At 45.5% G+C, this 258,871-nt stretch overlaps 2 protein-coding genes across 4 annotated transcripts; both read left to right on the forward strand.

The window, feature by feature from the left end:
• The first annotated feature begins 21,143 nt into the window (after window positions 1-21,143).
• On the forward strand, window positions 21,144-108,868 carry LOC147109304 (centrosomal protein of 170 kDa protein B-like). 3 transcript variants are annotated; one of them, XM_086003118.1, is made up of 20 exons: window positions 21,145-21,410; window positions 22,970-23,113; window positions 30,744-30,833; window positions 31,169-31,247; window positions 35,262-35,320; window positions 35,407-35,557; window positions 50,536-50,652; window positions 66,409-66,894; window positions 69,111-69,979; window positions 72,783-72,983; window positions 75,513-75,630; window positions 75,724-77,628; window positions 83,113-83,329; window positions 92,410-92,542; window positions 93,497-93,535; window positions 93,652-93,792; window positions 100,260-100,348; window positions 102,651-102,744; window positions 104,580-104,631; window positions 104,884-108,868. In XM_086003118.1, the coding sequence occupies exons 2-20, from the start codon at window positions 23,009-23,011 to the stop codon at window positions 105,171-105,173; spliced, it is 5,235 nt and encodes a 1,744-aa protein (XP_085859244.1). In that variant the 5' UTR covers window positions 21,145-21,410; window positions 22,970-23,008; the 3' UTR covers window positions 105,174-108,868. The 3 variants fall into 3 exon arrangements, with proteins under 3 accessions (XP_085859245.1, XP_085859244.1, XP_085859246.1); XM_086003119.1 differs by lacking the exon at window positions 93,497-93,535 and having other exon boundaries at window positions 21,144-21,410; XM_086003120.1 differs by lacking the exon at window positions 93,652-93,792.
• A 7,502-nt stretch (window positions 108,869-116,370) lies between these two features.
• On the forward strand, window positions 116,371-213,643 carry LOC147109305 (5'-3' exonuclease PLD3-like). Its single transcript, XM_086003121.1, has 11 exons — window positions 116,371-116,760; window positions 151,039-151,119; window positions 169,257-169,408; window positions 172,367-172,550; window positions 180,988-181,111; window positions 183,351-183,478; window positions 185,616-185,816; window positions 190,121-190,260; window positions 190,366-190,528; window positions 190,936-191,032; window positions 208,318-213,643. The coding sequence occupies exons 2-11, from the start codon at window positions 151,039-151,041 to the stop codon at window positions 208,530-208,532; spliced, it is 1,485 nt and encodes a 494-aa protein (XP_085859247.1). The 5' UTR covers window positions 116,371-116,760; the 3' UTR covers window positions 208,533-213,643.
• Window positions 213,644-258,871: the final 45,228 nt, after the last annotated feature.

Below are 258,871 nucleotides of genomic sequence, written 5' to 3' on the forward strand. Positions count from 1 at the left end.
TGGAGGAAATGGCCGAAATGTTTTTTTTTTAAAAGATAAAACCCCGATGGGAAAAAGAAATGATGGCTGACACTCACCTCAGTTCAGAATGATTAGGCCCGCCCACACAAGCACCGATTGGTCAACCATCAGGTCACTGAAGTGTAGAATTGGTCAATCGTCACGTCACTCAACTCTAGGATGGCCCGCCCGCACACACAATGAACCCGCCCCCGTGACGCAGCGATTGGTCGACCGTTGGGTCGCTCGACTGTACGATTGGTCAACCTTAACGTCACTCGATGCTCATGAGCGGATAATGAGCGGCATTTTGAACGTTTTTTGTATACCGTCGGCACAATTTTTGTCCAACCAAAAAGTAAATATGCCTACGAGAGTCCCCTAACAATAAGCTTTCTTTCGATATCACATACGTGTAGGTACGCTCTATAACTTTTGATTGTATAGCCGGACAGACAGACAGAGAGACAGACAGAGACATACCGGTTTATATATATAGATTTAAATGCTTACATTTTGTTATAGCTGTGAATCAGACAGAGAGAAAGAGACAAACAGACACAGAGATATATATGTAGGAACCAATTGCATAATACCAAATTCAATGTCCGCAGAGAAACCTTAGAAAGTCACAAACCAGTATTGCCAAGCATGGGATCTTCTTCACCCAATGCTGTCACGTCTATGCTGTCTCTTCTGCTCACAGAGACCTGGAATCATTGAGCCAAATCTCACATCCAGCCTCAGTAATGCCAAACCTCAGGTTCATCCTCAAATGTTCTGTTAAACTTCAGGTTCCGTTCCACAGTGAAACGAGAACACATGATTCCTTATGCTGCAAAACTCCCGCAGCCTCACTGCAGTACTGTAAAACTCCAGGGCAACACCCCAATTCCTTAGGACCATCTCTCAGTATTACTAAGGCTCACCAGTGCTACCATAACATTGCTGCTGAACCCAACTCCCCCTACCTAGTACTCCTAAATACTAGGGGGGAAAAATTCGGTATCGCCCCATATGGGGCGCCATAACTGGCGGTGCGCAAAGTTTAGCGCCTGGCGCTAATTATCGCCTCCGACAGCAAACGTGGCTTTTATCGCCCCTGGAGGTGATTGGAGCGCTAAATCAGGCGCTACACAACTCTCTTAAGGCGCTAAGGCCAAGGAGCGAGGCGCTACCTCAGAGAGCGGGCACAGCGCAGGTGCTGTCAGTTAGCGATTGAACACAGACACACTGGCGCCGGTCAGTTCTTAAAGGGGAGGGTCGATCTTGCTCTGCAGCCACACCCTGCTCATTGGAGCCTTGAATCTCGGCCTGGACAGACCAGTGGCTAAATCTAGCAGCCAGACACTATGGAAAGGGCCAGGGAGCGAGCACAGCACTTCTGCGAGCGGGCTTTGGAGGCTCTGGTTCGCGGGGTGGAGCGCAGAAGATCCATTCTGTACCCAAAGAGTGGCAGGAGGCCTTTGCCACGCGAGTACAGAAGAGTGTGGAGGGAGGTGGCTCAAAGTGTTTCCTCAAGGAGCCTGGTGCCTAGGACCCATGTGCAATGTAGGAAAAAGTTCAACGACCTCACTCGGGTTGTCAGGGTGAGTGCCTTTTTTTCAAAACTTCTTCATCCCTCCATCTCAACCTCACTTTATGGCCAGAGGGTCTTGAAGCCCCAATGCCCAAAATGAATTTTTTGCATCTGTGTTCACTATGGAGAAAGACGATGTAGACATAGAAATCGGGCAAGGGGACTGTGACATACTTGAACATATTAGCATCGAGAGGGAGGAGGTACTAGCGGTTTTAGCAGGCCAAAAAGTGGATAAATCCCCAGGCCCGGACGAGATGTATCCCAGGCTGTTGTGTGAGGCAAAGGAGGAGATTGCAGGGGCTCTGACACAAATTTTCAGAACCTCTCTGGCCACAGGGGATGTACCAGAGGACTGGAGAACAGCTAACGTAGTACCATTATTCAAGAAGGGTAGCAGGGATAATTACAGGGAATTACAGGCCAGTGAGCCTAACATCAGAGGTAGGGAAATTATTGGAAAAAATTCTGAGGGACAAAATTAGTCTCCACTTGGAGAGGCAAGGATTAATCGGGGATAGTCAGCATGGCTTTGTCAAGGGTAAATCATGTCTGACCAATCTGATTGAATTTTTCGAGGGGGTGACTAGGTGTGTGGATGAAGGAAATGCTGTGGATGTGGTTTACATGGATTTCAGTAAAGCTTTTGACAAAGTCCCGCATAGGAGACTGGTCAAGAAGGTAAGAGCCCATGGGATCCAGGGTGCCTTGGCGCGTTGGATCCTAAACTGGCTGAGTGGCAGGAGGCAGAGGGTGATGGTCGAAGGTTGCTTTTGTGACTGGAAGCCTGTGTCCAGTGGGGTACCTCAGGGATCGGTGCTGGGTCCCTTGCTGTTTGTGATCTACATAAATGATTTGGATGAGAATGTAAAAGGTATGATCAGTAAGTTTGCAGATGACACGAAAATTGGTGGGGTGGTAAATTGCGAGGAGGAAAGCCTCAGGCTACAGGACGATATAAACGGGTTGGTCAGATGGGCGGAAAAGTGGCAAATGGAATTTAACCCTGAAAAGTGCGAGGTGATGCATTTTGGATGGGCCAATAAGGCAAGGGAATACACAATGAGTGGTAGGACCCTAGGAAGTACAGAGGGTCAGAGGGACCTTGGTGTACATGTACATAGATCCCTGAAGGCAGCGGAACAGGTAGATAAGGTGGTTAAAAAGGCATATGGGATACTTGCCTTCATTAGCCGAGGCATAGAATATAAGAGCAGGGAGGTTATGATGGAGCTGTACAAAACGCTGGTGAGGCCACAGCTGGAGTACTGTGTGCAGTTCTGGTCGCCTCACTATAGGAAAGATGTGATTGCTTTGGAGAGGATGCAGAGAAGATTCACCAGGATGTTACCTGGGATGGAGCGCCTCAGCTATGAAGAAAGACTAAACAGGCTGGGGTTGTTTTCCTTGGAGCAAAGAAGGCTGAGGGAGGACCTGATTGAGGTGTATAAAATGATGAGGGGCATAGATAGGGTAGATAAAGAGGAACTTTTCCCCTTAGTAGGGGGGTCAATAACAAGGGGGCATAGATTCAAGGTAAGGGGCAGAAGGTTTGGAGGGGATTTGAGGAGGAACTTTTTCACCCAGAGGGTGGTTGGAATCTGGAACTCACTGCCTGAAAGGGTGGTAGAGGCAGGAACCCTCATAACATTCAAGAAGCATTTGGATGAGCACTTGAAATGCCATTGCATACAAGGCTATGGACCAAATGCTGGAAAATGGGATTAGACTGGACAGGGATTGATGGTCGGTGCAGACACGATGGGCCGAAGGGCCTCTTTCTGTGCTGTATAACTCTATGACTCTATGACCTATGGCCCTTTCATCAAACACACACGCACATTCCACACTTTGCATACAGTAAGGACTATTCAACTATGGGAGGCACATCAGGCAAGACCATGGCTGTATATTTACTCAGACGCCGTCCTTTTTCTTGCAGGCCAAGCTGTCTCATAATAGGAGACAGGAGCAACGGACCGGTGGAGGGCGGCCTCAGCTTCAACCCCTCAGCGATCTTGAGGAGCACGTCCACAGGATTGTGGCAAACCGGGTAATTGGTCCCGTTGCCACTGGAGACGCCGACCCCGTTCTGGGCAGCAATGGTAAGGTCATCACCATTTTGTCCTCTCTCCTTCCACTTGTTCCTCACAACAGCAGCCTTTGACACTTTCAATCCAAATCACTAAATCGCTGCACTCATGCCTCCCTTGCTGCCACCCTGTCCTCACGTTAAAGCCACTCTTGTATCTCCCTGCTTTCAGATGGTGATTCACCAGGTGAGGAAATGGGCCCTCAAGCTGCCAGTGAGAGTGAAGCTGAAGGCTGCGAGGAGGATGAGGAAGCCAGACCATCAGCGCCACCCTCTACCGAGGCAGCCCATGCCCATATTGGGGACACGCCTTCCCTGGAGGGGAGCAGGGGGGAATGGTCTGATGAGGGTGAAGCTCCAGGACCCAGCAGGCTGCAGCAACGCGATGGGAGTAGGGAAGCTCGGGGGTCTTCTCCCCGGATGGAGAGTATGGCCTCGAGTCCTGCTGCACTGGACGCAGACGAGGAGCGGGTCCTCGCTGAAATGAGCGCCCAGGCGGAGCAAAGGCACACTGAGCTCATGGCTGCAGTGGCAAGGTTGCCCGAATCCATTGAATCACTGGCAAGGAGTGTGGAGCACTTCGCTGTAGCACAGGCGGCTGCCACGCAAATGCTAAGTGCTGCAATGCAGTCAGTGGCTGGTCTCATACAGACGCAGATTGAGGCCACGCGAGCACTGACTGCTGCCACCCTCACTGGATCGGGCACATTTCCCCGGGGCTCTTACCGTGCCGCAGCAGGCCAGCAATCTGTGCTACATCAGATTGCTCCGGATGCTGAAGTGCTGCCCCGTGGGAGTGCCAGTGTGTCGGTCGAGCAGGGAGTTGCTGTCCTCTCTCAAGATGGCAGCATTCCTGCTGCCACCACTGGCACTTCTCCACTGCAGTTGCCACCACCTGTAGGACAGACTGCTGCCGCCCATGCAGAGTTGGTGCAGTCAGCAGCCGGGCCCTCCAGGCCCAGAGCTGGTCCAGGCCATCCCTCAAGGGCATCTGCAGTCTCAGTTTCTGACACTCAGCAGCCTTCCCCCAGCCTTGCTCCAGCCACTGGGGTCCCATTACGGAGGAGCTGCAGGGTGGGAAGGGGGGAATTTCGCAAGGGAAGCAGATCACCCTCGAAGGGCAAAAAGTAGGAGGTGTGGCAAAATGTTTTTCATTGTTTTATTGAAGGCCGAGGTTCGTGGTCAAATTTTTGTTACTGTTTTGGACATTGTCTCCAGGTTGTGAGAGCCAGTTATGTGAATGACTGCTTTTTTTTGTGTTTCTTTCTATTACTTTGTCATGCGGAAATGATAATGTTTTTTGTCTGTTTTTCATACAGACCCCAGCATCTGCAATATTTGACCCCTTGTGACCCCACCTCATTGTTCTTTGATGTAATGTTTCCCTGACTGACCTGTTTGGACACCATTCACACCTTTGACTGCTGTGATTATCTCTCTGCCGAGGTGTGATAAATGGCAGTTGGAAAGGTTACCTGTAAACATCTGACATGATTCTCTGACTATATAAGCTGTGTCTTTATGCATTTCTCCACTTCACCTGAAGAAGGAGCAGCGCTCCGAAAGCTTGTGATTTCAAATAAAGCTGTTGGACTATAACCTGGTGTCGTGTGACTTCTTACATTTGTCCACCCCAGTCCAACTCCGGCATCTCCACACCATGCGGAAATGAGACACACAGAGTTTGTGAAATAAAGAAGTGTCTGTATTAAAAATGTACATGTTTGGTCTTTGCACTCATTGTTGCCTTGACCGGCTTGGGAGTTGCGGGATGGTTTCATTCAGGTTGTTTGAATGGCAGAAGCCATTCCCTCAGAGGGGGCCTAGAAGCGACTTGCTATGAGCCTTTGATGGACAGCCCTTCCACTTTGTGCCTCCCTTCTGCCTTGGTGCTGCTGATGATCATCCTCCTCATCTTCCTCCTCCTCCGCTGGTGCTCTAATGCCTGGTGGCATTGGCTGGGTCCTGAGGATTGCAAGGTTATGCAGCACACAACAACAATGTGGGAGACTCGCTCAGGTGAGTACTGCAGGGCTCCTCCAGAATGGTCCAGACAGCAGAACCGTTGCTTGAGCACGGCGATTGTGTGCTCAACGATGTTCCTGGTAGCTTGATGGCTCTCATTGTATCGTAGCTCAGCAGGGGTGCTGGGCGAACGGAGCGGTGTCATCAGCCAGGTGCACAGAGGATATCCCTTGTCCCCGAGAAGCCAACCTCCTGGGTGATGCAGTGCCTGGAAAATGTCTGCCACAGAAGTCTGGCGCAGGATGAAGGCATCGTGGCTGCTGCCTGGAAAGTGGGCATTGACAGCGAATATCAGCTGTCTGTGGTCACAGACCAACTGGACGTTTAAGGAATAGAAGCCCTTTCGGTTGCGGAAATCCTCGGCATTCTCTTGCGGTGCCCACAAAGCTTCATGCGTGCAGTCATTGGCGCCCTGCACCATGGGGAAGCCCGCTATCATCGCAAAGCCCGTTGCGCGTTCTTGCTGCTTGTCCGGGGTCATAGGGAAAGAGATGTACTCTCATCTCCTTTTAAAGAGGGCATTTGTTACCTGACGGATGCAGCAATGCACCGCGAGCTTGGAGATATTGGCGATGTCCCCAGTAGCTGATTGAAAGGAGCCGGTGGCATAAAAGTTGAGAACTACTGTTATCTTCACTGCCACTGACAGAGACGTCCTGCTCCTCAGCTGAAGCAGGTGGCAGAGCTCAGTGACCACCTCCTTGCTGAAGCGCAGCCTTCGCAAACACTGCTCCTCAGACATATTAATGTAGGAGAACTGTTGGTGAAAAACCCTGGGAGGGTAAGGTCTCCTGTACCAAGGCCTGTTGGCCCTCCTCCATCTGGCCATGATTGCCACTCTCTCTCTGCGTCTCTGTGCCCTCCGAATGTGATGGAGAAGGACGACGTTTCCATCCATTGCAGCCCCCATAGTACCTGGGCAATCAAAGTTATGATGGTCAAAAAGCAAAGTACCTGCAAAGTTATGGTCAGAAGCCAAAACTACCTCAGACAACGTTGACTCAATGCAGAAGTTTCTCATTCTCTCTTTGTCTCTCTCCAAATCTCTCTCTCTTTCTCTCTCCGAATGAGTGGTGCAAAAATGGCTACCACACAAAAGCCAGGAAGAGGCCCCCTTTAAATAGCACCCCCCCAGCCCCACAGCGACTGGGATGCGTTCCAGTCAACCTGTCGTTGGTAACGCCAGGCAGAAAGGAGGGGGGCGCCACTTAATTTCCAGTCCGGGGCGCCCCAAGGGCATTGCACTCTCGAATGACGTCAAGATCTGTGTGCGCAGGAGATCGGGCGGTATTGTTTAGTGCCGCCGCAAAATGTCCGGTCAATTTCACGAGAGGCACAGATATCGCCGCGCCCGGGCGCTAGTTGGTTTGCGCCCCACTTAGCTCCCTCTTAGCGCCTTAACGGGAGGCGCTACCAACTGAATTTTTCCCCCTAGCTATCTAATCCCAACTAGTAATCTTGCATACCATTTTGTTGTGTATACTCACCTTTAAAAATGGTAAGATATTAACATTTAAATAAGTAGGTAAATTAATAAAAATAAAAGTCACAGGATAATAGAGGGTTGTGGAATTTAATTCCCAAAGCACCAGTAAAATCCCAGAATACTAATTAATACAAATGGGATTTAACCTATTCAGTTACTGTAAATCCATGGCCTTGATGTTATCCCTGCATTATATAAACACTCCTATTGTTATGGAACAGTGAATCCACAGACTTGCCATGAGCAAGGCCACTTGGAGATCCACTAGTAAAGTAATAACACTCCTCATGTGTTAGAAGCAGCTTTATTACTGTAACACAACTCAATTGAACTAAAATGGCACAGTGCCAGCTGATGTTTCATTGTATCCTGGAGGTATGTGATGCAGATTCCTCTTTAGAACAGGTATTAAAAATAAAACCAGTTTTAGAGGGAACAAAGAGGGGAGATTTGCAATATTTTGTGCAGCAACAATATCTCGTCAGAACTCATTGTTCAAGGGTTACAAATGAGATTAACATTCAACAATATACACTACTGCTTACAATGTAAAAGTCAAACCTCTCGTCAGAGATACCTCCTTCATGTCTCCTTACATTATAGACAAAGATTAGTAACCTCTACTGGAATAGGGCATCTTTCAACTGCCCAAGCACATGAGGACGTCCCAAAGCGCTTTACAGCCAGTGATATAATTTGGATGTATTGTCACTGTTGTAATATAAGGAAAGAACAAGATGGCCAAAGAAATGACACTTTGCAATTTTCAAAAGCTGAACTATGACACTAACCCATGGAGACAGAGAAGGAGGGAATTCAGACAATAAGCATGTGCTATAAATGTGGGGCCCTAATTTTCTGTGGCAGGACATCTAACGGCATCTGTCGTTAGTTATACTTGCCCTTGCACGTTTTGGTTTTTGAGATTTTTCCATGTCAAGTTGCTGAAAGTGCAAGCTGATTATGCCGCAGTGAAGGAAGCAGGGCATCTGGGACCTGCATGAACAGGGCAAGCAACTGTATATCTCCTTAACGAAATTAACAGCGCCATGACTGAGAAGGAAGTGTAAGTTAGAATGGGTGAATTGAATGTCAAATTGGGTACAGAAAGGGAAATAAAGCGTGGGAAAGAAAGATTGGATTAAGAGAGACAGAAAGGAAAAGTTTTTAAAAATTACATTTTAAATTTTACACTTTTAAAATCTCTAACAACAATCAAAACCTAAAGGAATCAGACTCCACACTTGTAATAGTTAATTTTCAGTGCCAGAAAGGTTGACTGGCAGTAATTAATACTTATCACATTGTTAAAAGGGTACTTATGACTGAAATGGACAAGACTTAACTTTCTGTGGTGAGTTTTGCTTGTATCTGCCATGCAAGTACAGCAACTTCACGCCTTCAATGCATTTCAATGGTGAGGCGCAGACAGCAAGATGCCATTTTCGCGATGCTACCGGCAGAGCGGCCCATCTACAAGATGCACTGCAGCAACTCGCCAAGGTTTCTTCAGCAGCACCTTCTAAATTGCAACCTCTTCCACCTAGAAGGACAAGGGTAGCAGGCGCATGGGAACATCACCACCTCCAAGTTCCCCTCCAAGTCACACACCATCCTGACTTGGAAATATATCACCGCTCCTTCATTGTCACTGGGTCAAAATCCTGGAACTCCCTCCGTAACAGCACTGTGGGAGTACCTTCACCACACAGCCTGTAGTGGTTCAAGGCGGCTCACCACTGACCAGAAACATAACTGGACCAGCCACATAAATACTGTGGTAACAAGAGCAGGTCAGAGGCTAGGTATTCTGTGGCGAGTGTCTCACCTCCTGACTCCCCAAAGCCTTTCCACCATCTACAAGGCACAAGTAAGGAATGTGATGGAATACTCTCCACCTGCCTGGATGAATGCAGCTCCAACAACACTCAAGAAGCTCAACACCATCCAGGACAAAGCAATCCATTTTATTGGCACCCATCCACCACCTTAAACATTCACTCCCTCCACCACTGGCGTACCGTGGCTGCAGTGTGTACCATCTACAAGATGCACTGCAGCAACTCGCCAAGGCTTCTTCGGCAGCACCTCCCAAACCCGCGACCTCTTCCACCTAGAAGGACAAGGGCAGCAGGTGCATGGGAACACCACCACCTCCAAGTTCCCTTCCAAGTCACACACCATCCTGACTTAGAAGTATATCGCCGATCCTTCATCGTCGCTGGGACAAAATCCTGGAACTGTGGGAGCGCCTTCACCACATGGACTGCAGCGGTTCAAGAAAGCAGCTCACCACCACCTTCTCAAGGGCAACTAGGGATGGGCAATAAATGCTGGACTTGCCAGTGATGCCCAGGTCCCATAAGCGAATAAAAAAAAAGGTGCCCGAGGATTGGAAAATGGCAAATGTGACACCATTGTTCAAGAAAGGGTGTAAGAACAATCCTAGTAACTACAGGCCAGTCAGTTTAACATCAGTGGTGGGTAAAGTTTTAGAAACAATAATCAAGAAAAAAATTAACAGCCACTTGGAGAGGTTTAAGCTAATTAAGGAGAGCCAACACGGATTTGTAAAAGACAGATCATGTTTGACTAATCAAATTGAATTTTTTGATGAAGTAACAGGGAGGATTGATGAAGGGAATGCAATGGATGTTGTCTACATGGATTTTAGGAAGGCGTTTGACAAAGTACCACATAGAAGGCTGGTTAACAAAATTGAGGCTCATGGAATAGGTGGGTCACTGGCAGCTTGGATAAGGAATTGGCTTAAGGATAGAATACAGCGAGTTGTGGTAAATGGCTGTTTTTCAGACTGGAGGATGGTAGACAGTGGAGTTCCCCAAGGGTCAGTGCTGGGGCCACTGCTTTTTTTGATATATATAAATGACCTGGATATTGGAATACAGAGTAGAATTTCTAAATTTGCCGATGACACCAAACCTGGGGGTGTGGCAAACAGTGAGGATGTTACCAATCAACTGCAACAGGACATAGAAAGGCTAGCAGAATGGGCAGACAAGTGGCAGATGGAATTTAATACAGAGAAGTGTGAGATGATGCATTTTGGCAGAAGGAACAGGGAGAGGTAATATACACTTAATGGCACAGCTCTAAAGAGTGTGCAGGGACAGAGGGACCTGGGAGTTAATGAGCATAGGTCCCTGAAGGTGGCAGGACATATTGAGAGAGTGGTTAGCAAAGCATATGGGATCTTCATAAATAGAGGTATTGAGTACAAAAGTAGGGAAGTTATGCTGAACCTTTCTAAAGTGCTGGTTAGGCCACAACTGGAGTATTGCATCCAGTTCTGGTCACCACACTTTAGGAAGGATGTGAAGGCCCTTGAGAGGGTGCAGAAGAGATTTACCAGAATGGTTCCGGGGATGGGGGATCTTCGCTACAAGGACAGGTTGGAGAAGCTGGATTTGTTTTCATTAGAGCAAAGGCAGTTGAGGGTTGATTTGATAGAGGTGTACAAGATTATGACAGGTTTGGATAGGCTAGACGGGGAGATGGCACAAGGACTGGCGGACACAGATTTAAGGTTTTGGCCAAGAGATACAGGGTGGAAGTGAGGACAAACTTTTTTAGGCAGCGAGTGGCGTGGACCTGGAACTCGCTGCCGACGGAAGTGGTGGAAGCAGAGACACTCAAAGTTTTCAAGGGGAGACTGGATAGACACTTGAGGGAAATAAACTTGCAGGGCTATGGGGATAGAGCGAGGGAATGGGACTGACTGGATTGCTCTACAGAGATCTGACATGGACCCGATGGGCCGAATGGCCTCCTTCTGTGCTGTTATGACTCTATGGGCTGGATTTTGCCAGCCCTGAGGAGGCAGGTATGAAGGCGGGACTGCCGGTAAAGTTGCAGAAAGTTGGGGTGGCTGGCAAACCCGTCCCTATCCCGCCTCCGTGCCCTTTTTCCAGGAGGTGGGAAGCCGTCCTGACCCGGGTCCCATCTCCTCGAGGCGGGAAAGAGATTAAATCCTTTTAACTGCCTGTTAACAGGTAGTTAGCAGGCAGAAAAAAGGATTAGTCCCATTTTACCTTACCAACTGCAGGCTTCCCGACCTCGGCGAACCCCGCCGGGTTGGAGGAGTCGAGTAGGGGGTCTGCGGGGATCGGAGGGGCCTGAAAGTAAGATGTAGAGGTGAGTGATGGGTGCAAGTGTGGAGTGGTATGTAAGGTGAGTGTAAATTGTTAACAAATGTTCACTTACCTTTGTTTCTGCCTACAGCCTTCATCTGCTCTGGCTCGGGAGTCCTGACATCTTCCTTGTAGATTTCACAGACTGGCTGTTGGATCTTCTGAACCAGTCATCTGAAATCTACAAAGTAGTAAGGTTTGATGAGTCCTGAACACAAGGGCTCATCAAACTACACAGAATGTCAGTGTTTGACAGCTTGACAGAGCTGTCAAATGCTGACATTTCTTCTTTCAAGAAATCTTGACAGATGGCACGTCAGACGTTGATGTGCTCTGTCAGTGACTTCCCCCTAATTGGCCTGCTGAGCCCGCAGAGCAGGCTTAACAAGGTCAATCAGGGGAAAATCCCACTGGTTGGCCAGAAGGTGATGGAGGCGGGACTTAGACCCGGCAAGCAGCAGTCCCGCCTCCAACTCATCTCCATTAACAAAATCCAGCCCTATGACGCTGTATCTTAACTCCATCCACCCACCTTGGCTCCATATTTCTTAATACCCTTGGCTAGCAAAAATTTATGATCTCAGATTTAAAATTATTAATTGAGCTAGCATCTACTGCTTTTTGTGGGAGAGAGTGCCACACTTCTACCACCCTTTGCGTGAAGAAGTGTTTCCTAACTTCTCTCCAAATGGCCTGGCTCTGATTTTAAGGTTATGTCCCCTTGTCCTAGGCTCCCCCACCAGCGGAAAAAAATTCTCTCTATCTACCCTATCAATTCCTTTCAAAATTTTAAAAAGCTCAATTAAATCACAGTTTGACCTTCTATATTCCAGGGACTACAAGCCTAGTTTTTTTTTATCTCTCTTTATAATTTAGCCCTTGGAGCCCTGGTAACATTCTGGTGAATTTGTGCTGCACTCCTTCTTGGCCAATATATCCTTTCTATGGTGCAGTGGCCAGAACTGCTCACAGTATTCCAGATGTGATCTAACCAGTGCTTTGTATAGCTGTAGCAAAACTTCCTCCCCTTTATATTCTAGCCCTCTAAATATAAAGGCTAACATTCCATTAGCCTTTGTGATTATTATTTGTAGCTGACCACTACATTTTAGTGATCTGTGTACATGGACCCCTAAATCTCTTTGGACCTCCACTGTAGCTAGCTTTTCACCATTTAAAAAATACTTGGATCGATCTTTGTGGTCCAAAATGAATGATCTCACACTTACCTGCATTGAAATGCATCTGCCACAGTTTTGCCCACTCACTTAATCTATCAATGTCTCTTTGTAATTTTATGCTCTTGTCTACACTACTTACTATGCCACCAATCTTTGTGTCATTGGCAAACTTGGAGATATGGCTCTCTATTTTGTTATCTAAGTCATCTATCTATATATATATAAACGGATCGTTCTTTCTGTCTGTCTGTCCTTCTGTCTGTCCTTGGGTGTGCGTCTGTCCGGCTATGCGCTCGAAAGTTACAGAGCGTACCTACGCGTGCGTTACGTCGAAAGAAAGCTCACCGTTCCAAAACGATGGTAAGCATATTTACGTTTCGGCCGGACAAAAATTGCGCCCGCGGTATCCGAAAAACCTTCAAAATTCCGCTCATTAGCATCTCATTATCCGCTCATTAGCGACAGAGTGACCTCGAGGTCGACCAATCGTACGCCAGGTTCCTAGCGCATGCAGCCGGGCCCTCCTACGGTCGAGTGACGGGACGATTGACCAATCCTACGCTTTGGTGACCTGACGGTCGACCAATCGGTGCATGTGTGGGCGGGCCTTATCGTTCTGAACCGAGGGGAGTCGCCGCCATCTTGATTCCAAACTTTTCCTTTCTTTTTCCCGCTTTCTGCATCTTTAAAAAAAATGTTGCTTTTAAAACACATATTGTTTTTTAAAAAAGTGAATTACTTTCTAAATCTTTTATCTAACCTCATTAATTTTCCTACCTTTCCCCATTTTTCCAGGTAGGCCTCGAAGCCTCAGCCTCTCCTCCGCACCCACGCCCGAGCTAGGCACCTCCCGGCCCCAGGCAACAAGCGGCCCCCGATCGCCGCCATCTTTGTGAAGGCTGGAGGGGCGGGCCTCAGCCGAGTGCCGCTACCCGCCGCCATCTTAGTAAAGGCTGGTGCGGCGGTGGCGGCACGGAGCACCGCGGAGCAGGAGCGCGGCGGCGTCTAACTCTCCCCCCGCCCCCCCCCCCCGCAGTCTGTCTCTCTCTCTCTTCCCCGCGCCTCCTGAATGCGCGGGGGAAGAGGCCCGGGGCACCGTGGCCGCTTTCGGAGACTTCAACTCCATGACAGGTGAGTAGGGTCTTTGTTAATGCAATCGGCCGCTCAGGCCCAGAGATCGGGAGGCGGAGAGGGGAGGAGGGTTACCAAGGCAACCGAGGCTCGGGCGGGGGGCGGGGTCTCTCTGCTCTTGAAGCCGGCTCGGGCGGAGGGCGGGGCTCCAGAGATCGGGCCTCCGGAGATCGCGGGGGGTGGGGGGGCGAGCCTTGGGAGAACGCGGGGGGCGAGCCTCGGGAGATCGTGGGGGGGGGGGCCGAGCCTCGGGGGGGGGGGGGCGAGCCTCGGGAGATCGCGGGGGCGGGAGGGGGGGGCGAGCCTCAGGGGGGGGCGAGCCTCCCTAACCCCCTCCTCTCCCCCCCGCTCCCTCTCCCCTCCCCTCCCCCCACTCCCTCTCCCCTCCCCCCCCGCTCCCTCTCCCCTCCCCCCTCCCTCTCCCCTCCCCCGCCTCCTTTCCCCCTCCCCCCCTTCCCACTCCTCCCCCTCCCCCTCCCTACCCCCTCCTCCCCCCCTCTCCCCCCTCTCCCTCCCCTTCCCCCCCTCCCCTTCCCTTCCCCCCTCGACTTCCCCCCCTCTTCCCCCCAGTCGCTCTCTCTCTTCCCCCAGTCGCTCTCTCTCTTCCCCCCAGTCGCTCTCTCTCTTCCCCCCGTCGCTCTCTCTCTTCCCCCCAGTCGCTCTCTCTCTCTTCCCCCCAGTCGCTCTCTCTTCCCCCCAGTCGCTCTCTCTCTTCCCCCCCAGTCGCTCTCTCTTCCCCCCAGTCGCTCTCTCTCTTCCCCCAGTCGCTCTCTCTCTTCCCCCAGTCGCTCTCTCTCTTCCCCCCAGTCGCTCTCTCTCTTCCCCCCAGTCGCTCTCTCTCTTCCCCCCAGTCGCTCTCTCTCTTCCCCCCAGTCACTCTCTCTCTTTCCCCCCAGTCGCTCTCTCTCTTTTCCCCCCAGTCGCTCGCTCTCTTTTCCCCCCAGTCGCTCTCTCTCTTTTCCCCCCGTCGCTCTCTCTCTTCCCCCCCAGTCGCTCGCTCTCTTCCCCCCCAGTTGCTCTCTCTCTTCCCCCCAGTCGCACTCTCTCTTCCCCCCAGTCGCTCTCTCTCTTCCCCCCCAGTCGCTCTCTCTCTTTCCCCCCCCCCACCAGTCGCTCTCTCTCTTCCCCCCCCCCACCAGTCGCTCTCTCTCTCTCTCTTCCAACAACAACATGCCCTCGAAAAAGCCTCGGCACCGCTGGGCACTCCAGCTAGTTGATAAATATAGTGAATAGTTGAGGCCCCAGCACAGATCCTAGTGGGACACCACTAGTCACTTCCTTCCAATTGGCATACCCATTATCCCTACTCGCTGTCTTCTACTGCCTAACCAACCTCTTAACCAGGTCAATAATTTGCCTTCAATTCCATGATCTTTAATATTAACTAACAGTATCTTATGTCAGGATTGCTACCAGTGCCACGTGCTAGTCAGAGTAGAAATAGAAGGATATTTCAGATGAATACGTGGCTAGAGGAATGGTGCAAGGTGGAGGGATTCAAATTCCTGTGACATTGGAACTGGTTCTGGGGGAGGTGGGACCAGTACAAACTGGACGGTTTGCACCTGGGCAGGACTGGGACCGATGTCCTAGGGGGAGTGTTTGCTAGTGCTGTTGGGGAGGGTTTAAACTAAAATGGCAGGGGTTTGGGAACCTGTGCAGGGAGACAGAGGAATGGGAAACAAGGATAGAAGCAAAAGACAGGAGGGAGAAAAGCAAAGGTGGCAGTCAGAGAAAGCAAGGGTTTAAATCAAACATGGCCACAGTAAATAATAGTTCTAAAAGGTCTAAGAGTGTTAAAAAAACAAGCCTGTAGGCTTTGTGTCTTAATGCGAGGAGCATTCGTAATAAGGTGGATGAATTAGCTGCGCAAATAGATGTAAATGGATATGATATGATTGGGATTACGGAAACATGGCTCCAGGGTGACCAAGGCTGGGAACTCAACATCCAGAGGTATTCAATATTCAGGAAAGACAGACAAAAAGGAAAAGGAGCAGCATTGCTGGTTAAAGAGGAGATTAACACAATAGTAAGGAAGGATATTAGCTCTGATGATGTGGAATCTGTATGGGTAAAGCTGAGAAATACCAAGGAGCAGAAAACATTAGTGGGAGTTGTATACAGACCCCCAAACAGTAATGCCGAGGTTGGGGATGGCATTAAACGGAAAATTAGAGACGCGTGCAATAAGGGCACAGCAGTTATCATGGGTGACTTTAATCTACATATAGATTGGGCTAACCAAATTAGTAACAATACTGTGGAGGAGGAATTCCTGGAGTGTATACAGGATGGTTTCCTGGACCAATATGTTGAGGAACCAACTAGAGATCAGGCCATCTTAGACTGGGTATTATGTAATGAGAAAGGATTAATTAGCAATCTTGTTCTGCGAGGCCCATTGGGGCGGAGCGATCATAATATGATCGAATTCTTCATTAAAATGGAGAGTGAAGTAGTTGACTCAGAGACTAGGGTCCTGAATTTAAATAAAGGAAACTACGATGGTATGAGGCGCAAGTTGGGTAGGATGGATTGGGGAATGTTACTCAAAGGGTTGACGGTGGATAGGCAATGGCAAACATTTAAAGATCGCATGAACTACAAAATTTGTTCATCTCAGTTTGGCATAAAAATAAAACAAAAAAGGTGACTCAACCATGGCTAACAAGGGAAATTAGGAATAGCATAAGATCCAAGGAGAGGACATATAAATTGGCCAGAAAAAACAGCAAACCTGAGAATTGGGAGCAGTTTAGGATTCAGCAAAGGAGGACAAAGGAATTAATTAAGAGGGGGAAAATAGAGTATGAGAGTAAGCTGGCATGGAACATAAAAACTGACTGTAAAAGCTTCTATAGATATGGGAAGAGAAAAAGATTGGTGAAGTCAAGTGTAGGTCCCTTGCATTCAGAATCAGGGGAATTTATAATGGGGAACAAAGAAACGGCAGACCAATTAAATACATACTTTGGTTCTGTCTTCACAAAGAGGACACAAATAACTTCCCAGAGATGTCGGGGAACATAGGGTCTAATGAGAGGGAGGAACTGAATGAAATCAGTATTTGTAGGGAAATGGTGTTAAGGAAATTGATGGGATTGAAGGCCGATAAATCCCCAGGGCCTGATAATCTACATCCTAGGGTACTTAAAGAAGTGCCCCTAGAAATAGTAGATGCATTGCTGGTCATCTTCCAAAATTCTATAGATTCTGGAGCAGTTGCCATGAATTGGAGGGTAGCTAATGTTACCCCACTATTCAAAAAAGATGGTCAAGAGAAAACGGGGAATTATAGACTGGTAAGCCTGACATCGGTAGTGGGGAAAATGCTGGAGTCCATTATAAAAGATGTAATAGCAGAGCACTTGGAAAACAGTGACAGGATCAGACAAAGTCAACATGGATTTACAAAAGGTAAATCGTGCTTGACTAATCTACTGGAATTTTTTGAGGATGTAACTGGTAGAATAGATAAGGGAGAACCAGTGGATGTGGTGTATTTGGACTTTCAGAAGGCTTTCGATAAGGTCCCGCATAAGAGATTAGCGTGTAAAGTTAAAGCACATGGGATTGGGGGCAAGGTACTGACTTGGATAGAGAACTGGCTGGCAGACAGGAAGCAAAGAGTTGGAATAAACGGCTCTTTTACCGAGTGGCAGACAATGACTAGTGGGGTACCGCAGGGATCGGTGCTAGGACCCCAGCTATTCACAATATATATTAATGATCTAGATGAGGGAACTAGATGTAATATCTCCAAATTTGCAGATGACACAAGGCTGGGTGGGCATGTGTGCTGTGAGGAGGATGCTGAGAAACTCCAGTATGATTTGGACAGGTTGGGTGATTGGGCAGATGTATGGCAGATGCAGTATAATGTGGATAAATGCGAGGTTATCCACTTTGGTGGCAAAAACAGGAAGGCAGATTATTATCTGAACGGCAATAGATTGGGAGGAAGGGGAAGTGCAACGAGACCTGGGTGTCCTTGTGCACCAGTCGCTGAAGGTAAGCATGCAGGTGCAGCAGGCGGTTAAGAAGGCAAATGGTATATTGGCCTTCATAGCAAGAGGATTCGAGTACAGGAACAAGGATGTCTTGCTGCAGTTGTACAGGGCCTTGGTGAGACCACACCTTGAGTATTGTGTGCAGTTTTGGTCGCCTTATCTGAGGAAGGATGTTCTTGCCATGGAGGGAGTGCAGCGAAGATTCACCAGACTGACACCTGGGATGGCAGGAATGATGTATGAGGAGAGATTGGGTCGATTGGGCTTCTACTCGCTGGAGTTTAGAAGAATGAGAGGGGATCTCATTGAATCTTATAAAATTCTAACAGGACTAGACAGACTAGATGCAGGAAGGATGTTCCCGATGGTGGGGGAGTCCAGAACCAGGGGTCACAGTCTAAGGATAAGGGGTAAGCCATTTAGGACAGAGATGAGGAGAAATTTCTTCACTCAGAGAGTGGTGAACCTATGGAATTCTCTACCACCGAAGGCAGTTGAGGCCAATTCATTAAATATATTCAAGAAGGAGTTAGATATATTTCTTAAGGCTAAAGGGATCAAGGGATATGGGGAGAAGGCAGGGACAGGGTACTGAGTTTGGATGATCAGCCATGATCTCATTGAATGGCGGAGCAGGCTCAAGGGGACAAATGGTCTACTCCTGCTCCTATCTTCTATGTTTCTATGTGAAACCTTATTGAATGCCTTCTGGAAGTCCATATAAACTACATCCAAACATTCCCCTGTCTAGTACTTTAGTTACATCCTCAAAAAATTCAAATTAGGTTTGTTAGACATGACCTTCCTGTTGCAAATCCAGGTTGGCTCTCTCTAATCAGCACAAATTTCTCTAAGTGCTCAGTCACTCTGGGATAGAGTTTCCACTTTTGGCACAATCGGGAAATTGGGTGCAAATCGTGCTGATTAAGTTACAGTTCAAGTTTCTGCTAAATACATTTGCATAATCACAAACATAAAATCTTGTGTGAACCAGCGCATTTGGTCAGTGTAATAGAATGTAATCGCTTATTTTTTTCTTTGCATTAAAAAATATTCATTGATGTATTTAAGAGTGGTAATCTGGTGCAGTTTTATTAATGTTTATAGGTTTATCACAAAAATATAAGCATTTTTAATAAGAGTCTAATCATCCACCTGTGAGTAATCTGATTTTTAAAAATCACTGGAAATGATTTAAGAAAAAGTATACTGAACCATTTATTAGTTTCATTGGTTTACACTAGTCAGTTTCTTAGTAAATTAAATATTTTTTAACATGTAAAAACTTAAAAAATGTGCCTAGTGCCTGTGCGCCGAAGAAAATGAATTCAATTTGAAGTACCTCCTCGGTGCAATTGGCCTAAAGTCGCCATTCCCCATTATTTTGATCTGGGGGCATGGCCAGTTTTGTGAGCGGGGCCGGCTTCGGGCAAAATTATTTTTAAACCAACGTTAAAGATCGCAGAAACTCGATTTACGTTTGATGTAACTTACGCTCGAGTTTCCGCAGTTCTTTTGAGCTGGTTCGGCTGATTTCACCCAGATTGCGCTCATAAAACTAGCGCAAACTCTAATCCTCTGTCCTTAATTATAGACTCCAATAACTTCCCCACAAAAGGGCTATAATTTCCCAGTTTCTCTCACCTTTCTTAAATAATAGTTATATTTGGATGAAGGATTCGCCACACAGAAAGTTTGAAAACGATTGCTGGAATACTGCCGAGTTTTTCCAGCATTTTCTGTTGTTATGCTGGAATACATTGTTTAATCCACAACAGATTAAAACATATCAAAGGTCCACAAAAATATATATATGTTTTTTTAAAGTAAACCTGTAGGCTCCAAAAGTGAATAATTTTGTTTCCAGCAGGGAGTCTTGTTCAACGGGTACCTCTACTGAAGTCTTGAATGAGAATACTGTTCACACCTCACTCTCTCCCAATGACGACTGCCGCTCCCTCTTTAGTAGAATAACTGGGTGGAACTTCATGACATCACCACAAGGAAACCGGTTACACAAAATAAGTAATTCATAGGCTGCCACTGACGAGCAGTTTTAAAACAAAGAAAATGAATAATACCGAGGTTTGTGACACTTAATATTACATGGCGGTATATATTGCTATACTGTTCCTCACTTTAGTGAATAAATTAGAATTTATTGCGCTTAACTTAACGCTGCTTTACTTTGCTTAACTTATATTTGCTTTAAGACAGACATCTGCCTACATCAGCCTCTCAATCAGCACTTCCTGTCTGTTTCTGGACATGGCACTGATTGCAGTGTGGTACACATGTGTTTGAAGCCAAAGTCTATGCCAAAAGTTTAATTTTTGTAGTGTTCTGAAGTTGTGGCCTCAAAGTAGTAATACATGTTTTCATTTTGGAAACCTTAATTTCAGGGTAGAATTTATTTTAAGACAACGAATGTTCTCTGTAGAACAAGGTACGTCAGTTCAATATATTGCATGTGGTACTTCTCGCCTGTGTTCTTATGAGAAAATTGTGCAATTATAATTGTTATTGTACAGGTCTGAGTAATAATTTCACATGGACGATAACAATGAAAAGGCATACGTTGTGATCTAAAATTATTAGTTATTAAGGATAGTTATTTAAATGATTCCATATTTTATTATTAGAACTTGATGTTTTGATATACTTTGTGATATAAGACGCGTATCCTCTGATATAATGCACATCCAATGAAGTATTAGCAGTAATCTGATCACATTTATGTGTACTGTATCAGAAAACACATTGTTACCAATCTGTGACATGAATAGAGGATACTCTGGCGATTAAAGTCACAAATCTAAAAGACTTCCAGTTTATTCAAGTTGAATTTGCTCAATAGTTGTATTGGACATGAGTCACAACATAATGAAATAACTTGGAGCACTAATGCAGAAATACAAGTAGAACTGGTAGTTTTTATTCTCATGTTGCGAACACATTCAATGGATGATAAAATATGTAAAAATACAACACTAGAGTATACTTACTATTTTATCTTTTCAGATGCTGATGGGTATTTTCAGTTTTGATTTCAGATTTCCACCGTTAGCAATTTTTGGTTTTTAGTTTTAATATCACCGTGCTGACATTATTCACCGTTTTGGAAAAATAAACTGTTCTGGATTGGCGTAACATTCTTACCACAGTAACGTCCGCTGCCAAACAAAATGTGTCTTTGGACAGACATTTATTTCATTGCCAATGTAACCTTTGGGCACGGAGCAGAACAAAAATATCCTTCGGAGCAGTCATTAAGTTGCATTTGAGCGTAGTGTTAACCATTAAATGACTAGAGTATGTGCACATTAACATACTGGTTGGAGGGTAAAGCCTAACAAATTAAACATCAGCATACACTTTATTTACTCATCAGACTAAGGCATAATAAGTATTGCAGTAAATGTTGGGGGGCAGTCACCCCAGTGGTGTGGATCAGACTCCTGCGGCACACCAGGTGAATGCAGGCATTTGGTTCAAGCTCTCGGCAGGGTAGGAGGCAGTTTGCACTATGGCACTGCCCAGGGTTGTCACCTCCTTCCTCCAGCCAGTGAGTGAATGCGGGCCGGCTGCTGGCATCAGGTGGCTGTGCGGGAGGCTGACGTCAGCGAGTTGCGCTGCCGCTGCGGGGAGCGGACGGTGAGAGCCGACAACGGCCGGGGGGGAGGAGGGAATGATGTGGCGGCGGCGGCGGCTCTCGGTACCGGCAATGCGCGGCAGTTAATCTCCGAGTGAAGGTGAGAATCGGTTCCGCGCTGCCGCCTCCGGCCCGGCCCGGCCCAGCCCCTCCCGGCCCGGCCTCCACTCCCCATCACGGTTGGCGGTGTCGGTTCCCAGGGCCGCGCCGCTTGCAGTCACCGGGCGGGAAGCAGCTGGTTGCCGCAGGTTCGGCCTAGCGCAGTTGTGGGCCGCCGCCGCCCACCGGTGCCAGGTTAAAGGCGGAGGCTGAGACGGTGCAGGACGGCCCCGGATTAACCATCACCTGGCAACCGGGCTCGGCCACCCAGCCTGTAGCAGAGCTCGGCCTGTCTGAACCACCGCCTTCTGTCGAGTGATGTTTAATCAGATGTTTTTAATTATTATTATAGTTATTGTCTCAGGCCATTTATTGTTCTGTTCGTGCATCTGATTATTTTAATATTTCATGAAGGATAGTCGTGAAGAAAAGGCGACAACCCCAAATTGCACGTTGTGTTGCGGTTTGTCAGGAGGGTTTGGATTTTTCTTTTGTATTTTTGAAACGGGCACATCTCAGATTTTTAAAAGATGTAATTCATTGAATGAATTTATTTTAGCAGCAATTCTGCGAGAATTACATTTGCTGGAGGATCTTTCATATTAAATTCGTAAATTTTACAGGGTTATTTCCTTTTTTAATATTGTTTTAAACAATAATTAGTAATATATACGGGATATTCATCCAGTGAGAGGTTTTCCAATTTTTGTTTGCAGCTTAATTTTCAATCCCACTCTAAATCTAAATCAGCCTGAAAAGGAAAAGTTTGTTTTAGAAATATAAAAATGAAATACAGGCATCACATTTTCTGTGGAGCTTTGAATAATTTAGTGGTGAGCTGTAATTTTCCATTTGCTATTGCTGCTTTTATTTTAGTTGCATGTGGCAAATAACTGAAAAGAAAAAATCTGGGTGGGAACTGGAGAGAGTGACCTACTTTAGTGCCATGAATACAGTACTTCCATGTGCTATGTATAGTCAGTGGAATAGTTAAAGCACAAGTGTCCCAACACTCGGTGTTCACCACCACATCTGCTACTTGCAAAAGGTACTGAAAATTGCACCCCACCAAACTCCCATCGAAAATATATACAATGGGTGGATATGTGAGGGGGATTACAAGACAGTAATCTCATCTCAAAGTCCTACAGTCTAAGTCATCTGAACCCTTGGAAGAGAATGTTGTGCATGTAATTATTCCCAGATATCAAATATTCGACATCTGGTTACAATTATATAAATGTTTCAATTGGTAATATAATTTTGAAAAACAACAACAAGTTTAGTCAGTTTATAAAAACTGTTTTATAACTTTAATTATTGAATACTAATATTTTGACCATGTTTAGCACTGCTTTATTGTGAACAGTGTAAATAATAGAAAATCTTGAATGAAGCACTGACTGTAATTAGTTCCTGTTGCTCATTACTTCTGCATTTCACAGGGACAATAGTTTCCTCTTTCTCCCTTTGCCTCAATTGTTATTTTAAAACATGAACTTTAAGAAAAAAATATGGCAAATTACTAATGTAATCTGTTCTATTCTACTTTTTGTTTAGAATGTTAAATTGTGGAAATTAGGTGCTAAGACACCAAGAATGAGTGTGACATCTTGGTTCCTGGTGAGCAGCTGTGGCTCTCGCCACCGACTCCCAAAAGAGATGATTTTTGTTGGGCGAGAAGACTGCGAACTAATGCTTCAGGTAAATAATTTTAATCATCAGGTGGCTTATTACAAACGAGCAATCTGCAGACAGCACAAATAAACACATTTTTCTCATTTAGAAATAACTAATATTTTATTAGTGAAGCTGTTTTCTGCTATTATCCCATTTTAGTATTTTCCTGTGCCACTCACTTGCAGGAGCACAGGCTGGATGTGTCTCTTTGCAGTATTGATGAAGTCTTTAGCAATGCTGCAAAGAGGTGCATCCATGTACTTGGCCTGACTGCCCTCTTTTTTGCTTCCCCCTCTTTTATCACTTTGGGGAAAGACTTGGCCTTCTCTTAGTGCTTAGCCATACTGTTGCACATAAGTAAAGATTACAGTTTACATTACAGTTCTGTTTTATAAAATAATTTTGTAGCGCAATGCTGGTTCTTTTAAACTTTATAATGTCAGGTGAGACTATATCCTTGTGAATGAGCCCTAGCAAAACTGAAGTCAATGGGAATCAAGGGGGAAACTCTCCATTGGTTGGAATCATACCTAGCACAAAGGAAGTTGGCTGTGGTTGTTGGAGGTCATTCATCTCAATCACATGACATCACTGCAGGAGTTCCTCAGGGCAGTGTCCTAGGCCCAACCATCTTCAGCTGTTTCATCAATGACCTTCCCTCTGTCATAAGGTCAGAAGTGGGGATGTTCGCTGGTGATTGCACACTGTTCAGCACCATTCGAGACTCATCAGATACTGATGCAGTCCGTGTCCATATGCAGCAAGACCTGGACAACATTCAGACTTGGGCTGACAAGTGGCAAGTAACATTCGCACCACACAAGTGCCAGGCAATGACCATCTCCAACAAGCGAGAATCTAACCATCTCCCCATGACATTCAATGGCATTACCATCGCTGAATCCCCCACTATCAACATCCTGGGGGTTACCATTGATCAGAAACTGAACTGGACCAGCCATATAAATACTGTGGCTACAAGAGCAGGCCAGAGGCTGGGAATTCTGCGGCGAGTGTCTCACCACCTGACTCCCCAAAGCCTTTCCACCATCTACGAGGCACAAGTCAGGAGTGTGATGGAATACTCTCCACTTGCCTGGATGAGTGCAGCTCCAACAACACTCAAGAAGCTCGACACCATTCAGGATAAAGCAGCCCGCTTGATTGGCACTCCATCCACCACCTTCAACATCCACTCCCTCCACCACCGGCGTACCGTGGCTGCAGTGTGTACCATCTACAAGGTGCACTGCAGCAACTCGCCAAAGCTCCTTCAACAGCACCTTCCAAACCCGCGACCTCTACCACTTAGAAGGACAAGGGCAGCAGACGCATGGGAACATCACCACCTACAAGTTCCCCTCCAAGCCACACACCATCCTGACTTGGACCTGTATCGCCGTTCCTTCACTGTCGCTGGGCCAAAATCCTGGAACTCCCTTCCTAACAGCATTGTGGGTGTACCTACACCATATGGACTGCAGCGGTTCAAGAAGGCGGCTCACCACCATCTTCTCAAGGGCAATTAGGGATGGGCACTAAATGCAGGCCTAGCCAGCCAGCGACGCCCACATCCCATCAATGAATTTAAAAAAATGAATATGCAAATAATTTTCACACTGTAGTCATCAGTACAACCAGAATGCTAAAAAGGAATGACCATTACTAAGATGGTTTGTAATCAAAAGAAAAGAAAATATTGTACCTTTTAACTCTTCATGCTTGTTTTTACTGACACAAATGTCAAATAACAACAAGGGACCATGCTAAGTTATCTTTGCATATCCAGGCTGAGGCCTGTGCTTTACCAAAAGTAAAATTGTTGTCTGAGCTTGCTGTGCTGGATTAATGGAGCATGACTACCTGCACGCTCTCCCATACATCATGGTGAATTAGATCAAAAGCAGCATAATATGTATGCTGAGTGTGTCTCTCTCCACGGTGATCAAATTGCAGGATATGAGTGGGATATTTCTGCTCGCTTTTGTATCAACTGTTGGCATCAAGAAATCCCATGTCGGGTAAACATGGGATTACAAGGAGGGTAAAACTTCCTGAACCTCCAGTGTGGAGTATAATGTGCTCTACACGATCAAAATCCATTTTGCTCTATTAAAACAATGAATCTCCTGCTAATAGCAAGTCAGAGTAAGTGCTGTTTTGTAAGAACTGGACGACATGTAAAATAGAATGTAGGTATGTGTCCCTTTAAGGCTATATGGTGTAATTGCTCTGAATTCTTGTAACACGTTGGAGGTATTGTGTAACCAATATGTTCTTGGAGAGAGGCAGCTGAATCAACATTTTAAGATTGTTTTGCATCTGTAAGAAAAAGCACCAAGTGGAAAGGGTAGAACGTGCCAATTGTAAGAATCATTTTTGAGCATTTTGTTTTCGGATTGTTTTAACTTTCACCTCTGTGGTCTACTGTAGCTCTTGAGAAACACCTGACGTATCTGTTCCACTTCAGGTGTATCACATGCATGCTTTTTGCCTTTTTTTAAAAAAGTATATAAAAAGAGCAAGTAAGCCAGTTGTTTCCAAAGTACAGAGAAACTTCCCACCAACAGAGAATACCTTCTAATTGACTTTAGGAGTCACCTTTTTAAAAAAAAAACTAAAATTGACCCAAGGATCTGCCTTTAAACAATTAGGTTCTAATTGATCTTCAAGGTATAGCCGCTACCTCTCGTCACCTTAGATGGGCATACAAAGTTACACACAATTGCACTGCAACAAAATAATGCATTGTATGTTATATGGTATAATGCTCAGAGCCATATTGAACAGCACCACGAGATGTTTACAGGTTTTTTGTGATGGTGCACACACTCATTGTGAAGCAAACAAGTGGGAGCTAACGTTTGTATACTTTTGTTGGACCTTTTACCAAGCAATGGAAAAGAGTAAAAGAATGTGCAACTTTCACTAGTAGTGTGCAACAAGGGCTGAAATGAAATCTGTTAAGAATGTAGATTGCTCTACTTAGTTACTTGTCAGCCTCAGACGAGCATCCTCCTCAGCACCATTTTATTTCCCACACCAACCATCCTTGTGATCTGAGTGAGACTGTTGTTTTGTGCTGTTGAGCCACTCCTGTTAGGAACCGAATTGAGACTGTCCAAACTTGTTTTATGGCAGACTTTTGCAGGCATTAAAGAGAGGCATTAAATTTTAATCCCATTAGTTTGGGCTGAATTTAATTTGCATCCCAGAAGTAAAAGTACATTGTTTGTGTCACCCTGATGTGCATATGAGTTCTTAAGCTGACTGACTACTACATTTAAACGGCAAATACATCCAAAATACTAAGTGATAATATAAACATTCAAGTGTAAGGTCCTAGGCTGCACCTCACGCTTTAATTTGCTGTAGGTCCCTTATTCCTGTACAAAGCATAAACTAGAATGTTTATTCTATGTGTATTGAAAGCTTAAAAGTACAATTACTTTGGTACGCTCGCAGATTAATTTTGTTGGAACACCTGGTAGCTTATTGTAGGTTGGATGAGTTTTTTGGTCATGAAGGAAGTGAAGTAAAATAATGTCTACAATTAAATGATCAAGGTTACAGAAGCAACCTGAGGTAACGATTGTATAATTTGGTATCAATACTTTAATGTTCAATAGAGTTGAATCCTAGTTACAATATATTGGAAATGAGAAAGTTGTCCAGCAAGTCTGGCCCACCTAGGCCAAGTTTAAATTCAATTCAGTTTAATTAAACATTTTGCTGTAGCATTCAGCAGTTATTTCAGTCTTACAATTATGCTTTTATGTACATGTAAGATTTGTTTTCTAGTGAGAAGCTTGCTGAGCAATGCCATCAAAGCTTGATATCTGGGTGGTGTAGCAGACGTCTGTTCTATTGGGAGGTCACATAGAGAACAACCCAAATTCCTAACCCCTTTACATTGAAAAATAGTAGCAAGCGATGCAATTATGGCTGTATCTTTAGGAGTAGTTAATCTACCACTGCCAAGTAGTCTGAAATTCTCAGTGAAGCAGAAATGACCTATAACTTCCGAGCCAGGTCTGCCATCCAGATTGCAGAGTTCTGCGAAGTCCCGGGGAAGCCATCTCGTAGCGCTTGGGTTTGACATTGCAAGGAGTACAATTCCAGTGTGGCATTGAGCCAAGTTTGAAAAATTTTCCGGGGGCTGGTTGGACCTCCAATCTGGGGTACTTTATAAACTTAAGCACAGCTTATTTAATTGTTCTGAGAAAGCAGGAATTCCCAACTGCACTCTCAGAAAGTAGGGGTTTCTAGCTCGACGCATTTAAAGTTTAACGGGTGAAAGCAGAGCTCTGTAGGGATAGAGATTTCTCCTGGTTGCAATGTCTGAATTGCAGCCAGACAGGATAAATATGGTGCTCCTGCTGCAAATTGAGATTTTAGCTATCGATGGATATACCACAACCTATTGTAGCTATCAATTGATATAACTACGCCTAAGTTTCACCCCATTCTAGTGAGAAAACTTCACCCAATCTTGTATTTATTTTTGTACTGATAGTAATACTGTATGTGGACATTTTCTTCTAGACAATGTTCTGGTTTATAATTTTTGTAGTTGTGTTTTTACATTCGAATATTATCTACGGGAAATGCTTTCGCATTTTATTTTCTCTTTTTTCTCTTCTTTCTCCTCACTTAATTTCTGATCACTTTTTGATAGCCTTGCCCTTGTATGCAATCATCTAGGTGATGACATCACCAAAAAAAAATGATGGTCTCGCTGTACACGAACCTTTTTAAAAAAAAAAAAAAAAGTTACATTATTAACAATTAATTTTTGGTCTTTGTCTCTTGAGTTGAATATTTTTAGCTTAAACAGTAAGTGCTGGCCATATCCTGGGACCTCCATGGGAGGAGATGCAAGGGAAATGAATGAATCTGACACGGTGCAGGGTGTTTCAGTTGTATATATTCAAGATTTTCCCACCATCTGGGCAGCAACTTCTCTAAACCAGTTCTGCAGGTTTCAAAAGCACTCCTTGTTTAAACAAAAATATTTAAAATATCAACAGAGTGAAAATGCATGAAGATTGAATCTTAATTTTTAACTGGACTCTAAGGTCACTGTATACTTGAAGAAATATTTAATGGTGGAAAGTAATGCAGGTAAAGTGCTAACAAAATAAAATATTTGTGGCATTCCATCACCAATAGGGCTAGGGGACAGCTTGAGCTTGAAATTAGATCATGAGTTTGGGATAACTTTATAAAACTGTGTTTTGAAGAAGGGTATGAACCCAAAATATCAACTATATGTTCTTTCCACAGAAACTATTTGAACTGTGTTTTCGGCTTATTCTGATTCTGTTTACGCCCATTCTGGGGTCTCGGAAAATAGATCTTTCTCTTTCTCCATCTCTCATTTTCTCACTCTTTGCATGCTTTTTCATTCTCCTGGGTCTGTCTTTCTTTCTTTCCCCCCCGATCTCTCTTCCCCTCCACACACACTCTCTCTCCTACCCCTCAATATTCTCTCTCTCTCTATCTCTCCTCCTCTCCTCTCCTCTCCTCTCCTCTCCTCTCCGCTCGCTCCCTCCCTTCCTTCCCCCACACACTCTTCTCCCCACTCTTTCATTCTCGCCCACTCACTCTTTTCCCCTCCCACCCCCCACCCCAACTCGGGCCCTCTGTCCTCGCTCTCAGCCCCCTTCTTCTCCTCTCTCTCCCCCCCTCCTCCCCCCCCCCCCCCCAGGCTCTTGCCCCCTTTCCACCACCCCCCAGTTCTTGCCCCCACACCCTGCTCTCACTGTGACTCCCCTTGCTCTCGCCCTCATTTCCCTCAATCTCTCTGCACTCTCTTTTTCGCTTCCACTCTCCCTTCCCCCTCAGGAGAGGAGTGGAACTGAGTGAGGTCTTTGAAGGAGAGTAGAAGGTGCCAGCGGAGTAGAAACATAGAAGATAGGAGCAGGAATAGGCCATTCGGCCCCTCGAGCCTGCTCTGCCATTCAATGCGATCATGGCTGATCATCCAAATTCAGTATCCGGTCCCTGCTTTTTCCCCATACCCCTTGATCCCTTTAGCCTTAAGAAATATATTCAACTCCTTCTTGAATATATTTAATGAATTGGCCTCCACTGCCTTCTGTGGTAGAGAATTCCACAGGTTCACCACTCTTTGGGTGAAGAAATTCCTCCTAATTTCTGTCCTAAATGGCCTACCCCTTATCCTTTGACTGTGACCCCTGGTTCTGGACTCCCTGACCATCGGGAACAGCCTTCCTGCATTTAGTCTGTCCAGTACTGTCAGAATTTTATAAGTTTCAATGAGATCCCCTCTCATTCTTCTAAACTCCAGCGAGTACAAGCCCAATCGACCCAATCTCTCCTCATATGTCATTCCTGCCATCCCCGGTATCAGCCTGGTGAATCTTCGCTGAACTCCTTCCATGGCAAGAACATCCTTCCTCAGATAAGGCGACCAAAACTGCACACAATACTCAAGATGTGATCTCACCAAGGCCCTGTACAACTGCAGCAAGACATCCTTGTTCCTGTACTCAAAGGGGGAAAGAGAGAGAGAGAAACAGAAAGAAGGAAAAGGAAGACTTGCATTTGTACAGAACCATTCACAACCTCAGGATGTCCCAAAGTGCTTTACAGCCAATTAAGTACTTTTGAAGTGTAGTCACTGTTATAATGTAGGAAACGCAGCAGCCAATTTTCTCACCGCAAGTTTCCACAATCAGCAATGTGATCGTGTCCAGTTAATCTGTTTCAGGTGTTGGATAAACATTGGCCAGGACACTGAGGAGAACTCCCCTGCTCTTCTTTGAAATAGTGGCACGGGATCTTTTCCGTCCACCTGTGAGGGCAGATGGGGCCTCCGTTTAATGTCTCATCTGAAAGTCGACACCTCCGACAGTGCAGCACTCTCTCAGTACTGCACTGGAGTGTCAGTGATAAGGATAGGTTTTGCAGCCTGTTGGACTTTCAAAGCTTCCTTAGACAACCTTTGACTTCACAAATGTTAAGTAGCATTACCTTAATGTTGGATGACTGTTTATCATATTGAAATATTATCAATTCATAACAACCTACACTGGAAATAACTTTGTATCCTTGGATGCTGGCTGTAAAGCATTATAAATTTGAACTGAATTTGATTTGCAATTATAAGGAGAAATGATGTGACTGCTGGAGATAAAATATATACAAAAAATGCTAGCAAAGGGCAGCCAGTCATTCAGCTTGAAAGAGAAAGTAATGGTTGACATATCAGATTTTGATGAAAGGTGCCACTCAAAATGTTAACTTATCTTTTTCTCTAAGATGCTGATTGGCCTCTGTACACTTTGTTTTTATTTTTAACATGTTGACCTTCAGCATTGTGTAAACAGTACATCTAATCGTCAAGTGCTGACAGATTCAATGAATATGCTAATCTGTGATTCCAGTTACACTTTAATATTGCAGTTTAGAGTTAATGTAATTTATGGTTCTAGGATAGTACATGATGGTAACTGTACAACAAAGGTCAGTCATGGGAATTGTTTGCACATACTATACTACATTTTTGATTGTGGATACTTATACATGCAGCGAGAGTAGCTATGTTAGGCTGGAACCAATTAGCACCTTATTAAAGGTAGTTGTCTCCTTCTGACCTGCTTAGAATTCATTATATGTGTTCTCCTAGTCTCGCAGCGTAGACAAGCAGCACGCAGTCATCAACTATGACACAGCTACAGATGAGCACCGGGTAAAGGACCTTGGAAGTCTGAATGGGGTATGTAGAGAAACAATGAAGCTACTGTTTCACGCTATACACATTTTCATGTTACAGTAATACATTTCATTGGGTCAGAAAAAAATTGTTTGATTTGGCTAGATTTGTTTTTGTACCATTATAAGCATATGCTATTAATTCAGAAACTACCATGATACGATTCTAGTAGTTACAATTTGTAATTCAGCTTTTTAAAAAATGGACGTTAATTAGCAAGTTTTTTTAAAATCATTGTTTATTTTGTTTAATTAGGTTGGAAGTGGCTTAACGTTTCTTTTGAGTTTGAAAACTTCTAATGCACTTATAATATTATACCTACATTCCTCTTTCTGCAGACGTTTGTGAATGATGTAAGGATTCCTGACCAGATGTACATAACACTAAAAGTGAATGACACTATTCGTTTTGGATATGATATCCTTTCATTTTAATCTCATTAATCTATTTGAAGCCTTTACTGTATTTATAATTATTGTGCATCTGTTTAATAATGTTTATAAATCGATCCCTTGCCAAATAATGGAAGTGGGACTTGCAGGAACAATGTCATGTGCTTTTTAATGGGAGAAAAGATTCACTACTTTACATTAGATATCATTCTTTAATTTTTATTTTAATATTGGAGTATATTGATTTCTACAGTGTTTTAGGATCTGTGTAGGATATTCTTGTATTCAATTCCAAATCTGAATATGTTTTACTTGTATTTTTTCTAGCAGGCTTATCATTTTCTTTTTCAGCCCCGACTGACTTTAAATACAGTTTGAGTATGAACTTCTATGAAACTGTCAATTTAGTGCTTGCCTGCAATAAAAAAGGCAAATAAGGTGCATAATCAGAGGGATGGCATGCAAAATCAATAGATTATATAGGTACAAAAGCAAAACACCTGTGGGATGCTGGAAATCTGAAACAAAAACAGAAAATGCTGGAAACACTCAGCAGGCCAGGCAGCATCTGTGGAGAGAGAAACAAGAGTTAACGTTTCAGGTCGATAACCCTTCGTCAGAACTGGAAAAAGCTGGAGATGGAACAGGATTTTAAGCAAGTGTAGGGGCAGGGAGAGGCGGGAGGGGAGGAAAGAACAAAAGGGAAGGTCTGTGATAGGGTGGAAGGTAGGAGAGATTAAGAGAGCAAAGGGATGATGGTGCAAGACAAAAGGAGATGGTAATGGGACAAGTTAAACAAAAGATGGCTCTAGATGAAGTGTGAATGGCAATGGCAGAATGAAAGACTGCTGCCATGTGAAAGAGAGGGAAAAAAACGATAGGGGCAGAAGTTCTGGTCTGAAATTGTTGCACTCGATGTTGAGTCCAGAAGGCTGTAAAGTGCCCAATCAAAAGATGAGGTGCTGCTCCTCAAGCTTACGTGGAGCTTCATTAAAACAGTGTAAGAGGTCGAGGACAGTGAGGTCTGAGTGGGAGTGGAGCGGAGAATTAAAGTGACAGGCGACCAGAAGCTCAGGGTCACCGTTATGGACTGAACGGAGGTGTTCCGCAAAGCGGTCACCCAATCTGCGTTTGGTCTCCCCATTGTAGAGGAGACCACATCGTGAGCAGCGAATACAGTATACTAAATTGCAAGAAGTACAAGTAAATCGCTGCTTCACCTGGAAGGAGTGTTTGGGGCCCTGGACAGTGGGAAGGGGGGGGAGGTAAAAGGGCATGTGTTGCATCTCCTGCGCTTGCACGGGAAGGTGCTGGGGAAGGGTGTTGGGGTTAATAGAGGAGTGGACCAGGGTGTCGCGGAGGGAGCGGACCCTTCGGAATGCTGAAAGGGGAGGGGAAGATGTGTTAGGTGGTGGGATCACGCTGGAGGTGGCGGGAGATGATCCATTGAATGTGGAGGCTGGTGGGGTGAAAGGTGAAGACAAGGGGAACCCTATCGTGGTTCCGGGAGGGAGGGGAAGGGGTGAGAGCAGAAGTGTGGGAAATAGAATGGACATGGTTGACATGGCCCTTGACCGCAGTAGAGGGGAATCCTTGGTTGAGGAAAAAGGAAGACGTGTTGGAAGGTGAGGGAAGGGTGGAAATTGGAAGCAAAGTGAATGAAATTTTCTAGATCAGGGCGAGAGCAGGAAATGGCACCGATACAGTCATCAATGTACTGGAAAAAGAGGTGAGGGAGGGGACCAGAGTAGGACTGGAACAAAGAATGTTCCACCTATCCCACGAAAAGGCAGGCATAGCTAGGACCCATGCAGGTTCCCATAGCAACACCTTTAATTTGGAGTAAGTGAGTGGAGTCGAAGAAGTTGTTCAATATGAGAACAAGTTCAGCCAGGAGGAGGGTGGTGGTGGAGGATGGGGACTGGTTGGGCCTCTATTCGAGGAAGAAGCGGAGCGCCCTCAGGCCATCCTGGTGGGAGATAGAGGTGTAGAGGGATTGGACGGCCATAGTGAAAAGGAGACGGTTGGGGCCAGGAAACTGTTAAAGTGGCAGAGGGCGTCGGAAGAGTCGCTGATGTAGGTGGGAAGAGACTGGACAAGGGGAGAAAAAATAGAGTTGCAATAGGAAGAGATAAGTTCCGTGGGGCAAGAACAGGCTGAAACGATGTGTCTACCAGGGCAGTCCTGTTTGTAGATCTTGGGAAGGAGATGGAAGGGGGCTGTGCAGGGTTGGGGAACTATGAGGTTGGCAGCTGTGAATGGAAGATCTCCGGAGGAGATGAGGTTAGTGACGGTCTTGGAAACAGTGGCTTCATGTTTGATAGTGGGGTCATGGTTCAGGCGGAGGTAGGAGGAGGTGTCGGAGTTGGCGTTCAGCCTGCGCTAGGTAGAAGACGGTTCGCCAAACAACAACAGCACCATCTTTGTCAGCAGGTTTAATGACAATGTTGGGGTTGAATCTGAGAGAATGGAGTGCTGCAAGTTCAGAGGGAGGTAGCTTGGTGAGTGAGGGGAGCAGAGAAATGGAGACGGCCGATGTCACGCCGGCAGTTTGCAATGAATGATTATATAGGTCTTGTGTAAGGGATTGGTCAGACTCTGGAGCACTACTTGTCTCTGTACAGAAGCAATCAACCAGATATCTAAATATCAGAGCCCTCTGTTTATGAGAAAAGGTTAGGAGATTTGTGTTTTTTTTTAAGACTTTGAGGTGACCTAATTGAAGTCTTCAAGGTTTTGAAGGGGAATGACAAAGTTGGTCCAGGAAAATTGCTTAATGCTGCAGGGTCCAGTTACTCATACTGCAGATGCTAGTGACAATTCGGGAGATTTGAGGTTTGTGGGGGGGTGGGGAAGTACTGAAAACTCTCATTCATATTGAAATGTGTGTCAGTGAGGTACAGGTTTTCGAATCTACACGAATGATTTATGTGGCTTCAGGAAGCAATAATGGAAATGTCTTTTATGTGACTGAGCTCTGGCTGTGTTGGATAGTCTTTGTTCACAGGAAAGTGAAAGAAAACCCAGTGATTTTATACATTGAATAAATACTTTTTCAACAGCAGCCTGATCTGGATCATATCGCTATAAAATAAAATATTGTGTAGTTTTTGGATTTCCATCTGAACTGATTTCCACACCTGCTTTTGTTTGTATTAATGTTAATTAATTAAAACATTAATGTTAATGCCTTAGTTTTACAGCTTGTTTCTCATTTCTGTGAAAGGAATGTGAAATTATTTTAGTGTATGAAATATTAGAACATATATTTTTACAACTCCACTCAATGATGTTTCTGTCTGCTAGATGCAGTCATTTTGAATTCGATTTCTGAGCACTGCATTTTATATAAGAAAAACATTCTGTTGGTAAATATGTTTATGGTTTTGGATCTCTGGAAACTTTTAATGGTTCAAGTAAAGAAGAATGGATGCCTCAAAAGGAAATAACAGTGCATATGTTTGATAATAGCAGATCTCCCCTGGGACTGCTTTTTTCTCTCAATCCATCTATCTCTATATTTTGTTTGACTCTAATTCACCCTATTTCTTTCTCTGTCTTTCGCTCTGTTTCTCTTTATACTTTTCTTTCATTGATCAAGGAGATAAGCCATTGGGTGCGACGTTCATGAGGTCTCAGATGTGACATTGACATCGCTTCACCATTATCAGATCGACGTTCCAGCAATTTGTGACGCAAATATAGTGCAATGTCAATGGTGAGCGTAAAAGTCCAAATAATGTCGTTCATTGCTAAATCTGCCATTGCAACAACTTCTGGACAATAATCTCTTTCCGCCCCCCACCCCGTGGGGGAAACAAGCCTTCTAAAGCCACTGTACACTTGGTTGGGAGAATAGCCATATCCATATTTGGGACATATCTTTCAATGCAGTTGGTGATTAATTCACCAGATTTGAGGGTGTGTTTGTGTAATTAATTCTTGTCTACTAGGAGCTAGATTTAGTCAGTTTAATTTTTTTAATTAAGCCCATTCTTGAAACATTTTCATTATTTTGCTTTCTTAACAAAATCTTCACATTCCAACATGTATATATTGGAAAAAAGTACACACCGAGTTCCCGAAGAGGCCCTAAAGGTAAGTAGAGCTTGGCTATCATCAATTTAAAAAAGAAAATTGGATAAAAAGCTGTCTCACCTCGTGTTTCTATTGTGCTTTGTCAGCATGAGAAATACACCAGTCAGTTTCAAATACATGTGAAAGCAGCAGAAGATAAGAAGATGGAACAGTCTGATATGGCCCTTGACCAGTCAAGTACAAAATTGGAGTCGCCCAGACAAAATCTTGAAAAGCCTGAAAAGAAAGGAGCTACAGGTATTCATTATGCTTTGATAATATATTGTAATGGCTGGTTTATGTCACCATTCCCTTGCTTGGTGTTTGTTGGTGTAGGAATATTACATCTATTATATTAAAACTGCTGAATGGGTTGCAACATTTCATCTCAAAATACATTGAAAACTATATCAGGCTTTGTCAATGGGAAATCCCATTTTAAAAGTGTCAAGATTTACCTGCAGTGCCTGTTATTATGCCTATATTTGGATTTGTGGTTGTTATTTATAATGTTAAAGGACCTGTCACATAACAGTAGCTCCAAAACCAGCACTTGAGCTGTAGTTTGACCCTCAAAGTCAGCATATGGGTCAGCATGCAGCTGCATTACCAATTCTTATTGCAGAACCACTTCTACTGGAAACTATTTTGTAACATAAACTGAGTACAAGTACAGACTAAGCACTGCAATGTTGTGTCTCTATAAAGTATATGGTAGTCCATTTATATTGCAGCTATATTTGGATGGAGAGAACATTTTATTCTAGCCACAGACAGACGGAGCTCTCAGCTCACCCATACATGCCAGCAATCCAATTTTAACATTGCTTCGTGACATTGGGGAAGACCTGTGGCCAGAATGATAGTCATGATCTTTGAGCAACTGTTCCAAAATTGTTCTGGTGTTTCATCGTAATTCCATCGTAGCTGAATCAATTTCACAGTATAAACAAAAACTGGACCATGAGGTAGCCATCAACTTTCCAGTAATGCCAACCCCACCGTCTCATAAATCAAGAGGCAAACCCTTAAAAATCAAGAGATTTGGTATATAAATCATAACTTGCCATTTTTTCAAACATAAACCAATATAGATAAGACTAAGTTTTATCCTCACTACACGAGCGTGTTCATCCTTATCACGATAGCAAAATACTGCGGATGCTGGAAATCCAAAATAACAATAGAAAATGCTGGAAAAACTCAGCAGGCCAGGCAACATCCGTGGAGAGAGAAATAGAGTCAACGTTTCAGGTTGAAACCCTTCGTCCTGAAACGTTGACTCTATTTCTCTCTCCACGGATGTTGCCTGGCCTGCTGAGTTTTTCCAGCATTTTCTATTATTTCATCCTTATCACCTTGGATAATCAGGCTAAAAGTAAAAATCAGAACATTGAAGACTGATTAAACATTATTTAAGAAGCATGAAATCAGACATTTCCCATTTTATTTGGAAATGTCAAAACATAAAAATTGTGCATACCCTTCAGCTCTCCAAGGCAACACAGAGGCCTCGGAAGTCCTAACCTACTGTATTATACAGTTGCTTGGCAGCGGAACAGCTATTCTGGGTGTTGAATGGATAAAGATTCAGTTGTCAATGCAGAAATGTTCTTTTCCCCTTTTTTAAACCTCTCAATTTCTTCCTGATTTTTTTCCCCTGAAATTGTAACTCAGCAATTAATAAGAATATGTATTTAAACTTTATGTATAGTCCTGGATGGTGCCAGGTGTGCTCGATGATGACTAAAAGCTTCACAGACTCTTCTTGGTGAAGAGGGCAAGAGAAAACGTTGTACTCCAATCTCTTACTGTTTCACAGCATGAACCCTATCTCTGTCCAGATTCGATGCAATTACAAAGCGTTTTGTCCAGTTCCATTAGGCAGTAAACCCGAGCTGACACGGTCGCTGTCACTGAACGACATGCAATGAACTGACGGTTATAACTCGGCTGGGTCCAGTTTCACGACCTGTAAAGTGGCCTGAATCTCCTGCAAAGTCCTCATCGTGCCAAACTGCTGCATGGAGAGTTACACTGACCGCTGCGCTCTGCAGCGGAAGGGCGACGGAACCTCTGTTCCACTGATGATTGACGTAGCACAGAACCAGTAGAGAAAGAGCCAGGGTCCAGAAACGTTCTCGAATTGGACGCTGTATCTAATCAGAGCAGCGTTTGGGAGAAGTGAATATTTCCTCTAAAAATCGCGCCATTTGAGCTGGCTGTGTTGCGAGAGAGTAATGCTTTAGCAAATCACACCAAAAACCCTGAGATTTCAGAGTTCCATCATGATTGATGCTTTATTTCACTCGGAAATCATGTCAATCGCGATAGATTCGCGAGAGTTGGCTGTACTAGCTTTCCTTTCTCCCCCCTTTGCTTCTGTGGTTTCTGATCTGGTGTTTTAGCAGAGGTCCAGAAATTGCTGCTCCGTGTTGGCCTTCTGTTTAGAAAAACTCACTTAATTGAAAAAGGAAAAGCTTGTTTTTATTTCTACTGCCTAAACTAAAGACATCCATTCATCATTTTTTTTGAATGGTAAATTTGGTTAAGTGCCAAATTTACACCCAGATGAATTTGTTGATTGCTTGTATAGTGAAACAAAAGGGTATGAAGTGCTTATTAAAATCTATAAGTTGGCATTAAATTTCATAATTTACATAGAATTAAAATTAATGGAAAACCTTCTTGCTTTTTTCAAAAGTAATCTTGTACCTACCCATATACCTGGGTGCTTGTCATTATTTTAACACTTCATTTGGATAACCTTTATACTAAAAGTGGTCATTGGAATTCGATCTTCTATTGAAAGGAATATCTAGTTCCCCAATATATTAATCTATTCACTGACAGCATCGCAAGGCATGCAGTAAATGCTTGAACAAATGTGTGTGAGTAAATAGTAGGAAAAGCAGGCCAGACAGCTTAATGATCCTGGAGTTTATAATGTCCTTGCTGCTGTCGTACTGTAATGCACATTCTGAGATTAGAATATAAAGGCATCTCTGTTCTGACTGCTGGTTTTAATTTTAACATGGAGGAATGTGATTTGGAGTTCTCTTTGTTGATCTAGGCATTCTGACAAAACTACTAGTTTTGCTTCCCTCCTACAAAAGATACTGCTGTTTAACACTAAGGCAGTAAAATTAACAGAAGAATATTTGACACTAATTTTAGTACTTTTTAACTCTTTGGAGGATGACCATATTCTTCCTGTTAGGTTTTAGATTATTCAAAATAATTGTGATTTCAATTTATTTAGTTGTCTTGTATCTCAGCAAGTGCAAATACGTTCTATAAATATGAAATAATTGGTACTAAATATTGGTCTAATGTCCTCTCTTCCTCCACCTCCCATAAAGTTGTTGGCCATTTCTCAAAATGTCATACAAAAGCAAAATACTGTGGATGCTGGTAATCTGAAATAAAAACAGAAAATGCTGGAAAACACTCCAGGTCGGGCAGCATCTGTGGAGAGAGAAACAGAGTTAACGTTTCAGATTGATGACCTTTCATCAGACTCAACGTCACCTTCGGAAAAGCTGTAGTAAATTTGGCACTACAGAATTAACATTTCTACAAATAGTTTGATGCAATCCAGTCCTTGTAGAACTGTTGCCCCTGAAGGGATCCTGATGAGCAAGCATTTCCTCAGATAAAGAACTCTTCTTTGTGACAGAAGATCGGGGCCAATTTATTGATGGCCATATACAGGAAACTTTCTGGTATCCGGCACGGACGGGACCGACGTGGTGCCAGTTCAGCAACAATTCCAGATAACCGAATGCTATAGGAAAAGATACGGAGCTCAGAGCTACGTATAAAGCAACAAACCCTGTTGCTTAGCAACAGCTTCAGAACAATGTCCACAAGTTGCAAGCGTCTCTGTAGCTTGGCAACAGTTGCAGCCAAACCCTTGCCTTCCTTCATTTGTTGCTGTGCAAGTAATAAAAGTTATAAAACTTACCTGAAACCGACTCCTGAATTTTGCCGGTTAACCGACATTTCCGGTTATTTAGGGGCCGGTTAATCGAAAGTTTCCTGTACTGTGGTCATTTTCAATGCAAAGTGCTAAAGTTATCTTGAAAAGTGCATTAGCATAGTTTAGTAGAAACTCCAACCGTCAAGAAGAGTGATTGTCTGAGGTAATGTTTTAATCTTGTCTCCGAGTTTAAAAAAGGGATGTTTTGCCCCAGATTAAAAAAGTTAAAGTTAAAATAGTAGAAGTAAGGAGAAGCATGAAAAAGAAAAGTCCTTGTAAATCGGAATAAAAACAGAAAATGCTGGAAATACTCAGCAGGCCAGGCAGCATCTGTGGAGAGAGAAAGAGTTTACATTTCAGGTTGATGTCCTTTCATCTGTTCTGGTGTATTGTATCCAATTCTGGCCACCACGCTCTAGGAAGGATGTCAATGCTTTGGAGAGGGCACAGAGGAGATTTACTAGAATTATACCAGGGATGAGGGACTTCAGTTATGTGGAGCAATTCGAGAAGCTGGGATTGTTCTCCTTGGAGCAGAGAAGGTTTAGGGGAAATTTAATAAAGATGTTCAGAATTACGAGGGGTTTTGTTAGCGTAAGGAGCAACTGTTTCCACTGGCAGGAAGGTCGGTAACCAGAGGATACTGGGCCGAATGGCCTCCTGTGTTGTATGATTCTATATGGTTTAGTCCTTTAGAATTCTTAGGATCCAGTTTTTGTTCTATCTAAGCTAAAATTAGATGTAAACAGCAACAGCTTCTAAGGCATTGGAGTGTCCTGTACTCCCTCAAGTGTTATGGAGAATACAAATGTGACTCCAGTTACATTCAGGTACCACTGTAATGGAAGGGGAATGGTTTTACCTGTAGTTTATGGGTCCTTTCTGTGGAGTTTGAACCTCAGATTCATTTAACAATGATACTGCCCTCAAAATGGCTTCTGCCGCTGCATGTTGGGAAACTGTCTTTGTTTCTCTGGTCTTGCCTGACACATATTAGGAAACAGCCAGTCAAATTGTTGACTAATAATAGACATAGCTTGTGAGGGAAAAGCAATGGCCCAAATGCTGAAAACACTTAACATGCATGACTGGCAATTAAACAACATCAAAATCTATTTGGACAATTTTAGATTAAACAAACAAAAACAGAAAATGCTGGAAATACCCGGCATCAGTCGAAAATGGACTACTTGACATTTCAGGTATAGCTCTTCATCAGCATTTAAAAAATTTGTTTCAGTCCATTATTGCCGTTTTTTGCTTTTTATTTACTTAGTTTAGACAGCCTCCCCCCACTCCACCCCACAGGTGGTTTACGATGGGCCTTTTGTGTTTGTGTTAATGTGGCTGGAGTTCATTGTGCAAGTGATTGCTTTGGATAAGCTTTGCAAAAGGCAAGATTGCATTTCAAAGAACATTTGAAATATAAACTTGGATATTATGTTTTAAATTAGAATTTTGAAAAAGCTGTAAGATATAGAGACGAAACATGAACCCCATAGGCAAGAACATCTACAGAAATCTGAATGCAACCAACACCATTAGGGATTAAGGTGCTACTGAATTATCAACAGGGGTCTACTGAAAAGTAAGACTATTTGAATGAACTCAACCAACTGGTTTGTCTTGTTTAACTCATGAATTAATTCAAAGCTACTGTATTATTAGATCTGACTTTGACAATTGGTTGTATTTTACTGGTACAGTACTTCAAATGGCTCTGAATTTTTTTGGTAATTCAGTCTGATATGAAAGTGTCAGACAGTGGCCAGGGAAATGGATGGAGTCGGTTGCTAGAATCATAGAATAGCACAGAAGAAGGCCATTCGGCCTGTCCTGCCTCTGCCAGCTGCATACTTCTCTCCAGTTAGAAAAACATCAGTTCACCATTACTCTCTGCCTCCTATCCCTTAACCAATTACATACCCAAGTTACCACCGTCCCTTTAATACCATGTACTTCTATTTTCTGAATAAGTCTATTATGAGGTACTTTATCAAATGCCTTTTGAAAGTCCATTTATACATCTACTGCACTACCTTCATCATCCTTCTCTGTTACTTCATCAAAGAACTTAATTTGCTGTTAACAAATCCGTGCTGACTGTCCCTGATTAACCCATGCTTCTCCAAATGAGAATTAATTTTCTCCTTGGCAGTGGTCTGCAGTAGTTTTCCCACCACTGACATTAGATTGATTGGCCTGTAGTTGCCAGGTTTATCCCTCCTTTTCTGAACAGGGGTATAACATTTGCATTCCTCCAGTCCTCTGACACCACTCCCATATCCAAGGAGGATTGAAAGATTGTGGTCCAGGCTTCTGCTATCTCCACCCTAGGTTCCCTCAGCAATCTAGGATGCATTCCACCTGGACCAGGTGACTTGTTAACTTTGAGTGTGCCAACATATTCAGCACCTCCTTTCTATCTATTTTTATCCTATCCAGTATCTCTACTCACCTCTCTTCCTCTACTGCAACATTAACTTCATCTTCTTTTGTGATGACAGATGCAAAGTCCTCATTCAGTACTTCAGTCATGCTCTCTGCCTCCACAAGAAAATTTCCCTTTTTGTCCCTAATTGGCCCTGCTATTTAACTATCCTTTTACTTTTTATATGTTTACAAAAGATTTTTGAGTCCCCTGCTCATCTTTTCTCATACTCTCTTTTTGCCCTTGTATCTGTTTTCAGTTTCCCCCTGCACTATCTGTATTCTGCCTGGTCTTCTACTGTATTCTATGCCTGATGTTTGTCATAAACCTCTTTTTTTCTGTTTTATTTTAACCTCTATTTCATTTGTCATTCAAGGAGCTCTAGCTTTGGATGCCCCATCTTTCCTCCTTATGGGAAAATGCTTGATTTGTACCCAAACTATCTCTGCCTTGAGGCCTACCATTGCTTATTTACTGGATTCCTGGCCTATCTTTGTTTCCACTTCACCTGTGCTAGATCTCAAATCAAATCAAATCAACTTTTATTGTCATTGTTAGTGCACAAGTGCAGTACAACGAAATGTAGGCTTGCGGCTCCCGAGAGTGTACAATTTGGATTAGGACACTTAAACATTTCAACATTTCAACATACATTTCAACAACCACTGAAATTGGCTCTCTTCCAGTTGGATTACTCCCACAGCTACCTGGACTACACTTCCTCCCACCCCGCCTCCTGTAAGGACTCGATTCCATTCTCCCAGTTTTTCCGCATCTGCTCCGACAATGCCACCTTCCACACCAGTGCTTCCGACATATCTTCATTTTTCCTCAACCGAGGATTCCCCTCTACCGTGGTTGACACGGCCCTCGACTGTGTCCGTTTTATCTCCTGCACTTCTGCCCTCACCCCTGCCCCTCCCTCCCGGAACAACGATAGGGTTCCCCTTGTCCTCACCTTTCACCCCACCAGCCTCCACATTCAACGGATCATCCTCCACCATTTCTGCCACCTCCAACGTGATCCCACCACCAAACGCATCTTCCCCTCCCCTCCCAGCATTCCGTAGGGACCGCTCCCTCCGAGACACCCTAGTCCACTCCTCTATCACCCCCAGCACCCCTTCCCCTTCACCCGGCACCTTCCCGTGCAAGCGCAGGAGATGCAACACCTGCCCTTATACCTCCCCCCTTCCCACTGTCCAGGGTCCCAAACACCCCTTCCAGGTGAAACAGCGATTTACTTGTACTTCTTGCAATCTAGTATACTGTATTCGCTGCTCACGATGTGGTCTCCTCTACATTGGGGAGACCAAACGCAGATTGGGTGACCGCTTTACGGAACACCTCCGTTCAGTCCGTAAGGGTGACCCCGAGCTTCCGGTCGCCTGTCATTTTAATTTACCGCCCCATTCCCACTCAGACCTCCCCGTCCGCGGGCTATTGCATTGTTCCACGGAAACCCAGCGTAAGCTTGAGGAACAGCACCTCATCTTCCGATTAGGCACTTTACAGCCTTCCGGACTCAATATCGAGTTCAACAATTTCAGATCATAACCTCAGCCCCTATTACATTTTTATATATATTTTTTATCTACACCTTTGTTTTGTGCCCTCCCCCCCCCCTTTTTTTTCCTCTCCCACATGGCAGCTGTCTCTCATTCTGCCAGCGCATTTCACACCTCATCAAGAGCCGTCTTTTGTCTCTTTACTAGTCCTATCACCATCTCGTCTCGTTTTGAATACCTCTTAATGTCTCTTTACTTCTCTTTTGTTCTTTCATCCCCATTTCCCAGCCCCCAAACTGGCCTTTTAATCTGTTTCACTTCCTCTTTTTTCAGTCCTGACGAAGGGTTTCGACCTGACTCTATTTCTCTCTCCACGGATGTTACCTGGCCTGCTGAGTTTTTCCAGTATTTTCTGTTCTGTTATTTTGGATATTTTCACTGGTGATTTTGCTTTCTGTTTCCCTAACTACTTTAAACCTAATTATATTATGATCATTATTACCCAGATGTTCTTCCACTGCAGCACACTCCACTTGCCTCATTTCATTCCCCAAAACTAGATCCAGCACTACTTCCTTTCTCATTGGGCTAGAAACATACTGATTAAGAAAATTCTCCTGTACAGCTTAGGAATTTTTCACCCTCCTTGCCCTTTCCTATGTTCTTTCTACAGTCAATTTAGGGTAATTGAAGTTCCCTACTATTACTGCTCTATTATTTTTACATTTCTCTGAAATTTGCCTTCAGATTTGCTACTCTATCTCCTCCTTACTATTTGGGGGGTCTGTACTAAACACCCAGCAATATAACAGCCCCTTTTCTGTTCCTCAACTCTAACCAAATAGATTCAATCTTTGAACCCTCTATTATATTGTCCCTCTGTAGAACTGTAATATTATCCTTGATCAATATTACTGAGAGGACATTGGTACCAGCCCTGTTCAGGAGCAACCTGTCTGGCTCGTACAGGTCCCTCCTGTCCAGTACTGGTCCCAATGTCCTAGGAATCTGAAGCCCTCCCTCCTGCACTACCTCTCCAGCCACATATTCACCTATCTTCATGTTTTTGTACAAACTAGCACGTGGCACTGGGATTAATCTAGAGATTTTACCACCTTTGAAGTCCTGTTCTTTAAACTTTTTCCTAGCTCCTGAAACTCTGCCTGTAGGAACTCGACCCTTTTCCTACCTGTATCATTGATTCCAACATTGACCACAACTTCTGGCTGTTCCCCTTCTCCTCGCAGGCTAGGGAACGAAGTTTGTGGTGGGGACTGAAGATGATGTCTTCAATCTTGAAGGCACACTACCCCAGATTACTTTGTGCACTAATCCCACTTTGGATCATAGGGAGCGAGAGTGCTTACCTATGGGAACGGATTTTTGTTTTAGATGAAGAAAAACCTCTGGTAAGAACTTGAAATGAAACAAGCAGTACAGATTCTGACGAATGGTCATCAACCTGAAACATTAACCTTCTGTTCCTCGCCGCAGATGCTGCCTGACCTGCTGAGTGTTGCCAGCATTTTCTGTTTTTATTTCAGGTTTTGAGCATCTGCAGTATTTTGCTTTTTACAGAATCTTGACCAGTTTCACTCCTGTGTGCAATTTGATGCACTAATATCAAAAAGATATTGATGCACTAGAGGGGGTTCTAACAAGAGTGCAGGAGGATGATTTAGGGACTTCAAACTCTCAGATTAAATGTTGAAGCTCATAAAATTTAACCCATTTACATTATAGAAAATATATAGGTATTGATAATTCCGATGTAAGCAGAAGTAAACATATGTAATTTTAGGAAACAAAATACTGCAGATAATGCTATAAACACTCAGCAAGTCAGGTTGCATCTGTGAAGAAAGAAAGAATGTTAATGTTTCTGGCAAAGCCTATCAGAGCTGACAAAGGGGTATGCCTGAAGTATTAATACTTCCTTTCCTCCCAGATGCTGCCCGACTTGATGAGTATTTACAACATTTTCTGTAATTGTAAAAAAAAAAGTCTTGTATGCAGATGTTGACAGGGCACCTCTTAATCATGTAGCTTTACGACACTTCAAAAAAAATTAATTGTGTAAAACTCAGATGTTTTGACATTGAGGTTGCTATAAATTGAAATGGTGTTCATTACTTTGAGAAGTGAGATTTTGAGTTTGAAAAGTTTTTTCAAATTTAAGTGAATTCTGTTTCTCGTTCTTTCAACCTGAAGAGTTTAGATTAATGGAATTATGGTAATTATCCAGTGATAGATCTGATCATTTAATGGTAACTTTTTTTTTTTTAAATGCACTTTTTAATAAACTCACCATCACAGTTCTTCACTATTCCTCTCTGTGGATACTGGTATTCTCCTATTTATGACATTAGCTTCGCTGCAAGAGTAGCAGCGTTTTATTCTTGAAGTGTCTCACCTGGAACATTAACTTTATCTTTCTTCCAGATACTGACTGACCTACCTACATTTTTTTTTTTAACATGTTCTGTTTTTCTATAACTTTTTATACCTATTCAACCACCATTATATCCTGGATCGAGAATATCCACACTAAGGTGATGCTGCTTTTATTACTTCTGATAGTTTCTTCAGTTTGGGAGTTTTTTCTTGAGCTATGACATCATTGATTTGAAAATGTTAAAGCCGCACTATATTCATGCTGAAGCACTTATCCAAACTTTTAGTTTACATATATGCAGTATGATGATTTAAATAATGTTGATGCAAAATGTTGTCTCCTGGGTGTGATAACATGATGAAATCTGAAACTTTTTATGAAGGCAGTGTCTCTATAAATGGTATCCTGTCAAGTTACAAGTCATTCTCTCTGTCAACCCCACACATTTCTTCGTAAATTTGTGCTGTTGCGTAAAACTTGCTTCTCTGATTATTTTCATCCCTGAATTTTTTGTTTTTGAATGGTTATTTTGAAAATCCTGACCGTGTGCGGTGCATCAATATGTTGGAGCAGTATTTTGTAACCATATACCCTGATTTACATTACATTTTTGAAATATATTAAACATCTAACTGAAATTTGTAATTGTGCCATTGACTTTCATTGGGTTGGCAGGCAAAGCTGCTTAAGGATGAAGTTGAGGTTTTGAGCTAACTCCCAGCAGTCAATGTTTAGTGGAGGGTGACTTGTATCATAGTGGTGCATGTCACAACATGCTGTGCCCCACTGCTAATCAGAGTATTATATGATTGTCCCCATTACAAATAACTAACATCCACTTAGGACTTTGAGGGAGGAAAAAAACAAAGGATTGTTTTTGGGTTTGATAATGGCCCAGAAATTCGGGTCTCCACGGGTGAGTATGCACGGGGTACTCGCCCGTAGGCCCAATGGAAGTGCCGGTTTCCTGCTTGCGCGGGAAACCGGCACTTCCGTTCCCCTGAAAGAAGGGGTTCAGAAGTCTAACGCGTGCGCAGGCGAGGCTGTGCGTGCGCATCGAACTTACGTTTTTTTTGCAGGTTTTCCCGGGAGGGTAAGTCTCCAGAAGTTAGACATGTAAAAAGCAGTTGCAAGGCCTGCTTTTTACAAGGTAAGTGCTGAATTAATTAAAATTAAAACATTTTTTCCACAGGTTTATTAATTTTAAATACTTTAAAGAAAGGTAAGTTTATTTTTAGCCTCGTTAGAAAATGTAATTAATTTTTTCAAAAATTTAAATTATTGTTTAAAATAGTTATTTTAAAAATGTGATGGTTTTTTAAAAATTTATTTGACGATTTCGTGATGTTTTGGGGCTTGTAGTATTTGTAGGTTTGACAGGTCTTCTTGTCAAACTTATGAATGAAGCATTCCCTGCTACCATTGGCTCTCCATGGCCCATGTGATCCCAGGGGACGCATTGACCTAACTGCGCCCCTGGGATACGCAAGCACTGCGCGCCGGCAGTTGGAGGAGGCCCAGGATCACAATTCCACGGGGGCCCACAGCTGAACGGCCGGCGCGTAAGGGAAGTGCAGGTCGGGGGCTTGCACCCGCGGGAAGTCCCCGACCCGAATTTCTGGGCCAATGTGTTACTGTTTTGTGACTTAGACAGAAATCAAAAGCTTAGTTGGGTTAGAAAGCATTTAAACTTGCAAATAGTGTTTCAGGAACAAATTAATAAGAACATAAGAAATAGGAGCAGGAGTAGGCCATACGGCCCCTCGAGCCTGCTCCACCATTCGATAAGATCATGGCTGATGGGAATCTCCGTAAGAACCCAGCTAACATGTATATACCATCAAATGTATGATGCATACACTAGTTTAATTCTTGTATCTTGCATTTCACGACATTTAATTCCTCTACGTCATTGGCTCAACTTCTACATTTTAATTGGTTAATAAATTCATATAAAACAGAGAGGACTAATGAAAGATGAGCCTTTATTTTTGTTGGTCTCAAGTATAGTAATTTTAATAGGTTTTGAAAAACATGAATGTGAAGAAATAAGATAGCAGGCAAAACTTGTTGAGCGAGTTTAGGAAATTAAATCTTTTTCCTTCTGAAACTAGTCTCGTCCTTGGCATCAATGTAAAAAGTGGGTCACACGGAATCCTGCTCTTAAAAAGGGTTTGCTGTTTGTGGGAGCTTGCTGTGCGCAAATTGGCTGCCGCGTTTCCTATATTACAACAGTGACTACATTTCAGAAAGTACTTCATTGGCTGTATAGTGCTTTGGGACGTCCGTTGGTCTGTCTTACTTTTGCATCTTTTGAATTGACCAATTCGATGACTAAACTGCTACTGTAACTTAATCCAAAGGGGTTTAGGAAGAAAATTCCAGAGTGCAAAGCCGTGATGGTGTACATAGTGAATGCGTCATTAAGCCCATGCTCAGTTCAACCAAGGATAAGAGCTGGGAAATAGAATTGGAGATAGTTGGAGAGAAGGGGGTGACATGCAGCCACAGAGGGATTTATAAATGAATGAGGATTTGTGAGCAAGAGATAATAGGATTAGGGATGAGTCAGTAGCAAGGACAGCAGAACCAATGAGGTTAAAGCATGATGCACAAAATAGTAAAGGTACATAGGAGCAGGAGTAGGCCACACTTGTTCCACCGTTCAATTAGATCTTAGCTGATGTGTACCTCAACTCCATTTACCTGCCTTTTCTCCATATCCTTTGATGCCTTTACCCAACAAAAATCTATCAATCTCAGTCTTGAAAGTTTCATTTGACCCAGCATCCACAGCCTTTTGGGGGTGACCGTTCCAGATTTCCACTACCCTTTGTGTGGAATAAATGCTTCCTGATTTCACTACTAACTGGCCTAGCTCCAATTTTAAGATTATGTCTCCTCATTCTGGATTCCCCCACTAGAGGAAATAGTGTCTCTATATCTACCCTTTCAAATCACTTTATCATTTTAAACACCTCGATTAGATCACCCCTCAACCTTCTGAACGCCAGGGAATACAAACCAAGTTTATGGAACTGATCCTCATAATTTAACTCTAAGTCCCAGTGTCCTTCTGGTGAATCTACAATGCACTCGCTCCAAGGCCAGTACATCTTCCCTGAGGTGCAGTGCCCAAAACTGAAAGCAGTGCTGCAAATGGGGCCTGACCAAGACTTTGTGCAACTGAAACATCACTTCCTTACTTTTGTATTCCAATCCCTTGCATTCCATTAGCCTTTCTGATTGTTTTTTGACCCTGTTCACCAAGTTTTTTTTCTGATTTTTTTTTTTTTGTACACAGATACCTAAATCCCATTGCACCTCCACAGCTCATAGTCTCTCTCTCACCATTAAGAAAATATTCTGATTTGACTTTCTCAGAGCCAAAGTAATGACCTCACACTTCCCCACATTGTTCCTCTCAACCCCACTTTCAGAGAATGCGGGCCGCTGCCGATCACCATTTCTCGACCGTCGCCGCTACCTCCCTTCCCCTTCTAATTGTCGCCACTACCTCCCCCTGGCCACTGCTTCCTTCTGACCAGGCTTGATGGAAATGAGGCCCGAGGCCCAATGTCAGGTCCGCCTCGGGCCTCCCCATTCAGGTGCTGAGATCGTTCCCTTGAGCGTGCCCAAATTTCTAGGCCGATTCTTTTCAGATGCTGATTGACCTGCTGTGCATTTCTGGCATTTTCTGTTACTATTTCAGAAAAGTGTTAAACTCGTTCCTCTTGTACTAGTGCCTGTTGTACCTGCTTTAAAACATATAAAAATATTAATTAACTTTTCACTTCACTGTAACTTCCTCTCTTCTCTTGGAGAATTACAAGATATTCCATGGCATTTTAACATTCATTGGCTACTGGGAGATCAACATGATCTCTACAACATTGTCTCTGATTTTATATTATGAACTAGCTATTTCTGCTGCATTTGTCTCTTAAGGCCAGTTCATAAAATGGAGATCCCTTTGGTGTATGGGCACGAGCAGATTGATTTTCTTCTCTAAGAGGAAAAATTATTAAAATATCAAATATGGCACGTAGCCAGCACATTTAAAAAGCATAGAAATTGGAATGGGTAGGTTGGGACCATGCAAGGTAGCCTGGGAATTGAGGTGGAACTGGTGCTGTGTGTCTGCATACTTTCATCATGACAGTACTTTGTGTCATGCCAGTACACGGCCAATAAAGGAGGCATCTAATCCAGATCACAAGACCCACCCCCAACCCAACTCTGGGTCTGAGATGCTGCCCATATTGTAAGTTCCCTTTTTATTATTTTCGAGTGCTGATTCCGACGTTCCTTAAAGCGAAATTAGCCCAGAGATGGTGAACAGGTGAATGTGGTCCTGTACTTGTTAGATCAAACAATTTTATAACTTTGCGATAGCAAAATACTGCAGATGTTGGAAATCCAAAATAACAACAGAAAATGCTGGAAAAACTCAGCAGGTCAGGCAACATCCGTGGAGAGAAATTTGAGTTGACGTTTCGGGTCGAACCCTTTTTTATAACTTTGTCAGATTTGTTGTTTGTGGTTTTATTTATAAATCTTTATGTCTTAAGGAAACAATAAAAAGAAGACAGGATAAGATGTTTGTCAATAGTTAGTGAATGTTGATTTAAATATAGCAATTGCTTGCTCGTTCATATGCATAAGTTCAAACATTACCAGCAAAACTTATAATATGGGTGCACAGGTGAACGTAAAGAACTGGAAAGCATCTGTTGGTCCAGTGTAGAGAAGTCATTTAACTTTTAACAAATGTAACTTGAAGTGAAAGGTCACATGGCCTGAAACACACAGCAATCAGTGTTCACTTAGTATAAGCTCTTATGGTTTCTGATATACAGTTGTTTTGTGATCACTAGTACATTTTGCTTATGTGCTTTTATTCATCTTTTTCTGCCTTAGAAAGTGCTCCGTTTAGACCCACTCCTCTGTATGGGCAACCATCGTGGTGGGGTGATGATGACATGGATAACAAACGAGAAAGAGATGAACCCAAAAGACCAGGAGATTCCAGCAACGGTATTTGGCAGCTTATAAAATTAATAAACACCGATTATTACATTTAGGTGTCAGCCTAAACTTGGTAACTTGGGCCCTACCAGCTCCACCAAATTGTGTGTGATTATTGGGAATCAGTCCAGCAAACATTTATGAGATGTTACGGTTGAGATTACTTCTCAATCTGAGTAGAAAGAGGAGAAGCAATCGGTTAATGTTCATTGCAGGAGCTATATATAAGAATATTAAAAATACAGTAGTATATTGTGGCTCTTTTTAAACATGCTTGTTTCATAATTGATGTTTAATATTAAAAGAAATTATAAGACAGGTAAGTGGCATTTGGGTTTCTGCATTTTCAACAGATCAACCAGAGCATCACTGCATCACTACCCCCTCTCTTTTCTCCCCCCCCCCCCCCACCCCCAAGAGCTACCTGGTCAGTCACGCCTTCCTCCCACTCAAATTCACAGACACTCTTCCTCCTGCCCCCACCCCAATCTCTCAGTTCAGAGACACTCTTTGCCCCAGAGCCCCCCTCCTGCAACCTCCTCACTCCAGTTCATAGAGGTACTGTGTAAGATCTCTCTCTCTTCACCCCACACCAGTTCATAGAGGTACTGTGTAAGATCTCTCTCTCTTCACCCCACACCAGTTCATAGAGGTACTGTGTAAGATCTCTCTCTCTTCACCCCACACCAGTTCAGAGAGGTACTGTGTAAGATCTCTCTCTCTTCACCCCACACCAGTTCAGAGAGGTGCTCTCCCTCCTTCATGATGTCCTGGCTGCTGTTCCTATCTGATGCTGCTGCTGCTGCTGCTGCAGGTAGAAATTCCTGATCTATTGTGAGACTAGTAGCTGTCAACAGCATATAGTTTCCTTTTTTTTAAATTTGTTTATGGGATGTGGGCGTCGCTGACAACACCAGCATTTATTGCCCATCCCTAGTTGCCCTTGAGAAGGTGGTGGTGAGCTGCCTCCTTGAACCGCTGCAGTCTGTGTGGTGAAGGTACTCCCACAGTGCTGTTAGGTAGGGAGTTCCAGGATTTTGACCCAGCAACGATGAAGGATCGGCGATATACTTCTAAGTCAGGATGGTGTGTGACTTGGAGGGGAACTTGGAGGTGGTGGTGTTCCCATGCGCCTGCTGCCCTTGTCCTTCTAGGTAGAAGAGGTCCGGGTTTGGGAGGTGCTGTCGAAGAAGCCTTGGCGAGTTGCTGCAGTGCATCTTGTAGATGGTACACACTGCAGATACGGTGCGCCGGTGGTGGAGGGAGTGAATGTTTAAGGTGGTGGATGGGATGCCAATCAAGCGGGCTGCTTTGTCCTGGATGGTGTCGAACTTCTTGAGTGTTGTTGGAGCTGCACTCATCCAGGCAAGTGGAGAGTATTCCATCACACTCCTGACTTGTAGATGGTGGGGAGTCAGGAGGTGAGACACTTAGCGCAGAATACCCAGCCTCTGACCTGCTCTTGTTGCCACAGTATTTATGTGGCTGGTCCAGTTAAGTTTCTGGTTAATGATGACCCCCAGGATGTTGATGGTGAGGGATTCGGCGATGGTAATGCCATTGAATGTCAAGAGGTAGTGATTAGACTCTTGCTTGTTGGAGATAGTCATTGCCTGGCACTTCTGTGGCGTGAATGTTACCTGCCACTGATCAGCCCAAGCCTGAACGTCGTCCAGGTCTTGTTGCATGAGGGCATGGACTGCTTCATTATCTGAGGAGTTGTGAATGGCACTGAACACTGTGCAGTCATCAGCGAACACCCCCATTTCCGACCTTATGTTGGAGGGAAGGTCATTGATGAAGCAGCTAGGACACTGCTCTGAGGAACTCCTGCAGTGATGTCCTGGGGCTGTGATGATTGAACTTCAACCACCACAACCATCTTCCTTTGTGCTAGGTATAACTCCAGTGGAGAGATTTCCCCCCGATTCCCATTGATTTCAGTTTTACTAGGGCTCCTTGATGCCACATGCGGTCAAATGCTACCTTGATCTCAAGGGCAGTCACCCTCACCTTGCCTCTGGATTTCAGCTCCTTTGTCCATGTTTGGACCAAAGCTGTAATGAGGTCGGGAGCCAAGTGGGCATCAGTGAGCAGGTAATTGGTTAGTAAGTGCCGCTTGATAGCACTGTCGATGACACCTTCCATCACTTTGCTGATGATTGAGAGTAGACTGATGGGGCGGTAATTGACCGGATTGGATTTGTCCTGCTTTTTGTGGACAGAACATACCTGGGCAGTTTTCCACATTGTCAGATAGATGCCAGTGTTGTAGCTGTACAGGAACTGCTTGACCGATATGGATCATCCACTCGGCACTTCTGGCTGAAGATGGTTGCAAACGCTTCAGCCTTGCCTTTTGCACTCACATGCTGGGCGCCACCATCATTGAGGATGGGGATGTTCATGGAGCCGCCTCCTGTTAGTTGTTTAATGGTCCACCACCATTCACAACTGGATGTGGCAGGACTGCAGAACTTTGATCTGATCTGTTGATTGTGGGATCGCTTAGACTTGTCTATAGCATTCTGCTTCTGCTTTTTACCATTCATGTAGACTTGTGTTGCAGCTCCTGGTATGCTCTTCTATACTCTTTTTATTAATTGATGGGATGTGGGCGTCGCTGGCTGGCTAGGCCTGCATTTAGTGCCCATCCCTAATTGCCCTTGAGAAGATGGTGGTGAGCCGCCTTCTTGAACCGCTGCAGTCCATATGGTGTAGGTACACCCACAATGCTGTTAGGAAGGGAGTTCCAGGATTTTGGCCCAGCGACAGTGAAGGAATGGCGATACAGGTCCAAGTCAGGATGGTGTATGGCTTGGAGGGGAACTTGTAGGCGGTGATGTTCCCATGCGTCTGCTGCCCTTGTCCTTCTAAGTGGTAGAGGTCGCGGGTTTGGAAGGTGCTGTTGAAGGAGCTTTGGCGAGTTGCTGCAGTGCACCTTGTAGATGGTACACACTGCAGCCACAGTGCGCCGGTGGTGGAGGGAGTGAATGTTGAAGGTGGTGGATGGAGTGCCAATCAAGCGGGCTGCTTTATCCTGAATGGTGTCGAGCTTCTTGAGTGTTGTTGGAGCTGCACTCATCCAGGCAAGTGGAGAGTATTCCATCACACTCCTGACTTGTGCCTTGTAGATGGTGGAAAGGCTTTGGGGAGTCAGGAGGTGAGACACTCACTGTAGAATTCCCAGCCTCTGGCCTGCTCTTGTAGCCACAGTATTTATATGGCTGGTCCAGTTCAGTTTCTGATCAATGGTAACCCCCAGGACATTGATAGTGGGGGATTCAGTGTTGGTAAACAAGGGTTGGTCGCCTGGCTTGATGGTAATGGTAGAGTGAGGGATATGCTGGGCCATGAGGTTAGAGATTGTGGTGGAATACAATTCTGCTGCTGCTGATGGCCCACAGCGCCTTTCATGGATGCCCAGTTTTGAGCTGCTAGATCTGTTCTGAATCTATCCCATTTAGCATGGTGGTAGTGCCACACAACACGATGGAGGGTGTCCTCAGTGTGAAGGCGGGACTTCGTCTGCACAATGACTGTGTGGTGGTCACTGCTACCAGTACTGTCATGGACAGATGCATCTGCGACAGGTAGATTGGTGAGGACGAGTTCAAGTAGGTTTTTCCCTCGTGTTGATTCTCTAACCACCTGTTGCAGGCCCAGACTGGCAGCTATCTTCTTCAGGACTCTGCCAGGTCGGTCAATAGTGGTGCTACCTAGCCACTCTTGGTGATGGACATTGAAGCCCCCCACCCAGAGTACATTCTGTGCCAGTGCTTCTTCCAAGTGGTGTTCAACATGGAGGAGTACTGATTCATCAGCTGAGGGAGGGCAGTAGGTGGTAATCAGCAGGAGGTTTCCTTGCCCATGCTTGACCTGAAGCCATGAGACTTCATGTGGTCCGGAGTCAATGTTGAGGACTCCCAGGTCCACTCCTTCCCGACTGTATACCACTGTGCCACCACCCCTGGTGGATCTGTCCTGCCGGTGGGACAGGACATACCCAGGGATGCTGATGGAGGAGTTTGGGACATTGACTGAAAGGTATAATTCTGTGAGTATGACTGTGTCAGGCTGTTGCTTGACTAGTCTGTGGGACAGCTCTCCCAATTTTGGCATAAGTCCCCAGATGTTGGTGAGCAGGACTTTGCAGGATCGACTGGGCTGGGTGTGCTGTTGACGTGTCCGTAGCCGGTACCGAGGTCAATCGGTCCGGTTTCATTCTTACTGTGTTTCGTAGTAGTTTGTTACAAGTGAGTGGCTTGCTAGGCCATTTCAGAGGGCAGTTAAGAGTCAACCACATTGCTGTGGATTTGAAGTCACATATAGGCCAGATCAGGTAAGGACTCTTGAAGCAAAACAGCAGTCAGATACGAGCAGCTGGCAACCACCGTCAGAAGATTATCGAGGAGCAGGATGACAGCTATTTTCCAACCACATTCCAAGTTGCATTGTGAACTCACTGATTTTGATCCCCAAGGGATGTAAGATTTGTGTATTATGCATACATCTCTGTTCCTGGGGCATCCCATAAGAATAAGTAGGATGCCCCTTTTCTCCTATAATATTTTAGCTATAAAAGTAGCCCCCCTGCCCCCATCTTGAAAATATAATTGAGTGTTGACCTTGAATAGGTTAAGTTGGAACCTTTTTAGGAGCAGATTTTTCTTAAATACTGCAGCGCCATCTGTTTGATGAGCTATCCTTCCCAAGATTCCCCTTGCGTTATGTCCTTTTGAGTTGTAATTGGTAAACTTGTGTACATTAAACACAGATCTGCCACCATCCTCTGTAGCTGTATAAATATGTGCCTAAACATGTGCCATATTCAAATCTGGTAACTATTTATTCTGGAGAACAATTGTACAGTGTATACTGAATAGATTATTTAGGAATCTTGTTTTAAATTTTGTTTGGGAGATTGCGTAATTGAATTGAAGTTGCAAACTTGCACATTTGGTGCTGGGGTGTGGGGAATTTGAATTATTTGGTCAAAATCCATTGTGAACTGATGAGGGGCAGATGAGAGAGGAGAGGATGCACTGTAGCTTTGTTCCACCCCCATGTCTGGCTGAGTTAGCAGATCTTAACCAGATTGACAGTGGTTTCTGGAATGGCTCGTTCTGCACAATTTGCAACCCTGCCCAAATTGGTGTCATTGGCAGACTGAAGAGCTTTGCTACTGTCCCTTTCTTCAAATCACTAATACACATCAAAGACACCAACGGCCTCCGAATTAACCATTGCCGTTCCCATCTTTCCATGTTGATGCTGCATCCTTAGTGCTTTACCTTTTGCATCCTCTTAGCTTCCACTTCAAAAGTTTTCCTCCTATTCTGTGCCTTTTCACCTTCTAAAAAAAATCTTGTAAATGGTACAGTGTTGAAGGCTTTGCCAAAACCTGCATATATGGGGGGCAATTTTAACCTAGACCGCCATCAGGAAACTGACTAGATAGTGTGCAATGCTGGTTTTACACACCGCCCGATTTTGCTCTCCATTGATGTAAATGGAGAATAGTATTGGGCGAGATGTGAAAGTTAGGTTAAAATTACCCCCATGAAATCTACTGAGTTCCCCTCGTCAACTAACTTTTTTATATCTTCCAAGACCTCTACTAGATTGATCAAGCAAGATCAGCCATCTGTAATGCCATGTTGACTACTTATGTTTTCCTGATGCTTCATTATTGTATTTCAGGATGCTTTCTATTATTTTACTGATTTATTGATTATGAAATCAAATGCAACATCATCTACATATAGGTATCCTATATAATTTTGGTTTAGAATTGATTCTAAATGTTTTTCAAACCTTTCCACCCAAAGAATGTATTACTGAAACATAACCGTAGTGGACAAGTGCTGTGCATGTGTACGTGTACTTAATAACCAATCGAATACTTTTGAAGTGGTGTCCCTGTCATTTTGGCGTGCACAGCAAAGTCGCACAAACAGCAAATGAATGACCAGACAATGTCTTTTTGATGATCACAGAATCACAGAAACCCCACAGTGCAGATAGAGGCCATTTCGGCCCATCGAGCCTGCACCGACACATACCCCACCCGATCCCCGTAACCCCACATATTTAATCCCCCTAACACTAAGGGTCAATTTATCATAGCCAATCAACCTAACCCGCACATCTTTGGACTGTGGGAGGAAACCGGAGCACCCGGAGAAAACCCACGCAAACACGGGGAGAATGTGCAAACTCCACACAGACAGTCGCCCGAGGCCGGATTCGAACCCGGGTCTCTGGCGCTGTGAGGCAACAGCGCTAACCACTATGCCACCGTGCTGATGAAAGATGTTGTTGAGCAGGACACCTCGAGAACATCCTACTCTTCTTTCATTAGTGCCATCGGATCTTTTACATCCACCACAACAAGAATACTCATCCGAAAGACAGCAACTCTGACAACACTGCAATTAGTACTACACTTAAGTATCAGCCTAGATTCGGTGTTCAAATTCCCACAGTGAATCTTGAACCCACAACTGCTGACTGCTACCACTGAACCAAGCTGACACATATGCAAGCTATTTGGAAGTTTAAATCCTTCCTAGTTTCCAAGGCAACTTCATGAAGCAATCCTCACACATTTACCAAATATTATTGTATAAATTTAACTGCAGCACACGAGAATGCCTGTGACAGATTACTGCTAACAACTGTTATTATGACTTCCACACAGTGCCTCCCCTCTAATTTTGTGCTGTTTTGGTATGTTCTTGTGGTCCTAGGTGGCTGCAGAATGAAGAAATATAGGTTACCTACCTGGTAGGGTTGTCTTCATTCTTCCAATGATATGCATCCTCTTAATTAAGTTAACTTAATTGTATAATTCTTTCTAATCCATCATGGCTAATTTGACCTTGTGTGCACAGAAATGTTCAAAATTGGGCAATGCCTAATAGACAGCTTGTTGCTTCCTCTTTCATGAAGATAATAAATATGGTACAATTTGCCTGAGTGACCAGTTCGCCTATTGAAATACAAAAGCAAAATACTGTGGATGCTGGAAATCTGAAATAAAAACAGAAAATGCTGGAAATACTCAGCAGGTCAGGCAGCATCTGTGGAGAGAGAAACAGAGTTAACGTTTCAGGTCGATGACCCTTCATCAGAACTCAGCCTATTGAAATGTTTACTTTTCCTTACTAGTCTATTTCTTAAACAATATAATAACATAGTCATAATTCATTGTTAAGCGAACTTTCCCTCTTCCATATACAACAAGTCTAAGGATCATGCAATGAGTTGTATTGCCCTAAGGGAGCTTATTGGTTAGGGATAAGATTAGGATTAGGTTTACTGTACTTCAAATTTGTAGAAGCTTTAATATCTGCAGACATATAATCTATAAATTTATAATGGAAAAGGTCTGTTTTTGAAACAGATGTATTGAACATGATTTCTTGAATGCCAGCCAATGAGGTTTTCAAAACAACCATTGTAATTTCTCAATTGAATTTGTATTAAAAAATTCTATGAGGACATTTATTTCTGGTTAGTTATTTTTAAAATGTATGCCAGAAATGTTCTCTTTGGAGTGGTTGTGGTTTCAAGCTATTTTAAGTGTTTTTGGGGCTACAAGTGACTTGTGGATTTTCTTCCAAGAAAAAGAGGGTATAGGCTAAAAATTAGCACTTTTAGAAAATATGGCTCTGTAACCTTGCACTTCGCAACATTTTTCTTGCAGCACATTTTACTGCTGTAATATAAAAGATAATTATTTTCTACTCCAAATTATTATAAAAACTGCTTCCTTGTGGCTTGTGCTAAGTCACTAATAAAAACATTTTGACACTTGATTTTGACATTTCATGACCCGGTTACAGTATCCATAGAGATACAACCAGATATACTTGTGCAATTCACTTTCTTATGCGTATATTTGAAATAAAATAATTCCACAACAATGGAGAAGTTCCTAAGTTGTTCTGTAAGTGCTTCAAAAAAGGCAGTGTTGCAGATTCCCAATAATACTAATACAGGTACGAGTTAAACTTGTTTTGCATATTTTGGAAAACTTATGCCAGATATTGATATCACTTATCACAGAAATGTTTGCATATATCTTTTTAAAGGTAAATTCTCTGTACATTTCTGAGTGTGTGTTTAGCAGTACTAATGTCAATGATAACATGAATTTATACAATGTTTGACAATCTTTAGATTTATCTATATACTTCATCAATATAGATAAGTGTGACGTGTTACTTTTTGGTAGAAAGAATAAGGAGGCCATATACTGCTTGGATAATAAGAGTCCAAATGGGGTAGAGGAGCAAAGGGATCTAGGGGTACGGATACACAAATCACTAAAAGTAGCGATGCAGGTTAATAAGGCCATTAAAAAGGCAAATAAAGTGCTGGGGTCATTTTTAGAGAGATAGAATTGAAAAGCGGAGAAGTTATGCTAAACTTGTATCGAACCTTGGTTAGAACACATATGGAGTACTGTGCACAGTTCTGGTCTCCATGTTAAAAAAAGATATATAGGTACTGGAGAAGGTGCAAAAAAGATTCACAGAACTGAGAGGATATACTGATCAGGAAAGGCTGTGGGTGACCTGATAGAGGTCTTTAAGATTATGCTAGAAGTAGCGAGGATGTTTCCACTTGTGGGGGAGACCAAAACTAGGGGCCATAAATATAAGATAGTCACCAATAAATCCAAAAGAGAATTCGGGAGAAATTTCTTTACCCAAAGAGTGATAAGAATGTGGAACTCGCTACCACAAGTAGTAGTTGAGGCGAATAACATAGATGCACTTAAGGGGAAGCTAAATAAGCGCACGAGGGAGAAAGAAATAGAAGGATATGCTGATCGGATTAGATGAAGAGGGGTGGGAGGAGGCTTGTGTAAAGCATAGACCAGTTGGGCTGAATGGCCTGTTTCTGTGCTGTAACTTCTATGTAATTTGTAGTAGCAGGTCAGTTATAAGTAAAAACAATAATTGCAATTCTGTACAATTTACATGGAGAAGCCATAGTGGTAATAAGAAACCATTACTGTAACAATGCAAAGTTATTTTTTCTTGGTTAGAAAAATACCCATTAAAAGTTCATTTCAATTTTCAGAGTATAACCTGCTCATCAGTATATAATAAATGTCCAAACATTGCTGATGCCTTTCATGAATATACCAATTATCTCACTTGTAATATTTACATATTATACTGATTGCTGTAGCATAACCTGACCTTTATTAGTAGTTTTACATGAAATAGTTGTAATAAAATACTAATTCAAATGGGTCCTAAAATTATACACAGGGTATGCAATTTCCCAGTAGTCAGCTGTAGATTATTTTTTAGCAAATATAAAATAAAGACCACACTGTTGTTTAATGCACTCATGTGAATCTCAGTGTTCAAGACCATGAAACATACTGGCTGTTGGTGTCAGTACTGATGGTTGTTGCTGGCACAAGCATTGCCATGAATAGAATAAAGTCCACAAAAAGTTAAATTTCTGATTTACGAGACTATAATTTGATCTCCGACTTTGATAGTTATAAACTACTTGAACTTTGCTCTCTGAACTTCAGATCAGATTGAAACTGCACGATTATAATAATTGCTTTATAATATAGTACAATCTTTATTGTCCGTGTTCCCATTAATTTTTGCGGTCAATGGGAGACCAGCTGGAGTTAGGGCTGCCAATGTTTTCTTCACTCATGCCCATTCTGCATCAGCTGGCAAGATCAGCTTATCTGGAGGTCAAAACTCTTCCTGCACCCATCATCATATTCTGCAGTGAGACCGAAGAAAGCCAGGTTAAAGTGCTCTCCAGATGACAGCCATATCCCATTAGGTACAAATATGAATGCTGAAGATGATATGTGCACCATGGTGCGATCAGCACTGTGAAGCTGACAACTTAATAGTTTTCCTTTTTAAATGTGCTCTGATGCCAGTAAGTGGAGCACATGTTAGATGTAACATCAGGTCACTGTACTAGTTGACATTGCATCCCCACTCAGCTCACAGGCATAGGAGCGTGTGTAGGAACGGAGGTTCCTAGCTGAAGAATTGAGATCGACGCAGAGAATCAAAAACAATGAAATTTAATGAACAAACGAAGTTAAACAGTAAACTGCTGGATACAATGCAAATAGGTCTGGTCTGGTTGAAAGCCTCTCTAGAACTGCTAGAAGGTTCCGAGCAGTCACATCATCACGTTCTTCCCGCGGTTGGGGGATCACGTGACGGGCGGCATGACGTCATCACGCGGAGTAAAGGAAAGAAGCCATAGTACAGTTAACAGATACATTAAAGGTGCAGCCCCCGGTTGCACTACATTGCTGTTAAAGGAATTATAAACAATTGTCCTGAATCCCCTGGTGGCTCCGCCACATACGCCCCCCCCCACCGCAGAATTGTCTTTAACAGAAAAGGTAAGACGAGAAGGGGGTCTGACGAGTCTGTCCGACCGACTGCGATACTCTGGCAACTGGAACGGAGCGCTAGAAGACGAACTGGCAGTTGGCCGTGGTTGGAATGGTGCCACAGGCGTAGAAGAAGTGGTGGCTGGCTGTGGCTGTACTGGACCGACGGTGGACGCCCACGACGAGGCGGTTGAGCAGTGACGACTGGCTCGCTCAGATCCAGATGAGCCGATTTTAACCGGTCGATGGAGATGTGGCCAGGCTTACCGCCGACGTCGACTGTGAAAGACTTGTCACCTGACGAGATGACGCGGAACAGACCAGTGTAAGGTGGTTTGAGCGGGTCTCTGTGAGCACCTTGACGAAAGAAAACTTATTCGGCACTCTTAAGCTCCACCGGGACATGGGAGCGCTGCAGGTCGTGATGAGACGTAGGCACTGGGATGAAATTCTTAGCCGCCTCTTGGTGGCTGATGAGCTGCGGACCAGGGTTCCGTGTGAGGAGGAAGAAAATCACCAGGAACTCTGAGTGGTTGGCCGTAAACCAGTTCTGCAGAAGAAGATTGCAGGTCGTCCTTAGGAGCCATGCGAAGACCCAGCAGCACCCAAGGGAGCCTGTCCACCCAACCAGTCCCACGAAGACTAGCACGCAGTGCAGCTTTAAGGGACCTGTGAAATCTCTCGCACAGACCGTTTGCCTGTGGATGATAGGCGGTGGTGCGATGAAGCTTGGTACCCAAACCCTGAGCTACGGCATTCCAAAGTTCCGAGGTAAATTGAGGTCCTCGGTCGGAGGAGATGTCGGCCGGTACCCCGAACCGAGCCACCCATGACGAGATGAAGGCTCTGGAAACGTGCGACGCTGTGGTGGCAACCAAAGGAATTGCCTCTGGCCACCGGGTGGTGCGGTCTACCACGGTGAGGAAATGCGTGAAACCACGAGAAGAAGGGAGAGGGCCAACCAGGTCCACGTGAACATGGTCAAAGCGACGCTCTGGAACTGGAAAAGTGGCCACTGGGGCCTTAACATGGTGTTGGATTTTGGACTTCTGGCAACTCACGCAGGTATTGGTCCAGTCACGGACGTCGAGATGCATACCTTTCCAGACGAACTTCTTTGCCATGAGTCGTTGTGAAGCCCTCATACCAGGGTGCGACAAACCATGGATTGCGTCGAAAACTCTCCTGCGCCATTCGACTGGTACAGTTGGTCGGGGGACTCCCATCGAGATGTCGCAAAGGAGTGTGGTCTCTGCGGCCTGAAAACTGACATCAGCCACTTGTAAGCTGGAAGGTGTGGTCCGGTATGCCTGCACTTCAGGGTGTGCCATCTGTTCTTCTGCCAAACCAACATAGTCGATTCCCAGGTGGACTGCGTGGACCGGGGCGCGGGAGAGACAATCCGCCACCAGGTTGTCCTTGCCAGACACATGTATGTCTGTTGTAAATTCTGACACGAATGTAAGATGACGTTGTTGCCGAGCTGACCATGGTTCCACTGTCTTGGCCATGGCAAACGTAAGTGGCTTGTGGTCTACGAAAGCCGTGAATGGGCGTCCTTCCAGTAAGAAGCGAAAATGGCGGATGGCCAGGAAAAGTGCCAACAACTCCCTATCAAAGGTACTGTATTTGCGTTCATTTTTTCGCAATTGGCGGCTGAAGAAAGCCAGTGGTTGCCACGTGCCGTTGACCAATTGCTCCTGCACTGCCCCGATGGCATAGTCAGATGCATCTGTGGTAAGGGCGATAGTTGCACCTGGAAGAGGATGGGCTAACATGGTCGCATCAGCCAAAGCGTCCTTAGTGTTGAGGAACGCCTGGTCCATCTGGGGTGTCCAGCCGATGGGGTCTTTACCCGATTTACCTTTTAGAGCCTCGTGCAATGGTTGCATTAACAGGGCCGCCTTGGGGACGAAACAATGATAAAAATTGACCATCCCCAGGAATTCCTGGAGAGCCCTGACAGTCTGAGGACGCGGGAACGAGGTAACTGCCTCCACCTTCGTAGCCAGCGGAATGGCGCCTTCTGAGGTGATTCTGTGTCCCAGAAAATCAATGCTTTGTAAGCCAAACTGGCACTTGGCTGGGTTGATAATAAGGCCATGCTGGCTGAGACGAGAAAAAAGGGTATGCAAGTGCGCAATGTGCTCTTTCTTGCTGGTACTGGCGATGAGGATGTCATTGAGGTAGACGAAGATGAACGGCAGATCGCGCAACACAGAATCCATGAGACGCTGGAAGGCTTGCGCTGCGTTCTTCAACCCAAGCGGCATACGAAGGAACTCAGAGCCCGAAAGGCGTGATGACAGCGGTTTTGAGGTCGTCCTGAGGATGAACAGGCACTTGATGATACCCCTGGACAAGGTCTACTTTGGAAAAGATGGAATTCCCTGCCAGGTGGGCCGAAAAATCCTGTGTGAGGAATCGGGTACCGATCTGGAGTAGTAGCTTCATTCAGGCGTCTGTAGTCGCCGCATGGTGGCCATCCGCCGCCTGGTTTAAGAACGATGTGTAATGGTGAAGACCAAGGACTATTTGATCGTCGAATAATTCCCAGGCGCTTCATGGTATGGAACTCCGCCTTTGCGGCTGCGAGTTTACCGGGTTCCAGCCTTCGAGCCCGTGCATAAACTGGGGATCCTGTCGTGGTAATGTGGTGCGCCACACCGTGCCTTGCGACTGAAGAAGAAGAAAAAGTGGGCCTGGTGAGCTCCGGAAACTCACCGAGAAGACGAGAGAACTCATCTGGAGATGGGACTGCACAAGCAACTGACCAAGACACAGTGGTGCTGTGGTGGCAGGGGACCGAATGAAAGGTGGCCGCGTTGATTAACCGGCAGTGCTGGACGTCGACGAGAAAACCATTGGCACAAAAAATCTGCACCAGGATGGCCTGTGAGACTTTCGCCGTGATGAACTCCCAAACGAAATGCTGGCCGCCAAAATCAACTGGACCCTACGCTTTCCGAACGTGCGGATGGCCGCACCATTGGCTGCCTCGAGGGAGGGACCGTGACCGCCGGATTGAAGATCGAGCTTCGACGCTGGTAGGATACTGCACTGGGAGCCAGTATCACCAGAGAAAACATCGACCTGACGGGGAGTCTGTGATATAAAGGAGTTTCCCTGCAGAACTGATGGCCATCACAACTCCGGCGTGTCCCTCAGGCCCTGTCGTCCTTCTCAGAAACCGCTGGTTTGAGGTAGGTTTTTTTTGGGGGGGAAAACTGCAGGGAGGACGGCAGCATCGGGCTTTCGCGCCAAAACGAGCGTGGTATGCACACCAGCCTGCTGGCGGAGGAGTCGGCTTCGCTCTTGTGGGGGATGGGCGCCTCGTGGCCGCACAACATTGTTGTGTGACGGTGAAAATTTTATCCGCTTCTGCAGCGAGTTCAGCACAGTCCGTGATCTTGGAATTGGCCAAGGCCGCCTGTACTGGCTCTGGCAACTGGCAGAGAAACAACTCCCGGAACAGAAAACATTCCGAGCCCAAGAGCGTGAGCATCTGGCTCATGAGCTCTGATGGCTTTGAGTCCCCGAGGCCGGGCATGGAGGTAAGTCTGCGAGCGCGCTCCGACTTGGACAGACCGAAAACCTGCAGTAACTGTGTTTTTAAAGCTTCGTACTTGCCATCGTCCGGAGGACTCCCGAGGAGGCTGACGACCCGCGAGGCCGTGGCGCTGTCGAGGGCGGAGACCACGTAATAATAATGGGTCGAATCCGCTACTACTCCCCGGATTGCAAATTGGGCTTCCGCCTGGAAAAACCACGCGGTTGGTTGTTGCTCCCAAAATTGCGGCAGTTTGAGGGTGACGGCGTTCATGTCCATGATGTAACTTCAACGAAAATTGTTCGAAGAAATCTGGGGCACCAATGTGGGAACGGAGGTTCCTAGCTGAAGAATTGAGATCGACGCAGAGAATCAAAAACAATGAAATTTAATGAACAAACGAAGTTAAACAGTAAACTGCTGGATACAATGCAAATAGGTCTGGTCTGGTTGAAAGCCTCTCTAGAACTGCTAGAAGGTTCCGAGCAGTCACATCATCACGTTCTTCCCGCTGTTGGGGGATCACGTGACGGGCGGCACGACGTCATCACGCGGAGTAAAGGAAAGAAGCTATAGTACAGTTAACAGATACATTAAAGGTGCAGCCCCCGGTTGCACTACATTGCTGTTAAAGGAATTATAAACAATTGTCCTGAATCCCCTGGTGGCTCCACCACACGTGCTTAAAAAAGGCAGCTCTCTATTGCTCTTAAGGTCAGCACCAGTGGTCTTGGCAGAAGATGCCACTGAGATCTTCTGAGTGTGTATTTTGTAGTACAATTGGCAATGCCCATATGACTTTATGCAATCTTTGACACCATCATTGGAGGTGAGTGCATACTGTCTTTAGCGCACTTTTTTTTCGGTAATTGGAGCACCACGTTTTGTTGTTGTTGGAGTATTTTTGTTTGGTTCTCCTGGGTCCAGTGGCTGAAGTGTTGTGCATCTGTGTGAGATCAGCAGTTCTAGTACCAGAATCTGTTATCTGTTGATGTCCGTTGTTGGACAATTAACATTCCATTGTAACTAAAAGGTTGCTGTTGTTCCAGGTTTCACTGACCATGTTGTGCCCTATTTTTACTTTTAGAAAATCTGCTTTGTTGTCATATCTCTCATTGGTATGATTAAACTGTACCTAGTAAAATAATGCGCAATGGATCTCAATATTTATACAGTATGCAATAGTGTTAAATGTACATTATCAATAACTTAAAACTGAAAGATAAAATATATTTGTACAAATGTCCAGTTTTTGGTAATTCTTAAGCACCTCCTATAAACCCCTCTCCTTTGACCACTCACCCTCATCTCAAACAACAAATGTAAGAAACTTATGAATTTCTTTGTCACCAGAAAAAGACTAACTGTTTAGCTGCCTCTGTTGCTTCATCTTTCCCAAAAAGCTAAACCTTACTCCAGGCCCTCCATACCCTAGTCCTGAAACACCGTATCTCTAGCTTCTCTTCCATCTCCCCACATGCCTTTTCCGAACATGTCGCGTCCATAAGGCCCAGCTTCTTTATCCTTGGCCCCATTCCCACAAAACTGCTAACCACTCAGCTTCCCTTCCTCACCCCCATTTCATAACAACTCTTGTCATCCTATTTAAATCAAGGTTGTTGCTGTTGATGCTGGCGCAGCAACGGTAGTAGTATTAGCAAGCTGTATCAATGCATCATTGGAACTGGAGGCGTAAAATCCAGAAAATAGGTACAATAGTAGTGGCGGAGAGAGAGATGGGAAGCATTTATTCAAAAACCTATGATATTCAAGAAATTCATTTGTATTTATTTATTCTTCTCCATAGATAATTCCAAGGAGATACCAAGAAGTGAGCAGGAAATTAATGGAAACATTCCAGATTATAAAGACTTTGGAGAAAAATCTCTCTATTCATTTCGAAGAGAGCCCAGCTACTTTGAAATTCCAACAAAAGAATTTCAACAGCCATCCAAGTCTCCAGACTGCGAGGTTCATGAAATACCAACAAAGGATACAGATACAATACCGTCCCCTCGAGTTCAGAGTCGTCATGCTTCTTTTACTATTGAATTTGATGACTGTACCCCAGGCAAAATGAAAATAAAGGATCATGTGACCAAATTTCCCTTGCGACAGAGAAAGGCTCAACAGGTAGAAAAAGTACCTGTACACGGGGATGTACTGTCAGCAGAAAATAAAGTAGTTGACTGGCTGGTTCAGAATGATCCAAGCCTAATGTTGAAAAGGCAGGCCGCAAGGAATATATACAGCACCAAGAGTGATCACCAGGTTCACATAAAGACTCTTAAAGGTATTTTATGCCTTTTCTTATGTTGGATCTTCATGGGAGATTAAAATTCAAAATACCTTGCTATCAAATACCAATAGGATTTTTGTTTTTAAGAAGGCTCTTAATTTTTACCAAAAATGTTATTACAATCAACACCCACTTTCAATGCAGGTGTTCTCCCAGTTGTCTACTGTAACTTCGGCGGAAAATTGGCAGAAACCCCAGAGAAATTGTGTAAATGGCTGTTTACGCTGTTTGTCCAACATTTCCGCCAAAGTTATGGAGAACCCCCATGGAAATTCAACCCCTATGTATTTTAAAAAGAGGCATTTTATCAACTTAGAGAATCTGTGTTACATCTTTGTATTTTTTAACCTAGTAGTGTTGGTTTTGTTTGACAACTCAGTTTGTCAGGTATGTTTAGCTACTATTGCTAAATTACACATTCTCACGGAAGGTGGCTCAACAAGGAAACAACACCATATTGATGAAGTTGAGCAACAGAGAAGGTGCCAAATTTGTCCCACTGCAAAAAAGAGGTAAACTGTACAACTACAGTTGAGACCAAATAAATGTTACTAACCCTCTCTTATGCCACATTAAGTAAAGGTGATTAGTGAGCAACTGGGATAGGGATTTTCTACCTGTTAATGCTGTTCAGACAATAGATAGATTGATTATTGAGCTAGAAAGACTAAATGCCCAAGAATTACAACAGAAAACCTGTCACTCTATGTGAAACACAACAAGTAGCATTATTATTTGTCAGTTTGGCTTTGTTGAGTCCTCAAAAATATTTCCTATTTTCACTCATTGTTTGGTGAAACTCTGTTTTTGGAGTATGTTTAGCTACTACAGCTGAATTTCACATTCCCACAGAAGGTGGCTAAGTAGGCCAAGTGCCTTAGAGTGTCCAGGTTCACAAAAGGAGTATGGTAAATAAGGCTCTCCCATAAAGAAAGCTGTTCCAAACCTCAACTTTTATTTTATGTAAATTATGTTCTGTTTCAGCCAATTAGGTCAGATGATATCAAGCTCCTGAGTTGGAAAACCACCACTGTGCATATTTGTCGATTGTCATTGACCACTCTTACCTAATATGATATCAGGGCAGAAGAGTTATTTGGATTTCGCTGCAGCTGTGCAGTTTATTGGAGCCAGTTCTGGGTCCTAATTAAATTGGTCCCCTTTTAAACTGCTCCTAAATTGGGGTGTGAGGTTTCCGTTCAGGTTGCAATCAGGAAAATGCGCTGGACACTGCACCGGTTTTGCTGAGATGAAGTTTCTGCTGAAACTCATTAGCTTAAACCCAAACAAAAGCTGCCATGAATCAACGTTGTAATCGATTTAATGGCGGGAACAGGGCATTCTTCAGCATCACAAAGGGGAGGGGGATTGCCAGGCAATGGGCCATTCTCCAACTGACTGATTTACTTTTTAATTGGCTTCAATTAACTGCTGGTCACTGCTATCTTCAGTTAAGTACTTTACTGCAGCAGAGCAGAATGTATTTGTGTGGCTTCAATTGACTGCTGGTCACAGGTCTTATGTACCAAGGGCAGATCAATTGACTAGATCATTTGATCAGATGAATTTACCAACAAATTTAAAGTAATAACGATGGATTAATGGTAAATGGATGCCTGTCCGCCCGAGATTCTGAGCACAAAGTGAATGATTGCCCCCGAGCGGGCGCAATCGGCGGAAACTCGCCATTCCAACCTGGGGAACTGCTTGTGGCGAAGGGACTTTTGAAGCAGTAAAAAAAGACCACGGAAACTCTAGTGTGAAGTGCTTATGGCACAATTCACATGTTTAAAATTCCATTATCTTTTGCGCTATTTAATTTCATTCTTCTGTTAACTGGGTGGAAATTATGTGGAAACTCCACGCCTGGGTGTGTATGGTATGGGGAGGAGAATAATTGAAGAAAAAGGCACTATTCACTAAAGATGTGGTAATATTCTTTGTAAGATTAATTTCTTCTCAGCATACCAGTTTTCCCAGCTTTTTCCTCTTTGGACCTTCATCTACATGCCCTCTTTATGCAGTCCTATGTTTGCGCATCTCATTTTGGTAGCTGTTATGTTTTACTTTATTCGAGATTATTCTTTTAAGTATCCTATACTTTTGAACTGAGGACGTCAAATATTTTTGTTTGAACAACAAAAAATATATCTTAAAATAGCTTCTCCTATTAACTGGGTACTTTAATTGTTTTTCTTTACCATTATTAGGTTGCAGACATGAAGATGGTACACAAAGTGATTCAGAGGATCAAGTTGCATCGAAGCAGCAGGTAAAAGCAGACTCTTCTCTGGATTCACCTCCAGGGCAATTCCAGATTGACAGTGATGAAACCGCCAAACTGTGTCTGCTCCAACATGCCCCACAAGATATGCCCATGGGCCAACATGCCCCACAAGACATGCCCATGGGCCAACAAGCTTTTATTATTGAATTCTTTGATGATGATAATCCTCGTAAACGTAGAGCACATTCTTTCACTCAAAATGCAAATGCCATGCATACTGATTCTTATATTGCTCTTAGAGCTAAACTAGAAAAACGTAAAAGTACTTCAACATGTGAAAAAGTTACAGTACAGCAGGCCCAGTCTTTGGTGCAAGTGAACAAACCTACTACTGGTTCATCGCCTCCCCAAAGGTCTAGTTCACTAAAGAGAGAAAAGACTGAAGAACGATTAGGCACCTCTGCTACTTCAAGCTCCAAAGGTTTACTTCGGAGTTTTGGGAGTGTGGGGCGAAAGAGTAAACTCAGCCAGGAGTTTGCTGCTGAACTGTTGAAAGAAACGACTAAAAGTATTATCGATGTAGAAAAACCTCCAAACACTGTCCCTGTGACAATTGCGCATGTGACAGTGGCACCTACTGTACCAGAGGCACCAGTATCATCTTCAACAACTTCAACAAAACCAACCTCCAAACAGGGTGATCCAACAAAACCAACCTCCAAACAGGGTGATCCAACAAAACCAACCTCCAAACAGGGTGATCAAGACAGTCTAAGTGATACAGGCACATACACCATTGAAACAGATACACAGGACAAAGAGGTTGAAGAAGCCCGTAAAATGATAGACCAGGTAAGAAACGTAAATGCATTTAAATATATCACCTTGGTGAGTTGCTGCAGTACATACTGCTGCCACATGTCTGGAGCAAAGCTATGACTAGGTAGTGAGCCGAGTGATTCTGGCAGAACTCGAACTGAGCATATGATCTACTGAAGTGTTTCATGATCCTAAATGTGGTGAGAGAGGTTATTGTATCCATACACCAATGTGACTTAATTATTCCTGGTTATCCTGCTATGTGCTTTGGAATTGCTGGTTAAAAGCATTTGGAAATGGACATTTGTAATGAACTCCAACTTCTGTGGCTTTATGATGTTCCACTCCAGTGACATGACCAATGAGGAATACTGCCCATGAGCCACTTTTTGGGCTCACTGAGTAATCCCATTAATAGCCATTTTGTGCTGTACATCATACCCACTTAGGAAGTGGATTTAGACTGTCACAAACTGATACGGGGACTGGTTAGCATTTACAGATAACTTTAATTCATTTATTTTTTTGCTTGTTCTCTGGATGTGGGTAACGGTGGAAATGCCACATTTATCATTTATCTCAGTTCCTGGTGGGCTGCGTTCTTTAACCGCTGCAGTCCTTGTGGTAATGGTGCTCCCACAATGGTGGTAGATAGGGAAAGCAGGATTTTGACTGAGCAATAATGAAGAATAGGTCATATTTGTTCAAGTCAGGATGGTGTGCCACTTGGACGACAAGTGATGATCTTCCCATGATGTCACTGTTTTTGCCCCTTTTTAGTAGAGTTCACAGGGCTGGGAAATGTTGAAGTAACCTTGGTGAGTTGCTGCAGTACGTACTGCTGCCACATGTCTGGAGCAAAGCTATGACTAGGTAATGAGCTGAGTAATTCTGGCAGAACTCAAACTGAGCATTGGTGAACAGCCTACTGGTGAATAGGTGGTGCTTTATGGCACTTTCTTTGATTCGGGATAGATTCAGACCTGGATCTCAGATGAAAGGGCACATTTTTATTTTCTCTGCTTTTCCTTTGGCGTCTCCCTGTACCATATACCTTCTCCAGTGTAGATGAGTGGTTGAAGACCCTTCCAATGCTGCTCTGTAATCAGTTGCTAGTTTTTTTTACAATTTTTTCTACTCTTCCCTGTCTCCTCCCCCCCCCCCCCCCCCCACCCCACCCCAGGAGGATTGAGCATTGCCCCAAGGACAACATGACTAAGATCAGAAACTTGAATTTGGGAAATTGCAGGCTTCAACTCGTGTCCTCCTGTTTCATGGCACATCATTTTCAAGGTTCAGCATACTGATACTCTGTGCTGTCTGAATCATGTCATTTGTAGTAATCCAATATTTGTAGCAATTCAGAAGAACTTTTTGTTCTGCTGACAACTGCATGGGGCAGAAAAGGCTCAATGGATTCTGAAAATTACAGTATTTGTTGATCACTGCTTGTACAGCTGTGCATGTACAGTACAGTGAAGCTTAAATAATCTTCTCTGCATTGGCTTCTTGCTCTCTGTTCGTTAGTCAGTTTCCTTCACCAGCTGTTTATTTCAGAGTTTTCTAAAATTGAAAATGTGCATTAATTAAAAATAATTCCGAGATACAATGTGACTCTGTCTGGGTAATCAGATAATTAAAACTGGATCACCCAATGAACACAAATGGCATGAATTAACTACAGCAATAGATACAATTACACGACACAACAGCAGTGGTAAAGTATGGCTTCATACAGCAAAGCCAAACGGGGTTGTCTGTCTGATACCATTTGTATACTGAGAATTTGAATTTGTTCTTTGTTTTCAGTTGTGGAGCACAAGTCCAACATTTTAATTTTGACTTCTTCACACCCCTCCCAAAAAAGCTGCACACAACAAAAAATAAACAGTGTGTTCATTTTTTCAGGCACTATAAGCAGAGTGGTGATGCATAACCGACCAGGAATGGGGAAAGTTAGCAAGATTTCATTCTCTGGTCACATTTCACTACCAAGTAGCAATTAAATGTCCATTTTTGGAGGATATTATGAAGTATCTGGTCTCTTCATTCACCCACCTGTGTGTAGGACTCCATGGTGTTTTGTCCTGAAGGGAACAAGTGGAAAAAGTTACTTTAAAAACAGTTGCAGCACCTTATCAAAGCATTAGTTCTCCATTTATATTTACAAAGATGTAGCAAAGCCTGGTGCTCTGATAACCATTTAAGCCTAAATTTGTAAAGTATTCTTTTGCAGATGGAATTAGTTGAAGACAAAAACTTGAGCATAGTTGACTATCCAGTGCAAACCCTTCCATCGATAGAAGCATTGTGGAAGTATGTCTGAGAATTTAATGGTAGATTGTCATTGGGCAGAATTGTCTGAGGACAGTGATTATAAAGTAACAACGGCAAATTGTTGAAAAATAATACCATGACAATTTTAGCCATAGAACTTGTAGAGTATCTCGAGACCATGACACATTTTAAATTTACGAGACATGATTTCACCATGTAACTGCTGGCTCTGAAATAACTGGTTAATGAGATTGTATATTTTATAATGCCATAAAACTTTTGCAACCCAAAACTGTTGCTCTGACCAGTAGCTCGAATATTTATTTCAACTTGAACTTAGAAGTTAATCGTAGAAATAAAGTTGTGGGAGTTCCAGAAATGGGTGCCATGCAAATTTATTAAGTTTATTGTATGTAGATGTATCTCCTAAAAGTGAACATTCTACCTCTGTTCTTAATGGTTGATTTTATCTATGTGTCTACTGTGTTACAATTTTGCTTGTTTGAATAGCTAAGTGGCTTACTAATTCATTTTTATTTATTTTTTTATTTCTAACCAGGTGTTTGGTGTTTTTGAATCACCTGACTTTTCTGGAATTAACTCTGAAATTTATAGACCTGTAATATGTGATGACAGTTCCCCTACACTAAGGGATGAGCATAATGTGTGTAACCAGAATACTAGCACTGTTTACCAGCAAAAGCCTTCATTACAGGCGTATCACACTACAACAATTAGTGGCTCAGATACTGTGGCACAGGTAATGGATAATAAAATGACTATTATTGCAATACTTCGTTTTTAGGTATCTAGCCATTAAACTAATGGTGGTTACTGTGTAGCAATTGGATGGGGAGCTAACAATGATTTCAGAGACCAATGCATCTATCCATCTAATGTAGTAAACGTTTTATGTACAACATCTATTCGCAGTGTTTACAGGAAAGTCACATCATGCTGTTGCCATTATGACTAGGTGTTATGTCTGGGTATTGGGTTCCCTGGACAACATATATCTTTCAACCACTACCATCAAAACAGATTAATTGGTCATTTATCTCATTTGCTGTTTGTAGGATCTTGTGTGCAAATTGAATGTCTGTTTGCCTACAAAACAACAACAGCAACCTACATTTATATAGACTCTTTAGTGTAGGAAAATGTCCCAAGAAACATCACAAAGGTACAATTTTAAAAAATGGAGCCAAAGGACAAGATATTAGGGTGGGTGAGTAAAAGCTTGGTCAAAAAGGTGGGTTTTCTTCTAGAAGGAAAGGTAGAGGGGGTTAGGCAGGGAATTCCAGAGCATGGGGGTCTAGACGGCCTCCAGTGGCTGGGGGGGAATACACAAGATATTAGAATCAGAGGCACTTAGTGTTCTGGGGGAACGGTAGGTCAACGAAGACGGGTGATTGGTAAGCAGGAGTCGGTGCGGGATAGTATATGGACAGAGTTTTGGATGATTTGAAGTTTATGGAGTGTAGATGAAGGAAGGACGGCCAAGAGTGAATAGTCATGTCTGTAGGTGAAGGTTTCAGCAACAGATGGGCCAAGGTAAATATGCAAGCGGTGATGATACAGAGATGGAAGTAGGCAATCTTTGTGATGGAGAAGATGTGGAGTTGGAAACTCTGCTAGGTGCTAGACATTGAGATTGTGAGCAGTCTGGTTCACGCAGTGAATATACTTCTAATGTAATTAACTTGCTGTGAAACAAAATAAATCATTTTTCTTTCCATTTCTCTTTCCTTCTCTCCCCTTTTTCCCCTTTCTTTCTCTCGCTCCCTTTTTTCTTTTTATTTCTCTTTCTCTCCCCCTCTTTTTTCTCTCTTTTTCTTTACCTCTGGTAAAGTTTAAATTTTCTACATTATTAAATTGTACTTCTCTTTCAGTCCTCCCAGCTCCTGTGATTTTTTTTTTTTGCATCTACAAGGTACTGTAGCTGGCACTAAGCTTCATAGAGTTACCCCTCACATATTTTTCTTCCCCTAAAAGAAAAAAGTAAGACTTGCATTTATATAGCACCTTTCATGACCACTGGACATCCCAAAGCGCTTTACAGCCAGTGAAGTACTTTTTGAAGTGCAGTCACTGTTGTAATGTAGGAAACGAGGCAGCCAATTTGCACACAGCAAGGTTCCACAAACAGCAATATGATAATGACCAGACGATCTGTTTTAGTGATGTTGATGAGGGAGGAATATCGGCCAGGACACCGGGGATAACTCCCCTGCTCCTCTTCAAAATAGTGCCATGGGATCTTTTACGTCCACCTGAGGGAGCAGACGGGGCCTCGGTTTAGCATCTGACCCGAAAGACGGCACTTCCAACAGTGCAGTGCTCCCTCAGTACTGTACTGGGGAGTGTCAGCCTGGATTTTTGTGCTCAAGTCTTTGGAGTGGGACTCGAACCCACAACCTTCTGACGGTCCTTGCCACATCTTTCCCCCTCCTCCCAGTGCCCACTGGTTGAAAATGTGACCTCCTACATCTTGCCACCTCCAATACCACTGAATGCTCCTTCTTACTGCCCCTCGTTTCAGAACCCAAGCTCCCCATTCCCGCTCACATCTAGTGCTCCTCATTGACTCCCATCTACCTGGAATGTTTGTGCCTTTTCTGTGCTCTCACCTAACCTCTTGTTTATGCCAATGCTGTGGAACCTCCACCAAAACCCTCAGCTGCTCATTAACATGGAAAAGTGCAGCTCAAGCAAATTTCCTGAATTTACTTCAGTTCTTAACAAGCTGCAAAGTTATGCCTAAAATTTTAGGTGCAACAGGGATCCAAAGGTATTTTTCTGGAGTTTTATGACGATTTTTGTTTCTATGTATGCGATTTAAAAAAAAAAAAAAATTAAAAAAAATTCTCTTCACCTACAATGTATTTTCTGTATCTTTGAATGCATCGTTATGGCATCCGAATCATTTGCATTAAAACTTGAAAAGGTTCCACAATTGCATTTTCTTAAACATGTTGTGGCTAATGTGCATAAATAATGATTAGCTTCAAATTTTAATTTTCATGCATGGAGCGACTGGAAGCAGGAATATGGCATAAATTTGGTACTTTCCTTGAGTCCCAATCGTTTATGCTGATTTCTACTTGTTTTGCGCTTTTTTTTAACATTATGGTGTATGCTCAGGAATTTTCTGGAAATCTAGCCAATAGGAAATTCTGGGCCCAGCATGGATGAGAATTTGATGTAATTTCAAATGCCTTTTTCTTATGCCAAGCTTTGTATAGATACATTCAGTGTATGTTTTGCATTCTCTTTTGGTAAACTCCAGATGCGTCCAGTAGGTCCTGTATCCCATGGAACGCAAAAATGGGTCTCTAGATGGGCAAGTCTTGCTGATGGCTATAATGGTTCTGGACCAGTTAGTGGATTGCATGACCTTCAAGGGAGTGAGTATTAAATGCAGTGGTATCTTAGATAAAGTTGTAATGTATGGCAGGATTATTTTGTTCTGACATTTCACGTGTTAATTTTTTTTGAAGATGGAGCTGTGGTTGATATTGGAACTTATGTCAAGAGTATAGAAACTCTAGATTCAGATGCAGCATCAACGACAAGCCAGTCATCACGAAAACGTCGGACACTTCCACAGTTGCCACCGAGTGAAAAGCTTGATAGTCCAAAATCAAAAGATTTCCTTCAGCAGCGTTCTCCCCCCAGCACTGAATCAATAAAGAAGCTAGAACTGGAATTGCGTTCTTTTCCACAGAGTCATGAGAAATTGTATATACGTGAAGACAAAGACTTGGAGCCTGATAGTTTGAGTGATGATAAATCTGATGATTCTTCACATGTTGCAAAAGGGAAGGGTAAAAAATGTAGAATTTCAAAGGTCACCAGAAGATTACATCAAGAGCAGACGTGGAATGATCATGTAAAGTCTGACAGATCTGAGCCTGGGCACCGAGTAACAGATGCAAGCACACAAAGTACAACCAAAGAGTTTCCAGCTCCGACTAGCACTGTATGCTTCTCAGAGCATGATCTGAAATCATCTTCCTATAGCACTACAAAAGAAAAAAGAGAGTTGGAAAGCCCTTCAAAACAAACTTCAGTAACTAAAGTAATGTCAGCAAACTTTGAAAGAAAGACAAAGGAACGAGAGTTTAGCTCAAAATCAGCTATTGTATCGTCCGCCACAAGATGGTCATCTGCCCCAGATACTAACCAGACTGTTGCAGGAAACACAGATGGAATCTACTCCACAGGTAAAATGGCTCAAGTAACTAATGGGAGTCCCTCACAAGAAAGAAAGAAGACTTTTACAAAAGATTCTCGTACACCTGTTATCAGACGAGAAAGTTTTACTAAAGACAGGCCAAGTATTGATAATGCAGTCAATAAAGTTCCTAATATTTCAAGCCAGCCATCCTTTAAAGATCATGCAAGAGGCTCCTACAGTGCAGATTGCACTGAGGATACACACCTCATTCTGAAGGATACTGAAGCTGCAATGGCAGCCTTAGAGGCAAAACTTCAGTCTCAAGATCGTCATTTTAGTCAACAAGAAAGTAATTCCTATGTCCAAGGTGACTCCTTCTCTGGGGAATCAGATAATGACACAACAAGTTCTGTAAGCTTGAAAAGTAAAAATGTCACGAGTTCTGTACGGAAACAGAAGAGCTTTAGCAGTGTACACAAAGGGAAATCAGCTCCATCAGTTCAAGACCATCCTCAGCAAGCCAATGCTCGGGAAAGACTGACAGAGAAGCGCAGAGCCCAGCTTTCAGATACAACCAGCAAACCAGAATACAGCAGGCGCTTTCAGCTGAAACGCAGCACAGGATCTCGTGGCTCCACAGACTTTACAGATGATGAGAGATCCTCCAGCCTTCCATATTTACCAATCACCGATGTACTCTCTTCTGATCAGGAGCACTCTCAGACCAGTAAACCTCTGCTACGTAAAAAGTTTTCTAGTTCTGTACGCACAAAAGAGGATTCGAGCAAGGCGGCAAAATCTTGTGTACAAACAACACTGACCCGTTCAAACAGCCTTTCAACACCCAGGCCAACCAGAGCATCTCTGCTGCGCCGAGCTCGCCTTGGAGATACATCAGATAACGAAAGCGCTGATGTGGACAAGGCTTCATTGGCTTCGGAACTATCCACGACAAGTTCAACTTCTTCAAAGCAGCCAACAGATAAGAAGTTATCACGGCTTGACCTGCTAGCTTTGCCACGGAAACGAGCAGGTTCACTCACTGTAAATAGTGACACAGAAACTTCAGCGATAAGAAGCAGTTTTAGTGCAAGAAGCATTGATGTAACTTCTACCAGTCGTAAGTCGTCTAGTATTGATGCTAAAGCTGCATCTAGAAAAAGTACTGGAAGTACAGTAAAACAGACATCACGAGTCCGTGCTGGTGGTGCAAAATCCACTTCTAGTGAGTATACATTAAAAGAACATCTAGTACATCATTACTGTGGCAAACTATTCCAAAAGTGAACACATAACAAAGAATTGTTAATTGTTGTAGAAGCTTTTAAATGAAAATGTAAGTTTCAATTTTCTAAAGTTAGATCTTTGTAACGTGTAAGTTAAACAAATGTTTTCCTTAGTGCACCATTAGTGTCCATTAGTGTGACTTCTTCCATCCGGTTACTTCTATCTCCCTTTTATTTTTCCCAGTCCTTCTTGGGCCCTTTTTCCTCACTCACCCAGTAATACCCCTTTTCATTTCTCCCCCCTCTGATACTTTGCCATCCCAGGTTTGAATCCCCTTTGAATAAGCCCACAACTACTCTGTGCCTCTTTCAACATTCTCCAAAGGACTTACCAAGGTATTGGGCCACTGCTTAACTGTTCCATCCTCCTCCCTCTTGCTGATGCCCCCACCCAGTGGTGCTGGGGGCTAATCTCACCAGCCTCCTTCCTGTCATGCTCACCCATCCACCACTGACCCCTTGGACTTTGCCAGTGGATCAGCAATCATTGCCTCTCTCCACATTCTCCTCCAGAATATTCATTCATTCATGAACAAGGCCATTGTTTTCCACAACCTAATTATGGATGAGTGTATTAACTCATCGATGGTCTATCTCCCTGCTGAAGCCTCACCGCCTGGCTGTAATTTCTACCACCTGCCCTGCCCAAACTGTCCCTGTGGCACTTATCACCAAGTCATAGATTGGTATTTTATAGGTGGCAATCATGGCTCAGTGGTAGCACTCTCACCTGAGTCAGAAGGTTGTGGGTTCAAGTCCCACTCCAGAGATTTGAGCACAAAATTTAGGCTGACATTCCAATGCAGTACTGAGTGAAACATCAAATGAGACGTTAAACCGAGGCCCCGTCTGCCCCTTCAGGTGGTAAAGATCCCATGGCACTATTTCGAAGAAGAGCAGGGAAATTCTCTCTCTTTGTCTCAACCAACATCATTTAAATAATTCCATTCCTCTCGCCTCTCTTTCATAATCCTTGTTATCTGCTGCACACTGAATTTTTCTCTTGATAATCCTCCTTTTCTGCCTCCTCTGAATTCATTTAGCTCCTATCCTCCCTAAACATCAGCTTCCATATAAACTCTCTCATCGTCCACATTCCTCTATCCTCTTCCAACCCTACTTCCTTCTGTGTCCACCCGTAGAAAAATATCTAACCGCCCAACCCAAGTAGCTTACAAATGTACTTTCACACTCGGCTGCCTAGATTTTAGCGCTCCATTTGCCACAATCCCTCTGCAGTTGTTGATTTCCTCATCTATTCACTCGCCTCCACCTTTGATATCCTTGTCGCCAGCAAAAGCTTCATTGTGTCTCATCTGTCATTTTCGCCATTTTCGTTCCCTCAAGTCCAAGGGGCGCAGACTTGAGCGTCTCTAGCTTAACCATCCATCACCAGATCAATTAACAGATCAATGTGAAACTTAAAGCCCCATATGATAAACCTCTCAATTTTATGGACAGAAAAGGCTTGCATTCTATTAATGTGCAGCTAGTGTAAGATGCCAATCATTTTATTCTGAATGAATGCCCAATACCTTAAAAGCTATTATGACACTTTCATTGTGCAACAATCTACCATACCAGCTCCCATGACTTGGAGCAATGTATCAGGATGGTTGCTCAGTGATCAGGGCTTTTCTGTGCAGCAGTGGCTGATGTCACCAGTAATCTACAGACAAAGGGGGGAAGAACAGATATACTGAGGCTCATGCAATTACAAGAAGTGTCATTGAACAGATTATAGGCATTCTCAAGTCTCATTTTGGGTGCCTGGATAAAGATGGGCAATACAGCCCAGTGAGGGTCTCCAAAAGCTTTGTAGCTTGCTGTGTACTGCATAATATCGCAATGAAGAAAGGCTTGCTTGTTCCAGAAGCTGAAGGGGTTCATGAGGAAGCTGGGGTGTGGGGTGGGCAGGAGTGCCTCCGTCCTCAAAGCATGGAGAATGTGCACAGGATGGGAAGTAGCTCAGGACAGCCAGAAAACAGAGGACACGCCTTATCAACTGTGCTTTCAATGAATAAAGGTTGAAATATCAAATAAAGGTACATGACACCTGCCTGTTCTTCCCCAACACCTTCAGAGTCCCTCACTGACAAAAACCTCTGCCATTTTTCTTCATAAAACAGAAATCCAAAGGTCCCCTGTCATCATCCTACTCCTAAAAGATTGCAAGCATACACCGAAATGAACTTGTAACTCTGTGCTTGAACCATATTTGCTTTCCATAACAATATTCACCCTAACTACAACTACTTCTTGATATCATGTCTACCCTTTGTCAGTTAACTTGCTTGCTTGAGCTCCTAATCCAGTACTTCTACGAGGTGCTTCTTGTGTCCGATGAGGTTGAGTGGTGGGTGGCTGTGATGGTTCCACTGGAGCCTTCGAGGCCTGAGGTGATTCTTGTCTCGGAGAACAACCACCTGTCTCAGAGGAACCAGCTTTCAACAGCCTTTCTCTTGAAGTGGCAAGGGGTGCTGGGCCCATATTTGAAGTTCTCTCATGCAAGCTTCAGAGAGGGCCTTAAAGAAGCAGGCTCAATGCCACTCTGGAGAGGCAGTGACATCTGTGACTACTCCTTGCAACGTGCTGGTCACAGGCTCAGAAGTGCTACTGGTCAATAGCATTACAGACCGATTATATTCCCACTCAGATCTTGGAAGTTCTGAGCAAGTGTGGTGCTCAGGGTGATCCTCGAGGTGCATGAAGGCTGTATGTGTGGTTGAGATTGTGGATTGGCAACAACGCCTTGACTTGCAATGGCCACCCTTGAGAGGTGATGAACCTCTTCCTGCATTGTTTGGCAGTTCTTGGGATGGTGGAGATGACAGCTTCTGCCACTTGCCTCCAGAAGCCTGAACAACACTTTCTCAGAGCTTCCTACTTTTTATTCCCAACGAGGAGGAAAATGCAGGTACTTGTCTGCTAACCTGCCAAAGGGAGGAGAATCCAGCCCTTGGTGTCTTTATTTGCCCTTGGCAATCATTATGCCTGGCTACTTACTGATTGCAGGAAATGTAGGCAAATACATGTTGACATATCATGTTTCAGGATCTAGCATTAGAAATGCAGTTGAATTGTGTACCGAATCAGCAGCCCTGTCCCCTTGTGAAGACTTAAACACTGTTTTAAGCAAGTACACGTGGGCCTGCCTTTTTGGGATAAGTTCTTGAGCATGAGACCAGTATAGGCATAGAGTATTACTTATTCTATTTCGATGAATGCTACACTAAATCTTAATGCAACTTTTCTGAGAGGCCCTACACATTGTGTATAGTGCGTCAGTACACCAGAGTGGTAGGATACATTTACACAGTTGGGTCATGTAGCAAGTTAATGTTCTCAGCTAGGCTGTAAGAGGAGTGTTATTAAATATCTGCTTACAGAGAGGGATGATTGAAAGATGAATAAATCTTGAGCAGTCAATTCCAGAGTACAGTCAGAAGTGGCTTTTGGAAAGGTTGTTTTAATAGGCCTCTCAATTGCAGAATGGTATGTCGGACAGATGAATCTAAAGGAGTAATAACAAGAAATTCCAAAGATATTCTGAATTCTGTAATTATTTTCTAGTATAATAATTGATATAGCAGCATATAAACTTTATGCAGCAATTGGTTCTATCTTTACAGTATCCTTTGAATAAAATAGGTGTGAACTGAAAGTCATTGTTAGCAGTTGTCTTGCTAAAGGCTTACATTTTTATTTCACTCGCTTCTAAGTTCTAATTCTATTACATTACTATATAACAGAATGTATTATAATATCTGGTATACTAACAAAAATCAAACTGTAACAAAGTCTATTTACTATTAACACTTAATTTGGTGGCGAGTTCATGGGATTCTTTTACTACAGAAACTCACTGTGGGGTGTTTATTGAGCATGATGAAAGTTATGTTTTGTTTTTTCTTACACTAATGTACATTAAATCCTCTGGCTGTTTTATAACCAGGTTCCTACAGAATGGAGATTTAAAAATTGGCCTCATGCTTCAAAAACAATGTCATTTTTAAGTTTGTCTTAAATGCAGATTTACTTCCTGACTGCCTTAAATTGCTGGTCAGATGCTTAAATGGGAGGTTTTTTTTAAACTAGTTTTCTGTTTTCAAATTGAAGTAACACTGCATTGGTCTGGGAGGGGGAGTGGGGGGGGGGGGGGGGAAGAGAGAGTTGTATCTCTATGTGCAACTATATAAAGTACCAGACAGTAATTACATCACTGGCCCACTCTGTGGCTATTGAGCATCACAGTTGGTTCAGATGCATGTCGTGAAGTATTGGGAATACATTTTCATGCATTGAATGTCATTGTAAAGCTTTGACCTCCAATTTGGCAGAGATCTGGTTTGTTGCAATGAAAAGCTGAAGCTTGTTATAGGAACAGGAGTAGACCATTCCGCCCCTCAAGCCTGTTCTGCCATTCAATGAGATCATGGCTGATCTGTATCCTAACTCCATCCACCTGCCTTGGCTCCATATTCCTTAATAACCGTGGCTAACAAAAATCTATCGATCTCAGATTTAAAATGATTAATTGAGCTAGCATCTACTGCTTATTGTGGGAGAGAGTGCCACACTTCCACTACCCTTTGCGTGAAGAAGTGTTTCCTAACTTCTAATTGCCTGGCTCTGATTTTAAGGTTATGTCCTCTTGTCTTAGATTCCTCCACTAGTGGAAAAAGTTACTCTCTATCTACCTCATCAATTCCTTTTAAAATCCTACAAGCCTCAATCAAATCACCCCTTAAGCTTCTTCTATATTCCAGGGAATACAAGCCTAGTTTATGTAATCTCTCCTCATAACCTAATCCTTGGAGCCCTAGTATCATTCTGGTGAATCTGTGGTATGCAGAACTGTACACAGTACTCCAGATGTAGTCTGGTTGGGGATTTCTATAGTTGCAGCAAAACTTCTTCCCCTTTATATTCTAGCCCTCCAGTTATAAAGGCTAACAGTCCATTAGCCTTTTTGATTAATTTTGTACCTGACTACTACATTATAGTGATGTGTACATGGACCCCTAAACCTCTTGGGACTGCCACTGTTCCTAGCTTTTCACCATTTAAAAAAACTACTCGGATCTCTCCTTTTTATGATGCAGCAGAGTTCTGTTTCTAAGGCCAAGGGCTCGAGCTTCTTTCATATGCCAGTGATGATGAATGGAACAGCATTGCTAGTATAGTCATGTTTCTGAATGGGAAAATTCATTTTACAGGACTTTCAGAAAGAAGCATAATTACCTGTTTTTAAAAGGTCACTGCTCAATTCCTGATATGTGAGCACTGACCTCTGCTCCAAGTTTCTGAACAATCTCCCTTTGTAGGAATCGTGTGTTTTGTTTTGAATCTTGGGTTGTTCTACCTCTTGCTTTTATTCTTTTATTACCTTTCTCTTTGTTTGAAACTAATTCTTTTGCAAGACTCAAGATGGAGACAACAAACTTCAGATTACACTTCTACTTCAGAGGAGGAGTATAACTCAAATCACACTTCTCCTAAACACAACCGCTTACATGCTTCAACAGCCACACACAGCAATAGAGCCCAGTCTTCCAGTTCAGGAAGAACAAGACAAAATGTGGATGATGATGAAGATCCGTACGAAAACTGGACTACACACAGCGCAGAAATTGCAAGGTATTGTAGAATTGTGCTTTGTACTATAGAACATTAGACTAAAAACCAAGCGGTTAAGCAGATCATTTTGGTTTCATACTTGATGTGTTTTTCTCCCTCTCTTTGGTCTTGCTCATTACCACGCACCATTCTGAAGTCAAGACCACAGGCTCCTGCTCCTGGCCTGCCATTAACATTGCTGTTGATTCAGCTGCTAAAAGATGCACACAGTGCCTTGTGCTATGATGTCTTCCTCTTAGAGGAAATAAGAACATAAATAGCAGGAGTAAGCCATTTGGCCCTTCGCGCCTGCTCCGCCATTCAATAAGATCATGGCTGATCTCTCTCAACTCCACTTTCCTGCACTATCCCCATATCCCTTGATTCCCTTAATATTCAAAAATCTGTCGATCTCTGTCTTGAATATACTCAACGACTGAGCCTCTACAGCCCTCTGGGGTAGAGAATTCCAAAGATTCACCACCCTCTGATTGAAGACATTTCTCCTCATCTCAGTCCTAAATGGCCGACCCCTTATTCTGAGACTGTGACCACTGGTTTTAGACTACCTAGCCAGGGGAAACATCCTCCCTGTATCTACCCTGCCAAGCCCTGTAAGAATTTTGTATGTTTCAATGAGATCACCTCTCATTCTTCTAAACTCCAGAGAATATAGGCCTAGTCTACTCAATCTCTCAAAGGACAATTCCCCCATCCCAGGAACCAGTCTGGTGAACTTTTGTTGCACTCCCACTGGCAAGTACAGGAAACTCTCTGGTATCCAGCACCGATGGGACCGGGATGGTGCCGGTTGATTAAAAATTCCGGATGACGGAGAGGGTTATCTACCAAGGCTATTTTTAACAAACAAAGAGTCAGACTCCTGTTATTGAGGTGTTCGGACTTCTGACAGTGCCAAGAAGCCGAGTAGTGGCAGTTTGGAGAACTACCCACACTGACTAACTCAGCCACCGTGGGAGACTCGGACTCTGCAACATTTCCGGTTATTGAGGTGTTTTCGGAGTATGAATTTTGCCGGTTAATAGAGAAATCCGGATATTTAGGTGCCGTTTAAACGAGAGTTTCCTGTATATCCTTCCTTGGGTAAGGAGACCAAAACTGTACACAGTACTCCAGGTGTGGTCTCACCAGGGCCCTATATAATTGCAGTAAGATGTCTTTACTCTTATACTCAAATCCTCTTGTAATAAAGGCCAACATACCATTTGCTTTCCTAATTGCTTGCTGTACCTGCATGTTAACTTTCAGTGATTCGTGTGCAAGGACACCCAGGTCCCTCTGAACACCAACATTTCCCAATCTCTCACCATTTAAAAAATACTCTGCTTTTCTATTTTTCCTACCAAAGTGGATATCTTCACATTTCTCCACATTATATTCCATTTGCCATGTTCTTGCCCACTCACTTAGCCTGTCTATATCCCCTTGAAGCCTCCTTGCATCCTCCTCACAACTTACATTCCCACCCAGCTTTGTATCATCAGCAAACTTGGATATATTACATTTGGTCCCCTCATCCAAATCATTGATATAGATTGTGAGTAGCTGAGGCCCAAGCACTGATCCTTGCGGTACCCCACTAGTTACAGCCTGCCAACCTAACTCTCTGTTTTCTGTCCGTTAACCAATCCTCAATCCATGCTAGTATATTGCCCCCAATCCCATGAGCCCTAATTTTGTTTAATAACCTCTTGTGTGGCACCTTATCGAGTGCCTTCTGAAAATCCAAATACACCACATCCACTGGTTCCCCCTTATCTATTCTGCTAGTTACAACCTCAAAAAATTTGTCAAACACAATTTCCCTTTCATAAATCCGTGTTGACTCTGCCCAATCCTATTATTATTTTCGAAGTGCCCTGTTACCACGTCCTTAATAATAGATTCTAACATTTTCCCTACTACTGATGTCAGGCTAACTAGTCTGTCTTTCCCCGTTTTCTCTCTCCCTCCTTAAATATAAGAAATCACACAACACCAGGTTATAGTCCCAACAGTTTTATTTGAAATCGCAAGCTTTCGGAGCGCTGCTCCTTCGTCCGGTGAAGTGGAGAGATGCATAAAGACACAGCTTATATAGTCAGAGAATAATGCCAGATGATTACAGGTAATCTTTCAAACTGCCATTTGTCACACCTCGGCAGAGAGATAATCACAACAATCAAAGGTGTGAATGGCGTCCAAACAGGTCAGTCAGGAAAACATTACATCAAAGAACAATGAGGTGGGGTCACAAGGGGTCAAATGTTGCAGATGCTGGGGTCTGTATGAAAAACAAAAAACAGACAAAAAAACATTTTTTTTGCTGGAAATCACAGCAGGCCCGGCCGCATCTGTGTAGAGAGAACAAGCCAACGACGACTCGAGTCTGGATGACCCTACGTCAGGTGGGGTTACATGTAGTGTGACATGAACCCAAGATCCCGGTTGAGGCCATCCTCATGAGTGCGGAACTTGGCTATCAGTTTCTGCTCTACGATTTTGCGTTGTCGTGTCTCTCAAAGGCCGCCTTGGAGAATGCTTACTCGAAGATCGGAGGCTGAATGTCCTTGACTGCTGCAGTATTCCCCGACTGGGTAACTATGCTCAAGCTGTCAGGAGATGCATCAACACCCGATTCATCAGCCGCACTCGCGAGACAGTCCAGAATGTCACCCGAGCACAACGCAACACCATCCACCCCAGTCCAACACCAGCATCTCCACACCATGCCTCCTTAAATAGTGGGGTTACATTTGCTACCTTTCAATCCACGGGAACCATTCTAGAATCTATGGAATTTTGGAAAATGACAACCAATGCATCCACTATCTCCATAGCCACCTCTTTCAAAACCCTAGGATGCAGGCCATCAGATCCAGGGGATTTATCGGCTTTCAGTCCGATAATATCTTTCAGTTCCTCATTCTAGCTAGACCCTTGGTACTCCATTATTTCCAGGAAGTTTTTGCATCTTCTGTGAAGACAGACACAAAGTATTTGTTTAATTTCTCTGCCATTTCCTTATTCCCCATTATAATTTCTCCTGTCTCGGCCTGTAAGCGACCCACATTTACTTTTGCTAATCTTTTCCTTTTTACATACCTATAGAAGCTTTTACAATCTGATTTTATGTCTCTCGCTAGTTTACTCTCATATTCTAGTTTCCCTTTCTTTATCAATTTCTTGATCCTCCTTTGCTGAATTCTAAAATCCTCCCAATCCTCCGGCTTACTACTCTTTTTGGCAGCATTATTATTATTTTTTTTTTTAATTCATTGATGGGATGTGGGCGTCGCTGGCTAGGCCTGCATTTAGTGCCCATCCCTAATTGCCCTTGAGAAGATGGTGGTGAGCTGCCTTCTTGAACCGCTGCAGTCCATATGGTGTAGGTACACCCACAATGCTGTTAGGAAGGGAGTTCCAGGATTTTGGCCCAGCGACAGTGAAGGAATGGCGATACAGGTCCAAGTCAGGATGGTGTGTGGCTTGGAGGGGAACTTGTTCATTTATGTCTGCGCTATTAATGTTCCCATGCGTCTGCTGCCCATGTCCTTCTAAGTGGTAGAGGTCGTGGGTTTGGAAGGTGCTGTTGAAGGAGCTTTGGCGAGTTGCTGCAGTGCATCTTGTAGATGGTACACACTGCAGCCACAGTGCGCCGGTGGTGGAGGGAGTGAATGTTGAAGGTGGTGGATGGAGTGCCAATCAAGCGGGCTGCTTTATCCTGAATGGTGTCGAGCTTCTTGAGTGTTGTTGGAGCTGCACTCATCCAGGCAAGTGGAGAGTATTCCATCACACTCCTGACTTGTGCCTCGTAGATGGTGGAAAGGCTTTGGGGAGTCAGGAGGTGAGACACTCGCCGCAGAATTCCCAGCCTCTGGCCTGCTCTTGTAGCCACAGTATTTATATGGCTGGTCCAGTTCAGTTTCTGATCAATGGTAACCCCCAGGATGTTGATAGTGGGGGGTTCAGCGATGGTAATGCCATTGAATGTCAAGGGGAGATATTATAAGCCTCTTCCTTCGATCTGATACTGTCTTTAACTTCTCTTGTTAGCCACAGTTGGACCACTTTTCCTGTGGGGTTTTTGTGCCTTAAAGGAATGTATATTTGTTGTAAATTATGTATTAATTCTTTAACTGTCATACTTTTTATTTCCCAATCTACCTTAGCCAACTCTCCCCTCATACCTACGTAGTTTGCTTTGTTTAGATTTAAGACCCTAGTTTCGGATTTAACTAAGTCACTTTCAAACTCAATATAAAATTCTATCATATTATGGTCACTCTTCCCTAAAGGCCCCTTTACTATAAGGTTATTAATTAACCCTTTCTCGTTGCACAATACTAGATCTAAAATAGCCTGTTCCCTAGTTGGTTCCTCAACATATTAATCTAGAAAACTGTCTTGCATACATTCCATGAATTCGTCCTCCACACTATTACTGTAAGTTTGTTTTGCCCAGTCTATATATAGATTGAAGTCCCCCATGATTACTGTATTACCCTTATTACATGCACCTCTAATTTCCTGATTTATACTCCGCCCTACATTACAGCTACTGTTTGGGGGCCTATAAACAACTCCCACCAATGTTTTCTGCCCCTTGCTGTTTCTTAGCTCCACCCAAACTGATTCTACTTCTTGATTTTTCAGAGCTAAGATCCTTTCTCTCTACTGTCTTTATCTCATCTTTTATTATCAGGGCTACCCCTCCTCCTTTTCCATTTTGCCTATCTGTTCTAAAAGTTATATATCCTGGAATATTTAGTTCCCAACCTTGGCCACTCCCAAATGGCTATTAGATCAAACCTGTTAATTTATGTCTGCGCTATTAATTCATCCATTTTTTTTGTGAATGCTTTGCACATTCAGATATAGTGCCTTTAGCTTTGACTTATTTCTCTCTTTTCCTGATGTCACCTTAGTCAATGATGCCTTATTACCCTTGTTTCTCTGTCCCTTCCTGACCCACTCTGCTTGTTTTTACCCAAAGCTCTACTCTGTTCTGGAGCCTTGACATTTCTCTCGCTGCTTTTAAATTTACTCTTTCCTGAATCCTCCCACCCTCCGCCCACTTCCCCCCCCCCCCCCCCCCCCCCCCCTCATTGGTTTAAAGCCCTGTCTACTGCCCTAGTTATTCGGTTCGCCAGGACACTGGTCCCAGCCCGGTTTAAGTGGAGCCCATCCCTCTTTCCCCAGTACTGGTGCCAGTGCCCCATGAACTGAAACCCCCTTCCTCCCACACCACTCTTTGAACCATGCATTTAACCCTCTAATCTGTTTGTCCCTATGCCAATTTGTGCGTGGCTCAGGTAATAATCCAGAGATTATTACCTTTGAGGTTCTGCTTTTTAATTTGGATCCTAGCTCCTCAAACTCCCTCAGCAGAACCTTATTCTACCTATGTCGTTGGTTCCTATGTGGACCACGACAACTGGGTTGTCCCCCCTTCCACTCCAAGTTCTTCTCTAGCCATGAGGAGATGTCTTTAACCCTGGCACTGGGCAGGCAACACAACCTTCAGAGCTCTCAGTCGCGGCTGCAGAGAACAGTATCTATCCCCCTGACTATACTGTTCCCTACCACAACTACATTCCCTTTCACTCCCCCCACTTGAATGGCCTCCTGCACCATGGTGCCATGGTCAGCTTGCTCATCCATCCTACAGGCTTTTCCCTCATCCACACAGGCAGCAAGAACCTCATACCTGTTGGACAAGTGCAAAGGCTGAGGCTCCTCTAGCACTGCACCTGGGGTCCCCTTATCTGCCTGAGTTGCAGTCACACCCTCCTGTCCCTGACCACTAACCAGACCTGTACCACTACCTAACCTAAGGGACGTGACTGCCTCCTGGATCAAAGTGTCCAGGTAACTCTCCCCCTCCCTGATGCCCCGCAATGTCTGCACCTCAGACTCTAGCTCAAAAACTCTGAGCTGAAGTTCCTCAAGCTGCAGGCACTTACTGCAAACGTGGTTGTCCGGGATCACAATGTTCTCCACAAACTCCCACATGCTGCAGTTGTGGCACACCACTTGCACTGCCATACCTATATGGCCTTGATTTATTTAATTAAATTACATTTAATTTGTAATTAGATAAATTAGTTTATAGTGTAGTTTCCTGACTACTTGATCTAGATTAATACTTTAATTAAATATCTACCTGTAACACTAAGCACTACAAGTAATGTAGGCAAAAAGCAACAACTCCTTCTCTCTCTTCTCTGAATTCTCACTTTCCAAATTCCCAACCAAAGCACTCTGTTCAAGTCCACTCCGCTTCTGTTAACTACAGTTTTCAAAGTTTTAAAATTCTATGTTAAAATCAAAATCTTAAACTAAATTACACTTTTTACAGCTTCTACTTACCCAATGCTTAACAGAAATTCCCACTCTTTCCAAATTCCCAACCAAAGCACTCTGTTCAAGTCCACTCCGTTCTGTGCAGACCGTAGGAGCACACATAGAGTACCAATATACTAGTTGCCTGCTATACGTACTTGCAGCTCATAACTACTTAAAGGGCATGGAAAGTCTGGGATCGGTACTTTTTGTTTAAAACATTTCTTAGTTTTATAGAAAAAAATAATGGACTTGCCATAATTTTTTAAACGTCAATTTTATTGCTGGCATGGAGACCCAGTAGGGCTACCATCCTGGTACTCCTCAGACATGGAAACTCTTCATGTAAGTGATGTAAATATAAAGGGAATAATTTGAACAAAAAATATACCTACCCTTGAAGTTTGTTTTCCTTTAATCAGCATGTAGTCTTACTCCAGGGTAGATAGGGAAAGCAGACCACATATTCCTTCACTAGTTTTGTCACTAATGCTATAACTTTGGAACGGAGCACTGTCTGTCTTCTCCTCATGGTGGTGTTCTCACTTTCGTAGGTCAGCTGAGCCCTGATGAAACTTGCCATGTAAATAGTTGTAGAACTGTTGAATGAAATTCAAACAATAAGTGGCTCAAGTTCTTTTCCCTGATTAAGCTCATATTTCTTGCTTTGAAACTGATGCAGACTTTCTCTGGGGAGGGTGAAGAAGACTAGTATTTCATTTTAGTTTAAAAATATTTTTTAAAAAGGAAGAAATATTTCATCTCTATTAACTAACCCTCTGGTTTGTGACATCAGTGGAGATTAAGCTTTGTTCTATTGTCTGCTGGCTTTTGTCACTGGAGACTTGCCCATTGACATCAGTTAGTGAGTTGTAGTAAAAACTCTCTTCACTTGCCTGCTTTTCAGTTGATTTCAATCAACATTGTAGATCACGGGTAATAAATATTTAAGAACCAAAGATATTTGTTTAAACTAACGGTAAGAATTCGGTGTATTTACTGATAATTTTAATAAGCTAAAAGCCAGCAGGTATTCAAGCTTCATAACCAGTGAAATCTGATACACAGCCAGTTGTCCCAGGTTTTCACCTCTGTACTGTGGATTTTCCCGTCTTTTAGTATCTCCCACGACAGCCACAGGGACAAGAAATTATCTAGCGGTTGCATTAAGAAGACCCTTAATATCTCATTTGAAGCAACAGTATTGAGTTAAGGTCAGCCCCTCAAATATAAATTCTATTCCATGGATCTTTTTCTGGCGAGAGATATCCGCTAAAGCAGCATTAGTGCCAGTTAATCTATTGCCTGATACGTTTTGTAAATGCTAAATATTTGGACCACCTTAAAATTAAACATCAGGAAAATAGTTCTATTAATAAGGTTATCTGCATAAAGTGTGAAAAATAATCAATCCGTCATGTTGGTATAAATTCTGTACTTTTAAAAAAAAAAAAGGTACATAGAGTGACTTTTTGCGGTTGTAATCTCATTTCTGGGCTCAGATGACAATTATAACCTGATTGATGAAATTAATATAGTACATTGCTGACTGCAGTTTAATAAATGACTACAGGCTTATCGATATCGCAGCCGCAGGAAAATTTCATTTTCCATAATGTGATGTCACTCGATCAATGTTGATAAAGCATTGCTGACAGTTTTATAAAATAGGGGAAACAAGAAGTTCTTGTACAGAAACAGCTCAATTTCAAATTACTGTATTCTTGGCATTGATTCAAAACTCCAAACCAAAGAAGGTACTGCATTCTCTGCTGCATCAAGCTATGAGCCTGGCTGCATACTTTGTAACATGGTAACAAGACAGAGAAGGCCTCACCGCCCCCTCTCCCCCATCTCTGTAACCTTCTCCAGCCCTACAACACTCCAAGATGTTCCTCCAAATCTGGCCTCTTGTGCATCCCCACTCCTTTTCATCCTGCCATTGACGGCCATGCCTTAAGCCGTCTAGGCCCTATGCTCTGGAATTCTCTCCCTAAATCTCTCCTCTTCACCTATCTCTCATTCTTTAAGACCCTCCTTAAAACCAACCTCTTTGGCCAAGATTTTGGCCACCCTTCCTAATATCTCGTACCTTGGCTCAGTATCCCATTATTTTCCTTGCACTTCTGCGAAGCACCTTCTGTCTTAATGCCACTATAGAAATGCAAGTGGTTGATGTTAGCATATTATGTCCAGTTCAAAAAAATCGCAGCAATGCAAAATCTGATTTTGTGCTTCCAAGCTTGGGCTGTGCCGAGAGAGAGCATTTTGAGTTTTAGAACATTTGGGCGAAATCCTGGCTAGAAGTCTGTTGTTGCTTTCATGCTGGGGCTTTCTTAGTTTGGATTCTGGGAGACCAATGTTGTGAGCCAGTTCCCATTGTTTATATCACTAAATCTAACTCCCTTGTACTAGTGTCAGGATTGTAAGACCACACAAACCTGTCTATGATTTTGCCGCTGGAAAAATGAAGCTGGATTTAGTAGTGTAAACATTGGGAGCCAGCTCATGGAAACCAATCTCCCAGAATCTAATTTAAACAAGTGCCAGTCACGATTGGTTATGGTAATGGGAGCACTTAGAGTTAACAAATGTAGGAATTATTTTGGCACATCATTAAAGTGTGTATTGGCACATTATTATACTGTATTGGTTTCATTGTGATTTGTTTTTCCTTAATAAATTTGTAAGCAGATGCTACATGTGTCTACTTAAAAACTTTCGTTAACATTAAATGCCACTATTCTGTATTTCAGACTCAGCCAAGATTTAGCCAAAGATTTGGCAATCCTTGCTAGGGAGATTCATGATGTGGCAGGAGATGGAGATTCTTTTAGTTCATTACCACCTACATCTACCCTTGGTGCCACAATTTCAGCCAGGGAAGAGGTAAGATCACAGTTTTAAACTACTTCCAATATGCTCTAGCAGAGATTCAGATAAGTATATTAAAGATATATGCAGCAACAGAAGTCATTTGAATCATTAAGACTACCCCATTGTATGATTTAAATTTGGAGAGTCGTTAGATTTGTAACTAGGAAGAAGATAAATGATTTGAAAAGCATAAATACAAAAGTATTTGCACATGGCTTTCAGAAACACAGTACAAATTATGCAAAGCCTTTACTAATTTTCACCTGCTAAAGTATGTTATACTTCTCACTCAGATACTTTTGTGCGGCACTATCTTTTTGTAATACTCAATATAGACTGTTTAAATTTATTCACTGGGAAATAAACAAGTACAGATGTTGCAAGTAGAAGCTATGGAAATCCTATTTTTTTTTCTGCATTGAAAACAAATTAATAATGAAGCTGAGTTGAGTCTGCATACCACAAAACAAATCTGAATCAGAAGCATTTTGGTCAACTTTGCTCATTTACAATGAAACTTTTGCAGGTAGTTTGCTAACATTAAAGAATTTATAGTGTGGGGGGCTTTTATATAATTCCTGACTGAAAAACCACATGGGGTACTTTTATTTACAAGATGTTTGTCTTACTTGCTTTACTGTTGAAGCTTTTCCAGTATGAAGAGTTAAAGCTACTTCATAGTCTGTCGGCAACGTTCCCTCTAAGCTACGCGGCTGTGCAACTGTTTGCCGGTCCCACGCAATGTTAAGTTTTGCGTATGCGCGAAACTGTGAATGAGCCGCGCAGTACCTTAAAGGGGCCACGCACCCAAAAAAAAATTAGAGGCAACATTGTCAGTTACGTTTTGCACAGATGTATCAGACTTTTAGACAATTTGGTTCCTTTCGAGTCTTTTTACTGCTAAACGTTGATAGAAGTTCTAATCAAATAATATGTTATCTGTTATTTCATTTTTCTTAAACCCAGATTCCAAAATCATCATCACGGACATCCCATAAATCACAGGTGCATCATTTAGTTTCCATCTTTCATTTTAGGACATGTGATTTCATATATGTTTACGCACTTAAAACGCACATCGTTAAACTAAGATTTTAAATGTAGTTTACGCATTTTTTTAGTTGGTGCAGCACATTCCTGAAGCAAGTCTGAACTTTCAGAAGGTTCCCCCAGAATCTTCAGGAATTAAGAAAGATTTGGATCAAAATATGAATGATAGCAAAGATCCAGATTCAAAAAGAAGAAGCTGGAACAGAGAAGAGGTTGTCTATGTTTTCTTTTATATTTGAGAAATGCCATGAGTTACCTTTGTTTCTCAGAAGTGTGGGTACATCATTTTAAAGTAACTACGATAGCAATGGACTAATTTGTAAGGCACTGTAAAGCTAACTATAATGTTTATTACAAGCAAATGTGTCATCATAAAATGTACATTGCATGAAGCTTTAAATGTTTTGTAAATGTTACATCAGTGCAACCTATATCCGCAATCTACTTTATTGAAACAAATGGAATTAGTTATAAAGCGCTGGTTCGGCCACAACTGGAGTATTGCATCCAGTTCTGGTCACCACACTTTAGGAAGGATGTGAAGGCCCTTGAGAGGGTGCAGAGGAGATTTACCTGAATGGTTCCAGGGATGGAGGATCTTGGCTACAAGGACAGGTTGGAGAAGCTGGATTTGTTTTCATTAGAGCAAAGGAGGTTGAGGGGTGAGTTGATAGAGGTGTACAAGATTATGATGGGTTTGGATAGGCTAGATGGGGAAAGGCTGTTCCCACTAGTTGATGGTACAAAGACTAGGGAACACAGATTTAAGGATTTAGGCAAGAGATGCACGGAGGATGTGAGGAAAAACTTTTTTATGCAGCGAGTGGTGAGGACCTGGAACTCGCTGCCGAACGGAAGTGGTGGAAGCGGAGACACTCAATGTGTTCAAGGGGAGACTGGATAGGCACTTGAGGGAAATAAACTTGCAGGGCTACGGTATAGAGCGGGGAAATGGGACTGACTGTATTGCTCTACAGAGAGCCGGCACGGACTCGATGGGCCGAATGGCCTCCTTCTGTGCCGTTGTGACTCTATGGGGGAGAAATTCGGTATCGGCCCGTTTGGGCGCAATTATTGGTCGGGTGCAAAGTTTAGCGCCTGGCGCTAATTATCGCATCCGACTGCAAACTTGGCTTCTGTCGCCACTGGAGGTGATTGGAGCGCTAAATCAGGCGCTACACACCTCTCAAGGTGCTAACACCAAGGAGCGAGACGCTATCTCAGAGCGCTGGCAAAGCTCAGGTGATGTCAGTCAGCAATGGAGCACAGACACACTGGCGCCGGCCAGTTCTTAAAGGGGAGGGTCGATCTTGCTCTCCATCCACACCCTGCTCATTGCAGCCTTGAATCTCGACCTGGAGAGACCTGTACATCAAATCTGCTGGAAAAAACAATGGAGAGGCCCAGGCAAAGAGCTCGGAGTGCAGTCCCCATAGTCTCTTCTAAATCGATGCAAGGAAGGCAAATCAAAATGAACCTGCAAAGTGCTGCTCAGTACCCAAAATTCCTTCACACAGCGTTGAATCTTTCCAGAAGAGTCTCTCTCTCTCTCTCTCTGTCTCAGAATGCGTGGTGCAAAAATGTCGTTGACAAAAAAAGGCAGGAAGCGGTCGCCTTTAAATAGCGCTCCCCCAGTCACTTCCTGACTGCAAAACGTTTCCCTCAACCTGTCGTTGCTAGCGACAGGCGGAAAGGCAGGGGGCGCCACTCAATATCCAGTCCGGGACATTGCACGCTCGACTGACTTCACGATTTGCGGGCACTGCAAGTTTATTTCCCTCAAGTGCCTATCCAGTCTCCCCTTGAAAACAGAGTGTCTCCGCTTCCACCACTTCCGTCGCCCTCTTAGGGCGCTAACTGGAGGCGCAAAGCAACCGAATTTTTCCCCCTATGACATACGCCAGAGAAGTGTAGAATGAGTTTATAGTTTATATATGCTAGTGTGTACAGACCTGATTCAAGTATACAGAAGACATTGATTTACTTTGTGGAAAATTGTATCAGAGAATCATAGAATAGTACAGCACAGAAGGAGGCCATTCAGCCCATCAAGTCTGCGTTGGCTCTTTCGAAGAGCAATCTAGTTTGTCCCAGTCCCTGGCTCTTTCCCCATATCCCTGCAATTTTTTTTCTTTCAAGTATTTATTCAATTCCCTTTTGAAAGCTACTGTTGAATCTGTTTGCACCACCCTATCAGGCAGTGCATTCTAAATCCTAACCACTCATATAAAAAAGTTTTTCCTCGGGTTGTCAAGGTTCTTTTGCCAATCACCTTAAATCTCTGCCCTCTGGTTATCGACCCTTCAGCCATTGGAAACAGCTTCTCTTATTTACTCTATCTAAGCCCTTCATGATTTTAAACACCTCTCTTAGCCTTCTCTGCTCTAAGGAGAACAACACCAGCTTCTTCAGTCTATCCACGTAACTGAAATCCCTCATCCCTGGAACCATTCTAGTTAATCTCTTTATCCTCTCCAAAGGCTTCACATCCTTCCTAAAGTGTGGTGCCCAGAATTGGACACAACACTAGAGCTGGGGCCGAACTAGTGTCTTATATAGGTTTAGTGTAACTGTCTGGATTTTGTACTCTGCCTCTATTTATAAAGCCCAGAATCCCAAATGCTTTATGAACAGATTTGTTAATCTGTCCTGCCACCTTTAAAGAGTTGTGTGCAAATACACACAGGTCTCCCTGTTCGTGCACCCGCTTTAAAATTGTACCATTTAACTTGTCTGTCTTCATTCTTCCTATCAAAATGTATCACCTCACACGCTTCTGTTTTCATCCGCCACGTGTCCGCACATTCCATCAGCCTGTCTATGTCCTCTTGAAGTCTATTACTATCTTTCTCACTGTTTGCTACACATCCAAGTTTCGTGTCATCTGCAGATTTTGAAATTGGACCCTGTACCCCAAATCCAAGCCATTAATGTCTATCAAAAACAGCAGTGGCCCTACTACTGAACCCTGGTGAAAACTACTCTATACCTCCCTCCAGTCCGAAAAACAGCAGTTCACCATACAATAGCAAAATACTGCGGCTGCTGGAAATCTGAAATAACAACAGAAAGTGCTGGAAACACTCAGCAGGCCAGGCAGCATCGAGGAGTGGAGAGGGAGTTCTTTCCTCCCCTCCTCCCTGCCCCTGCTTAAAAATCTCTCCTCCCTAACCTTTTCCAGTTCTGACAAAGGGTTCGACCCGAAACATTGACTCTGTTTCTCCTCGCCTCTGTTGTTATAGCAGTTCACCATAACTCTGTTTTCTATCCCTTTGCCAATTTTGTATCCATGCTGCTACTGCCCCTTTATCCCATGGGCTTTAATTTTGCTAACAAGCCTATTATGTGGTACTTTACGAAACATCTTTTGAAAGTCCAATACACAACATCAACTGCAACTGCTGTCATTCACCCTCTTTGTTACCTCATACAAGTTATGGTATTCAGGACATATTGAAAGGTGCTCGAGTGATTTATAAAATTGATCTAACACTGTGATTCTAAAACTAACAATATTACAATGATAAAGCTGCTTGTAAGTCGGGAGTAGCTTTATTAATACAATACTAATCCCATACTACACAAGTCAACACTTAACTTCACAAAAAAAAAGACTTTTTTGATTTTTGCGCTCAGCAGGTGAGGGATGCTAGTACAGAGCATTGGGATGTGTATAACATGGTTAGATGCAGGCTGAATATTTACTTTGCCCTGGCTATTTGACTCCGCTCCAACCTCAGCATCTCCAACTACACAGTTTACCATTTCCCACACCAACCATCTGGTGGCCACCAAGTGTCAATTAATACCAAATTAGGGACAGTTTGCTCCTATGGTCACCATGAACTGGATTGAGGTTATCCAGACTCGCATCACTTGGGACCTTTATAGCCAGCAGACAGAGTATATTTGAATTCCAAAAATTTGGGCTGGATTTTAACATGGGTCATGAAAACTACTCCATGTCAGAAGTAACTTTATTATTGTAATAACGCCCTTCTACAAAAATGCACACTTAACATACCATTTTGATTTAATGTTTTTCATCCATCTTTTCTGTCCCCATTCTCCTATTTATTTCTGCCTAATATCTTTATACTATCTATTCTAAACCTTGTCAAAACAAACCTTCAGAAAACTACTTGGCCCAGATTTTGCGGGGCATCTCATGGCATGCTCCGTTAGTCAGACTTACAGTTGCATGTTTTGATTTTTTTTTTAATGTGACCATAAAGTTGCTGGAAGTGTGAGCTGATAATGGTGTGGCAAGGGCAACGGGGAATCTGGGACCTTGGCAAACAACAGGACCACCCGTGTATCTCCTTAACCAATGAGATTAAAGGATTGAGAAATAAGTAGAGAAAGGGCTGAGAAGGAGGATAAGTTCGAGTGGGTGAATTCGATGTCAAATCAGGTATAGAAAGAGAGATAAAGAGAGGGAAAGAAAGATTAAGAGTGAGATAAAAGAAACTAAAACAATTCACAACCTGAAGGAATGAGACTCTACACATTATTATTTACTTTCTGGGCAAGAGATGTTGATTGGCAGTCATTAACAATTACCATGTTATAAGGGTACTTATGCTGTTAATTACTAGACTTAACTTTCTGTGGTAAGTTTACTGGGCAATTAATGTGCAAATGCAACAACTTCATGAAAATCACGGGGGTTAAGCCGAGATGCTGTTTTCGCGAAGCTAACGGCGAATCGGCCAGCAACTTGCGGTGATTCACAATTCATGGGGTTGCTCTTCCTTGCCACAAGTTGCTGGCTGATTTACGCATTAATAATGTTGTGTGTCGTTCAGATGCCGTTATTTTTTTAAGCAAAACCTGGCCCATAATCTTTTGTTTTGAGTCTTCTGGGATCCCATCATCCATTTTGGGGATGGGATCCAAGTACAACAAGATGACCTTTGGCTGGAAACTGGCTTCAATGGCTATTTTATTAGGGCTAAATAGGGCCTAGTACTGTGGAGTTTGTATCATGACATGACTGTAGTCATGACCAGGTCATTCCTGAATGTGATTTTATTGCATGACAGAGAGTTATGTATTCAAGAGCACAGATAGTGTGATTACATTCCGATGAGGTAACTTTATTGGAAGTGCATCAAATGTTAATAGCACTAAAATTAAGTCATGCTTCTAATCATTAGTTAATGTTGGAGGATTTCTATGCCAGCATGGAAAACAATGTTTAGTTTATTTGCTGAATGTCTGATTATTTAAGAAATGCTCTCTGGGTTTTCAATGTCTAATTCTACATTTCTGTTTAGTATTAGAAATTTACATATTCCTTTTAATTCCCTCATTTCACTTAAGCAAGAGAGATTGTGTTATAGAACTTCCACATGAATACCATACCTTTTTAACTGTTCAAATTTAATTGAGTAAATTTTAATTCTGTTCAACATCTAAGTGGCATTCCCAAATTTTAAAATATCCTTCAAGCGTAAAGCAAGTCTGAAATACTTAATTTGTTTTTTACACTCCTTATCCGAGAGATTAAAATAACTTATAGTTTAACACCACCTATATACCATAGAACTGCAATTAAATGTCATTCTCTCAGATTGAGAAGTGTTGAGGACAAATAAATTGGTAAGAATTAATCATCTGCTCTAGAAAATGGTCATATGCTTAGTGCTAGTGCAAAACGTAGACTTAAGAAGGACTTACAAGTAGAACCCAATTTTGTGACTAGAGCACAATTGTACTACCACAAAATTGATCCATTTCAAAAAATAGTTGACTATTTTCCAATTACTTTTTTTTGTAGATTTTGAATTATTTCCTCAACCTTCTGAGATTTTTTGACATGATTTTTTATTTATCAAGGAGGTTATATAAGTATATTTTGACGCACTGTACATACAGGTGAACACATTTAGGATTATTGGTATGGTTGCGCACTCACTGGGAACTGAATATTTTAGGGTGCCTTGGTAATTTGATGAATCCCAAAGGTTTGGCTGAGTCAGGGGGATATCAAGGTTCCTGCCTACCTGCAGGGTAGGGTTGCTGCTCTTTGAGGGGTGGTGAGAAGGTGTCAATAATTTGTCATTCCATTGTATTCTAGTTGTGTAGGCTATCAGGAAATGATTGCACACTTCCTGGTATCCTTTGAGTTGGCATATGTTTCACCCATATGTTTGTTGTGGGTAAAAATGCATATTGCAGCCAGCATTTGTTTGCTCTTCAGTAATAAGGCCCAGCAGGCATAGGCCTGGGTTCTGCAGAGATTGAGAGCTGTACTGTATGTAGCTTCTCCGACTGCTTTCTTGAATGCGGTCACAAGACAAAAATGTAGGCAATAATTTGTGCTACTGGCCACAGTTCCTCCAGCCCATACCCCCATAGCGAAGGCATGGAATCTGTAAAGAATCTGTAGGGTGCAGTATGTTCAGAGTATTATCTTGAACTAGCCCTCATGCATTCAGTTGCAGGTGTTAACTTTACATTTGGATTGTATCTGTCATTATAATACCCTTGTTAGATATCTTAAAAGCTACACAGGGCATTTTAAGAAGCTATTCTGAATATATAAAACCCTTATCAAACTAAAACTAACCTATAGTTCCTGATAACTGCAATATTTTCTCTTTCAATTATGTGACTGATATTGAATGTTTTAGTTTAAGGCAAGAACACATACTGAGCATGTGTCACATTTTAGGTCATACTAGATAACTTGATGTGGAACTCGGTATCCCAGCTGTCACAGTTTATAAGAGAAAATATGGAGCAAACTGCAGCAAAAATAAAGTGAGTAAATTACTGACATTTTTGGTGGTTTATGATTATGAATGTTAAAGTATTTGTTCTATGAAGTTGTAGATAATTATACTCCAAACTTCTCCACAACATTTGTTTTTGTGACTGGAAGCCTGTGTCCAGTGCGGTACCGCAGGGATCGGTGCTGGGTCCCTAGCTGTTTATGGTCTACATTAATGATTTGGATGTGAATGTGAAAGGTATGATCAGTAAGTTCGCAGATGACGCGAAAATTGGTGGGGTGATAAATAGCGAGGAGGGTAGCCGCAGTCTGCAGGACGATATAGATGGGTTGGTCAGATGGGCGGAACAGTGGCTAATGGAATTTAATCCTGAAAAGTGTGAGGTGATGCATTTTGGAGGGACTAACAAGGCAAGGGAATACACAATGAATGGTAAGACCCTAGGAAAGACAGAGGATCAGAGGGACCTTGGTGTGCATGTACATAGATCCCTGAAGGCAGCAGAACAGGTGGATAAGGTGGTTAAAAAGGCATATGGGATACTTGCCTTCATTAGCCGAGGCATAGAATATAAGAGCAGGGAGGTTATGATGGAGCTGTACAAAACGCTGGTTAGGCCACAGCTGGAATACTGTGTGCCGTTCTGGTCACCACACTATAGGAAGGATGTGATTGCTTTGGAGAGGGTGCAGAGGAGATTCATCAGGGTGTTACCTGGGCTGGAGTGCTTCAGCTATGAAGAAAGACTGGACAGGCTGGGGTTGTTTTCCTTGGAGCAGAGAAGGCTGAGGGGGGACCTGATTGAGGTGTACAAAATTATGAGGGGCATAGATAGGGTAGATAAAAAGGAACTTTTTCCCTTAGTAGAGGGGTCAATAACAAGGGGGCATAGATTCAAGGTAAGGGGCAGGAGGTTTAGAGGGGATTTGAGGAAGAACTTTTTCACCCAGAGGGTGGTTGGAATCTGGAACTCACTGCCTGAAAGGGTGGTAGAGGCAGGAACCCTCACAACTTTCAAGAAGCATTTGGATGAGCACTTGAAATGCCATAGCATACAAGGCTACGGACCAAATGCTGGAAAATGGGATAAGATTAGACAGGGCTTGATGGCCGGCGTGGACGCGATGGGCCGAAGGGCCTCTTTCTGTGCTGTATAACTCTATGACTCTAACGTGATGATAAAGCATGATACTGTTGAATAATCTTGTAGGCAGTATTGAGGTTAGACTGGATAAAGCAGTCATTACCCTGCTGTCTGTATGGTTCTTTAGTGTAGATTATTTTTACGTATTTCTAACTTGCAATAGAAAATTGAGAAGAGGGAAAGTTGTGACTTCAACAAGCCATAAACAATAGGCTGTCCTTCAGTTATTTTTTCATAGTTATTCCCTTACAAAGTTACAATGTGACAGTTCCTGAAGCTTATGTATTGTAAGAACTGTGGTGTGCTGTATGGGTAGTTCAGTAATTCACACACTTACTAGCAGAAATTGTACTATGATCCCCCACTGATGCGGATTTAAAGGTGACTCTTTCAAGTGGAGTTATTGTAATCTCTTATTGTTGAGGCTGCCGCGGAACACGAATGGAGGCCGAACCGATCTGAGGAACACATGGCTTTTTATTACATTCTCTTGAGAGATGGCTGCCCCAGCTCTTCTCTCTGCTAAACCCGAAAACAGAATGAGGGCGACGCCCGCTCCTTTGTCATGCCTTAAAGGCAGCATGCTTCTTAAAGGCAAGGTGCCCGATTTATTGTCCACGGACGGAAAAGTGGATTGCGCCCGTTTAGGTGGCGATCCGCCACATTATACTTATTTGACACATTTTCCTGTTTTCTTTTCCAAATCTCAATGATTTCCATGAATGGTCAGTGTTGGGAGAGACACCTGAGTGAAGCAGAATATGGTCCTTCCCTCAACCAGTTTTTGGCCCTCCGTAGACCAGACTGAAGCTGGCAAATGTCCTGTTCTCCTCTTCCCCCTCCCTATTTGGGTGGTTGGTCTTAATAAGGATAGGAATTGGTGGTGGGGGGGATGAAATTTGACTTCAGTGGTAGCATAAAATGGGCAATACATCCAACTCAATTTTTTTTTCCATTGAAGACAATGGAAGCTAGCCTCGTCTGAAACTCCAGTTTTATACCCACTGTTGGGCCAACTTGTTAAATTTCTTTGCACCTGCACTTGCACATCATTTTACGATGGGATAGTTTTTAGTACTGGTATGTACTAACATATTGTGAAAATGTTGACTTGTAAAGTTTTATAATTCCTATATATTGATACTATTAATTCCTCGTGTAAAAGTTATCTGTTATTTGCTTTTAGAATTCTGTTCCAGAACAAGGACAGAAACTGGGAAGAAATTGAGGCCAAAATAAATTCTGAAAATGAAGTGCCAATTCTCAAAACATCAAATAAGGTAATCTTATAAAAATGTAACTTTCTGTTTTCATCTTTGCTCTTAACCGTTTTATGCTTATGCACTACTTCAGAGGAATAGCTGAAGCAAGGTTTTGCCTCTTGTCAGTGTTGCTAGCCTCTTCATATTCTGGGTTCCAGCCTCATTTTCATACTGCATTTGTTCCCATTTATTTCCTGCCTGTGCCTTCCTGCTCTTCTGAAGATGTTGACTCCTTCCTACAAGGATCAGCTAACTAAGCACAGAATGTTGATCAAACCTGTGACCTTTTCTATTCTGTAGGATTCAGTTGCTTGCTGCTTTAATCAACAAACTATCAGGGGAACGCCTAATGCTGCATATTAAAGAACTAGTATACGATAATTAAAATCCGTTTATAAAAAAAAAAATCAGTGATTAATGGGTAATTGTTCCCTAACAAACATTGTTGCCTGTTTTAAAAAAAAAAACTGAGACAGAACTGGTCATTTCTACAATATAAATCTGATTTTATATATAAAAGGAATGGCAAAAATAGCTAAATATGGTAGGGAACTTTATAGGAAAAGGAGTGAGTAAGCTATGTAAGTTAATTTAAACACAATTATTCACATGCTGAGATTATGAAAAGACTAGTCTATAATAGTCTGTTTTCCTTGGAGCTGGGTTTGTTTTCCTTGGAACAGAGGAGGCTGAGGGGAGACCTTATTGAGGTGTATAAAATTATGAGGGGCATAGATAAAGTGGATAGAAAGGACCTATTTCCCTTAGCAGAGGGGTCAAAAACCAGGGGGCACCAATTTAAAGTAATTGGTGAAAGGTTTAGAGGGGATTTGAGGGGAAATTTCTTCACCCAGAGGGTTGTGGGGGTCTGGAACTCACTGCCTGAAAGGGTGGTAGAGGCAGGAACCCTAACCGCATTTAAAAAGTACTTGGATGTGCACTTGGGATGCTGTAACCTGCAGGGCTACGGACCAAGAGCTGGGAAGTGGGATTAGGCTGGATAGCTCTTTGTTGGCAGGCGTGGACACAGTGGGCCGTAATGGCCTCCTTCCGTGCTGTAACTTTCTATGATTCTATAATGAACTATGTTTGTAAGATTAAATGTTTCCTCTTTTTTAATTGGTTTGAGTAGACTCTGCATCCCGTTAGGGTAATGTCACATTATTTATTTTACTCTTGTAAAGTCATAATGGTCAGGGCATAACTATACTAATTTCTGTAATATAAAGAAAGTAAAGAAAAATATTAGAACTGTTTTATCACTGTCCATTATACAGACATGGTTGTTGCATAGAATTATGTAAAATCTACAGCACAGAAACAGCCCAACTAGTGTATGCAGTGTTTATGCTCCATATAGGATACTCATTCCTCTGCTATATCCTCCCTAGTTTCCTTGAGTATCCATGAGTGCAATCCATCTGGACCCAGGGTTTTGTCCTCAAGTCTGTCTGGTATCATCTTTCTTTCTGTCCTAACTTGTAATATCCCTCCTAACTTCTTCTACTGTTGTCATTTCTTCTTTGTTGATTAGGGCTATTTTAGTGTCATTTAAAAAAAAAAAAAATCAGACACACACTTTGATTAGGATCATTTTTAATTGTTAAATGCATTAAACTTCCGTATTTATCTATAAATCACCACTGTTTCTCGAATATGTATTGTAAGACCTTGCATGTGTCAGAAACAAAACTGACCCAACCTTCTAACCTATACAATTGGAATGTAGATTACAATGAGTAATCCCTCCAAAATATTTCTGATATCCTAATCCCAATTCAAAAATATCATTTAGATGTCCCTTTTTGTACCAAAAAATGTTCTGATTGTTAACTTCACTTTTTCTATTCTAGGAAATATCTTCTATTTTTAAAGACTTGAGAAGAGTTCAGAAACAATTAGATGGTTAGTAAAATTAATTTAAGCTCTTGATGTAATTGATGGTTTGCTATGTTAACTAATTGATTTTTCTTCCATCAACTGTCATTCATGGAGAGAGGTTATTTAACTAGTTCACGAGCTGTCTTAAACATAGCCAACCTGATGCACAGATCAGTGTTATGTAATGTATAAAGCATATGTAATTGCCTTTCTTCAGAAACAAATTTTCTATATTGCAAGTGGTGTAGATGCACTAATATATCTGTTATTTCACAGTAATCAATACAATCATAGATCCTGATGGATCTCTGGATGCCTTGACTGCTAATCAAATCTCGCCAAGTTCTGCTTCAGCCATGAACATGAAAGAAAGGACTGCTAATACTGTGGTCTCCTCAAAGGATTTGCCAAAATCATCAGCACAGTTACTGAAGGAGTATGCCCACCAAGGCTCTAAACCATCCCAGATGTCTTCAGACGCGGACAGCATTGACTCTGACTCTGAGTGCAATACTCAATATACCATGGTTGAGCCAAATATGGAAGATACAGTCACTATGCTTTGAAAGAACGATGTTTTGTTTTGGCCATTATTTGACCAGTGTGCATTGTCATAGTTGCTATGTGAGGGTTGTTGTGAAAAAGCTGTATAGAATAATGTTGTAAGTGACTGATATATTGCACAAAAAAGCTTATCGGAAAAATGGAAGTTAGCAAAAAAGATTATTTTACTTAGGCTGCGTAACACTTTAGCAACATACATTCACCATCGAGGCAAGGTACAATATGATTGAAACTGAGAAGAGCATTTCAGTTTTAGGCCGAGCTGTGCCATTTGAATACTATACAACATTATCATGCACTGAAGAACATGCACAGGTTGTATTTTTGCATGCCAGGTTTCAGCACAAACTTAATGATTGAACAATGGCTGCATATTTAGCAAGTTGTTGCATTCTTAGTTTCTTGCTTTTTTATATCATAATGTTATGACATGGACAGTCTAATATTTAACTCACAGTGGTGGTTTAAATATTGATTAAAATATTCTGTAAGGGAGAAATTAGTCATTTTCCCCATATCAAATCTTTACCTGCTTTCTTGTACACTTATGTAATAGGTGACTAGCTGTTTTCGGGTCAAGTTGTGGTATTCTTTTGTCACATCAGTACTATGCATGCTTAAGGTTTTGTAACCCTTTTATGATGGTGAGCAGGCTTTAATTTTGAGAAATGAAATCCATCCACATCACTTCAGTGATAAAACAATTCTAAAACTTCCAAGCAGTTTTCTAATTTAAAATGTAACTAATTCAATCAAACATGGCTTATCCAGCAAGTCAATTCTGTAAGAGAGCAAAGCAGGCACATTCCAACTAGAAACAGTGATGCACAAATATATTTCATATCATATACTTTGAAATGTCAAGGTTTAACTAGCAAAAAACTGTACTAGGAACTATTTTCAATTGTGTCTGCTTAAAATGTGTTTTCTTTTAAATTTTTCTCCCACTAGCATGCTTAGTTTTGTTCCCTCACACTCTGTCCTTCTTCAGCTGGGAGGGCCCACTCTTTGGTCCATGAATTTATCCATAGTCATTGCTGCTGCAGCTGTCTTTGCTTAACTGGTAGCTTGCTTTATTGCACAACATGGCTTCTCTACTAATTTCTTGTGCCTACGATCACAGAACTCTCGTTGGGAAGAGTTTGCCTGAGTGACATTTGAAGTTTGGACAACCTCACATGAACATTTAGTACTGTAATACTAGAGCTATCACACTGTTCCAAAGTATCACATTTGGGAAATAACAAAAATTGATATTAATCTTGGAAAAGTTTCTTTTTTTAATTATGCTATGGAAGTATTTACTCTACTTTAATGGGCATAAGCACACAAGTTCTTATTAATACTTAGCATTTGTGTTCACAGAATCACAGAAACCCCACAGTGCAGATAGAGGCCATATCGGCCCATCGAGCCTGCACCGACGCATATCCCACCCGATCCCCGTAACCCCTACACCAACACATATCCCCACCCTATCCCCGTAACCCCACGTATTTAATCCCCCTAACACTAAGGGTCAATTTATCATAGCCAATCATCCTAACCCGCACATCTTTGGACTGTGGGAGGAAACCGGAGCACCCGGAGGAAACCCACGCACACGGGGAGAATGTGTAAACTCCACACAGACAGTCGCCCGAGGCCGGATTCGAACCCGGGTCCCTGGCGCTGTTGGTGAACTTTAGGAATTTAATGTGCTATCTCTAAAGCTGCTGAACTGCAAAGCACATTAAAATACCATCTATATGAAAAAATGAAAAGTACATTGGATTTTTATGCAGGAGAAAGATACAAAATGATCATAATTGGTTACAAATGTCTCAGGATGCCCTTCATGATGAACAGTATTGTTAATATATTGTGTAAACATCAGCAGCAAAGTTCTGTGATAGGTGGAATGATAATTTGTACATACACAAATACTTGTTACTGTGGCACAATTACTTAAAATGCTTGGTTCTTACGAAGTTTGTCATCATTACGGCAGATCAACCCACTTGAGACAATACTAGAGCCAAAGATCAAATGACATGCTCTTAGCTTTACACCTATATTTTTTTTAATCAGTCTGCCTCACAAATCAGTTGATTTAACGGGACTTCCAAAGGTTTATGGAACAGTTCTTGCAGTAATTATGCATACCAGGTACTAGGACATAGTAACTGAATAGATGAGAGTGTGAGACTACCTATAGTGCACAACATAGAAAATATGAACATATATATGGTATCTGTGTACTCTATGGATTTTGCATGTCTGTCAATCCCTATATGTATGCTGCATATATGCTGTATCAAGGTAAGTTTGTCGACTTGCCATGGTATAGCAGCTGTTATTAGAGAGTAGGAGCAAGTTATTTTGGTGGCGTGGAAGGCAACAGTTATTGGTGTCTAATCTTTTACATGTGTACAGCAACTATATATGTATGATGTGGATTTCCCACCCACCACCACCTCTCTCTCCAGTGTGTAGCCTGTGTTCTGCGCTTACCAACGTTACCTTTTATGTAGTGTGTACTGTGGGAACCTGTGAGGCATGAGTATACTAATACAAGAAGCCATTATGTGGTGGGTGGTGCATTTAAAGTGCTGGGTGGTGTTGCCTTTTATATTTTCCATCTTCTACTTGCAGTCAGGGTATAATTTTAAATAGTGACAAAGTAGTGGAGGTTTATTGTTCAAGCCTTGGTTCCTTTTTGATTTTATGTGCAGCAAATATTTAGATGCTTTCCTGTTGGATTAAAAAAACCACAATGTAGCCTTTTAGGCTTGGTCCTGATTTGACTGTTTGAATGCTCACAGTAAGCACAGTGACTTTATGGGGGGAAAAATTGTCAGCTGCTTTAAATGAAAAAATATCGATACTAGTAGCGTGAGACTATTGCAGCAGTATCTGAACATATTTAATGTATGTTGCTAAAGAAACAGTGTCTCTTGTTCCATCATTTAAATTTTATGGGGACTTTGCCATTTTAATAGTTGACTGATTACAATTTTGCCAAGCAATCTGGAAGAACTGGAGTGAGAAGTAGATAGCTGAAATGATCAGTTGGTTTAAAAGTCAGACTGTAGTATGCTTACACTAGATTTTCACAAATGCAGGAAAATGTAATTCTTTCACTATTACTGTGCTCTGTTCATAAGTAGTGTCCTGTGCTGAATTGTCTAAGCACTTGTTGCTAGCCTGCTGATACTGTTTCTTTTCTTCAGTGGCTCATTTATTATTTTGCTTGTAACAAACTGTATTTACATGAGAAATGCAAACCGTGCAGCTTTTTATTTCCAGCTGGATCGTGCCATTTTTGTACTATTGTATTTCTGTACGCTCTCCAGCTTTCAATTTGGTGTATATTTCACTGTTTGCAGTTATATAAAGCTGAATATTTTCAGCTTTCTTCCATTTTTGGCCAGTTTCAAAGGTGTAATTTATTTTGTTGCCTTATAATGAATGACATGTGTAAATTTTGTTAGGATGAAAGTATTTCTGATTTTTTAAAATTGTTTTGCACATCATAGTATAATTTTGAATTACTATTTAATTTTTCCATGGAAGTTGATTATAATAAACCAATCTTCATAGCAGTGAAATGTTTGTGTCATGGTAATCCATGTTAATGAGCATTATAATGTTATACTGACAACACTACAGAAGGAAACATTTTAGCAGTTATAATAAAAATAGAGATCTCTATCTCTCCCATGTTCATTTTATTATTACCACATTAACCTGTCACTGCCTGAGAACTGGGACTGGTTTGCATTTGTTTTCAATATCTTAAATTGTAGTACACACACATCGTTTCAGGGGTTGGTCACCCCGCAGCGTAAGTGTGTGCAGGCAGAGAGGGAATGGGTGACCATCAGACAGATAAGGAGGACCAGGCAGTTAGTGCAGGAGTCCCCTGAGTGCAACTCACTCATACTGCTGAGGGCGATGGTTCCTCTGGGAAGTACAGCCAGAGCCATGTATACGGCACCACGGGTGGCTCAGCTGTACGGTGGGGGGGGGGGGGGGGAGGTGGGAGGTGGGTGGCGGGTGGTGGAGGAAGAAGACCGCGAAAACAATAGTAATGAGATATTCGATAGGGGAACAGACGGGCGTTTCTGTGGCCGCAGACGTGATTCCAGGATGGTATGTTGCCTCCCTGGTGCCAGGGTTGAAGATGTCACAGTGGCTACAGAACATTCTGAGGGAGGAGGGTGAACAGCCAGAGGTTGTGGTCCATATCGGTATCAATGACAGGTAGAAAGAGGGATGAGGTCCTGCAAGCAGACTTTAAGGAGCTAGGAAAGAGATTAAAAAGCAGGACCTTAAAGGTAGTAATCTCCAGATTGCTCCCAGTACCACGAGCTTAGTGAGTCTAGAAATAGGAGGATAGAGCAGATGAATGCATGGCTGGAGAGATGGTGCAGGAGGGAGGGCTTTAGATTCCTGGGCCATTGGGACTGGTTCTCAGGGAGGTGGGACTTCTACAGGCCGGACGGGTTGCACCTCAACAGAGCTGGAACCAATGTCCTCACGGGGGGGGGGGGGGGGGGGGGGGTTGCTAATGCTGTTGGGGAGGGTTTAAGCTAATTTGACAGGGGGATGGGCACCAGGATGTAGCATTAGAAAGGAGAAACAAGGTGCACAAAAGGATTGGGAGAGACGGTATAGTACGGTATTGGGTGGGGTCAGACTAAGAATACAAGAAGGTCTAAGAGGTTTAGTGCATGTGTGTAAATGCACAAAGCATAGTAAATAAGGTTAGTGAGCTGCAGGTGCAAATAGCCACATGGGAATATGATGTTGTGGCGATAACGGAGACCTGGCTCAAAAAAGGACAGGATTGGGTACTAAATATTCCTGGATATAAGGTATTCAGGAAAGATAGGGAAGGAAAGAAAGGAGGTGGGGTGGCAGTATTGATTAAGGAGAATATTACAGTGCTGAAGAGAGTAAGTCCTGGAGGGGTCAAGGACAGAATCTACTTGGTTAGAGTTAAACAATAGAGGTGCCATTACACTACTAAGTATATTCTATAGACCACCTACTAGTGGGAAGGATATAGAGGAGCAAATTTGCAGGGAAATTAGAGAGATGTAACCAATGCGGCACCACGAGTGGCTCAGCTGTACGGGGATGGGAAGAAGACCGGGAAAGCAATAATAAGAGATTCGATAGGGGAACAGATGGGCGTTTCTGTGGACCACAGTAGTGATAATGGGGGGACTTCAACTATCCTAGTATAGACTGGGATAGTAATTGTGTAAAGAGCAGAGAGGGGGAAGAATTTCTGCAGTGTGTGTTCAGGAGAACTTTCTTGATCAATACACTTCCAGCCCGACGAGGAAGGAGGCATTGCTGGATCTGGTTCTGGGGAATGAAGTGGAGCAAGTGTCAGGGGAACATTTAGGGAACGGTGATCATAGTATAAGGGTTAGTTTAGCTAAGCTATGGAAAAAGGACTGGGAGCAATCTGGAGTAAAAATACTTAATTGGAGGAGGGTCAATTTCAGTGGGTTGAGAATGGATCTGGCCTGGGTAAATTGGAATCAAAGATTGGCAGGCAAAACTGTAATTGAACAATGGGCTGCCTTTAAAGAGGAGATGGTTTGGGTACAGTCAAGGTACATTCTCACGAGGGAGAAAGGTAGGGCAAACAAAGTCAGATCTCCCTGGATGACGAAAGAGATAGAGAGTGAGATGATGCAGAAAAAGGGTGCGCATGACAGATGTACAGTTCAGAATACAAGTGAGAACCAGGCTGAAAATAGAAACTTGAGGGGAAGTGAAAAAGGAAATAAGAGGGGCAAAGAGAGAGTATGAGAATAGATTGGCAGCGAGCATAAAAGGGAATCCAAAAGTCTTCTATAGGCATATATAAGTAATAAATGGGTAGTAAGAGGAGGGGTGGGGTAGGTTTGGGACCAAAATGGAGACCTACGCATGGAGGCAGACGGCATAGCTGAGGTACTAAATGAATACTTTGGCAGCATCTTCTTCCTTGGTAAAGACAGATGCAAAGTCATAGTGAAAGAGGGGGTAGTTGAGATACTGGATGGGAACCAAAGGCGACATGAAAAACTTTTTTATGCAGCGAATGATTAGGATTTGGAATGCACTGCCTGAAAGGGTGGTGGAGGCAGATTCAATTGTGGCTTTCAAAAGGGAATTGGATAAGTACCTGAAGGAAAAAAAATTACAGCGCTACGGGGAAAGGGTGGGGGAGTGGAACTAGCTGAAGTGCTCTTGCAGAGAGCCGGCACAGGCCGAATGGCCTCCTTCTGTGCTGTAACCATTCTATGATTCTACAAGCCTATTTGCAGTAATTGGGGAGAGGAAAATTGCACTAGAGAGTGCTTAAAGTGGCTTAATACCCTTTTTAGAAGGTTTATGTCTCCAACAAACCTAGCTACTGACATCCTAGGGCATGTGTCATGTAGAGCTGAGTGCAGTTTGAACAGAGTGCTGCAAGTTGGGTAAGTCAGGGAGTCTTAACTGGTTGCTAAAATCAAACTTTTGTTTGTTTCACATTTACTGTTTGTTTAAAATCTAAATTTCCCAGCTTTAAGCAGGGTTATGAAGGGATATACAAGGCCTACAATTCAGAGCAGCTGAAGGCAGTTAATTAGGGAAACTAGATTAAACTGGTTCTCCTATAGCTGGGCTCAGCAAGTCTCCTTTCAGGGCCTATAAAACAGGCTTTGAAGTGCGATTTTGCACTGTGTGTGGTTTGAACAGAGTGCTGCGAGTTGGGTGAGTCGGAGTTAGCTGAGGAGTGGACGGAGGAGCTCCCTTGCTTTGCCTTTGTTTTTCCTAACTTTTCACCCTGTAGGAATTGGTTCTTACTGTACACCAAGGAAAGAGTCCGAGAGCAGGAGCAGTCAAATAACAACAACTGCGAAACCGCTAAAGTGACGTTGCAACCAGGGAAGGAGCTGATTGGTAAGTAGGACCTGGTGAGTATTTCTACAGTCCAGTCGTTAAAGTAAAAGTAAGGTCTCTAGTTTAGAGTAAGTAGTGTTTAAAGGGAAGTAAGGTCCCTAGTGTATTTAATATTCTTTAATTTAAAGGAAGTAAAGGGAGTAAATTAAGGGTAGGACATGGCAGGGCAGCTCGGCACTGTGGAGTGCTCCTCCAGTGCTATATGGGAAGTCAGGGACACTTTCAGTGGCAAACACGTGCAGGAAGTGTCTCCAGCTGCAGCTACTCGAAATCCGCGTTTCGGAGCTGGAGCTGCGGCTGGAGTCATTGTGGAGCATCTGCGAAGCTGAGATCTTCGTGGATAGCACGTTTAATGAGGTGGTCACACCGCAGGTAAAGAGTGCACAGGCAGACAGGAAATGGGTGACCGCCAGACAGAGCAAAAGAACTAGGAAGGTAGTGCAGGAGTCCTCTGGGTCCATCTCCCTCTCCGACAGATTTTCCGTTTTGGATACTGTTGGGGGAGATGGTTTCTCAGGGGAATGTAGCAAGAGCCAAGTCCGTGGCACTACGAGTGGCTTAGCTGCACCGGAGAGGAGGAAAAAGAGTGGGAGAGCAATAGTGATGGGGGATTCTATCGTAAGGGAAACAGATAGACATTTCTGTGGCCACAGACGTGACTCCAGGATGGTATGTTGCCTCCCTGGTGCCAGGGTCAAGGATGTCACTGAATGGCTCAGGGCATTCTGAAGGGGGAGGGCAAACAGTCAGAGGCTATGGTTCATATTGGTACCAACGACATGGGTTGAAAGAGGGATGAGGTCCTGCAACAAGAATTTAGGGAGCTAGGTAGCAGATTAAAAAGCAGGACCTCAAAGGTTGTAATCTCTGGATTAGTCCTGGTGCCATGTGCTAGTGAGTAGAGGAATAGGAGGATAGAGCAGATGGATGTGTGGCTAAAGAGTTGGTGCAGGAGGGAGGGCTTTAGTTTCCTGGGTCTGCTTCTGGGGAAGGTGGGACCTGTACAAGTCGGATGGTTTGCACCTGAACCGGAACGGGACCAACATCCTTGCGGGGAGATTTGCTGGTACTGTTGGGGGTGGGGGGGGTGGTATTTAAACTAACTTAGCAGGGGGATGGGATACGGAGTGGAGCTATAGTAGGGGGTGATGCACAGCCAAATATAGAGGGAAAAAAACAAGTCAGCCTGGAAGGCAGAGCAAATATGTAACGGCACAAGGGAGTATGGCAAGTCTGGATGGCATTTATTTTAATGCAAGGAGTCTTGCGAGTAAGGCAGATGAACTGAAGTTGTTGATGAACACATGGGAGTATGATATTGTTGTTATCACAGACATGGTTGAGGGAGGGGCAGGACTGACAGCTCAATATTCTGGGGTATAGAATCTTCAGGCGAGAGAGAGGGGGGTGTAAAAGAGGAGGGGGTGTCGCAATATTAATCAAGGAGTCAATTACTGCTGTAAGGAGGGATGATATCTTAGCAGGTTCCTCTAATGAGGCCATATGGGTAGAACTTAAAAACAAAAAGGGGGCAAGTGCTTTGCTGGGAGTGTACTATAGGCCCCCAAATAGTCAGGGGGAGATAGAGGAATAGATATGTAGGCAAATCTCAGCGAAGTGTAGAAATTATGGGGTAGTAATAGGGGATTTCAACTTCCCCAATATTAACTGGGATAGTCAGAGTGTGAAAGGCTTAAAGGGTGCGGAATTCTTAAAGAGCATCCAGGAGAGCTTCTTGCGCCAGCATGTAGAAAGTCCTACAAGAGAGGGGGCGGTACTGGACCTAATTATAGGGAATGTGGCCGGCCAAGTGGTAGGAGTGTCTGTAGGTGAGCATTTTGGTGACAGTGACCATAATTCAGTGAGATTTAAGGTAGTCATGGAAAAGGACAAAGAAGGACCAGAAATAAAGGTTCTAAATTGGGGGAAGGCCAATTTTAATATGATAAGGCAGGATCTGGCCAAAGTGGACTGGGATCAGATACTTGTAGGAAAATCCACATCAGAGCAGTGGGAGTCTTTCAGAGAGGAAATAGAGAGAGTACAATGCCAACATGTTCCCGTAAAGGTCAAGGGTGGGACCAACAAGCCCAGGGAATCCGGGATGTCAAGGGGTATACAAGAATGGATTAGGGGAAAAAAGGGAGGCTTTTGGCAGATACAAAGGACTAAAAACAGCGGAAGCCCTAGAGGAGTATAGAAAGTGCAGGGGGGGTACTTAAAAAAAAAAAAAAAAAAAAAAAAAAAGAAATTAGGAGAGCCAAGAGGGGGCATGAAAAAACACTGGTGGGCAAAATAAAGGAAAATCCCAAGGTGTTTTATAAGTATATTTAAGGGCAAGAGGATAACCAGGGAAAGAGCAGGGCCCATTAGGGACCAAAGTGGCAATCTTTGTGTAGAGCCGGAAGATGTAGGTGAGGTTTTAAATGAATATTTTGCATCTGTGTTCACTACGGAGAAGGACGATGTAGGCATAGAAATCAGGCAGGGGGATTGTGATATACTTGAACAAATTAGTATTGAGAGGGAGGAGGTACTAGCGGGTTTAAAAGTGGATAAATCCCCAGAACCAGATAAGATGTATCCCAGGCTGCTGTGTGAGGCAAGGGAGGAGATTGCAGGGGCTCTGACACAAATTTTCAGAACCACTCTGGCCACAGGGGAGGTGCCAGAGGACTGGAGGACAGCTAACGTAGTACCATTATTCAAGAAGGGTAGTAGGGCTAAACCAGGGAATTACAGGCCAGTGAGCCTAACATCAGTAGTAGAGAAATTATTGGAAAAAATTCTGAGGGACAGAATTAGTCTCCACTTGGAGAGGCAAGGATTAATCAAGGATAGTCAGCATAGCTTTGTCAGGGGAAGATCATGTCAAACCAATTTGATTGAATTTTTCAAGGGGATGACTAGGTGTGTGGACGAGGGTAGCGCAGTTGATGTAGTCTACATGGACTTCAGTAAGGCTTTTGACAAAGTCCCACATTGGAGACTGATCAAATTGCCCATGGGATCCAGGGCAATTTGGCACAATGGATCCAAAATTGACTTAGTGGCAGGAGGCAGAGGGTGATGGTCGAAGGTTGTTTTTGTGACTGGAAGCCTGTGTCCAGTGGTGTACTGCAGGGATCGGTGCTGGGTCCTTTGCTATTTGTAGTGTACATTAATGATTTAGATATGAATGTAGGAGGTATGATCAGTAAGTTCACAGATGACATGAAAATTGGTGGAGTGGTAAATAGCGAGGAGGGAAGCCTCAGGCTACAGGATGATATAGATGGGTTGGTTAGATGGGCAGAACTGTGGCAAATGGAATTTAACCCTGAAAAGTGTGAGGTGATACATTTTAGGAGGACTAACAAGGCAAGGGAATACACAATGAATGGTAGGACCCTAGGAAGGACAGAGGATCAGAGGGACCTTAGTGTGCATGTACATAGATCCCTGAAGGCAGCAGGACAGGTAGATAAGGTGGTTAAAAAGGCATATGGGATACTTGCCTTCATTAGCCGAGGCATAGAATATAAGAGCAGGGAGGTTATGATGGAGCTGTACAAAACGCTGGTTAGGCCACAGCTGGAATACTGTGTGCAGTTCTGGTCACCACACTATAGGAAGGATGTAATTGCATTGGAGAGAGTGCAGAGGAGATTCACCAGGATGTTACCTGGGCTGGAGCGCTTCAGCTATGAAGAGAGACTGAACAGGCTGGGGTTGTTTTCCTTGGAGCAGAGAAGGCTGTCGGGGGGACCTGATTGATGTGTACAAAATTATGAGAGGCATAGTTAGGGTAGATAGAAAGGAACTTTTCCCCTTAGTAGAGGGGTCCATAACCAGGGGGCATAGTTTCAAGATAAGGAGCAGGAAGTTTAGAGGGGATTTGAGGAAAAACTTTTTCACCCAGAGGGTGGTTGGAATCTGGAACTCACTGCCTGAAAGGGTGGTAGAAGCAGGAACCCTCACAACATCCAAGAAGCATTTAGATGAGCACTTGAGGCGCCATAGCATACAAGGCTACAGACCAAGTGCTGGAAAATGGGATTAGAATAGACAGGGCTTGATGGCTGGCGCGGACACAATGGGCCAAAGGGCCTCTTTCTGTGCTGTATGACTCTGAGGGCAAACATTTGCTTTTTATTTTCCCTTCAAGGTGAAAGGGGCACAGGAAATATTTGTGTTTCCTAACCATTTCAGAAATTAGATACATATTGACTATTTTCTTAGACTGATATTTTCTACTTTTGTTGTACAACTTTTCATGTTCAGTTTCTCGGTGATAATATGGGCAAAACTGAAAATTCATTCTGTGCATCAGAATGGATTTGATCATCTCGCCTCTGGTCCGAGTTTTAATCCAGCTCAGCTGATGGGCTGCAAGTCTGTTTTCATTTAGGACCCTTTTAAAGTCTCCAAAACAATGAATCTAGGGAACATAAGACGGTCCAAAAGCAAATTAGATGCTAAGTACCAAAAGCTAAGTGCAAAGCTAGTAATATGGTGCCATTTTACAGAAGTATGCTAAACTTAAAAGGGAAGTAAGGGAGTAGCGGTTTTACTAAAGGTTTCATCACGTCACAACAGCTGTTTGGTCCGAAAGCAGTCATTCTCTGTAAACTAGATACACAACTACCAGCAAAACCACCTAGTTTTTATTCAGTACTGGTAAGTCCATACATTATTTTTGTGTTTTGCAAGGTTGAATTGAAATGTTTTCTATCTGTATGTAGTTCAATGCATCTCTTTTTTTGAAAACAATTTACTTACTTTATCAATTTTTTAAAAAAATCTGTTTTTGTTTTCCTGTGTTTTGATATTGCTTCCTTTATTAGTTCACTTCCATGAACTAAACACGATATGCAGACTTATCATGAAGGCTAAAGCATAAAGTACATCTTGGCATTAAATGCATCTAACAGGTTCAGCTCTGTGCCCATTCTCCTGTATGTATCACTTTTAAAATTGAAAGTTAGCTTTAATTTTATTAAAAACACCTTATTTAGTGAAAGAGGACACATCATCTTTTAATTAAATGGATTTTTGTGAATTAACAGTTCTGTCGAATCTAATCAATGAAGTGAGATTCTCCTTAAATATTTGTGGGTGAGGTTGGGTTTAGGCCATGCACTCAGGTCTACTCCTGTAAGTATTGTAAACATGAAGTATTCCCTGCGGGTCTGAGCATATACTGTAAGGTCCAACTGATTCTTACCCTATGATGTAAAGTATGCAGATGATAGTTATATATTCACTATAGCATGAGCATGTATTTTCTGAGATTGTGTTTTTCCCTGGTGTGTTTTCTTTACTAATTTTATCCTTTCCCCCCCATCCCCTCCACAAGGCGTTGATTCCTTGCAGGAGTATGGTTCCACAGACAGTTGTCATCATCTAGTACCTGCATCTAGTATGTGAGCACTGACTGCGCATATTTGAAGGCTGTTTGGCCATGTGAGTCAACACAATTGAGCCCAACTCTAACCTCACCCAATGTCTACACACTCCCACTTTTACCAGGCATCAGTGGATAATGATTAAGAGCAGGAACCCTGGCAGACTTTCTTCTCAACCCAGGGAGCAGAGGCAAATTGTAGTGCCTCGACCGTCACTCCTCTGAGGTTAGCTAGTTCACCACAGACTGGGAATTGAGCCTGTGACCTTCCTGTTCTGTACAGCTACTCAATCGATAAACTTGTCGAACCATTAGGCGAGTGAGATTACATGTTTCTAAGAATATTGTGGCGCTGCATTCTTTAGCAAGGACAACAGCTGCCTGTAAATGAACTGGTAAATGCAAGTAATGTAGGCACCGAAAAAAATCCAAGTAGACTATTAAACTTTAATATGTTAAATCTGCTGATGTGTTCATCATTATGCTTGCATTGCTCTCCTTGTGTTATTTTCAGTGCCCATGTGTCGAGGCAGCTTCTTTGCTGCATGCAATCGATTGCACGAGGCATAATTAATACTCTATGGATTTGGTCTAACAGCATTTCTGTTAAATGGCTACACATGCTAGCACATCTGGTTGCGACCTATGTGTACAAAGACAGTGGAGGATATTTATGAGAAGGCAATCTTTTTTTCTTTCTTTTGTGGCATTAGCTAATGTTACTGATATGGAGTGGTAAGAATGCAACATTAATGTATATTTAGCTCAATATCTTAGACTGTTCCCGTTTCAAAATGTATTATGGACTTAAAGAGTATAAATGAGATGGTAGTGCAGTATGCCTGTGAGTTTCTCATTTTAATATAATATGACCAATCGCTCATCCCTAAGTAATAGGGACTCTTCTCAAATCCTGACAATTTTTCTGCAGACCAAATCAGAGTTTTTTATTTGTGCAGTCACTTGAAAAGGTGCACTCATTGGGCTTTACATCTCAAAACTGCTCCTATTGATTTTAATGTGAGTGGGTCAAAATGCATGGTACATTCAATTTACCCAATATTGAGCTCTTTGTAGACTTTCCAGTAATGAGATGTGCCAACATATTGACACAATCTAATTATAAATGTTAAAATTTAGAAATAGTTTAAAGCTGAATTTCTTGAAATGACTGCGCACGTCCAGTAACCACAGGCATTGATGATAGCTGTGAGCATCAACATAATTCAGCATGCTGCAATTTTGTATCAACCGTCGTATTGCATTGGCATTGCAACACACAAAACATTTTTCCATCACTACTATTTGTAGGGAACAAAACCCACACAGTAAACTGTGTACACCAATAAATGGTTGTTTAGCAAGTCCAGATGAGTCTGTCATCTTTTAATATTATAAAAATATTACTTAGGGATGAGCTACTATGTATTTGTTGTGACCAACAATCTATTTTTAAATTGTGGGCTTAGCTGTAAAATAATTCAACTTGGCATGCCTTTCATGGTAATTAATTTTGTAGCCAACCTGATTTGTTGAAAATTGCATACCAATTCATGCCTAGTGGGTGTGATAATCCGTAGGCAGTTATTTAGCTACTGAAAGTTTGGTAATGAGAGGGTGCAAGGAGCTATGTTGTGTACGGCTGCACCTATGGGAAAACATGATCTGAACCTCGCAAATTAATTAAATGGTTAAGAAAATCCTTCAAATCATGTCTACCGCATGGTTTAGACTGCAGAACACTTATTACAATTCTGTAACTTCAGCTCAGTATTTGATTTTGTACTGTGCACTTAAGCTTTGCAATAAATTCAGTATCCATATCTCTATGCATCAACATCTAATTAGGATATAATTAAAACATTAGAATGATTTACAACTTGGGAATTTCTGATCTTTTCAAAGATCGACTGCGAGCTGTAACATTTTGTTAAAATACCTCGTACTTTATGCAAAGGGAAGTAGATGCATCTGAATGTTCTCATAATCCTTCATTGATGTGTCTGCCTTTGTCACTGTCTTTTTATTCATTCATTAGAGTGTTGCCCAGACCACCATCCTCACTCATCACTAAAGGTGACTCTACAAAAATGCCTGCACCCAGCAGTTTTAAAACATAAATGAAAGACTGAAAAATACCAGTTAAGTGCACAGACATCTCCAGAATAACATGCTCAATTAGATTTAGGCGAATATACTTCCTCTTTTTAAACAAAATCATTACAACAGGGTGGAAACAGTTCTGATTATCGTAGTAAACCTGCAATTCAAGAAACAGGAAATGAACTATATGTGAAAAAATCTTATAAAGCCCAGTAATTCATAAAACATAAGTATAGTTGCTATATGGCGAAAGTAGTTTTATGACCTCACTTCTCTTTATATCACTTGTCAATTATGAATATGCAGTATATTTTGGTATCTAATTAGATCATTTAAAATTGTTGGCATAATTTACCATTTTGGGAATTATCAACCATTTTCACCCAGCTTAAAACTTTCATGTCTAAGTGTGTATTGTGCTGTGAAATCATTTCTTACATGACAAGTGGCTAATTACAAAGTAACTGCCCCACAGAATTTGGATTTATCATGTTGTAGGAGTCTCTGCACTCCTAACAAAGAATCTATAACTTACTGGAAGTTAACAAATTAAATTTATTGTCTAAGAACTTTACAAAACAAGAAACTACAGGAGAAGCTCAAAACAGGTCTTTTCTCTTTCAATCCACACGAGGATTGGCTGGTCCCGCCCTCTACCTCTGACGTCATGACATCATCACGTTTCCCGCCGAAGGGGATGTCATGTGACCCACGTGATGATGTCATCGCGTCAGATCGCGATGTTGTCGATCTAGCTCTGTTTAACCAGAGCCAACTTGAAAGGTAATAACATTGGTTACAGACAATTAATGCTAGAGGTAATAACATTGGTTACAGACAATTATGTAAGTCACTTAGTGGTTTTGCCACAATGTCCTTAATTTTAAGCTTTGGCTAACTTATTCAGCAGTAGCACTATTTTCTTAAACTAGCAGAATTCAATGTTGCAATGCAGTAAACACCTATTAATTTGCTGCCACGTACATTGTGATTGGATATAAAACTGTGCCTTAATAGCTTCTCTTATTCAGACTCTAGTATGTGTGAAACTGCTAGATTGAGAAGATTTAACTTTTATTAAGAGTGTGTAGTAAAACAAGTCCAAAATGGTGGGTGTTCTTATCCAGGCTCAAACATGTGTGGAACCACAATTTAAGAAACTTGGGTAAGTAGAGCTACAGTCTGCCCCTACTCGCTGAGTGGGTAAATGAACAGTGGAGTCTGGTACTGAGTTATACAGAATAGCAAGGTCCAGATGTGAGCCCTATGCTTATTTAGCCGGGGAAGGCAAAAAATCAGCCCAAGGTTCCTGTCTTTCCAGTGATCCCTGGAAAGTGCACCTGTGCAGACATCACGATTGGGCTTGCCTACCATTCTTGTCCCCTTCTCCCTCACTTTGTTGAATGCTGTGCAGATTATCACTGCCTAGGCTCATATGTAAAGAATGGCCATTTGCTTAAAGTATGGGAGGACTGCTCACAACCATTGGAACTACACCCTAGCAGTAGTCATCACCTTCTGAAGAGGAGAGAAAATTGTGTGGGGGTGGGGCAAAAGAGAGAAAATAGAGCCATTGTTATAATGTAACATTGCTGTGCAGTCCACAATACATGTAAAAATATTCTTCTGCTCTTTTACATCTGCTAGGGAACTTCAACAAGAAGATCGACCATTTTGATACAATACTGAACAAAGAGTAAAATGCCACTATTGTAAAATCACAACTTTGGAGAGTGTATTGATACAGTGCAGGTTTTGAATGGTTTCCAATTGAACTATGATGAGGGCTTAGTTTTTGTTGGTACAGTCATGTGATGACATCTGACTTCATGTAACAAGTTAAATTGTTAATAAAAATAGTAACACTACTTCGCATGAAGAAAACAGGAAATATCAGAGAGCTTCTCAAATTCCTTTCACTGGCCCTGACTAACAACAAGCAGATGTGAAGCTTCAATCTCAATTCCTCTTTTGCTTGACTTCTTATTGGTGATCTCTGACACAAACTATTCAGTGGACTGATTAAGTTGTTTGTTGGGTGTACCTAATTCATTATTTATTGGACTTCTGTTGCTTTACTCCTGTCTAGAGGTCAAGTGCATTTAAATTGTTCCCACTGTTGAATAAAACTCTCTATATAAACGCACGCTAATAGATTAACTGGGTGCTAAGTTGATGGTCAGAAATTTCTTCTTGTATTTGACTTTTTTTTAAAAACGAGCAAAATGCCACGATTCTCTGTAGGGGAGTCCCTAGAGGATGTAAAGATGTGAAGAGAACAGAAAGCACCAAGCAAAAGTGACGAGAAATTTGGCCTGAACTATTTCCATGTATCTTCTAGTGTCTGGTTATAGCATAATACCAGCAGTGACTTGGGAGGAGGTCATCTGCCTACTGATTCCCACTCTCTACTGAGTTGGCCAATCTCAGCTGTAGGGGTGTACAATTGGCCTCAGTATTCTAAGGTAAGGAGGAGGAAATTGTTTAGCATTTCCATTCCTGATCACTGCCTAGCAACCCTTATTGGAAGTGCACGCATATGGACGTCAAATGAGAACATGACTAGATTCAGCTTTATTGAACAATATAGTCAAAGTAACTTTCCAACTCCCTATCTAGGCTCCTGCAAATAACAAATATCGAGTTGGACAAGGTACTCCATCATCAGTCACCACCTCCAGGAAATGTAGGGAGAGAAAATGAAAGGAAAATAGAGAACTGGGAAAACAGTGGGGAGAAAATATAATACATTTAGAGTATTTTGTGATTTGGTTTACATATTGAGATTAAAAAATGGGGGTTCAGTTAGCATGATACAACGCCATTTGAAGCTGATAGTTTCTCAAGACAGGAGGCCATACCTGCCTTGTGTGTATCTATATATATAAAGCGGCTCTTCTGTCTGTCTGTCTGTCTGTCCGCCTGGTCTCTATACGTTTGGAAGTTACAGAGCGTACCGACGCGCGCATCACCTCAAAAGAAAGCTTGCGATTCCGGACCGGTCATAGGCGTATTTACGTTTCGGCCGGACAAAAATCCCGCCCGCGGTATCCCAAAAATGTTCAGCGTTCCGCTCATTAGCATCTCATTAGCGACCGTGTGACGTCGAGGTCTTCCGACAGTTGAGTGTCGAGTGACTCGACGATTGACCAATCCTATGCTTTGGTGACCTGACCGGTCGACCAATCGGTGCGTGTGTGGGCGGGCCTTATCCTTCTGAACCGAGGTGACTGGCCGCCATCTTGATTTTTCACGATTTTTTCCCCACACTTTCTCTGTGTTAGGGAACTAAGGTAAATATTTTAATGATGTGTTAGGGAATTAAATAACAATTTAATGGCGGGGGGGAGAGCCTCGGGAAATCGTGCGGGGGGGGGGGAGAGCCTTTGGAAATCGCGGGGGGGGGGAGAGCCTCTGGAAATCGCGGGGGGGGGGGAGTGCCTCGGGAAATCGCGGGGGGGGGGAGAGCCTCGGGAAATCGCGGGGGCGCGCGAGCCTCTGGAAATCGCGGGGGCGCGCGCGCCGGCCGCACTGACCGCGCATGCGCCGGCCGCACTGATCCAGCCCGCGGTATCCCAAAAACGTTCAGCGTTCCGCTCATTAGCATCTCATTAGTGACCGTGTGACGTCGAGGTCTTCCGACAGTTGAGTGTCGAGTGACTCGACGATTGACCAATCCTATGCTTTGGTGACCTGACCGGTCGACCAATCGGTGCGTGTGTGGGCGGGCCTTATCCTTCTGAACCGAGGTGACTGGCCGCCATCTTGATTTTCCACGATTTTTTCCCCCCACACTTTCTGTGTGTTAGGGAACTAAGGTAAATATTTCAATGATGTGTTCGGGAATTAATGAACAATTTATTTCAGTTTTATATTGTGTTTCGCAACCCCCTCCTCCTCCTCACCCTCGCGCAGGGGGGACTCGGTGCTGGTCTCCAGGCCCGCTGCAAGCAGGCTTGAAGCTCCAAAAATTTCTCTCTCTCTCTTCCCCTCTCTCTCTCTCCTTCTCCTCTTCCCTCTCTCTCCTTCTCCTCTTCCCTCTCTCTCCTTCTCCTCTTCCCTCTCTGTCTCTCTCTACTTCCCCCTCTCAGGTTTGACGGTGTCGGGGCCCGAAGTGAGCCGCTCTAACGGCCGCCAGCCCGCGGGGTTTCCCTGCCTACTCCCCGCGGGCCGCCTCGCGCCGCTGGCACTAACCGCGCATGCGCCGCCCGCCCGCGAGAGCCCGCTCTGGCTTTTTTTTAAAACGGCTGTCCCCAAACTCAATCGGCGTCAGCCACGAGGGTCAGGGTGCGCGCGCAGCAGGAGCAGCTGAGACGCGGCAGTCTCTCTGTTCCGCGCTCGGCTCGGGCAGGGTGGCGGGTCTCTCAGCCGCAATCGGCGATCTGGAGGGCGGGGCTCCGGAGAGTGGGACGCCGCTGCTCGGGAGGGCGGGGGGCGGGGCTCGGGACATCGGGGGGCGGGATCTCGGCCTTTGTGAGCGGGAAGGGTTACCCCGGCAACCGGCAAACTTCAAGCCGGCTCGGCCGGGGCTCGGAGTGCAGGAGGGCGGGGCTCTCAGCCGCAATCGGCGATCTGGAGGGCGGGGCTCCGGAGAGTGGGACGCCGCTGCGCGGGGGGCCGGGGCTCGGGACATCGTGAGATCGCGGGCCCGGACTACAGATCGGGGGGGGGCGAGGCTCGGGAGATCGGGGGGGCCACCCTCGGGGGGCGGGGCTCCGGAGATCGGGGGGGCGGGGCTCGGGGGGGGGGGCTCCGGAGATCGGGGGGGCGGGGCTCCGGGGGGGCAGGGCTCGGGAGATCGGGGGGGGGCGTGCTCCTGAGAAGGGGGGGCGGGGCTCGGGATGGGGCGGGGCTCGGGAGATCGGGGGCGGGGCTCGGGATATCGGGGGGGCGGGGCTTGGGAGATCGAGGGGGCGGGGCTCGGGTGATTGGGGGGGCGGGGCTCAGGGACTCTCCCCCCCTCCCTCCCCTCACCTTCCCCTCCCTCCCCTCACCTTCCTCCCCCCTCCCTCCCCTCACCTTCCTCCCCCCTCCCTCCCCTCACCTTCCTCCCCCCTCCCTCCCCTCACCTTCCTCCCCCCTCCCTCCCCTCACCTTCCTCCCCCCTCCCTCCCCTCACCTTCCTCCCCCCTCCCTCCCCTCACCTTCCTCCCCCCTCCCTCCCCTCACCTTCCTCCCCTCCCAATCTCTCTCTCTCTCTCACTCCCAATCTCTCTCTCTCACTCTCCCAATCTCTCTCTCTCTCCCAATCTCTCTCTCTCACTCTCCCAATCTCTCTCTCTCTCACACTCCCAGTCTCTCTCTCTCTCTCTCACACTCCCAGTCTCTCTCTCTCTCACACTCCCAGTCTCTCTCTCTCTCACACTCCCAGTCTCTCTCTCTCTCACACTCCCAGTCTCTCTCTCTCTCACACTCCCAGTCTCTCTCTCTCTCACACTCCCAGTCTCTCTCTCTCTCACACTCCCAGTCTCTCTCTCTCTCACACTCCCAGTCTCTCTCTCTCTCTCACTCCCAATCTCTCTCTCACACTCCCAGTCTCTCTCTCTCTCACACTCCCAGTCTCTCTCTCACACTCCCAGTCTCTCTCTCTCTCTCTCACACTCCCAGTCTCTCTCTCTCTCACACTCCCAGTCTCTCTCTCTCTCACACTCCCAGTCTCTCTCTCTCTCACACTCCCAGTCTCTCTCTCTCTCTCACTCCCAATCTCTCTCTCACACTCCCAATCTCTCTCTCACACTCCCAGTCTCTCTCCCTCACACTCCCTGTCTCTCTCTCACACACTCCCAGTCTCTCTCTCACACTCCCAGTCTCTCTCTCACACACTCCCAGTCTCTCTCTCACACTCCCAGTCTCTCTCTCTCACACTCCCAATCTCTCTCTCTCTCACACTCCCAATCTCTCTCTCTCTCACACTCCCAATCTCTCTCTCTCTCACACTCCCAATCTCTCTCTCTCTCACACTCCCAATCTCTCTCTCTCACACTCCCAATCTCTCTCTCTCACACTCCCAATCTCTCTCTCTCACACTCCCAATCTCTCTCTTTCACACTCCCAATCTCTCTCTCTCACACTCCCAATCTCTCTCTCTCACACTCCCAATCTCTCTCTCTCACACTCCCAATCTCTCTCTCTCACACTCCCAATCTCTCTCTCTCACACTCCCAATCTCTCTCTCTCTCACTCCCAATCTCTCTCTCTCACTCCCAATCTCTCTCTCTCACTCCCAATCTCTCTCTCTCACTCCCAATCTCTCTCTCTCACACTCCCAATCTCTCTCTCTCATTCCCAATCTCTCTCTCTCTCACACTCCCAATCTCTCTCTCACACTCCCAATCTCTCTCTCACACTCCCAATCTCTCTCTCACACCCCCAATCTCTCTCTCACACTCCCAATCTCTCTCTCACACTCCCAATCTCTCTCTCACACTCCCAATCTCTCTCTCACACTCCCAATCTCTCTCTCACACTCCCAATCTCTCTCTCACACTCCCAATCTCTCTCTCACACTCCCAATCTCTCTCTCACACTCCCAATCTCTCTCTCACACTCCCAATCTCTCTCTCACACTCCCAATCTCTCTCTCACACTCCCAATCTCTCTCTCACACTCCCAATCTCTCTCTCACACTCCCAATCTCTCTCTCACACTCCCAATCCCTCTCTCACACTCCCAATCCCTCTCTCACACTCCCAATCTCTCTCTCACACTCCCAATCTCTCTCTCACACTCCCAATCTCTCTCTCACACTCCCAATCTCTCTCTCTCTCTCACACTCCCAATCTCTCTCTCTCACTCCCAATCTCTCTCTCTCTCACACTCCCAATCTCTCTCTCTCTCACACTCCCAATCTCTCTCTCTCTCACACTCCCAATCTCTCTCTCTCTCACACTCCCAATCTCTCTCTCTCTCTCACACTCCCAATCTCTCTCTCTCTCACACTCCCAATCTCTCTCACTCTCACACTCCCAATCTCTCTCACTCTCACACTCCCAATCTCTCTCTCTCTCACACTCCCAATCTCTCTCTCTCTCACACTCCCAATCTCTCTCTCTCTCACACTCCCAATCTCTCTCTCTCTCACACTCCCAATCTCTCTCTCTCTCACACTCCCAATCTCTCTCTCTCTCTCACACTCCCAATCTCGCTCTCTCTCACACTCCCAATCTCGCTCTCTCTCACACTCCCAATCTCGCTCTCTCTCACACTCCCAATCTCGCTCTCTCTCTTCCCCCCCACTCGCTCTCTCTCTTCCCCCCCACTCGCTCTCTCTCTTCCCCCCCACTCGCTCTCTCTCTTCCCCCCCCACTCGCTCTCTCTCTTCCCCCCCCACTCGCTCTCTCTCTTCCCCCCCCACTCGCTCTCTCTCTTCCCCCCCCCACTCGCTCTCTCTCTTCCCCCCCCACTCGCTCTCTCTCTTCCCCCCCCACTCGCTCTCTCTCTTCCCCCCCCACTCGCTCTCTCTCTTCCCCCCCCACTCGCTCTCTCTCTTCCCCCCCCACTCGCTCTCTCTCTTCCCCCCCCACTCGCTCTCTCTCTTCCCCCCCCACTCGCTCTCTCTCTTCCCCCCCCACTCGCTCTCTCTCTTCCCCCCCCACTCGCTCTCTCTCTTCCCCCCCCACTCGCTCTCTCTCTTCCCCCCCCACTCGCTCTCTCTCTTCCCCCCCCACTCGCTCTCTCTCTTCCCCCCCCACTCGCTCTCTCTCTTCCCCCCCCACTCGCTCTCTCTCTTCCCCCCCACTCGCTCTCTCTCTTCCCCCCCACTCGCTCTCTCTCTTCCCCCCCACTCGCTCTCTCTCTTCCCCCCCACTCGCTCTCTCTCTTCCCCCCCACTCGCTCTCTCTCTTCCCCCCCCACTCGCTCTCTCTCTTCCCCCCCCACTCGCTCTCTCTCTTCCCCCCCCACTCGCTCTCTCTCTTCCCCCCCCACTCGCTCTCTCTCTTCCCCCCCCACTCGCTCTCTCTCTTCCCCCCCCACTCGCTCTCTCTCTTCCCCCCCCACTCGCTCTCTCTCTTCCCCCCCACTCGCTCTCTCTCTTCCCCCCCCACTCGCTCTCTCTCTTCCCCCCCCACTCGCTCTCTCTCTTCCCCCCCCACTCGCTCTCTCTCTTCCCCCCCCACTCGCTCTCTCTCTTCCCCCCCCACTCGCTCTCTCTCTTCCCCCCCCACTCGCTCTCTCTCTTCCCCCCCCACTCGCTCTCTCTCTTCCCCCCCCACTCGCTCTCTCTCTTCCCCCCCCACTCGCTCTCTCTCTTCCCCCCCCACTCGCTCTCTCTCTTCCCCCCCCACTCGCTCTCTCTCTTCCCCCCCCACTCGCTCTCTCTCTTCCCCCCCCACTCGCTCTCTCTCTTCCCCCCCCACTCGCTCTCTCTCTTCCCCCCCCACTCGCTCTCTCTCTTCCCCCCCCACTCGCTCTCTCTCTTCCCCCCCCACTCGCTCTCTCTCTTCCCCCCCCACTCGCTCTCTCTCTTCCCCCCCCACTCGCTCTCTCTCTTCCCCCCCCACTCGCTCTCTCTCTTCCCCCCCCACTCGCTCTCTCTCTTCCCCCCCCACTCGCTCTCTCTCTTCCCCCCCCACTCGCTCTCTCTCTTCCCCCCCCACTCGCTCTCTCTCTTCCCCCCCCACTCGCTCTCTCTCTTCCCCCCCCACTCGCTCTCTCTCTTCCCCCCCACTCGCTCTCTCTCTTCCCCCCCCACTCGCTCTCTCTCTTCCCCCCCCACTCGCTCTCTCTCTTCCCCCCCCACTCGCTCTCTCTCTTCCCCCCCCACTCGCTCTCTCTCTTCCCCCCCCACTCGCTCTCTCTCTTCCCCCCCCACTCGCTCTCTCTCTTCCCCCCCCACTCGCTCTCTCTCTTCCCCCCCCACTCGCTCTCTCTCTTCCCCCCCCACTCGCTCTCTCTCTTCCCCCCCCACTCGCTCTCTCTCTTCCCCCCCCACTCGCTCTCTCTCTTCCCCCCCCACTCGCTCTCTCTCTTCCCCCCCCACTCGCTCTCTCTCTTCCCCCCCCACTCGCTCTCTCTCTTCCCCCCCCACTCGCTCTCTCTCTTCCCCCCCCACTCGCTCTCTCTCTTCCCCCCCCACTCGCTCTCTCTCTTCCCCCCCACTCGCTCTCTCTCTTCCCCCCCCACTCGCTCTCTCTCTTCCCCCCCCACTCGCTCTCTCTCTTCCCCCCCCACTCGCTCTCTCTCTTCCCCCCCCACTCGCTCTCTCTCTTCCCCCCCCACTCGCTCTCTCTCTTCCCCCCCCACTCGCTCTCTCTCTTCCCCCCCCACTCGCTCTCTCTCTTCCCCCCCCCACTCGCTCTCTCTCTTCCCCCCCCACTCGCTCTCTCTCTTCCCCCCCCACTCGCTCTCTCTCTTCCCCCCCCACTCGCTCTCTCTCTTCCCCCCCCACTCGCTCTCTCTCTTCCCCCCCCACTCGCTCTCTCTCTTCCCCCCCCACTCGCTCTCTCTCTTCCCCCCCCACTCGCTCTCTCTCTTCCCCCCCCCACTCGCTCTCTCTCTTCCCCCCCCCACTCGCTCTCTCTCTTCCCCCCCCCACTCGCTCTCTCTCTTCCCCCCCCACTCGCTCTCTCTCTTCCCCCCCCCACTCGCTCTCTCTCTTCCCCCCCCCCCACTCGCTCTCTCTCTTCCCCCCCCCACTCGCTCTCTCTCTTCCCCCCCCACTCGCTCTCTCTCTTCCCCCCCCACTCGCTCTCTCTCTTCCCCCCCCACTCGCTCTCTCTCTTCCCCCCCCACTCGCTCTCTCTCTTCCCCCCCCACTCGCTCTCTCTCTTCCCCCCCCACTCGCTCTCTCTCTTCCCCCCCACTCGCTCTCTCTCTTCCCCCCCCACTCGCTCTCTCTCTTCCCCCCCCACTCGCTCTCTCTCTTCCCCCCCCACTCGCTCTCTCTCTTCCCCCCCCACTCGCTCTCTCTCTTCCCCCCCCACTCGCTCGCGCTCTCTCTTCCCCCCCACTCGCTCGCGCTCTCTCTTCCCCCCCCCCCTCGCTCGCGCTCTCTCTCTCTTCCAACAACAACATGCCCTCGAAAAAGCCTCGGCACCGCCGGGCACCCCCAGCTAGTATATATATATATATCCTACTGGAAGATACTGTTTCTCACTAAAATGCTTATGCTCTGTTTGGCTAGCATATATATTTAGTATAAATTATTTAAAAAATACAGAGCGAGGAATGTTTTGCAATTTTATATATATTATTATTTTCCTTCATAAGACCCTCCTGCTGATTCAGAGCCTCTTGATCAGTGATTGTGGGTTGGAAATTGGGCAGTAGTGTTATAGGTCTAATCTCTGACTGCATCCAGTGAAGCTCCATGCTAGCAGTAGAGTCTCGTAAAATTACCCCATAGTGTTATTTTGCAAGAAAATACTCTTCCAGCGAGCTGACATTCTAACATTGGTCTGATGCCAAAATTTTGTAAAGAACTGCACCTTTCCAACACAAACCACAGACCACAAAAAATCTGAACAGCTGGAGTAGATAATGGAAAGTAAAGACTTTTAACAAGGAAGTCCTAAAACATGCAAAGAAAATCAGCTAAAAATAATGGTTGGGAGCGTGTTAATGGCTGAAATTTATTCTCTTGAGTCCATATATTGCTTGAACTTTGCTGTTCACAAGTAGATTTGAATGATGGACTTTTGGCCCATGTATCCTTAATGCTACAATTACAGGATCTTAGCCGTTTCTTAAATAAGCCCTTTGTCCTGGTCTCAACCAACCATCGGGAATACATTCCAGCTGTTGAACTTCTGTGCAAAGAAATGTTTCCTGATGTCTGCCCTAACTTTTCCCTTACACTAATGGGCACGGGCTCAGTATTGTATCTTAAAGTATGGTTCATGGTCTGCTTTCTCTAGTCCATTAACTATCTTATTTACATCTTTCCAGGAAGTCTCTGATTTGAAGTTGACAGTCTTATCTTAGATAGATATTGTAGTTTATATCATTGTTAGAATCCTTTGAGCATGTAATTCAGACTCAGACATTGCGTATTCTCTAGGTAACAATGTTGAGTTTTATTTTCTAATTTGCTCTCCTAAAGGCACTGACTCATTCTGAGGCACTGTTCCACAGACCAGATTTCTAAATCTCTGTCCTCTATTACCAGTACTGAGTTTTGCTTTTGGCATGTCTCTTCCATTCCCACCTCTCCATTTTGTTGGTTCAGAATTCATATGAGATCTCACATTTGCTATGCAAGATCATCACTGAGAATGCCCTGTCCCACCAGCAGGACAGTCCCACCAGAGGTGGTGGTACAGTGGTATACAGTCCGGAGGGAGTGGCCCTGGGAGTCCTCAACATTGCGAAGGACGATCTAGGCATAGAAATTAGGCAGGGGGATTGTGATATACTTGAACAAATTAGTATTGAGAGGGATCAATATGTCGAGGAACCAACCAGAGATCAGGCCATCTTAGACTGGGTATTATATAACGAGAAAGGATTAATTAGCAATCCTGTTGTACAAGGCCCCTTGGGTCGGAGCGATCATAATATGATCGAATTCTTCATTAAGATGGAGAATGAAGTAGTTGACACAGAGACTGGGGTCCTGAATTTAAATAAAGGAAACTACGATGGTCTGAGGCGCGAGTTGGGTAGGATTGATTGGGGAATGTCACTCAAAGGGTTAACGGTGGATAGGCAATGGCAAGCATTCAAAGAGCGCATGGATGAACTACAGAATTTGTTCATGCATAAAAATGTAACAAAAAAGGTGACTCAACCGTGGCTAACAAGGGAAATTAGGGATAGCATAAGATCCAAGGAGAGGACATATAAATTGGCCAGAAAAAGCAGTAAACCTGAGGATTGGGAGCAGTTTAGGATTCAACAAAGGAGGACAAAGGGATTAATTAAGAAGGGGACAATTGAATATGAGAGTAAGCTTGCAGGGAACATAAAAACTGACTGTAAAAGCTTTTATAGATATGTGAAGAGAAAAGGATTGGTGAAGTCAAGTGTATGTCCCTTGCAGTCAGAATCAGGGGAATTTATAATGGGGAACAAAGAAATGGCAGTCCAATTAAATACATATTTTGGTTCTGTCTTCACAAAGGAGGACACAAATAACATCCCAGAGATGTTGGGGAACATAGGCTCTGATGAAAGGGAGGAACTGAAAGAAATCAGTATTTGTAGGGAAATGGTGTTAGGGAAATTGATGGGATTGAAGGCCGATAAATCCCCAGGGCCTGATAATCTACATCCTAGAGTACTTAAGGAAGTGGCCCTAGAAATAGTAGATGCGTTGCTGATCATCTTCCAACATTCGATGGAATCTGGAACAGTACCCATGGATTGGAGGATAGCTAATGTTACCCCACTATTCAAAAAAGGTGGTAGAGAGAAAACGGGGAATTACAGACCGGTAAGCCTGACATCGGTAGTGGGGAAAATGCTAGAGTCCATTATAAAAGATGTAATAGCAGAGCACTTGGAAAACAGTGACAGGATCAGACAAAGTCACATGGATTTACAAAAGGTAAATCATGCTTGACTAATCTACTGGAATTTTTTGAGGATGTAACTGGTGAAATAGATAAGGGAGAACCAGTAGATGTGGTGTATTTGGACTTTGAGAAGGCTTTCGATAAGGTTCCGCATAAGAGATCGTGTAAAGTTAAGGCACATGGGATTGGGGGCAAGGTATTGACTTGGATAGAGAACTGGTTGGCAGACAGAAAGCAAAGAGTTGGAATAAACGGGTCTTTTTCCAAGTGGCAGACAGTGACTAGTGGGGTACCGCAGGGATCGGTCCTTGGACCCCAGCTATTCACAATATATATTAATGATCTAGACAAGGGAACTAGATGTAATATCTCCAAATTTGCAGACGACACAAAGCTGGGTGGGCGTGTGTGCTGTGAGGAGGATGCCAAGAAACTCCAGGATGATTTGGACATGTTGGGTGATTGGGCAAAAGCATAGCAGATGCAATATAACGTGGATAAATGTGAGGTTATCCACTTTGGTGGCAAAAACAGGAAGGCAGATTATTATCTGAATGGCAATGGAGAAGGAGAAGTGCAACGAGACCTGGGTGTCCTTGTGCACCAGTCGCTGAAGGTAAGCATGCAGGTGCAGCAGGCGGTTAAGAAGGCAAATGGTATGTTGGCCTTCGTAGCGAGAGGGTCTGAGTACAGGAACAAGGATGTCTTGCTGCAGTTGTACACGGCCTTGGTGAGACCACATCTTGAGTATTGTGTGCAGTTTTGGTCGCCTTATCTGAGGAAAGATGTTCTTGCCATGGAAGGAGATCAGCGAAGATTCACCAGGCTGATACCTGGGATGGCAGGAATGACGTATGAGGAGAGATTGGGACGATTGGGCTTGTACTCGCTGGAGTTTAGAAGAATGAGAGGGGATCTCATTGAAACTTATAAAATTCTGGACAGACTAGATGCAGGAAGGATGTTCCCGATGGTCGGGGAGTCCAGAACCAGGGGTCACAGTCTAAGGATAAGGGGTAGGCCATTTAGGACAGATGAGGAATTTCTTCACCCAGAGTGTGGTGAACCTGTGGAATTCTCTACCACAGAAGGCAGTAGAGGCCAATTCATTAAATATATTCAAGAAGGAGTTGGGTATATTTCTTAAGGCTAAAAGGGATCAAGGGGTATGGGGAGAAAGCAGGGTACTGAAATTGGATGATCAGCCATGATCACATTGAATGGCGGAGCAGGCTTGAGGGGCCAAGTGGCCTACTCCTATCTTCTATGTTTCTAGGAGATACTAACAGTTTTAGCAGGCTTAAAAGTGGATAAATTGCCAGGCCTAGACGAGATGTATCCCAGGCTGCTGTGTGAGGCAAGGGAGGAGATTGCAGGGGCTCTGACACAAATTTTCAAAACCTCTCTGGCCACAGGGGAGGTGCCAGAGGACTGGAGAACAGCTAATGTAGTACCATTATTTAAGAAGGGTAGTAGGGATAAACAAGGGAATTACAGGCCAGTGAGCCTAACATCAGTAGTAGGGAAAGTATTGGAAAAAGTTCTGAGGGACAGAATTAGTCTCCACTTGGAGAGGCAAGGATTAATCAAGGATAGTCAGCAAGGCTTTGTCAGGGGGAGATCATGTCAAACCAATTTGATTGAATTTTTCAAGGGGATGACTAGGTGTGTGGATGAGGGTAGTGTAGTTGATGTAGTCTACATGGACTTCAGTAAGGCTTTTGACAAAGTCCCGCATGGGAGACTGGTCAAGAAGGTAAGAGCCCATGGGATCCAGGGCAATTTGGCACAATGGATCCAAAATTGGCTTAGTGGCAGGAGGCAGAGGGTGATGGTCAAAGGTTGTTTTTGTGACTGGAAGCCTGTGTCCAGTGGTGTACCGCAGGGATCGGTGCTGGGTTCTTTGCTGTCTGTAGTATACATTACTGATTTAGATATGAATGTAGGAGGTATGATCAGTAAGTTCGCAGATGACACGAAAATTGGTGGAGTGGTAAATAGCGAGGAGGGAAGCCTTAGGCTACAGGACGATATAGAAGGGTTGGTCAGATGGGCAGAACCGTGGCAAATGGAATTTAACCCTGAAAAGTGTGAGGTGATGCATTTTGGGAGGACTAACAAGGCAAGGGAATACACAAAGGCCCATAAATTCCGTTTCTTACGGGTGTGTATGCGCTGTGTACTCACCCGTAGGGCCAACAGAAGTGCTGGTTTCAGGCATGCACTGCGCATGCGCTGGAAACCGAAACTTCCGTTATGTGAAGAAAGGGCTTCACAGGTCAAATGCCTGCGCCAGAGAGGCAGCGCGTATGGCTGGAACTTCCGTTTTATTCACAGTTGCTTCAGTCCAGGTTAGTCTGAAACTGCTGCACCTAGAAAAGCAGGCACAAGGCCTGCTTTTACATAACATAAGAAATAGGAGCAGGAGTAGGCCAATCGGCCCCTCGAGCCTGCTCCGCCATTCAATAAGATCATGGCTGATCTGATCCTAACCGCCAATCTACTATCACAGAACCATCTCCTGAATCTAACAGAATTAGACACACGAAATAGGAGCAGGATCAGGCTACACGGCCCCTGGGCCCGCTCCGCTACCCACAGGGCCATGTCCGATCCGAACCTAGACTCATGTCCAAATTCCTGCCCGCTCCCCGTAACCCTTAGTTCCCTTTACTTCTAGGAAACTGTCTATTTCTGTTTTAAATTTATGTAATGATGTAGCTTCTACAGCTTTTTGGGGCAGCATATTCCATGGACCTACCACCCTCTGAGTGAAGTAGTTCCTCCTCATCTCAGTTTTGAAAGAGTAGCCCCTTATTCTAAGACTATGCCCCCTAGTTCTAGTTTCACCCATCATCGGGAACATCCTCCCCGCATCCACCCGATCCAACCCCTTCACAATCTTATATGTTTCAATAAGATCGCCTCTCATTCTTCTGAACTCCAATGAGTAGGGTCCCAATCTACTCAACCTCTCCTCATATGTCCATCCCCTCTTCCCCGGGATTAACCGAGTGAACCTTCTTTGTACTGACTCGAGAGCAAGTATGTCTTTTCTTAAGTATGGACACCAAAACTGTATGCAGTATTCCAGGTGCGGTCTCACCAATACCTTGTACAACTGAAGCAATACCTCCCTATTTTTATATTCTATCCCCCAAGCAATGAAAGCCAACATTCCATTAGCCTTCTTAATCACTTGCTGCACCTGCATACTAACCTTTTGAGTTTCGTGCACCAGGACCCCCAGATCCCTTTGTACTTCAGTACTTTCCAGTTTCTTGCCATTAAGATAATAACTTGCTCTACGATTTTTCCTGCCAAAGTGCATAACCTCACACTTTCCAGTATTGTATTCCATCTGCCAAATCTCTGCCCACTTACTTAGCCTGTCTATGTCCCCTTGCAGGTTTTTTATGTCCTCCTCACTCACTACTTTCCCTCCCATCTTAGTATCATCTGCAAACTTTGATATGTTACACTCAGTCCCCTCCTCCAAATCGTTAATATAGATTGTAAAGAGTTGGGGACCCAGCACTGACCCCTGCGGAACACCACTAGTTACTGATTGCCAGTCTGAGAATGAACCATTTATCCCAACTCTCTGCCTTCTGTTAGATAGCCAATCCTCTATCCATGCCAGAATATTACACCCAATCCCGTGATTTTTTATCTTAAGCAATAATCTTTTGTGTGGCACCTTGTCAAATGCCTTTTGGAAGTCTAAATACACTACGTCCACTGGTTCCCCTTTATCTACCCTATATGTTACTTCCTCAAAGAACTCCAGCAAATTTGTCAAACATGACTTCCCCTTCATAAAACCATGCTGACTTTGTCCTATTAAATTATGATTATCCAAATGTCCTGTTACTGTCTCCTTAATAATGGACTCCAAAATTTTACCTACCACAGATGTTAGGTTAACCGGTCTATAGTTTCCAGCCTTCTGTCTACTGCCCTTTTTAAATAAGGGCGTTACATTAGCAGTTTTCCAGTCTGCTGGGACCTTTGCTGAGTCCAGGGAGTTTTGGAAAATTATTACCAATGCATCCACAATCCCTACCGCCACTTCCCTCAAGACCCTAGGATGTAAGCCATCAGGTCCAGGTGATTTATCCGCCTTGAGTCCCATTATTTTACCGAGTACCACTTCCTTAGTGATTTTGATCGTGTTTAGCTCCTCCCCCCCCCTTTAGCCCCCTGTTTGTCCAGTGTTGGGATATTTTTAGTGTCTTCTACTGTAAAGACTGATATAAAATATTCATTCAGTGTTTTTGCCATCTCCATATTTCCCACCATTAATTTCCCGGTCTCATCCTCTAAGGGACCAACATTTACTTTAGCCACCCTTTTTCCTTTTATATAACTATAAAAACTCTTACTATCTGTTTTTATATTTTTTGCTAATTTACTTTCATAATCTATCTTCCCTTTCTTAATCAATCTTTTTGTTATTTTTTGCTGTCTTTTAAAGTTTTCCCAATCCTCTATCCTCCCACTAGATTTGGCTACCTTATATGCCCTTGTTTTTAGTCGAATACTATCCTTAATTTATTTACTTAGCCGCGGATGGCTGTCTTTTCTTTTACACCCTTTTCTTCTCAGTGGAATATATTTTTTTTGGAAGTTGTAAAATAACTCCTTAAATGTACACCACTGATCATGTATCGTCTTACCCTTTAATCTATTTTCCCAATCCACTCTACTCAATTCCGCTCTCATACCTTCATAGTCTCCTTTATTCAAGCTTAGCACACTTGTTTGAGATCCAACCTTCTCACCCTCTAATTGAATATGGAATTCAACCATGTTATGGTCACTCATTCCAAGGGGATCCTTTACTAGGACATTTTTAATTAATCCTGTCTCGTTACACAGGACCAGATCGAAGGTTGCTTGCCCCCTGGTCGGTTCAGTTACATACTGCTCAAGAAACCCATCCCTAATACACTCAATGAACTCATCCTCAAGGCAGCCCTGCCCAATTTGATTTGTCCAATTAATATGATAGTTAAAATCCCCCATAATTATAATGTTCCCTTATTATAAGCCTCAACTATTTCCTGATTGATACTCCGTCCAACAGAGTTGCAACTGTTCGGAGGCCTATAGACTACGCCCACTAGTGTTTTTTTTCCCCTTGTTATTCCTTACCTCCACCCAAACTGTTTCATTATCCTGATCTTTTGACCCAATATCATTTCTCTGTATTACAGTGATTCCTTCCTTTATTAACATAGCCACCCCACCTCCCCTTCCTTCCTGCCTGTCCTTCCTGATCATTAAATAACCTGGTATGTTTAATTCCCAGGCATTGTCACCCTGCAGCCATGTTTCTGTAATGGCCACAAGATCATACCCATATGTAGTTATTTGTGCCATTAACTCGTCTATTTTGTTACGAATGCTACGTGCATTCAGATAGAGAACTTTCAAATATGTTTTGTGAGACTTAGTTCCTGCTTTTGCCCTTTTTATTACTTTACCTTTTACTCCATACCTTCTGCCCCTTCCTGCCACACTCTGGTTTTTAATTTCCCCACTGCTACCTAAGTCTATGACCTTCTCTCTTGTCATTTTTATTATTTGCTCTCTAGGACCCTCACTAGTTAGTTTAAAGCCCTCTCTACAGCCCTAGTTATATGATCCGCCAGGACTCTAGTCGCAGCACTGGCCAAGTGAAGCCCGTCCCAACAGAAGAGCTCCCTCCTGCCCCAGTACTGGTGCCAGTGTCCCAGGAAGCAAAACCCATTTCTCCCACACCAGTCTTTGAGCCACGCATTTAACTCTCTAATTTTATTTGACCAGGCTAACAGTTAAAGAAGGTAAAAAAAATGTTTTTCCACTGATGTATCATTTTAAAATACTTTAAAGGTAAGTTTATTTTTAGCCCTGTTAAAAAGTTTAATTTTTTTCAAAAATTTAAAATTTTGTTTAAAATAGTTAATTTATGTAATTTATAGTCATTTTAAAAAGGTGATTTAAAAAAAAAATTATTTGAAGTTTTACTTATGTTTTGGGGCAGATCGCTATTCATCGATTTGACAAGTCTTTCTGTCAAATCTATGAATGGAGATTCCCTGCTCTGATTGGCTTCCCATGGCCCACGTGATCCCAGGGACGCTGCCAACTACCTGCTCCCCTGGGATACGCGTGTCCTGCACACCGGCAGTTTGAAGAGGCATAGCAATGGAATTCTGCGCCTCCTGGGAGCCCTCTGGTCCAGGCGGAGATTTTTCCAAATTGCAGTCCCCTGCCCGCGGGAGGGCTGCGAATGGAATTTCTGGGCCAATGAATGGTAGGACCCTAGGAAGGACATAGAATCAGAGTGACCTTGGTGTGCATGTACATAGATCCCTGAAGGCAGCAGGACAGGTAGATAAGGTGGTTAAAAAGGCATATGGAATACTTGCCTTCATTAACCGAGGCATAGAATATAAGAGCAGGGAGGTTATGATGGAGCTGTACAAAATGCCAGTTTGGCCACAGCTGGAATACTGTTTGCTGTTCTGGTCGCCACACTATAGGAAGGATGTGATTGCATTGGAGAGGGTGCAGAGGAGATTCACCAGGATGTTACCTGGGCTGGAGTGCTTCAGCTATGAGGAAAGACTGGACAGGCTGTGGTTGTTTTCCTTGGAGCAGAGAAGGCTGAGAGGGGACCTGATTGAGGTGTGCAAAGTTATGAGGGGCGTAGATAGGATAGATAGAAAGGAACTTTTCCCCTTCGTAGAGGGGTCAATAACCAGGGGGCATAGTTTCACGGTAAGGGGCAGGAGGTTTAGAGGGGATTTGAGGAAAAACTTTTTCACCCAGAGGGTGGTTGGAATCTGGAACTCACTGCCTGAAAGGGTGGTAGAGGCAGGAACCCTCACAACATTCAAGACGCATTTAGATGAGCACTTGAAACGTCATAGCATACAAGGCTACGGACCAAGTGATGGCAAATGGGATTAGAATAGACAGGGCTTGATGGCTGGCGTGGACACAATGTGCCGAAGGGCCTCTCTCTCTGCTGTATGACTCTATGACACCCTCCATCATGTTGTCTGGCACTACCTCCGTGCTAAATGTGATAGATTCAGAACAAATCTAGCAGCTCAAAACTGGGCAGAACAAATCTAGCAGCTCAAAACTGGGCATCCATGAGGCGCTGTGAGCCATCAGCAACAGCAGAATTGTATTCCACCACAATCTGTAATCTCATGGCCTGGCATTTCCCTCACTCTACCATTACCATCAAGCCAGGAGACCAACCCTGGTTCAATAAGGAGTATAGACGAGCATGCCAGGAGTAGCACCAGGCGCACCTAAAAATGAGGTGCCAACCTGGGCAGCTACAACACAGGACTACATGCATGTTAAACAGTGAAGCAGCGTGCTATAGACAGAGCTAAACGATCCCACAATCAACGGATCAGATCAAAGCTCTGCAGTCCTGCCGCATCCAGTCGTGAATGGTGGTAGACAATTAAAAAAACTAACGAGAGGAGGAGGCTCCGTAAATATCCCCATCCTCAATGATGGTGGAGCCCAGCACACGAGTGCGAAAGACAAGGCTGAAGCACTTGCAACCATCTTCAGCCAGAAGGGCCGAGTGGATGATCCATATCGGCCTCCTCCTGATGGCCCCACCATCACAGAAGTCAGTCTTCAGCCAATTCGATTCACTCCACGTGATATCAAGAAATGGCTGAGCGCATTGGATACAGCAAAGGCTATGGGCCCCGACAACATCCCGGCTGTCGTGCTGGAGACTTGTGTTCCACAACTAGCCGCACCTCTAGCCAAGCTGTTCCAGTACAGCTACAACACTGGCATCTACCCGACAACATGGAAAACTGCCCAGGTATGTCCTGTCTACAAAAAGCAGAACAAATCTAACCCGGCCAATTGCTGCCCCATCAGTCTACTCTCAATCATCAGCAAATGGTAGGACACAGAGAAGTGTAGAGGAACAGAGGGACCTTGGTATGCATGTCCACTGATCCCTGAAGGTAGCAGGACTTGTAGATAAGGTGATTAAGAAGGCATAAGGGATACTTTCTTTTATTAGCTGAGACATGGAATATAAGAGCAGGGAGGTTATGCTTGAACTGTATAAAACACTAGTTAGGCCACATCGAGAGTACTGCGTACAGTATTGGTCACAACATTATAGGGAAGATGTGATTGCTCTAGAGAGGGTACAGAGGAGATTTACGAGTATGTTGCCAGGACTGGAGAATTTTAGCTATAAGGAAAGATTGAATCGGCTGGGGTTGTTTTCTTTGGAACAGAGGAGGCTGAGGGGAGACTGAATTGAGGTGTATAAAATTGAGGGGCATAGATAGAGTGGATAGGAAGGACTTGGGTTGATAAGTGGCAGGTAACATTTGCACCACACAAGTGCCAGGCATTGACTATCTCCAACAAGAGAAAGTTTAACCACCGCCCCTTGACATTCAACAGCAGTACCATTAGTGATCCCCCACCATCAACGTCCTAGGGGGGTCACCATAGACCAGAAATTTAAATGGACCAGCCACATAAATGCTATGGCTACAAGAGCAGGTCAGAGGCTGGGTATTCTGTGGCGAGTGACTCACTTCCTGACTCCCCAAAGCCTTTCCACCATTTACAATGCACAAGTCGGGAGTGTGATGGAATACTCTCCACTTGCCTGGATGAGTGCAGCTCCAACAACACTCAAGAAGCTCGACACCATCCAGGACAAAGCAGCCCACTTAATCGGCACCCCATCCACCACCTTAAACATTCAATTCAATTCAAATCGCTTTATTGGCATGATAAGGTACATCTTATGTTGCCAAAGCATCAAAATACATTTATGGTTGAACACATAAACGCAGATCTATTCATAGTGTATAAACAGATATATCCGAGTGTATAAATATACATTCGCATAATTTATATATACTCTTCTTAGGTTTACTGGTTGTCCCTCTGTTTATGGCAAGCTGTAACATAGTGTGCCGCTAGTGTTACACAGTTTCTCTCTTCCCCTAGTAGGTATGGGAGTTTTGGTCGTCATTCAAATTTCTGAATTCAGGGCATATTTGTGAGAATTTTTGGTAGAAATTCTCCCTGATGCCCTGATATTTTCCACAGGCTGTGAGGAAGTGCATCTCTGTCTCCACCACTCCCTGACTGCAGTGAGAGCATATCCTGTCCTCTCTTGGCAGCCTGGTCTGCCTGTGTCTGCCTTTTTCGATCGCCAGGCTATGTTCACTAAGTCTGTACCTTGTCAAAGTTTTTCTCAGTTTGTTATCCTTTACCATGTTCAGGTACTCAGCCATGTTAAACATTCACTCCCTCCACCACATGGAGAGAGAGGAGAGGAGGTTGGGCCTGAAGTGGTTTTGATGATGACATTGTCAGGAAGCTGTTGGTATGTGTTCTACCAGTGAGTTATAACTTGTTTATTTATGTATGTTTGCTATGCAAATTGAAGCAGGGAACTCATGTGGCTGAAAGGGAGCTAAATAAAATACCTACTATCTGGTTGTGTTAAATCTGTGAGTTGTTCAAGTAATTAATACTCAGACTTAATCAGTAACAATAAAACAGGTCTTTACTGGTTGGAGGTAGGGACTATACATAGGTCTTTACTTCATGCCCACAGGCGGGAACTGAGGGGAGATCAGTACCCACAGTACTATTTATACCCCTATGGCCAGGAGTGGTACTGCGTATCACTACGCCCTACAAGTAGTGCAGTCCTGTCCATAGGTTCAAAGTAGCACACATATTACATACACAACATTCCTCCCTTCCTAGCTTTACAGTCATCTCCCCATTGAACATAACGTAATAACATATTTACATATATAACTTCAGGTTTACATAACAGAATAACATAGATACATAGATAACTTCATGTCAAAACAGATCACAGATTCAGTCTCTGCGGAAAACAGTTCACAGATTCAATCTCTGTGGTGTAGTCGGTTCACGTTGCTGAAGTGACTCATTCAATAGTCCTTCCATGGATTTAACAGTTTGAACTTCCGAACTGAATTGGTTCCGTTCGGAGGGACCACGTGTGTGATCTGGTAGAGGTAATAATGGTTCAGATGGGTCATCTTCTGTTTCGACTTTTCCTTTTCTGCTTCTTGGAGACTCTCTGGGCTCCACTGTCAGCTGCCAGCTGCATGCGCAGTTCCTCCTTCTCTTCCTCCTTTTTCCGTAGTAGAGCCACCTTCTCCCGATGTTCCGTAGACTTTCGGTGCTCCTCCATGATTTCTGTATGGTGGGAGTCGAAGTTACAAGTTGGGCAGGACAGGACATAGTAATATTCGGTGTTGTCCTGATCTAGGCCAGCGAGAGGGTCTTCTATTTCCTCCATACCCAGCTGGGCGTTAGCCAGCTTTTGTTCCAAGTCCAGACATCTTTCCTGAAGAGACTTCTTCATGCGTACCTCTTCATCCAGCTTTTTCTGGGCTTTCAGCAAGTCGTTTACAAATGACCTCATTTGAGATTTTACTACTTCAACTTCTTTTGGAGATTGATTGATCGGACTATTCAATCCCTCTACCGGAGCAGCTGTTTCAGCGGTCTGTTGTTCTACGTTGACGGGAGTCAGCGTACTTTTGGCATCCAAGGGCTGCTCTGTTGCAGTCATCTCAGTCTGTGTTGCCACCTCAGCTCTTCCAATAACCTTTGAGAGCTCCGAACCCCTTTCGTTTGAATATTGAAGTTCGTGTTCAAGTTTTTCCCATTTCAGAGTCCTGTCCTTCAGCATATGCAAGAGTTGGCTGACCGTTAACTCCTCTGACATCAGACGTTTTGTGTGCTCCTGCTCCATTTTCTCCATCAGCTGCTTCTGTTGTCTTTCCAGATTCTCCAACTCTATATCAAAGAACTCTTTCGTTGCATTCAACTCTTGCTCAAAACGGCGAAGCATTTGTTCTAATTGCTGTTGTAGTTTGAAATGGAGTTGAGTTCGAGCCCGGTGTCCCTCAGAAATGGGCACATCAGTAGACTTGCCAGACTCAGAATCCACAGTTAAACTATGTTGTTGTTGCTCAGTGGAATTCTGTGCTGAAACTTTGTCTTTTGCACCTGAGTTGGGCTTACCATCATCCGTTCCAGAGTCTGGGCCGACTATCTTCACCGAGTTCTCACTCGTTATTGTTTGTAGGAAATGCCAGTCCATATTCATTTTCCTAATCCACTCCCGTCCTAGTAGTGGAGGACCTCCTTCAGATATCACATAAGTCCATTATTTGACTGTCTTCGCCCTTGTGGACCACTGCAACCTCTATTTTCCCGATGGGGTACACTCTTTGCCCCGTGTATGTTTTCAATATAATCCCCGTATCCTGTAGGGGAATATGTTGGAATAACTTTCCGTAATCTTTCTTATTTATGACCGTCAATGCCGATCCAGTGTCCAATTCCAGTTTTACTTGGACTCCTTCTATCTGAAGAGTGACCCAAATTGTCTGGAGGTCTGCACCCTTACCAGCGTTGAGTACTCTTAAGCTAGCCAGTTCATTACAGCTTAAGCTAGCCAGTTCATTACTGCTAGCGTCTGAATCGGACTCCTGTTCAGTCACCTTGTGTACCTTTGCGTATTTTCCTTGCGGTGACTTCTTGTTGCTGGTCTTCTTCCCTGACCTGCATACTCTAGCTATATGTCCAAGCCTACCACAAGTTCTACATTCTTGGTTTTTAAACCAACACTGGTTCTGATCATGCGTTGTCTTTCCACAACGATAACATTTGCCAGAACTCACACCCAATTTGTGTGCACTGAGCTCCGGTGACCGTAGCTGCATTACTGCCGTGCCTCTCGCTGCGGCTTCGTGTGCTGCTGCCATAGTGACCGCCTTCTCAAGCATCAGCTCATTCTCCTCGAGCAGTCGCTTTTGTGTATCCTGTTTAAATAAACCACACACAAATTTGTCTCGTAGTGCATCTGTCAGTCCCGTTCCAAACTGGCAATATTTCGCTAATTTACGCAATTCCAGCAAATATTCAGCATTGCTTTCATGCTGTAGCTGCCTTCTGTCGTAAAATTTAAATCGTTCCGCTAGCATCAGCGGCGTGGGGTTTAGATGATCTTTCAGGACAGTAACAATCTCATCGAACGTCTTATCCGCCGGTTCATCTGGTGATAACAGGTGTTTCAATTGCCCGTATGTCTTTGCACCCATTAAATTTAATAATGTTAGAGCTTTATCTTGGTCACGAATTTTATTGGCCTTACAATAATTTTTTACTCTTTCAACATATATGGCCCAATCTTCGAGGTCACTATCAAAGGTGCTAATATTCCCGTGTTTAGGCATTGTAGATTTGCAATTTCTCAGATTTTCTTCTCTTTACTTGTTATCAAAGATGGCGGCTTCCCGCTCTTGCCGTCGTCCTCCGCCCACAAAATGGCGGTTTTCCCACGCTTGGCGGTCTTCACCCGTCCCCCGACGCCGTCTCCCTTTAGCCCCCGAGTGCGGCCCTGATCTTCGCCGTGATCGCCCGAGTGCGGCCCTTATCAGCGGATGCGATCGCTGGATCGCGAAGCGGCTCTCGGCTCTTATCAGGAGATGCGATCGCTCTGTTGAAACGCCTCCCGCTCGAAGCGGCTCTCGCACCCTATTCCTCCAGCTCCCCCAGCCCCGTTCGTGCGGCCAACGCGGTCGACTGCCTGTTGCGTCGCTGCCCGGCTCAGACAACGGCTTACCCACCACCAAGCTGGAGAAGAAGCTGACGGTCGCCGATGGAGGCTCCGAGGTCAGGATGTCTTCCAGTGGGGTGGAGAGGGTGGAAACCTCTCTGCAACGTCCTGGCTGTGGACGAAGCTGCCGTGGAGTGACTGCCGCAGGGTCCGAATCAGACTCGTCGCCAGTGTTAAATCTGTGAGTTGTTCAAGTAATTAATACTCAGACTTAATCAGTAACAATAAAACAGGTCTTTACTGGTTGGAGGTAGGGACTATACATAGGCCTTTACTTCATGCCCACAGGCGGGAACTGAGGGGAGATCAGTACCCACAGTACTATTTATACCCCTATGGCCAGGAGTGGTACTGCGTATCACTACGCCCTACAAGTAGTGCAGTCCTGTCCATAGGTTCAAAGTAGCACACATATTACATACACAACAGGTTGGTTTAATGTTTCTACTGTGAAAACAATCCAGAAAACTAGTACTTGAACACAGCCCAAAAAATTATTTAGATGCACACTATATCAAATGAGACATAACATTAGTACTGGATGTACTGACAAACTGCAAACAATAAGGTTGCTTTCTCCTATAAAGTTTTTATAGTTCTAAAGCTGCTACTTAAAGATGCAGCATCATCCCTGCTGAATTATTGGGAAAGCATTTTCCCTCTTTTTTCTAAGAGGAAAGAAATGGCTGATCGAGAGGTATCTGATAAATAGCAAGGGAAGTACAATAATCATTTTCACAAAGTTACGACATTGTATCACATTCACATGGTGAAAGTTGCATTAAGCTCTTTTTGGCTCTTTCTCCAAATGATGATTCACCCCTCCTTTAGAGTATCTACAAGATAGAATATCCGTCATGCTACAACAGCACAGTAAAAAACCCACTGTACTTCCCTTGCTACTCTTTCCTCTTGGAGTGAAGTAGGCCACTGGTTACAACTGTCCCATGTTGGATTCCATGTCCCTTATAATTATTAGCTTAAAGAGGTGAGGACTATGATGACTTCTCACAGTTGAATATCATGCCAATACTCATTGAATAATGACTATTTTGGTGAAGTACTAAAGGACAATAGGGGACTTTGAACCATATCTGAGAAAAGGGTTAGAGGCAAGGGGAGAAAATTGGCAAAAGATAAATCACAGAGAAGGCAAAAAGCAGGCTTTCATTTTTATTTAGCCCTCCAGCCCAGAAGAATATCACCAAGTTGTGCCAGATTTCTGCATTTATTTAATACATAGCTTCTGGGATTTTATTGTCAAGACCCTGGTAATTCCTAATTATTCTTATTTTCATATGTAATATAATTGCACCAGAGAGGTTACAGAGGAGATTTACAAGGATGTTGCCAGGACTGGAGAATGTTAGCTATGGGGACAGATTGGATAGGCTGGAGTTGTTTTCTTTGGAACAGAGGAGGCTGAGAGGAGATTTAATTGAAGTGTATAAAATTATGAGGGGCCTAAATAGAGTGGATAGAAAGGACCTATTTCCCTTAGCAGAGACGTCAATAACCAGGGGCCATAGATTGAAAGTAATTGGTCACGGAGGGTGGTGGGGGTCTGGAACTCACTGCCTGAAAGGGTGGTAGAGGCAGAAACCCTCGTCGCATTTTAAAAAGTACTTGGATATGCACTTGAAGTGCTGTACCCTACAAGGCTATGGACCAAGAACTGGAAAGTGGGATTAGGCAGGATAGCTGTTTTTTGGCCGGCACAGACACGATGGGCCGAATAGCAGCCTCCTGTGTCATGAACTTCTATGATTCTACGATAAATGGGAATAACATGCTACAGGACTAACAATTACTCTTTAATCTTGGTATTTCATACCAGAGATTATGTGGGTTCAATCCACTCCGAGGCAAAAAAATATACTATGCAGTCAGACCATATGGTTCAGGCTAAAATTAAGTAAAATTAATTCACAATTAATATAATTACAGAAAGTAAAGAATACAAGAAGTAATCAATATTTGACTGGCCTGAAACAAACAATAGAGTGTAAAATCTTAACAGTTCTATCAGAATCTTTTAACGAAATTTCCAGTGGGTGTATTGATGGCATAACAGAGGGCCTTTCACTGCCACAATATAGAAATAACCATCATATAGGGAACTGGAAATATTGGGAAAACTCACATCTCAGTAACTCCAAAGATAGATTTCAACGCCCAAGATCAAAGCAGCTCTTTCCACTGGAAAGAAAATGATTGTTATTCAATTCTATCATTTACTACTACCAATCAAGTAGACGGGGTGTAACAGCAGTCTTTCAGCCATTCTGGTAATTCCATTTTCTTTTAATACCTGACTTCCATAGTAACTGTTCTTCTGTAGTCAGCCTGTCTCCGAGAACAATCATGAGTGTCCAATATGAGTCTTGTATTAACTGTTTAAAAACACAAGGAAATGTCTGAATCCATTACCTTATGAATATATGCAACAACATCACTCCAGGAAGCTAGCTGGGCCAGATATGTAGATATCCCTAGAAAATATTTATGCATTGTTTCCTTCCCCACAAAAACAGAGGATGTTTTGAGGAATATAGCTAACTGAAGTCCATTTTTATTTCAAAATATTTTGCTGGGAACATACAAACCTATTACAAAAAAAAACGAATGTTCAAGGCAGGATTAAGCTCAACAAGACGGTTTAAGGATTTATTGGCTAAGGATCGATTGGTATAATGACTTGGTACACAACCACCTTTATCTTTGGGACATGCTTCAAATCCAGCCAAGATGGATGAGGTCACTCTCTGGCTGTAAGCAACCTTCATGGAATGCATTTTGCAACCTTGACAGTTTCTACTGGTGCCCATGTCCGCCTGCTATTTTCTTATTCACCAAGTAAACATCTCTATTTATTTTATTTTATATATTTATATTTTCATTTAACCCTCTTCTGACCACCCCCAGCCCTGCTCCTCTGTCGTTACTGGCTGCCTTTCCTGCTTTGCCATCCTAATGCTCTTTCCCTTTACCTACTGAGCTCTACCACACAGCTCCAGGCATCTTCCAGCTGTCCCACTTATCTTCTCAGCCTCTCCTGGCCAGCTCACTTCTCTTCCCAGGTTTTCTGTGTGGGCTCTACCAGTTGCCCTGCCAGTATTTGCAGCTTCTCTGACTCCCCCACCAGGCTTTGAGCCTCTCCAGACTGCCTCGAAACTCACCACGATCTCTCCCAGCTGTCCACTGATCTTCATGGCCATTTCTGATTGCTACACTGCTTAAATCTTTAGGCCTCCTGCTACCCACTATGCTTATTAAATTATTAATTTATTGTCCAGCCATATGCTTGAAATTTAATGCCGACAGGCTCAGTGAGTGGGTGAGAACATGGCAGATGGAATATAATGTGGATAAATGTGAAGTTATCCACTTTGGTAGAAAAAACAGAAAGGCAGAGTATTTCCTAAATGGTAAAAGATTGGGGAATGCAGATGCTCAAAGGGACCTGGGTGTCCTTGTACATGAGACACTGAAAGTGAATGTGCAGGTGCAGCAAGCCATTAGGAAGGCAAATGTTATGCTGGCCTTTATTACAAGAGGATTTGAGTACAGGAGTAAAGAAGCCTTACTCCAATTATATAGGGCCTTGGTGAGACTACACCTGGAGTACTGTGTACAATTTTGGCCTCCTTACCTAAGGAAGGGTATACTTGCCATAGAGGGAGTGCAGCGAAGGCTCACGAGATTGATTCCTGGGATGGCGGGACTGTCGTATGAGAAGAGATTGCGTAAACTAAGCCTGTATATTCTCGAATTCAGAAGAATGAGAGGGGATCTCATTGAAGCATACAAAATTATTACAGGGCTTGATAGGGTGGGGAGTCCAGAACCAGGGGCCACAGCCTCAGGGTAAAGGGTAGGCCATTCAGAACTGAGATGAGAAGAAATTTCTTCACACAGAGGGTGGTGAATCTTTGGAATTCTCCACCCCACAGGGTGGTGGAAGCTCAGTCATTGGGTATAAACAGAAGTCGATAGATTTCTAACTAGTAAGGGCATCAAGGGATATGGCGATAGGGCCGGTGAATGGAGTTGAGGCAGAAGATCAGCCATGATCTTATTGAATGGTGGAGCAGGCTTGAAGGGCCGAATGGCCTACTCCTGCTCCTATTTCTTATGTTCTTATCCACCTCACTACTTAAGTTATTTATTTTGTAGTCTCAGTGCTTAAGTCCTGATGCCTCCTATGGCCCACTCCACTGTTCCTTTACAGACTATTTATAATATATTTAAAACAATCTTTGCATATTCTTCCTATCTACAAAACTTTATTTCCTGTTGTCACATTTTCATCGTAATTTTTTGTCAGGTTTTCCATTATAAATTCCTATGTCCACATTCATAATGGAAAGTGTTTATGTAAACTTGTCACACTGTAATTACTCCCTCCCATCAGTGGTGGCACTGTAGCAGCTCAGTTTTGCACTTCCCAGCTCCTCGGGTTATACTGCAGAGAAAGTCCAGTTCTCCAGACAACTCTACTTCTCTGCATCCCAAATTGCCATTAGTTTTGCTATTTAATGCTCATTAATAATATAAAATTAAAGTATATAAATATGAGAAATAACAACAGGAAACGCTGGAAAAACTCAGCAGGCCAGGCAGCATCGGTGGAGAGAGAAACAGAGTTAACGTTTCAGGTCGATGACCTTTCGTCAGAACTGGGAAAAAAGCAGGAAATGGAAAGCAAGTTTGGGGGCTGGGAAAAGGGGGAGGGGATACTGCCTGGCCTGCTGAGTTTTTCCAGCATTTCCTGTTGTTATTTCGGATTTCCAGCATCCGCAGTATTTTGCTATCGTATATAAAAATGAGGACTGAATGTTTGCCTTTAAAATGGGGACTGCATTACATCTAAATCTTTATCCAACCCTACTTCACCTGAAGACTGCATTTGGTCTTGATCCTCATGAGCAAAACCATGGCAAATCAACTGGTATTTAATATTTATATAACTTATCTAAATTATATTTAATATGACAATATACCCTCTGACTCACTGTGAGCAATGCCACAGGTGATCCACTTGTATATTAATGTCTTCTGTATGGTGCACACTTCTTGTACATATTAACCCTACTTGTTTCATATTTCTATCAAGGAAAGCCTATGTCAACATGTCACAGTGAAAAAAATGTTTTAATCGGAAAACCCTATAGCCATATGCTAGCATTTCACCACCAAGCTTTGCTCATTAAACCAACCAAATCACTCAAAATGCTTTTTGAAAACATTTTCAATTGCAATTTTTTCTTCAGCAACTAAAGTTTCTAATGTCCAAAATTGTGTTTATAATAAAAATAAATTAAAAATGATGTATTGTACAATAACTTAAATTACACAATTTAGATTTAACAGGAATAGGCTGTTTGAACTAGGTTTTCAAATTGTAAGGGTGGCAGTTGAATAACCCATTCATTTTAAATGGGTTACTGTCATAATACGATGGGAAAACCTAGGCATTATTGCATTCTCCCTGGCGAGTCGGGCGGAGGAAGCGCAGCGCATCGGGACGCAGCAGCAGCCACGTCGACCCACTAGAACACGTCTGCTGGCTGCTCCTCAGCGGGGAAGCATTCCGACTGGGAGGAGGGGAGCCGAGCATAGCGGCCAGAGGCCAGACCGAAAGTGGGAGAAGCAGGCCTGGACCGTGGAGCCGGCGATGGTGAGGTGGAGGCTGCGGCGACCGGAGGATGTGTTCAGCGAGTCGGGCGGAGGCAGCGCAGCGCATCGAGCAGCAGCAGCAGCCCCGACGACTCGCAGTCCGACTGGGAGGAGGGGAGCCGGGAATGGTGGCCAGAGGGTGAGCGGGAGAAGCAGGCCACCACACGTGGAGCTGAGCCGGCAACAGTGAGGAGGAGGCCGCGGTGACGAGGAGGACGGAGCGGCTGAGGGACATCGTGCTCCCACTGCCACTGGATGCCAAAGAATTGACTTTCTGAACACGGCGCTGTAAAAATAGCTGACGTGTCCCTACGGGGAGTAAGCATTCCATTGTACTAGTACACATGGCAAATAAAATTGAATTGAATTGTTACAGGATTTTGTTTGATGTATTTTATGGCTACAAACTGCCACCTACTGTTATAGATGAGTATAGCATTCCTGTTTCATTGAGGTGGAAACAATTTTCAATGACTTCACAAAATGCTGTAGAGAATAACTTGAGTTGTGAAATATTTAATTCTTTATTTATGGTAACAGAAATTTACTCTGTGTCCTTGACTATCTTGGAAAACTGTAAACATAACATGTTGCAGTGTCAAAATATGTGACCTAATTTTTTTGTTATACAGATGAAGCCCCTCAGAAACCAAGTACATCAACTGCCGCAAATGCTGTATGTTAAAAGTCATAGGAAAGGCAACGACAAATGGGTAGGTAAGAATGCAAGGCCCGTGCTGCATGCAGTTATATAAGAGTCTGATTGATTTAGTACTTTAAGTAATAAATAATTTTGGCATGTGCTGATTTTTGCAAAATACAGTGGAACCTTCATTATCTGAACTCCAATTACTCAGTGTTCTGATTGCCTGACAGGTCACAGGTCAAAATCTTGCATGAGACATGGAAACTACAAATGCTCCTTTTGTTTTTATCGTACCTGGCTTCATTCCCATGCTGAGGGTATCCCTGTCCCATATGCAAGTCCAGAATTTGGGGACATGTCATTATTCACCAATTTCTGTTAATTACCAGGGTTAATGGAAGTTCCACTATAGATGAAAACCACATGTTTTATAAAGCTTGATATTTAATTAAGATTTGCAATTAAAATGATATTCTGTTTCTCTAACATCACTCTTTATATTGTAATATACAAGAAGGTACTTTAGAAAACATTAATGTATGTTATGTAATATTTTTTTCCCCTGCGATCAGCTTTGGATTACGGTCAAGTTTTAAATGGTTTTGTTGTCGTCTTGAGGAAAGGGCTCCAGTGCTGCAGGCAGAATCTGTACATTGCCCATTCTGACTGGCATGTGTGCTTACAGATATTTCACCCCAATGTTAGATTTGGTTTGATCTTCCCTTTTAATTGTTTTCTCCATAGTTGTCACAGTTCAGGATGTTTTGACCATTTTTCCACAGAAATAATTTGAAAGTATGAGTTACATTTAATTATTTTTTAAGCAAAAGTGTATTTTCAAGTTTTTTTTTTTTTTAAAACGTTCTTAGACGAAAGGTGGTTAATATGCTAAATGAAAGTTGTTTTCCGCAGAGACTAAAGAATAACCAATTCATTAGTTTGCCTGGGCAATCAGAAAAAAATACCCCACTGTTTTGGAATCCCCTATGATTCTTCTGATGGCAGAGACCTCAGAAAAGGCAGGCCCAAAAAAAAAATCAGGAAGGTAACAATACCAGATCAAGTTTGTTGAAGAGAAAGTTGTGAGGGCCTTTGCTGAGGTGAAGAGATTAGTAATGCTGGAACATATAAGACAGCACACTGATGTGGGGAATTGTGGCATGTTCTTTATTTTGTATCATTACACAAAGATAAGTTGTACTGATTGAACTAAGTGAATCTCATCATAACTGTAGCTCTGCATGTTCACTTGCTGTGATATAAAACAGCTTAGTGGCTTGTATCAAGCCTCGTCTCACCAAATATTTGTTCAGTCTCCCTTTGGGCAGGTTTTTAAAATTACATGTGTGAAATACATGAGTATCCAGTCCAGTTCACCAGTAGATGCTATTGTTGCCTTGCTGAGTCATTCTATTGTACAAGTAATAGAGGGGCAGGGTGAGTCAACTCCCATAAAAATATGTTCAGACCACATATGGGATTGACTGATGCCACTGTACTCAATACGGTATCAACAGCAGGCCTGAATCCATAGTAATAATACCCATTACTTGTAGTTTTCCATTTTATTCATTTTTGCAACCCAATCAGCAGAATAATAGAAAATATAAGTCAGATTCAGATTTCTTGTGAGCCAGGGCGAGCAGATGTGCAACCAACAGAAAGGGAGAGCAGGTTCTGCAGTGTTGCCTACTGAATTGCAATTCAATAGTTCTCTGCATTTAGTTAGCTAAAGTGCTTGTACCTATTTTGTGCCGTAGCCTGGTTAAGGCCAAAAGAATTGGTGCAGAAATATTTAAATAAATACCTAGCACAATTCTGTGGTTTGTGTCAAGTTTGCCCTTTTTTTGTTGTGCGCCCATCTGAAATTGGAGCTGGAGAATCTCTCCGAGGGATGGAGCTCTTAAACTGCCACGGCCATTGCATGTATTTTTTTTAATGTTTACAGTATCTTTTTATTACTGTTTTTGGTAAGAGATTTCTGATATTTTTACTTGGCATAAAATAAAATTGGGGAGGCATTTTTTATTGCTTAACGTAAGTTTGTTTTTAAAGCACCTCATGGTTGAGATTGGTACACAAAAAACGGCATGTAATGGAGATCAGCAGGCACCCAGAGTGCATCGCTAGACCGCAGCACACCTGTTTGTTTATGACCAAAGATAACCGCCTCAGCTTACCTTGGGTCAGCAGGACAGAACTTTGCTACCTGCAGCAGTTAACTTGCAACACAGACAGCAGTTTCAGTATTTGCTGAATTCACTACTGCCCTTAACTATGGTTCATTCGCAGTTGGCACAGCAACTTCAGCGAATGTGCTGCCTACACATGGATCAAACAGCAACTGATAGAAACATAGAAGATAGGAGCAGGAGTAGGCCATTTGGCCCTTCGAGCCTGCTCCGCCATTCAACGAGATCATGGCTGATCATCCAAACCCTAGCACCCGGTCCCTACACCGACAGCCATCCCACCCAAGCCCTATCCCCGTAACCCTGTAACCCCATGTATTTAATCCCCCCTAACACTAAGGGCCAATTTTTATCATGGCCAATCAACCTAACCCGCACATCTTTGGACTGTGGGAGGAAACCGGAGCACCCGGAGGAAACCCACGCAAACACGGGGAGAATGTGCAAACTCCACACAGACAGTCACCCGAGGCCGGATTTGAACCTGGGTCCCTGGCGCTGTGAGGCAACAGTGCTAACCACTATGCCACCGTGTCGCCATGAGCTGGTATGGCATAGTCAACACTTTAATTTTCTTCCCCACTGATTAGCATGATACGGTTGACCATTGTCACCACATTGGTGCATTTCCCAAAGTGCGGGGCGGGCGGATGTCACTGATTACTGACATATGCCTAACCTGAAGTCATACAGTGATAGAGTCATAACGGCACTGAAGAAGGCCATTCGGCCCATCGAGTCTGTGCCGGCTCTCTGTAGAGCAATCCAGTCGGTCCCATTCCCCCGCTCTATCCCCGTAGCCCTGCAAGTTTATTTCCCTCAAGTGCCTATCCAGTCTCCCCTTGAAAACATTGAGTGTCTCCGCTTCCACTACTTCCGTCGGCAGCGAGTGCCAGGTCCTCACCACTCGCTGCATAAAAAAGTTTTTCCTCACGTTCCCCCCTGTATCTCTTGCCCAAAACCTTAAATCTGTGTCCCCTAGACCTTGTACCATCAACTAGCGGGAACAGCCTTTCCCCGTCTAGCCTATCCAAACCCATCATAATCTTGTACACCTCTACCAACTCACCCCTCAACCTCCTTTGCTCTAACGAAAACAAATCCAGCTTATCCTTGTAGCTAAGATCCCGCATCCCCGGAACCATTCTGGTAACATAGAAACATAGAAACATAGAAGATAGGAGCAGGAGTAGGCCATTCGGCCCCTCGAGCCTGCTCCGCCATTCAATGTGATCATGGCTGATCATCCAAGTTCAGTACCCAGTCCCTGCTTTCTCCCCATACCCCTTGATCCCTTTAGCCTTAAGAAATATATCCAACTCCTTCTTGAATATATTTAATGTATTGGCCTCTACTGCCTTCTGTGGTAGAGAATTCCACAGGTTCACCACTCTCTGGGTGAAGAAATTCCTCTTCATTTCTGTCCTAAAAGGCCTACCCCTTATCCTAAGTCTGTGACCCCTGGTTCTGGACTCCCCGACCATCTGGAACATCATCCCTGCACCTAGTCTGTCCAGTCCTGTCAGAATTTTATAAGTTTCAATGAGATCCCCTCTCATTCTTCTAAACTCCAGCGAGTACAAGCTCAATCGTCCCAATCTCTTCTCATACGTCATTCCTGCCATCCCAGATATCAGCCTGGTGAATCTTTGCTGAACTCCTTCCATGGCAAGAACATCCTTCCTCAGATAAGGCGACCAAAACTGCACACAATACTCAAGATGTGGTCTCACCAAGGCCCTGTACAACTGCAGCAAGACATCCTTGTTCCTGTACTCAAACCCTCTCGCTACGAAGGCCAACATACCATTTGCCTTCTTAACCGCCTGCTGCACCTGCATGCTTACCTTCAGCGACTGGTGCACAAGGACACCCAGGTCTCATTGCACTTCCCCTTCTCCCAATCTATTGCCATTCAGATAATAATCTGCCTTCCTGTTTTTGCCACCAAAGTGGATAACCTCACATTTATCCACATTATATTGCATCTGCCATGCTTCTGCCCAATCACCCAACCTGTCCAAATCATCCTGTAGTTTCTCGGCATCCTCCTCACAGCACACATGCCCACCCAGCTTTGTGTCGTCTGCAAATTTGGAGATATTACATCTAGTTCCCTTGTCTAGATCATTAATATATATTGTGAATAGCTGGGGTCCAAGGATCGATCCCTGCGGTACCCCACCAGTCACTGCCTGCCACTCGGAAAATGGCCCGTTTATTCCAACTCTTTGCTTTCTATCTGCCAACCAGCTCTCTATCCAAGTCAATACCTTGCCCCCAATCCCATGTGCCTTAACTTTACACGCTAATCTCTTATGTGGGACCTTATTGAAAGCCTTCTGAAAGTCCAAATACACCACATCCACTGGTTCTCCCTTATCTATTTTACCAGTTACATCCTCAAAAAATTCCGGTAGATTAGTCAAGCATGATTTACCTTTTGTAAATCCATGTTGATTTTGTCTGATCCAGTCACTGCTTTCCAAGTGCTCTGCTATTACATCTTTTATAATGGACTCTAGCATTTCCCCCACTACCGATGTCAAGCTTACCGGTCTATAATTCCCCGCCTTTTCTCTACCACCTTTTTTGAATAGTGGGGTAACATTAGCTACCCGCCAATCCATGGGTACCGTTCCAGTGTCTATCGAGTTCTGGAAGATGACCAGCAATGCATCTACTATTTCTAGGGCCACTTCCTTAAGTGCCCTGGGATGTAGATTATCAGGACCAGGGGATTTATCGGCCTTCCGTCCCATCAATTTTCCTAACACCATTTCCCTACAAATACTGATTTCTTTCAGTTCCACCCTTTCATCAGACCCTATGTTCCCCGGCATCTCTGGGAGGTTATTTGTGCCCTCCTTTGTGAAGACAGAACCAAAATATGTATTTAGTTGGTCTGCCATTTCTTTGTTCCCCTTTATAAATTCCCCCGATTCTGACTGCAAGGGACCTACGCTTGACTTCACCAATCTTTTTCTCTTCACATATCTATAAAAGCTTTTACAAAGCTTTTACAGTCAGTTTTTATGTTCCCTGCAAGCTTACTCTCATATTCTATTTTCCTTTTCTTAATTAATCCCTTTGTCCTCCTTTGTTGAATCCTAAACTGCTCCCAATCCTCAGGATTATTGCTTTTCCTGGCCAATTTATATGCCCTCTCCTTGGACCTTATGCTATCCCTAATTTCCCTTGTTAGCCACGGTTGGGTCACCTTTTTTGTTTTATTTTTATGCCAAACTGGGATGAACAAATTCTGTAGTTCATCCATTCGGTCTTTGAATGTTTGCCATTGCCTATCCACCGTCAACCCTTTGAGTGCCATTCCCCAATCAATCCTACCCAACTCGCTCCTCCGACCATCGTAGTTTCCTTTATTTAAATTCAGGACCCTAGTCGCCGAGTCAACTACTTCATTCTCCATCTTAATGAAGAATTCGATCATATTATGATCGCTCCGACCCAAGGGGCCTCGTACAACAAGATTGCTAATTAATCCTTTCTCATTACATAATACCCAGTCTAAGGTGGCCTGATCTCTGGTTGGTTCCTCGACATATTGGTCCAGGAAACCATCCCATAAACACTCCAGGAATTCCTCCTCCACAGTATTGTTACTAATTTGGTTGGCCCAATCTATATGTAGATTAAAGTCACCCATGATGACTGCTGTGCCCTTATTGCACGCTTCTTTAATTTCCCTTTTAATGCCATCCCCAACCTCCGCCTTACTGTTTGGAGGTCTATAAACCACTCCCACTAACGTTTTTTTCCCCTCAGTATTTCTCAATTCTACCCATACAGATTCCACCTCATCAGAGCTAATTTCCTTCATTACAATTGTGTTAATCCCTTCTTTAACCAGTAATGCTACCCCACCTCCCTTTCCTTTTTGCCTATCTTTCCTGAATATCGAATACCCCTGGATGTTGAGTTCCCAGTCCTGGCCTTCCTTGAGCCACGTTTCCGTAATCCCGACCAAATCGTATTTGTTTACTTCTATTTGCGCAGCCAATTCATCCACCTTATTACAAATGCTCCTCGCATTAAGACACAAAGCCTTCAGGCTTGTTTTTTTAATGCTCTTAGACCTATTAGAATTATTATTTACTGTGGCCATGTTTGATTTAAACCGTTGATTTCTCTGACTGCCACTTTTGTTTTTCTCCTTCCTATCTTTTGCTTTTATCCTTGTTTCCCTTTCCTCTGTCTCCCTGCTCAGGTTCCCAACCCCCTGCCATTTTAGTTTAAACCCTCCCCCACAGCACTAGCAAACACTCCCCCTAGGACATCGGTTCCAGCCCTGCCCAGGTGCAAACCGTCCGGTTTGAACTGGTCCCACCTCCCCCAGAACCGGTTCCAATGTCGCAGGAACTTGAATCCCTCCCCCTGGCACCATTCCTCTAGCCACGTATTCATCTGAAGTATCCTTCTATTTCTACTCTGACTAGCACGTGGCACTGGTAGCAATCCTGAGATTACTACCTTTGAGGTCCTGTTTTTTAATTTATCTCCTAACTCCCTATATTCCGCTTTTAGGACCTCATCCTGCTTTTTACCTATATCGTTGGTGCCTATATGCACCACGACAACTGGCTGTTCACCCTCCCCTTCCAAGATGTTCTGCAGCCGCTCGGAGACATCCTTGACCCTTGCACCAGGGAGGCAACACACCATCCTGGAGTCTCGTTTGCTGCCGCAGAAACGCCTATCTATTCCCCTTACAATTGAATCCCCTATTACTATAGCTCTACCCTTTTTCCTCCCATTCTGTGCAGCAGAGCCCCCCCTGGTGCCAGGAAGTTGGCTGCTGCTGCCTTCCTCTGATAAGCCATCCCCCCCAACAGTACTCAAAGTGGTGTATCTGTTGGAGAGGGGGATGGCCACAGGGGACCCCTGCACTACCTGCCTGCGCCTAGTACTCTGCCTGTTGATCACCCGTTCCCTTTCTTCCTGTCCAACCTCTACCTGCGGTGTGTCCAACTCCGTAAATATGCTATTCACGATGTCCTGAGCATCGTGAACGCTCCAGTATGTATCCAATCGCAGCTCCAGCACCGCAATGCGGTCTGTCAGTAGCTGCAGCTGGATGCACTTCCTGCACATGTAGTTGTCAAGGACACAGGAAGTGTCCCTGAGTTCCCACATATCGCAGGAGGAGCAGATCACGGGGCCCGGCTGTCCTGCCATGACTTACCCTTTAATTAATTGAATTTAAATTAAATCAATCAATCCCACTAATTACACTACAGTTAACTGGTTTACCAACAGTCCCTGCTACACTAGAGAGACCTTAGAAACTATAAACCAGAGATAAATTTTTTAAAAAAGAGAGAAATACTCACCAACCAATCACTTACCTGCTTCCTGGTGACGTCACACTTGGATTACTTTTTACCTCTCTCCCCTGCTGTTGAATTGGTCGGGCCTCGTTCGCTGAATCAGCCGCCGCTCCCCAACTGCTGTCGGTTTTTGAAACTCCTCAGCTGCTCACTTGCAGGTCCGCTCTGGTCGGGCCTCGTTCGCTTAATCAGCCGCCGCTCCCCAACTGCCGCCGGTTTTTGAAACTCCTCAGCTGCTCGCTCGCAGGTCTGCTCTGGTTGGGCCTCGTTCGCTGAATCAGCCGCCGCTCCCCTCTGCACCCTCTCAAGGGCATTCACATCCTTCCTAAAGTGTGGTGACCAGAACTGGACGCAATACTCCAGTTGTGGCCTAACCAGCGCTTTATAAAGGTTCAGCATAACTTCTCTACTTTTGCACTCAATACCTCTATTTATGAAACCCAAGATCCCATATGCTTTGCTAACCACTCTCTCAATATGTCCTGCCACCTTCAGGGACCATAAGTCTATCCTAGAACCCCGAATTTAACCCAGTTTGCCCGACGCAAACAAAGCGGGCACGTTGTTAAAATGGCACCAGGTTCACCTTTCAAAATGCACAACCCAACGCTTCCATGGCTTTTAAGGAATTCATGCTCACGATATACTGTATAATCCTTTTCATCTCACTCCTTGTCCAAGGTTTAAGCTGCACAGGGAGTGTATAATAATATTCATGATGTGGCCTTGTAGCATCGGTCAAAGCCAGCCAATGTCCTGCTGCATTAAGATTGGGGCCTCGGTAGCATTTTAGCCAGGATACCTGAATTAGCCCTAATATTTCTTGAGTGCGCAGAAGTCCTTATTCTATGAAGAAGGGTTTAGCGCCCTAAATTTACACCTTTGCTATTTTCTGTATTAGACTACAGTAATTTACCTATGTTACTAGAGAGAAAAGAAAGAACTTGCATTTATATAGCATCGCTCATGACCTCAAGACATCCCAAAGTGCTTCACAGCCAATGAAGTACATTTGAAATGTAGTCACTGTTGCAATGGAAGGAAATGTGGTAGCCACTTTGTGTACAGCAAGCTCCCACAATCAACAATGAGACAAGTGACCAGATGATCTGTTTTGGTGGTATTGGTTGAGGGATAAATGTTGGTCAACTGCCTGCTCTTGTTTGAATGATGCTATGTGATCTTTTACGTCTAACTGAGAGGGAAGATGGGACCTCAATCTAGCGTCTCATCTGGAAGATGGCACCACCAGCAATGCAGCACTCCCTCAGCATTACACTAAAGTGGCAGCCTAGATAATCATTGGAAATTTCCTCAGGGCTTCTCCCGCTCCACCACCCTAACCACAACGAGGTTTCCACCAAACCGTCACCAAAGTTACGAAGGTGGAGTGGAAGAAGTGCCGAGGAAATTCCTGGTGTATGTGCTAAAAGTGCCTGGAATAGGTCTTGAACCCACAAGCTTCTGCATCAAAGGTGAGAGTACTACCACTGAGCGAAGGCTGACACCAAGGATTTGTACTGTTTCTATATTTGTTTCACGACCTGTTGGATTGATATTTTTAATGTGTTTCAATGAAAGCATTTCTTTTTAACAAGTGGATCAAAGAATCAAGACCATTTTTCTTACTGCTGGTAACTGTTTTCAATGATTTCCCTGTTGAGAAATGTGAGCAGATTTATAACTCTGATTAATTTGCCATAAGAATTGATTGGGTGATGGAGTAAAAACTACAGCAGCACATTACAAGTAAACTTGGATCCTTGCAGTTGGGAACTGTTTTGCTATTGCTGAAATTTTGAAATTAGATGTAAAGTTTTTAGAGACTACTCCTGTGCTCATGGTGATTAATCTTGACTTAGCGGCAATTTATAATTGTCTTGCTTTTGGTGACCCTTCCCAAAAATCTACCATAAAAAAATGAACATTAATAATAATATGTATATAAGTCCAGAAATACCGCTCCAAACAAAATGTTAATTTCAGTGTTGCAAAATGTATGAAAACTACAGAAGGATTTTTAGTAATAAACTGTCAGGATTTTTAACATACAACTTGGTTATATATTCCTTTTTAAAATGCTGATACAACTATCCTTTGCACGTGTCCTCATGCCATCCTGCATACAAAACAAATTAAAACACCAGGTACGGTAGCATAGTGGTTATGTTACTGGACTAGTAATCCAGAGGCCCGGACTAATGATCCAGAGACATGAGTTCAAATCCCACGACGGCAGCTGTTCGGTTCAGTTAATTAAATAAATCTGGAATAAAAAGCCAATGTCTACTGGATTGTCGTAAAAACCTGTCTGGTGCACTAATGTCGTTTAGAAAGGGAAATCTGCCGTCCTTACCTACGCCTATATGTGACTTCAGACCCACAGCAATGTTGTCTCTTAACAAGCCACTCAGTTGCAACTAACCACTCCAAAGGAGTATACTAAGAATAAAACCAGAAGGACCACCCGCCATCGACAAAGGCAAACCCAGCCCTCGACCCTCAAGTCCTCTTCATTAACATCTGGGGACTTGTGCCAAAATTGGGAGCGCTGTCCCACAGACTAGTCACACAACAGTTTGACATAATCATACCTTTCAGTCAATGTCCCAGACTCTTCCATCATCATCCCTGAGTATGGCTCCGGACCCCATGGTCTCACGGGCAAGGAAACCTCTTGCTGATTACCACCTACCACCCTCTCTCAGCTAATGAATCAGTACTTCTCCATGTTAAACATAGAAGATAGGAGCAGGAGTAGGCCATTCGGCCCTTCGAGCCTGCTCCGCCATTCAATGTGATCATGGCTGATCATCCAAACTCAGTACCCTGTCCCCGCCTTTTCCCCATATCCCTTGATCCCTTCAGCCTCAAGAAACATATCCAACTCTTTCTTGAATATATTTAATGAACTGGCCTCCACCGCCCTCTGTGGCAGAGAATTCCACAGGTTCACCACTCTCTGGGCGAAGAAATTCCTCCTCATTTCAGTCCTAAATGGCTTACCCCTTATCCTTAGACTATGACCCCTGGTTCTGGACTCCCCGGCCATCAGAAACATCCTTCCTGCATCTAGTCTGTCCAGACCTGACAGAATTTTATAGGTTTCGATGAGATCCCCTCTCAATCTTCTAAACACCAGTGAGTATAAGCCCAATCGACACAATCTCTCTTCATACGTCATTCCTGCCATCCCAGGTATCAGCCTGGTGAATCTTCGCTGCACTCCCTCCATGGCAAGAACGTCCTTCCTCAGGTATGGTGACCAAAACTGCACACAATACTCAAGGTGCGGTCTCACCAAGGCCCTGTACAACTGTAGCAAGACATCCTTGTTCCTGTACTCGAACCCTCTTGCTACGAAGGCCAACATACCATTTGCCTTCTTAACCGCCTGCTGCACCTGCATGCTTACCTTCAGCGACTGGTGCACAAGGACACCCAGGTCCCATTGCATTTCCCCTTCTCCCAATCTATTGCCATTCAAATAATAATGTTGAACACCACTTGGAAGAAGCACAAAATGTAACCTGGGTGAGGGACTTTAATGTCCATCACCAAGAGTGGCTCGGTAGCACCACTACTGACCGAGCTGGCAGAGTCCTGAAGGGCATAGTTGCCAGACTGGGCCTGCGGCAGGTGGTGAGAAAACCAACCCAAAAGTAAAAACTACTTGACCTCATCCTCACCAATCTACCTGTCGCAGATGCATCTGTCCATGACAGTATTGGTAGGAGTGACCACCACACAGTCCTTGTGGAGGCAAAGTCCCATCTTCACACTGAGGACACTATCCATTGTGTTGTGTGGCACTACCACCGTGCTAAATGGGATAGATACAGAACAGATCTAGCAGCTCAAAACTGGGCATCCATGAGGCACTGTGGGCCATCAGCAGCAGCAGAATTGTATTTCACCACAATCTGTAATCTCATGGCGCAGCATATCCCTCGTTCTACCATTACTATCAAACCAGGGAACCAATCCAGTTCAATGAGGAGTGCAGAAGAGCATGCCAGGAACAGCACCAGGCGTACCTAAAATGAAGTGCCAAAGTGGTGAAGCTACAGCACAGGACTACATGCATACTAAACAGTGGATACAGCATGCTATAGATGGAGCTAAACAATCCACAACCAATGGATCAGATCAAAGCTCTTCAGTCCTGTCACATCCAGTCATGAATGGTGGTGGACAATTAAACAACTAACGGGAGGAGGAGGAGGCCCCATGAACATCCCCATCCCCAATGATGGCAGAGCCCAGCACATGAGTGCAAAGACAAGGCTGAAGCATTCCCAAACTTCTTCAGCCAGAGGTGCCGATTGGATGATCCAACGTAACGCCACTATTCAAGAAAGGAGGGAGACAGAAATCAGGAAACTATAGGCCAGTTAGCCTAACATCTGTCTTTGGGGAAAATGCTGGAATCCATTATTAAGGAGATAATAGCAGGACATTTAGAAAATCATAAGACAATCAAGCAGAGTCAACATGATTTTATGAAAAAGAAATTGTGTTTGACAAATTTGCTGGAGTTCTTTGAGGATGTAATGAGTAGGGTGGACAAAGGTGAACCAGTGGATGTGGTGTATTTGGATTTCCAGAAGGCATTCGATAAGGTGCCACATAAAAGGTTACTGCACAAGATGAGAGCGCATGGGGTTGGGGGTAGTATTTTGCCATGGATAGGGGATTGGCTAACTAACAGGAAACAGAGAGTCGGGATAAATGGGTCATTTTCTGGTTGGCAACCAGTAACTGGTGGGGTGCCACAGGGATCAGTGCTGGGGCCTCAACTATTTACAATCTATATTAATGACTTGGATGAAGGGACCGTGTGTACTGTAGCCAAATTTGCTGATGATACAAAGATAGGTGGGTTAGCAAGTTGTGAGGAGGACACAAGGAATCTGCAAAGGGATACAGATAGGTTAAGTGAGTGGGCAAAAATTTGGCAGATGGAGTACAATGTGGGAAAATGTGAGGCTATGCACTTTGGAAGGAAGAATGAAAAAGCAAATTATTATTTAAATGGAGTGAGACTATAAAATGCTGCGGTACAAAGGGATCTGGGGGGTCCTAGTGCATGAAACACAAAAACTTAGCATGCAGGTACATCAAGTAATTAGAAAGGCTAATGGAATGTTGGCCTTTATTGCAAGGGGTATGGAGTTTTGATGTAACTTTACAGGGCGCTGGTGAGACCACACCTGGAGTACTGCCTACATTTGTGGTTTCCATATTTAAGGAAGGATATACTTGCATTGGAGGCAGTACAGAGAAGGTTCACTAGGTTGATTCCTGGGATGAAGGGGTTGATGTGTGACGAAAGGTTGAAAAGGTTGGGCCAATACACATTGGAATTTAGAAGAATGAGAGGTGATCTTATTGAAACACATAAGATTCTGAGGGGGATTGACAGGGTGGATGCTGAGAGGATGTTTCCCCTAGTGGGGTTATCTAGAACTAGGGGGCATAGTTTCAGAATAAGGGGTCACCCATTTAAGACGGAGATGAGAAGGAATTTCTTTTCTCAGAGGGTCGTGAATCTATAGAATTCCCGGAGAACTTTGGAGGTGGAGCCACTAACTATATTCAAGGCGGAGATTGACAGACATTTGAACTACAAGGGAGTCGAGGGGTATGGGGAGAGAGCGGGAAAGTGGTCTTGAGGACAAGATTGGATCAGCCATGATCTTATTGAATGGCGGAGCAGGCTTGAGGGGCCGATTGGCCTACTCCTGCTCCTATTTCTTATGTTCTTATGTTCAACTCAGCCTCCCCCTGAGGTCCCCACAATCACAGAAGCCAGTCTTCAGCCAATTCGACTCACTTCACGTGCTATCAAGAAACGGCTGAGTACATTGGATACAGTAAAAGCTATGGGCCCTGACAACATCCCAGCTATCGTGCTGAAGACTTGTGCTCCAAAACTAGCCATGCTTCTAGCCAAGCTGTTCAAGTACAACACTGGCATCTACCCGACAATGTAGAAAATTGCCCAAGTATGTCCTGTCCACAAAGAGCAGGACAAATCCAATCCAGCCAATTACCACCCCATCAGTCTACTCTCAATCATCAACAAAGTGATGGAAGATATCTTCGACAGTGTTATCAGTAGCACTTACTCACCAATAACCTGCTCACCAATGTTCAGTATGGGTTGTGCCAGGACTAACTTGATTGAATTTTTTGAGGAGGTAACAAGGAGGGTCGATGAGGGTAGTGCATTTGATGTAGTCTACATGGATTTTAGCAAGGCTTTTGACATGGTCCCACATGGTAGACTGATTAGAAAAGTAAAATCCCACGGAACCCAAGGGAAAATGGCAAGTTGGATCTAAAATTGGCTCAGTGGCAGGAAGCAAAGGGTAATGGTCGACGGGTCTTTTTGTGACTGGAAGACTGTTTCCAGTGGGGTTCCACAGGACTCAGTACTAGGTCGCTTGCTTTTTCGTGGTATATATTAATGATTTAGACTTCAATGTATGGGGCACAATTAAGAAGTTTGCAGATGATACAAAAATTGGCCGTGTGGTTGATAATGAGGGAGAAAGCTGTAGACTGCAGGGAGATATCAATGGACTGGTCAGATGGGCAGAAAAGTGGCAAATGAATTCAATCCGGGGAAGTGTGAGGTAATGCATTTGGGGAGGGCTAACGAGGCAAGGCAATACACTATAAATGGCAGGACACCGAGAAGTGTAGAGGTACAGAGGGACCTTGGTGCGCATGTCCACAGATCTCTGAAGGTAGCAGGACTTGTAGATAAGGTGGTTAAGAAGGCATACAGGATACTTTCCTTTATTAGCTGAGATATAGAAAACACTAGTTAAGCCACATCTAGAGTACTGCGTACAGTACTGGTCACAACATTACAGGGAAGATGTGATTGCTCTAGAGAGGGTTCAGAAGAGATTTATGAGGATGTTGCCAGGACTGGAGAATTTTAGCTATGAGGAAAGATTGGATAGGCTGGAGTTGTTTTCTTTGGAACAGAGGAGGCTGAGGGGAGACTTAATTGAGGTATATAAAATTTTGAAGAGCATAGATAAAGTGGATAGGAAGGACCTAGTTCCCTTAGCAGAGAGGCAAATAACCAGGGGCATAGATTTAAATATAATTGGTAGAAGGATTAGAGGGGAGTTGAGGAGAACTTTTTTCACCCAGAGGGTGGTTGGAGTCTGGAATTCACTGCCTGAAAGGGTGGTAGAGGCGGAAACCCTCATTGCATTTAAAAAGTACTTGGATATGTACTTGAAGTATCGTAGACTACAGGACTACGGACCAAGAGCTGGAAAATGGGATTAGGCTGGATAGATCTTTTTTGGTTGCCATAGAAACGATGGGCTGAATGGTGTCCTTCTGTGCATTAATTTTTATGATATGACCACTCGGTTCCAGAACTCATTACAGCCTTGGTCCAAACACGGATTAAAGAGCTGAATTCCGGAGCTGAGGTGTGAGTGACTGGCTTTGACATCAAAGCAGCATTTGACCGAGTGTGGCATCAAGGTGCCCTAGTAAAATTGAAGTAAATGGGAATCGGGGAAAACTCTCCATTGGTTGGAGTCATACCTAGCACAAAGGAAGATGGTTGTGGTTGTTGGAGGCCAATCATCTCAGCCCCAGGACATTGCTGCAGGAGTTCCTCAGGGCAGTATCCTAGGCCCAACCATCTTCAGCTGCTTCATCAATGACCTTCCCTCCAAGATAAGGTCAGAAGTGGGGATGTTTGCTGATGATTGCACTGTGTTCAATTCTATTCGCAACTCCTCAGATAATGAAGCAGTCCGTGTCCATGTCTGCATGCAGCAAGACCTGGACAGCAGTCAGGCCTGGGCAGATAAGTGACAAGTAACATTCGTGCCACACAAGTGCCAGGCAATGACTATCTCTAACAAAAGAGAGTCTAACCACCGCCCCTTGACATTCAATGGCATTACCATCGCTGATACCCCACCATCAACATCCTGGGGGTCACCATTGACCAGAAACTTAACTGGACCAGTCGTATAAATACTGTGGCTATAAGAGCAGGTCAGAAGCTGGGTATTCTGTGGTGAGTGTCTCACCTCCTGACTCCCAAAAGCCTTTCCACCACCTACAAGGCACAAGTCAGGAGTGTGATGGAATACTCTCCACTTGTCTGGATGAGTGCAGCTCCAACAACACTCAAGAGGCTCGACACCATCCAGCACAAAGTAGCCCGCTTAATTGGCACTCCATCCACCACCATAAACATTCAGGGGGAAAAATTGGTGATAGCCAGCAAAGCAGTCAGTGTCACTGCCAACTGCCGTTAACGGCTGCCTGAAATGGCTGCAGCGCTAACTGACCTAAATTGGTGTGGGGCTTGGAGGTAGGTGGCACAGCGCTAACCTTAGATACAACGGTGTCCTGGTGGTGTTGCACGAGGGATCCAGGACCAATTTGTAGTCTTGGTGCGGTGTTGCTGCTTCCCCGAGCGTCTGTGTGCGAGGCTGTGAAGCTCGCAATACATTGTGGGCAGTGAGGAGCTCTGAAATTTAAAGGGGCCATGCACATTTAAGCAAGGCAAAATAAAATGCACTGATTCAATACATTTTTCAGCCCTTTCTGTCTTTTTACAAATATTCAATATTTAAAAGAAGTTCCAAATTCAGCTCTTAAAACTGAATTACCTTCCTAAACTGAACAAATGGAAAAACTGCCTCAGCACTAACACAAATGGCTCAGCAAGCCAGGGAAGGGGCACCCAGGGTCTTGCATGCAACACTCCAGCTTTGTGCAGGGGGTCAACACTGCAAGAGAGGTCCTCTACCCACAGGGGCCAGGCCTCCTTCCAGGAAGAACAATGTGGGAGTACATTACCAAGGCCGTCACTGCCAGCATTGTCACCCCCACCACCTGGCTCCAGTGCCCAAAGAAACTTCATGATTTCAGACCACTGGTCAAGGTCAGTGAATGCATCTTCAAAAGCCGTCACCTACCAACTGCACCACTAGCCTAATGCACTGCTCGATGCAGGACCCCTAATCACTCAACTACCAACAATCTGCACCAATGACGAGGCACATCTACCATTCCTAGCATCACCTCACCCACTTGGAGGAGAGGGTGCAGATCATTCTTGGCAGGGGCATGGCTGAGCCGTTGGCCAGTGGCGGGGCTGAAAGGATGCAAGATGCTGGTATCTTTGTATGTTATCCCCCTTCTGGCATGCACCTCTAGGGTTCCCACTCTCCCGTCAGCACAACTCCACCCTTGTGTCTTCCTCATTTCTAAGAAATGCAGCCTGCCCAGCCAATGGGTCAACAAGAAGAGGCAGCCTGCCCGGCCAGTGGGATCGCAGGCAGATGATTCCATCCCAGATATCCCGGCCACAAAGGGGCTGTCTGGGATGCATCCTTCTGACTGATTCCTCCTCTTCGGCTTCCTCTTCTTCTGCATCTTCCTCTTCTGCGACTTCCTCTTCCCTGTACAAGCGAATGCTGTAAATGCGAAATGACAGCATAAGGTGCTGCAAAGACTCCCTAGGTCAGCCAGCATGTCGACCTGGAATGTGAACTCCATGGATGTAGTGTGACCTGCTGAGTATTTGCAGCATGTTCTATCTTCTCAAAGGCGTTCACTTACCATCTGAGCCTTTGCAAGCGTCCAACAGCATGCCCAAAACACTTTAAAAAAAACTTTTCACATATATTGCAGCAAGCCACCACTTCAAAAAAATCAAGGCCAAACCCTTCCATTCAAACTTACCTGATTGATGTGTGTGTCCATTTAACAGCTGCAGATATCGCCCCATCAGCGTCTGTCAGCCTGCTTGCACACCAAGTTAACCTGGCGAACTTAGGACCCAGCACTGAATTGAGTGCTAGGGTCGAAGTTTGCGTAGGTGACGGTCAGTCGGCGTTGTACGCCGACTGACGTCACCACGCCGCCATTTTTTTTTACAGGTTACCGGCAATGCAAAGGGGCCCACAAATATGGCGGCTGCCGCGGGGACCGCCTCCAGGTAGCACAAGAGCGGCAGCCGCCATTTTTTCGAGAATCGCTGGAACTAACAAGTGGCGGTAAGTATATGAATTTTTCGCCCTCACTCCCTCCAACACAGGCGCACTATGGCTGCAGTGTGTACCATCTACAAGATGCACTGCAGCAACTCGCCAAGGCTTCTTCGTCAGCACCTCCTAAACCTGTGACCTCTGCCGCCTAAAAGGACAAGGGCAGCAGGCGCATGGGAACACCACCACCTTCAAGTCACACTCCATCCTGACTTGGAAATATATTGCCATTCCTTCATCGTCGCTGGTTCAAAATCCTGGAAATCCCTCCCTCACAGCACTGTGGGAGTACCTTCACCACACGAACTTCAGCGGCTCAAGAAGGAGGCTCACCACCACCTTCTCAAGGACAATTAGAGATGGGCAATAAATGCTGGCCTTGCCAGCAGTGCCGACACCCCATGAATGAATAAAAGAATAAGTTAATAAATGATTGGACAATTGAGTGAGAGGCAATACTGATTGATCTGTATGACCAGAGACCAATAGTAGCAGTCAAAAGCACAATGGTAAAACACAGAAAAAAATAAATATCAGATTGTCGATTGCAGGTCTCTGTATATTCACTTGCTTCCGCTTTTAAAACATGATCGTGTGTTCGGATTGATTTTTCAGTGGCAAGGACCAGTTGTTTTCCTATTACTCGTGACCCTTTGCCTGGCGACCTTTGAAGTTATCCAGTTGGTGCGCAAGCTAACCAAGCATTCATCAGGCGGAGAAGAAACTTGGAAAGATCTGCATAGTACAATTTGTGATGATCCCTGTAGGTAAGTTGTCAGGATCACATAATTTAATTGAAAGGTAATTATGAAATCAACACTATAAAGACCGGAAGCGAATTCAGCTTTTTCAGTTATCATAAAAATTACAGCACAAAAAAGGTTATTCGGCCCTTTGCGCCTCTTCAAGTGCTGGCTCCTCAACTGGTTCTAGCTACTCTAATCTCATTTCCCTGGCCTTTCCTCATTTTCTTTTGCATTCTTTCTTTACAAATAAATAACCAATTCTATTTTAAATAATGTTAAAGGGACCAATTTTCCTGGTCCTTTTCTGGTCTGGTGCTGGACAGGAGCAGCACACCCAAAGCACACAGAGCTGAGGCTGATTTTGGAGTCTCTGGCCATTAATGTGGACCTGTCCCCTGGAAAACAGGGGAGGCAAATGGAGCGCAGCATTAGGCCTGAGCAGATGCATGCCTGACCACTGGCCTCAGAGATTTCTGGCTACTGAACAGCAAATTGCGGCAGGCAAGCTCGGATTCCCCGTTCCTGCCTTGTACACATGGCGTTGTTGAACCTGCTCAGGATCTGCTCTTCACCCCCTCAGGAATCACAGTGGAACCTAAAGGAAATGAAAACTTGCCACAATGGTCTCTACCCCAATCTTCCTGCCATTTGTTTATGCAGAATGGGTATTTGCTGGAGACAAGGGTCAGGAAAATTGGCCCATAACGTCTGCCTCAGTAATCACTTGTGGTATTCGATGTTTCAATAAACCTGTGCGAAAAATATTCTTTCAACTTTGCCCTTTATTCTTCTAGCGATTATCGTGAATCTATGCCACCTTTTTACTGATTTGCAAACCAGTGAAAACAAGCTTTTACTGTTTATCCTCTCAAAACCTTTCATAATTTTGAAAACATCCCTTATATCCTCCCTTAAACGCCCCTGTTCCACTGAAAAAAGTTCCAATTTTTCAAATCTTTCTTTATAATGTATACATTCAACATCACTTCCTTTTGTATTTAATGTCCCTATAAACAAAACTTAGAACCACATTTACTTTTTATGACTTTTTCTATCCTGCACTCTCACCGTTAAAAAATCTTTATATCTCCACCTGTAAATCTCTGTGTACCATTTAGGGTTCACTTTCTTTCACCATTTCCTTCCCCAAAAACGTGCCACTTCACATTTCTCTACATTGAATTGTATCTGCCACCTATTTGCTCACACCACTAAACTATTTTTTTGTCCTTCTTCAATCCATTGCAATCTTTCTCACAGTTTGCCCTACTCTATAATCAGCAGCTTTGAAAATCTAATATGGGAACACACTATACGCTTCTACATAAGCTTGGAAAATGCAAGCTTTGAGTGAGCTTCTCAAAAGAGACAAATCCAGTTATAACAATTACTAGCAACAAAATCACGCAGAAACTTTCACGCTCAAAATTCCTAAGGCTTCTGACCATTTAAAAAAAGTCCAAAGCTTTGTAGGTATTTTAATGAAAATAGACATGCTAAGGAGCAATTCCAAATATGGCAGATGGCGTCCTCTTCAATCACCACCCAAGGCTATGTATGCCCAATGCTGCAAAACTTGTCTTGGAGGTTATTCCCACTATAAGAAAAATATCTTAAGTAACCATATTCTGAGAAAATATTCAGAATGAACTGCATAATTAGAATACGATTTTGTATTTAAGATGTATGCAATGTGTGCCCTTCAATTCGTATACATTTCCACGGATTGATTTTTCTCAACGCATACAGTTGCCCAATAATGAACAAATGAAAAACTTCATTTTAAAGGAATTAGCTGGTGTACTATATTAGAACAGTGATGGTCTTTTTCTGTCCATTATTTTCATATGTATAGGGGTGGCCATTGAAAAATGGCACTATGGCCTGTCTCCATACATTCTGCAGGCCAAAGAGTGGCAGGGAACAGTTATCTTTAGTTTTTAGGCTTATCCTCGCCCTTGGGATATTGAAATGCAATTGGGGCTTTCTGGTTGCTGATCTCCATCAAGAGCCCAAATGCAGCCACAAGGCCCCAATCTTGGAGAACCGACACTCAGTTGCAGGCCTTAGAAGCCTGCAGTGTAGCTGTTCCCACTCTGCAACTTCTAGATCCTGCCAGGTGGGGTTGAGCTGGGTTTCCCCCCAGGCAATGTTAATGGCTGTAGACAAGAAGTACTGGCATTTATGGTCCAGTGTTGGGTCAGAGGAGATGCTGGTAAATGTGCCTTCTAGATTATTCTACTCCAAGGCGTGCGGAAGCTTCTGATCTGGAAAAAATCTATGCACTTACCCGAGGTGTGCATAGTTCCGATGCTGGGCCTCTCGAGCTCCAAGTGTGCCGGGCCTACGTATCCCAGGGGCGCATGCGGTTCGCAAGCGTCCCTGGGATCACGTGGGCCATGGGGAGCCAATCAAAGAAGGGAATCTCCTTTCATACACTTGACAAATAGACCTGTCAAATATATGAATGGAGAGCACCCCAAAAACACTTCAAAACATTAAATAATTTTTTAAAAAATATCACATTTTTAAAATTAGTTGAAATTACAATAAATTAAATATTTTAAACAAAAATGTAATTTTTTGAAAAAATGATTAAAGTTTTTTACAGGGCTAAAAATAAACTTACCTTTTTAAATGATAACTGACTGAATAATATTTTTTAAAACTTTTTTTCAACTCTTATCCTGGTAAAAGCAGGCCTTACTCCTGCTTTTACCAGGCGTAAGATTTCTCAAGATTTTCTGCGGGCGGAGGTTCTCCAGAAAGTGGAACAATCCGCCCACAGAGGCCCTTCTCCAGGGCAGGCGTCCGTCTGTCAAGAGCATTCTTGGCAGATCAGAAATGCCGGTTTTCAGTACATGCGCTGTACATGCCTGAAACTGGCATTCAGATGTCCCTACGGGTGGGTACACAGCCCGTACACACCCATAGGCATCTGAATATTGTATCTAACATAAATCTACACTATTCTTTCAGTTTTGTTCTCGCGGAGAGTGTCCCTGATGGTTTAGTCTACGATGAAAATGCTACAAACTATCAATCAACATATAACTCCTGGATAAACCTAATCAATATGGCAAACAGCAGCCTGGATATTGCCTCCTTTTATTGGACTCTTACTGGGAGTGATATAAATGTGACTGATCCCACCTCCAAGCCTGTAAGTAAAATAGCTCTGGTTTATCTTGTGCCTGACTGTATTCTGTAATCTGTGCTCTGTATTGTGATTTTGAGCCCAATCATAGGAACATAGAAACATAGAAGATAGGAGCAGGAGTAGGCCATTCGGCCCCTCGAGCGTGCTCCGCCATTTAATGAGATCATGGTTGATCATCCAAATTCAGTACCCTATCCCTGCTTTCTCCCCATATCCCTTGATCGATTTAGCCTTAAAAAATATATCTAACTCCTTCTTGAATATATTTAATGAATTGGCCTCAGCTGCCTTGTGTGGTAGAGAATTCCACAGGTTCACCACTCTCTGGGTGAAGAAATTCCTCCTCATCTCAGTTCTAAATGGCTTACCCCTTATCCTTAAAATGTGACCCCTGGTTCTGGACTCCCCCGCCATCGGGAACAGCCTTCCTGCATCTAGTCTGTCTAGTCCTGTTAGAATTTTATAAGTTTCAATTAGATCCCCTCTCATTCTTCTAAACTCTAGCGAATATAAGCCTAATTGACCCAATCTCTCCTCATATGTCATTCCTGCCATCCCAGGTATCAGTCTGATGAATCTTCGCTGTACTCTCTCCATGGCAAGAACATCCTTCCTCAGATAAGGCGACCAAAACGCCCCACAATACTCAAGGTGTGGTCTCACCAAGGCCCTGTACAACTGCAGCAAGACATCCTTGCTCCTGTACTCGAATCCTCTCGCTATGAAGGCCAACATACCATTTGCCTTCTTAACCACCTGCTGCACCTGCATGCTTACCTTCAGTAACCTTACATTTATCCACATAATACTGCATTTGCCATGCATCTGCCCAATCACCTAACCTGTCCAAATCATACTGGAGTTTCTCGGCATCCTCCTCACAGCACACACGCCCACCCAGCTTTGTGTCGACTGCAAACTTGTAAACTTGTGTTAGGATAAAAATAGATAGAATGGAGGTGCTAAATAGGTTGGCATCGCTCAAAGTTAACAAGCCACCCGGTCCAGATGGGACCCTGAGGGAAGCTAGGGTGGAGATAGCAGAAACTCTGGCCACAATCATTCAATCCTCCTTGGATACTGGAGTAGTGCCTGCTTCATGGCGACATGCAAGCCGTGATCCTGATCAATGGTTCCATCACAGACCCAATTCATGTACGAACCGGGGTCAAGCAAAGCTGTGTCATCGCACCAACGCTCTTCTCGATCTTCCTTGCTGCAATGCTCCATCTCACCCTCAGTAAGCTCCCTGCTGGAGTGGAGCTAATTTACAGAACAAACGGGAAACTGTTCAACCTCCGTCGCCTCCAGTCCAGATCCAAGGTCGTCCCATCCTCTGTCGTCGAATTACAGTATGCAGACGACGCTTGCGTCTGCGCTCACTCAGAGGTCCAACTTCAAACCATCGTCAACACCTTCACCGAAGCATACGAGAGCATAGGCCTTACACTAAACATCCGTAAGACAAAGGTCCTCTACCAACCTACCCCCGCCACACAGTACTGCCCCCTGATTATCAAAATCCACGACAAGGCCTTGGACAACATGGACCACTTTCCATACCTTGGGAGTCTACTGTCAACAAGGGCAGACGTCGACGACAAAGTCCAACACCGCCTTCAGTGTGCCAGTGCAGCCTTCGGTCGTCTGAGGAAGAGAGTGTTTGAAGACCAGGACCTCAAACCCAGCACTAAGCTCATGATCTACAGAGCAGCAGTGATACCTGCCCTGCTGTATGCCTCAGAGACATGGACCATGTACAGCAGGCACCTCAAAGCACTGGAGAGGTACCACCAACACTGCCTCCGCAAGATCCTGCAAATCCATTGGCAGGATAGGCGCACCAACGTCAGTGTTCTTGCTTAGGCCAACATCCCCAGCATCGAAGCTTTGACCATGCTTGATCAGCTCCGATGGACGGGTCACATTGTCCGCATGCCCGATACGAGACTCCCAAAACAAGCGCTCTACTCAGAGCTCCAGCACGGCAAGGGAGCCCCAGGTGGGCAGAGGAAACGCTTCAAGGATACCCTCAAAGCCTCCTTGAAAAAGTGTAACATCCCCACCGACACCTGGGAATCCCTGGCCCAAGACCGCACAAAGTGAAGGAGAAGCATCCGGGAAGGCGCCGAACACCTTGAGTCTCTTCGCCGGGAGCAAGCGGAAGCCAAGCGCAGGCAGCGCAAGGAGCGCACGTCAACCCAAGCACCCCACCCACCCGCCCCTTCAACCACCATCTGCCCCACCTGTGACAGAGACTGTAGGTCCCGCATTGGACTCATTGGTCACCTGCAAACTCATTTTTAATGTGGAAGCAAGCCATTCTCGGTTCCGAGGGACTGCCTAAGAAGAAGGTGCCAGAGGACTGGAGGATTGTAAATGTTACATCCCTGTTCAAAAAAGAGGAGAGGGGGATAAACCTGGTAACCACAGACCAATCAGTCTAACATCAGTAGTGGGAAAACTACTAGAGACCATTGTCAAAGACAAAATTAATTCCCACTTGGAGAAGCATGGGTTAATAAGGGACAGTCAGTGCAGATTTGTTCACGGCATATTGTGTTTGACTAACCTGATTAAGTTCTTTGATGAAGTAACAGAAAGGGTTGATGAAGATAGTGCAGTAGATGTTGTGTATGTATGGACTTTCAAAAGGCATTTGATTAAAGTACCTCAGAATAGATTTATTTGGAAAATAGAAGCATCTGGTTTTAAAGGGATAATGGTAACTTGGGTACATAATTGATTAAGGGATAGGAGGCAGAGAGTAGTGGTGAACAGATGTTTTTCTGATTGGAGAGAAGTATGCAGTGGGGTCCCCCAGGGGTCAGTATTTGGACCATTGCTTTTCTTGTTTTATATAAATGACCTGGACTTGGGTATAGGTAGTATAATTTTGAAGTTTGCGGACAATACAAAACTTGGCAACAAAGTAAATAGTGAGCAGGATAGTAGCAGACTTCAAGAGGACATGGCCAGACTGGTGAAATGGGCAGACACATGGCGGATGCAATTTAATGCAGATAAGTGTGAAGTGATGCACTTTGGGAGAAACATCATGGAGAGGCAGTGTAATCTAATTGGTACTATTCAGAGAGGGGTGCAAGAACAGAGGAACTTGTGGGTGCATATTCACAAATCTTTGAAGGTGGCAGGGCAAGTGGTAAGGTGGTTAAGAAAGCATGTGGTATACTTGGCTTTGTAAATAGGCGCATTGAATACAAAAGCAAGGAAGTCATGATAAACCTTTACAAATCTCTGGTTAGGCCTCAGCTGAAGTATTGTGTACAATTCTGGGCACCACACTTTAGGGAGGATGTGAAGGCACTGGAGAGAGTACAGAGGACGTTTCCCAGGATGATACCAGGGATGAGGGAGTTCAGTTATGTAGAGAGATTGGAGAAACTGGGATTGTTCTCCTTGGGGCAGAAAAGGTTAAGGGGGGGTCCTAATAGAGGTATTCAAAATTTCCCCTGGATAGTGGGTTGGTAACTAAAGCTCATAGATTTAAAATAATTGGCAAAAGAAATAGAGGGGAAATGAGGAGAAATTTCTTCACACAGAGGATTGTTAAGATCTGGAATGCACTACCTGAAAGGATAATGCTATCAGATTCCATAGGAACTTTTAAAAGGCAATTGGACATGTAATTGAAGAGGACTCATTTGCAGGGTTATTGGGAAAAAGCTGGGGTGTGGGACTAAATTGGGCAGCTCTTTCAAAGAGCCGCACAGGCACGATCGGCCAAATGGCCTGCTTCTGTGATGCAAGATTCTATGATTCAGTGTATTATGGATAACGAAGTAAATCAATACATTAAAAGACTTTTGGTTGGACCAATCATGTTGGAGTAGAATTTCTAAAAAAACTGGCATTAAGTTTAGTAGAAATTTGTTCCCTTCCATTTAAATTCAGTGGGCGAGAAATTCATTATCGCCCAGGAGTGGGCGCTAACTTTGGAAAAGTTTGAGATTTAGCACCAGGTGCTAATGAATCTCGCTGCGCACAAAATTCATTGTCATTGCTCAAAGAAAGGATGGGAGCGCTAAATCAAGTGCTAACGGCCTAGCTCAGTGGTGCTACACTCAAAGTGCTGACCAATATCAGGTGCACTGTAATCGCAAGTCATCATTGCCACAGGCTCTTTCCAGTTCTTAAAGGGGAGGTTCATTCATGCTGCAGAACCTCATTCTCAGCATTGCTGCCTGTGAACCTGTGTCAGCAAGCAGGAGCAGGCCAAGTCCAAGGAGCCGGACGACTCAACCAGCTGTACTCAAGGCAGATCCACGCCCCAGGGAGCGAGCCTGCAGATTTTCGGACCAAGCATTGGAGGAGTTGGTGTCCGCTGTGGAGAGACGGAGGGCGGTGCTCTACCCGGTAAGTGGCAAGGGGCCCTCGCCACAAGTCATCCGTGCCATGTGGAGGGAGGTAGCCCATCAGGTCTCGGGCAGCACTTTGGTCCCCAGGACCCCCACACAGTTCAGGAAGAAATTTAACGACCTCACTCGGGTGGTCAGGGTGAGTCAATGCCTCAACAAATGCTACATACCACCGTCTGAACCACAGTCTGCACACACTGACCAAAGCACCACACCCCCAGCATTTACCCACCAACAATCTCTACCTACCAACACTCACACCCACATCTCACACCTTGCACACAATGACAGTTATTCAACTATGGCAGGCACATCACCCAAACACATTGCTCCACACTCACTCACACACTTTCCTTTCTCTTGCAGGCCAAGGTGGCTCACAACAGAAGGGAGCAGGAGTGCACAGACGGGGGACAAGCCAACACCCAACCACTGTCTGCGCTGGAAAATAGAGTGCTGCAGATTATTGGGAGCCAGGTGGTGGGTGCCGTGGCCACCAGCAACGTTGAATCCCTTGGGAACAACAACGGTATGTTCATCCCTACTCCTTCTTCTCACACCCCACTTCCCCCACACCCCACTTCCCCCTCACCCCACAAGCCTTTTACACTTTCCAGCTAATCATGCTGTATGAATGCATTTCTCCCTTCCTGCCCCCTCTCCTCACCTTAACCCATCTCTTGTGCCTTTATGCTTTCAGATAATGAGCAAGCACCGGAGCAGCCTGTCCCTGAGGGCACCATAGAGAGTGAGGTGGGAGAAGAGGAGGAGGAAGAACACATCGCGTCACTGCATGTTTCACCCGCAGGCACCAGCTCAGATACTAGCACTACGCGTTCTTTAGAGGCTCGTATAGTATGGGATCTGCACAGGGTGATGCACCGGGGACGAGCGGGCTGCAGCAAGGCAGGGGGAAAGGGTAGCTCAGGAGCCAGCTCCCCGGAGGGCGATTTCGCGTTCGAGTTCTGCTGCACAGGACTCAGATGAGGACCTCAATAGGGAGGCCTTTAGAAGAAGGGTGATGGGCATGCATACGGAGATCATCGATGTGAAGGCAAGGGTGCCCGAGACCCTGTCGGCAATGGTAAGGAGCGTGGAGGAGTCCGCCTCCAACATTGCACAAAGCTCTGTGCACACCATGGAGCCCATCATTTCCAGTCTGCAAAGGATGGTAGACTTCCAGAGAGACCGTGGCGACCCAGACCTGATGCTGCGTGTGATGGGCGATCTGTCAGCTTCCATTACAGCACAGGCGGAAGTGATGCAACGTCTTAGTGCTGTAATGCAGTCTGTGGTTGGTGCCATTCAATCTCAGGCTGCTCTCATGCAGTCTCAGCTTGATGCCACGCAAGCTCTGGCTGCTGCCATCGTAGCTGGGTCTACCACCATTGACCGGGGCTTTCAGGGTGTCGCAGCAGACCAGCAATCTGTGCTGCAACAGATTGCTAGGGATGCTGAAGTGCTGCCCCAAGGGAGTGGCAGTGGGTCAGTGGAGCAGGAACCTGCTGTTCTCTCTCAGGATGACAGCATTCCTGCTCCCACCACTGGCACTCCACCATTGCCCTTGTCACTGCCTGTCATCCAGCCAGCCCAGACTGCTGCCGCCCATACTGAGGTGGTGCAGTCTACAGCCAGGCCTTCCAGGCCCAGAGCTGGTCGAGGGTGTCTTGCAAGACCATCTGAAGTCTCCTGCACGGACACTCAGCAGCCTTCCACCAGCCCTGCTACAGCCAGTGGGGCCAACACTTCATAGGAGCGCTAGAGTAGGCAAAGGCACAGTAACAAGAGGCACTAAGGGATTGCACAAGGGTGAATAGTAAATATTGTTGTTGTAAAGATGTGTTCACTGATTATTGATAAATTTATTAATTCACTTTGGATAATTTTGTACTGTCTCTCATTTTAGCTTTGCGCTGTGATATGGCCTGCGACAGGGATGGAATGATGGGGATGTGGTGAACAATGGGGATCTGGGGTTGAATTTACTGGAACCACAGTCTGATGAGGCGATCACGGACCGCCCCTCCGGAAGGCTGATTGAGTGGCTGCCTTCTCCCTCGCTCCTCGTCTTCCTCATCCTCCTCCTCTCCCTCTCCTCCTCCTCCTGAGGTGGTCCCGCAATCCCTGCTGGCAAGAGCTGGGCCCTCATAATGGCCAGATTGTGGAGCGTGCAGCACACCACGACGAAATGGGACACCCACTCCGGCGAGTACTGGAGGGCTCCTCCCAAGTGGTCAAAGCAGCGGAACCATTTCTTGAGCACCCCGATGATCTGCTCAATGATGTTCCTGGCGGCAGCATGGCTCTCATTATATGAGTGCTGAGCAGGAGTGCTGGGGTTGCGGAGGGGAGTCATGAGCCAGGTGGAGAGCGGATAGCCCTTGTATCCGATCAGCCAGCTGTGAGCTTGATGTGGTGGCTGGAAGAGTGCTGGCACACCAGTCTGGCGCAGAATGAAGGCATTTTGGCTGCTGCCAGATATCGGGCATTGACATTGAGGATTCACTGTCTGTGGTCGCACACCAACTGGACATTAAGTGAATGGTAGCCTTTGCAGTTACAGAAGATCTCAGGATTGTTATGTGGTGCCCGCAAAGCCACGTTGGTGCAGTCAATGGCGCCCTGCACCACGGGGAATACCACTATCCTGGCAAAGCCATATGCACGCTCATCCTGCTTCTCTCTGGTGATGGGGAAGGAAATATAGTCCCTTCTCCTACTGTAGAGAGCCTCTGTGACCTCCCGGATGCAGCAATGGATGGCGAACTGTGAGATGTTACCTAAATCTCCTGTTGCAGATTGGTAGGATCCGCTAGCAAAGGAATTGAGGGTGACGGTGACCTTGACTGCCACTGAGAGAGCCGTGGTTGTCCTGATCTGAGGCTGGAGGTCTAGCTGCAGGAGGTGGCAGAGTTCTATGTCCACCTCCTTGCTGAAGCTGAGCCATCTAATACGCTGCTCCACGCTTAATTGGAGGTAGGCGAATTGCTGATGGAAGATCCTTGGAGTGTAAGGCTTCCTGTTGAGAACCCTGATGGCCCTTCTCCCTCTGGCCACATGTTCCAATCTTTCTCGTTGCCTGCACTCCCTCTGCAGTAGATCCTGGAAGGTGAGATCGACTGCCAGTAGAGCCCCCATTAATGTAAGGAAGTGCAGCACTTTGATATTTTGTGATAATAAATGTAACTAATTTTTGGTAGCCACAACACCCTGGAGACTAAACAACTTTTAAATGACTGATTTAAACTGTTCCAAATGTAAAACTGATAAGGAAACAGTGAAACAGCACAAACCTGAGAGCTGCAACTCATTACTCATGATCCCATTAAGTAGCGCCCCTGGAACCGGCTACCGACTGCTTCATGCCTCCTCTCCCTATCGCCGTCGGGGCGAGGTGCTAGGGCAGGGGACGATACTCAATTTGGCAGATCGGGCGCCCAGTGAGCGTCACGATCTGCCTGGTGCTGAAGTCCCCGGCGCTAACTCGTAGCGGCAGCGCTACGGCGGGGGGGTGCGAATTTGGCGTGCGGTGCTGGATTCACCTCGCTGTGGCGCTACTGCCTCAGCACCCCGTTAGCGCCCCCGCCAGGTGCTAACTGGAGGTGTTAAGGTTCCGAATTCTCCCCCAGCATGTTTTTATATTGACAGACTAAAAATTCCACTGCATGGCAATGAGGTACTTCCACCACTAGGTAGCATTATCTCCATGTTCTATGACCCTACTACTATTTAACAAAATGAAAGCATTACATTCTTTTTTATTTCCATTAGTGTTGGGGCTAAACCTTTGCAGTGTTATGCCGTAGAGGAAATATTACTGAAACATTACCAAAGACTTTTTTTAGGGGTTGCATTAACCTGTGATGAATTCTAGTAGCTTAATTCCACTTGCCTTCATGTTTTTAATTTTGCCTCTATGCCAAGCTCCTCCCTGCCTCTTGTGTCAGTCCTGTGTTGCCAATGTATAAATGTTGTAAATGATCTGATGGGAGGAATGGGCTGAATGACCTTTTCCTTATTGTGCTCGTAATACCTTATTTTTTAATATTGTGCAACCACAGGGTGAAATCCTGCTTCATGAATTGGGGAAATTGCCATTAAAGAACGTCAGTGTGCGCATTGCATCAAGTACGTTTTCTTTTCCACATCAACTTTCCACTGACCTCAAAATTCTGAAAGAGAAAGGTGAGAACTATGAAAGCTTGTCAACCTATCTAATTTCATTGGGATCCTTTATCAAAAACTTGTTACAGGCTGTTAGTAAATACAGCAATCGTGTGGTCAGTATGGATGAGTGCTGGAGTCTGACATTATGGCCCAGATTTTATGTGGCCTATGACAGCGTATGCACAGCGTGCGCCCTCGTAAGTGCCCCGCAAGTTCCGCATTTGCCTTCACAGATCCACCGCATCCGCTGGAAATTCACTTTCACTGGCGCAGAGTTGAGCTATTTGCCCAACTACTGCCCAGCGAATGCCCACCAAACCCTTACGCAAGGCCGCCTTTTACCAGCATAAGTGTTTAAATAAACGTTAAAATAATTTTTTTTAAATGATTTTAACATTCCCTTACATTTAAAATGAGTTCAGGTCAATTTTGTCCTGGTTAAAAACGTTTACATTTATTTTTCAAAAAATTAAATTTTTATTTTAAATGTTTAATTGAATGGTATTTTAATTAATTGTGAACCTGTTATTTCAGTGTTGTGAAATTGTGTTTTTTTAGGTGATTTCTATTATGCTTATGGGGATTCCGTATGTAAATAGAATCTCCATAAGCATAATAGGAATCTCCCTTTGTCATTGGTTGGCCTGGCCCATGTGATCACAGGGACGTTTGTGAACCGCATGCGCCCCTGGGATGCGTGAGCCTTTACGCAGACATACGCCTGCAGGACCAGGACCGCAAGAGTCCAAGGCTCCGGAGCCATCAGGTGAGTACGGTGTTTTCTTGTGGTTCGGAGGCGTGTGTGGGCAGCTGAGGAATTTAAATTCAGTTAATTAACTAAATCTGGAATAAAAAGCTAGTATCAGTAATGGTGACCTTGAAACTACCGGATTGTCGTAAAAACTCATCTGGTTCACTAATGTCCTTTAGGAAATCTGCCATCCTTACCCGGTCTGGCCTATATGTGACTCCAGACCCACAGCAACGTGGCTGACTCTGAAATGGCAGCTCACCACCACCTTCTTACGGGCAATTTGGGATGTGCCATAAATGCTGGCCTTGCCAGCGATGCCCATTTCCCGTGAATGATTAAAAAAAAAAAAAAAAAAACTAACCAGTATCATTTATTGCTTAAATATGTGCTGGTTAATGCCTTGCTCTGATGTTTATAGTTGATCTTTTGCAGTATTGCTTGTGGCTAAGGATGAGTTCAGACTGCTTATGTGGTGAGGCCACCTTTAGAGAAAGTGGGTCTGGGCGTACTTTGGAGACCAGCAGCAAGACTTGGAGTGAGGGTCGGTGCTGGGTTGAAGTTGGGTTATGTACTTAGTGGAGATGGATGTTGGGGAGCCGGGTTGATTTAAAAGCAAGCAAGAAAGAAAAAACTAAATAACAGGAAAGTTAAGTCCAGGAATGGCGCACAAGTGGACCTGAGAGAATGTACAATGATCCTGGGAGTGGCGTACAGGTGGAACTTTGTGCAGAACACCAGCAGCCTCTGAGTCAGAAGGTTGTGGGTTCAAAACCTACTCCAGAGACTTGAGCACATAATCTAGGCTGATGCTCCAGTGCAGTACTGAGGGAGTGCTGCACTGTTGGAGGTGCCGTCTTTCAGATGAGACGTTAAACCAAGGCCCTGTCTGCTCTCTAAATGGTCATAAAAGATCCCATGGCACTACTTCGAAGAAGAGCAAGTTTTTTCTTTCTTTTAAAGTGAGTCCAAGGCTTGTGGAGGCCAAGGCATCTCTATGTGAAAGTGAGGTAAATGGAGTTGCACATTTGTGCAGATGGTTTCTCTGGTATTTTATTGCTGGAGATGTAGGATGATCCACTCATCACAGTACTTATAACATTTAAAGCTTTCCTTCTATCTGAGCTTGAATGGGAAGCGTTATGACAGCTGTGTCAGAAAAAAATCTTGTGTTTTGCTGCAGTACGATTTGGTAGAACTTTTATGGCAGAATTTGTTTTGGGAGAAGGTTGAATTTGGGGAGAAAATTTTTCCTAATATGGTGAATTTTAAAAAAGTAGAAAATAATCAACTAGAAAGGGCAAAAATAAAAATTTGAACAATAATTAAGAAAAAACAATTAGCTAGTAAAGCAGAAAATTGATGCACAGACACAAATTTTATTATAACGTTTCTTCTTTCCAAAAAGCTTTAGCTATTGTATTTATTTGGTATTATTTTGAGCTAAAATAATGTAGAATTTGGAACTGATGCTCCATATTTTGAACACACTATTGTATATTACAGGAATTCATATAAGGAAAGTGAATTTTCAAAAATTAATGAACGGTGTGCTTCACACAAAACTCTGGATTGTTGATAAGAAACATATTTATATTGGCAGTGCGAACATGGATTGGAGAGCACTAACTCAGGTAAGTATAATACCTATTCCATTGTAAAGCCCTCCTATCAATTATTGAGTCTCCAACATCATCCCAAGTGCTCGGTGAATAATTTGTGAATGTTTTTGTAACAGGAAATTACTATTCCATCTTTTTATCCTCATCCTCAGATTCCATTGTAAGGATACCACTGAGTCTTATCCAATTCTTGCCTCTAGGTAATATCCTAAATTGCCTTTGGGTAATATCAAAGGCCATTCCACTTGGTCTTTTTGCTACATCTTGCACTAATTGTAAGAAAGTCACTCTGGACAACATCTGCAGGGATCTTGCTAAGGGAATTGTTGTACCTCCACCAAACATTACTATTTCGATTTATCAGCAATTTTGCAAATCTATTCTGATTGCAGGTGTTTGGTATGGACTTAAAGGGCCTCCCTCCTGAGTACTATTTGGTCAGGCTCAAATGTTATATGGAGGATGCTACATTATGAAGAAAATAAGACTGTCATCCTTGCAAGATTTCCATCAATCTTAAATTAAAATGTCCTTCAAATATTGAGTACCCATATTGTTGCAAAGAAACCCACCTGTAATAAGGTTTTTCTCTTTGTGCCCTCTTGTACGAACACATTCACATTTTCACAGAAGATCTCAAGTTCAAGAGGGCAAGGTGTCTTGTGTTGATTTTGCTTATCTTCTTCATCTCTCATTTCCTAACAATCAGAACCTGAGTTCAGTTTGCAAAAACAGAGATCATGAGTATCCAAACTGCGTGTGTTCTTGAAAATGACTACCCTTAACACCCTTAACCTCCCAAGACTTTAAAATAATCATGGAAAAGGCTGTAGATTTGAATGGAATCGTGGAATTAAATTGCCAAATTGCCATAAATGGAATTAAAATTACTCAGTTACCATAAACCAGTGGCTCCAATTTTAAACAGACAGAAACAAAGAATGTAATTCTCACAAAGCTGGTAAAATCCTGAAATCCTATTTAATAAAACCAGCAATTGATTTATTTAGTCACCTTAAACCAGTGGCCTTGATTGTAGCAGATGATGGGAAGGAGAATATTTTTTGTTATAGTTTGGCATTGTTAGTTCCGAGCAATGTAAAAGAAACACATTGGCCCAGTAATTCCGGGCCCAACGCATGAGTACGGACGGGGTACTCACGCGTGGGCCCGATGGAAGTGCCAGTTTTCAGCATGCACAGCGCATGCGCGGAAAACCGGCATTTCCTGTCCTCTGAAGCAAGGGGTTCAGAGGACGAACGCGCGCGCGCAGGAGTCTGCGCGTGCGCGCTGAAATTCCTTTTTTTCCCACAGGTTTGCGCGTGTGTAAGGGCCTCTCCTTTTTACAAATGTAAAAAGGAGACGTAAGGACTTCATTCTTTAAGGTAAGTGGTCTATTATTTAAAATTATAACATTTTTTCCACAGCTTTATTGTTTTTAAGGACTTTACAGTAAGGTAAGTGTAGTTTTAGATCCGATTTAAAAAAAAAAAAAAAAAAAAAAAAAAAAAATATTTTTTCAAAAATTTGATTAATTGTTTAAAATAGTTTTTTTAAAGTTATTTATAGTTTATTTAATTATTGGGATTTTTTTTAAATTTTATTTAAAGTTAAACTAGTCTTTTGGGCGCCCGTACTTTTCATGAGTTTGACAGTTCTTACTATCAAACTCATGAATGAAGTTTCCCCTCCCCTGATTGGCTGCACAGTGCTCACCTGATCCCAGCCGGCACATCGAACTAACTACGCCGCTGGATCAGGCAAGCACAGCGCACCGACTGCTGAACCGGGTCAGTGACAGGAATTCCAAGCAGGCCCAGGCTTCAGCTGTCGGCGCGCCGGGTAAGTGCACATTGGGGGCTTGCACGCACGGCAAGCCCCCGAACCTAATTTCTGGGCCAATGTTACATCAGCTATACAAACAGTAATTCAACATGATCATTCAAAGTTTAAGAAAAACCTCAAGCAGTTTATATCTGACCAGGCATCGGTGTGATTTGAATCAGACTGATGTAAAAGGTCTTATTCTAATTCTGCTATCCTCCAGTAAAAACAGATCCCAGGCATCATGCTGACAATTATATGGGAGACTTGACTTTTATTACGTTATCAAATATGGCTGCAGATCATTTAATGTAATTTCTTACAGGTGAAAGAATTGGGTGCTGTGGTTTACAACTGCAGTTGCCTTGCCAATGATTTCTCCAAAATCTTTGAAGCTTACTGGAGTCTCGGACAGCCAAATGCCACCATCCCCTCACCATGGCCATCTTCTTATTCCACAAAGTTTAACAAAGAAACACCTCTTGAAATAAAGCTGAACGGAACTGCTGCAAAAACATACTTTTCAGTGAGTTGATACAAACATCTATGTTTTCAAAGAAATACAGCTGTCTAGACAATACAATCTGCAAAATATAAATACAAAATCCATGAAAAAGTTGGTATTGATATACTCAACTGCAAAACATTCAAGGGCATACAACTGCTGGGGTTTTTCTGGGGGCTGGCCATCAGACCTTGCTTGGTGCTTGGCACACTCTATAATGACTGCAGAAAATATTGGTGCTCAGATTGCATCTTTCTTTTAAATACAGGCCTCATGAAGTCTGCCTAGCTGGGCTCTGCAGCTGAGACTGGCCCTGCTGCTTCTCCTCTGCCTCCTTCAACTTCTCCTGTTTACCTATGCTCTTGGCTTCACCTGGTGAACAAAGCTCATATTGCCGAGCTAAATCCTGCGGTGGATGTAACTGTGCTTGTGCTTGGTATGGGATGTGTGCTTTAACAATGGCTTCAGAGCTGTTAACGCAGGCTTGCATCACCTCCTTCGGAGGGAAGAAGAGGAACCATATGTTACTGTGATGGTTGAGAAGCCATCAGCCGTGGCTCAGTTGGGAGCACTCTCGCCTCGAAGTCAGAAGGTTGTGGGTTCAAGCCCCACTCCAGAGACTTGAGCACAAAAATCTAGGCTGACAGTCCAGTGCAGTACTAAGGGAGTGCTGTACTGTCAGAGGTGCTGTCTTTCGGATCAGACGTTAAACCGAGGCCCCATCTGCCCTGTCAGGTGAACGTAAAAGATCCCATGGCACTATTTTGAAGAAGAGTAGGGGAGTTATCCCCAGTGTCCTGGCCAATATTTATCCCTCAACCAACATCACTAAAACAGATTATCTGGTCATTACCACATTGCTGTTTGTGGGAGCTTGCTGCCCGCAAATTGGCTGCCGCGTTTCCTACATTACAACAGTGACTACACATCAAAAAGTATTTCATTGGCTGTAAAGCGCTTTGGGACGTCCGGTGGTCATGAAAGGCACTATATAAATGCAAGTCTTTCTCTTTTTTAATGAAACAAAGCTAACATAACTAATATTGTTCGTATGGTGTTTTGTTGTAAAGTATGCACCTGAGTGATTGGGAGAGGAAAGAGAATAAGAAGAAATGAATGACACTAGCCCTGACCTTTGCCAGCCTGCTAGCCTTCACATTGCTCACATTGTCTATGGTCACAGGTGCAGCATGACAGTATGTGAGGGATTTATCCCGAATGAGTCCTCCTCTGCTCCCAGCCTCTGTTGTTATGAACAGCTTTTTCCTGCAAACAGAGAAGTAATGTTGACATGTTAGAAGTCAGAAGAAGACTTCGACTAGTGCGAAAGAAATGGCCACCCAGTGTCATGCATCATACAAATATGTAATGTACTAAGCTTGTTTTGTGAAGTCACCTTCCTAAATGGCCAAGGGGCAACAGTTGCAGCTGTAAGTGAGAGCAATAAAGTGTATCTTGCTGCAGTATGGACATACAAGTGAAGCTTAGGAAAACCTGATTTCATAGGGCTGAGCAGAGAGCATCAGTCAAAACGTCAGAGGAAACAATTCGTGGGCTGGATTCTTTCTCCGTCTACTTGATATAGTGCAGTGCTGGCTAGCCTTTTCTTGGCAGACATCCTGAGCATATAAATTTCTATGCAAGTTCTCTGTGTATTTGAGACCCATTAATTCTGTCAGCCACCTCCTGCCAAGCAGACTGGATATTTTCTCTCACAGGAGAGTGCCCTAGAATACCAAAGAGACAACCCTCAGGGATCTGGAGGCAGGGTGGGAAGAGGTAATTATAGTGGGAGGAGGCCCATGTGGAGTATAAATACTGGTATAGACCAACCAGTTGGGTTGAAAGGTTGCAGATTCTATGTAACTCTATGTAAACTAGAGAAACCTCCTGAAAAGGTAATGGTGCTGCTACTCTCAACTCGCCCCAGCCTGAACTCCCCCAATCTCTCAATCACAAATTTGTGTATGGACCTGAAATATACTGCTCTGCACACTTGATGGTCCCAGCCTGCCCCACTGCTGAGGTAGTTTCATAGAATCATAGAAAAATTACGACACAGAAGGAGGCCATTCAGCCCATTGTGTCCGTGCTGGTTGGAAAAGAGCTATCCAGCCTAATCCCACTTCCCAGCTCTTGGTCCGTAGCCCTGCAGGTTAAAGCATCCCAAGTGCACCTCCAAGTACTTTTGAAATGTGGCTAGGGTTCCTGCCTCTACCACTCTTTCAGGCAGTGAGTTCCAGACCCCCACAACCCTCTGGGTGAAGAATTTCCCCCTCAAATCCCCTCTAAACCTTCCCCCAATTACTTCAAAGCTGTGCCCCCTGGTAAGGGAAATAGGTCCTTTCTATCCACTCTATCTGGGCCCCACATAATGTTATACACCTCAATCAGGTCTCCCCTCGGCCTCCTCTGTTCCAAAAAAACAACCCCAGCTGATCTAATCTTTCCTCATTGCTAAAGTTTTCCAGTCCTGGCAACATCCTTGTAAATCTCCCCCGCATCCTCTCTGGTGCAATCACATCCTTCCTGTAATGTGGTGATCAGAACTGCACGTAGCACTCAAGCTGTGGCCTAACCAGTGTTGTATACAATTCTAGCATAATTCCCTGCTCTTATGTTCTATGCCTCGGCTAATAAAGGAAAGCATTCCGTATGCCTTTTTAACTACATTACCGCCTTGTCCTGCTACCTTTAAGGATCTGTGGACATACCTCTCAGTATCCTTCCATTAATTGTGTATTCCCTTGCCTTGTTGCCCCTCTCCAAATGCATTACTTCACACTTTTCCGGATTGAATTCCATTTGCCACTTTTCTACCCAACTGCCCTACATTTCGTTGTACTGCACTTGTGCACTAACAATGACAATAAAGTTGATGATGATGAGTTCATCGATATCTTCCTGCAGTCTAAAGCTTTCCTCCTCACTATCAACCACACGGCCAATTTTTGTATCATCTGCAAATTTCTTTATCATGCCCCCTACATTTATGTCTAAATCATTAAGATATACTACAAAAAGTAAAGGACTGAGCCCTGTGGAACCCCACTGGAAACAAGGTCCCACAGCCTGCCATGTGGGACCTTGTCAAAAGCCTTGCTAAAATCCATGTAGACTACATTAAATGCACTGCCCTCATCGACCCTCCTTGTTACCTCCTCAAAGAATTCAATCAAGTTAGTCAGACACGACCTTCCCTTAACAAAACCATGCTGACTGTCCTTGATTAATCAGTGTCTTTCTAAATGAAGGTTTATACTGTCCCTCAGAATTGATTCCAGTAATTTGCCCACCACCGAGGTTAAACTAACTGGCCTGTAATTGCTCGGTTTATCCCTTCCTCCCTTTTTAAACAATGGTACAACATTAGCAGTTTTCCAATCCTCTGGCACCACTCCTGTAGCCAGGAAGGATTGGAAAATGATGGTCAGAGCCTCCACAATTTCCTCCCTTTCTTCTTTTAATAGCCTCGGATATATTTCATCTGGCCCTGGCGATTTATCTACTTTCAAGGATGCTAAACCCCTTAATACTTCCTCTCTTACTATGTTTATCCTGTCCAATATTTCACTATCTTCCTCCTTAACTTCAGCATTGCCATTGTCTCCCTCTATTGTGAATACAGCTGCAAAGTATTCATTAAGTACCTTACCCACATCCTCCTCCATCTCCCCACATCACCATTTTGGTCCCTGATAGGTCCTACTCTTTCCTTAGTTATCCTCTTGCTCTTTATGTAATTATAAAAGATCTTTGGGTTTTCTTTGATTCTACTTGCCAGTATTTTTTCATGCCCTCTTTTTGCTTTCCTAATTTCCTTCTTAATTTCACCCCTACACTTTCGATACTCTTCTAGGCTTTCTGCAGTATTGAGCTCACGATATCTGATATAGGCTTCCCTTTTTTGCCTTATCTTACCCTGTATGCACCTTGTCATCCAGGGGGCTCTAAATTCTTTGCTTTATCTCTTTGTGTCCCCATCCCTCTTATCCTTCCACTCCGTCACCCCTCCCCATAATGGGCTCGAGGGGTTGAATGGCCTACTCCTGTTCCTATGTTCCAATCTGGAGTAGCATTGCTAAGGGCAGTCTTGAGTAACGTGACACTGTTTAATGCCTCTCAGTTGCATCAGTTCCTTGAAGGAGCTGCATTTAAAATAGGATCAAGGATGTTATAGATTGTAATTTATATAGATACTCTATTACCATATACATACACATTATACAGAGACCATGATATTAAGTCTAATTAACAATTAGTCACTGGATTGTAATTGGATAGAAAAATGCTCAAGCACCAATTGAAATTGTTATTTTATCTAGAGCTCTCCTCTCAGGATGTGCCCAAAGGGCCGGACTACTGACCTTGATGCTATTCTCAGTGGTATCAATGCTGCAAAGAAGTTTCTGTATGTTTCTGTCATGGAATATTTTCCAACATCACGTTTTCTACGACATGTATTGTAAGTAAAGTAGATTCCCAGTGCACCAGGGATGCACAATAGCAGTATTTATTTCATTAGAAACTTATACTCGTATGTGATGTTAAATCTCACTTTGCAACCTAGATACTGGCCCCATATTGATGACTCATTGAGGAAAGCAGCTATTGAACGCCATGTTCATATTCAAATGTTGATTGGTTACTGGAAACATACAGATAAATCCATGCTGGCTTACCTCCAGTCACTGCAAGCTCTAAGAAACATCAAGAAAGTCCATTTTGATGTGGTGAATAATGTTTTTTTTTAAAAAAGTCATTTACTAACAGCACTGATAATTGCCGAAAGTTTATTCATTCTCAGCTAACTTTATAATGTTAGTATTAAGGCCAAAATATATGTGGGGAAAAAAACCCACCAGTCTTTTAAACTATTAACTTGTAACTTGAAGCAAGGTCATTTTAATACTGATGCTAATAAAATGTTTAGAAAGTTGCTGTGAGGAATTATATTAACTCTCAATTTATTCAAAAAATATGTTTGATTATAATTCTTCAGGCTTACAAAAATTCTAACAGATATATAATTATTTTTGTGGCATTTCTTGTAGTGTGCTAAGCTTTGATATATATTATGCATAAAATACATAACAACTGGATTTCTTAACAGCAGCTCACAAATTTTACTCTTTTGCAGAAATTGTTCATTGTTCCTGTGGGAAAGTTTGGCAACATTCCTTATGCGAGAGTGAGTCACACCAAATACTTTGTAACAGAAAATATTGCCTATATAGGTAAGTGCTTTATCTTCCATTCAACGTTTCGGTGTCCTAAACTACAAATAAATGAGAAACATGGGAAAATGGAACTGTCAAGTATTCTACAATCTTTCAACGATTAAAAAAATGTTTCAAGGATAATATTTTATTCAGGTATTCATGTAATAAGCTTTGATTGAACTGGCGCATGAGTGATGTTTACCACAATAAAAACTGGGTAATAATCCTCAATACATCTTAAAATAAATTAGTGAGTGAAAACTTTGGTGAGATTCCCAGGTAAATACAAACTTCTAAATTTGCTATCTTAGTTTTGCAATTGCTTTGAAATTATTCTAGGGCATTTGCCTACGTTGCAAAAGTGACTGAACTTCGAAAGTAATTTAATTGGCTTTTTAAAAATTTGTTCTTGGGATGTGAATGATATTGGCAACACTGCCTTTGTTGCCCATCCCGAATTGCCCTGAGAAAGTGTTAGTGGGACTTGTCCTTGAACCACTACAGTCCTTGTGATGATGGTGCTCCTACAATGGTGTTAGGTAAGGAATTCCAGCATATTGACCCAGCAACAATGAATAAATAGTGATGTATGTCCAATCAGGATGGTGGAGGTGATGGTGTTCCCATGCCATTTATGCTCTTGTCCTTTGTGGTAGAAGTTGCAGCAGACCGAAGTGCTCTTGTAGTAGGCTTGGTGAGTTGCTGCAGTGCATCCTGTAGATTGAAAATACTGCAGCCACAGTGCGCCAGTGATGGACGGAGTGGATATTGCGTGTGGCGACAAGGACCCCAATCAAGTGAACTGGTATTGAGCATCTTGAGCGTTGTTGTGGTTGCACCCATCCAGACGAGTGATGAGTATTCCATCACACTTGAGCCTTGTAGATGGTAGGTTGGCTTTGAGGGATCAGGAGGTGAGCCACTCATTGCTGAGTACCCAGCCTCTGCCCTGTTCATGTAGCCATGGTGTTGAGATGGCTGGTCCCGTTCAGCTTCTGGTTAGTGTTGACCCGCAGATGTTTTTGATGGTGGGCGAGTCAGTGACGGTGGTGCCATTGAAGATCAAAGGGAAATGATTGAACTTTCTCTTATACCAGATGATCAATACTTATGTGACATGAATGTTACCTGCTACTTGTCAGCTCAAGCCTGGATGTTATAGGCTGGCATGGGCTGCTTTATTATTGGAGCAGTTGCAAATTGAACTGAAAACTGGAAGCATCAGCAAACTGACCACCTCACTTCTGACCTTATGATGGAAGTTAAGGCCATTCTTTCTTTATGCAGCATCTGAAAACAGTTGGGCCCAGGACAGACTTGTGAGGTGCTGCTGCTGAGATGTCCTGGGGCTGTGATGACCATACTTGGTCAACTGCTGCCTTGATGTTGAGGGCAGCTACTCTTGCTTCTCCTCTGATATTCAGCTGTAGCGTCCACGTTCTGATTAAGACTGCCATGAGATCTGGAGCTGGGTGATTCTGGTAGAACCTGAACCTGAACTGACTGTCAGTGAGCAGGTTAAAAGTGAGTAAGTATCACGTGATGGCACTATTGATGACTCCTTCCATCACTATACTTGTTGGATCTGTGATTCAGAGGATATGCTGTTATTAAATAATCACACGGATGCTGTACATTAACAATAAACAGGTCTTTACTGGAGGAGGGTAGTCTCAAGACTGGGGGTACAGAGGCATGCGCAAAGTGTGGTCACTGCCGGTACTACAGTATACAGGAGCAGTAAAAGTAGTTCTGGCTTAAAGGCACATACACTACAATTCCTCCCCTTTTAGATTAGTAATACCCCTAATATTCAAATAACAATTAACATTTCAACATGTACATGAAACAACAAAAGTCCATTTATAGATTCAGTCTTTGGGGCGGCTTCCTGACCCTTTCGGGATAGCGCCTTTCCGGAGGTTCTTGTTCTTGGTGCAGAGGCGATTCTGACCCCTTTTCATCGGGTAGTTCATCGGGTTCCACTGCTACTGGGTCTGAAGTAGATGCTACCGGTATGTCGGGCTCATCCCCAGGTACTCGAGACATGGGGTTGATGCGTTCCTGTGACGCTAAGATCTGATCGACGTGGCGTCTCACAATGTTCTCCCCGACATCCACTGTGTACATTAATGGCCCCTGCCTTGTACATATAGTTCCGGGTTGCCATTTCTCTGTTCGATAGTCACGGGCCAAGACTGGTTGCCCTACATTGAAGCTCCTTGTTGGCTTCTCATTGATGTGCTGGAATTGTTTGTCCTCAACATTTCTTCGCACATTTGGTCTGAGCAAGTCCAGACGAGATCTCAACCTTCGGTTAAAGAACATCATGGCCGGGGTCTGGTTGGTAACTGCATGTGTCGCGTTTCAGTAGGCTAATAAGAAATTGTCCATCTTATGCTGTAGTGGAATTTCATCATCGCACATGGCCTTTATCGCCTTCTTAAAGGTTTGTACGAACCTCTCAGCCAATCCATTTGTGGCTGGATGATACGGGGCGGATGTGTAATGCCTTACCCCGTTCATTTTCATAAATTTTTGGAACTCGTCGGACACAAATTGTGGTCCATTATCAGAGCAAATCTGCTCTGGCAACCCGTTTCTGGCAAATATGGTCCGTAGGACTGCAATCGTTTTCTCTGTAGTGGTTGAAGACATTTCTATCACCTCAGGCCACTTTGAATGAGCATCCACTGCTATTAAGAACATTGAGTCCATGAATGGACCAGCGAAATCAATATGCACCCGTTGCCATGGAGAGGAGGGCCACACCCATGGGTGTAGAGGGGCATATGGTGGTGCATTTTGGACCTTCTGGCATCCTAAGCAGCTCTTACTTAGGTCTTTGATTTGTTGATCGATTCCCGGCCACCACACATAAGCCCTAGCAAGGCTTTTCATTTTCACTCCCCCCAGATGACCTTCGTGTAGCTCCTTTAGCACTCTCTCCCTTAACTTGGGTGGAATCACCACTCTGGATCCACACATCACTGTCCCCTGGCATACTGACAGCTGTTCTCTTCTGGATGAGAATGCTGGCAACAGTGAGTCGCCATGTGTTGGCCATCCCCTCACCGTCAATTCATATACCCGCGATAGCGTCGGATCATTTCGGGTCTCCTTCTCTATATCCGTGTTTGTTACTGGCAATCGTTCAATTATTGACGAATAAAATATCTCGATAGGGTCCACTGCTGGTGCTTCCTCCACAGAAGGCAGTGGCAGGCACGATAGCCCATCAGCGTTCCCGTGCTGTTTCGTGCCTTTATATTCTATTTCATATTGATTTGCCCCTAGAAACAGGGACCATCTTTGTAACCGTTGTGCAGTCATCACTGGAACGCCCTTCTTAGGATTAAAGATGGAGACAAGTGGTTGGTGGTCAGTCAGCAAGGTGAACTTCTGCCCATGCAGATAGTGGTTGAATTTTTTTACTCCCCATACTAGGCTGAGGGCCTCCCTGTCAATCTGGGCATAGTTGCGCTCGGCTGAGGTTAGTGACCGAGACGCAAAGGCTACTGGCCTCTCCAACCCGTCTGGGAATTTGTGCGACAGCGCCGCTGCAATACCATAGGGTGATGCATCACATGCCAAACGAATTGGTAGTGCTGGGTTGAAATGGGCCAACACCTCTTTTGATGTGATCAATACTTTACACTTCTGGAAAGCTCGTCTACGTTCGTCATCCCACTTCCATGGTACCCTTGTTTGCAGTAGGGTGTTCAGTGGGTGTAATACCGTAGACAAATTTGGTAAGAACTTGTGGTAGTAGTTTACCAACCCGAGGAACGACCTCAGTTGTGACACATTTTCCGGTGCTGGAGCCTTGACTACTGCCTCAATCTTGTCAGGGGACTTATGTAACCCCTCTTCATCGATGACGTGGCCACAATACGAGACCTGTTTCTGGAAAAACTCGCACTTGTGGCGATTAGCTCGTAGCCCATACTCCTTTAATCTGGTGAGCACCTTCTCCAAGTTGGCGAGGTGATCACCGTCATTTTCGCCCGTGACCAAGATGTCGTCCAAATAACACTGGGTCCCTGGAATCCCTTGCAGGACCTGATCCATTGCCCTTTGCCAGATAGCCGGAGCCGAGGCTACTCCAAACACCAGCTGGTTGTATTGATAGAGACCTTTGAGTGTTGATCGTAAGGTATTGTTTCGAAGCTTCTTCTACCTCCATTTGCAAGTACGCCTGGGCTAGATCAATTTTGGTGAAGCATTTACCTCCAGATAGCGAGGCGAAAATATCCTCAATTCGTGGAAGCGGATATTGTACCGTGTGAAGGACTGGGTTCATTGTCACCTTAAAATCCCCACAGATGCGGACCTTCTTTGGTTCCCCAGGCGTATTACTCAACGACTTCTTCATTACAGGAGTGATGGGTGTAGCCCACTCGCTCCAGTCCACTTTGGACAGTACTCCTGAACGTTCCAACCCTTCCAGCTCTGCTTCAACCGCTGGTCTGATCGCATAAGGCACTGGTCTGGCCTTCAGAAACTTTGGGCTTGCATTTTCCTCTATTTTAATCGTTGCTGTTATGCCTTTTAGTGTTCCTAGTCCCTCCTGGAACACTTCTTTTGCGTCAGTTAGCATTTTTGACAGTCGTCCAGGTGTGACGTCATCATCCTTTTTGGCCTCCACCTTCAGTGCCTGTATGGAATGCCAATCTAATTGTATCTTCCGGATCCATTCACGTCCTAGCAGTGGCGGTCCTCCATCTGGCAATACATATATATCCATTTTAGGTATTTCCTGGCCTTTATATGTCACTTTCACCCTTATTTTTCCTTTGGGGTAGACTTTTTGCCCCGTATACATCTTCAAGACAATCTCTGTAGCTTTCAAGGGTATGTGTGAAAATAGCCGCTTGTAGTCTCTTTGATTTATGACTGTTAGAGCTGACCCTGTGTCCAATTCCATTTCCACTTGGACTCCGTCTATCTTGAGTGTAACCCAGATAGTCTGGTGATCCTCCATTTCAGTTACCTTATGTAGTTTCAGACAACCCAGCTCCTTGATTCCGGAGTCTGTGTCACTTTTCTGTTCATCTGAACCACAGTCCATCACCTGGTGTACCTTTTTGTACTTCTCCTGTGGAGATTTCTTACTGTTGGTTTTCTTCCCAGACCTGCAGACTCTTGCTATGTGTCCTGCTTTCCCACACTGTCTGCACACTTGGTCCTTGAACCAACAATCTTTCTGGTCATGTGTTGTTCTGCCACAGCGATAGCACTTCCCTGTTCCATAGGACATTTCATTGGTGTCATATTCTTGCGGTCTCCGTTGTATCTCTGCAGCGCCCCTTGCGGCTGCTTCGTGTGATACTGCCATACTGAAAGCTTTGTCCAGCGTAAGACCCTTTTCTGATAGAAGCCGTTTCTGGGTTCCTTCACTTTGTAGCCCACACACACACTTGTCCCTTAACGTATCTGCTAGTCCCGCTCCAAACTGGCAGTGTTTCGATAGCTTGTGCAGTTCCGTTAGGTACTCAGCATTGCTTTCGTCTTTGTGTTGGTTCCTTTTATGGAACTTAAATCGTTCTGCTATCAGCAGCGGTGTGGGGTTTAAGTGGTCCTGTAGGATTTCTGCTATGCTTTCAAAATTCTTGTTTACCGGCTTCTCTGGGGTTATTAGATTTCGCAGTAACCCATAAGTTTCTGCACCCATGGAATTTAACAGAACCAGTGCTTTATTAGCATCTGGCACTTCATTTGCCCTGCAGTACACCTCAATATGTTCCACATATGTCGCCCAATCTTCGACTTCATTGTCAAACGTAGGGATACTGCCACGCTTCGGCATCCTTGGGTGTGAGTTAACTGTCAAAAATGGCACCTCCCGCGCTTCCCCTTCTTCTCCACTGGCACAAAATGGCGTCTCCCGTGCTTTCCTTCCTTCCCGCGCTCGCCCTTCTTCTCCGCTGCGGCTTCTAAAAATGGCGTCTCCCGCGCTCTTCCTTCTTCTCCGCGGCTCAATGGCGTCTCCCGTGCTCCCCTTTCTTCACCCCGCGGACCCTGTTCAGCCCGTGAGCCCTGGCTGTGCTCTGCACGTTCTTTTTATATTTTTCGACGCTGCTCAGTCTAGAACCCGGCTGTTTCTTTACCCTCGCTCTCTCCGGTTTGTTTTCTTTTTCTCGACGCCGCTTGGTGTTCAACCCCCGGCTGTGCCCTACGCTCTTCACCCTCTGTCTTACCCCGTTGACGCTGCTCGGCTTTCTCTCCGCCGTCGGTTGGCTCCAGCCGCCGCTGCTCGGGAAGGGTCTGTGCTGGACCTGTCGTCGGCCTCTTGCTGCTCGTCGTGGCTGGGGAACCAAGCCCGGCTCTCCACAGCCTCCCCTGCGAAATTCAATCTCTGCCTGACGGCTGGGCGGTTGCTCGTGGTCGACGCCCGTGTTCCTGGCTTCGACTATTTTTTTTTTATGTTGCAGTTAAATTCGAATCGACACTCGTCGCCACTGTTGGATCCGTGATTCAGAGGATATGCTGTTATTAAATAATCACACGGATGCTGTACATTAACAATAAACAGGTCTTTACTGGAGGAGGGTAGTCTCAAGACTGGGGGTACAGAGGCATGTGCAAAGCTTATATACCGGTGTGGTCACTGCCGGTACTACAGTATACAGGAGCTGTAAAAGTAGTTCTGACTTAAAGGCACATACACTACAATACTGATGATTGGGTGAAAGCTGATAAGGAAGTAATTGGCCTGGTTAGATTTATCCAGTTTTATTGTGGACAGATTTCAAGATGGCTCCTGGGCTGGCAGCTCCTTACTGTGCACTTCTATCCTTGGCCATCCACTGCCATCCTTTCCCCTTTCTCCCCCATTCTTCTCTCTTCCACTATTTAAATTCCCCTGGCTCTGATAGTTGGTGTATTTTAGTCTTAACTACAAGTTAACTGCCAGTTTAAACCGCCCCCTGCCTGCCCCCTGCCCGCCCCCTGCCCTGACCATGCCCCCTGCCCATGCCCCTGCCCATGCCCCTGCCCATGCCCCTGACCATGCCCCTGACCATGCCCCTGACCATCCCCTGACCATACCTGCTCTCTGCTTTCCTCAGTGAGCGCTGGAGTTTTTTCAAATTTGGCCTCCAAATTCCTGGACTTCTCTGGACATCAAGACTACGCTTCTGCACTGGACTACACTGTAAGACTCAGCTGCTGTGTCCCTGATCTGCTGCTCAGTTGCATAAATTTTAAAGTAATTTTGATCAGCTTACAGCCTTCCCCCACCGCGCTGTTACCTGCTGAGCCTGTGACTGGCCTACTGGTTCTGTTGGTCTTTCAGCTTCAGCTATAGTCTGGTTCCTGGCTAGAAGTGCATTTCACGCTCCTGAGCTGAAGTGCATTTCTCCGCCGCTTCTGGATCTTATTGTGACCTCCAACTTTGCCACTTTTTTTTCCTGGCCTGCAACCGATTCTGCACACCTCCTGGATTATTGTTACCACGGAAATACCTCCATCAGTGCGTCCTCCGATACTCTACCCTTCAAATAGCTTCTGGACTTCACTCGCCCGCCACACCCGGCTCTGAACTTGGACAGCAGTTTGTTGATGTTTCATGCCAACTCTACCCTACCTACTTCAACTTTATCCCATCACGGGACCTCTGACCTTAACACTGGACTCCCTCCTATTGTCTCCTCTCTATTTCCCGTTTACTACTAGGATACATGTAGCCTAATAATTACTACGTAATCCGGCCTATGTAGCTTGAGTTTTCCGTGTCCATTTGCCTGCGCATTTTGACTGCCACTTCTATTTCCATTTTTTCTCCCCCTTTTTTACTTCTTTTCTCCTGTCGTCATGCCTCCTTTCATTTCTCCGCTCTCGGGTACTCTGCCCTCCCAAATCCCTGCCCCAACCCTTCAGCACTCCCCGACCTTCCTACTCTCCTGCTGCCATCCCAGGGTTGACTCCCTTTTAGATAAGCCTTCAGCTTCCCACTGTAACTCTCTTGACATCCCCCAAAGGGCTCATCGAGGCACTCATCGCTGTCTCCTTATGAGCAGATGCCCCAACTGCCCCATCCTCCTCTCTGGCCGACCTTCTCTCTCAGCCTGCCCACTGGGGGCTATTCTTGCCAATCTCCTCCCCGTCCAACTCACTCCTCCCCGTCCAACTCACCCCTCCCAGTGCTGACCCTGTGGACTCTGCCAATGGATCAGCCATCACCGATCCTCTCCGCATCTCCATCCAGAACGTCCGTTCACTTGTGAACAAGGCCCTGGTCATCCATGAGCTTATTGTGGATCATTGCATCAACATCATGGCTTTGACGGAAACCTGGCTGAGGGGTGCTGACACCTTCCCCCTAATTGAAGACTCCCCGCCTGGCTATACCTTCCACCACTTGTCCCGCCCAGATCGTCATGGTGGCGGTGTGGCTCTTATCACCAAATCACACCTTGGTCTGTCCCAGGGTTCCTCTGGCACTTTCTTCTCCTTTGAGCATCTCACCTTATTCCACCCCTCTCACCTCTCATTAAAATCTTCATTCTCTACCGCCCACGCAAGTACCATAAAAATTTTCTCACTGAGATATCTTCACTGCTTTCCTGTCTCAGCCTCTGCACCGAGTGTCTTCTGATCCTCTGTGATTTCAACCTCCATCTCAATTCATTATGCTCTCCCTCCTCTGAGTTTACTGCCCTCCTATCCTCCCTTAATCTCTCTCTCTCCATATAAACACCCCACCCCTTGACCGTGCCACCTCGTGTGGCCTCGCCAGTCCCATCGTGTCAATCACAGATACGGCCAGCTCTGATCACTTCCTTGTATTGCACTCCACCCACATCCCCCTTCCCCTTCCCAACCTTCCTTCCTTCTGTATCCACCCCGTAAGAAACTTTCTCCCAATTCACTTTCGAAATACCAACTGTCTAGCCTTTGGCCCTCCATTTCTGCAGCTACTGATCTGCTCAACTACACTCTCACCTTCACCTTTGATGCCCTAGTCCCCTTTAAAACCATTACTCTCTCTCACCCTGGCTGTTCCCCTGGTACGGCACTCATCTCTGCTCCCTTAAGTCCAATGGACGCAGACTGGAATGGATATGGTGGACAACTGGTTTAGCCATTCACTGCCAGATCTGGCTGGACCACATAAAGCAGTGTCGGATCCTGTTCCTGTCTGCCAAAACTGCTCACTATTCCAGAATCATCCTGGAATGCAAATATAACCCCGGCTTCTATTCTCTACTGCAAAATGTCTTCTTAACCCCCTCTCCCCTGTCACCTCCACCCTCACCTCCAACAACAAGTGCGAGGAGCTCATAGTCTCAATCTTCATGACAAAGAAGTCTATCAGTGTCAGCTGTGGCTCTGGGTCAGAAGGTTGTTGTAAAGTCTGTGGGTTGTGCAGTTAATAAATACACAGACTTCAGAAGTAACAAATAAAACAGGTCTTTACTATTCAAAGGTCCGGGCGAATCTGCCCAATAACTCCTGGCACAACACTTATATACTGGTGTGGTCACTATCGGTATTACAGTATACAGAAGCCAAACAAATAGTGCCACACCTAAAGTAGTTCCCTTAAAGGTAGACGGGTACATACACTACAATCCTCCCTTTTTAGCTTATTACTTACAGAGTCCCCGTTAAACATACATATCTTCAACTTCCTATAAAACAAATTACAGATATAATCTCGGTGGAGTCAATGTCATATAAAACAATTTACAAATATAATCTCGGTGGAAACAGTTCACAGGTTCAGTCTCTGCGGAAACAGTTCATAGATTCAGTCTCTGATCTTGACTCGTTCCGAACAACATTTCTTTGGTGTAGCCGGATTACCTGGCTAGCGTGACTCCTCCATAGCCTTTTTCTTGACGTAACAGCTTGAACCTTCGTCCTGTTGAACCAGCAGTGCGGACTTTTACAACCAACTGGCTGTCTTGACATTTTCCAGTTTTTCAACTAATTTAGCTCCTTTCGTAATGTCCTGCCTGGAATGGTAGAAGTGCTAATATTTTAGACAGTTATTATCTTCTGCTTCTTCTTTTTCTTTTATGCCTTTTTGAAACTCTCGGAGCTCCTTTCTCGGCTGCCAGCTGTAGCGCCACCAACTCTCTATGTTCCTTAGACCTTAAGTGCTTCCTCCGGATTTCAGCACTTTGAGAGTTCTCATCACAAGCTGGGCAGACCACATCCTCGTAATATTCAGTGTCACTCAACAGGTCATGGTAATATTCGGGTTCGTCCTGAGTTAGGCCAGCGAGAGAGACTTCTTCTTCCTCCTCACCCGTCTGGACGTTAGCTGACGGTGGTTCCTTCCCTAAACATCTTTCTTGAAAAGCCTTCTTCATGCATTCATATTCATCCTGCTCTTCCTGGGTTATCTGCCATTCCTTCACGACGGACCTCATTTGTGAGTTCAATACCTCCCTTTCCATCGGTAATTGCGTTATCAGGCTATTTAACCCTTCTACTGAAGTAACGGTTTCCACATTCTTCTGTTCACCTTGACGTGATTCAACGTACTTTTGGCATCCTTGTAAAATTTGTGTTGCCACCTCAGCTATCTCCATGACTTTTGAGAGCTCCGAACTCGTTCCCCCTGAAGATTGAAGCTCGTGTTCAGATTGTTCCCCTTGGAGAGTCTTGTCCTTCAGCATATGAAGGAGTTGGCTGACCGTTAACTCTTCCCTGGGAACACGGTGGATCAGAGTCTTCTCCATTTCCTCCACCTCTTTCTCCAATACTTCCACCTTACGGTCCTCTTGAACTTTGGCTTTCAGCGCTCGGAAAAGTTGCGCCCTGATGCTCTCCAGTTCATGTTCAGGGACCATTCTTACAGTGTCCTGTTCTTCCACTGAAAGGATTCCCAGTTGAATCTGTTCTTCAAGTTGTTGAACCTCGGTCATTGCCGCCTCATATTTGTCTTGGGTGTCCTTCAATGTTTTTATAAGTTCTTGGACATCCTGTCTTTCATGCTCTGCCATGATTTTCACCTCTAATTTCTCATCTATGGATGGATCTCCTACCGATGAGTCTGTCTTGGCCTTGAGCTCATCAAGAATTTCCTGCAGCCTTTGGACTTCTTGCTCATGTTCAACCTTTAGTTGTTCATATGCTTCTACTGAAACTAGCTTTTCGGAGGCTGCCGAGTTAACCCCCTCCAGAATTGTAGCCTGGGCCTGTTCATACTGTTCTTTCAACTTCTCACACTCTGCTTGTAAGGAGTCGTAGAGAAGAACTGGAATAAAATCCTGGCTCCCTGAAGATTCCTCTTCCTTTGGTTCATTCTGTAAATATTCTAGTTCCTGAACAGCATCAGGGGAATGTGATTGGTATTTGACCACGATGGCTCTATGGTCGCTCTCTGCTTGAGCTAGCTGTCTCTGTAGTCTTTCCAGGTTCTCCCATTCGGTGTCCCAGAACCTTTCCATATTTTTCATCTCTTGTACGAGACGGTCACTCAACTGTTCTAATTGTTGTCGTACTTTGACATAAGTTTGCGTCCGAGCTCGGTGTTCTTCCGTCATGGATGAATCCTTTGCTTGAACAGGCTCAGAATTCTCTGTCAACCTGGAGTTCTGCTCTGCAGCTTTATTCTTCTTGGTACCATAAGTCCTTCTGCATGTCTTCGTTTTCTTTCCCATCGTCGGCAAGTCCCTTTTAGCCTTGTCTTCCATATTCGACTTGGTCTTATCATCATCCATTTCAGAATCTGAGCTAATAGCTTGCACCGAGTCCTCCCTCATTATGGCTTTTAGGTAATGCCATTCCATGTCTATTTTCTTAATCCACTCCCGTCCTAGAAGTGGTGGTCCTCCCTCAGGTAATACGTACAAGTTCATTCTTGGGTGTTCTTTACCCCTATCTCTCACCTTGACTCTTATTTTCCCCACGGGGTATACGTTATGCCCCGTGTATGTCTGTAATACGAACTTGGTATTTCTTAAAGGTATGTGAGAGAATAGCCGGTGGTAGTCCCTTCGGTTGATGACTGATAGAGCTGATCCAGTGTCCAGCTCCATTCTTACTTGGACTCCAGCTATTTTTAGTATGACCCAGATGGCCTGTAGATCCGTTTCTTTACCCATATTGTGGATTCTCAGACTACCCAGCTCCTGGTTGTTTGGGTCTGAGTCTGAATTCTGTTCGTCTGAACTCTTCTCAGCCACCTTGTGTACCTTGTTGTACTTTTCTTGTGGTGGCTTCCTTTGATTATTGGTCTTTTTCCCGGACCGGCATACCTTCGCGATGTGACCCAGTTTGCCACATTTCCTACACTCTTGGTTCTTAAACCAGCATTGATTCTGGTCATGCGTGGTCTTCCCACAACGGTAGCATTTTGTTGTGCTTGAAGTAATTTGGTCCACCCCAAGTGCCGCCGCCTTTAGTTGCATTTCCGCCGTTCCTTTCGCTGCGGCTTCGTGCGATGCAGCTATAAGGACAGCCCTGTCCAGTGTGAGGTCGTTCTCTTCCAGTAGTCGCTTCTGCGTCCCTTCTTTGGACAATCCGCATACGAACTTGTCCCGCAGCGCTTCTGTCAGATTCCCTCCGAACTGGCAGTATTTCGCTAGCCTACGCAGTTCGACCAAGTATTCCGCATTGCTTTCGTCTTTCTTCTGCGTTCTTGCGTAGAATTTGAATCGTTCAGCCAGCATCAGCGGTGTGGGGTTCAAATGGTCCTTTAGCACAGCCACAATCTCTTCGAAGGTCTGATCCGCTGGTTTATTTGGTGCTATTAGATGCTTCAAGAGCCCGTATGTTTTTGCCCCCATCGAGTTTAGCAATGTTATCGCCTTGTCGTCTTCCTCTATTTTGTTGGCTTCGCAATAGATCTCTATGCGTTCCACGTACGTGGCCCAGTCTTCTATTTCAGAATTAAAGTCGTTAATATTCCCTCGCTTAGGCATATTTCTTCCCTTGGGAGCAGCACCAGTATTTCTTTAAGTATTCTTATTTATTTGTTTGTTTCTAAGATGGCGGTTTTCCCGCGAAATCGGCGGTTTCCCGCTCTTTCCTTCTCTCCCCGCCCACTTCAATGGCGGTATGTCAATCAAGATGGCGGTTTTCCCGCGAAAATGGCGGTTTCCCGCTCTTCCTTTCTCGCCCCGCCCACTTCAATGGCGGTTTCCCGCTTCTGGCGTCTTCTCCGCCTAATGGCGGCTTCCCGCGTTTCTTCCCGGTGGAAGGGGTACGCTTCCCCCACAGCGGACAGGTTCAGCCGCTGGCTGGCTTCCGCACAGCTCCCCTTACTCGGCTATGTCTTTTCCTCCCGCCCGCACGGCCCAACCGGCGCTGGGTACACCCCGTTAACGGAGGACAGTTCAGCCGCTGGACTGGCTCTCGCGCAGTCTCTCTTTCCGTACCCGGCTCTGTCGCTCTCTCACCCGCACGTTCGGTGCTACCGGCCCTGGGTACCCCGTTGGTGGAGAACAGTTCAGCCGCTGGACTGGCTCTCGCGCAGTCTCTCACCCCGTTTTCGGCTGTGTCTCTCACCCACTCCCGCACGTTCGGTTTTGCCGGCTCGGAGTTCCCCGTTGGTGGAGAACAGCTCAGCCGCTGGACTGGCTCCTCGCAGTCTCTCTCTCCGCACCCGGCTCTCACCCGCACGGTTCCCGTTCGCCTCCCTAGCCCTCTCGCAGACCGGTGTTTCCCTCCCTGGCTGCGGCTGGGTTTCTCTTCCCGCGCCTACTCGCAGGCTCAGTGCTTCGTGGCTGCGGTCGCTGCCCGGATTTTTCCCGCCGATCGCGGTCCGGCTGTCACCCGACGCCGTTGGACCCGACTTTTGGCCGGCACAGCTCCCCCTCGACCGAGGTCGAGTGCTCTGCCCTTATCCTCCGGATACTTCTACACCTTCCCCTACTCACAATCTCTTCGGCCGCCTTGTTCCCTGCTGATCGGCTCACTCCGCACTGTGGTAGAAGGGTAGTCAGTGCCTGTTGCTAATGGAAGCTTTGTTGCTAAAGTCTTCCACCTTTCTCCTGCTGCAGCCTCGTGTTTTCTTCCAGCAGCACGACGAGGGCGGTTGCCTCTCTTCGACGCTCTTCTTGCTTTGGTAATCTTGCCGCAGGGTACGATCGGACTCGTCGCCACTGTAAAGTCTGTGGGTTGTGCAGTTAATAAATACACAGACTTCAGAAGTAACAAATAAAACAGGTCTTTACTATTCGAAGGTCCGGGCGAATCTGCCCAATAACTCCTGGCACAACACTTATATACTGGTGTGGTCACTATCGGTATTACAGCATACAGAAGCCAAACAAATAGTGCCACACCTAAAGTAGTTCCCTTAAAGGTAGACGGGTACATACACTACAGTTGTGGGTTCAAGTCTCACTCCAGGGACTTGAGCACTTGGGCTGACACTCCAGCGCAATTCTGAGGGAGTGCTGCACTGTCAGAGGTGCCATCTTTTAGATGAGATGTTAAACCGAGGCCCCATCTGTGTTCTCAGGTGGATGTATAAGATCCCATAGCACTATTTTGAAGAAGAGCAGGTGAGTTAGCCCCGGTGTCCTGGCCAATATTTATCCCTCAATCAACATAACAAAAACAGATTATCCAGTCATTATCACATTGTTGTTTGTGGGAGCTTGCTGTGTACAAATTGGCTGCTGCGTTTCCCACGTTACAAGAGTGACTACGCTCCAAAAGTACTTCATTGGCTGCAAAGCGCTTTGAGATGTCCAGTGGTCATGAAAGGCGCTATATAAATGTAAGTCTTCTTTTTTCTTTATCCGTTCAGCTGCCTCAGTCGCTTCCTTCCCTTCCCAGCCCCCTGTCCTAGCCCTGAATTCACATCTTTCTCTAGTTTCTCTCCTATCTCCCCTCATGCCCTCTCTAAGCTCATCCTGTCCATGAGACCCACCTCCTGCTCCAACGATTCTATTCCCACTAAACAACTGACCACCCAACTTCCCTTCCTGGCTCCCATGTTGGCTGATATTGGTAATGGTTCTCTCTCCTCAGGTACTGTCTCCCCCCCTTCAAATCTGCCGTCATCAGAAAACCAACCCTTGACCAATGTTCCCTTTAAGCTGTGTGGCTGCGCAGTGCTCTGCAACTCTGGTGCAGCTGGCTCACTGGCTTTAAAATAGGAAAAAACGCTCAGGCACAGAATTTTGAATGGGCCACGCAGCACCTTAAAGGGGCCGCACACCCAAAAATAAATTATAGGGAACATTGCCCTTGACCCCTCCATCCTTGCAAACTACCGCCCCATGTCCAACCTCCCTTTCCTCTCCAAAGTCCTTGAATGTGTTGTTGCCTCCCAAATCCGTGCTCATCTTTCCCGGAGCTCCATGTTTGAATCCCTCCCATCAGGTTTCCGCCGCTGCCACAGTACCAAAACGGCTCTTATCAAAGTCAAAAATGACATCCTATGTGACTGTGACAATGGTAAACTATCCCTCCTCGTCCTTCTCAACCTGTCTGCAGCCTTTGACACGGTTGACCACACCATCCTCCTCCAACACCTCTCCACCGTCGTCCAGCTGGTGGGACTGCACTCGCCTGGTTCCATTCTTAGCCAGCGAATCACCAGCAACAGCTTCTCTTCCTGCTCCCGCACTGTTACCTCTGGTGTTCCCCAAGGATCTATCCTTGGCCCCCTCCTATTTCTCATCTACATGCTGCCCCTCGGTGACTTCATCCGAAAACAGTGTCAGTTTCCACATGTATGCCGAGGACACCCAGCTCTACGTCATCACCACTTCTCTCGGCCCCTCCACTATCTCTAAATGTCAGACTGCTTGTCCGACATCCAGTACTGGACGAGCAGAAATTTCCTTCAACTAAATATTGGGAAGGCCGAAGCCATTGTCTTCAGTCCCCGCTACAAACTCTCTTCCCTAGCCACTGACTCCACCCCTCTCTCTCCCTGGCAAATGTCTGAGGCTGAACCAGATTGTTCGCAACTTTGGTATCATATTTGACTACGTGGTGAGCACCAACCACACAACCACGCCATAACAAAGACGGCCTATTTCCACCTCCATAACGTCATCGTCCCCGTCCTTGCCTCAGCTCATTTGCTGCTGAAACCCTCATCCATGCCTTTGTTACCTCTAGACTTGACTATTCCAACACACTCCTGGCCGGACTCCCACGTTTTACGCTCCATAAACTTGAGGTCATCCAAACCTCTGCTGCCCGTGTCCTAACTCGCACCAAGTCCCGTTCACTGATCGCCCCTGTGCTCGCTGACCTACATTGGCTCCCGGTTAAGCAAAACGTCGATGTTAAAACTCTCATCCTTGTTTTCAAATCCCTCCATGGCCTCGCCCCTCCCTATCTCTGAAATCTCCTCCAGCCCCACAACCCCCCCGAGATATCTGCGCTCCTCTAATTCTGCCCTTTTGAGCATCCCTGATTATAATTGCTCCACCACTGATGGCTGTGCCTTCAGCTGTCTAGGCCCTAAGCTCTGGAATTCCCTGCCTAAACCTTTTCACCTCTCTACCTCTCTTTCCTCCTTTAAGACGCTCCTTAAACCTACCTCTTTGACCCTCTGCCCTAATTTCTCCTTATGTGGCTTGATGCCAAATTTTATTTGCTAACGCTTCTGTGAAGCACCTTGGGACGTTTTACTACGTTAAAGGTGCTATATAAATACAAGTTGTTGTTGTTGATGGGACGTATCTACTTTTCTGTGATGTGCTTTGGAATGGCCTGAGGATGCGAATTGTGATATAAATACAAGTTGTTTTTCTTATTCTTTTCTTTTCATTTTCTTCATTTTTCTTTTCTAAATAAATATATTTGTGTATCACCCCATTCAATACTTATAGCTTATTTCACCCTCTGGTTTAATTTTTCAAACCATTTGTCTTTAAAACCTACTCATCCTGTGCTTTCTGATTATTCAATAATCAAGAATACAACATTTAATAGTTTCTTCCAACCTTATTTTTCAAGCCTCGTTTGCCTGATGTGCCTCTTCCCTGAAACATTGTGATCTCATTGCACATATCTTTTAATCCTCCCTCCTTCACTGCGTGGAATACTCCAAGACCACAATGCATTCCATCTGATCACTTGGCTGAGAACTGGTGGAATTGGGCCACGGGTGTCGATGAATTTGTCAGTCAAGGTGGAGGTTTGAACTTGGATCCCTTCTATGAGTTATAGAAATTCCAGTCAACCATTACATCTGGCATTATACAGCAGTGAACCCAAAGAATTTTTTAGGCTTGCAAAAGAGATTCTACTCCCAATTGTTTTCATATATGTAGATGAGTATTGCTCAGATTTTGGAGGGAGGGGGTTTGTCTTTTGCTTCAAACTGTAAATGTATCTTTTTTTATTAAGTAAATCTTATTGGCTTCCAGGTACTTCAAATTGGTCTTTTGACTACTTCAATTCTACAACTGGAGTGGGTCTGCTCATTAACCAGACTTTGGAAAATAATGAAAAGGCTGATGATACAGCTCACTATCAGCTGAAGAGTCTGTTTCAAAGAGATTGGAATTCCAACTATTCTGTAACCTTGGATGATTTGAGAGATAATCCCACTTTTCCATTGCAAATGAATGGACTAATATGATGCTTTGTAGGTGCTTTCAGGAAAAAAAAATTCTCAGCCTCAGTGTCATACTTACTAATTATATCTGGAAGGATTTTGTTGGAAGTTAGCGGAAGAAAACTGTTTAAAAATAAACCATTATATTATTGAAAGTGAGCTACAGCTAGCAAGATTGAAATACTTGCTTGCCATATGTATAAATACAAGTTAAGCTGTTAAGTAACAATGAGGTTTTGAATATTGGGGGTAAAATATTTCAGTTATTACAAATGCACTGAAGGTACTTGATGGGAAGTTCTGATTTATGAAAGTGAGTGTCTCAGAGCAGTGTCAGGGCATGGAACTCACAATGACCTGAGGTTGTATTCACACACCAACTTTAACGTTGCAACAAAACAATCAGCATTTTTGCTGCGATGCTGAAGATGTCGTGTGAACAGGAACGAACGGTAATCACCTCAGATTACATTGGAATGGAGGCGCAGATCTCCAACCCCAGCACCTACTGGTTTAACACCCAGACCACAATTTGAAGGTGGCCTTCAGCAGTTTGGGTTCAGGAAGTGATCGGGAGCAAGTGAAACAGAATGATGTCATCACACGGTGATCTCATCATCTGACCAAGCCCCGCCCACCTGGGGGCTAAAGTCGTGAATGGAACATTTGTGCCCAAGTCATTTTCAAGCAGCTTCCTCACATTACTGACAACCTAACTTGAGGCACACCCTGCCTTCTGGTGAGTACACTCCGTGCATCGTAACGTCACGAACGTAAGTGTAATAAATTTGCGGTGTCCAGCAGCTCCAGACTGTTAAATCCAACAAGCTGGGCTTAGATTGTGGAGGCACCAGTATGGGCTGGCTCTCCAAACCCGGTGTACTGGGGGGAGATTCACTCTCAGTTTGTCCACCGCAGTGTGGATGTACTGTAAGGTACTGCTCCAGATGTAATGCTTGACATCCCTAATGGCATCTTCTTTTTTTAAATACATGTTTCCAGTATGAATGCAATGATTCTTCTGATAAGATCACACCACACGATTGAGGAAAAATGTTTTTCATGAGTGAAAAGAAAATGTTGCTCGTTTGAGGTGAAGCCCCTCTCTGAGGTTGGGTGATACAGAAAGACCAAAATCATGGTCCAATCACTGGCACAAATCTCTATTTAATGAATCATGTATGCTGTGTAATTTGTAATTCATTTCAAAAAATAGTCATAAATACAATAATATCAACCAACACTTCAAGCAAACTCCACCACTCCCCGCCCTCCCCCCTCCCCCACCCCCGAATAACTGGTCAATCATTTCATTTTCTGTTTTTGTGGGACCTTGCTGTGCACAATTGGCTACCATATTTGCTTACATAACAACAAATAACTGGACTTCTAAAGTAATTGATTGGTAGGTGTTTTAAGATGTCCTGAGGAAATGATAAGGCACGATATAAATGCAAGTTCTTACCTTCTTTCTTTAAAATATGTATGTTTTACAAGTTAAAAAAGAAATTCAACATTATTGCAATGAGCAACACAGATTGACCCCTGCACATATTGACAACGTATAAAGTATGTCTATAAACTCTATATAAACCTATTAGCAATTTCTGTATTCTGAATCACATATTTTAGGATGTCACAGTATCTTCTGGTTAATAATGTCATTCATATCATCAGCTTTAAAACCTGCTTCAACTCATAATCAAATGCCTCAAGATGTTTCCTAGTGTTTCATTAGCTTTAACAATAGCGTCACACATAGAATCATTGGGTGGCGCCCTTTTGGCTATATATTCAGTAGTAGTGCCCCAAGCAGGAGGCGGGGTGCTCCTGGAAAGCAGTCCACTTCCAGCTTGGGGCGCTACTACTGAATTTCACGGCGCTACGTGATTAAAGGGGAGGGGCCAAGCACCGCGCACACTGGGGCTCTGCTGGACTACCAGGGAGCGGGGTGCTGTGAAAATAGCCCGGCACTCAAGAGGAGTGCCGGGCTGAGCGATCGCGGCCGGCACCTCACGTAAAAAAGTGAAAGGGGGCAGGTGCTGGCAGTCGGCCAAAATAAAAATTGCTGCCTGACACCTACCCTTTAAGTAGCGCCGCCGCTGCTGCTAAAATGCCCCCTGATCCTGTCGGACATACCGTCCGGCAATAGGTCAGGGGGCGCAAGGCAAGTTTGCAGCCGGGGCGCAAGCGGGGCACTGCGCACAGTGATGACGTCATCACCAGTGGCGCAGGGCACTACCAGCTACCGCCCAGGCGCTTGGGGATTTGTGCCCCGTTATCGCCCCCCGGGGGCGCCAATGAGAGGCACAAACCAAAACAATTTTCCCCCCATATAATCATAGAATGGTTACAGCACAGAAGGAGGCCATTCAGCCTATCAAGCCCGTGCCGGCTCTCTGCAAGAGCACTTCAGCTAGTCCAACTCCCCCGCCCTTTCCCCGTAACCCTGCAATTTTTTTTCCGTCAGATACTTATCCAATTCCCTTTTGAAAGCCACAATTGAATCTGCCTCCACTACCCTTTCAGGCAGTGCATTCCAGATCATAACCACTCACTGCGTAAAGAAGTTTTTCCTCATGCCGCCTTTAGTTCTTTTGCCAATCACCTTAAATCTGTGTCCTCTGGTTCTCGACCCTTCCGCCAATGGGAACAGTTTCTCTCTATCTACTCTGTCCAGACCCCTCATGATTTTGAACACTTCTATCAAATCTCCACTCAACCTTCTCTGCTCCACGTAACTGAAGCTCCTCATCCCTGGAAACCATTCTTGTAAATCTTTTCTGCACCCTCTCTAAGGACTTCACATCCTTCCTAAAGTGCGGTGCCCAGAATTGGACACAATACTCCAGTTGAGGCCGAACCAGTGTTTTATAAAGGTTCATCATAACTTCCTTGCTTTTGTACTCTATGCCTCGATACTTCCATATATAGTTTCCAGCAAATATGGACATAAAAGATCCAGTGGCACAATTCAGAGAGGAGCTGGGGAGTTCTCCCAATGTCCTCATTAACATTTATCCATCAACCAACATCACTAAAACTGATTATCTAGTCATTTATCTTATTACTGTTGATGGGACCTTGCTATGTGCAAATTGCCTGCTATGTTTCCCTACATTACAACAGTTGCTGCAGTGACTGCACTTCATTGGCTGTAAAGGGCTTTGGAACGTCTTGCAGTGATGAAAGCGGTTGTATAAATCCAAGTTTATTTTTCTTTATTTTTAGTTAATAATCACATCCAATTCCTTTCCCTTTTCCATCTCTGCTAATCGATACTGTTACTTGTTCCACTGTATATTGTAAATTTATATACATTAAATTCTATCTGCCATTCCTTAGGCTATCCAGTTAACACACCGTGGTCCTTTTGAACACTGCTAAACACTCTTATAGTACAGGTTGACTATCCCTTATCCGAAAACCTTGGGACCAGCTGTGTTTCGGTTTTTGGAAATTTTCGGATTTCAGAAGGTATTATTTCAGACTGGGAAACTCTGAACGTTAAATTAATTTGGTAATTAGTATTTGTATTTAATATAAATTTTAAAAGTTCAGGCTACCTCTTGCGACTGTTGCGTGTCTCATTCCCCTTCCTGCTTCTCTGTGCTGCCGCTCCCAGTCTGTTTACAGCTCCCCCTGCTCCGTATCTGAATTCCTTGACTTAGTGGGGGTCTGGGGCTCGACTGCCGCCGCCAGTTGTGGGAAAGCCGGATATCGGCTGACTCCTACGCTGAGCTGGCCTGCAAATCAGGTCAGAAAAGCATCGGCCGCGTCAGGTCATGTTTGGCGCCACTCGGGTTATGTCGTGCGCACGACTTACGCTCCACAAAAAAACTTTCGGTTTTCAGAGATTTTCGGTTTTCAGAAGTGCGGATAAAGGATAGTCTACCTGTAGTCACCTGGCTGCCTAGACATTGTTAGCAAATTTTAAATTATTACTAAAATACCTTCCTTTAAAGAAATTATTTAGAAGTATACATTCTGAATCTAATTAGCCAGATACGAGCACGGATTAGGTACAAACTAACTATTGTAGGCATGGCATCGAGCTGAACTGAATTAGAAACAAATGTGGAACAGTCTACTCCATTTCATATTCCAGAATGAGCCCAGGAGGAATAGCAACTGCTAGCATGTAGTAGATACAGGGCGCCTTCCTCATAAATGCAGTTGTTCTTTTTCATGAGCTCTTTTTATAGGGAATTCTACAGGACCTAGTCCTTTGGTTGGGTATAAAGCACATTTAAAAAATGTGCCAGCACAAGAGATCGGGTGGGAAAGTGGAGTTGAGGTTGATGATCAGTCATGATCTTATTGAATGGCAGAACAGGCTCGAGGGGCCGTATGGCCTGCTCCTGCTCTTACTTCTTATGTTCTTATGAAAGGCTAATTTGGTGAATGCACTGCATGATGTGCAATTCTGGCGTGCAGACCAGGAAAGTCCCAGGTTGTTTTCCTCATCTGTGCTGAGTTAGCTGATTTCAGCCTAGGTGGCAGCAGTAGGAGCGCTACAATTGACCTTAATCGCCATAGTTTAACGAGAGAGAGAAAAAAATAAGACAAGCTTTTTGTTCCAATTGCCAACCAGTGATCCTGCAGGAAAGTGCTTGTGTTTTGGCCTTTGACCAAATTGGACAGGACAGGATTGGGTTCAGTTCTGTTACCGACACCATTGAATAACCCTCCAATGCTCACTGTCTAAGCTCAAGCAAGAAGTTTGGGCACTTGGGCGAGATACAGAGGGGCTGCTGGTGCCCTCGAAACCAGGCTACAATTAATCTTTAGGAGAAAATGGAAACAAAATGTGGCAGTGCTGATGTGATGTGCTCACCCTGTAAATGGCAAATAAAATTCAACTTTTAAAGAGTTAACTTGTTTTTCCATTCAAATGAAATCTGGTTTAAGGCAATTTGAGCCATTGTTGTAAAGCTTAGTAAAATGGCAAATCCTAGAATTACAGCAAATGTACAGAAACATTGATCACTTTTTGGATTATGCTACATGATGTATGATGTCTCTTTTGTTTCAAGTTCTGTACAATAATACACTGTACAGTTACAATGAGATCTATTTTGTTGAAAATTTTCATGCATGTATTAAATAAAACATTTCTAACATAAAATAAATAACTCCTTTTTAACCGAAATAATCAAATACAGCTACTGCAAAGTATAACCAAAGAACTAGATTTTAGGAAAAAAAAGGCCTGCTTTAGGGGAGTTCCATCTTTGAAGCTGATTGCGGTATGCAAGTCTCAGAGGAACTGATTAGCCTAGTGGGACAGGGCACTTTAGACAATAGTGGCCAATAATAACATTTGATAAACTGCTGCTATCTCCCTTATGTGGAATTGAAATTTATTTCATATAAGATAACAATCCAACCAGGACTATTTGCCAAAAACATTTCACAGGTAGAGAGGGATGTGGCAATGGAGAGATTTATAGTTGGGAACAAGGAATTTGAAGTTGATACATTGGAGGATGAGGAGCTAGTGAAGATTTGGTGAGGATAAGGGAGTGGGACTTAATGTGAGATATCATGCAAGTAGTGGAGTTTTGATCAAGTTGGAATTTGTGAAGGGCAGCACTTGGGAGGACAGCAAGGAAACCATTAGAGTAATTGGATCCAGAGATGACAAAGGCAGAGGTATGCACTTTAGTGGCAGTGGGGGTGAGGTAGAGGTAGAGGCAGGTGATGTGTAGGAGGAAAAAAATGATTGCTGTGGTGGCAAGGATGTGGAGTTCAAAGCTAAGTTTAGGGGAAAAGAGGACACTGAGGGTATGCACCATTGGATTAGCCTGAGTTAACTGCAAGGAAGAGGGATGGAGTTGATAGCTAAAGTGCAGAGTTTTGGCTGGAGCAGAACAGGATGGTTTCAATCTGATTGATAAGTTCTTTTCCTTAGATTTTAATTTCAGTGTAATTAATTATGTGGCAGAAACACCATGCCATCAATCATTTAATTATGCAAGTGTCTTCAGAGACCTGGTAATGTTTTGCAATTTACTTTATCAGATGCTAATGTCTTTTTGGTTGTGCACCAAAAATGCCATTGTCACTTTATTAATTAAATGTTGTTGATATTCCTGAACTCATAATATATCACAACAATATGGGAAAGTCACAGCGGATTTCTGCCATTTTGTTGATATAAGTCAAAAATACTATGGAAAATAGAGACTATTTGAAGAACGCTAATCGAATGTGAACAATATCCCTTCAGACATTGAGTATGTATGGAATCTTGGGAGATCAAGATGACTCCACTTGTAATATTTCCATTACTAATATCCATTAGTTGTCTAGGAAACCAGAGTCTCTGTTCAGAATGAAAGCACTTAAGAGAATGAATTTGTGTGAACGCCTAGCTACAATTAATAGAAGGGGAAAGGGGTTACATAAAATAAATTTCATAAGTGCTTTTTTAATACAGGTGCTGGCTAATTGTCAGCTTGTGTTCTGACGTTAGCTGCATCAGTGACTCAAGTTAACCTTGAGATACATTAGAGCAAACTCTGCAGTAAGACACTGCGGAACTTTTGCCACATGTACTGGAGACAAAGGAACTTGTGATTGCATCAGGCACATAGTATTGTGTAGCCATCATCCTTCCATCCCTATTCAAGTACAAGGGAAAATTGAGCATTTATGGACTCAGCACTCTATATCAAAGTATGGTATAAAATATGATTGATTTATTATTATATGGTTATATAAGTTTAAAAAAAAGCAAAAGTGTCTATGCACTATAATTTGCTCTCAAAATAACGGTGAGGCTAATGACACTCGCAATTATTTATGCGCAAATGGTACAGCAACTTCAAATGAGGGGCAGGTTCGTGGTTAAACTCAAATATCCAAAAGTTTCTGTCCAAGTTGTGCCACTCCGCCAATAGCATCGTGAAAATGCCATCTCGCTGTCTGGCTCATCAATGAAATGCATTGAATGGTGTGAAGTCGCTGTATTTGTGCAGTAGATACGAATTAAACTCGCCTTGGAAATCTGTGTCTTTTCCATATCAGTTTAAGTCCCCTTTTAACAATGTGATGACTGTTAATTACTGCCAGTCAACCTCTCTTGGCACTGAAAAGTAACTATTACAAGTGTAGAGTCTTATTCCTTCAGGTTTTAATTGTTGTTGGAGATTTTATAAAATTTTCTATTATAAATTTAAAAATGTCTTTTTACTTTTCCTTTCTGTCTCTTTTTTCTCTCTCTCACTGAATCCAATCTTTCCCACTCTTTATTTCTCTCTTGAACCTGATTTGACATTGAATTCACCCTGTCTAATTTATACTTCCTTCGCGCTGTTTATTTCTAAATCCTTCAATCTGAATTTTTTTTATTCGTTCATGGGGTGTGAGCATTGCTGGCAAGTCCAGCATTTATTGCCCATCTCTAATTGCCCTTGAGAAGGTGATGGTGAGCCACCTTCTTGAACCACTGCAGTCCGTGTGGTATAGGTACTCCCACAGTGCTGTTAGGGAGGGAGTTCCAGGATTTTGACCCAGCGACGATGAAGGATCGGCGATATACTTCCAAGTCAGGATGGTGTGGAACTTGGAGGGGGACTTGGAGGTGGTGGTGTTCCCATGCACCTGTGGCCCTTGTCCTTCCAGGTGGAAGAGGCCACGGGTTTGGGAGATGCTATTGAAGAAGCCTTGGCGAGTTGCTGCAGTGCATCTTGTAGATGGTACACACTGCAGCCACGGTACGCCGGTGGTGGAGGGAGTGAATGTTTAAGGTGGTGGATGGGGTGCCAATCAAGAGGGCTGCTTTGTCCTGGATGGTTTCGAGCTTCTTGAGTGTTGTTGGAGCTGCACTCATCCAGGCAAGTGGAGAGTATTCCATCACACTCCTTACTTGTGCCTTGTAGATGGTGGAAAAGCTTTGGGGAGTCAGGAGGTGAGACACTCGCTGCAGAATATCCTGGCTGGAATTTTCTGTACCTGGGCGGGTCGTGTGCAGGTGGTCGGTGTGGCGGGTCACGACCCCATTCCTCATTTCATTCCACTCCTGAGATTGAGTTTCCCTTAATGGCACCTATTAAGGCAGCCCTGCATGTTACCCGGCTCAATTAAATGGTGCGGGTCTGAAGACTTCATCGATGACGCATTTTCAACCGGGATATTTAAAGGAGCCATGGCCACATTGCATTTGAAGGTTCATCTAGGATTGTGCAGGCACTGTACTGGAGCTTTTGAGTGCTCCAAACATTTGAAAACATGACTACACAGAGGCAGAGGGCTGCACCCAGGTTCTCAGATGACTCCCAACATATGCTTGTGGGGGGAGTGAGAGCACACGGAGAGTCTCTTCCCTTCTGATGGGCAGAAGAGACATTCCCAGCAGATCAAACGAGCCTGGCTTGAGATAGCAGAGGAGGTGAACAGCAGAGATGTTGTCAGGAGGACCTGGGTGCAGTGCCGGAAACGCTTCAATGATTTGATGAGATCAAGAAAGGTGAGTGCAAAGCCACACTCAACTTCATCCTGCTGTGCCTCTCATCACATCCCCATCACTCTGCCTTCCCAAGCCTTCGCCTGCACATCATTACTCACACCAACATACTTTGCATGTCCACCCATCCCTCTCCCTCTATCTAGATTAACACATCCCCATCTGACTAACCACCCCTCACACTCGCCCTCATCCTAATGCAATCATAGCAACTAACAACACACAAGGAGGCCATTTGGCATTGGCACCACACTCCATCATAGTCACCCTCTACAGATGTAACCCATCCATTCCTTACACTCATTCCATTACTCTCACTTAAACTTCTCTTCTTTCCCTCATTGCAAGAGAAGCGAGCCCACAATTAGAGGGAGTGGGAGAGAACCGAAGGTTGCCCTCCATCATTGGCCACTTTAACTGCAGCAGAGGAGGTCGTCCTGGAGGTATCAGGAGTTGCAGAGCAGCTGGACGTGGGAGACGGAGAGAGGGGGACATCTCAGCAACCTGGTGACAGAATTACATCTCATACAGCAGTCACTCATATGGGAACTGATGTCAGCAGCCAATGAATGTTCACCGTGTGCATAATAGTATCATTACCCATTCTTGATATGACATTTCTAACTCATCTCTTTAAAGTCCCACAGGTCCATCAAGAGTCCCCTCCACTGTCCAGCCGGAGGAAGAAGATGACTCCTCAGAGGGACCTCCAACCTCTGAGGGTGCACCGTCGCCAGACATAAGCGCACCCAGCACCAGCATAGATATGCACACCTCTATAGGTCCCACGCGAGATAGAGTAGTGTTGTCACCTGGTAAGTTACAAGTGAGCAGCAAGAGGAGATGTTGGAGACAGGGACAGCAGTGGCAACTCCTTGCCCGAGGGCGCAGGACGCTCCCAGCTCTGTTCAGCTGCATGTAGACGCTGAGCCTCGGGGGCCATCCAGAAAGAGGGCGATCCTGGCGGTGCAGCAAGAGCTGCAGGAGGCTTTGACAGGCTTTGCGACTGTGATGTCCAAATATGCAGAGAATGGAGGAGTCCAGCTCCAACATGAGCACCACCATGTCGCAGGTGATGGCGACTGTAGGCTCGTCCATGGAATAGATGGCCACCTGCATGGAGCAGCTAGTGCGCCACTCACATGAGCACATGGTCTCTATGTGAGTGGCGAATAGATGGCAGATGCTCATAGCCCTCCTCTCTAGGAGGGATGGCAACGTAGACTTGGGTCCTCATGGCCCCACTGCTGTGCAGCAAGGTGCTCTCCAGCTCCTTGCTAGCAGGCAAGTGTGGGTGGCCCATGAGTGGGATGACAGTGAGAGGAGGCATGGAAGTGGGGGCTCCTCTCAAAGCGCTCACACTTCTCCCCCATTGCCTCCCCCTCAGTCAGAGCCCCAGATGCCTCCTGGGATCGCGATGGCCGAGTCTGCCCCTGTACAGTCGCAGGAAGAGCAGACTTTGGCGGGGCCATCACAGGCTCCAAGACCCAGAGGACGTCCGCCAAAAGTGTCCATGCAGTCGGAGCAGGGAAGCGAGGAGGCTGCCTCTACCTCTGCTGCAGCCACAGAGGTAGCACCTCATAGAAGCATGTGTAAGAGAAAGATGAAACACAAGTAGCTGTGCAAGGGTAAGCACATGGGTGTTTTAATAACTGTTTGTGTAAAGTTTCCGTTACTGTGATGTCACAGATAAATAAAATTATTTTCACCACTTTCCAGTCATGGCCAATTTTGTCTGCAACTTTGGAAGTAGTTTAGTGAGTTGGAGTGAATGATGAGACATAACGTTATCTCCAGCAATGGTGGTCAGTATGAAAGGAATGGCTTGGTCATTGTAGGGATGCTTTATGGTGTTCCTATGGGGTGGTGAGAACCTGGCGCAGAATGTGGCAGCCATTTGGATATAATGCCTGAAGTTAAGTAAATCTGGCCATGATGAGGCCACCCCTGGCCTCCTGGGCAGCAATGTGCTCAGGTGCTGGTGGGATCTGGACCACAGGTTCCTCCAGCTCCTCCTCTTCCTTGTCTTCCAGCTGATGCTGCTCCTCCTCTGAAGAGGCTGTGCGCTCAGAGCCATGCTCCTCATGCAGTGCTAATCCTCGCTGCTGCGCTCTGTTGTGCAGGTGCAGCAGACCACGATGATTCTGAAGACCATGGCTGGTGCATACTGAAGGGCACCTCCAGATCTGTCACGGCATCTGAAGCGCATTTTCAGCATCGGGTGGAAATGTGGCTTTTATTGTATCTCTCCTGGGCCTCAGTACTTGGCCTCCTCAAGGTTGTCATCAGCCATGTCTTTAGTGGATAGCCCTTGTCTCCAAGCAGCCAGCCAAAAAGTCTGTTTGGAGGTGTGAAGAGCTGAGGGAGGGTGGACTGGCGCAGGACGAACGAGTCATGGCAGCTATTACGTCCGTGAATGATTGAGACACGGACAGCAGGAGTTGAACAAAACAAGTCTTTACTGATGGAAGTCAATAGTGAAACTGAAAACAACAGAGGCCCACTAGCGCCTTTTATACAGGGGTGGTCACTGCCGGTACTGCAGTCTGAGACCAGTTATTCTCTTAAAGGTACATACACAACAATTCCTCCCCTTTTAGATAAACAGTACATAACATTCATTTAACAACTAAATGATAACTAATTACAATCACAATTACGGATGCTAGATACATTGGTTAAGTTTAAGCAATTATAAGTTCAGTCTTTGAGGAGGCTTTCTGATTCTGTCTGGATAACGCCTCTTTGGGGTATCAGGTTCTTCTGGCAATGTTGAGTCGGGATCAATGTCGTTGTTTGGTTCATCTGCTTCCAATATTACCGGTTCTGCGGTAGCTGCAATTGGTACGTCGATTTCATTACCAGGTGTATCAGATCGTGGTGTGGAGTTGACGTTTTCCAGTGACTCTAGAATCTGGTCAGCATGGCGTCTTACAATGCTCTCTCCAACGTCCACGGTATACATGAGAGGTCCTTGCCGTGTACAAATCGTTCCTGGCTGCCATTTCTCAGTGCGGTAGTCCCGGGCCAAAACTGGTTGACCTATCTTAAAACTCCTGGTCGGCCTTTCATTCATATTCTGAAACTGCCTGTTCTCCACATCTCTTCGGACGTTTGGCTTAACCAAATCCAAGCGGCATCGTAGTCTTCGATTGAAGAACATCATGGCTGGAGTTTGGTTGGTAACCGCATGTGTTGCATTCCGGTAGGCAAACAAGAAGTTGTCCACCTTGTGTTGTAGGGGTATATCTTCATTACACATTGCCTTGATAGCCTTCTTGAATGTTTGGACAAACCTCTCGGCCAATCCATTAGTGGCTGGATGATATGGGGCAGATGTGTAATGCTTAACACCATTGTTCTTTAAGAACCTCCGGAACTCTTCAGACACAAACTGTGGTCCATTGTCAGAGCAAATCTGTTCAGGCAGCCCATTCCTGGCGAATATGGTTCATAAAACTGTGATAGTTTTTTCCGTGGTGGTTGAGGACATTTTTATTACCTCTGGCCACTTTGAATGTGCATCCACCGCAATTAAAAACATCGAGTCCATGAAGGGACCAGCAAAATCAATGTGCACCCTTTGCCATGGAGATGAGTGCCACTCCCATGGATGCAGAGGAGCTTGTGGTGGGGCGTTTTGGACCTTCTGGCATACTGCACAGCTCTTGGTCATCTCTTCGATTTCTCTATCGATTCCCGGCCACCACACAAACGCTCTGGCTAAGTTCTTCATTTTTACCCCTCCCAGATGACCCTCATGAAGCTCATTGAGCACTCTATCTGTCAACTTAGGTGGAATTACTACTCTGGATCCACACATCAAGGTTCCTCTGCACACTGACAGCTGTTCTCTTCTCGGCGAGAATGCTGGCAGCAGTGCTGGCCATGTGCTGGCCATCCCTTCACCGTTATATCATAGACCCGTGATAGTGTCGGGTCATTTCGTGTTTCCTTTTCTATGTTTGCATTTGTCACAGGGAGTCATTCGACTATGGTCGAGTGGAATAACTCCATTGGATCCACTGCAAGGTCGTCTTCTTCCACCGTCGGCAACGGTAGGCGTGACAATCCATCAGCATTCCCATGCTGTTTAGTTCCTTTGTACTCAATGTCATATTGGTGTGCCCCTAGGAAAAGGGACCACCTCTGCAGCCGTTGTGCTGTCATTATCGGTACGCCCTTCTGAGGGTTGAAAATGGAGACAAGAGGTTGATGATCGGTTAGTAGAGTAAATTTTTGACCGTGCAGGTAGTGATTGAACTTCTTCACCCCCCACACTAGGCTGAGGCCCTCTCTGTCAATCTGGGCATAGTTACGCTCGGCAGAAGTTAACGAGCGTGACGCAAAAGCTATCGGCCTCTCTAAACCATCAAGGAATTGATGTGACAGTACCGCCCCAATGCCATAGGGAGACACATCACACGCCAGTCTGATCGGCAGTGCTGGGTTGCAGTGAGCCAATACTTCCCTTGAAGTGATTAAGTCCTTACTCTTCTGAAAAGCCCGCTTACAATCATTGCTCCATTCCCATGCTACTCCTGTTCGTAGCAGGGCGTTCAGTGGGTGCAGAATTGCCGACAAATTCGGCAAAAACTTATGGTAGTAATTCACCAATCCGAGGAATGACCTCAGTTGCGACACATTTTCAGGCGCTGGGGCCTTAACAACCGCTTCAATTTTGTCAGGGGACTTATGTAACCCCTCTTCATCAATCAGGTGGCCACAATACGATATCTGTTTCTTAAAAAACTCGCACTTGGGGCGGTTGGCTCGCAGCCCATGTTCCTGTAGTCTAGTGAGCACCTGTTCTAGGTTGTTAAGGTGTTCACTGTCATCTTCACCTGTCACAAGGATGTTGTCCAAGTAACACTGAATCCCCGGAATCCCTTGCAGGACTTGTTCCATCGCTCTTTGCCATATCGCCGGAGCCGATGCTACTCCGAATACCAATCGATGATACCGGTAAAGACCTTTGTGAGTGTTTATCGTGAGATACTTCCTAGAGGACTCTTCAACCTCCATCTGCAAATATGCTTGTGCTTGGTCAATTTTTGTAAAACGCTTCCCTCCAGACAGTGAGGCGAAGATGTCTTCTATCCTTGGAAGAGGATATTGTACTGTGTGAAGGACTGGGTTCACCGTCACCTTGAAATCCCCACAGATGCGAATCTTCCTTGGCTCCCCGGACTTATTGCTTAACGTTTTCTTCATGACAGGAACGATGGGTGTCACCCACTCACTCCAGTCGACCTTAGACAACACGCCTGCCTTCTCCAGATTCTCCAGCTCTGCCTCGACGGCTGGGCGAATTGCATATGGTACCGGTCTTGCTTTGAAAAACTTGGGAACTGCATTCTCTTCTATTTTTATCGAGGCGGTTACGCCTTTAAGCGTGCCCAGTTCTTGTTGAAATACCTCTGTGGCGTTAGCTAAGATTGTTGACACTCGTCCAGGAGTGACGTCTTCATCTTTTTTACCGTCCACCGTCATTGCATGAATGGAGTGCCAATCTAAGTTTATCTTCCTGATCCATTCCCATCCCAATAACGGTGGTCCACCATTTGGCAGTATGTAGAGATACAATTTCCGTATTTTCTTGACATTGTATTCGACAGGCACCCTTATTTTTCCTCTGGGGTATACTTTTTGCCCCGTATACGTCGTCAAGACGATGGATGTCTCTCTCAAGGGTATGTGTGAAAATAGCCGCTCGTAGTCTCGTCGATTCATGACGGTTAGCGCTGATCCTCCATCCAATTCCATTTTAACTTGGGACCCTGCTATCGTGAGGGTGACCCAAATGGTTCGGTGATCCTCTTTTGCGATTACATTGTGAAGTTTGAGACAGCTTAGTCTCCTGTTCCCGGATTCACTATCGCTCATCTGGTCTTCGGAACTACTGTCCGTCATCTTTTGTACTTTCTTGTACGGTTCCTTAGTAGCCTTTTTGTTGTCGCTGGTCTTCTTCCCAGACCTGCAAACTCGTGCAATGTGTCCCATCTTCCCGCATTGCCTGCATATTTTGTCTTTGGACCAGCAGTCCTTCTGGTCATGGTTAGTTCTGCCGCAGCGATAACATTTTGCAAATCCCCGTGTCATTTCGTGGGTGCCGTATTCCTGTGGTTTTTGTTGAATTTCTGCAGCTCCCCTGGCTGCTGCTTCATACGATACTGCCATGCTGAAAGCCTTATCTAGCGTCAGCTCTTTCTTTGAAAGTAACTTCTTCTGTGTTCCTTCACTCAGGAGCCCACAGACAAATTTGTCCCGTAGGGTATCTGCCAGTCCTGCTCCGAACTGGCAGTGCTTTGATAGCTTGCGTAGTTCCGTAAGGTACTCGGCATTGCTCTCATCTTTATGCTGAGTTCTCCTGTGGAATTTAAATCTTTCTGCTATCAACAGCGGTGCAGGGTTTAGGTGTTCCTGTAGGACAGCAACAATTTCGTTAAAACTCTTCGCCTTCGGTTTGGCTGGAGTAATCAGGTCCCGCAATAGGCCGTACGTTCTAGCGCCCATTAAGTTTAGCAATATCGATGCCTTTTTCTCCTCAGCTATTTCGTTTGCCTCAAAATATACCTCGACTCTTTCCACATACGTGGTCCAGTCCTCTATTGTATTATCAAAAGCAGTGATACAGCCAGTCTTCGGCATCTTGCAAATCTAAAATGGCGCCTCCCGCGCTTTGCCTTCTTCCCCGCTGATTAAGATGGCGCCTCCCGCGCTTTGCCTTCTTCCCCGCTGTTGCTAGCGCTGCTTTCCGCGGTTCCCGTTGCAACCTGCATCTCCTCGCGGTTTCTTGCGCGTTCAATATTTTTAAAAAAATTATTTTCCCGTCATGGAACAACCCTGTGGGACTCTTGCCTCCCTCTTCTCGGGTCTATACGCAGCCCGGCTTCATAGCACCGGCCGCGCCCTGTGTGCTCCACCCTCTCTCTCTCTTCTTCCCGACAACGCTGCTCAGCCCCGTTGCAAACCACCCGCTCGAGTTCGCGACCGCCGCAGCCCAGGAAGGATCAGTGCACTACCTGCCACCAGCCCGATTAGCTGAAGCACCGTCGACAGGAACCAGGCCCCGCTCCCGACAGCTTCTCCGGCAATCTTCAACTCCGCTAACACAGGGGCGGATGCCCACGGTCGACGCCCGTTTCTACTGCCTCTTACTTTCTTTTCTTTCTGGCCTCGATCTGCTCACTTCACTGTAGGAATGGATCCCAGGAGGTGGTGCAGACTGTAGGTAGGTTCGTATCTGCTCGTCGCCAGTATTACGTCCGTGAATGATTGAGACACGGACAGCAGGAGTGGAACAAAATAAGTCTTTACTGATGGAAGTCAATAGTGAAACTGAAAACAACAGAGGCTCACTAGCGCCTTTTATACAGGGGTGGTCACTGCCGGTACTGCAGTCTGAGACCAGTTATTCTCTTAAAGGTACATACACAACAGCAGCTGCCAGAGAATTTGGCACACACATGGATGATGATCTTCCTATGGTTGCAGACGAGCTGCAGATTGAGGGAGTGGAAGCCCTTGCGGTTGATAAAGACTCCTGGGTGATGATGGGGTGCCTTGATGGCCACATGTGTGCAGTCAATGACACCCTGCACCCGTGGGAAGCCAGCCAAAGCTGCAAAGCCGAGCGCCGCTCAGCAACACTGGGTTCATCAGTGACAAAGTTGATATAATTGGTTGACTTGTCAAACAGGGCATTGGTAGGTGGCCAACTGCGAGATGCCGTAAATGTCTGATGCAGATCCATGGAAGGAGCCTGAGGCGAAGAAGTTGAGGGCACTGGTGACTTTGACGGGCACTGGTGACTTTGACAGCCACTGGTAAGGCGTGTCCACCCACTCCTCTGGGCGGCAGCTCTTGCTCGAGCAATCTGCAACAACCTGGCGTGATAGCCTGAGCCTCCTTTAGTACTGCTCTTCAGTCATGTTGAGGAAGCTCATCCTCTGCCTGTATACCCAGTGCTGGTGGTATCGTCTCCAGCGCGGTGCAGCCCTGTGCTGATGCCCTCTGTCCTGTGGAGCATCAGGTAGTTGAGGAGAAGGTTGGTGGTGGTGTTGTTGGTTCTGCTGGTGTGCCTGGTGCTGTTGGGGTTCATTGTGGTCTGATTCTGAGGACCAAGGTGAGACAGTATAAACGGCACCCATGCTGATGTAATAGGTGGCAGGTCAAGTTGAGATGAAAGAAGCAATCTGTCAATGGTGTGATAGGTTCTACTGATGAGGTGACAGTGGGTCCCGACCTTGCTGGAAACACTTGCAACCTCTAGAAAGCTAACTCTGTGCTGACAATGCATTCAGCAACAGCATTTGCCTCAGGAAAGTAACCAGATGTTAGGTGGGTGTCTTTATTGTGCTTTCCATGCTGCGCACTAATGAGTTCCATCAATGCCCACTGAACTTCCGCCTCAGGTTCACAGACATTGTTCCCGAGCTGCGTGATTCCCATGGTCATCCAGAGAAATTTGAAAGGTAGGGATAAAAAGACGCTTAAGGGTTTGACAAGTTCCTAATAATGATGTAAATTAGCTCTGCCACCTCTGCCGTTCGGGTCACGGCTGCACTAGCAAACGCGCTCGAGTGAAAGACGCGTGGAGGTGGGACGACGGAGGGTTCCTGACCCGCTCCGAGTTATTTTAACTTTCACTCCTGACCCGCCTCCAATCCCGCCCGCACGGACACCAGAAAATTCCAGCCCCTGTCTCTGACCTGCTCTTGTAGCCTCAGTATTTATGTGGCAGGTCCAGTTAAGTTTCTGGGCAATTGTGATCCCTCAGGATGTTGATGGTGGGGGATTCGATGATGGGAATGCCATTGAATGTCAAAGGGAGGTGGTTAGACTTTCTCTTGTTGGAGATAGTCATTGCCTGGCACTCGTGTGGTGCGAATGTTACTTGCCCAAGCCTGAATGCTGTCCAGGCCTTGTTGCATGCGGGAACAGACTGCTTCATTATCTGAGGAGTTGTAAATGGAACTGAACACTGTGGCATCATCAGCGAACATCCCCACCTCTGACCTTATGATGGAGGGGAAGGTCAATGATGAAGCAGCTGAAGATGGTTGGGCCTAGGACACTGCCCTGAGGAACTCCTGCAGCGATGTCCTGAGGCTGAGATGATTGGCTTCCAACAACCACAACCATCTTCCTTTGTGCTAGGTATGACTCCAGCCAGTGGAGAGTCTTTCCCCCCGATTCCCATTGACTTCAATTTCACTAATGCTCCTTGATGCCACAGTCAGTCAAATGCTGTCTGGATGTCAAGGGCAGTCACTTTCACCTCACCTCTGGAATTCAGCTCTTTTGTCCATGTTTGGACCAAGGCTGTAATGAGGCCTGTAGCTGAGTGATCCTGGTGGAACCCAAACTGAACATCGGTGAGCAGGTTATTGGTGAGTACGTGCCGCTTGATAACACTGTCCATCATTTTGCTGATGATTGAGAGTGGACTGATGGGACGGTAATTGGCCGGATTGGATTTGTCCTGCTTTTTGTGGACAGGACATACCTGGTCAAATTTCCACTTTGTTGGGTAAATGCCAGTGTTGTAGCTGTACTGGAACTGCTTGCCTAGAGGTGCGGCTAGTTCTGGAGCACAAGTCTTCATCACTACAGCTGGGATGCTGTCACGACCCATAGCCTTTGCTGTATCCACTGCACTCAGCCGTTTCTTGATATCATGTGGAGTGAATCGAATTGGCTGAAGACTGACTTCTGTGATGGTGAGGACCTCAGGGGGAGGCCGAGATGGATCATCCACTCAGCATTTCTGGCTGAAGATGGTTGCAAACGGTTCAGCCTATTATGTCCGTGTATAATTGAGACACGGACTGCAGGAGTTGGTTATAACAGGTCTTTACTGAATGGAGGCAACCTGGAACTACTATGCAAATGTTACTACACAGGCTTATATACAGGGGTGGTCACTACTGGTACTGCAGTATACAGGGGCTGCAGAATATAGTTCCTTCTGCAAAGTACATACACTACAATTCCTCCCCTTTTAGCTAAACAGTACATAACATTCGATTAACAATGAAATAACATTTTTACAATTACAGTTACTAGATACATTAGTTGAAGTTAAGCAATTATAAGTTCAGTCTTTGAGGAGGCTTCCTGATTCTGTCTGGATAACGCCTCTTTGGGGTATCAGGTTCTTCTGGCAACGTTGAGTCAGGATCAATGTCGTTGTTTGGTTCGTCTGCTTCCAATATCACCGATTCTGAGGTAGATGCAATTGGTACTTCGGTTTCATCGCCAGGTGTATCAGATCGTGGTGTGGAGTTGACGTTTCCCAGTGACTCTAGAATCTGGTCAGCATGGCATCTTACAATACTCTCTCCAACGTCCACGGTATACATTAGAGGTCCTTGCCGTGTACAGATCGTTCCTGGCTGCCATTGCTCAGTGCGGTAGTCCCGGGCCAAAACTGGTTGACCTATCTTAAAACTCCTGGTCGGCCTTTCATTCATATTCTGAAACTGCCTGTTCACCACATCTCTTCTGATGTTTGGCTTAACCAAATCCAAGCGGCATCTTAGTCTTCGATTGAAGAACATCATGGCTGGAGTTTGGTTGCTAACCACGTGTCACATTCCGGTAGGCAAACAAGAAGTTATCCACCTTGTGTTGTAGGGGTATGTCTTCATTACACATTGCCTTGATAGCCTTCTTGAATGTTTGAACGAACCTCTCAGCCAATCCATTGGTGGCTGGATGATATGGGGCGGATGTGTAATGCTTAACACCATTGTTCTTTAAGAACCTCCGGAAATCTTCAGACACAAACTATGGTCCATTGTCAGAGCAAATCTGTTCAGGCAGCCCATTCCTGGCGAATATGGTTCGTAAGACTGTGATCGTTTTTTCTGTGGTGGTTGAGGACATTTTTATTACCTCTGGCCACTTTGAATGTGCATCCACCGCAATTAAAAACATCGAGTCCACAAATGGACCAGCAAAATCAATGTGCACCCTTTGCCATGGAAATGAGGGCCACTCCCATGGATGTAGAGGGGCTTGTGGTGGGGCGTTTTGGACCTTCTGGCATCCTGTACAGCTCTTGGTCATCTCTTCGATTTCTCTATCGATTCCCGGCCACCACACAAACGCTCTGGCTAAGTTCTTCATTTTTACCCCTCCCAGATGACCCTCATGAAGCTCATTGAGCACTCTATCCTTCAATTTGGGTGGAATTACTACTCTGGATCCACACATCAAGGTTCCTCTGCACACTGACAGCTGTTCTCTTCTCGGCGAGAATGCTGGCAGCAGTGGTTCGCCATGTGCTGGCCATCCCTTCACCGTTAAATCATAGACCCAGGAGAGCGTCGGGTCATTTCGTGTTTCCTTTTCTATGTTTGCATTCGTCACAGGGAGACATTCGACTATGGTCGAGTGGAATATCTCCACTGGATCCACTGCAAGTTCTTCTTCCACCATCGGCAACGGTAGGCGCGACATCCATCAGCATTCCCATGCTGTTTAGTTCCTTTGTACTCGATGTCATATTGGTGTGCCCCTAGGAAAAGGGACCACCTCTGTAGCCGTTGTGCTGTCATTATCGGTACGCCCTTCTGAGGGTTGAAAATGGAGACAAGGCGTTGATGATCAGTAAGTAGAGTAAATTTCTGACCGTGCAGGTAGTGATAGAACTCCTTCACCCCCCACACCAGGCTGAGGGCCTCTCTGTCAATCTGGGCGTAGTTACGCTCGGCTGAAGTTAACGAGCGTGACGCAAAAGCTATCGGCCTCTCTGAACCATCAAGGAATTTATGTGACAGTACTGCCCCAACACCGTAGGGAGACACATCACATGCCAGTCTTATCGGTAGTGATGGGTTGTAGTGAGCCAATACTTCTCTTGAAGTGATTAGGTCCTTACTCTTCTGAAAGGCCCGCTTACATTCATCGCTCCATTTCCATGCTACTCCCGTTTGTAGTAGGGCGTTCAGTGGGTGCAGAATTGTGGACAAATTCGGCAAAAACTTATGGTAGTAATTCACCAATCCGAGGAATGACCTCAGTTGCGACACATTTTCAGGCGCTGGAGCCTTAACTACCGCTTCAATTTAGTCAGGGGACTTATGTAACACCTCTTCATCAATCACGTGGCCACAATACGATATCTGCTTCTTAAAAAACTCGCACTTGGGGCAATTGGCCCGTAGTCCATGTTCAAGTAGTCTAGTGAGCACCTGCTCTAGTTTGGCAAGGTGTTCACTGTCATCTTCACCTGTCACTAGGATGTCGTCCAAGTAACACTGAGTCCCCGGAATTCCTTGCAGGACTTGTTCCATCGCTCTTTGCCATATCGCCGGAGCTGATGCTACTCCGAATACCAGTCGATTATACTGATAAAGACCATTGTGAGTGTTTATCGTGAGATACTTCCTAGAGGATTCTTCAACCTCCATCTGCAAATATGCTTGTGCTAGGTCAATTTTTGTAAAACGCTTCCCTCCAGATAGTGAGGCGAAAATATCTTCTGTCCTTGGAAGAGGATATTGTACTGTGTGAAGGACTGGGTTCACCGTCACCTTGAAGTCCCCACAGATGCGAACCTTCCTTGGCTCCTCAGACTTATTGTTTAACATTTTCTTCATGACAGGAACGATGGGTGTCGCCCACTCGCTTCAGTCTACCTTAGATAACATGCCTGCATTCTCCAGATTCTCCAGCTCTGCCTCGACGGCTGGGCGAATTACATATGGTACCAGTCTTGCTTTGAAAAACTTGGGAATTGCATTCTCTTCTATTTTTATCGAGGCGGTTACGCCTTTAAGAGTTCCCAGTTCTTGTTGAAATACCTCTTTGGCGTTAGCTAAGATTGTTGACAATCGTCCAGGAGTGACGTCGTCATCCTTTTTACCAGCCACCGTCAGTGCCTGAATGGAGTGCCAGTCTAAACTTATCTTTCTGATCCATTCACATCCCAATAACGGTGGTCCACCATCTTGCAGTATGTACAGATACAATTTCTGTCTTTCCTTGCCGTTGTATTTGACAGGCACCCTTATTTTTCCTCTGGGGTATACTTTTTGCCCCGTATACGTCTTCAAGACAATGGATATCTCTTTCAAGGGTATGTGTGAGAATAGCCGCTCGTAGTCTCGTCAATTCATGACGGTTAGAGCTGATCCTGTATCCAATTCCATTTTGACTTGGGACCCTGCTATCGTGAGGGTGACCCAAATGGTTCGGTGATCCTCTTTTGCGATTACGTTGTGAAGTTTGAGACAGCTTAGTCTCTTGTTCCTGGATTCCCTATCGCTCATCTGGTCTTCGGAACTACTGTCCGACATCTTTTGTACTTTCCTGTATGGTTCCTTAGTAGCCTTTTTGTTGTCGTCGGTCTTCTTCCCAGACCTGCAAATCGTGCAATGTGTCCCATCTTTCTGCATTGCCTGCATATTTTGTCCTTGAACCAGCAGTCCTTCTGGTCATGGGTTGTTCTGCCGCAGCGATAACATTTTGCAAATCCCCGTGTCATTTCGTGGGTGCCGTATTCCTGTGGCTTTTGCTGTATTTCCGCAGCTCCCCTTGCTGCTGCTTTGTACAATACTGTCACGCTGAAAGCCTTGTCTAGCGTCAGCTCTTTCTCTGAGAGTAACCTCTTCTGGGTTCCTTCACTCAGGAGTCCACAGACAAATTTGTCCCGTAATGTATCTGCCAGTCCTGCTCCGAACTGGCAGTGCTTTGATAGCTTGCGTAGTTCCGTAAGGTAATCAGCATTGCTCTCATCTTTATGCTGATTTCTCCTGTGGAATTTAAATCTTTCTGCTATCAGCAGCGGTGTAGGATTTAGGTGTTCCTGTAGGATAGCAACAATTTCATTAAAACTCTTCACCTTCGGTTTGGCTGGAGTAATCAGGTCCCGCAATAGGCCGTACGTTCTTGCGCCCATTAAGTTTAGCAGTACCGATGCCTTTTTCTCATCGGCTACTTCGTTTGCCTCGCAATATACCTCGACTCTTTCCACATACGTGGTCCAGTCTTCTATTGCATTATCGAAGGCAGTGATATTGCCAGTCTTCAGCATCTTGGAAATCTAAAATGGCGCCTCCCGCGCTTTGCCTTCTTCCCCGCTGGATTAAGATGGCGCCTCCCGCGCTTTCTGTCTTCTCCGCTGTTGCTAGCGCTGTTTCTGGCATTTTATGCCTTGATGGCGATGCCCTATGGTCTTCGCGCACTTCCCCCCGCGCTGCTGCTAATGCCGCTCTCCGCGGTTCCCGTGGCAAACTGCAGCTCCTCGCGGCTTTCTGCGCGTTTAATTTTTATTATTTCCCCGTCGTCGGAACAACCTTGCGGGACTCTTGCCTCCCTCTTCTCGGGTCTGTACGCTGCCCGGCTTCGTAGCACTGGCCGCGCCGTGTGTGCTCCACCCTCTCTCTCTCTCCGCTTCCCGACAACGCTGCTCGGACCCGTTGCAAAGCCACCCGCTCGAGCTCTAGACCGCCGCAGCCCAGGAAGGATCAGTGTACTACCTGCCACCAGCCCGATTAGCTGAAGCACCATCGACAGGATAACCAAGCCCCGCTCTCGACAGCCTCTCCTGCAAATCTTCAACTCCGCTGACTCAGAGGCGGATGTCCACGGTCGACGCCCGTTTCTTCTGTTTCTTTCATCCTTCTGGCCTCGACCTCTGATAACTTCGCTTCAGGGATGGATCCCCATGAGGTGGTGCAGACTGTAGGTAAGTTCGTATCTGCTCGTCGCCAGTATTCTGTCCGTGTATAATTGAGACACGGACTGCAGGAGTTGGTTATAACAGGTCTTTACTGAATGGAGGCAACCTGGAACTACTATGCAAATGTTACTACACAGGCTTATATACAGGGGTGGTCACTACTGGTACTGCAGATACAGGGGCTGCAGAATATAGTTCCTTCTGCAAAGTACATACACTACACAGCCTTGTCTTTTGCACTTGCGTGCTGGGCTCCACCATCATTGAGGATGGGGATATTCATGGAGCCTCCTCCTCCTGTTAGTTGTTTAATGGTCCACTACCATTCACGACTGGATATGACAGGACTGCAGAGCTTTGATCTGATCCGTTGGTTGTGGGATCGCTTAGCTCTGTCTATAGCATGCTGCTTCCGCTGTTTAGCGTGCATTTAGTCCTGTGCTGTAGCTGCCCCAGGTTGGCACCTCATTTTTAGTTAAGGAGATACACAGTTGCTTACCCTGTTCACTCAGGTCCCAGAGGCCTTGTTTTGCTCATTGCGACGTTATCAGCTCGCACTTTCTGTAACTTATCACGCAAAAAAATTGAGAAACCTAAACTTGCAAGAGCAAGTCTCACTAACAGCAGACGCCGTTAGATGCCCTGCTACAGCAAATTGTGGCCCATTAACTTTATAAAAATAGAGAATAATTAACATGAGATTGGGGGAAAACGGCAGAACCAAGTGTTTTTCTTCATCTTTATTTAAAGTTTTTCTGTGTTTGTTTTAATTGTATACGGTGAGCATTATAGTAGTAAAGGTACTTCTGACACCTCAGTGTCTTTAGTACTTTAATATTAGGGGTTGTTTGAACATCACATTGCGTCATTTAAAAAAAATTGCTGACCCAGGGAGCCTCGATTCCTTGGAGCTGCAAGTGACCTAAAGGTTAAGATAACAGTTAATATTGTAATAGATCTTGAGGAAAGCGTATGTGAAAAATATCGGGTAGATATGAGCAGAAGTGTAACAGACCTAATTTGGTTGTGATGGTGCACAGATGATTTGTAAAATGTTGATATTCTCTACTTTTTCCTGTTGTCCCTGGGATCTCAGTGTCAGTCTTTAATGTTCTTTTATGATTCTGCATACAGAGACTCCCTCCCTCTGCACTCACTTTGAAGTGTTGACTGAGCAGTTGTGGCATGTGGGAAGGGAATCAATGCCAGTAAGTCTCAGTGTAGACAAATGCATTCTAATGTACCATGATAACATTGTTGCAAACACTATAAAAAGTAAGAGATTGAGAATATTTAGAAAAATATTCATTGCTAAATATGGAATTTCCCATTTAGTAAAGAAGCAACATTTCTTCAGAATACAGTTTTCATTTCCTTATTTAGCATTTTTTGAGCAAAAACGCACACATAGTAGAAGTTTAAAAATTGATTGCAGTTTTACAATGTTTCCAGCGCTAGTAATGGGTGACAAGCAGTCTGAAAAAAGGTCAGCAGCAGAACAGAACTCGGCATAATTTGGTGTAGAGATGCAGAGGAGTCCAACATGTTTACATGATTCGTGCTACCCAAGTCTGCCAAGTACACTCATGAAAAACAGCCGACTGGACTTCAGTCCATATTAGGCATTTATACAGAGTGATGTACTTCAAAGGATTACAGTCAGTATTCCAAATAAAACAGTGCCTCTGGTCAGGACTGCTGTGATTTAGAGCTTTTCTGAGCTGATTTAAGTTCTGAGTCATTTCCCTGCATTCTCGTGTAGTTCTGTATTTGTTAAGTCCTGTTAGCCACTCTGTTACTGGTATGAGGTTTGACTTGTTCGTTGAGTTCTTTATGATGCTGGCGTGCAAAGCCTTTTTCACCTGCCCTTCTGTTCTCCAATTTTCCTTTTAATTGGTTTGTTTTCTTTCAAGTATTAATGAAGTTGGGAGTTTACAGGTCAGTGCTGGCTGCTGCATTGATTCAGCCCTCTCATTGTTTTGATTATTTTCTATCTCAATCCAAACATGGAATTCTAGAAACACGATGGGGGGATTTTGACTTCCATCCAAAAGTGGGCACGAAGTCAGCAGAGCGATCACTCCACCCGCCCGAAGCTGGCATCGGGATGCCCAAGTTATTTTCAGGTCCTGGTGTTAATTTGATTATAAACAGTAATCTATGGGCAGTCTGGTACAGGTGGGAACTTATGCGGCTGCCACACTAAAGCGGTGTGTGGGGAAGCCCATCTTGGAAGGGGTAGAGCACACGCCAGCAATGGGCCACAGAGCGCTGCTTCTCCTGGCTCCACAAAAATTCTACCCAGAACTTTTTCTGGGGCCTTTCCTTTGAGTATCCGCCAGTGGTTGGGCTGCACACTACCTGGTACAAATGGGCGGAGTGTATGTCGCATACACTCTGCCCACTTGTACCTGAAAATTGCAATTAGGGTCCTACAACTGGCGTAGGATCCTGATTTGCATACATCAGTAGCTTCTCGCCTGAAACAGGTGGGCGTACAGCTCGCTCGGGTTGCCAACCTTCCTGGATTGCCCGGGAAACTCCGAGAATGGGGCGTGGATCTCCTGGATGTTGCCTCTAGTAGCCCAGGAGATCTTTGCCCATTAAACTTCCTGCTGCTCCTAGAAATCCTGGACTTGGTGACATCATCTCCTCAGCATGGCAGAGAGCTGACCTCCACTTTGGGGTGACTGGAAACAGTTCCGGCTGGTGTGGTGAGAGAGACGGGAGCTGGATTGGGTCGGTGGGGGGTGGTGGATGGAGAGAGACAGAGAAGGGAGAGGTCAGGGCTAGGGTGACCGGGGATTGGGACCTCTGGGCAGGGTGAAAGGGTGACAGTGGACTGGGGGTCCAAGGAAAGGGAGACGGGGTGGGGACTCAGGAGAGAAGGAGACTGGGGAATGGGAGAGGAAAGGGGACTTGGGGGAGAGAGAGAGAGACTGGTTCATAGGGGTCGAGGATGTGGCTTGAGGGAGATTGGTGGTTGGAGGCGGAGAGAGGGAGACTGGGACTGGGGGTTCATGAGATTGGAGCTCGGTCAGAGGGAAGGGATGGAGACTGGGGCTCAGGCTGGGGGAGAGGTAGAATAGGGATTTGGGCTCAGGCTAGGGAGATGAGAAGGAGGTTGGGGAATGGGGTGGGTGGGTGGACGACACAGCATCACCTATGTTGCTGGAAACATGCACCATTTCAGACAGTTCAACTTAGTGGGGTAGATTTTCAACCTGCCGCCCGGATGTAAAGCTGGTGACGCAGATGGCTGTCCCTTATAGAATCAACGGGATGAAAATCGGGCAGTATCTGTCAGGGCAGACAATCCCAATGCCAGTTTTATGCCTGGGCAACAAGTTGAAAATTTGAGGAAACATGACTGCATCACTGATTACACATACAAGCTAACCTCAAACATGATCAAAAGCTGACTAACGGGTTCAAAAAAAGCCAAGACAGCCAACATAAAGCTGACTGTTTAAAAAACACCCCATATATGTCTTATTATTACACATGAAGGTAATGGATTAGACTGAAAGTATAGTGGAGCACAGGCATGGCATAATTCGCGAGTATACCAAATGTTTGATCACTTTATCACAGAGGAAAAGCCTAAAGTGCATAAAGGGATAGTAGGCAGTCGTGCTGGATTTTGGAATTACCATTGTAGTGCATTTACCAACTGAGCTACTGAGATTCAGCCCCTTCAGTGACCCAGTTAGTAAATGGACTGCGCATTCTGTGAGCCATGGGGACAAGGGCCATGGAGACAAGGAATGTCTCCGGTTTAACTCCTACTCTTTGCTGAGATATCTGGCACAGGCATGATGGGTCGAATGGTCTCCTGTGCTGTATCATTCTATCATTCTATCATTCTATGATCTGCTGAGGTCAACAGTGGGTCGTTACAATTAGCCTCACTCTCTTAGGCCAGGCAGGGCAAAATCAGTTAGGTTTCCCACTCTTGTTTGCTGTCAGTGATCAGTTGACTTATCATAAAGTGCACTTAAGCAGTGGCGGGGGGTGGGGGGTTGCGGAGGGGGTATAACTCCTTGGACATTATACCTTCCTCTTCCAGAAGACATGACTGGGACAGGCACAACTCCCTTATAATAAGGCTGAGTACAAACGTCAGTTAAAATTGTGATCCGAACTTGGGTCTTATAGTTGAAAATCCAGTGCTCTTGTTTTATATCTACTGGTTGCTATTCACATTATGATTTTAATTGCAGTTTGTTAGAAAATATATGTGTCTGTATATGTGATGGGGAGGGGTGATGGTGAGCATAGGATGAGGCTTGGCTGTGATGCCCCAATGATTGAATAGCCTGCTGACATTTACTGTCTAGACCCACACGCGAAATATGGTCTTTTGAGTGTGTTACTGGAGGGCTGCCAATGCTTGGAGACCACAGGATTAGTCATTACTTTCAGGGGAGGACTTTGGAATGTGACCAGAACAAAAAGAAAAGTAAAACCTATATGGGATGAATTGCCATTATTGCTTTTACCCAGCTTTTATACTAGCCAGAGTTTAGGACTCAGAGAGGATACACAGATGCAGTATTGTATGCATTTCCAGTGCATTTGATTACTTGCATTACCTTTAATGCCAATAACTTGTTTTTTTTAATTAAATGTGCAAGTAAAGAACACAATACAGAAAAATGGCATCCTCGTGTACCATACTGGGGAAATTTTCCTCTGCACACCATGTGTAGTAAAATCATAAACATGTTCTTTATAGCGCATAGAGGAAATCTTCCCCTGCTATTCCAAATTGTTTTCAAAGATAATCAGGCTAACCTCACTGATGCAATTTATTTTCAAATTGGATGTGCATAGCCGAGTATATGTAAAATTTCCCCTGGAAATGAGGTCAAGTGAAAGTACAGATGTGCCATCGTGTATAGAAATATCAACAATTTACTTTGCTAATTACCCAGTGATATACCTATCAATTCCTCCAATAAAAGGCGAAGAGTTACGAAGGTGACTAAAGGTTTTTATTGACTAAATAACAGAGCCCACTCTCGTGGGTGATCCGATCCAAGCAGGAGGAATACCAGCCAGTCGCTCACCTTTATACCTGGCCTGGTGGGTGGAGCCAAGGCGGAGTCGGCAGTGGTCATCCCAGGTATAGCAGTGTGGCAAGAGGCGACCTCGTACCGTGATACAATAGTGGTCAGTGATACAGTTATAACGAACAGTGGTGAACAGTGCTAACTACTAACAGTGATACGATAGTGAACGTGGTTTACCACATTCACCCCTTGTTTAGAATTAAGTCCGGCGGGGTGAAGTGTACTACCAATTCTGGTAGGTCAGTCTGTCCGGAGGCTTCGTAAGCCTCTCCGATCGCCGCAGCGGTGGTGTTGCCTTATCCGGTGCTGGTGCCTTATCCGGTGTTGATGCTGGTGTTTGCGTGGTCGGCGAGGGCTCGTGGGGTTCCGGCATGCCGTCTACCTGGACTGAGGTTGGGGGGGGTGGTGGCGGTGTTTCCGGATCGGCTGAGGGTGCGAGGTCTCGTAGGGAGACAGTGTCCTCCCGCCCGTCTGGGTACGCCACGTAGGCGTACTGGGGGTTGGCGTGCAGGAGGTTCACCCTCTCGACCAGGGGGTCCGTTTTATGGGTCCTCACGTGTTTCCGCAGCCAGACCGGCCCCGGGGCGGTCAGCCAGGTTGGTAGAGTGGTTCCCGTAGTCGACTTCCTGGGGAAAACGAACATTCGTTCATGGGGGGTGGTGTTAGTGGCCGTGCAAAGTAATGACCGGATGGAGTGCAGCGCTGTCGGGAGGACTTCTTGCCAGCGGGAGGTTGGGAGGCCCTTAGACTTTAAGGCTAAGAGGACGGCCTTCCATACCGTCGCGTTCTCTCTTTCCACCTGACCGTTACCTCTGGGGTTGTAGCTGGTGGTCCTGCTTGCTGCAATACCTCTCTCTAGGAGGAATTGCCGGAGTTCCTCGCTCATGAAGGAGGAGCCCCGGTCGCTGTGTATATAGTTCGGGAACCCGAACAAGGCGAAGAGGGCATTCAGGCACTTAATGACCGTGCTACTGGTCATGTCGGGGCAGGGGAAGGCAAAGGGGAAACGGGAGTACTCATCAACGATGTTGAGGAAGTACACATTACGGTCAGAGGACGGGAGGGGCCCCTTAAAGTCGATGCTCAGGCGCTCGAAGGGGCGGGTGGCCTTGATCAGGCTTGCTCGGTCCGGCCTATAGAAGTGCGGTTTGCACTCCGCACAGGTCTGGCAGTTCCTGGTCATGGTCCTGACCTCCTCGATGGAGTAGGTCAGGTTGCGGGCCTTAATGAAATGGTAGAGTCTGGTGACTCCGGGGTGGCAGAGCTGGTCGTGGAGGGTCTGAAGCCTATCGATATGCGCGCTGGCGCATGTCATTCATGAAAGGGCATCAGGGGATTCGTTCAGCTTGCCTGGCCGGTACAAGATCTCATAATCGTAGGTGGAGAGCTCGATTCTCCATCTCAAAATCTTGTCATTCTTGATTTTGCCCTTCAGCTTGTTATTAAACATGAAAGCCACCGAACGCTGGTCGGTGAGGAGGGTAAATCGTTTGCCTGCCAGGTAGTGCCTCCAGCGCCGTACTGCCTCCACGATCGCCTGGGCCTCTTTCTCGACCGACGAATGTCGGATCTCGGGGCCCTGTAGGGTCCTTGAGAAGAAGGCCACTGGCCTCCCCTCCTGGTTTAGGGTGGCGGCTAAGGCGAAGTCGGATGCGTCGCTCTCCACCTGAAAGGGGATGGACTCGTCCACTGCGTGCATCGTGGCCTTGGCTATGTCTCCCTTAATGAGGGAGAAGGCCGCGCACGCCTCCTCCATGAGGGGGAAGGAAGTGGCTTTCAGGAGGGGTCTGGCTTTGTCCGCGTAATTGGGTACCCATTGGGCATAGTAGGCGAAAAGCCCCAGGGTTCTCCTAAGTGCTTTAGGGCAGTGGGGGAGGGGTAGCTCCATGAGGGGGCGCATTCTTTCTGGGTCGGGGCCGATGATTCCGTTCTCCACTACGCAGCCGAGGATGGCAAGGCGCGTGGTGTTAAACACGCATTTCTCCTTATTGTAGGTGAGGTTCAGCCGTTGGGCCGTACGGAGGAATTTCTCCAGATTCGCGTCATGTTCCTGCCGGTCGCGGCCGCAGATAGTGACGTTATCTAGGTAGGGGAATGTAGCCTGCAGTTCGTTCTGGTCAACCATCTGGTCCATCTCCCTTTGGAAGACCGAGACCCCATTAGTGACACCGAAGGGGACCCTAAGGAAGTGGTATAGGCGCCCATTCGCCTCGAAGGCGGTATACTGGCGGTCCTCAGGGTGGATAGGGAGTTGGTGGTAGGCCGACTTCAGGTCGATGGTCGAGAATACTTTATACTGTGCAATCTGATTGACCATGTCAGATATGCGGGGGAGGGGGTATGCGTCCAGCTGGGTATATCTGTTTATGGTCTGGCTGTAGTCGATGACCAGGCGGTTTTTATCGCCAGTCTTTACGACTACGACCTGGGCACGCCAGGGGCTGCTGCTCCCCTCGATAATGCCCTCTTTCAGGAGGCGCCGCACCTCAGAGCTAATGAAGGCTCTGTCCCCGGCGCTATACCGCCTGCTTTTGGTAGCGACGGGTTTGCAGTCAGGGGTAAGGTTAGCAAACAGAGAGGGTGGCGGGACCTTGAGGGTGGAGAGGCTGCAGGTGTTACGCGGTGGGCGGTTTAACGTTTGCTGGTTGTTGACTGTGAGTGGGGGGAGGGGTCCACCGTATGCTAGGGTTACGCTTTGGAGGTGGGATTGGAAGTCCAGCCCTAGTAGGACGGCAGCGCAGAGATGGGGGAGGACGAGGAGTTTAAAGTTTTTATACTCCGTGCCCTTAACCGACAGGGTCACGACACAGTAGCCGCTGATGTCCGTGGCGTGGGACCTCGATGCCATCGAGATTCGGCTGCGCGTTGGTAGGACAGAGAGGGAGTAGTGGCTCACCGTGTCTGGGTGGATGAAGCTCTCCGTGCTTCCGCTGTCGAACAGGCAGGTCGTGGCGTGGCCGTTCACTTTGATGTCCATCATTGACTTGGACAGATGGTGCGGAGATGGTGCGGGCGGGCTTGGTCCAGGGTGACGGAAGCTAGTGTGTAGCTGAGCGAGTCGTTGTCATCTGCGGGCGAGGCGGTCGGGCGTGGTGAGTAAAATGGCGTCTCCCACGAGGTAGGGCCCCATGAGGCACTATTGGGGTCGGTTGCCTTAATCAAAGATGGCCGCCCCCATGACTCATGTGTGGGGATGCTGGCCTCAGTTGCCCTAAACGAAGATGGCCGCCCCCATAGTTCGCATGCGGCACTGCTGGCCTCTGAGGATCCGCTCCTGCAGGCCTTGGAGAAGTGGCCTTTCTTCAGGCAGGTTTTACATATGGAGTTCTTGGCTGGGCAGCGCGACCTCGGGTGCTTCTCCTGGCCACAAAAAAAACAGCCGGCGGCCCGATCGCGGATGCCCGATGTCGGGGCCGGTGCCGGGGGTGGCGGGGCCGGTCGGGTCCGGGACGCCGACGCAGAGGTAGGTCCCGGGGGCGGCGCTGGGAAGGGTGCTGTGGTAGGGGTCGGGCCCGAGTCCCAGGGTCGCGAGCAGTACCTGGTGAATGCTTCCTGATCTTGGTGGGCCACTTCCAGGGAGATAGCGAGGGCTTCAGCTTTTTCCATGCTGAGGTCTTTAGCTTCCAGCAGTCTTTGCCGTGAGTACTCGGACCGTAGGCCTTTCAGGAATGCGTCGCGGATATTATCTTCAGTATTTTCGGCTGCCGACACCGATTTAAAGTCACAGTTCCTGGCGAGTGCATATAGCGCCTGTGAGAATTCGGCTACTGATTCTCCTGGCTGTTGCGGCCGTGATCTTAGGAGGTGCCTAGCGTACATGTAGTTTACCGGGGTCCGGTACTTCTGTTTCAGCAGGTTGATGGCGGTCTCGTAGGTAGTCATGTCCTCGATGAGAGTGTATACTCTCGGGCTCAGTTGTGCCTGCAGGACACTTAGTTTGGATGCCTGAGGGACGCTGGATTCTCTCAGGTATGATTCGAAGCAGACCAGCCAGTGTTTAAAGTCTGCGGCTGAGTTTGCTGCTCGTGGGTTCAGGTCCAGGTACGGCGGTCTGAGGGCTCGCAGCCAAGCTGGCTGGTGTGGCTGTGCTCCTGGGAGCTGCGCTGGTGGCTCCTCCGCCGGTTGTGACTCGTTGTCGGACATCCATTAAATTTAGTCAATAAAATTGATATACCTATCAATTCCTCCAATAAAAGGCGAAGAGTTACGAAGGTGACTAAAGGTTTTTATTGACTAAATAACAGAGCCCACTCTCGTGGGTGATCCGATCCAAGCAGGAGGAATACCAGCCAGTCGCTCACCTTTATACCTGGCCTGGTGGGTGGAGCCAAGGCGGAGTCGGCAGTGGTCATCCCAGGTATAGCAGTGTGGCAAGAGGCGACCTCGTACCGTGATACAATAGTGGTCAGTGATACAGTTATAACGAACAGTGGTGAACAGTGCTAACTACTAACAGTGATACGATAGTGAACGTGGTTTACCACACCCAGTTACCTCTTTTGTTACATTTCCTCAATCTGAGTTGTTTAATCCCAGATTACCGCGTGTGCAGTGAAGATGAAAATTTACCCCACATAGAAACATAGAAAAATAGGAGCAGGAGTAGGCCATTTGGCCCTTCGAGCCTGCTCCGCCATTCAATATGATCATGGCTGATCCTCTATCTCAATACCATATTCCCGCTCTCTCCCCATACCCCTTGACGCCTCTTGTGTCTATCTATCTATCTCCTTCTTAAATATATTCAGTGACTTGGCCTCCACAGCCTTCTGTGGTAGAGAATTCCACAGGTTCACCACCCTCTGAGTGAAGAAATTTCTCTTCATCTCAGTCCTAAATGTCCTACCCTGTATCCTGAGACTTTGGCCTCTCATTCTAGACCCCCCAGCCAGGGGAAACATCCTTCCTGCATCCAGTCTGTCTAGCCCTGTCAGAATTTTATATGTTTCAATGAAATCCCCTCTCATTCTTCTAAACTCTAGTGAATACAGGCCTAGTCGACCCAATCTCTCCTCATACGATAGTCCTGCCATCCCAGGAATCAGTCTGGTGAGCCTTTGCTGCACTCCCTCTATGGCAAGTATATCCTTTCTTAGGTAAGGAGACCAAAACTGCACACAGTACTCCAGGTGTGGCCTCACCAAGGCCCTGTATAACTGTAGTAAGACATCCTTGCTCCTGTACTCAAATCCTCTTGCAATGAAGGCCAACATACCATTTGCCTTCCTAACTGCTTGCTGCACCTGCATGTTTGCTTTCAGTGACTGGTGTACAAGGACACCCAGGTCCCTTTGTACATCAGCATTTCCCAATCTATCACCATTTAAATAATACTCTACCTTTCTGCTTTTCCTACCGAAGTGGATAACTTCACATTTATCCACATTATACTGCATCTGCCATGTATTTGCCCACTCACTCAACTTGTCTAAATCACCTTGAAGCCTCTTTGCATCTTCCTCACAACTCACAATCCCACCTAGTTTCATGTCATCAGCAAACTTGGAAATATTACATTTGGTTCCCTCATCCAAATCATTGATATATATTGTGAACAGCTGGGGCCCAAGCATTGGTCCCTGCGGTACCCCACCAGTCACCGCCTCCCACCCCGAAAAAGACCCATTTATTCCTAATCTCTGTTTCTTGTCTGTTAACCAATTTTCAATCCATGCCAGTATATTACCCCCAATCCCTTGTGCTTTAATTTTGCACACTAACCTCTTATGTAGGACTTTAGCAAAGGCCTTCTGAAAATCCAAATACACCACATCCACTGGTTCTCCCTTATCTATTCTACCAGTTGCATCCTCAAAAAACTCCAGTTGGTTTGTCAAACATGATTTCCCTTTCATAAATCCATGTTGACTTTGTCTAATCCCGTTAATATTTTCTAAGTGTCCTGTTATCACATCCTTTATAATAGACTCTAGCATTTTCCCTACTATAGATGTTAGGCTAACCAGTCTGTAGTTCCCTGTTTTCTCTCTCCTTCCTTTTTTAAATAGTGGGGTTACATTTGCCACCCTCCAATCTGCAGGAACTGTTCCATAATCTATAGAATTTTGGAAGATGACAACCAATGCATCCACCATTTCCATGGCTACCTCTTTTCGTACCCTGGGATGCAGATTATCAGGTCCTGGGGATTTATCAGCTTTCAGTCCCATTAATTTCTCCAGCACTTTTTTTTTACTAAGACTAATTTCCTTTAATTCCTCCTTCTCACTAGACCCTTGGTTCCCTAGCATTTCTGGGAAGTTATTTGTGTCCTCTTCCATGAAGACAGAACCAAAGTATTTGTTTAATTGCTCTGCCATTTCCTTGTTCCCCATTATAAATTCTCCCGTTTCTGACTGTAAGGGACCTACATTTGTCTTCACTAATCTTTTTCTTTTTACATATTTGTAGAAGCTTTTACAATCCGCTTTTATGTTCCTTACAAGTTTACTCTCATAATCTATCTTTCTCTTCTTAATCAATCTCACATGAGGGTAATTTTCACTATGGGCAGGTTGGAAAGCTGCCAATTGCCGATCGGCTGCCTATTGTATACCCCGCCCTCGCCTCAAAGGAGAGGACAATCGGGCGGAGTGTATCAATGGCGGCCAATCCGCAAACGCTGGTTTTCCATTCCTGCTGAAAGTTAAAGTTAACCCCCAGATCTTTGATTTTTATTATTGTCAGTGAAATAAAGTTTTAAAAAACTCTGAAATCAAGTAAAATCTGCTGTGTTGATTTTTATTTTTATTTTTACTAAATATAGTCTATCTCACATGATGTGGTAAAATATTTATTATTCTTAATGGGAACTGTTCAGTTCCATTCATAACTCCTCAGATAATGAAGCAGTCCATGCCCGCATGCAACATGACCTGGATGACATTCAGGCTTGGGCTGATAAGTGGTAAGTAACATTCGAGCCACACAAGTGCCAGGCAATGACTATCATCAACAAGAGAGAGCCTAACTCTCATGCCTTGACATTCAATGGCATGACCATCCCTGAATCCCCCACCATCAACATCCTTGGAGTCACCATTGACCAGAAACTTAACTGGACCAGCCACATAATACTATGGCTACAAGAGCAGGTCAGAGGCTGGGTATTCTCTGGCGAGCGTCTCACCTCCTGTCTCCCCAAAGCCTTTCCACCATCTACAAGGCACAAGTAAGGAGTGTGATGGAATACTCTCCACTTGCCTGGATGAGTGCAGCCCCAACAACACTCAAGAAGCTCGACACCATCCAGGACAAAGCAGCGCACTTGATTGGCACATGATCCACCACCTTAAATGTTCACTCCCTCCATCACCGTGGCAGCAGTGTGTCCTATCTACAAAATGCACCACAGCAAATTGTCAAGGCTTCTTCGATGGCACGTCCCAAATCCATGACCTCTACCACCGAGAAGGACAAGGGCAGCAGGCGCCTGGGAACACCATCACCTCCAAGTTCCCCTCCAAGTCACACACCATCCTGACTTGGAAATATATCACTATTGCTTCACCGCGCTGGGTCAAAATCCTGGAACTGCCTCCCCAACAGCACTGTGGGAGCACCCTCACCACACAGACTGCAGCGGTTCAAGAAGGCAGCTCACTACCACCTTCTCAAGGGCAACTAGGGATGGGCAATAATGGCGGCATCTAAACGAAATTGGCTAAGTGACAAGAAACAGAGAGTAGTGGTGAGTGGTTGTTTTTCGGACTGGAGGAAGGTACACAGTGGTGTTCCCCAGGGGTTGGTACTAGGACCATTGATTTTCTTGATCTGTATTAATAACTTGGACTTGGGTGTACAGGGCACAATTTCAAAATTTGCAGATGACACAAAAAACTTGGAAGTATAGTGAACAGTGAGGAGGATAGTGATAGATTTCAAGAGGACATAGACAGGCTGGTGGAATGGGCGGATATGTGGCAGATGAAATTTAACACAGAAAAGTGTGAAGTGATACATTTTGGTAGGAAGAACAAGGAGAGGCAATATAAACTAAAGAGTACAATTCTAAAGCGGGTGGATGAACAGGGAGACCTGGGTGTATATGTGCACAAATCGTTGAAGGTGGCAGGGCAGGTTGAGAAAGCAGTTAAAAAAGCATACGGGATCCTGAGCTTCATAAATGGAGGCACAGAGTACAAAAGCAAGGAAGTTATGATGAACCTTTATAAAACACTGGTTCGGCCTCAACTGGAGTATTGTGTCCAATTCTGGGCACCACACTTTAGGAAGGATGTGAAGGCCTTAGAGAGGGGGCAGAAAAGATTTACGAGAATGATTCCCTGGATGAGGGACTTCAGTTACGTGGATAGACCGGAGAGGCTGGGGTTGTTCTTCTTAGAGCAAAGAAGGTTGAGAGGAGATTTGATAGAGGGGTTCAAAATCATGAGGGGTCTAGACAGAGTAGACAAAGAGAAACTGTTCCCATTGATGGAAGGGTCGAGAACCAGAGGATACAGATTTAAGGTGATTGGCAGAAGAACCAAAGGCAACATGAGGAAAAACTTTTTTATGCAGCGAGTGGTTAGGATCTGGAATGCACTGCCTAAAAGGATGGTGGAGGCAGAGTCAATCGTGGCTTTCAAAAGGGAATTGGGTAAGTACCTGAAGGAAAAAATTTGCAGGGCTACAGGGAAAGGGTGGGGGAGTGGGACTCGCTGAAGTGCTCTAGCAGAGAGCTGGCATGGGCTCGATGGGCCGAATTACCTCCTTCTGTGCTGTAACCATTCTATGATTCCATGATTCTAAATGCTGGCCTTGCCAACGACGCCCACATCCCATGAACAAATATAAAAAAACTAGGCGAAGACATGGGCTTGTGGCAGTTTTGACCCCTAGGAAATACTACATTATCATAGATTGAGTGTATAAAGTTACGCTTTGGTTTGTAGGGCGTGGTACCTGGTGTTGAGTGCAAGAGTAATAATATCAGAGTAAAGCCTTAAAATGAATCAATGTAGGATTGCTTAGATTACTCTTCCTTCAGTTCTTTCTCCTCCCTATGAGGAAGTGCTCTGTGTCCACTTGGCAGCTTGCCACCGTGGGATGGCTACATTTAGTAACTTGTCATGGGAGTGAACCTGTGTCCTCTCATTCTATGGTGCACTACACTGTATCTCAATTACATTGCACCACTATACGAGTTACCCAAAATTTGCTTTAAAATAATATGAAGCCCAATCAGCAATATTTGAAACTAGCTGGGGGTGCCGAGGCTTTTTTGAGGGCATGTTGTTGTTGGAAGAGAGACAGCGCGCGACTGGGGGGAAGAGAGAGCGCGACTGGGGGGAAGAGAGAGCGTGATGGGGAGGGGGAGGGGGAGGGGGGGAGGTAGAGGGGGAGGGGAGGGGGGTGGGGGTAGGGGAGGGGGTAGGTGAGGGAGAGGGGAGGGGGTAGGGGAGGGGGTAGGTGAGGGGAAGGGGGGTGGGGGGTGTAGGGGAGCGGGTAGGTCAGGGGGAGGGGGTGGGGGAGGGGGGTAGGGGAGGGGGTGGGGGAGGGGAGGAGAGGAGGGGGTAGGGGAGGGGGGAGGAGGGGGTAGGGGAGGAGGAGGGTAGGGGAGGAGGGGGTAGGGGAGGAGGAGGGGAGGGGAGGAGGAGGAGGGGGGAGGGGGGTAGGGGGGGAGGGGGAGGAGGGAGGGGGGTAGAGGAGGGGGGTAGGGGGGAGGGAGGGGGTAGAGGAGGGGGGTAGGGGGGAGGGAGGGGGTAGAGGAGGGGGGTAGGGGGGAGGAGGGGGGGTAGAGGAGGGGGGGTAGGGGAGGGGGAGGGAGGTAGAGGAGGGTGGTGGGGGAGGGGGGTAGGGGTGGGGGAGGGAGGGGGGTAGAGGAGGGAGGGAGGGGGTGGGGGGGGAGGGAGGGGGGGTAGAGGAGGGGGGGTAGGGGAGGGGGAGGGAGGTAGAGGAGGGGGGAGGGGGAGGGAGGTAGAGGAGGGGGGTAGGGGAGGGGGAGGGAGGTAGAGGAGGGTGTAGGGGAGGGGGAGGGAGGGGGTAGAGGAGGGAGGGAGGGGGGTGGTGGGGGAGGGAGGGAGGGTGGTGGGGGGGGAGGGAGAGAGGGAGGGTGGTGGGGGGAGGGAGGGTGGTGGGGGGGAGGGAGGGAGAGGGAGGGGGGAGGGGGGGAGGGGGGTAGGGGAGGGAGGGGTGGTGAGGGAGGAGGGGGGGGTTGGGGGAGGGGGGTAGGGGAGAGGGAGGGGGGAGGGGGTAGGGGAGGGGGTAGGGGAGAGGGAGGGAAGGGGAGAAGGAGGGAGGAGGGGTAGGGAAGTGGGGTAGGGGAGAGGGAGGGAGGGGGGTAGGGGAGAGGGAGGGAGGGGGGGAGGGGGGTAGGGGAGAGGGAGGGGATGGGGGAGAGGGGGAGAGGGAGGGGGTGGGGGTTGAGGGAGGGGGTTGAGGGAGGGGGTAGGGGAGAGGGAGGGGATGGGGGAGAGGGAGGGGGTGGGGGTTGAGGGAGGGGGTTGAGGGAGGGGGTGGGGGAGAGGGAGGGAGGGGGGGTAGGGGAGAGAGAGGGAGGAGGGTGGGGGAGAGGGAGGGAGGAGGGTGGGGGAGAGGGAGGGAGGGGGTGGGGGGGAGGGAGGGGGAGAGGGAGGGAGGGGGGGTGGGGGAGAGGGAGGGAGGGGGAGAGGGAGGGAGGGGGGGTGGGAGAGAGGGAGGGAGGGGGAGAGGGAGGGAGGGGGGGTGGGAGGGGGGGGTGGGGGAGAGGGAGGGAGGGGGGGGTGGGGGAGAGGGAGGGAGGGGGTGGGGGAGAGGGAGGGAGGGGGGAGGGAGAGGGAGGGAGGGGAGAGGGAGGGAGGGGGTGGGAGGGAGGGAGGGGGTGGGGGAGAGGGAGGGAGGGGGGGTCGGGAGAGGGAGGGAGGGGGGTAGGGGGTCGGGAGGGGGGGTCGGGGGGAGGGAGGGGTGGTAGGGGGGAGGGAGGGGGGTAGGGGAGATGGAGGGAGGGGGTAGGGGAGAGGGAGGAGGGTGGGGGAGAGGGAGGGAGGGGGTAGGGGAGATGGAGGGAAGGGGGTAGGGGAGATGGAGGGGGGTAGGGGAGATGGAGGGGGGTAGGGGAGATGGAGGGAGGGGGGGTAGGGGAGATGGAGGGAGGGGGGGTAGGGGAGATGGAGGGAGGGGGGGTAGGGGAGATGGAGGGAGGGGGCGGTAGGGGAGATGGAGGGAGGGGGTAGGGGAGAGGGAGGGAGTGGGGTAGGGGAGATGGAGGGGGGGGTAGGGGAGATGGAGGGAGGGGGTAGGGGAGATGGAGGGGGGTAGGGGAGATGGAGGGAGGTAGGGGAGATGGATGGAGGGGGGGTAGGGGAGATGGAGGGGGGGTAGGGGAGATGGAGGGGGGGTAGGGGAGATGGAGGGAGGGGGCTGTAGGGGAGATGGAGGGAGGGGGGGTAGGGGAGATGGAGGGAGGGAGGGTAGGGGAGATGGAGGGAGGGGGTGTAGGGGAGATGGAGGGAGGGGGGGTAGGGGAGATGGAGGGAGGGGGGGTAGGGGAGATGGAGGGTGGGGGCGGTAGGGGAGATGGAGGGAGGGGGTAGGGGAGAGGGAGGGAGGGGGGGTAGGGGAGATGGAGGGAGGGGGCGGTAGGGGAGATGGAGGGAGGGGGTAGGGGAGAGGGAGGGAGTGGGGTAGGGGAGATGGAGGGGGGGGTAGGGGAGATGGAGGGAGGGGGTAGGGGAGATGGAGGGAGGGGGTAGGGGAGATGGAGGGGGGTAGGGGAGATGGAGGGAGGGGGGTAGGGGAGATGGAGGGGGGGGGTAGGGGAGATGGAGGGGGGGTAGGGGAGATGGAGGGAGGGGGCGGTAGGGGAGATGGAGGGAGGGGGGGTAGGGGAGATGGAGGGAGGGAGGGTAGGGGAGATGGAGGGAGGGGGTGTAGGGGAGATGGAGGGAGGGGGGGTAGGGGAGATGGAGGGAGGGGGGGTAGGGGAGATGGAGGGAGGGAGGGTAGGGGAGATGGAGGGAGGGGGGTAGGGGAGATGGAGGGAGGGGGGTAGGGGAGATGGAGGGAGGGGGGTAGGGGAGATGGAGGGAGGGGGTAGGGGAGATGGAGGGAGGGAGGGGGGTGGGAGGGAGGGGGGTGGGGGTGGGGGAGAGGGAGGGGGGTGGGGGTGGGGGAGAGGGAGGGAGGGGGGTGGGGGTGGGGGAGAGGGTGGGGGTGGGGGAGAGGGAGGGAGGGGGGTGGGGGTGGGGGAGAGGGTGGGGGTGGGGGAGAGGGGGTTGGGGGTGGGGGAGAGGGAGGGAGGGGGGTGGGGGAGAGGGAGGGAGGGAGTTTGACTGCAACAGGCAACACTGTGCTAGCTGTGGCAGTTGAGCCAGATAGCCAGACAGAGTGAATACACACGCTGAAGATGGGCTGCTGAATTTTTAGTGTTTTTAGTGTTTAAAGTGGGGGAAAAAAAGGTTAATTTCAAGTTTAAAAAGGTTTTAAAGTTAAATTTAGTTCTAGTTAAGTTAGTTTAGTTAAGTTTAAGTTTAGTTTAGTCTAGATTAAGTAAGGAAGGAAAAGACCACCAAAGAGACCACCAAAGGAAAAAAAACCAGAGGAAATTAGAAAAAAAAAGCCAAAGAAAAAAAAGAAATAAGGGAAAAAAAAAATATACAAACCAAAGAACAGCGGCCGCACGGGGCCACAGCAGCAGCAGAAGCGAGGTGACTCGGCCGCATCGGGAACCGAGGCGCGAAGGCCGCACGGAGACGCAGCGGCAGCCGGAGCGAGGAGACTCGGGGAGGCCGCTTCGGGAAACGAGGCGAATCGGGGAGGCCGCACGGAGACGCAGCGGCAGCCGGAACGAGGTGACTCCCGAACGAGGCACGGCCCGATCGGCGGCCGCAGTCCAGCACCCGAGCGACGACCGCAGTCCAGCACCCGAGCGACGGCTGCAGTCCAGCACCCGAGCGACGACCGCAGTCCAGCACCCGAACGGCGAACGAGGCACAGCCCGAGCGGCGGCTGGGCTAGAAAGCCCGGGAAAGGCCCGAGGAGCCAGGCCCAGAGACCTCTGAGGAGAAGGGGAGCAACCAGAAGGCTTCCAGAAGCAAACCAAGACTGTGAGTACAGGGCCCAGGGAGGGAGACTGAAGCCAGGGAAAGGCCCGAGGAGCCAGGCCGAGACAGAGGCACAGAGACCTCTGAGGGGGAGGGGAACAGCCCGAAGGCACCGGGAAACAGCGGCTCACAGACCCAGACCTGAGAAGGGTGAACCCAGAAGCCGAGGCCCAGGGATCACGGGGTCGGAGAGGGGGACCGGGAAAGTTCGCGAACAGGGAGAGGGAAACACCAAACCCGGGGCCCCAGAAAAACTTATTCTAAGATCAACAATACTTTACCAAAAATGAGCGAATCAGAAGATCCACAACAGCCCCGCTTCCAGATTCCCCCCAACACCGCAAAAAAAGCTATAAAAGCGATCAAGCATGAGCAGATGAGAGAAAAACCAGAAACACTTTTTGCTGACTGTTACAACAATGGGACAAAAAGTAACCTCATTTTCTACTCAGATCAGCCAGTGGCTTGGATCACAGCAATAAAATCACACTATACCAATGTTAAGCTAGAAAATACCGCAAATGGGTCCATAATGAAAATTAACACACCAGGAGACAGTTCAACTACGACGGTCAACGCGTACAATACCGGAACAATATTAGTGCAAGGCAACCTTGACAAATTTGCAACGGCCTTCAGGACACTGAAAAAATTAACTTAGGGGGGAAGGAACAGCCCCAGAGTGGCCCGCACTCCCCCCAACATTGACAACTTACCAGGAGAAAATCTGCCTGGTCAGGAGGTGAACGAGCCACACAGTTCAAACCAGACACTAACCCCAGGGAACCACAGCCACACGATACAACTGACAAACCCCAGCATAACTACCAGGGAGGAAGCCACACATAGTCCCCCTACCATTCCCAGCTCACCAAGAGAAGAGCAGCATAGCCAGGAAGTGAGTGAGCCCTCCAGGGCCGACCAGCCTAGCCAGGAAGTGAGTGAGCCTTCCAGGGCCGACCAGACACATACCCCGGGATCACACAGCCAGATACAACCAAAAGATAAATTTAATCAATTAGAGATAGAGATGGTTAAACTTAGAGAGGACTTCCTCAAAATGAATGACGATCAAAATCAGGAGAGGGAGAGACACAAGCGAAAGCTGAAGCTACTTGAGAACCAGGTGAATCTACTTAGGAATCAGGTGAAAGAGCTGCAGGAAAAAGAAGAGAGCCATAGAGGAGAGATAACACCATTAGACCAGCAACCAGAGGCTAGAGATAAGACAAGACAGAGCCTGACGGAACGGCTGCACTCCCACACGGAACAAAAGCAACAGACACACAATACAAGGGGTGCCACACAGACCGACCAGCATACTGATTCGCAATCTTCCTCCACCACCGTGGAACCACAAGCGGGCCGCTCACAAGAGATACGCACACACCAGACACCCCAGCCCAGCACACACACTATGAGTCCAAGCGAAAGCCACCAGACAGTAAACACAAACAAGGCTGACGTCGTAATACTCATAGACTCAAATGGGAAATTTCTATGGGAGAAAAAGCTATTCCCTAGAAGTAAAGTAGAAAAGATCTGGTGCCCAACAACAAACAGAGCCATGGGATGGCTGACCAAAGCCAGATTAGGCTCCCCCCAACACATAATAATACACACGGGCACAAATGACCTAAAGACCCAACAGAAAGAAGTAGCAACATCGCTCAGAGCAATGATTAGGAAAGCAAGCAGTACATTTCCAAACACTAGAATCACTGTTTCCACAATATTGCCGAGAACAGACTTCAACAACAACACAATTCATGAGATAAATGCCAGCATAGCAAGAGACTGCAAATCAAACCACAACGTACACCTGGCCCAACACCCCACCCTCGATGAGGAATGTCTTTACGACCACGTCCACATCCAAAGGCAAAGAATATCGATCTTTGCTAAAGTCCTGAAGGACGTCGCTTTTAACCGGGTCCATACCCAGACTCCAAGAGGACCCCCCCCCCCGACCACCAGAGATCAGCGGGGTACATATCAGGAACACTACAAGGACCACCAACACACCAACCGAGACCAGAGAGGATCCCCATGCAAAACAACAATATCAGACCTGCACCACTCCTGTCCCACAGGGGAATAGGACTGCTCCCAGCCAGACAGAGGGAGAGATGCACAGGACGTACGCAATACCTCAGACAGAAACAATCCATTAAGAGACAATAAGCAGATGTGCAGCAGCATCTACTTCCGCCTTATGGATCAAGGACTAATTAATAGAAAGAACTGTAACCAAATTGTATTAACTTTTGTAGACAACTGATGTGATTTTTTTTTCCCACACTTAGACACGACAAACACGTACCACTCTTTAACCTATCATAGTAAAAGATCAAACTTAACATGAAATCCTTATATATTTCGACCTGGAATATCCAAGGTCTACGCTCTTCACTGCGAGAAGTGAAAAGTAGGACCCCAGAGTTCATAGATGAAACTAAAGACCTAGATATTATCATTTTACAGGAAACTTGGTATAAAGGAAAAGGACACACTGGCTGTCCCCAAGGGTACACTGAGCTGGTGGTCCCCTCCAATAAATTACCAAGTGTAACCCAAGGCAGAGACTCCGGAGGCATACTGATCTGGTTTAAAACAGAACTTAAGAATTACATCAAATTTATAAAAAAGGGCGAAAACCATATGTGGCTCAAACTTGAGAGGGAGATTATCTCAAACACCCAAGATGTTTACATTTGCGCACTTTATATCCCCCCCAATCGATTCCCCGTACTTTAAAGAGGACACCTTCTCCAACATGGAGGGGGAAATTATCCAATACCAGGCCCAGGGGAACGTGTTGATCTGTGGGGACCTCAATTCAAGAACGGGCGAAGAACCAGACTTCACCAATAATCAGGGAAACAATTACGTTTTCGGGAATAACCACTTTGACATCCCTTCCCTTCCATACAGGCATAACTGCGACAAGCAGTCAAATACCAACGGAAAACAGCTACTACAGCTCTGTCGAAACCTGGGTCTGTACATTGTCAATGGTAGGTTCATAGGAGACCTCCTAGGAAGATCAACCTATTGCTCACCTCTTGGCTGCAGCACAGTAGACTATATGATTACAGACTTAGACCCATCCTCTTTCAGAGCATTCACAGTCAAACCACAAACAACACTGTCAGATCACAGTCAAATTACTATGTTCCTCAAAAAGACAGAAACAAACAACATAGAAACACAACCCAGTAAACTGTGCAACACCAAAAAATCGTACAGATGGGCCAAAAACGACACGGAAAAATACCAGAAAACAATTAGCAATGCATCAACTCAAGCTCTCTTAGACACCTTTCTGGATAACATATACACTCACAATAAAGAAGGCGTAAACCGGGCAGTTAGTAAACTAAACAATATTTTTGATAATTTGGCAACAAATGCAAACTTGAAAGCTCGCAAGAACAAACCCAAAACAAAAAACTATGAAAAATGGTTTGACCGAGATTGCCATAACATGAGGAAAAAACTTAGAAAAATATCAAACCAAAAACACAGACATCCAGAAAATGAGGAACTACGCCTTACTTATTGTCAGACACTAACACAATACAGAAACACACTCAGAACCAAAAAAGAGCAATATATTAAGAATACACTCAGCTCCATGGAGGAATCCATTGATTCCAATTGTTTCTGGGAAAACTTGAAAACACTACACAAAAAACAACATGACGATTTGGCCATTCAAAATGGGGTCACATGGGTAAACCACTTTGAAAAATTATACCAGAAAAACACACTAAGACCAGAGCAACACCAAATATGCAAAAAACTGGAAAAGCTAGAAATGGCCATAAAAGATAACCAAAACCCGCTGGACGCCATAATAACAGAAAAAGAACTTCTTGAAAAACTCAAGGACCTGCGACCAGGAAAAGCCTGCGGGACAGACGGCATACTAAACGAGATGATTAAACACACAGACAACAAAATGAAACTGGCTATCCTAAAACTCTTCAACTTGGTTCTGAGTGTCGGTTATTTCCCTGATATCTGGAACAAAGGACTCATAACGCCCATATACAAAAGTGGGGACAAAATCGACCCAAACAACTATCGAGGCATCTGTGTAAACAGTAACCTGGGGAAGGTATTCTGTAGCATCATAAACAAAAGACTTATAAACTTCCTTGAGGAGCACAATGTCTTGAGTAAAAGCCAAATTGGATTCCTGCCAAACTATAGAACATCCGATCATATCTTCACCCTACAGACCCTAATTGACAAACACGTTCACCATAACAAAAGCAAAATCTACGCATGCTTTGTAGATTTCCAGAAGGCTTTCGACTCCATCTGGCATGACGGTTTATTCCTGAAACTTATCGAAAGTGGGGTAGGAGGGAAAACATATGATGTAATTAAATCAATGTATACAAACAACAAATGTGCAGTTAAAATTGGAGACAAACAAACAAAATACTTCCCACAGGGGCGGGGGGTGACGCAGGGCTCGCCAATCTCACCGACACTCTTTAATATTTACATAAATGGATTGGCAAAACTACTTGAACAATCTACAGCACCCGGCCTCACCCTATATGAATCCAAGGTTAAATTCCTCCTCTATGCAGACGACCTGGTTCTGCTGTCACCTACTAAAGAGGGGCTACAGCAAAACCTGGACCTGCTGGAGTCGTACTGCCAGACTTGGGCCCTGACAATAAATCCCCAAAAAACCAAAGTCCTTGTGTTCCAGCAAAGATCCAAACATCAGGGACCCAAAATAAATTTCACAGTAGGAACAACCAAAATTGAACAAACCACTAACTACACATACTTGGGCTTAAAAATCAGTTCTACGGGAAACTTCAAACTGGCTGTGAATGAACTGAAAGAGAAAGCAAGAAGGGCTTTCTATGCCATCAAAAAATCAATCCAAATAGAAATCCCAATTAGCATTTGGCTCAAAATTTTCAAATCAGTAATTGAACCAATTGCACTCTATGGCAGTGAGGTATGGGGACCGCTAACTCAACAAGAATTTGCAAAATGGGACAAACACCCAATTGAGATCCTACATGCAGAATTCTGTAAAAGTATCCTCCGGACTCAAAGGAAAACAGTAAACAACGCATGCAGGGCGGAACTAGGCCAATATCCATTAATAATCACTATCCAAAAAAGAGCCACCAAATTTTGGAATCACCTACAAATGAGCAATCCCCAATGCTATCACTACGACGCCCTGAAATGCCAAGAGCTGACCATAAAGAAGAATACCCTCAGTCAACTAGTCCTGGGACTCAGTGAAGTAACTACTAACAATACTAACAATAACCAGCCCCAGGACAGTGACAGGGTAACACAAAGAATTCGACCCAACACAATCGTCGCTAAGCAAAAGGAAAAATATCTGACATATTGGGCAGAAACAACAAAAACCCAAAGCAAACTCAATTGCTACTTGGCCCTAAACAGACAATACAACATAGCTGATTACCTGACCATGGTAAAGGATAACAAACTGAGAAGAACCTTGACAAGGTACAGACTTAGCGAACATAGCCTAGCGATCGAAAAAGGCAGACACAGGCAGACCAGGCTGCCAAGAGAGGACAGGATATGCTCTCACTGCAGTCAGGGAGTGGTGGAGACAGAGATGCACTTCCTCACAGCTTGTGGAAAATATCAGGGCATCAGGCAGAATTTCTACCAAAAATTCTCACAAATATGCCCTGATTTCAGAAATCTGAATGACAACCAAAAACTCCCATTCCTACTGGGAGAGGAGAGAAGCTGTATAACACTGGCGGCACACTATGTTACAGCTTGCCATGAACAGAGGGACAACCAGTAAACTAAGAAAAGAATATATATAAACAATGCGAATGTATATTTATACACTCAGGGATATACCTGTTTATACACTGTATGAATAGAACTGCGTTTATGTGCTAAACCATAAATGTATTTTGATGCTTTGGCAACATAAGGTGTAACTTATCATGCCAATAAAGCGATTTGAATTGTGAATTGTGAATTGGGTAAGGGAGAGGGAGGGAGGGGGGTAAGGGAGAGGGAGGGAGGGGGTAGGGGAGAGGGAGGGAGGGGGGTAGGGGGGGGGGTAGGGGAGAGGGAGGGAGGGGGGTAGGGGAGAGGAGGGAGGGGGGTAGGGGAGATGGAGGGGGGGTAGGGGAGAGGGAGGGAGGGGAGAGGGAGGGAGGGGAGAGGGAGGGAGGGGGTAGGGGAGAGGGAGGGAGGGGGGTTAGTGGAGAGGGAGGGAGGGAGGGGGTAGGGGAGAGGGAGGGAGGGGGGTTAGTGGAGAGGGAGGGAGGGAGGGGGTAGGAGGGAGGGAGGGGGGTAGGGGAGAGGGAGGGAGGGAGGGGGGTAGGGGAGAGGGAGGGAGGGAGGGGGGGTAGGGGGGAGGGAGGGAGGGGGGTAGGGGAGAGGGAGGGAGGGAGGGGGGTAGGGGAGAGGGAGGGAGGGGGGTAGGGGAGAGGGAGGGAGGGAGGGGGTTAGGGGAGGGGGAGGGGGGCAGGGGAGAGGGAGGGAGGGGGTAGGGGACAGGGAGGGAGGGGGGTAGGGGAGAGGGAGGGAGGGGGTAGGGGGGAGGGAGGGAGGGGGGGAGGGGGGTAGGGGAGAGGGAGGGAGGGAGGGGAGAGGGAGTGGGGGGGAGGGGAGAGGGAGGGAGGGGGTAGGGGAGAGGGAGGGAGGGGGTAGGGGAGAGGGAGGGAGGGTAGTGGAGAGGGGGGGAGATGGAGGGAGGGGGGTAGGGGGGAGGGAGGGGGGTAGGGGAGAGGGAGGGAGGAAGGGGGGAGGGAGGGGGGGAGAGGGAGGGAGGGAGGGGTGTAGGGGAGAGGGAGGGAGGGGGGTAGGGGAGAGGGAGGGAGGGGGGGTAGTGGAGAGGGAGGGAGGGGAGAGGGAGAGGAGGGGGGTAGGGGAGAGGAGGGAGGGGGTAGGGAAGAGGGAGGGAGGGGGGTAAGGGAGAGGGAGGGAGGGGGTAGGGGAGAGGGAGGGAGGGGGGTAGGGGAGAGGGAGGGATGGGGGTAGGGGAGAGGGAGGGAGGGGAGAGGGAGGGAGGGGGGTAGGGGAGAGGGAGGGAGGGGGGTAGGGGAGAGGGAGGGAGGGGGTAGGGGGGAGGGAGGGAGGGGGGGTAGTGGAGAGGGAGGGAGAGGGAGGGAGGGGGGGAGATGGAGGGGGGGTAGGGGAGAGGGAGGGAGGGAGGGGGGTAGGGGAGAGGGAGGGAGGGGGTAGGGGAGAGGGAGGGAGGAAGGGGGGTAGGGGAGAGGGAGGGGGGTAGGGGAGAGGGAGGGAGGGAGGGGTGTAGGGGAGAGGGAGGGGGAGGGGGGTAGGGGAGAGGGAGGGAGGGGGGTAGGGGAGAGGGGGTGGGAGGGAGGGGGTGTGGGAGGGAGGGAGGGGGGGAGGGGAGAGGGAGGGGGGGTAGGGGAGAGGGGGGAGGGGGTAGGGGAGTGGGAGGGAGGGGGTAGGGAGAGGGAGGGAGGGGGTAGGGAGAGGGAGGGAGGGGGTAGGGGAGAGGGAGGGAGGGGGGTAGGGGTGAGGGAGGGAGGGGGTAGGGGTGTGGGAGGGTGGGGGGGGTAGGGGAGAGGGAGGGAGGGGGGTAGGGGAGAGGGAGGGAGGGGGGTGGTGAGGGTGGTGGGGGGTGGGAGGGTGGGGGGGTGGGGTGTGGGAGGGTGGGGGGGTAGGGGAGAGGGGGTGGGGGGGGGTAGGGGTGAGGGAGGGTGGGGGGTTGGGGTGAGGGGGGAGGGGGTAGGGGTGAGGGGTGGGAGGGGGGTTGGGGGTGGGGGGGTAGGGGGGTGGGTGGGGGTGGGGAGTGGGTGGGTGGGGGGTGGGGTGGGGGGGTGGGGGGTTGGGGTGGGGGGGGGAGGGGGTTAGGGGGGAGGGGGTGGGGGGGTTGGGGGGTGGGGGGGGTGGGTGGGGGGTAGGGGTGAGGGGGGTGGGGGGGTGGGTGGGGGGGTTGGGGGTGGGTGGGAGGGGGGTAGGGGTGAGGGTGGGGGGGGGGGTGTGGGAGGGGGGGGGGGTGGGGGAGAGGGAGGGGGGGGTGGGGGAGAGGGGGAGGGGGGTGGGGGAGGGAGGGGGGGGTCGGGGAGGGTGGGGGGTGGGGGAGGGAGGGAGGGGTGGGGGTGGGGGAGAGGGTGGGTGGGGGTGGGGAGTGGGGGGAGGGTGGGTGTGGTGGGGAGGGGGAGGGGGTGGGGTGGGGGTGGGGTGGGGTGGGGGGGTAGGGGGAGGGGGGGTGGGGTGGGGGGTGGGGGGTGGGAGGGGGGTGGGGTGGGGGGGTGGTAGGGGTGGGAGTGGGGAGGGGGGGTAGGGGAGGGGGTAGGGGAGGGGAAGGTGGGTGGGGAAGGTTGGGGGGAAGGGTGGGGGATAGGGGAGGATGGGAGGGGGGAAGGGGGGGGGTAGGGAGGAAGGGAGGGGGTGGGGGGAGGGGGGGGGAGGGAGGAGAGGGGGAGGGAGGGAGAGAGAGAGAGCGAGGAGGGCCTTTGGAACCGGTTGGCCGGGTGGCAGACGAACGCCTTTTGCTGCAGTGGGGGGGGAGAGAGAGACGCCGCCGCTCACCTGCTCTCTTCCCCCGGATGTTCGGGCTGCGCGGGGGAGTGAGAGAGACTGGGGGCCGGGGGGAGTGAGACGCCGAGGGCCTTCAGCAGGTTCGACAGGTTCCGGGAGACAGAGACGCCGCCTGCCGCTCAGCTGCTCGCTTCCCTCTTCCCCCGGGCTTTCGGGCTGCGCGGGGAAGAGAGAGAGAGAGAGAGAGACTGGGGGGGACGGGGGGAGAGTGAGACGCCGAGGGCCTTCAGCAGGCTTGACAGGTTCCGGGCACGTTGGGAATCCGCTGAACTCGATGCCCAGGCTTCCCGTGCTGCTGGGCCGCGGCTCCGCGCATCCACTACAATAAAGAGAGATTCCTAAATATCAAAGTTCAGGTTTTTAAGCACCCGATAGCTAAGAAGACAACTGCACAAAAGAACCTAACGGGGCACACACAGAAAGTGGGGAAAATAAACACACAAAGTGGGGAACAAAATCGTTAGGAATCAAGATGGCGGACACTCACCTCAGTTGAGAATGATTAGGCCCGCCCACACACGCACCGATTGGTCAACCGTCAG

The sequence above is a fragment of the Somniosus microcephalus genome, chromosome 12 (assembly GCF_052327205.1).
Source record: "Somniosus microcephalus isolate GS21.2 chromosome 12, FLI_Smic_1.0, whole genome shotgun sequence".
Lineage (NCBI taxonomy): Eukaryota > Metazoa > Chordata > Chondrichthyes > Squaliformes > Somniosidae > Somniosus > Somniosus microcephalus.

Excerpts from the sequence above, each read along its gene's own strand:
- LOC147109305 (XM_086003121.1), top strand. The coding sequence starts at position 151,039 with ATGAAGCCCCTCAGAAACCAAGTACATCAACTGCCGCAAATGCTGTAT. Across the intron at positions 181,112-183,350 it reads CAAAATTCTGAAAGAGAAAG|GAATTCATATAAGGAAAGTG; the intron begins GTGAGAACTATG and ends TGTATATTACAG. Across the intron at positions 190,529-190,935 it reads AGAAAGTCCATTTTGATGTG|AAATTGTTCATTGTTCCTGT; the intron begins GTGAATAATGTT and ends ACTCTTTTGCAG.
- LOC147109304 (XM_086003118.1), top strand. The coding sequence starts at position 23,009 with ATGAGTGTGACATCTTGGTTCCTGGTGAGCAGCTGTGGCTCTCGCCAC. Across the intron at positions 35,321-35,406 it reads TTCCCGAAGAGGCCCTAAAG|CATGAGAAATACACCAGTCA; the intron begins GTAAGTAGAGCT and ends GTGCTTTGTCAG. Across the intron at positions 102,745-104,579 it reads TTCTCAAAACATCAAATAAG|GAAATATCTTCTATTTTTAA; the intron begins GTAATCTTATAA and ends TTTCTATTCTAG.